The sequence below is a fragment of the Pan paniscus genome, chromosome 21 (assembly GCF_029289425.2).
Source record: "Pan paniscus chromosome 21, NHGRI_mPanPan1-v2.0_pri, whole genome shotgun sequence".
Taxonomy (NCBI): domain Eukaryota; kingdom Metazoa; phylum Chordata; class Mammalia; order Primates; family Hominidae; genus Pan; species Pan paniscus.
The window spans coordinates 63,886,956-64,130,197 of record NC_073270.2 but is presented as its reverse complement, the minus strand read 5'-3'; the positions used below and the strand labels follow the sequence as shown (position 1 = coordinate 64,130,197).

Sequence of the window (243,242 nt, the reverse complement as noted above, 5' to 3'; positions counted from 1 at the left end):
GAACAGGGAAAGAAACCCACAGGGATCTCAATTCTCTAATAAGGGGTTTATCATCTTGGAAATAGGAAATATAAAAATACATTTAAGCATGCAAAACATTCTTGGTGGGATAGTTCATGATTCGAGGGCCTGGATATTAAGGACTGACTCAGGTCGCAAACTGCCCAGCTGGCAGAGAGCTTCCACGTCACCCGGCCCAGTCTGTTGTCATGTTTGTTTGTGTGTGTGTGTTTTAACTGTTGTGCATTCTCATTTATATGCAAACTAGATATGACTTGACCTTATCACTTGAGCGGCTGATGGCAATTTTAATGTTGATGATAGTATACCACTGGAGCATATTCCACGCCCTAACGCTGTACATTAGCCTCTAATTTACATTCACAACCCCACAATTTTCTTCTTAAAAATGCCCTTTTTCTAACGGAGTGGAACCTTGTAGCTTTCCCCTTATATTTTCCATATATTTTATTTAAAAGAGGCCTGAAGTTTCATTCTGGGCTGAATATTAATAAAGAGAAGTCTGACCCCCTTGGTCTGTTCCCACCCCTCTAACAGCAGTATCTGAGGTTCTATTATCTTCAAGCACATTTCTCAAAATGTGGTCTCTGGATTTTTAAATTGTTTCTTGGAAGATGCTGAAAAGTTGTGTTTAAAATTAAAAAAATAAGCAAATAGAGGTCTGATTAAGATCATAATTAACAAAGTGATTCATTTTGACCAGGTGCTAGGTGAAAGCTTTCTTTTTTCCCTTCTTCTCTCTTACAAGCTCCACTGGTGTTATAATGAAAAGCAGTAATACTCCTGGTGGGTAAATTTTAGAAGGCTGATGATGCTTGGCTTCCCAACCAACACTGACATTTTTAGTGGAGAATCATGTTTTTGGCCAGTATTATTATAAGCCAAACAACTGACAGATTTAAAAGGCTCTGTGTTTTATAGTTTACCATCTCAATGGAAATCTGCTTCTTAAATTCTAATGGAAAAAAAATCTGCAGTAAACTTTGAAGTTACTTAGAAATCTAGGTCCATAATTTAGTTCTTATATGCTCCAAGGCAAGCAGCTAGATGCTTGCGGAAAAATAAAGCAAGGCTGTTTTGTGTAAGCATTTAAAACATCCCTGTTTGTTTTGGGTGTGTGCTAATTTGTGTCTTCCTTTTTGGTGTAGTGATTCCCTTTTTCTTTTTTTTTTTTTTTGAGATGAAGTCTCGCTCTTGTCCCCAGGCTGGAGTGCAATGGTGCGATCTCGGCTCACTGCAACCTCCACCTCCTGGGTTCAAGCGATTCGCCTGCCTCAGCCTCCCAAGTAGCTGGGATTACAGGTGCCTGCCACCATGCCAGGCTAATTTTTTTTGTATTTTTAGTAGAGACGGGGTTTCACCATGTTGGCCAGGCTGGTCTCGAACTCCTGACCTCAGGTGATCCACCTGCCTCGGCCTCCCAAAGTGCTGGGATTACAGGCGTGAGCCACCGTGCCCGGCTGTGATTCCCTTTTTCCTGGCAACAACAAATGGGACTGGCTTCTGCCATAGTACTATCTTGACACGGTGTAGACTAATATTCTCCTCTTTTTTCCCAAGTGAGAGGCACCTGCATATTCTCCTTCTTAACGGGTATTATTTATGCTCCCTCTATCCCCTATTGTCCAAGAGGATTTAGGGCAGCTTGAAAAGATATGTATTAAATTTCAGAATGAAATGAAGCGGTGCTATAAAGTTTTGCACACTTGCCCCAAATCTGGCTCTAAGGTTTTTACTGACCAAATTGAATAGGGTGTGTGTGTGTTTAAAAGGAGAAAAATAAGACAAATTCAACTTCAGTGTATCTATTGAGCCAATTTTCACTAAGGATTTGAAGACAGGATTACAGTGCGAGAGTTTCTGATTTTTTTTTTTTTTTCTAATAAGAAAAAATCCAGCCAGGCGCGGTGCCTCATACCTGTAATCCCAGCACTTTGGGAGGTCAAGATGGGTGGATCACGAGGTCAGGAGATCGAGACCATCCTGGCTAACACGGTGAAACTTTATAATACGGTGAAACACTGTCTCTACTAAAAATACAAAAAATTAGCCAGGCATGGTGGCAGGCGCCTGTAGTCCCAGCTACTTGGGAGGCTGAGGCAGGAGAATGGCGTGAACCCGGGAGGCGGAGCTTGCAGTGAGCCACGATTGTGCCACTCCAGCCTGGGCGACAGAGCAAGACTCCGTCTCAAAAAAAAAAAAAAAAAATTCCACACATACTCAGGGTAAAAATTTTAAAAGTACAGAAGTACATATACAGGAGAAAGTGAAAACCAGGTGACAGTTCTGTGGGCCAAGCCTCTCTTCTCAGAGGTAAGTTCTGTTAACAGCTTGGACTGCAGATTTCCAGACTTTAAAAGCAGAAAAGAATAATATCAAGTGTTAGCAAGGATGCTGTGCAACTAGAATTCTTGCACACTGCTGGGGGGAGCTATATTGATATTCCACTTTAGTTTTAGAGATGGACTTTTGCTCTTGTTGCCCAGACTGGAGTGCAACGGTGTGATCTCGGCTCACTGCAACCTCCACCTCCCGGGTTCAAGTGTTTCTCCTGCCTCAGCCTCCCAAGTACCTGGGATTACAGGAACCTGGCACCATGCTTAGCTAATTTTTATATTTTTAGTAGAGTCGGGGTTTTGCCATGTTGACCACGCTGGTCTCAAACTCCTGACCTCAAGTGATCTACCCACCTCGGCCTCCCAAAGTGTTGGGATTACAGGCATGAGCCACCACGCCCAGCTAAATACACCATTTTAGAAAACTATCTACAAAAGCAAAAACAAATACAGACATTGAGAATGTGTGTGTGTGTGTGTGTGTGTGTGTGTGTATTTCTCATGACCCAGTAATTCCACTCCCGGGCACATGCCCAAGAGAAACCTGTACAAGCCTTTACACCAGAGATGTATGTAAGGTTCACTGTGGTACATTCATAATGGCAAAAATCTGGAAATAATCCAATGCCTATCAATATAGACTAGATAAATAAATGGTGGTTTATTCACATAGTGGAATCCTACATAGCAGTGAGAATGAATGAGAATACGACATACCATGTTGGATGAAAGAAGCCAGACCCATATGGAACCACATGGTATGTATATAAAGTTGAAACCAGACAAAACTCATCAGTGATGTTAGAGAAGGAGCACAAGGTGGGGCACCTGAGGTGTGGCAGATGTCCCACTTTGTGATCTGAGGGTTGGTTATGTGGGTAACCTTCGTGAAATTTAATTGAGCTGTACCCGAGATTCATGGCATTTTTTGTAGGTTTTATACTTAAAAACATAGAAAAAACAAAACAGCAAACCAGCAGACTTATAGCAAAGTTATTTTAACTGAATCAGAAAATGATTATCAGGGAGACGGCTTACAAAAATAAACTCTGTGAGATGTTTGTGCTTTGTTAATGCCGTGTTAAACGACAGCTACAGGCATCCCACCCAAACAGCCACATGGGATAAGCTCTTATTATCTTCCCTTTGTGAAGATAAAGGAAACACAGGTCAGAGAGGTTAAGGGCCTTGTCTAGGGCCACATAGCCTGGAAAGATGCTCTGATGACTCAAATCCAAGCCTGTTTGTCTCAAGCCCTCTCTGCTCTCTCTGGTTCCCTCACTTGAACTTGTAGGTACTCTTTGGCACAACTACACTGTACAGGCAAATGTGCTTCTACCTAAGAGGAACAGCAAAGAGAGCATGGGTGTGTGTGAGCCAGTGCTTCTGCTGGCAATGAAGAGTACTGGGGGTGCAGGGTTCAAGTCAACACTGGGATGGAAAGACTAGCATCTTTGATGAAATCCCCATAATAATGGAAGATGAGGGAAGACCTTTTCTTCCACAATCTAGGGCACTGCACCGTTCCTTTCTTCCAGGGGCAGCAAACTTCCCTCTAAGTGCTCACTGGTGGCCTTGCTGACCTGCTTCTAGAACCCCCATCTTAACTACTGAAGAGCAAGGAGAGGGAGGAGTTGTATAAGATAAGGATATGGGAAGCTGGGAAGCTTCAGATACCTTGGTACAAATAACTTGCTGCTCACCAGACACTACAGCTGTCAAAATTCTGGTACTTCAGTATCCAAAGGTCATTTAAAAATGACTTCAGAGTATTTGGTTAAGAAGAACATATGATGAGTAATATCACAAAGAGAAACCATTTGGGAGGCAAATATATATTTGTAAACATAGCATTTTATTAACAAAATGTTTACACCTTTCTTACAACAAAACAGTGATTTAGCATGTTATACTCTATAAAAGTGTATTATAGAATATTCAAGCTAAAACAATATTATTTAAAAGTATGGCAAATCAACTTTCATTTGCAAACTATCTACTATGAGCATAGGCATGAAAACAAAAATCTTACAACAAAAAACAAAAGGTCTAGTTTTCTTTTGTCAGCATCTATAAACAATACAGACATCATATGGTTTACATACACTTAGGTCCAGCCCAAGGTTAAGACTGCTAAAATAAAGTCTTCAAACATCCACAGAAGCTTGGCAAACCACCACTGCAGCATTCCATGACAGGTAACCAGGCCATGTGTCATGCAGTAAGGCCAAGGCCATACATTTGGGCTGTTTATAATAGTGCTACAAAGCGGCCAAAACTGTAAGCAACTGAATTTTACTTTTGTAATAGATGCTATTATAAAAAGGCACAAATATCTTATTCCTTTCATCAGGTCTTGAGAAGGCATGACATTCTTAGGAGAAAGAGAGATTGCTGGTAGGACGGCTTAGCTTTTTTTTTTTGAAAAATGTCTAGGCTCATTGCCATAGCTGTTTTTCTTCAAGACTTTTAATTTGGACTTTTACACGCTTAACAAATGCTTTATTACAAATTCAGCGAAGTTCTGACCACTTATGTTAACTATCTTGTTACCAATGGTAAAACAAAACAAAACAAAAAACCAAAACCCATTTTGTTAACTGGCCGTGTTCCCACGGTAAGCGAGCGCTGCTATTCTCTTTCTGAAGCAGCGGAGTTCTTCACCTAACACTGGCCTCTGTGTTTCTTATTTTATTTGTTTTAATGCTCTGGCTGGTTTTTTTTTCTTTCAAAAATGTTAAATTAAGAGTTGTACATGTCTTTGAGGTACCTATGATATTTTGATACCTGTATCGACTGTGTAATGGACTGAATGAGGGTAACTGGGATTTCCTTCACCTCGCTTATCTTTTCTTTGTTTTGGGAATATTCTTATTCTTCTAGCTGTTTTCAAATATACAATCAATTATTGTTAAATGCAGTCTCCCTACTGTAATATCGAATGCTGGAACTATTCCTTCTATCTAACTGTATTTCTGTGCCCACGAATCAACTTCTGTTCATCCCCCACCCCAGGCCTGCGCATTTCTGACTGTGCTTGTTAGAAAAGCCCCAGCTGGAGGGGGTGAGCAGTCCCTGCTGCTGTGGCCACGGAAGGCCGCAGGGGAAGGCATATTACATGCGAAGGAGGTGTCTGTGGCCACGTGTCTCTAAGGGAGAGCCCACAGAAAAATGAGCCTAAGGGAAATAAAGCGAGAAGTCTGCTTCAATCACAGAGACGGTAAGATGTAAATTCTTAAGGTCAGAGGAATGATTGACAATTATGTGAGTGACTCACAAAGTGAAATGATGGAAAGACTGAACTGCATGAGAGTTAAAAAAAAAATCTTTTCCAGGGCAATAAAGCTCTGTCTACACAGCATAACGAATGGTTTAAAAATAGGGCCACCACTCACGCCTGTAATCCCAGCACTTTGGGAGGCCGAGGCGGGCGGATCGTGAGGTCAGGAGTTCGAGACCAGCCTGACCAACATGGTGAAACCCTGTCTCTACTAAAAATACAAAAAATATTAGCCGGGTGTGGTGGCGGGCGCCTGTAATCCTAGCTATTCAGGTGGCTGAGGCAGGAGAATTGCTTGAACCTGGGAGGCGGAGGTTGCAGTGAGCCGAGATCGCGCCCTTACACTCCAGCCTGGGTGACAGAGCGAGACTCCGTCTCAAAAAAAAAAAAAAAAAAAAAAGCCACCCATCAGTTGCTCTGACTAGCCAGCTGCCGATTAATTCACCCTGTAAAGAACTGACCAGTCCCTCTGACATCACGTGTATGAGCCACGTTAAGACAGTTTCACAAACTCTAATGTCATAAGTTCATATACAAGGTAAGTGAATATAAACAAAGTCAGTGCTGGCTTCAAAATTTTTCAGGAGTAAAACTGATTATTCAAGTATAAACTTAATTAAAAATTAATGGCCAAATGATGCTAGGATTAAGCCCCAAAGCAAAGTCAAGCACCACCATGGGCACGGGCACAGGGACTACTCATGCCAGTGGGCCCCACTCTACTTGGGTGGCCAGTGGCCTCTGAATTGGCCTCGAGGAAGAGGTATGCCCAGCTCTTCTACAAGATGACGTTAGATGCTGAGGGGTTTCCTTGACAGTTTCAATTCTGGCCCTATGTGTGGAATGCTATTTTACTGATGATTTCCTCCACAGTACTGCATTCAAAAGCTTCCCCAAACAATGAAAAGTTCCTGAATCAAGCAAAAAGCGGAATCAGTAAAACTGGCATGTTTTGTTTGTTAGAATATTAATGTCTACAGCTTAAAACTGTCAATTAAGAAAGGCCCTTTAAAAAAATCGTTACTGGTTGGGCGCGGTGGCTCACGTCTGTAATCCCAGAATGTTGGGAAGCCGAGGCAAGCGGATCACCTGAGGTCAGGAGTTCGAGACCAGCCTGGCAAACATGGTGAAACCCCATCTCTACTAAAAATACAAAAATTAGCTGGGTATGGTGGTGCACGCCTGTCATCCCAGCTACTCAGGAGGCTGAGGCAGGAGAACTGCTTGAACCCAGGAGACAGGTTGCAGTGAGCTGAGATCGCGCCACTGCATACCAGCCTGGGCGACAGAGTGAGATTCCATCTAAAAAAAGAAAAAAAAAAAAAAAGAAAAAAAATCATTACTATCTTACGGCTTTTAATTGGCTGATAGGCCTTGATACTTGAATTCTTGCTCATGAAAATAATTTTGTTGTTTCAATTATGATGCATTTTGTGCAGTACTGGGCACCATACAGATCTAAAAATGAACTTGCAGTAAATTAAACATTTTTTGTTAAATCTGTTAGACACCACGGTTTTAATTTCACCATATACTAATGATACATCTTAATCTTACTATCTAAAATGTTCAACGTAATAAAAGGGATAGATGGAAGGTTTGGGATTTTTGTTTTTTTAAGCTTATGAATCCTTTTGTTTTGAAGCCAAAAATATTCTGGCCTATCCATAACTGATTATACTCTAAAAGGAAAGAAAACAGATATTAGTTATTTCTGATGGTATAGACCATCAAATTAAACTTGATCTATGCTATTGGAAGTCCTTCGAGATCTGGAAGGTAAATCATTTTCCTATATGCTAAGAGAATCCTGAAAGACCAACAGAGATAGATGAAGATTCTTGGTTCTATTTATTCACTTCCCACATTATGTCCAATGCAACTTCATCACAATAGGCCTCTCACTTATCATTCTCTTAGACTGAAAAAATGGAGGCTCCTGAAAAATATAATATCTTTCTCATATTTTTTAGACTTTCATTTGCACATAAAACAGGACAAATGCCCCAGAATTCCATTAAAGTTTCTTGCAAATCGGATAATCAAACTGCCTGGATTTCTATTATTAGAAGTCAAGACAAGCAACTCCGCTGTCAAGAGAAATTCGCAGAGGTTGTTTCTTTAAGTTCTAGGCTAAATTCCACCCCCAACCCTTTTTTCTAAAACTATAAAATATGATGTTTATCTCATGGATAAATTTGTTTCTTAGACTATTTTTTTTTTTAAATCACAGCACAGCAGGAGTTAAAACAAATATCCTAAACATTACCTTGAATCATTTAAAAATCCTTTTGATAAACCAAGCTAACTAGAGGCAGGTATACAGTTAACAGCTTGACCCCTGAAGGTACATTCCATTTCTTCCTTTAAAAAATATGAACTGTTAAAGAGGTAGAAAAACTCTTGAAGTCGAATGGTAAAACTGTCCCTTTAAAGCAAATGTAAATAATGACTTTCACAGGTTCACTATCTAGTTTGTCATTGAACTTTCATTACAGAGTTAGAAGGAACATTTATAGCCCAGTGAGGTTAGAGAGGAGAGCCAGCCTGAGTTTGTCATTTCCCAAATGTTCTAGAGCAAGTACCAAGTATAGCTCAGTTAAGGAATTTCCAATAATTTTTCCCTGGAAGAAAAGGGTTTTCGCAATACTTACACAGGTTCCTGCAGAGACACGTGGATGTTTAGGGGGGCTCATCTGTTACTTAAGTAACATACTGTGCACCTATATCTTATACTCTTAAGGGCCCATAAATCACATCCTTGATGTATTCTGAAAGAATAAGTGAAAGTACCAAAAAGAATTCTGTAACTCACTCTTAGAATCTAAAAGATGCCTGTAACCATGAGCAAATGCCTTTCTGAGCTGGCGGCTGACATGCCAATTAGTGCAGTGTCGTCGGAATCTAAACTGCTTATTTTAACACAATGCCCTAAAAATACTGACATTTTGGTTTGACAGTTACAGGAAAGTTAGCTAAAGGATATTTTCATTACTATATTTCCCAGAGTTTAATTTAGAAGGCCTCCTAGACCAATTTTCCTCCTTGAGAACAGAAAAGAAATACATACAAGACGTAAAGAGAAGTTCTGAAATTAAAGGTGGTTTCCTTTCCCTTTAGATATTTAAGAATAAGAGGAATTGACAACTTCAAGAAGGACACCAGCCCACATAGAGGAGGCGCTCAAGCCTCTCACACAAAAGTCCCGATCCTTCCAGACATCCAGAAAGTGCGTACACAATGGGAAACAGGGGCTTCAAACAACATCATAAACGGGTCACAAGAAAATAAGTTACTTTGAAAAGAACTAAATCTTTCACCTGCTTCGTGTAAAACTTATCCTGACCACGGCTGACAAGCAGGTGATGGACACTTAATCATAATCTTACTTTATGTTCTTTTAATCACCAGATGATTGTTAATTAGTTATCATAGAATCAGAAAAACACTTGTGTGAAAGGAGAGTTCTGGAGACCATTGGTTTCTAGGATTGGACGCCTGCAAAGAGCTTATTTCAATTTCTCCGAAAAGAATCAACATACAGTAGCAGCTAATTAATAATTTTTCTCTTCTGTTCAGTCCTGAGAGTTTTAAAAAAATGGCCCTGTATCGTAAGAAAACCAAAACATGTTTATAGATGGGAGTATGTCTCAATTCCTTTGAAATATAGCCTCTTCTCCATAAGAAATTATTATAAAGAAAATATGAAATGTGTATTAGATCATTGCTTAGTCAGCTTAATAATCCAAAATGTGTTCAAAATGAAACACTGCTTCTGACTTTAGTATTCATCTTTGCATTTTAGAAGCAAATAAAATAAGTGAAAATATTTTTTCCCTGCTTTCACTGAGTATGGATTATGGATCTGAGAGAGCAATTTTTTGTTGTTGTTGCTAAGCATTAGAAGGATATTACATGAGAAACAGTGCCGAGTCAAGTTCTTAGACACACTGATGAAAATGAGGGAAGAGGCCCGAGAAATGCATAAGTACAAGCTTCATATCACTCATTCTGTTAATAAAACATGTGGCTATAATAAAACAGAATCACACCCTACATATGGGAGGGAGGGTGAGAAATCATGAAATCAGCAAAGGGCTGATGAGATGGACCCACATTGGGCTCGGTACAGTAAAACATCACAGTAAGATCAGAGACATCCAGATGCCTCACCAGTTAAGATGAGCTCAGAAGACCTTGCCTTTCCCCATGCACCGAGACACCATGCAATCACCAACAGCTACTGGTGGGTTTGGTGGAAAAAATGTGAAGGTCATAGATTTGCACCATCTTTTGGTAAAATAAGACAGAAAGGGTCGCACATGCTTTGCCTCTTTGGTAATGAGTCAAGCAACCTCTGTTTTTATTTTGTTGTCGTGGAGATAGAGGCCCAGCAGTGGGAATTCTAGGGACATACCAGGGCGGTGCCCGGATGCCTGGGATCCATCTGGATGTATACAGAAGAAGGTCAAACTACTTTAGGTGTAAAGCGCCTGGCTCTGGGAATCACATGGTTTCTCTAGGAGCTTGCTAATTTAGCACCGGGGAGGAAGCAAAATCCTAGGGGCATGGAGCATCCACATGTCTTTTAAACAAAATGAAGTTAGAATTTTTACTAACGACATTCTTTTTATATGATTTCAGAAGATAAAAAAAATTCCAAATGCTTAAGATATACAACAGGGAAAAGGGAATTGTTTTTTATTTAATCTGAATTATAATTTTCCCATTAAAATCTATCCATATTAAGTGGGGGGCACAAAATAATACCAATTATTTTTTAAAGTTTCAGCTGTTCAGTTTCAGGATAGCTCTGAAAATACAATTTAGTTTGAAATTCAAGCTGTTTCATTTCCTATTAAATCTTGTAAATTTCCTTCCCCTACAATACTCAGGTTGGAAGGGTGCCAAATTAGACCAGGAACAAATTTTCACCAACTTCACTTCAATGCTTTATTTTTAGATTATATTAAAAACCTCATTAGGCTCCCTGAGGGAAAAGAGTGTTAACCACTAACAGAGGCAGGGGAAAAATAAAGGAAACAGAAAGATAAGCTAAATTGTTAACAAGGAAAGCTCCTCAGTTGGTCTGAGGATGCTGTACAAGCTAAAAGAAACTTATTACCAAGACCAGGTAAATGACTTGAGGTTGGAGCTTAATCTTTTACCCTCAGGCTAGTAAGGACTAGTCAGGTTTGTCAAAGTGGCATATGTCTTTATTATGATTTCCAGATGGGATCTGGTGGGAGGCGGGTGGGTAGAAGGGAAGGCAGAGAAACCTTTAAAGATTGTAAGCTAAGTGCTCTATACCTTTATACAATACCAATGTGCTTGAGTCTCCCATTAAGAGGCTGAAAACTGGGCAGGCATACGCAAGACTGGGTGCGAGATTCAATGGAATGTCAAATGAAACTTAGAATTTATTAATGTATTTACATAATTTATAATCTTTAAGCAATGGCCCCATAAATATAGACTACAACTTTACATATGCTAAGCAATAGATACTTGCTTTTCCCCACCAAAATACTTGGGTTAAAAAAAAATTGACAGCATTTACACCACCTTCTTCACTTCCACTCTTCTTCCTTTTTAAACCATTGCTAGTCAGTTTAGAACATATGAAATTCAGTTTATTCCGGGCAGCTTCTCTACCATCACCATCTTGATCATGAGAGCTTATTTAAAAAGGTGCCAATAACGTGTTTGGTGGCACACACATGACAAGGTCAGAAGCAAACCCAGGATGAGCCAGGCATCTGCTGCTATCATTGTTAATTTACTGTACGTATCCTAGGCTAACATGTTCAATGAAAAGTGCTTTAGAGATGGCAGAGATGAAATCATTTCCATCAGTCCTATAAATAACCCATTTTAGCTTCAGACAATAATTGTCCTCCCTACACTTAAACTATCCTACTATATGTTAAATGATACAACTCCCTCTAACAGTGGTAACAGAAACCAAGGAAATTATAATCTCCACAAGGTCTTTTTCTTTTCCCTTAAGAACCACAAAAGTGCTAATTTTCCCTTTACAAATGTTACATAAAATCTTGATTACAAAACTACTCAACAACTTAATCCTACCATCCATATAATTATATGTTCCTTTTCAGCAAGGTCAAAAGCCAACGATGTAGTCCCTTTGTACACTAGAGATTCTTTACATAATAGAAGTTCACAGACTGAAATATCATTGCTGCAGTCTTTGGAGAACAGAACTGGTCAATTTCTGTGAATCCTTTTTGCACGGAGAAGACTCAAGACTGGCTAGGTGAAAACTGGTGGCAGGGACCCCAGCCCTCCTGTTAACTTTCAGGACCACCTACTTCATCATCAAGTCTGAGAGGCTGAGGTTCGGTCAGCAGCAGCTCCGCTTTGGCTCTGAAGGCTGTCTTCGGAGTTTGAAGCCCTTACCGCCAGATGGCGGGTTGGCGTCAGTGGATGGAATTCTTCGACCTAAACCAAGATGAGAAAAGGGAAGGGAGTGAGCTTTAACTTTCTCAGACACAACAATTTTGCAGATGCAATTTGACAGGTTTCACTGAAGTAAAAAAAAAAAAAAAAGTTTAATAAACTTTTTATACTCGAATAATTTTAGATTTATAGAAAAGTTGCAAAGATGATAGAGCTCCTGTGTACCTCCCACCCAGTTTCCCCCAGTGCTGACATATTACCATGGGACATTTGTCAAAATGAAGAGTTCAACATTGCCACATCACTATTAACTCCAGACTTTTTTCAGATAGCATCAGTTTTTCTACATGTCCTACTTCTGCCCCAGGATCCAAACAAGGATATCACACAGCACTTAGTAAACGTTTTTTAATTAAAAAAAGCCACACATCAAAAACATTTTGTTTTGAGTAGGTAATACATAGGATTTGTTTTTAAAAAGTTCAGTCAGAACATGGTTGTCCCTCTGTCTCATGACAAGGCCACCACTGTGGCCCATTTCTCGTGTAGCCTTCCAGAGACATATATGCACAAACACTCAGGCACACCTATATCCCTACCCATCTCCCCTTTCCAAGGCCAAATGGGGCAAGAAATAAAGCAAACCATATGCACCATTCTCCACCTTGATACTTTCACTCAACACATCCTGGGGATTGTGGCATCATAGTACATGGAGAAAGAGCCGTCACCTTTTTTTTTTTTTTTTGAGACAGGCTATCAGCTCTGTCACCTAGGCTGGAGTGTAGTGGCATGATCTCGGCTCACTGCAACCTAAGCTTCCTAGGTTCAAGCGATTCTCCCACCTCAGCCTCCCGAGTAGCTGGGATTAGAGGCGTGTACCACCATGCCCGGCTAATTTTTATATGTTTAGTAGAGACCAGGTTTCGCCATGTTGGCCAGGCTGGTCTTGAACTCCTGACCTCAAGCAATCTCCCTGCCTTAGCCTCCCAAAGTGCTGGGATTACTGATGTGAGCCACTGTGCCTGGCCTGCTGCCTTCTTTTTAACAGCTCTAAAATACTGCATTTGTAGATGTACCACCATTCATTTAACCATTTCTCTATTGATGGGTATTTAGTTTGTTTCCAATATTTTGATGTTATTAACAAAGATGCAAGAAGCATCTTTCTGAACTTACGAGTATGTGTGTAGGATTAATGCCCGGAGTGGAAGAGCTAGGTCACGGTATTCTACTCCTGGGTATTTGTCTGACACATACATTGTATTCCAGTGTCTATCTAGCACAAATGCAGGAAGAATGTGCAATTTAAATTTTGACAGATGCTGCCAAATTACTCTCTGAAGAGGCTGTGCCACTATATTCTCCTACCAACAATGCATGAGAATGAACAGGTTTCACTTCACTGCTCCGTGAAGCATAATGACAATTTCAAGAGAATCCTTAAATCACCCATCTACCTACCTGGCTGATAACTCAAGGGTTGCTTCTTGTACAAAGGCTTTCCTGACACCCTCCCACTTCCTTACTCTGTAACATCCCAGACACTACCATCAATCAGGACACCAGAAACAGGTTACTACACATATCTCATATCTGTTTACATGACTATCTCCCTCACATTAGACCCTAAGCTCTTCTAGGGAAGAGATCCTATTTGTCCATCTTTATGTTTCCAGTATCTTATCAGCACAATACCTGACACAGAAGTATTTTGTAAACATGGAATAAATGGACATGTACACCTTTTGACATTAACAAGGCTAAGATGGCCTCTCCGCTGACTCTCAGGTTCTCTCAAGCCTTGAGCCTCCACCACTTTGAGTTGTCTGCAGATCTGTGTGGGGAGTACACAGCATGGTTTCCACATTGAGAAAGTATCTCCCAATGTCTTGTAACTACTTTTCAAATGACTAGACACTGCTGTGAATATACTACAAATCTGTTTAAAAGCTTTACCCAAGCTTCTTGTCATTATTCTCAATAAATGGATATTGAAATATAGCTGGTATCTAAGAGACATCTGTGAAATATGACATCAAAAAATTGTTGAACAAATAATATTTTTAAAAGAAATAAGAGGAGAATATTTTCATGAGCTGGGAACAGGTAATGATTTCTAAAACAGCAACCAAAAACCTAAAGCAGCTAAACATAAAGGAAAACAAGGATCAGTCAGATTATATGAAGATTAAAAACTTCAATCCATCGAAGGAGTTGACTAAAAAAATCAAAGGCAAGCCATACAGTAGAAGATACTTCCAATATACATAGTCAATAAGTGACTCATCTCCAAAATAAAGAACTATAAAACATTAAGAAGAAGGCAGGTAACCCAATAGGAAAACAGGCAAAAGACTTAACAGGCCCTTCACAAAGGAGGATATGTAGATATGACAAATGTAAACATATATTCGGAAATGTGCTCGACTTCATTAACTGTCATGAAAATGGAGATCACTGACTACCCACCAGAGACAGAAGGTGATCGGACTTCTCATACACTACCGGTATGGTTGTCAACTAGTACAACTACCACTTTGAAAACTGGTTGGCGGTAAAGCTGTACTGAATGCATGCATACTCAATGACAAGCAATTTTTCTTGTGGGTATAAATATACCTAACAAAAATGTGTACAGATGTTCACCAAAGAATACGATCAGAATGTTTAGAGCAGTACTGTCTGTAATAACTCTAAATTGGAAACAGCTACCCAAATGTCTATCAACAGCAGAATGGATAATTACATTATGGGTATTCTTCACTGCCCCCTTACCCGCACAACTCAGACTCTGACACTGACACGCACAAACCAGCCATGAGAGTGGATCATTCACAGCTAGATGCAATGACATGGATGGTGTAAAAATGGAAAGCAAAATGAAAGAAGCCAGACACACAAGAGGAAACAGAGTGTTTTTAAAAATATAAAGTACAAAATACATGTAAAACAAAACCAGATAAACCCATCTGAAGAATTAGTATCAGGATGGTTACCCTTGGGTGTAGGAACGGCCATGTCCCAACCAGAGTGTCAAGCACCGGAGTATATTCAGTTTGTGAAAATTCACTGAGCCTTATACTTCTGATACGTGCACACTTCTGTATGTCTATTATTCTTCAATACAAAGTCAGTGTGCCAGGCACTGTGCTCACGCAGTTTTACTAAGCCAGTGAACAAGAAAGTCTATGTACCTCTCTCAATTTTTCTAATCTTTGTGAACATATAGGTTTTGTTTTTCACAGTTAAATTGAATATGTACATACTAGTTTTTATATAAGACTTTTCATTGTTGGTATAGTTTACTATCTTCCTTTTTTTTTTTTTGAGATGGAGTCTTGCTCTTGTTGCCCAGGCTGGAGTGCAATGGCGTGATCTCGGCTCACTGCAATCTCCACCTCCCGGGTTCAAGCGAGTCTCCTGCCGCAGCCTCACAAGTAGCTGGGATTACAGGCATGCACCACCACGCCCAGCTAATTTTGTATTTTTAGTAGAGATGGGGGTTTCACCATGTTGGCCAGGCTGGTCTCGAACTCCTGACCTCAGGTGATCCACCCATGTTGGCTTCCCAAAGTGCTGGGATTATAGGTGTGAGCCACCATGTCTGGCCTACTTTCCCGTTTTTAATACCACTAAAGTAAAGAACACAAAAAGATAGCAGTAATTTTAACATACTCATGACACCACACACTTAGATATTTTAGCTTGAGCTGTGAAAAATTCCCAACTGGCTTTATGTTGCCTTTCAAAAATCCATCTGGGTACCTGCTATTTACATTCAGGACAACAATAAACATGATTTTTGTTTTTTTAAGAGACAGGGTTTTGCTCTGTCACCTAAGCTGAAGTGTAGTGGTGCAATCAACGGCTTACTGCAGCCTCAAATTCCTGGGCTCAAGCCATCCTCCCACCTCAGCTTCCCGAGTGGCTGGGACTACAGGTGCATGCCACAATGCCCTAGTATTTTTATTTTTATATTTTTTTAGACATAGGGTTATACTATGTTGCCTAGGGTGGTCTTAAACTCCTGACCTCAAGTGATCCTCCTGCCTCAGCCTCTGGAGTAGCTGGGATTATAGGTGACAACCACCATGCCCAGGCACATCATGACGTTTTAACACTGAAATGAATGGGCTGGCCTAGAGGGTGCAATCAGTAGTTCACTGGCCATATCTGGCAGCAGATGGGCTCCTTAGGCCTGCAAAGTACTCTGAAAATACTTAAATGATTGGCCAAATCTAAACAATGGGACATGTAAAAAAAAAATGTGAAAACAACCTCAGTAACCACATTCCAGTGTGGCCCCAGCTGATGGAGCTGGGCCTGGCCTGAGCTGGGGTTCCCAAGGCTTCACCTGGGCCTGCTCTGCTCATGGGTCATCCTTGCCTGGCCTTGGTGGGCTCTGGAGTTCATGCCCCTCCTCGACACAATGGCAAAGGACCCTCCCTGCTTCAGTCCCCTTGGCTCTCAACCACATGGTGGATCTTAACGCTACATCCACCCTGCTCTGATGGCTTTCTGCTTTTCTCTACCTGGAAGTCTGACATGTTTATGTGACTCCCCACACCTCTACAGGGCCTGCTTCCTTGGACCTCAGCTCTGATAGCACCTCCTTAGGGAGACCTTCCCCAATTGCTTGCAGACATTCCTTCATTTCATCCTAAATTATTTTCTTTGTATCAGTTATTATGATCTGAAATGATCCTATTTATTTGGTGTTCACTGTCTGTTTCCCTCTGTAGAATGTGTGCTCCAGGAGAGCAGGGGCTGCGTCTATCTTCTTCACGGCTATTTCCCCTGAGCCTGGAACAGCTCCCAATAAATATTTTGATGAATTTGAATGAAATGAATAAACATAGATACAATCTGCAGAGGATCCCAAAGGCATGCAGCAGCCCCTCTCCCATCGAGTATCATCATATTAACACTTCTGGAAAGGGAAGGGAAAGAGAAGGGAAAACAGGTCTTACCTTTCACTTGCCTAGTATTATTTTTGAGGGTTTTCTTACCGTGCAAGTATACCTGCATTTCATTTCCCTTTATTCATTTTGTTCATTTTCAATGACCTTGGACGACTAACAGAAACATATTTAAATAGAGAAAGAAATGGGACAGCTTTCATGACCTCAGTACCCGGTGCATTATTTATTCAGTAGCAACATTCTTTCCAGAAGGGTGGCAGCTCTTCAGCAACTATAACATGATATGAAAACTGGCCATTACTCTTACCTTCTCCAACCTCATTTCACTGATCACAGTATCAGAGACTAGACTGCTCTAAGTAAGATAGGAATTCTAACCAGGAAGATCATTCTGTGTTAAGCTGCTTTTACAGAGGAAATGGATAAGGCACAGAGATACTCACTAATTTCTATAAAGAGTTCATTTATGTTTATCGCGTTTTTTGCGCTGGTCTCTACAAAAATTGCATGAATAGAGTCGGCGTAGTCCTTTGCATCTCTCTCCATGACTTCTCTGGAAGGCAACAACTACATATCAGAAATTCTACCCATGAAGATCTTAGTTGTACCCCCACCTACCCAGTAGTTAACCAGATTTATGATGACAAAGGACGGACTAAATGGCTGTTGGATGGGCCCTGAGACATGGTCTTCTCGATTACACCACATCCATGGGTACACAAACAAAGCGAAACAAAAGTCGGTACCACTAGTAATGTAGCTAATGGAATGATTAGGGATGGCAGGGTTTTCTTCCCCAGCCAAAATTTTCAAAAAGCCCTTGCTTTGGGAATGATGGAAGTGGCCCAGGGAAACTGCCAATAAATGTGCTTTCTGCATTCAAGTATTCTAAGTCACGGGAGCCTGGGGGCTGCTCTGATCTCAGATAATGTTGGATGCAATGCAACCAGTATTTCCGTAAATTGCACACCTGTCTGTATACATAATATAATTAGCTCTAAATGCCTGAAATCTTAATTTTAGTTTAAAACTTTAGGACTCCAACCACACAACCAAAAGGAATTTTTCAATGTCAGAGATAAAATAAAAGCAAGATTCTTAAACTGGATACTGCTTATTAAGAAAAGGAACACATAATAGGTATTGTAATCTCTCGTTCTAATAACTTACCTTACATCGATAAGATCACATTTATTTCCTGCAATGGCAACTACAATATTAGGTGGGCCATGCTGTCGAAGCTCTTTCACCCAATTCTTTAATGTTGAAAATGTCTCCTGTAACAGAAAAAAAGGAGAGCAACTGGAGATCTAAGCAACCAAAAGAGTTTTCAAAACAATCTAAAGAAAACTATATAGTCTTACTTCTTTTGTGATATCATAAACGATTATAGCTGCAGCCGACCCTCGATAGTACATTGGTGCTAAGGCACGAAACTGCAGAGGAGGGGGAAAAATAAGCAAAATTGGGAAAACTGGTTAAATATGTTTTATACTAGACTTATAAGCCCATTATCCCTGCACAAAAAGTAATCTTTCTCTTAAGCCAAAGAAAATGACATGCTGCTTTAAAGCAAATGAACCAGTAATTACCAAAGGCAAAAACTTTTAATGTAACACTGAAATGTCTCTCAGAAGATAGTTCAGAATACAGTTTTATAGGAATTAAATATGGCACTATAAACAATTGTTTCAGCTAAAAAGGCTTTTTAATTGAACTCAATGTTATAATTCCCAAATTCGTTTGTTCAATAGTCCTTTAAACTTTGGCTTCCCTAACTATCACGGAGATAAAAATAATGCTATAAATAGTTCTCCAGAGAAGTAGCTGCATTTGGGTGTCATAAAGAAAACCCTGTAATCTGAACACTGATTGTCCTTCAGAAATGAGTACACATTTACATTCACTACTTGGATGAGTTTGCAACTTGCTTTTTTGATATCTCCTTGCATGTGGCAATTCTCAAATGCTGGGTACAGATCTCATTTCATTTACATCAATTTAACCCTGAATACACAGCTTCTTCCCACTCATCACCCTGGCCTCCACAACCGGTGACACACAACAGGGAGGAAAGAGAAGGGAGAGGAATAACCATTTGAACAGCAACGGTGATTCAGTGAGCTATTTCTCTCAATGAGTGTGAGATGGAGACTGTGAAGCTCTTTGCCCAGTCAATCTCAGTTCTTGGGCACACGTCCTATGTGAGCATCTCACCCACTGGATATGATGTCAATGTTTAATGACAAGAATTTTGCCTATACTTAATTTTCGTCTTACACCCTGACTCTGAAGCCTGACCCCTACTTATGATCTGATGACACTGTATTTACATCCTGTTGTTAATGGTGGTTTACCCCTGAACACAGGCAGGGATTATCACAGGGGAGCATTTGGTGCACATACATAAACCACATACAGAACTATGGATTCTGGAACTGCTTATCCAATGAGTTTAACCTTTTGGCTTTTAAAATTTCGTATTAATTTGAGTTTTACGATAAATTTAAAATTTATCAAATTAAATTTTAATTTGATAAACTGACAAATGTATATATCTGTGTGAATATCATCCACTAAGATGTCAAACAGTTCTATCAACACAAAGTTCCTCAATATTCTTCTCACAATGTCCTTCTTCCACCTTGTTTTCATGTCTGTTTTACTGATATTATATAACCACATGGCTCTCTTTTGTTTATTATTTGAATACTACATCCTTTTGCATTCTTTATTTGTTTTTATATTTATAGTAGTCCTCTTATAACCAGCACACAGTTGGGTCCTGATTTTTGACAACCTTTGCCTTTTAAGTGGAAGGTTCAGCAGTTCAGCTCCTTTATATTTAATGTATTTACTAATATATTTGGATTTAGGTCTACCATTGAGACGGAGTTTTGCTCTTGTTGTCTAGGCTGGAGTGCAATGGTGTGATCTCGGCTCACCACAGCCTCCACCTCCCGGGTTCAAGCCATTCTCCTGCCTCAGCCTCCCTAGCAGTTGGGATTACAGGCATGCGCTACCACGCCCGGCTAATTTTGTATTTTTAGTAGAGATGGGGTTTCTCCATGTTGGTCAGTCTGGTCTTGAAATCCCGACTTCAGGTGATCCACCTGCCTCGGCCTCCCAAAGTGCTGGGATTACAGGCGTGAGCCACCACGCCCGGCCTGTATCTGTTCCATTTCTTTTAAAATTCCTGCTCCTCCGTTCTTTTCCTCTTTTGCATTGCTTGAATTTTTCTTAGTGTTCAATTTTAGTATATTAACTTCTCTACTGACTTTTGAACTGTACTTGCTTGTATTATTTTTTAAGTTGTTGCTTTTGTAACTATAATATATACTGCACATTTTTCTTTTTTTTTTTTGAGACAGAGTCTCGCTCTGTCACCCAGGCTGGAGTGCAGTGGTGTGATCTTGGCTCACTGCAACCTCTGCCTGACGGGTTCAAGCAATTCTTGTGCCTCAGTCTCCCAAGTAGCTGGGATTACAGTAAGTGCCACCATGCCCGGCTAACTTTTGTATTTTTAGTAGATATGGGGTTTTGCCACGTTGGACAGGCTGATCTTGAACTCCTGGCCTCAAATCTACCTGTCGTGGCCTTTCAAAGTGCTGAGATTACAGGTGTGAGCCACTGTGTCTGGACTACTGCACGTTTTTCTACAGTCTACTTAGTTTAAAATGCACCACTTCATGTAAAATATCAGAGACTTGCAAAAGTCTATTTCTTGTTATCCTACCATTCTTTGTACTACCACTGTCAAATAATCTAAATCTATATATGCTATAAACTATACAATCCAGTGTTATAATTTTTGAATTAGTTAACTTTTGAATAATTGAAGAAGAAAAAACATATGTTTCTATTTGCCATTTCTAGTGGCTATTATTTCTTCCTATGGATCTGAATTACCATGTGGTGTCTGTCATTTTCCTTTAGTGTGAAAAACCTTCTGGGACAGCTGCTGTTGATTTCTGTTTTTGTTTTTCTAAAAATGTTCTTACTTTGACTTTATATTTGAAAACTAATTTTGGCAAACTGATAGGTTTTTGCTTTCCACACTTTAAAGATCCTGTTCCTCTGGCTTCTGGTCTCCGGTGTTTATGTGTAAAGTTAGCCATCATTCATATTGTTGTTCTCCTGTTTACGTGTCTTTTACTTCTGGGTGCATTCAAGATTTTCTCTTTACCTTTGGTTTTCAGCAGTTTGACTACGACTTACCTAGATATGGTGTTCTTTGAACTTACAGATTTGTTGAACTTCTTGGATTTGTGAGTTATGTTTCACTAAATTCGGGAAATTTTCAGCCATTATTTCTTGAAATCTTTTTTTCTGTTTCCATCTCTCTCTTTGCTCCTCCTGGCTCTCCAATTACACATATGTTAGACTGTTTGAATTTGTCCCTATGATACTGAGACTCTGTCCATATTTTTCTACTGTTTTTCTATTCTTCTGATTAATTTGTTCTATCACCCTCCAGTGAGTTTTTCATCTTAGATATTGCAGCTTTCAGTTTTAGCATTGTCATGTGATTCTTTATTAGTTTCCATTCTATGTGAGATTCCCCATTTGCAGTTAAGTCATTAACACTCCTTTTTTTTTTTTTTCCCTTAAGAGATGGGCTTTTGCCATGTTGTCCATGCTGGTTTGGAACTCCTCGACTCAAGCAATATGCCTGTCTCAGCCTTCCAAAGTGCTGGGATTACAGGCATGAGCCACTGTGCCTGGCCTACTTTTCTTTAAATCTCTGAACATATGTAAAATATGTGCTTTAAATTCTGTGTCTGCAAATTCCAAGAAAAGGGTCACTTTAGGGTTTGCTTCTACTCACTGGGTCACACCTTCCTGTTTCTTCATATGTGTAGTAGCGCTGACTGTCCACTGGACAGTGTGGATGATGCACTGTAGACGCTTGGTTTTTTTCTTCTCTGAAGAGTATTAAGTTACTGGTGACTCATCCTGAGATTGGTTGGTCTACTTGGGTTTTTGGATTTGCCCTTAGTCCTAGGACACAGTTTCTACTCCCAAGGCATGGCCCTTCTGAAGTTTCATCGGAATGCTCAAGGTGTTTAGTGATCCCCTGTAACACAGCAGGATTGGATTCAAACTTTGAAGTCTAGCCCTGCTGTAATGAGGAGCAGCTGAAATCTCTGCTGTCTTGTCACCCTTGCCAGCTACTGGTTTCTGTTGCATTTTATAACGTCTCTCTTGTGAATTCACAATTTGGGGGTCAAAAAAACTTCAGGGAATTTATAAACAGATTTTAGGGGGTCCCTCCTTGTTGAATCCCTTTTCTGCGATTTGCCTCCTCTTTTTCTGGCTGTTCTAGCAGTCCTAAACTCTGCACTCAACACAAGCTTTCTGCTTAAGTACTAGCTACCCTGTGCCACTCGAACTGGGAAATACCCACTGGGGAAAAGCTGTAAAAATGTGGATCTTACACAAGAAAGCTTCCCTTTGCAGTCCCTGACTGCATTTGGTTGCTCTGCAGTGCCTTCAAACAGTTGTTTTTTTAAAGCTTTGTCCGGAGTTTACATATAATTTTTAGCTGTGGGAGGGCAAGCCACTCTGCTATTACTGACATGGAAACTTTCATGTCCTTTTGATGCAAAGAAAGAAGGTGGAGGCATGTAAGAGACTCAAAAGATGTCAGCACATCTCTGCTCCAAACCTGGCTCTAGATCAGGTGATGGCAAACTTTTTCTGGTAAAGACCAGGTAGCGAATATTTTGGCTTTATGGGTCACATAATCTCTGCTGCAACTACTCAACTCTACTATTGTAGAGTGAAGGTAGCCACAGACCAAGCTTGTCTAACCTGCGGCCTGTTATGTGGCCCAGGACAGCTTTGAATGTGGCCCAACACAAATCCATAAACTTTCTTAAAACATTGAGCTGTTTTTGCGATTTTTTTTAAAGCTCATCAGCTATCGTTGGTGTATTTTATATGCGGCCTGAGACAATTCGTCTTCCAATGTGGCCCAGGGAAGCCAAAAGACTGGACGTCCCTGCCATAGATAATAAACAAACGAGCATGGCTATGTTCCATGAAAGCTTTATTTACAAAAACTGGTGGCAGGTTGGATGTGGCCCAAAAATATATGTGTAAATTCTGTCTGCAAATTCTAATAATGGGATCACTTTCGGGTTTGCTTCTACTCATGGAGTCAGGTCTTCTTGTCTCTTCATGTGGATGGTAACTGTGCACTGGCCAGTGTGGATGATGCACTGCAGACTCTGGTTTCTGGGACTGTCTGCCCCAATTCTCGATGATACTAAGCCACTACACTTGTTCTTGATTTTAAACAGGAGAACAATTCCTTACATGACTACTGTGACAATAAATAAGTCTGAGGCTTCCTAGTGTTCTGATCTCTGTAAAAACAGTCATTGGGAGAAACCATATTAAGATGCAGGAATGTAAATTTTTAAAGACTGGATGCAATGTCTATTAGACTCTGGTTAGGAAGCTTTTTTTTTTTGAGATGGAGTCTCACTCCATGGCCCAGGCTGGAGTGCAGTGGTGCGATCTCGGCTCACTGCAACCTCCACCTCCCGGGATCAAGTGATTCTCCTGCCTCAGCCTTCCGAGTAGCTGGGACCACAGGTGTGCGCCACCATGCCTGGCTAATTTTTGTATTTTTAGTAGAGATGGGGTTTCACCATGTTGGCCAGGCTGATCTAGAACTCCTGACCTCAGGTGATCCGCCTGCCTTGGCCTCCCAAAGTGCTGGGATTACAGGCGTGAGCCACTATGCCTGGCCAAGAAGCTTTCTTTTATACAATCACACACAGATGGCAAGTATTTGACATGTTCTTACTACAGGTATGGTGTATTTATGAGGTTTTTTAATGTATGTGTTGTGTCTGTCTCAATGCTACTGCAGGAGTCTTTGTTACTGAAGGAGATAATTGGTGGAAAAAGGGTGATTTTAAATGCATTCATTCAAGATAGCAAATAATAGGGACAAAATGGTCTCACAAAGAATCTATCTTGAGAAGATAAACTTAAAATTGTAAAATCAAGTTTAATTTTATCTGGTATTTGAAAAACCTTAGGTTTATTATTGCAGCCAGGAGCGAATTTTCTGGATGAACACTGAGTCGAACTTGATTGATAACTTGGCTATGAATTTTCTGATAAAACTACATGCTAGCACAATACGATATCCTTCATTTCATGTTTGACTTTCATAGTCTTATCATAAAAATGACAAATTTTTACAAAAATATTTGAGGGCTTCATCAATTTTCCCTAGGCCCCTCTTAACCCTTTGATACACAAACCATTATCTTCTGAAGCACTTATATCATCATCCTGAGCAGTATTTTTCCTCTTCATTTAAGTTAACAAGATCCCTACTGTCAAGGGCTTCACAGGACATTTGAGAAATTCTCCAAAATCACTTTCATTGACTTAATGAAATCACTTTGCAATCAAACGTAGCTGGACCATCAGAAAGACAATCCATCTGTCAAAACTATGTGCAGTACAAGATGTCAAATGCGGAGGTTGGGGAGGATGTCTGAATGGTCAATTCATCAAAAGGGTTTTCATTTCACGACAATTTTGGTTCCATAATAAATCTCATAACTACAAAGAGTAATAAACATACAACACCAGAAATTTATAATTTGAGTCATGCACTACTCACATGGTAAAAGTAGGTAGAGGAGCTGTCCTTATCTGTGCCTAAGTAGGGCTGGCAATCAGTAGACATAAACCTATGGGCATCAATACCATGTGCCAAGGGGCTGAGAGCAGAGATATGAAGGCAGTCCTTGCCCTCAAGGAGCTTACAGTCTAATGAAAGGCAGACAGGTAAGGAAACAGGTGACAATCCCATGGATGAGAGCAATCAAAGACTTCAGGATACAAAGGAATACTCCAAAGAGTTTATTTGCTGATTCATCCAACCAACCAATATCTGAACATCAGCTCTAGGTCAGGCACCATGCTAGGCCCTGGGAGTACAGCAGTGAACAAGACACTGTGGTCCCAGCTCTTGGAGTTACAGTCTGATGGGAGATTCTGTCAATGAAGGTAGGTAGACAGGTATCTAAGGACAATTTTTAATGTATGTTCTGAGGAAAATGAGTAAGGGCAGTAATGAAGAACAAAGTTGGGGCCCTGCTTAGATGCAGGGGGTTTAGAGAAAACTCTGAGTGCATCACATTTAACCTGACACTAAAAGACGGGAAAGGAGCCAGCTGGGCTCCAGTGGAGGGAACAGAGAGTTTTGGTGAGAAGGAACAGTGTATCCAGAGGCATGAGGCCAAGGAGTGCTGGAGGCCCTGAGAAGAGAGGAGCCCCGGGGGAGGCCTGGGCAAGTCATGTGGGGCTTGGGAGGTCTCTGTTCAGAGTGTGGCTGTTATGAGAGATGCAGCGGGAAGTCACTGAAGGATATTAAGCAGGCCAATAACACAGGCTGATTTTTGTTTCCAGAAGATTCCTCTGGGTCCTATGAGGACATGTCATGGACAGAGGGAAAGCAGGGGACCCAAGAAAAGGCTAAAGGAGTACTCAGTGAATGGCCAAAGGTGGCTGAGAGCAGGATGTTGGGAGCGGAGATGGAGAAGTGAACCTATTTGCAATACATGTAGAGAATGAAGCTGTCAGGACACCTGGGTGGAGAAGGTGTCCAGCACTGAGGCCGAGGGAGGAACCCAGGGAGGCCTCCAGATATGGGTCTAGAGCAACACAGCAGTGTGGCGATGTGGTTACTTGTCCGAGAGCAGGGATGGCAGGAAAGCCCCCTTTAGGTGACATCGGAGGTTGGTTCTGAAGGCTGAATAGAGTTGTGGAAGGGCATGAGGGCGTGAAACTATGGCATGCTGGAGAACAGCACGCAGTTTGTACTAGAGGACAGACTGGTGGGAGGAGGTGAAAATAGAGCCTGGCTGTGGATGGCACATTCTGGACCTTCAATGCACTGCCCAGGATAAACGGGCAGTCCCTGACCCAGACAGGCTTACAAGACGTGTCTTGTGTGATCCTCCCAGCATTTCAAACAATTTGTGGGTAGCTGTCAGGTGTGTGGCTTTCCTCAGCACTGCGCTTTGGCAACCCTGGACATGTGCTCACGCCCAGCAACAACTGGCTGGAGTGCGTGCTCATCAGGTGGTGCTCCTCTCCTGTCTTCTCCATGCAGGGCATCCTGGTCAGCACGCCTGGCCTGTGGCTTGGCCCCATGAGCATCTCCTGTGCAGCTCTGGGCTGTGTGATGGTGCATCAGGCAGGCTGAAGGCAGGTTTGCATCTCAGAGCAACTACTCCTGTTGCAGAACCAATGAGAAGTGGACAAGCAAGAGGCAGGAAAACCAGCTAAGTACAAAACTTCACAGACTTCTGCTACCATGGTGGCAGAAAGGGAGAGAGGCAAACACCTTTGTGTTATTTTTTTTTGTGTTCCAGAAAAAAAGAGATGTTATACGCCACTGCATATACCAGGACAGGCTCTGATTCAAAGCATAATGGAATCTATATTACAGCATGATTCTTTATGATGAGGGCTTTGCTGTATCATCAAATATATGTGAGGGGTAACTGAAACTTGGGATTTAGTGGAGGGTACATATATTACTAATAGGAAGGGCCACACGGATTCGTGGCTAACAGGACAGAACCCAGGGCTGTGTCTACAGATATATTCAGGATTATGGTAAGCGACACACTTCTGAAGGACAGAAGAGGGATGGTTAGCAAAGGTCCAGCTGTCCTAAATGCTCCATTCTAGATGTACAACATGAGCAAAGGAGAAGGAATGGGGAGTGGAAGACGGTAAGCAGAATATCTTAGATGAGTAATGGGACAGAGGCACAACATCCAGTGTTAAAAACAGAAGAAACCAAACAGAGCAAACTTAAGACATTAAACCTGTACAAATGCATGGAGTCTATGTCTAGGACAACAGTAATGGCTTGTTTTGTTTTCCTCCATTTGTCTGTGATGATTCTTGTCAGATTTCATACTATACACACTATCTATGGTGTCTTAGATAAGACTGTGATGACAGACTATTTTTCCTGATTACTTCTGGTACACTTTTAAGAGCTTAAGATAGCACCGTGCATCTATCAGATGTGCTGTTTGGATCGTACTGTTTGAAAACAAAATTAAACGGCAGCTGAATGATGGGGTGGCTGCCAGAGACACCTTGGAAGGGAAATTGGACTTAGTACCCAGAGGAAAGGGGAGGCAGCAGATGTGTCTTAGTACCCAGAGCAAAGGGGAGGAGGCAGATGTGTCTCAGTACCCAGAGGAAAGGGGAGGAGGCAGATGTGTCTGTCCCCATCCCTGCCTTCCCGGCCCTTTCTGATTTGGGTGGGCTTCCCCAAATTCCATTAGACCCCATGCTGCCATGTTCAGGCCCCGCTTCTGGTTCAGGCTCTTCCTTAAGTAGATAACCATTGTGGCCAATTTTGTCATCAGGTATTTATTAAGTATCTATTGCAAGGCACTGTGTTAGCTTATCCTTTTCACTTACATCTCACACTTCATATGCTGTAAAGTTCCCTCTTTAGCTTTTAAAAGGCAGCGATAAATGAGTTGTGCTTAACTCACCCTTTCTACCACTAATTGCTTTATATATCTTTACTAGAGGAGAGAGCCCCAAATTATACACAGTGCTCTGAGTGGGATTTTATCAGGCCTGTTGGTCAGCATTTACTTTAAGACACTGCAAGGTATAAAAATGCCCTCAGTGCCCATTACCACTTTCTCCATTGGTGGACTCTGTGGCTCTAATTGAAAAGGCAAAGGCAAAGGCTGGCCTACGCAAATGGAAATAAATGTGTCTCCGGCGCACAGAAGAGAAGTGAGTAACGTGAGACGACAGGGGTACTGACAGTTTAGTTGGAACTTTCATTTGGGCCTCAGAAAAACAGAGTAAATTAAAGAGTGACTTACTCGTTCTTGTCCAGCTGTATCCCAGATTAGGAATTTATGTAGCTCATTTTGGTACTGGACAGTCTTGGTCATAAAAGATGCCCTATAAAGAGAGACCTAAATGATCAGAATACAATTATGTAAAGCACGTTTCCAGCCCCAGTCGGAAACATCACTTAGACTCAACCAACGCTCAGTCTCCCAGCACCACGCTGTAGTATCCTAATTGTGTTCCTCTCTGGAGTATTTATGGGATGCTCAGATGCTGAGTGCATATCCTCCGTCAAAATAAAGCATTAGGCACATCTGCCCGACACCAAGAAGGAAGGGTTCTAAGCTCCTTATCAAAAGAATCAAGAGATAGTTTGGCAATACAGACATTAGCCTCCCTTGTAAAACACAAAACCTGTTATTTAAAGAGATGTTATCATGGGAAAATATTCCTAAAAAACGATGTCCAGGAATGTATACACTAGTTAAAAAAAAACTTTTTAGGATCTGGCTTTGTCCTCCCCCAATTCCCAAACCACATGCCCATGTAAATAGGTGAGTGAGAGCTAGTGTTAACATGCGAATTAATAACATCAAGGTGTTGAACAAGGAGCAGGAAGATGGCTGGAGAAGTAACAGCTGCACCAAGGGGACCCGATTCATCATCAGTGCCCCTGATGACCACCTGCATTTCATCGACAAAACGGGTTTCTCAGCTGAAGTTCAACATCACACCTTGGGGCCTCATCCAGCCCCGGATGGGAGAAGGAATCATGGTTTGCAGGTCACACCGCTCACTTTCAGGGAGCTACTCTGCCCAGGGCACTCTGATGGCAGGGTTCCTATTATTCTGGGGGTTCTACATTTGGAGAATCTTGAGTGAGACCTCAAAATCTGTGTATCCTCTGAAGAGCCATGGTGGCCCAGAAGACACGCCTGGACACTTGGGGGACTCCAGGACACAGGTTCAGGATTCTTGCCCTGGGATTGGGCCCAGCTCCAATACTACCTTCCATTCCCCCCTCACCCAGAGGGCAGCCTCCCAGGAAGTCCTTTGTCTCCCAGTCTTCTCAAAGCATCCCAGTCTGGCCAGTAGAGCCCAAAGATGGGTGTGTCTTCTTTTCTAATGAAAAATAAGACTTCTGGAACCAAGTACGAAGTTATACTTTTTTTTTTTTTTTTTTTTTTTTTTTGCCAAATTGTACTCTTGTTTTTTGGCCAAGTTGTACCCAAATCACTCCAATCAGGACATTGAACTCAATGGCTGGCATTTTCAGATATGCTGAGGCCTTGAAATATTTTTCTTGAGATTCAAGTAATAATCTTCAAGAAAAGTGCAAGTTGAATAGACAGGATGACTTTCTGATGAATCATGAGCTTAGACAAGTATCAGAATCCTTAGTTTTAAAACTTCAACTCTGATACAATGAATTCCTGGCAATATTTATATAAATTTATGGCATGGCAAGTAGCCTCCAAAACAGTGACTGTGACTAGGAAGTGAAGGTAAATTAGGAGGCAAGATCATATTTACTGATAGGTACTACTTATTGGATATTTATTTACTGAAAATTTACCCCTTGGTATCCTTAGTAAAGTGCTTTGTACACAGAAGGTACTCATAAATGGTTATTGTATCAAGAACTTTTGGCGACTCACTATGATTAAATCAGGATGTACAACATGGTTTCTCACTTAGGAAATATCTAAGCATTCAAAAAGCATTGTTTATTGTGAAGATTAAATGAGATGATGTATGTGGAAGTGCTCTGTAAATTGTAAAGCACTGTATCTATACAAGGTATTATTATTATTATTTAAAGGCAGCTCCAGGAAATGTTTTAGTTTAGACTTTGCAATTAGTCCTAAAAGCTTGCAATTCAACTCTCCATCAATTATGGTTGTGGTGTTACATTTATGAGTGACAACAGGCATCCAACAGGAGCCTACCAACAAAGCCAACACATCCAACACTTCCATTTTGGCTGCTCAAAGGAAGAAGAAATATATTTCAAGTAGACAAAAAGCTGAGAAAGGTATACATAATTATTATGACAGGATCGGGACTCAATGAAGTTTAACCTACCTGCCAAGCATTTACCTTTAATTAAAACATTACTTATTACTGGCTTATTATTGAGTCAGATAAAAGACAAAATGGCAGCTATGATGTAATGAAAGTGCCCTGAAGGATTAAATCTAACTCCCTGTCTGACCCTGGACCACCCTTCTACTCTCCCCTTTCATCACTTTCACCATGCCTCCTTCCTGTCTACCCTGAAGTTTTCTTGTACCTCAAGCTCCCTTCTTGGGTCTAAGTCTCTGCTGCTGGCTTCCAGTCCATTGATCACCAGCATCACTTGCCCACACCACCAGTTCTCTAGCCTCCTTGCCTGTCTTGTCTCAACCACCCAGAAAAGCCCCAACAGCCTCTCCACCTGCTTCCTCTACCCAATGGTTGGGTGGTGGCTTCGCTGGAGGAAAAATTACAAAACTATGTGGACGGCCATGAAGATTCTACGCTTTGTCTGCTGGGCATGCGTCTTAGGCCTTCTTCCATTCCACAGCAATTATCCCACATTCTCTCTCCTCCTTTCCAGTTCTCTACCACTTCCAGCTACCTGTCTCTTCAGGACAACAGCTTGTTTCAGCCTTCTCAGAGAAAACAGGTTATAAGCCCCAAGACTTTCAACCAGCTCCCCAGTCAACACTTTCAACTAGAGAACAGACGAATTTCCACTCATACTTGCTGTGACTTCCATTTTTCTGACTTTTGCTGAGTCAGAGATGTCTTTTCTTTGGATCATGTGTCAATGCTGCCCTGGTTCATGACCCCAGCACATCCTGCCTTGGCCACTGCAGTCATCAAACTGGTCTCCTCAAGTCTCAAATCTTTTCAATTGTCCCTGTGTCCACCTTCCCATGGACCACTGACTGCTCCTCTTCCTTGGATGCTTTCCCACTGGCTCTCCCCTGGCCAGATGCTCCCCATCGTTTGGGTCTCAGCTTAAATGTTAACGACCATAGACACCTGTGCCATCTACCCCACCAGGCAGCCTCCCACCCAACTCACCACTGCACTCTGTCTTTAGAGCAGCTTTCACAACATCTGAGTAGTTCATTTATGTTTTTTTCTTTTTAAAGTTTGCCTGTTCAATGTCTGACTTACCCATGAGAATTTTAAGTTCTTTGAGTGTAGGGGCCTCGCTGTAACTCTTCCTCTGTAATAGGGGTATCTTCCTCATCTCTCCATCTCCTTGCTATCCTAGAACTCCAACAAAACATTTATCATGTAGCCTACAAGCTAAGTGGCTGTCTATTATGCCAACAGATCTAGGGTGTCTTGGCCAAGCACTTCCTGAAGCATGAAGTGAGAAGTACTATTGAAATGCAGGTAAAACGTTGAGATTAGAGCAGACCTGGGCTCTGCAACCTAAGCAAGGTGTGTGGCCTTTAGGGTATGTGGGAAGTGGTTCAACTAGCGCAAGGCTGAGTACGCCCAAGCAGTGTCCTTCCTGCCTTCTGCCAAGCCACCAGCTCCAACTCCTTCTAGCCCACAGGCAACCAGCAAAATCCAGGAGTTACAGCAAAGTCATTGTGTCCCTCTCTCACTCAAAGCTCTGGAATTCTGCTAAGAAAGAAGTCATATCGCTTTTTGGAAGGAGGGGGTGTCTCTTTCCTGCTCATTCACGTTTGAATTAGGAGTTTTTTCCCAACCCCACGTCACAGCTCAAGTGGCCAACCTTTCTCCCCTCAACCCCACGATGCATCTCTGTTGATTTCTGAGAGGTTAAAATCTTGGCCTATCACATCTGTAAGAACCACTTCCTCCTCAGCATTAGGATTGGATTCTTTTCCGTAGTGGTAACACCTGGATTCAGGGTGAGACATGGGAGGGGGAGGTTGCCTGTGGCGCCTCTCGAGCTCTGGGCTAGCCCCAGGCAGAAGTCCTGCAGGAGCAGGACTCAACAACGGATTCCTTCCTAGGGTCAGGTCTTCACCTGTTGAGAACAGCACTTTTCCAAATCTGCTTGATTTCAGTTTAACTACACAATTTAGATACTTCATCACCCTTCCTGCCCAACATGGTGAAAATAGGGCGTTATTTCCACTCTACCCCCACAAATCACCCCAAATTCCAAGATCTCAATCACAGAACGTTATGTCTGCCTTCCACAGAACAGAAACGAAGTCTGCAACTATTTTTTGTCCTTTGTTACTTGCATCCAATTTTGAAGTAGAGCTGTCTGGTTCTTCATTTTATATTTAATCTACACTTGAACCTCAATCCCTGAAATAAATTCATAAATTGGACCCTAATCTTCGAGTGGGACTACTACAATTTTTCCCTCCCGTTGTCACTAGAACTCTAGGATCACTAGCATCACTCCTTTAACGATCAAGTTAAATGATGCAGAGGGTATGATAACTTTAATATCTTGCTTTTTGAAAAACTGGCAATGGCTCCCTGCCATTCAAATGATACATTTTTATTTTCCAGCCTGCCATTTACTTGTCTGATAACCTTATTTTTCACTACTAAACCGTCTCTCTTCACTCTGCTTAGGCACATCTTATTATGTCTTTAATCTAAAATCCATACTAGCATTATTTCCTAAAGCTAGAATGCTTTTCATATACTTCTCCATTTTTCATAGCATTCTAAAAATATGACTTTCTTCATGCACACCAAGTAGTCATGATCTTTGGTCAGAGTACGTGCTCTCAATGAAAGTACTTGTTGCAAGGTATTTTAAACATTTCTTTTCTTTAACTGCAGTAGACTTGTTTAGCTCTCCTGGAACATAGGTGTGCTCTGACATTACATTCCAGCACCTCTCTTTACTGCAAACCCTGTTCTTTGCATGGCATATGGGATGCTGTCATCCCCATAATGGCATATAGTGCCTCCCGAGGATGAACAATCCAGCACATTTTACAATTAACAAAGGATTCTCACTTCTCAAAACTAGAAATCTCATGCAAACAACCCTTGGATCTCTGTATTATGTACACTGATGGAAACACCACTGAATACCAAGATTGAGACATAAAAAGACCAAAGGCACATGACATCTAGAAGTTCCTCTAACAGAGGTATCAAGGGACCTTCACAAAGTTATCTCTGTTAGAATGGTGCAAAGAACTTGATGGGTTCTCAGTGAGGGTTAGCTGAATTTAAGGGCACGTTTGGCTTATGTTAGAGTGGCTTCAAGAAGCCGGAAGTCTCAAGTGTATCCATAAATTCAGTGAAGTATTATGTGCATTCCATAGTCACACACACCTTTAACCTTTTCGTGAATCTCCACCATCTCTTAGGCTAATGAGATCTAACGATTAACTCTGCATAGTAATCTCTCCCAAGCAGTCGATACCCACTTAAAGCAGAGTGGTGCACAACGGACTGTTCCACAGGTTCACGGTCATCCTAAGCAAATCCTTTATCACCTTCTACATGTTCATCACACAGCCTAAAAACTTTTTGGAAAATATTTAAAATCAAGGAAAAGATTTCTTTAAACAGGCTGGGCACGGTGGCTCACGCCTGTAATCCCAGCACTTTGAGAGGCTGAGGCGGGCTGATACTTGAGGTCAGGAGTTCAAGACCAGTTTGACCAACATGGTGAAACCTCGTCTCTACTAAAAATACAAAAATTAGCCGGGTGTGATGGCAGGTCCCTGTAATCCTAGCTACTCAGGAGGCTGAGGCAGGAGAATTACTTGAACCCAGGAGATGGAGGATGCAGTGAGCTGAGATTGCGCCATAGCACTCCAGTCTGGGTGACAGAGCGAGATCTGTCTCAAAAAAAAAAATAAAAAAAAATAAACAAACATAACTAAATAGCAAAAAGCTTATCCTTTCCTAAACTTGTCAATAATAATTTACATAATATATATCATTTCACATCAAAAACAAAATCAACAACGACAAAACTGTCTTGACTTTATTGTTAGACACTCTTCTAATGATTTCACATGTGACCCAACTGAATCCCTCTACTGTGGGCTCCAGGCTGGGTTTTATTCTTCATCACCATTTTGCAGATGGGACACAGAATAGACGGGGCTGGTGAGAGGTGCAGTTAGGATCCACAGCCAGGCAGTCGAACCTCAAGTCTGTGCTCTGAACTACAGTGCTATTTGTACTGGGCAATCTGTTCACTCCTTAAAACACCTGGACTTCTACCACATGGCAGGAACACCAGGCAGACAAGGTGAGAAAGAGCCCATCACAGCCCTCCAGTGGCTTACACTGGGGGTACTGGTCAGGTGAATAGATAATTACCAGGTAATTATCCTATGAGGTAAGTGAAGAATGGACAGACTGTGAGCAGGAGAATGGTGATGGCATCCTAGGATCTGCACCCTAACCTCAGAACCTGTGAACAGATTCCCTTAAATGGCAAATGAGACCCGCCCGATGTGATTAAATTAAGGATCTTGTGATGGGGAGAGGACCCTGTATTACTCAGGTGGGACCAAGAGGAGTGAGAGCCAGAAGAGAAGGTGATCTAAACATGGAAATGGAGAAGAGAATGACGGGCCTTGAAGATGAAAGAAGGGGTCACAAGCCAAGGCAGTTGCTAGAAGCTGAAAAAGGTATGGAAATGAATTCTCCCCTCAGAACTTCCAGAAGGACCAGCTCTGTCAATACTTTGACTTTAATCCTGTGAACTGACTTTGGACTTCTCACCTCCAGAACTATAAAAGAGTAAGTGTGTGTTTTTTAAAGCTGCTCAGTTTGCTGTGATGTGTTAAAGCAGCAAGAGGAAACAAATGCATCAGGAAAGCCTTCAGAGAAGAGGTGAAGTATGGGGCTGAGCCAGAAAGTTGAGGGAGAAGATGGGCGAGGACCCCCAGGGAGGTCCTATTCCATGAAGAGCAACGGCAAGAATCAAAGTAGAGAATCATGAATGTCAAGCAGCAGCCTGGCTGCTCTGCAGGGTTAGACTTGGAGGGTGGGGTGGGCAGAGTGCAGTTAGGTGACCACATAGAAGGCTCCAGGCAGGTGAAGGTTGGTAACAAGTGCCTCCTTGGTGTGAGGCCCTGTTCCTTGTAAGCCAGAATCTCCTGGAGGCCAGAGCTCCGCCACCCCATTTATGCTGCTCCATTTGTATTACTAGTGAATATTTCAGAGATATTCTAAAAATATTTAAAAAAAGGTACATTTCTATGTACCATTTGCATTATGTTGCTTCGTTTGAATTACTACTGAATATTTCAAAAAATCACTCTCTTTTTTTAAACTGAGCCTTGCCTAGGCAACAATATTGGTAAAATTTAAAACCTACCAGTTTCATGAACTAGTTTTACTTTTCCCAAGAGACAATAAAATACTTTTTATCCCCCCAGATTCCAGGCAGTATCCTTAAAGTCTCTACTTTTAAGGATCCTCCAGGACAGAAGTAGAGACAGATGATGTAGGCAAAAATTGGGCAACAGTAAGCCCTGTGAGGGCACAGACAAGACGAAGGGAAGTGGGTCAAAAAGAACAGCAAGGCTGACATTTTGGGCTGGATAATTGAAAAAAAACCAGTGGCCGGGCGCCGTGGCTCATGCCTGTAATCCCAGCACTTTGGAAGGCCAAGGCGAGTGGATCACTTGAGGTCAGGAGTTCGAGACCAGCCTGGCCAACATGGTGAAACTCCATCTCTACTAAAAATACAAAAAAATTAGCTGGGTGTCGTGGTGGGTGCCTATAATTCCAGCTACTCAGGAGGCTGAGGCAGGAGAATCGCTTGAACCCAGGAGGTGGAGGTTGCAGTGAGCTGAGATCGTGCCACTGCACTCCACCCTGGGCGACAGAGCGAGAGACTGTCTCAAAAACAAACAAACAAACAAACAAACAAAGAAAACAAACAGCAAGGAGGGGAAGCAAGCTAAGCGGCTCATGGAAATGATCCTGGACAAAGATAGGATGGGCAGGAAGGGACAAAAGGGACAACTTAAGACTAACATACAAAATCCACATGGTATCAACTGCGGTGAGGGAAAGGGAGAGTTCTCAGCAAGTCTGTGTAGCAGGCTTCTGTCAGTTCAGCCAACTCTGTGTGTGATGAACTATTTCAGTTATTTCCAAACTGTAACTGTATTCTTTAATTTTTAAAATAGGTAATACAGTCATATGTTTCAATATTCAAAACGTACAAAACAAGGATAGACCCAAACATCTCCCACCTTCCTTTTCCAGCCATTGAATTCCTCTCCCTGGAAGTTTGATCTTAGCAGTTTCTTAGACCTCCTTTCAGAAATACATTAGGTTTAGATAAAGCACATGCATATACAGCTTCCCCACATGCTCTTTTATTTTTAAACACAGATGGCAATAGATACTACATACCTTTGATTTTTTTTCTCTATCCTATACCTAGGAGATCATCCAACCTAAGTATATCAAGTTTTCTGAAGATGGCTTTTTTCCTGTATTATATTGAGTACCTGCACCATGATGGATATAATCAGACCCCCACTCATCAACAATGCTGCAAGTGCCAACCTTGGAGAATTTTTAATCGGTTTAGAAATGATGTGAGTTTATCTGTACGACAAAGACCTAGAAGCAGAACTGCTGAGGCAAAGGGAATGAGGTGACGGCATAACAGCATACTAAGAGTGTCCCCATCCCACACAAGCCGTTTCTGACTTCCACTTCAGAGATGAGGCTTAACTGTCCTTGGATTTCAAATAAATGGAATCATAAAATAGGTACTCTATTGTGTCTAGCTTCTTTCATTTAACAATGGTTTTGAAATTCATCTACAGTGTTTTTTTATTGCCGGATGGTATTCAATTGCGTGACTATATCGCACTTTGCCCATGCTTATGTTGAGAGATTTAAGTTGTTTCAAGTTTTTGGCTATAATGAACAAGCCTGCTATAAACATTTTTGTACAAGTGTTTTTGTAAACATAAAAAGAGTCCTCCAAAGTAGTTAAACCATTTATACTTTTATTAGAAATTTATGGAGTTCTAGTTATTCCATATTCTTGACAACATTTGGTTACTCTTTTAATTTTAGCTATTCCCTAAGAACAGGGCATGGATGTCTACTCATACACTTTGATTCAACACTGGACTACAGGGTCTAGCCAATACAATAAGGCCAAAAAAAAAAAAAAAAGTACAAAGTCGGTAAACATAGTAAAATTGTCAGACATTATATTCACAGACATTGTGATATATTTTATATCACGGAGTCCATCAAAAATATTCTTGTGTAACTACTGCTCAGAATAAGATGCATGACATCTCCAATGACCAGAAGGTTTCCTCATGCCCATTTCCAGTTAACTATTGTCCCTATCCCAGGCAAAACATGAAGTCTGTAATTTAAAAAAAAGAAAAAAAAAGCTCAAAATAAGAAAACTTACAGTCAATATAATTATTTATATGGCAGGTTTAATGTTTCCTATTTTGGTATTTGTTTCTCTGCTCTTCTTTTTCTATCTTCTTTGGATAGATCAAATATGGAGGGCAGTATTCAGCTTCTTAAAAAAAAGAATTTTTTTTTTTTTTTGAGATGGACTTTTGCTCTTGTCGCCCAGGCTGCAGTACAGTGGTGCCACCTCTGCTTACTGCAATCTCCACCTCCCAGGTTCGAGCGATTCTCATGCCTCAGCCTCCCAAGTAGTTGGGATTACAGGCACCCGCCACCACACCCAGCTAATGTTTTTTTGTGTTTTTAGTAGAGACGCGGTTTCACCATGTTGGCCAGGTTGGTCTCAAACTCCTGACCTCAGGTGATCCATCTGCCTCGGCCTCCCAAAGTGCTGCGATTACAGGTGTGAGCCACTGAGCCTGGCCAAAAAAAAAATTTTTTTTAGAGAAGTGTAATGGCACAATAATGGTTCACAGTAGCCTTGAACTCCTGGGCTCAAGCAATCCTCCCACCTCAGTCTCCCAAGTAGCTAGAACTAGAGGTGTGGCTCATAAAATCCAGCTAATTTTTTCATTTTCTTGTAGAGACAGGGTCTCGCTATGCCACCCAAGCTGGTCTTGAACGTCTGGCCTCAAGCATTCATCCCTTAACTTGGCCTCCCAAAGCACTGGGATTATACGTGTGAGCCATGGCGCTGGGCCCTCGATTTTATTTCTTGTATTGGACTTTCAGCTATACCTCTCTGTGTGTCTCTATTTTTTCAATAGTTTCTCTAGAGATTACAGTATGCATCTTTAAATTTCAATCTACTTCCAAATGATATTATACTATTTCATGAACAATGTAAGACTCTGCCAGCTGAATTCCACATATTCATATATTCCCCTCCCATCCATTGTGCTCCTGTTGCCTGTTACTTAACTTCTTCATATGTTACAAACAAACAATATAATTGTTACATATATATTTAAAGCCAATAGTGTTTTTAGCTGGATGAAATAGGCTCCTGTTAATATTTCTTGATATGGGCCTACTGTAGACAAACTCAGCTTTTGTCTGAAAATGTCTTCATTCACCTTTATTTTTGAAGAAAGTTTTTGCTGGATACAGATTAGTTGGCAGGTTTAATTAATTAATTAATTATTGCTGGATACAGAATTAGCTGGTGGGATTTATTTATTTATTTATTTATGATGGAGTCTCACTCTGTCGCCCAGGCTGGAATGCAATGGCATGATCTTGCTCACTGCAACCTCCGCCTCCTGGGTTCAAGTGATTCTCCTGCCTCAGCCTCCCAAGTAGCTGGCATTACACGCCACCATACCCTGCTAATTTTTGTATTTTTAGTAGAGACAGGGTTTTACCATATTGGCCAGGCTGGGTCTTGAACTCCTGACCTCAGGTGATCCACTTGCCTTGGCCTCCAGAAGTACTGGGATCACAGGTGTGAGCCACCATACCCCGCCTATATATATATATTTTTAAACTATGTTAAAGATGCTGTATCATTATACTCTGACCTCCACTGTTTGTGCTGAAAAGTCAGAGATAATTATTATCACTGTCCTCCTGTATATAACGTTTTTTATCCCTCTTCTGATTGCTTTTAAGATCTGCTCTTTATTTCCGGTTATCAGCAGTTTGACTATGATATACCTAGGCTGTGGAGTTGTGGTTTGTTTTGTATTTATCCTGACGAGAGTTTGCAGAAATTATCAGATTTATACATTGATCACTTCCATCAATTGTGGAAAGCTCCTACCTTTTATCTCTTGAATTATTCTTTTCCTTTGTCCTTCTCCTTTCTTTCAGGGAAGCCAATTGTGAAACTGACAGCACCTTACAGATTTTGGATGTCTTTTAAAAATATCTTTCTCTTCTCTTTGCGTTTCAGTTTGGATACTTTCTACTTATCTGACTTTATATGGACATTTTATAAGATGACTGGACACAGCAGAGGAGAGGGTCAGTGAATCGGATCAAGATTTTTAAGAGATTCCTTTGCTTTGCAGCTCCACCCATGGCTTCTTGCACCTTGGCTGCTGTCACCCTACGCCCAGCAAAAGTAGAAATTCCTGTGAAGAGTTTGCTCTGAGCTCACCTGCCCCACTTCAAGTCTCCACAGTTAAGAGCCCAACTGTTCCCATCTATGGCAAAGTTTCCCTGTCCCTCTGTTTCAATAGAGGATGACAGCAGCTACGGCTCTCTTCTGAATGGTCTATCACTTATTGAAGTTTAGTTTATTTAGGTTTCTTTGTGTGCTCAGCTGCCTAATGGGCTTTTAAAAACTTATCTTGCTTGTTTTGGCTGTTTGGGTGAGAATGATGGTCTCTTGTGACTTTTTATGAGTTGGAAAGCATAGTGGATTGTTTAAAGGACTGAGTTATTACATTTAAAGGATATAATATGCTCATCATTATCATTACTACTTACATTTGATAATTTTTGCTAAGTTGTTGTTTATAGTGGTTGTACGAAGGACTTGTTAAATGCTCCCTTATGGCAAGGCAGAACAAGGTACTTGGGGATGACCGAGGAGAAAGAGGAGTTCAGTGGTAGATATGTGGAGTCCCAGGTGTCTCTGTTTAAATACCAGTCACCTGGAGTCATTAGAGAAAGGTGGCCATCAAAGTGCTGAGTGTGAATGAAATCACCTAGGAAGAGACACAGACTATGCAAGAAATTCTGTTGTGACATTTTAGGGGTGGACATTGAAGCCAAGAAACACAAGGAGGAGGAAGCCCCAAGAGGTAGAAAGGAGAACCAGAACCGTATCCCAGGAAACCAAAGGATTAAAAAAAAAAGTCAAGATAATGCCAAATACTTCTAGAGGGCAAATACAATAAAAAGCGAATTATATTTGTGGTTTATATTTAGTCAAACTCTACAACAATGGTGTTTCAATGGAATAATGGGGGCAAAAGCTGATAAGAGAATGGTCAATAAGAGATTGGTTAAATAGAGACAATAAATGTATACAATTATGAAAATCTTCAATAATAATTTTTTACTGAGCATCTATTGTGGGCTGAGGATACAGCTATCTGTGGTCATTTCAGATACGGTTCCTCTTCTCATACAGCTTATATTCAAGTGGCAGGAACTGACAATAAATAAACAAACAGATGATTATAGATTTTAATATTTACTACGAAGATAAAAAAAAACACTGTGTGGTGATAGTGACTGGAGTGGCAATTTGAGATAGGATGATAGCAAAAACTTGGAGGAACCCTAAAAGGGAAGAAGATCCAACCATTCCAATATTTAGAGGGGGGAGAACATTTCAAAAAGAGGAAACAGTAAATACAGAGACCTTGAGTTGGGAGAGACTATCAAATGTTTGAAAAGAAGGGCCATGTGGCTGAAATGCAGTAAGAGAGGAAGAAAGTGATAAAAAATCAAGGTGAGGACAAACCACCAGCGTTGGCTGGAAGTGACAGAGGATGAGGTTCAGGGCTGCCAGTGTGGCTGGAAATAGAGAGGGGATGTTCTAGAAAAGAAGGAGCTGCAAATCCATACACAGACTCCTCTCAGAGCCACAGCTGACTCCTATAATTGCACATGCAACTGGGGAGATGCCAAGGAGTCTAATGGACAGCAACAGCTGGAAGGCCAAAAAAAGAGCTGAGCAGAGATTTTAGTTGTTTCCAACTGTAGGGGAGAAAAGTTGGGAGTTTAAATCCTGCCAATCCAGAGGCTCACTGGACACCTTGAATGATAATGAGGTAGGCCATATCTCAGAAGCAAAGATAGTGTCCCGAGAATAAGGATTTGTCATAAGGCAACATCCCAACACAACCGTCTGAACAAAGTGTTAAGATGAAGCTTCCACAAGTTCAAGATGATTAGCCCATAATTTAACGTTCTGTTAAAACAAAACAGCACTCTTCAGTGGAAGATACGAAAATCTAAAATCTTTGCAGCGTATCTTCTGCAGTGTCCAGTACAATATAAAAAACTACTAGATAATCAAAGAAAATGTGACCCAAGGTCAAGAGAAAAAAAACAGTAGATGTAACAGATCCTCAGATGGTCCAGATGCTGGAATGAGCAGATACAGATGTTAAAAACAGCTACTATAAATATAATCTAGACTTAAAGAAAGTCATATTGAGTGAGCAGATGGGGGAACTATGCATGTAAAATATATAAAAGAACGAAATGAAAATTCTAGAATTAAGGACAGTATCTAAATACTGGGGGAAAAATATTAGACACACTGAACAGAATAGTCATCCTTCAGTATCCACAGAGGACTGGTTTCAGGACCCCCCACGAATAAAAATTTGCAAATACTCACAACTGTTATATAAAATGATATAGCATTTGCATATAACCTACATGTATCCTCTCATATACTTTTAGTCATCTCTAGATTACTTACAATACCTAATACACTGTAAATGCTATGTAAATAGTTGCTTTATCATTTAGGGAATAATGACAAGAAAAAAAAGTCTGTATATATGTTTAGTACATGTTTAGTACATATACAGACTCCTCCCCCCCAGATACTTTCAATCTGTGGTTGGTGGAACCCCTGGATGTGAAACCCATGACTAAAGAGGGCCAACAGATTTGGAGACACTGTAGAGGAATCAACTAAGATAAAGACAGATCAAGAGAAATTATGTGATTGTTAAGAATAGAGAGAAAAAGATGGGGGTAGGGAAAAGGACACAAACTCAGAGCCTCCATGGCCTGTGGTATAATATCTAGCAGTTTAACATACATACAATTGGAATCCCATAAGAGGACCAAGAGAATGGTGCAGAACAGATACTTAAAACAATTTGGCTGCAAATGTCCCAAATTTTGTAAAACTAATCAAATTTCAGATCTAAGAAACTCAGTGAACCCAGAGTATATTACACATTTAGCATATTAAATTACTGAAAACAAAAGATAAAGAATAGGTCTTAAGAGCAGCCAGAGAATGAAAAGGCATTACACATAGGGTAGCAATGTGAAGGAGGATGACGCCACTCAACAAAAACAACGAAGGCCAGGATAAAACAGAATGACACAGTAAAGTGCTGAAAGAAAAAACATCTGAAATCTACATCTAGCAAAAACATACCTCAAAAGTGAGTATGCAGCCAGGTGCCATGGCTCACGCCTGTAATCCCAGCACTTTGGGATGCTGAGGCAGGCGGATCACGAGGTCAGGAGATCGAGACCATCCTGGCTAACATGGTGAAACCCCATCTCTACTGAAAATACAAAAAATTAGCTGGGCATGGTGGCAGGCGCCTGTAATCCCAGCTACTCAGGAGGCTGAGGCAGGAGAACGGTGTGAACCCAGGAGGGGGAGCTTGCAGTGAGCCGAGAGAGCGCCACTGCACTCCAGCCTGGGCGACAGAGTGAGGCTCTGCCTCAAAAAAAAAAAAAAAAGGGAATATGCAATGCAGACATTACCCTAGATAAACAAATACCGAGACAATCTTGTCACCAGCCCTGAATACATGAAATGCTCAAAGAAATTCTTTAGACCATCGGTAAATGTCATCAGATGAAAACTCAATTCTACAGGAAGGAATGAAGAGCAATGGTAATGCTAATATGTGTGTAAAATAAAACTACTTTTGCTCTTCCTCCTTTCTTCCTGGTCTTTTTTTTGAACAATTATTTAGCCCAAGAGTTGCTAGTAGGTAGGCCAAGCAGGTAGGTATTCTTGAGTATGGAAGGTGGAAGGGAGCCATGGTGCCCAGAGCGGTGTATCAAAGCCTGACTAAAGTAAGGACTACCTAAGTAGGGAGGAAAAGAGAGCTAGGGCTGGTTCGGGAAATCCTAGATCCTGTGAAGAGGGCACCACAACACAATGTTGCCATCTTTTTTTAAACCTCAAATAGCCAGTTGTCTTTAAATGACATTGTGGGGGGCGGCAGGAAATACAGTAAAACAGCCATCATTTTAAAAATTTGAAATAATCTCCAACTTCAGAAAAGTTGCAAGTACAATATAAAGAATGTAGCTGGACACTGGTTCACACCTGTAATTCAATCTGAGAGGCCAAGACAGGAGGATTGCTTGAGTCCAGGAGTTTGAGACCAGCCTGGGCAACATAGCCAGACCCTGTCTCTACAAAAAATAAAAAAAATTTAGCCATGTGTGTTGGTGCGCACCTGTAGTCTTAGCTACTTGGGAGGCTGAGGTGGGAGGATCGCTTGAGCCTGGGAGGTTGTGACTGCAGTGAGCTGTGATCACACCACTGCACTCCAGCCTGGGCAACAAAGTGAGACCTTGTCTCAAAAAATATATATAACATTTTTTTCGCAAATAGTTGAGAAAAGTTGCAGGTATAGGATTTACCCATTTGATAGTGAGTTGCCTACTGCCTTTGAATGTTAGTGTAGATTAATTACAATCAAGATTATTTTCTTATGTAAGCAGAGTAAGATAATCAAAACGGTGAACTTAACATTGACATATTACTACCATCTATTCCTCAGAACCCATTTGAGTTCTGCCAATTGTCCTGATAATATCCCTTTGGCAAAACATCTAGTTCAAAAGCACATGTTGCGTTTAATTGTTATGACTCTTTATAGTTTCCTTCTATCTGGATCAGTTTCTCAGTCTCTCTTTGACTTTTTAGACCTTGAGACTTTTGGAGATTGTAAGCCAGTTGTTTTGTCAAATGTTTATCAATGTGAGTTTGTCTGATGTTTACTCATGATTAGATACAGAAAATGCTATAAAATAAGTTAAACTTTTGAAATTCAATTAATGTAATTCACTCTTTTTTTTGGATACTCTTACTTTCAAGCATGGAGTTTATTCCCTACTCCCTTGAGTTTGGGATTGGTTTAGTAACTCCCTTCTGAACAGAAGCCATGGTAGATGACTCCCAAAAGTAGGTCACAAAAGGCACTGCAAATTCTTCCTTGCTCTTTCTCTTGAATCATTTGCTCTGTGGAAAGTTAGCTACTTTGTTGTGAGGACACTCAAGCAGCCCTATGGAGAGGCTCAAAGGGCAAAGAACTGTGGAACGGAGGCCTCCAGCCAACAGCCATGTGAGTGAGCCTTGCTGGAAGAGGATCCTTCAGATAACTGCAGCCCTGCCTGACATCTTGATTGCAACACCATCAGAGTGGGCCAGAACCATATGAGCTAGGCCACTTGGATTCCTGATACACAGAAAATGTGAGATAACAAATGTTTGTTGTTTCAGGCAGGTAAATACTGGGACGATTTGTTACTTAGCAATATTTAATACTGTAACCCACCATATTAACATAAGAGAAAAACAAAATAATCTAAATAGATGCAAAAAATATCAAGACAAAATTCAAGACCTATTCAATTTTTTTGTTTTTTTGGAGACAGGGTCTCACTATATTGCCCACACTGGTCTCAAGCGTTCCTCCCACATTGGCCTTCCAGAGTGTTAGGATTACAGGTATAAGCGACTGTGTCCGGCCACAAGACCCATTCTTGATAAAAACTCTCAGCAAACCAGAAACACAAGAAAACCTCCTCATCCTAAAAATTGGCAACCTATAACTAACATCAAACTTACTGGTACAATACTGAATGTTTTCCCCCTAACATTGGGAAAAGGTAAGGATGTTGGCTCTCACCACTTATTCAGTATGGTAACAGAGGTCCTAGCCTGTGCAACAAGGCATGGAAAAAACTAGAAGGAAAGGAAGAAGTCAGCCTTTATTTTCATACAACATGATTGTGTATGTAAATAATACTAAGGAGTCTACAAGACGAACTACTAGAACTAACAATGAATTTAATAGGATTAAAGTATACAAGTTTAATAAAGAAAAATCAGTGGTATTTCTACACATGGGTAACACTTATAAATAAAAATGAAAAAATACAATTCCATTTATACTAGCTAAGAAAACATGAAATATTTAGAAAAAATTTAACAAATACACTCTTAAGACTTCTACATTAAAAATTACACAACAATGCAGAGTGAAATTAAAGAAGTTCTAAGTAAATGAAGAGAGATATACTATGCTCATGGATCAAAGTCTCAATATTAAATATATATATATATATTTTCAATTTTTGAGACAGGGTTTTGTTATGTTGCCCAGTTTGCTCTTGAACTCCTGGGCTCAAGCAATCCTCCCATCTTGGCCTCCCAAAGTGCTGAGATTACAGAGCCACCATGCCTGGCCTCAATTTTATAATTTTTGTTTAAAGTGCCAGGCTATTCAATAGGAAAAGTTTTTTTTTTTTTTTTAAACAAATAATGCTAAGATAACTGGATAAACACATGGGAAAATAATGAACCTTACCTCTGCCTCCCACAACACAGAAAAATTAATTTGAGATGGATTAAAGAACTACATATAAAGTTAAAATTACAAAGATTCTAGAAGAAAATGCAGGAGAGTATCTTTGAGGCCTTAGGGCAGACAGAAATTACTTTGGGAGAACAAAAAAGGCATAAATCAAAGACAAAATAACATGGGCTTCATTAACATTAAAACTTCATCAGAAGACATCACTAAGAAAATGAAAAGACAAACCATAAAATGGAAGAAAATATTCACAATAAATATATTTAACAAGAGTATATAAAGAATATATTAAAAATTTATATTCAGTAAGAGATAAGACAAAAAACAATTAAAAATGAGCAAAAGACTTGAATGGTGACTTCATAAAAGACATATGAAGGACAAATAAGCACTTGTAAGTATACTTAAAATTAGTTATCTGAGAAATGCAAATTAAAATCACAATAAGATAACATTTTATACCCAGTAGAATAACTGAAAAGACAGTACCAAATATGGATGGGGACTTGCCAGTGGGAGGGTAAATGGCACAGTCATTTTGAACAACTGTTTGGTAACTTCATTTGAACAAGTTTGGTAACTTCACATTAAGTTATAGAAGCATCTACCCTACCAACTATCAATTCTACTCTAGTTCCCAAAGGAAATGAAAACCTATGTTCACAAAAAAACCTTAAAAGAATGTTCATAGCATGTATATTCATAATAGTCAAAAACTGGAACTTGGATGTCCTCAACTAGGGGGAGGAATAGACAAATTATGGTCTATCCATATAAGAGAATATCACTCCTCAGTTTAATAAAAAACAAAACAAAACAAACAAACAAAAAACTCTGGGACATGCAACAAGGTTAAATCCGCAAAACATTATTTCATGAAAAAGAAATCAAGACACCAAAGATTATATACTGTGTTATTGCATTTATGTAAAATTCAAGAATAGGGAAATTTATCTATATTGATTAAAATCAACTCCCCATAAGCAATGGTGGTTGCTTATGGAGAGTATGATTCACAGAGGGAACTTTCTGAGGTGATGCAAATTTCTGCATTTTGATTAAGGTGGATGGTACTTATATGGAATCTACGTTATCAAAATCAAATCATAAGCTGCTTACAAGAGACCTACCTTAAATATAAACATACAGAAAGTTAAAAAAAAAAAAAAAACAGGAAAAAGATCCACCATGCAAACGCTGACAAGGCAAAACACATTCCTAGAACTAAAGAATATATTTCACAATGTTACAAGGTTTGCTTTATCAGTAAGATATTAAATTCTAAATCTGTATGTATGCAATGTAGGTGCAAAATAAAGCAAAAGTGATAGAATGAAAAGGAGAAATAAATTTACAACCATAGTGACAGATTTTAACTCATTCCTCTTAGTAACTTATAAAGGCAGGTAGGCCAAAATCCCAGCAAAGACAACAGAAAAAATGAACATGATTAGTAAACTCGACCTAATTCCATTCAGAGAACACAGCACTAACAGTTGTAGAGAATACAACCTTTTCAAATAAACATGGAACATTTACCAGGATGGACTATACGCTGATCCACACAGCAAACAGTACCAGACTTCCAAGGATTTATATCATACAAAATATGTTCTCTCACCTCAAAACAATTATGTCAATAATCATTAACAAAAAGTTAACTAGAAGATATCCCTGTTTGGAAACCGAGAGACATACATAGAAAAGGCATTTAGATCAAAGATAAAATCAAAATAGAAACTGGAAAATATTCTGAACTGAATGATGATGAAATGATCTATAAAAAAAACTTGTTGGATCCAGCAAAAGCCACAGTCAAGTTTTTTGTTTTTTTTTTGAGACGGAGTCTCACTCTCTCACCCAGGCTGCAGTGCAGTGGCGCCATCTCGGCTCACTGCAACCTCCGCCTCCCAGATTCAAGTGATTCTCCTGCCTCAGCCTCCCCAGTAGCTGGGATTACAGGCATGTACCACCACACCCAGCTAATTTTTGTATTTTTAGTAGAGACGGGGTTTCACCATGTTGGCCAGGATGGCCTCGATCTCCTGACCTTGTGATCCGCCCACCTGGGCCTTCCCAAGTGCTGGGATTACAGGTGTGAGCCACTGCGCCTAGCGTAAAGTTATTTATTTATTTATTTTTGAGATGGAGTCTCGCTCTGTCACCAGGCTGGAGTGCAGTGGTGTAATCTCGGCTCACTGCAACCTCCGACTCCCAGGTTTAAGCGATTCTCCTGCCTCAGCCTCCTGAGTAGCTGGGACTACAGGCGCACGCACCACCACGCCCAGCTAATTTTTGTATTTTTAGTAGAGACGGGGTTTCACCATGTTGGCCAGGATGGTCTTGATCTCCTGACCTCGTGATCTGCCCGCCTTGGCCTCCCAAAGTGCTGGGATTACAGGTGTGAGCCACCGGGCCTGGCCTACAGTTTTTTTTTTTTTTTTTTTTTTGAGATGGAGTCTCGCTCTGTCACCAGGCTGGAGAGCAGTGGTGCGATCTCGGCTCACTGCAACCTCCGACTCCCCGGTTCAAGCGATTCTCCTGCCTCAGCCTCCTGAGTAGCTGGGACTACAGGCATGTGCCCCCATGCCCAGCTAATTTTTGTATTTTTAGTAGACACGGGGTTTCACAATGTTGGCCAGGATGGTCTTGATCTCTTGACCTCATGATCTGCCCGCCTCGGCCTCCCAAAGTGCTGGGATTACAGGCGTGAGCCACTGTGCCTGGCCTAAAGTTTTAAGATACAAGGAATACAACCGAGGAGGACTGAAAATCAGTGACAACTGTCTATCTCAAGAAGTTAGAAAAGGAACAGCATATTGAAAAAGGACAAAAATAATAAAGATGGGAGTAGAAATTAGTGAAACAGGGAAGAGACATATCATAGAGTTGATCAAAGGCAAAACTAATATCAGAAATGAAAACGGGGTCTCAGTATAGAATCTTAACATCTTTATGTCAATAAATTGGAAAACGTATATGAAAGAGTCAAAATCCTTAAAAAAAAAAAAAACCCAATGTATTAAAACCAATACAAGAGAAATAGAAAATCTGAGTATCAACAACCTTACAACTGTGAAAGAAACTGACTCTCTAATCAGACTATCATACAAGAACTTGAAGCCCAGATGGCAACACTGATGAATTTTACTCAGCACTTAAGGAAGGAATAAGAGCAATTTTATACAGTCTCTTCCACATAAGTTTCTCAACCAGTTTTATCAGGCAAGCATAGCACTGATGCCAAATCTGACATGCACATTATAAAAAAGTATTTATATGATAGTCTCCATTTATAAACATACATAAAAATTCTAAAAAATAATAACTAATTGAAGCCAGTGATACGTATTTAATAAAAATAACATGTCCTGACCTAAGTGTATTTATTCCATGAAAATTTAATGATATAATTTACCACATTAACATAAAAGAGTATCATTATGTGATTAGCCAAATACATGTAGAAAAATATTTTGATAAAGTCAACATTATGTTAAAAAAAAAATCCAAAGATCCCAGCAAACAAAATAAGGGTGCTTCTGCTGGGCATGGTGTCAATCTACAGTCCTCCCAGCTACTCTGGAGGCTGAGGCAGGAGGATCACTTGAGCCCAGGTGTTCAAATCTATCCCGAACAACATAGTGACACCATGTCTCTTAAAAGAAAAAAAAAAGAAAAAAAAAGAAAAAAAAAGGGCACGTTTGTAATGTGATAGGAATATGTACAAAAAACCTATAGCAAACATAATGGTATGATGGTAGAAGCTACCCCCTAAGATTAGGATAATACCTAGTATTACCATTTCTATTGAACATTGAACTAGAGATCCTACCTGATCTCATAGAATAAGTAAAATGTTTAGGAATTAGAATAAAGATTAAAAAAACTAATTCCCAGGTGATATAAAAGTATACGGAGAAAACAAAAAATAATGTATAGAGATAAGCTCTATAAATTAATGAATAAATTCAGCAAGGTTACTGGATATAACTTCAATTTTTAAAAGTCGTATTTCTGTATATAATCAACAAATAAAAAGAAAATGAAAATTTCAAAACAATGCCATTTACCATATTAACAGCATAAAACTGCACTAACATATCAAACCCCTTGGAAAGATGTCCAAGTCCATAACACAGAGAAGTAGAAAAAAAACACTGAGAGAAACTCAAGAATCCTAATATACATGAAAGAGTAATCTATGTTCATATATTAGAAGATTCAGTATTATAAAGATACCATTTCTCTCCAGATCAATTTATAAATCCAACACAAGGCCAATCAAAAACATAGTAGGGATTAGCGTGTTGGTGTGAGTGAAAAAGGACAAGATGATTTTAATGTTTATATTGAAACAGGTCAAGAACAGCCAAGACATTGAAGAACAACACAGAAAATTCACACCACTGGACAGTAAGACTTAGTATGATACAAAAATTAGAAATCGTGATAATGGCACAAGGATAGAAAAAAAGACTAATGGTCTCTTTGAAAGGTCATTTAATGCAAAAAAAAAAAGTGTGTTGTGATTTCATAACATGTAGAAGTAAAATATGACAACAGCAGCACAAAGCCTGGGAGAAGGGAAACGGAAGGACGCTCTTGCGAGGTTCTTATATGTGAAACTGTTATTATTTGAACACAGACTGATATATCAAAGAAGGATATTATAAATTCTAGCAAATCACTAAAGTAATAAAAACAAAGAGGTAAACAAGATAATAGTGGAAATACAATGGAATCATTAACATGGGGCCAAGAGAAAAATAAAGCAAGATGGTAGTTTTAAACCAAATAATATTGACAGTCATAATAAATAAAAATGATCTAAATCAGTGCTATACAACAGAAATTTGTTATGAGGATTGAAATGTAGCTAATATGACTGAAGATTTGAATTTTTAATTTTAACATGTGGCTAGTAGCAACTGTACTAGACAGTGGAGGTCTAAATAATTAAAAGGCAGACTGTCAGATTAGATATAAAAGCAGAGCCTATAATTCTATCTACAAGAAAGCCACTTGAAAAATACAGCTATAAATAGGTTAAATGTAAATGCATGGGAAGAGATATTCAAATAGAATGCCGAAGAGCTTAAATTAATATCAGACCAAGTAGAATTCAGAACGGCACTCTTACCAGGGACAAAAGAGAGACATTTCATGACGTTTGTAAAAGGGTCATCAAGAAAATCTAACAATGACGCCCGGTGAGGTGGCTCATGCCTGTCATCCCAGCCCTTTGTGAAGCCACAGCAGGAGGATGGCTTGAGCCCAGGGGTTTGAGACCAGCCTGGGAAGCAAAGTGACCCCAGCTCTAAAAAAAATGAAAAAAATTAGCCAGATGTGGTGAGTACACCTGTGGTCCTATTATTCAGGAGGCTGAGGTAGGAGGATCACTTGAGTCTGGGAAGTTGAGGCTGCAGTGAGCTGTGACAGCACCACTGCACTCTAGCCTGACAGACGGAGCAAGACCTTGTTTCTGTTTATGTATATATAACACAGATACATTTAAGAGATATATAATTCATATATATGATATATAATACACATATAATATATATAATACATATGACATGTATGTTATATAAAAATATATAAAAACAATGCTACATGCACATATACTCAATAACGAAAGCTTTGAAACATGAAGCAAAACCTGATTAAAACCAGAAATAGACAAATCTTTAATTAGGGCTGCTTCAAATACTCTTTTACTGCAAAATAAGAGAAAAAAGTTAGTAAAAACACTGGAGATAGGAGCAGTGCTATTAAATGAGCTAATTAACATTTACAGAATACTCCACACATCAGTAGCAGAATGCACATTCTTTACTAGTGCACATGGAACATTCACAAAGACAGACCACATCTTAGGCTAGGAAACAAATGTCAGATATAAAAGGTTTGAAATAATACTGAGTATGTTCTCTGACCACAATAGACTTTTTTTTTTTTTTGACACGGAGTTCTCACTCTGTCATTCAGGCAGGAGTGCAGTGGTGCCATCTCGGCTCACTACAACCTCTACCTCCTGGGTTCAAGCAATTCTCCTGCCTCAGCCTCCCCAGTAGCTGGGATTACAGGTGCCTACCACCATGCCCAGCTAATTTTTGTATTTTTTTTTTTTTTTTTTGAGATGGAGTCTTGTTCTGTCACCAGGCTGGAGGGCAGTGGCGCAGTCTCGGGCTCACTGCAACCTCCGCCTCCAGGGTTCAAGCGATTCTCTTGCCTCAGCCTCCTGAATAGCTGGGATTACAGGCGTGTGCCACCACGCCCAGCTAATTTTTGTATTTTTAGTAGACACGGGGTTTCACCATGTTGGCCAGGATGGTCTCGATCTGTTGACCCCATGATCTACCTGCCTTGGCCTCCCAAAGTGCTGGGATTACAGGCGTGAGCCACTGAGCCCGGCCAATTTTTGTATTTTTTAGCAGAGACGGGGTTTCACCATGTTGGCCAGGCTGGTCTTGAACTCCTGACCTCAAGTGATCCACCCGCTTTGGCCTCCCAAAGTGCTAGGATTATAGGTGTGAACCACCGCACCTGTAACCGCAATAGATTTAAACCAGAAATCGATACTTGAAAAATTTCTGGAAAATACCCAAAGAATTGGAAATTAGAAAATATATTTCTAAGACACCAATGCTCAAAGAAGTCACAAGAGAAATGATAGAGGCAACTAAATGAAAATGAAAACACAACATATCAAAATCTGTGAAATTCACCTAAACCATCACTTAAAGGGAAATTTACAGTTCTAAATGCTCAGATAAAAAAAAATAGTTCTTTGAGAAGACGAATAAAATTGATAAACTTATAGCTGGACAGTTCAGGAAAAGAAGTGAGAAGGCTCAAATCAGCACTATCAAAAATGGAAGGGGGGTATTGCTACAGATCCCAAAAATTAAAAGGATAAGAAGTGGATATTATAAACAACTTTATGCCAATAAATTAAAAAAACAGAGATACGATGAACAAATTCCTTGAAGGACACAACTACCAAAACTTACTCAAGAAGAAATAGTTGCCTGAATAAGCCTTTACAGTATTTACTGAAGGAATTGAATCTGCAGTTACATATTTTCAGACAAAGAAAACTCCCTGCTCAGATGGTTTCATCTGTGAATTCTACCAAAACTTTAAGGAAGACATAATACCAATTCTACACAAACTCTTCCAAAAAAGTAGAAGACATTCCTCAACTCATTTGATGAGGTCCTGACACCAGAACTAGAGAAAGACTATTACAGAAAACTACATGGAGAGAAAAGTCCTGAAAAAACTTTAGTAAATCAAATCCAGCAATATATAAAAAATAATAATGCATAATGACCAAGAGAAATTTATCTTAGGAGTGCCAGATTGGTTTAATATTTCAGTATTAAACTCTCAATGGTTGTAATGCACCATTTTAACAGAAAGAAAAAGAATATGAACAGCTCAAAATATGTAAAATACCATCTAATAAAATTCAACATAATTCATGACAAAAAGTCTCATTAATTCAGGAATAGAAGGGAACATCTTCAACCTGATAATGGGCATTTATAAAAGACCTAGAGACAGCCATCAAATTGAATGGTAAAAGACTGAATGAATGGTAAAAGACCTACATTAACGGTGAATATATCATGTTCCTGGATCAAAAATGGAATAGTGTTAAGATGACAATTCTTCCCAAATTGGTCAAGAGATTCAATGTGTTCCCAATCAAGATCTCACCTGGCTCTTTTGAGGAACTGAGCACTGTGATTCTAAAATTTATATAGAAATGCAAAAGACCCAGAGGAGCCAGACATGAAAAACAAGAATAGAATTAGATGACATACACTATCTGATTCCAAGACTTTCTATACATCTACAGCAATGAACACAATATTGTACTGGCTTGAGGACAGATGAATAGACCAATGGGACAGAAAAGGAAATCCAGAAATACACCCATACACATATATAAATTCATAGGTGCCAAGGTGATTTAATTCAACAAATGCTGAATTCAACAAAAATGTTTAATTTTGATCAACTCCAGCTTCTTTTTATGCTTTGTTTTTTTGTGTGTCCTATATGTCCAATGTTGTTCTAGAACTTTTATAGCCTTATTAAATTTTGGTCTGTGATCTGTTTCTACTCGTTTACTTTGTGAGGTAAGGGTCAAGAATCTTTTTTTTTTCCATATGTCAGTCTAATCATCCTAGAAACAAATGACATGTATGTGTGTGTGTATACTAATTCCATTTATATAAAGTTCAAAACCATAGTGGGAGATTAAAAAATAACCTTTTAAAATTTAATTTTGTCATTTGCTAAGAAATAACAAATGCTTTCCATATGACATACACCATTCTAAGCAATTTTTATGTGTTTGAATTCAATTTCACAACAACCCTACAGATTAGATGCCAAGGAGGATTCCCAAATGTGCAAATGCAGGCACAAAAAAGTTAAATAACTTGTCCATTGCCACAGAGCAACTAAGTGCTAGAGCTGGGAGGTGAAGGCAGACAGCCTGGCTCTAAACACTATGGCACATTGACTCCCAATGAGAGAACTATAATGGAAAGATGGAGGGAGGGCAAATGTGCACAAGGAGGTGGGAGGAGGAGGATGGCAAAATTCCCATCTTCCAAAGAAAAAGAATCAGTAGATACTGCCTTAAACAGGAGGCGGGGAGGAGAGAGGGATCAACAACTACCAGTACATGCTGAGTATCCCTTATCTGAAATGCTGACCAGAAGTGTTTCCGATTTTGGAAAAAAAAAAAAGAAGTGTTTCTGATTTAGGAATTTTTCAGAATTTGGAATATTTGCATTATATCAGTTCAGCATTTCAAATCCAAAAATCCAAAATACTCCAATGGGCATTTCCTGTGAGTGTCATATTGTTGCTCAAAAAGTTTTAGATTCTGGAGTATTTTGTATTTGGGATACTCAACCTGTGCATGCATGTTACGAAAAAATTTGGAGAAAAAATTAGAAAGAATAGCTAAATGCGAAGGCAACAGTAAGCCTCCAGGGAATGGCTCAGAGTAGGGCACTGTTATACAACACTTAGCCTCGTATCACTATTTCAGGTTTTAAAAACCATATACACATTGCTTTGATACAAATAATTTAAAAATTTTAAAAAGATTTAAACATTTACAAAAGAATAGGCAAAATGCTGTGGCTCATGCCTAATCCTAGCACTTTGGGAGGCCAAGGCAGGAGAATCGCTTGAGATGATGAGTTCGAGACCAGCCTGGGCAACGCAGTGAGACCTCATCTCTACAAGAAATAAAAAGAATTAGCAAGGCATGGTGATGCGTACTGCTCGTGCTATTGTTGTCCTAGCTACTCAGGAGGCTGAGCCAAGAAGATCGCTTGAGCTTAGGAGTTTGATGCTGCACTGAGTTCAAAGTGTCCCTCAGCCTGGGTGACAGAACAAGACCCTGTCTCTAAAAAATAGAAATAAAAAATTAAAAAAGAATAATAGGCCGGGCGTGGTGGTTCACACCTGTAATCCCAGCACTTTGGGAGGCCAAGGCAGGCGGATCACGAGGTCAGGAGATCGAGACCATGGTGAAACCCCATCTCTACTAAAAATACAAAAAATTAGCTGGGCGTGGTGGCGGGCGCCTGTAGTCCCAAGCTACTCGGGAGGCTGAGGCAGGAGAATGGCGTGAACCCGGGAGGCGGAGCTTGTAGTGAGCCGAGATCGTGCCACTGCACTCCAGCCTGGGCGACAGAGCGAGACTCTGTCTCAAAAAAAAAAAAAAAAAAGAATAACAACTACCATTTATTGAGTTCTAGTATCCATGGTACTTTCCTAAGCATTTTAAATACACCTCTCTTGGAATTCTCCTAACAATATGGAGCTGGTCCTATCATTATCCTTACTTGCTTATGAAGAAACAGATCAGAGATTAAACTGCCCAGGGTTGGCCAGGCACGGTGGCTCATGCCTGCAATCCCAGCACTTTGGGACGCCAAGGTGGGTGGATCACCTAAGGTAAGGAGTTTGAGACCAGCCTGGCTAACATGGTGAAACCCCATCTCAACTAATAATACAAAAGTTAGCTGGACGTGGTGGTGGGTGCCTGTAATCCCAGCTACTCAGGAGGTTGAAACAGGAGAATCACTTGAACCTGGGAGGCGGAGGTTGCAGTGAGCCGAGATTGCGCCACTGCACTCCAGCCTGGGCGACAAGAGCAAAACTCCATCTCAAAAAATAAATACATAAAATAAACTGCCCAGGGTTAACTAGCTAGCAAGTGGCAGAGCTGTGATCTAATCAAAGTCTAGAGTCCATGTCTCACCTCCATGAAGGAAGATGAAGCCCTAGAGGTCATATAACAGCAATAGAGAAGGAGGGATATTTGGGAGGTGGCTTGGACAGGAGCAAGTGACTTACCACTGGCTGAGGGGAGGAGATGGTGAGTTAGGAGGGATTTGAGAAGGATGCTGAGGTTGCTGGCTTTAGTACCTGAGGACAGTTGGTCCTTTCCTCTACCCCAAGGTCCATGGAAAGAGGAGCAGAGATCCAAGCCTCTGAGAGAGAGTTCACGAGCTCAGTGACATACATGGACAGTCCCTAGGTGTGTCTATGGGCCACCTGTGGGCACAGGCTCTATGGTGAGCAGAATCTGCAGGTCTAGAGCTTAAGAGGGAATTTGGTGCTGCTGCAGTAGGACTCACCCACGTGCAGGGAGCCAATCTACTCTAGCACACTTGAGGAACACAATAGGCTCACTACACAATGGCTCACTACGGTGGTGATTTTAATGGGGGCCTCCTCTTCTTACAGCGTATGTGTAGTGTAGAGGAAGGGGGTTCCTGGAATCCTGGAAGAGGGACCAGAGACATGCATGTCTGAAAAAAAGCCTCAGCTTTGAAAATCCCTGCTGTGGTTGCAACTGGAGTTACATGACATCAAGCAAGAGGAGACAAAATGCAAATGGGCAGGAGTCTACCTCAGAACCCTGGGATCTGGACATACAAAGGGATGACAAGGCCGAAGGAGACCAAAGCAAAGTGTCCCTGGAGGTAAGAAGATGAACGAGGGGACCTGGTGCAGGCAGGGCAGGAATTCTGGGCAGTTCATGCCTGAGAGCCTCCCTCCAGTGTTTCTACCTGGTCCATCTCCCATTTACATGCTTTGCCTGGCCTTTGCTGACCCTGGAGTCTGCAACTTTTAGAGCCACTAACATGTACCTGAGTTTGCACAGACAATCAGGAATTTGCCAAGGAGACAAGGAAAAGAAAGGGCCCTGAGAGAGAATAGCATGTGCCAAAAACCCAGGTGTGGAACGGGTGCTGCTTGGTGTGTGCTGGGGAGGAAGTGAGCAACAAAAACATGGAGGAAGCACACGAGAGATGAGGCTGGGCCCGGGCTAGGGAAGGGTTCCTCTGCCGTGGTTTTCACTGAGGGAATCAAACTTGTCTTTAATGAAGCTCACACAGCAACAATGAGGAGAACTGACTCCAAGTGGCAGAGCCAGGCCACAGAACAACTGGTTCTGAAATCAGCTCAATAGCCCTGGCAAGATAGGATGAGGGCTCAGATGTGAGGATGGGAAGGAGGGCCCAAGCTCTCCTTCGGGAAGGGGTCCCAGAGGGCCATTTCTTAAATGGATATGAATGGAGTTTGGGGATTGGGCTGGGGGTGGGGTGAAGAGGGATATGATGACAGTACCACTACACACCACCACCATTTACTGCACACTTCCTATGCCCACTCTGTGTATGGAGTCACGGAATTCTCCTAAAACTCCCTATAAGGTAGGCAGGACTATGACCCCCCCAACCTCCAAAAGAGTGGCCCTGTCACTTGCGCAGATATTCTCCCTGCTAGCACACAGTCAAGGCCCTAAGTCTAGGGAGCATGGTTCTTCAAGGCCCATGCTCTTCCCCATGATACGACACATGCGAGCCCTTAGGGAAGAACACAGATACCGTGTGAGGTATACAGGACTGGAGGAGGAACAAAGACGGAGTTCTGTAGGAGACTAGGTGGAAATCATGGGTTGGAGGCATGGGCTTGGAGGTCACATTATACAGGTGAAGGTGAGGTGTCGGAGGGAGGTGAGAAACATGGGAAGTCAGGACACAGCTTGGGGAAGACCAGCATTTATCAAATCAGTATGAGAGGCCAGGAGACTGCAGTGAGAAAGCACGGTTATGAAGCAGGAAGGGAACTAGAGAAGACAGAAGAGCTTCAACTGAGAAGCAGGGATGTGTTCTGCAGTAAGTGATGTCGGCTCTTCCTCCGGACTCCAGGGCCCTGTGGACTGGTCCCTGCTGGCTCACCAACCTCCCTGCCGTCTCTCCTGGTTCTTGCTGTGGGTCCTCCAGCCACCCCGGCCTCCTGACCCCTCTTCCAACCTCCCTTGCCCTCCCGCCTCACGGTCCCTGCTGTCCCTCATGCCCATTCCGGTTCTTTTCTACCCACCATCCCTCACCACCACCAACTACTTCACTTCCATTCTTCAAAAACTTTTTTTTCTTTTCTTTTTTTTTTGAGATGGAGTCTTGCTCTGTTACCCAGGCTGAAGTGCAGTGGTGTGATCTCGGCTCACTGCAAACTCCGCCTCCCGGGTTTAAGCAATTCTCCTGTCTCAGCCTCCCAAGTAGCTGGGATTACAGGTATGTGCCATCACGTCTGGCTAATTTTTGTATGTTTAGTAGAGACGGGGTTTCACCATGTTGCCCAGGCTGGTCTCGAACTCCTGACTTCAGGTGATCCACCCGTCTTGGCCTCCGAAAGTGCTGGGATTACAGGTGTGAGCCACCGCGCACAGCCAACTTTTATTCTTAAACTTAATCCATTCATCTTTCAATATTTAAATGTCAGTGCTGCTAGGTGCTTCACACCTTTACTGATCACTGTAGGAGTCAGTTAACCCCACAGGCCCAGGTCAGGTCCCTGTCACATGTTTTCATAGTACTGCATATTTCTCCTTCATAGCACAGAAAAGGGTTGAATAAATCATTTCTGGCTGGTCGCAGTGGCTCATGCCTGTAATCCCAGCATTTTGGGAGGCCAAGGCGGGCAGATTACCTGAGGTCAGGTGTTTGAGACCAGCCTGGCCAACATGGTGAAACCCTGTCTCTACTCAAAATACAAAAATTAGCTTGGCATTGTGGCGGGCAGATTCCCAAATGCGCGCCTATAGTCCCAACTATATGGGAGGCTGAGGCAGGAGAATCGCTTGAACATGGAAGGCAGAGGTTGCAGTGAGCCGAGATCGTGTCATTACAATCCAGCCTGGGTAATAGAGAGAGACTCAGTCTCAAAAAAAAAAAAAAAAAAAAAAGAAAAAGAATAAATCATTTCCTGTACACTAGTCATAATGTAGCTTCTTGTAGGTAAGGTCTACGAGGACAGAAGTCCATTTTGTCTAGATCAGGGGTCAGCAAACTTGCTCTGCAAAGTACCAGATAGCAAATATTTTTGGGTTTGTGGCCCATCAAGTCTTAGTTGCAACTATTCAAGTTGGTCATTGTAGCCCCAAAGCAGCAAGACAGTAAGTAAATAATTGGGTGTGACTGTTTCAGTAACTCTTTATTTACAAAAACAGGAGGCGGGCAAAAAGGCCACAGTTTGCCCACCCCTGGTCTAGGCACCAGCACCCAGTCTAGCACCTGGCTTATAGCAGGCACTCTATGAATAAAGAAAACTACCAAGAAAAGGCCATTTGACTTTGGCTATTAGATGGAAACTGGTACCAGGGGAAGGTGGTTTTAGTGGCATGGCAGGGAGGAGCTGAGATGACAGAGGGCTGAGGAGTGAGCAGCAGTTGCGGAAGTGGTAACTTCTCTTTCAGGAGTTCCACCATCTGAGCAGTAGGTTGGGGAATGGGTGCTCTTGTGGTGGAGTGGGGTGGATTCGGAACCTGCGTGCAGGCTATGACAAGATGATAGGGCTGAGGAAGAAACAGGGTAACTCATGAAGAGGTGGGGCTCCAGAGCTCAGGGGCATGTTTGGGGTTGGTCACAAAGGAGGAAGCCACCTTCTAAAACTGAGGAAAAAGAAACAAAAAAAGGCAGAAAAAAGAAAATGAGGAGAAAGCCTTGTATGCTATTTTCCCTGTGAAAATGTGAGCCAAATCTGCTGGTGCAGAGAGTGGACTAGAGGCAGCTCAGGAGCCACAGGCATCTGGCAGATTGGGAGCTACCGGCAAAAAGGGAACAGTGGACACTCAGGATGGGGCGTGCCTCACCAAGATGCATGAGGCTACACCCTTGACTTTTCTCTCTTCTTATATGACAGAGCACTTCTAGCCAAGGTGGTGTCTGGGTGTCTTGTGGATTTTAGGTTTTCAGCTCTGACTCAGTGTAAAGTGTATCACTCACTGAATCACCAGCAGTACTTGCTGTCACTTCCCAACACTTCACTTTCCCATGCAGGTAGGGACAGGCAGGCCCTGAGAAGGATGGGGTCATGTCTTACATGTGTCATACCCAGCTCTTTCTTAAAGGACATGGAAAAGCATTTTAATTGCAGAAACTTATTGGTGAATTTCATCCCCATGCCTTCAAATGTGTAGGAGACCCACATGGTTTAAAAAAGCAGATAGGCGGCCGGGCGTGGTGGCTCACGCCTATAATCTCAGCACTTTGGGAGGCCAAGGCAGGCGGATCACGAGGTCAGGAGAGAGAGACCATCCTGGCTAATACATGAAACCCCGTCTCTACTAAAAATACAAAAAAAAATTAGCCGGGCATGGTGGTGGGTGCCTGTAGTCCCAGCTACTCGGGAGGCTGAGGCAGGAGGATGGCATGAACCCGGGAGGTGGAGCTTGCAGTGAGCCGAGATCCGTCACTGCACTCCAGCCTGGGCGACAGAGCAAGACTCCGTCTCAAACAAACAAACAAACAAAAAAAGTAGATAGGCTGGGTGCGGTGGCTCATACTTATAATTCCAGCACTTTGGGAGACTGAGGTGGGTGGATCACATGAGCCCAGGAGTTCAAGACCAGCCTGGGTAGCTGGGCGTGGTGGTTCAACGCCTGTAATCCCAGCACTTTGGGAAGCTGAGGCGGGCGGATCATGAGGTCAGGAGATCAAGACCATCCTGGCTAACACGGTGAAACCCCTTCTCTACTAAAAATACAAAAAAATTAGCCAGGTGTGATGGCAGGCGCCTGTAGTCCCAGCTACTGGGGGGGCTGAGGCAGGAGAATGGCGTGAACCCAGGAGGCGGAGCTTGCAGTGAGCCGAGATCCCGCCACTGCACTCCAGCCTGGGCAACAGAGCGAGACTCTGTCTCAAAAAAAAAAAAAAAAAAAAGAAAACCAGCCTGAGTAATATGGTGCAACTCTATCTCTACTAAAAAATACAAAAAATTAGCCAGGTGTGGTAGTGCGCATCTGTGATCTCAGCTACCTGAGGTGGAAGGATGACTTGAGCCCAGGAGATTGAGGCTGCAGTGAGCCATGATTGTGCCACTGCACTCCAGCCTGGGTGAAAAAAAAAAAAAAAAAAGCAGACAAAAAATATTGAACACATAGGCGAGGTGTGGCAGCTCATGCCTGTAACCCCAGCACTTTGAGAGGTTGAGGTGGGCAGATCACCTGAGGTCAGGAGTTCGAGACCAGCATGGCAAACATGGTGAGACCTTGTCTCTACTAAAAATACAAAAGTAGCTGGGCGTGGTGGTGGGCGCCCATAATTCCAGCTACTCAGGAGGCTGAGGCAGGAGAATCGCTTGAACCCGGGAGGCAGAGGTTGCAGTGAGCCAAGATTGCGCCATTGCACTGCAGCCTGGGCAAAAAGAGCGAAACTCTGTCTCAAAAAAATCAATAAATAACCTCTGACAGCAGGAGCTCATAATTTCTCAGGGGACAATCTTATGGCAGTTTCTCTCCTGGGCTGTAAAATATTTCTCTATTAGTCAAAGAATGATCTGCATAGAGCACAAAGGCCAATTTTATCCTAATGATGGATAACATAGATTTTTTCTTTAAATGCTGGAAACCATTTGAGGGTTTGATGATAAAACTAGAGCACAGCACCTATTTAGTTTTATAAGGTTAACATAATATTAAAGCCTATAAAACACAACTTCTTATGTAGTCAAAGGATTAGTATTGCGAAATGAAAAGTTTTCTTTAGCGTCAAAAACATATGAACAATCAACTTTACTTATCCATAGAACCAGAGAACTGAAAAAACCTTCCATTTCAATATGAATTTATTAATTTATTATTACTACCAGTACAGGAATGTGTAAGGGTTCAGATCTCAACCTACTACTTTCAGGAAGGACAAAAACCATTTAAATGTCTTTTACTTGATATGCCTGAAAGAATAGCACCAGGATCTATTTTCATCTGCCTTATTTCAAGGTGTAATTGTTGTTGATATTTATAGACCGAAGCTTCTGTGTCTGTTCTAAAAATTAGTAGAACTCCAATTCATATTTGCATTTTGAAGTTCTCACCCCCAACAAGTCCGAAGATAATTTTCCTAAAATACACAGATCCTCACTGGACTCTTTCAAATCCTTCCAGAGATGATGCGAACCAGCGACTCAGAATTCAATGACTACAAAGCGCAGGGCCTACACCTGTAACACACTATGTATTTGGAAGGATTTTCAATGCACCTTTAGATGTGTATCAAATAAAAGTCTCTTACCCTATTGTTGGGTTGATGTTTGGATCAAAACTGTCTTCCACAAACCGCCACACAATACTCGATTTACCTACACCTGTATCCTGAAAGAGAACGAGATGAGGGACTGAGAAAAAGTTTACCTTTTGGCAGACACCAAAAACTACTTTGTGGCATAAGTTCAGGATTTTAGAAAAATCACCCTAGACGTGTAAATTTTATAAACGGAGGAACACAAAAGCGGTTGTCATAAAAATTCAGTAGAGTAATTAGGAAATTCCAACTGTACTAAAAGGGAGAGGTTTTTGCCGTTAAGACAGATTAGGACCTTTTGAGAGACCCAAAGTTTCTGCTTCGTGTAAAAAGTAACAAGTCCACTTGCTTTTTAACATATGTTAGTAAACTTTGAACTCCTGAGTTACCTCTGAGTAATCCCTGATGAATCCTAGCCCCACCCTATTTGGGGGAATAAAGATTAGTTATTGGAGTTCCTGCCGATCTTTAAGGCAGAAACTCTGGAATGACAGCATCAATTTCAGAAAGAAGGCTTTGAAATGGCCAACACCTTGTCTTTCCTGACAAGACAGGAAGCTGAAGCTTCAAACTAGTCTTTGGGGCTTCCTGATTTGAACACCCCTTTTCTCCACAGGAAGAGTTACTTGGCAAAGTAACTCTTTGGAGAAGTGGCAGGGGTATCCCACAAGTTCAAAAACACCCAAGAGACAAAGTAGGCTAATGCTGCTTGTAAAACCTAAAGACCTGTTATTGGTTTTACTTTGGAAGACTTGGCCAACTCCCAATAATACCTTGGTAAGTTGGGAGAAAACTATTTAAGAACCTCTCTTAACCCAGATGCAATAGAGAGGCAAGGGGGGGCTGTTTGCTCTTTGTGGGGCGGGAAGAGTCCACGGGCTCCAGGGAGGGGAAGGGGAAGGGTCCCTTCGGCCTCCAGGACCTTTTCGAGGGTGCAAGAGGTGGGCGGGACGGCTCCCGAGCTGGAGGGAGGGTCCACGGGGCTGGCAGACAGCGTCTTGGACGTGGGAGGGGGGAAGGGATGAGGGGACAGGGGGGATCCGGGGTCCCCGCCAGCCCAGCCTCCCGTGGCCCTCCCGGCCGGACCCGTCGCCACTCACCCCGAGCAGACACACTTTGAGCTCCCTCAGCGCCATGGCCCGGGAGCCAGGGGCGCGGGCCCGCCGCCGCCCTAAGTTGAGAAGGGAGAGGCCAGGCCCAGCAAGAGCATCCCCTGGCGCCGCTGCCGCCGCACGGCCCAGCCCCGGTCCGCGCAGAGGCGGCTGCCGCCCGTCCTCCGGCCGTAGGTCCGGCCTGTCCGCTGCCAGCCGCGTGGGGCCCGCCTTAGCAGCCGGGACGCCGCCGCGGCCTTCCGGGCGCCGCCGCCGCCGCCATCTTGGGACGCCGGCCGCGTCACCTGACCTCCCCGCCCACCTCGGCAGCCACCTTCGCTGAGAGGGCGGGGCCGGCCGGCCGGCGCGGATCGGGGGCGGGGCCCGAAGCCGACGGCCCCGCCCCTGTCTACAGGGCCCCGCCCCTGTCTACAGGGCCCCGCCCCTGTCTACAGGGCCCCGCCCCTGTCTACAGGGCCCCGCCCCTGTCTACAGGGCCCCGCCCCTGTCTACAGGGCCCCGCCCCTGTCTACAGGGCCCCGCCCCTGTCTACAGGGCCCCGCCCCTGCCGGTCCCGCCTCCATGCCCATCCCAAGATGGCGGGTGAGTGGGGCTGGGCTCTGGGAATGCCAGGGGTGCCCCTCTCTCTCTCGCCCCGTGACCACCCCGCGAGGCCGAGGGGCCCCTGCCCGACCCCGTCCCCTCTCGCCGCAGCCCCCTGGTAACTCCTTGTGTGTTTCTTGGTTTTCAGAGATCCCCCTGTACTTTGTGGACTTGCAGGATGACTTAGACGACTGTAAGTAAGAGTTGGGGCACCCCTGTCCCTCCCTGGGACCCTCTCAAAGAATTCAGAGTGCACGAAGCGCGGGGCGGGGGAACCTCAAGCCAGGCCCTCCTTGTCGGGACCAGAACATCGGGACCCCCAACTGCCTAGATCCACTGGTGGTGGTCCCTCCTCCCTGGGCGGGGCGGGCTGAGGGTGGGAGCCCTTCCCTTCCCTCGGGGGAAGGATTTTTGTTGTTGGGGAAACTCTGGACTTCCTGTCACTTCTTTTCTTCCTGCGCCTGCAGCTGCCGTGGGATGGGCGGAAGGGGCAGTCCCAAGTCCTAGTCGACCCCGGGCGGGCGGGGGGTCCGCTACCTGGGAGGTGGGTGACTTCCCTCTCAGGGCCTTGCCCTTTTCCTAGGGACTTTTTAGGACTGCTGGGGGGTTTGGGAGGTCCCCCTCTCGGTGTGGCCGGCCACGGAGTTGCACGGACTTCTCAAGTGTCCTGGCCACAAGCCCGGCTCCATCTCTTATCCCATGGAGCCCATTGGCCCCCGCATTTCTTGGGTGGGACCCTTGTCCCTTCTTGCCCTCTTTTTTGGAATCATGTTAAGGGCTGGTAGCTGGGGGAGGTGTCATCTTAGAAATCCAAGTTCGCATTTCTGGTGAAGGAAGGAAGCGTTTTCTCTCCTGTCAAGAAACTTTTACTGAGCAGCTATTTGCTCTGGGGGCCACGTGTTGGGCTCCGAACCTGCAAGGATGTGTTGAAAACAGCTCTACACGCAGGGAGCTCACAGGGTGTGGGGAGAGCCTACTTGTAAACAGAAAATTACCGAGCACCGGAGTGCTTGCTGGTGAAGAAGCCCTATATAAATCATCCAAATAGCTAACATTAATTGGGGGCGTACTGTACGCCAGTCATATATAGTACTTCCTCTTATCTTTCATTCCACATCTTCAGGTTTCCTAATAGTAAGAGTTGGTGTTTACTGAAAACTTACCATGGACCAGACAGCGTTAAACTCTTTTTTTTTTTTTTTTTTTTTTTGAGACGTAGTCTTGCTCTGTAGCCCAGGCTGGAGTGCAGTGGCACGATCTAGGCTCACTGCAAGCTCCGCCTCCTGGGTTCACGCCATTTTCCTGCCTCAGCCTCCCAAGTAGCTGGGACTATAGGCGCCCGCCACCACTCCCGGCTAATTTTTCTATTTTTAGTAGAGACGGGGTTTCACTATGTTAGCCAGGATGGTCTCGATCTCCTGACCTCGTGATCCGCCCACCTCGGCCTCCCAAAGTGTTGGGATTACTGGCGTGAGCCACCGCCCCCGGCCCAGTGTTAAACTCTTTACACACATTAACTCAGAAGGCGCAGTTTCGGCTGGGTGCGGTGGCTCAGGCCTGTAATCCCCGCACTTTGGGAGGCAGAGACGGGCAGATCACTTGAGTTCAGCCTGGCCAACATGGTGAAACCCTGTCTCTACTAAAAATACAAAAATTAGCCGGGCTTGGTGGCGCGCGTCTCTAATCTCAGCTGCTCGTGAGGCTGAGGCAGGAGAATTGCTTGAACCTGGGAGGCAGAGGTTGCAGTGAACGCCACTGCACTCCAGCCTGGGCGACAGAGTGACTCCGTCTCAAAAAAACAAAACAAAACAAAACAAAACAAACCAACAAGGGGCAGTTTTATTAAAGTAGCATAACACTTTTGAAGGGGTAAAGCAAGCTGATAGTTAAGAGCCCGGTGTCTGTGGAATCAGATGGCCAAGAGTGAAATCCCGTATCACTGTTTACTGTCAGTGTGATCCCAGGCAAGTCGCTGTACCACTCTATGCCTCAGCGACCTCATCAGTAAAATGGGCATTATAGTGGCCCACCTCAAAAGGCTTTTATAAGGGATTAAATGAATAAAGGATTTAGCACAATGCCTAGTATGTAATAAACACTTGGTAAATAATGGCTGCTGTTACCGTTATTCATGTGATCATTATTAGTAGTTATTTAACACTGCTGAGCCTGGTACAGTATAGATACAGGTTTACCCAGCTGAATGTTTCAGCCGATGGGCATGCTCAGATTGAAGGAGTTGTATCATTTCCGTTGATACAACGGATAAACAATGTTTAGCTGCCATGATGGTGCTTGTCATTCATAGATGTGGTATTTGGTCTGACTGGAAAGCTATTTTCTAGCTGCTTCAGTTATCTAACCACCCCAAAACTCAATGGCTTAAACCAACAGCATTTGATTTCCCACAAATCTGTGAGTAGACTGGGTGGTGCTTCTGCTTAATGTGGTTTCAGTTGGGGAAGTCCGAAATGATGTCACTTATGTGGGTGGCATAGGTCCTGGCTGTTGGCCAGGACTTCAGTTCTCCGCGAGGTGCCCTTTCCACTTGGCTAGGTCAGCCTTCTCACAGTATAGTGGCCACAGGGTAGTTGCACCTCTTTTCTGATGGCTCCCCTCCTTCAGTCCTTTTTCGCCTATGTATGTACAAAAAAGGAAGTAAGGAATTATATAGGAAAAAATTATGATCTTACTTTGGACAAATATTTGAACAAATGTTAGGTGTTTGAGACTTGTGATTATAAAGACTTAAGTACTCTTTAGCAGACAGCTGAAGACTTGCCCCAGTGAGGAAGGAAACCACCGTTATGGCTCTGAACATAACCACACCTTGGGTAGGACAACCCTGGCAGCCTCTTGGGGGCTTCCTGTTTGGGCAAGGGTAGGAGCTGTGGAGTGCTGTACCTTAGAAGTTTATAACATAATTGATCTGTACGGGAGGGCACGCTCATTCGTGTCGCCCTGCTTCTACCCCTACACCTCCCCATGGTAGTATTGGGAGGTATTATCCTACCACTATTGGCAGAAAGAACCCTGAAGTTTTATCCTCTACATCCTGGCTGTCTCACACCTGTAGCTGTGTTACGTTGGGTGGACCACTCATCCATTCTGTTCAATTCTTTGGAAAATGGCATGAGAATGGGAGCTGCCTCATAGGACTGGTGTGAGGGTTAGATGGATAGCCAGAAAACATTCTAGTCTAGTGCTTTGTAAAGTATTCAGTGATTTTATCATCATCATCATCTTTGCTGGATTTTTATGTAAGAGCTTATGATTCAGTGTTAACAGCTGCTACTCTGTGAGGTAGGTGGGATTATTCCTCTTAACAGATGAGAAAACTGAGAATCAGGTTGAGTAACTTATCCATTGTGGCACAGCTCATGAATGGTGGAATTCACAGTCAAATGCGGTTCCTTCTGCTCTTTTCTTCTTTTTTTGAGACAGAATCTCACTCTGTTGCCCAGGCTGGAGTGCAGTGGCGTGATCTTGGCTCACTGCAAGCTCCGCCACCTGGGTTCACGCCATACTCCTGCCTCAGCCTCCCGAGTAGCTGGGACTACAGGCGCCCGCCAACACGCCTGGCTAATTTTTTGTATTTTTAGTAGAGACGGGGTTTCACCATGTTGGCCAGGATGGTCTCGATCTCCTGACCTCGTGATTTGCCCGCCTCGGCCTCCCAAAGTGCTGGGATTACAGGTGTGAGCCACCGCGCCTGGTCTGCTCTTTTCTTTTTATTCCACCACATGGATCAACCTCATAAATATTCTTAACCTAGGGGATAGGAGATGGATGTCAGTTTGGGTGGTACTGTGACTGTTGTCCTCCTGGGGCATTTGTGTCTAAATGATGCGATGCCTATTTAGACTGTAGGTCCCTTGGGGTAGGGACACAGGCCATCCTTTCTATAATCCAATGTCTCGCATGATCTAGGTGCTCAATTAATGTTGTTAATGTTAACGATAACGAATTACGAGGCTTTTGTCTGATTTACTTTGTGATTCTTGGTTATGTTTGGCTAATTTCAAAAGGGAGCCATAATGAATGGATGTCTTGTTTTTTAAATCATTCAGAGTCTTCAGGCCATTGCAGCACATAAGAGATTTCATTTCAGAGAATTGGCTTGCTGAAGCAATCTAAATTTCTTCTCTTGAAAGCAGAAAGTGTGTGGGATGGCCTGACATATTGGTTTCCATGTTGAATTACACATGGAAGGTGGAGCTGTATGTCTATGCCTAAGCAGCTGCAGGCCTATGAATGTCTAGTTTTGCTTATAGCCTATGGAGGCTGAAGAGGTGTTATTGTTGATAAGGTTTGCTTGGCCAATTAGAATTTAAATGTGTGTCAGGGATGGGTGAGTAAAAAATGAGGGGCGCCTATTGCAAATGTAAAGAGAGCTGGTGAATAAAAAATGAGGGGAGCCTATTGCAAATATAAACAGACCTAAGAGACCTATCAACATAAGACAATATGTGGTCATATTTGGATCTTTAGTTGAACAAATCAACTATAAAAATACATTATTGAGACAGGGAAAATTGAGTTGGACTGGGTATTAGATAATATTAATAATTATTTTGTTGGGTGTGATAATAGTGTCATGGTTTTGTTCAAAGGAAAAGGGCCTCATCTAACAGAAACAAGCATTCGTGGGTGAAATCATTTGATGTGTGAAGTCCGCTGTCAAATACTGCAACAAACAGTAAATAAAAGCTCAGGAGAGGGATAGATGGAAAGATAAATGGCAGAATGTTGATACTTGTTGAAGTTGGTTGCTGGGGACTAGTCTCTATTTTTGTATATGTTTGAAAATTTCCATAGTAAAAGGTTTAAAGGAGTGAGATGAAAGTGTCACATATGATCAAACATCTATAGGAAGAGTTGGAAGGCTGGATTCCAATTCTGAAGTCACTGCGGAGTTCTTGTAAGATACATTTAGCTTCAAAAGACTGACTCATAAAATACGTTAGTGTTTGGGGGGCAGTGTATTTCTTTTCAAATATTTAGCTTGCAGGAGCTATCTATGAAAGAGCTTGGAAGACGATATACTTCTATTTATGGGAAAAGCCAGGTTCTAACAAATGATATCTGGACCTTTGGTGAAAACGGGATTAGCTAAGCCAATGGAATATAGAGAGAATCTTGGAATCTTAATGCTAGAAGGAGCAATATATGTTCAACCTGGAATAAAAGACATTTTCCAGAGCAAAAAGCATTCCATGTCATCTGCCCACTTTGTTCTATGTTTGTAAAAATCTCCTCAAGGACAACAACCAAGCCCCCAAAGCAGAGGAACGATATTAATCTGAGTCCTAAACCAAACCATTGAACTTTCTCTCTGAACTATGATATACACTTGAATCAATCCTAAACCAAACCATTGAACTTTTTCTCTGAACTATGATATATACTTGAACCAAAGATTTTCAGTTTTTTAAAATAAAAATCTCCCTGTCAACTGAAATAATTTGAACAGCAATATCTAATACTTGGAAAATGGAACAAAACCCAGAGATCAAACTTTTCTCTAAATCAGAGATTGGCAGTTTTTTTCTGGAAAGGATCAGATATTTTAGGGCTTGCTGGCTAGAAGGTCTCTGCTCTGCTATTGTAGCCTGAAAGCAGCCATAAATAGCACATAAATGAGTAGGCATGGGTGTGTCCTAATAAAACTTTATTTACAAATTCAAGTGGTGGGCTGAATTTGGCCTAGGGAAGGTGGTTTGCTGACTCCTTCTCTAGGTCAGAGTTGATTTTATTCCATTAGAGCCCCTAGGTCTGTGGATTAGTTGAGCCAGCCGGATCAGTATCTTTCCCACTAGGTTTAGTTAGAAGAGCTGAACTTTGTTGAAAAACCTCTGTTGAATACCCTTGAGAAGTTGCTCAAGCTTCATGTCTCATTTTTCCCATTTGTGTATGAGAATGGCAAGGAACAAAAGAGTCAGAGTGGTGGAAGCGGATCCACCTTGCTTCCCTTCCCGTTGTTGTAATGCATTCTACTTTAGTTGCTCTGTATTTTCTATTTCCTGTGAGGCAAACAGATGAACATCAGCAATTCCCACAAGTTGTCTCTGTTTAAAAAGAAGAGTTTTAAATGGCTTTCTTCATCACGAAATAAGCTCTTGTAAACAAATTTTGCAACAAAACCTAGCTAACAAAAGGGAAAGTAGTTTTGACCTTGAAAATACCAAATAGTTTAACCCTGATGGGAAAAAAATAAGAGGTGAGGGCAGGTATTAGTTTCCATGCTTGGAAAGTCATTCATGCACATAACGTGTTTCTCCACGTCTTCCAAGGTATCAGCCTTCCCAAAAGCGTTGGGGATAGAGTTGTGGGGAAGCCTGGGGCTCAACTCCTGACACCCACAGCCTGGCAGGGAAGTGCCTGCAGTGTCTCAAGGGCCCAGGCAGAAGAGGGAACACAGATCTGGGCCTGTAAGAAGACAGGGCCGGGCTGGGTGCGGTGGCTCCCGCCTGTAATCTCAGCACCTTGGGAGGCCAAGGTGGGCAGATCACCTGGGGTCAAGAGTTTGAGACTAGCCTGGCCAACATGGTGAAATCCTGTCTCCACTAAAAATACAAAAATTAGCCAAGTGTGGTGGCGCGCACTTGTAATCCCAGCTACTAGGGAGGCTGAGGTGGGAAGATTGCTTGAAACTGGGAGATGGAGGCTGCAGTGAGCCAAGATTGTGCCACTGCACTCCAGCCTGGGCAACAGAGCGAGACTCTGTTTCAAAAAAAAAAAAAAAAAAAAGAAGACAGAGCAGGGGTAGGAGGGGAAGGCTTCTGAGGGGAGGTGGTGTTTTGAGTTGGGGCAGGCGGAGGAAGGCGATGGGCATTTGGGCGGTGTGTACACAGGCAGAGTGTTGCATGATCCTGGTCTGCTTGGGAGCCAGTGAGAAAGAAGAGTGGAGACTTGGGAACAAGGGCTGTGTGTGAGGGAGGGAGTGGGAGAGGCTGGGAGATAGCACTGGGGGCTGTCAGTGAAGAATCTGCTTTACCAGCCCAGGGTTTAGGCTTAACCTGGGAGGCAGTAGGGCGTCCCTAAGCATTGTGGTCGGGTTTCTGTCTTAGGAATGCAACCCAAGCAGTGGTACAAACACTGCCGCTTACTTAGGACTGAGAGCATGTCAAGCTCTGCTGTGACACATTATTGTTGTAACAAAAGTTTTTAATCCCATTTTATTATTGCAAGGCTCACAGCGGGCACAGAAAGGCTAAGTAACTTGCCCAAAGTAACACAGCTACTAAGTGACAGGGGTGGAATTTAAACCAGGAAGTCAGGCTGCAGAATTTATCTTAACCACTATCCTTTGGAGGACTCGTCATTCACTGTTATATTCATTCATTCATTCACCTGATATTTATTAAGGGCCTATTAAGTCTCAGGCACTATGTTAGGCATTGTGGACACAGAAGTGAATAAAACGAACCCAGTTTTTGCTTATATGAAGCTTTCAGTTCAGCAGCAGAAACAAGACACTAAAGAGGTAAGCAGAAGGACGTATAGCAGGTGAGTGTGACTGAAGGTGCCAGCACAGTGTGGTTGCATGCATACAGGTGCTGCTAATGTCAAGTGGCCAGAGAAGGCATCTCCAGAGCCCTGAGAGGTGCTTCTGAGTTGAGATTTGAGTAACAAGCTGGAGATACTCGCATGAAGAGCCAGAGAAAGCCTCCTGCATACAGCTCTTCCTTGTCAAGGACTAGCAGGAAGGTCTGTGTGTCTGGAACAGTGAATAACAGACACAGGAGGTGAGAGGAGGAGGTGGGGGCCAGGCCATACATAGCCCTTAAGTCCATTGTAAGGTAAAGTGTTGGCCTTTTATCCATGGAGTCATGGGAACCACTGGAGAATCTGAACCAGGGAGTGACTAGAGCTGCTCTGTGCTTTAAAGAAAGGAAAGACTGGTGGAGGAAAAGCTGGGGTGGGGTCCCCAGTGTGTTCCCGTGGTTCAGGCGAGGGGAGTGGGGTCTCAATCAAGGAGATGAGCCCGGGAGTGGGGAATAGGGTTGACAGATAGTTCCGGTGGTGAGGGAAGGGTCAACTCAGAGACAGGGTCTCGTGGAGAACTTTTCTGACACCTCCATTCCCTTCCACCCAGACTGGGCTAGGCACTCCTTCTTTGTGTTTCCTGAGCCCTGTATTTTCCTGTGGCAGCATTTGCTAATTTACTAATAGCATTGACCATTAGAATGGGTCTTATCCTTCTTTGGGTCCCTGTGGTCTAACATAGTGAATGGCACTGGACAGCACATGAGAAGCAATGACACAGATCCTGGTGGCATTGTTGAGGACACCAGAAAGCCCCCTTGTAGGGTTCTGGAGCACAGTTAGGACTGGAGAGGAGATGTGAAAGTCATTAGTGGTGAGTGGTAGCTGGAGCAGGATGAGAGGGAGCAGGATGAGAGGGAATGTTGGAGAAGAAGGCGAAGGGGTACTCCCTGGGCAGCAGAGGCTTCTAGAAATTAGCCATGGAGTTAAGAAACCAGGAGACCCTTGGAGCCAGGATTTTGATTGGATAATCATTTATTTATGTCACTTGCCCCGGAAGGGTCAGGTAAGATGAGGATTGAAGACAGGCCATGGAGTTTGGCAGTTAGGGCGTCTTCACTCACCTCAGTGAGTAGTTCAGCACAGCCAAGAAGTGGAAGCCAGATTGGAGTTATTTGGGAAGGTTTTGGAAGTTGAGGCAGTGTGGTCTGGAATCCAGTAGCTCAGTGGTCAAAGTGTCCCATGCCTGGTAGCCAAGGCGAAGAATACAGCAGGCTGTGGCTAGGCACTGGGCACTTTGAGGAATGGTCACTGCGTTTGGGACTCACAGCCCAGCAGGAGAAAGCACAGCCTTTCAAGAAGCAGCTGGAGGGCTTCAAGGGGCTTTTCGTCAGGGATGGAAGATTCCAGCACAGATTTGCATGATTTATATGTACTCTGAAAACCTTAAAAAAAGAATTTGAATAACCCACCAATTCTCCTGGTTATATGCCCAACAAAACATAGACATATATTCTCAAAAAACATGTTCATAGTCGCATGATTCTCTTTTTTTTTTGAGTTGGAGTCTTGCTTTGTCTCCAGGCTGGAGTGCAGTGGCGTGATCTTGGCTCACTGCAACCTCTGCCTCCTGGGTTTAAGCGAGTCTCCTGCCTCAGCCTCCCGAGTAGCTGGGACTACAGGCGCGCCACCAGGTCCAGCTAATTTTTGTACTTTTAGTACAGTCGGGGTTTCACCATGTTGGCCAGGATGGTCTCGATCTCTTGACCTCATGATCTGCCTGCCTCGGCCTCCCAAAGTGCTGGGATTTCAGGCGTGAGCCACCGTGCCGGGCCAGTTGCATGATTCTTAAGAGTTGGAAACTGCAATCTACTCAAATATTTATCATGACTACAAAGGATTATAAATTCTGGTATGTTCACACAATGGAAAACCATGCAGCTGTAAGAATGAATGATCTATAGCTCTAATCAGTAATATGGATAATTTCACAAACATCTGAAAAGCCAGACACAAAAGGGTACACATGGTTCTATTTGTACAAACTATAAAACGATGCAAAGCGAATCTAGGCTGTTAGAAGGCAGGAGAGTTGTTACCCATTGCGGGAGGTGGTAAGTGGAATGGAGCAAGAGGTGGTTTTGGAGGTGCTGGTAAAGTTATCTTGCTTGGTCTGAGAGCATTGCTTGATTGTTTTAACTATTTTGAACAGTACGAAAATAGAGGACCCTATACCCCAATACTCATCCCAAAGATTTTGACTGTCTTCTGTAACCATTTTTTTCTTTTGCATCTACCTCAAGTCTGACTAGAGAACTCGTTGCATTTGTAAGTAATATTGTTCCATTCATTCATTCATTAACGCCGTGTAGACTTTACCACCCTCATCTTCTTCAACTCCCTCCCTCAAGCGGGCGAGTTGGCAGGAGAATGGAGATTGGTAACATGAAAATGGAGCATATGCACTGCTTTGAGCTGCAGAGTTCTTTCCTATCAGGTAACCTGTTTCCCATTGACTGTCAACTTAAAAGTCAGAGTCGGTGGGGCATGGTGGCTCACGCTTGTAATTCCAGCACTTTGGGAGGCCAAGGCAGGTGGATCACCTGAGGTCAGGAGTTTGTGACCAGCCTGGCCAACATGGTTAAACCCTGTCTCTACTAAAATTACAAAAAAAAAAAAAAAAAAAAAAAAAAAAATTAGCCGGGCATGCTAGCGCATGCCTGTAATCCCAGCTACTCAGGAGGCTGAGGCAGGAGAGTCGCTTGAACCTGGGAGGTGGAGGTTGCAGTGAGCCAAGATCACGCCATTGCACTCCAGCCTGGGCAACAAGAGTGAAACTCCATCTCAAAATAAAAGTAAATAAAAGAGTCATAAATAATGATGGGTTTTGGAAGCCATGATTAAAGCCACAAATCAAAGAGGAATTTCCGTGTCTGCATGGCATAGAAAGGATGGCTGCTCATGAATTAGGCTGGTCTTTCCAGCCAGCCCATTGCATAGTGCTAGTAATAACCATCAGTAGCCCTCCAAGATTTGCAATATAAAACATTATGCATTGGATGGATCTGCTTATATGAGAGCTAATAAATCAGTGTGGGTCTTGTTAGAGAATGACGTTTATATAGAGAAAGTTTGCTTGCACAACTTGCCGTTTGAATTTAGTTAAGTTAACAAGGACCTGAGGTGTGCGGGGGTCACTTCCCACCAAAAGCTGGTGAAGAATCAAGAATGTTCTTTATTTGTTAGATGGATCAAGCTTGTCTAGTCTCGCTATTAGAAATAGTCCCAATTCAGGAATCTGCATTAGTACTTATAAGCCTGTTAGTGAGAAGAACAAAACTACTTTAAATAACACATTACGGGAGTGGTGTATTCTAGTTCCCCCCAAATCACCTAAGGCCTTGCAAAGATTTAGTTGTTTATTGAAGAGTGGCTAATGTGACCCTCTAAAAAATTAATTTTTATTGATATAAGTTCTACATGAATACATTCTACATTCTAAGTACAAATTTTGCAAATAAGGCTTAAACTTCTTGGCCACCATCAACCAATCTTCTAATATTTTGAGTCAAACGTGGACATAGTGGACCATGTCTATCATGTTCCTTGTTCAGTGTCCCCTGGTGGTATGTCAGAAACAGAATATTGGATTGTATGGATAATTGGTCTGGCTCAGGGTGGCATATATCATGTAGAGTTATAATGATAGGGTGACATGTTGAATGGAGAATCATAAATACTGGGAATGGCTGGAGAGCAGACTCTGAGTGAAAATGCTTGCCTGGGGTAGACACGCCATAACATTCTACCTCCAGCTCCCGCTCTGCTTATGTTTGGGCCAATAAAGGGATCTCATTAGGTATGTTTTATTGTGTTTATTTTTTTCCCCTTTTTCCACTTAAAGCTGATTATGGTGTGGCTACTCAGGGCTTGGTGGCTTTGTGTGAAATGGCTCAGTGTCCCTGAACCACTTGAAGGTGGCAGACAGTGTACCTTGCTGTGCTTGCCCCTTCATCTGGAATGTTCTTTTTCCCTTTCCCAGATTCTCACTCTCTTCCCACGTGGAGGATTTCTGTTCAACCTTTAAGGCCCAAATCACATACCACCTGTGTTCTAGGGAAGGTGTCTGCCATCTCTTCACTCTCTTCCAAGTGGAGCTGTGTCCCTCCTGTTTGTCTGTGCTTGTGTCCCATGGTGCTTGCCACCATGGCATTGTGGGTGGTGATGTACATGATGATCTTTTTTCCCGTGGGGCTTATGGTGTCCAGGGACCACTACTCTGTTGAATTAGGTTTGCTGTTTTTGCCTGCTGTCCATGAGGGAGGAGGGGATGTTCAAGGTCAGTCTGCTGTCAGCATGCTTTCTGTTTCTGTATTGATCTTCCAATCCTTTTTTTTTTTTTGCTGTAAAATGACCTGTAAAGTTTCTTTTCTGTTTATTAGATTGTATCTGCTATAGTCGAACCTGCAATGCACATTCACCTAATGTTATGCTTAACATATTAATTCATACGTGGCCTGCTTTAGGACAGATTGGTGTCTGGTGAAAAACATTGACACACAGGTGAGGACTCAGGAGTCCATGGTGTGTTTCACTACAGCATCCTCATCTGATTTCCTTTATGCCCCAACCATACGTTAAGTGATAGAGATACTGTCAGGGTTTGATAACCCTTGAGTAACTAGTTAACATAGAGGAGGGTAAATCCTTTTTTCTCAATGTTGTAGTTTCCAGAAATATTTTTCTCTGGTGGGCCTCTTAGTCAGAGAAGAGTTCCTTTTTTTTTTTTTTTAAATGTAGTCACCTAACATCAGGGGCAAGGGATAATAAACCCAGTTATTCTTTGCAAAGTGGTCAGGACCTTCCTGAAGAGGAACTGATCTTGTTTTAGGTTGTGCGAGCTCAGAACCACCCCGGCCAACTTAGCAGTGGCTAGAAATGTAAATTCTAAACAATTATTATTTTTGAGAGAGGGTCTCACGCTGTCTCCCAGGCTGGAAAGCAGTGGCACAATCAGCTCACTGCAGCCTCGACCTCCCAGGCTCAAGCGATCCTCCCACCTCAGCCTCCCTGATAGCTGAGGCTATCTGTAGAGGTGAGCTGTCTGTGTCTTAGCTATTGAAGTGGATGGTAGAGGTAAGCTGTCTATTTCCTAGCGTTTGAAGTGGTTTGGATGGTAGAGGTGAGCTGTCTATGTCTTAGCTATTAAAGTGGATTTTTAAACTGTATATCTCCCTGGAGGGCCAGGAGCAGTCACAGCTGCTGACTGTGGCGTAACAGAGCTGCAGGGGTGTTGGACACACAGTTCAAGGTGGCTCGTGTGTGCAGAGCCAGGGGATGGGGGCTGAGCATACGGGACGGTAGGAGAGGCCACTGACCCCTGTGCATCACCATGGCCCTTCTCCAAGCCCTTTTCCTACTGTGCATTGCTAGCTTATATATTAATCATTTTTGTTAAAGAGTCAGTAGTGTCCTGTGTCAACTTGTCAGTAAACCTAGAAATTTAGAAAGTGGCAGAAACATAGAAAACAGCTGCTGCTTAAAAGCTTATTATAGTGTAGATGACAAATGAAGTCAAAACATGATCAATACTGGTTTATTTCATATTTTACACTGGGCCAAGACAACTTGAAGTTATTATTAGAAACTGTTTTGTTCAGAAAGCTTTGTTTTTCTGCATCATGCGAAGCTTTCATAAATGGAGTTAGTAGCTTTTTTGTTTTTCAAATGTAAACAAAAGTGAAATTTGAACTAGGAATTATTTATGTGCTACTTCATATTTCATTTCTAACTTGAAAGCTTAAGATTCCTGATCTTTATGTGTGGTCTGGACTTGTTGGGTCCCAGAGTAATTGTTTGTAATATTGCCTTGTAGACCGTAGCCCCTTGTTTCTATCAGCATTTGCCAGACAACATGCCAACTTAGCAATGGCTAGAAATGTTAATTCTTTTTTTTTTTTTTTTTGAGAGAATCTTGTTCTGTTGCCCAGGCTGGAGTGCAGTGGCATGATCTTGGTTCAAGCAATTCTCCTGCCTCAGCCTCCTGAGTAGCTGGCATTATAAGCGTGTACCACCATATCTGGCTAATTTGCATTTTTAGTAGAGACGAGGTTTCACCATGTTGGCCAGGCTGGTCTTGAACTCCTGACCTCAAGTAATCCACCTGCCTCGGCCTACCAAAGTGCTGGGATTACAGGTGTGAGCCACCGTACCTGTCCTTAGAAATGTAAATTCTAGAAAATTATTATTTTTTTGAGAGAGGGTCTTACCCTATCTCCAAGGCTGGAGTGCAGTGGCACAGTCATAGCTCACTGCAGCCTTGACCTTCCAGGCTCAGGTGATCCTCCAATCTTAGCCTCCCCGCTAGCTGAGACTACAAGTGCACACCAACATGCCCTGCTAATTTTTTCTACTTTTTATTGAGATGGGATCTTCTTACATCGTCCAGGCTGGTCTCAAGCATCCTTCTACCTTGGCCTTCTAAAGTGCTGAGATTATAGGCATGAGCCACCACACTGGCCTCTAGAACACTCTTTTTGAGAGAAAGGATCATTTTATGTGCTAATCTCATTGTTAAGGGACACAGCAAACTAGCTTGGTGGATCTTTACCATGCATGCATTCTTTCATTCAGCAACTTTTATTGAATGCTTGAGGTGGCCTAGACATATCAATGAGTCAATCAAAGATTCTTACCCTAAGGGTAGGAGTGGAAGGAGTGGACACAGCTGACAAGCAGTAAACCCAGGAAGTAAATATTTTGTGTGTTCAAAGGCAGGGGGTTCTCTGGAAAAACAGGAAAGTAGATCAGGATAAGGAGGCTATAGATGGGGGACTTGGAATTTTAAAATAAGGTGGTCAGGGAAGACCTCATTGAGAGGATGATGAATGAGCAAAGATTTTTAAGAGGAGAAGGAATTCTTTGTAGAGGGATCAGCCAGTGAAAAGGCCCTCTGCCGAGGGACTGAGCATCTGGGAAATAGCCACAAGGCCTGTGGCTGGAGGCAGAGAAGGAGAGAAGTGGGAGATAAGGCGAAGAAGTAAGGGTGGGCCAGATCTTTTCCACTGACCGGACAACCCGCAAGTAACACTGCCGGGCCAGTCTTTCTCTTTTACAGTGTTTCTTAACTGGGGTGATTTTTGCCTTGCTTCCCCCCACCCCCAGGGGACATCAGACGATGGCTGGAGATGGTTTTGATCATCACAACCTGGGGAGGGAGTGCTCTGGCAAGTAGTGGGTAGAGGCCAGGCATGTTGCTAAACTTTCCACAGTACACAGCCCGCAAAACAAAGTATAATCTGGCCCGGAATGTCAATAGTGCTGAGGTTGAGGAATCCTGCTCTGTTATCTTTATATAGTTCATCAGTTGTTGATTGATTTAGTTTGTCTTTTAAGATTTAATAAAGAAAAAAAACATAAAAACGTCATGGGAAAAGGTTATTCATCACGTTACCTGGTTAGAATGCCTTCACAATTGACATTGAAGCGAATGCTGGCATTTTCATTCACTTTGAGGAAAGGAGAGCCAAATCTTGCTTCCATGTATATTTTAGGAAGCCCTGGTGCATTGAAGGATAACTTAAAAAAATATATATCCCATTCACAGGCAAATAGTAATAATCTTACTGATAATCTTATTAATTTGGACTCAAGTAGGATTTCCTAATTTTGAGGAAGTCTAGACTGTTGATCCACACCAGGGAAAATGTTTGCATATGTGGGGAAAGAAATGATTGTCAGTACTTGGAATGAAAAGTACTATTCTTTACATATGAATATGATGGTATTAGTAGGAATATTTTCCTTGGATTTTGCTAATCCAGTATTTTTTAGACATCAGTCATTTGTGTGCCACTTTTTTCTATTTTTATTTTAATAATACCACCTGGATTTTTCTTCATATCAAATAACTTCTTTTATTTAAACACATTTTAGAAAACTTTCATCAGTTGCTCTAAATGAAACTTAACCAAAATATAAAACAGAAATAAAATAACATTAAATTCTATATATATAGACACAGTGCCTGCAAAAGATTCTGAGCTGAGATCTGCTTTGTATTAAAAGGAAGATTACCAGTCTTAGGGAAGTGTTCAAGACATGCCTGGACAAAAGGAATTTCCTTGATTTAATTGGAAAATGAAGAAGAGAATAACTGTCCCACTGTGTGATTTAATGACATTCAGTGTGTTACACTTGAAGATATGCTGTCTCAAGCTGTCTGCACTCTGTGGCCAGGTGACCAGGCTGTGCACTTGCAGCATGGCTGGCTGGGCTCAAAGCTGTGCCTGATAGTATAGAAACAACCAGTGAGAGAATGGAGGCGGGATCTCGTTGGCTGTGATTGGCCACCAATGGCCTATTAATGCAGAACTCTCCCAGGGTGGTAGCAGCTAGACAGCCTGGTTCTTTGTTCTTTATAGGACTAAAATTGTAATTCCATTGCTTAAAACAGAAATCCCTGTTATTTAGACTTATTATTTCTGATGAATTTTAAACATCTTTCTTCTCTCTGCCCTTCCTTATATACTTAACATGAATTACCAAAATTTGTTCTACTAAATTCATTAATAAGATGATTGAATACTTTTGATTAATTCGTGTACATTATATTGACTGTGCAAATTCATTAATTTTACTTGAACAGTTACGTTTTTGACCTTTTTTTTATTTGAGACTGAGATACCTCATTTTGTAAGCAGAAGCAAATTAGTTAATGTCTTTGGCTGCCTTCTACTCACATTGTGGGTACACCTACAGGTGGTTTTAGGCTAGGTGCTGCATCTCAGGTTTGGTTTTGTGAAAGCTGGATTTTCTCAGCTTTCTCAGGGGCTGATAGGCTTTCATGAATTGAATCCTGGTAATCAAAGTCTTGGTAGAGTGATTTCTGTAGACACCAGTGTTTATTAAGTGTCTGTACTATGTGCCAGGCATTATATCACATGGTCCCAGTGTTTAAAGGACCTCCAGGTCTAGCTCTACAGATAGAAACAGTCTACTTAGAAGCCAGGTCTGGGCTGGGCGCGGTGGCTCATGCCTGTAATCCCAGCACTTTGGGAGGCCGAGGTGGGTGGATCACCTGAGGCTGGGGGTTCGAGACCAACCTGACCAACATGGAGAAACCCCGTCTCTACTAAAAATACAAAATTAGCCGGGCATGGTGGTGCATACCTGTAATCTCAGCTACTCGGGAGGCTGAAGCAGGACAATCTCTTGAACCCGCGAGGTGGAGGTTGCGGTGAGCCGAGATCACACCATTGCACTCCAGCCTGAGCAACAAGAGCAAAACTCTGTCTCAAAAAAAAAAAAAAAAAGAGAAACCAGGTCTGGTGGTGTGCGCCTGTAGTCCTAGCTACTTGGGAGGCTGAAGCAGGAGGATCTCAGGAGTTCAAATGTAGCCTGGGCAACATAGCAAGACCCTGTCTCTACAAAAATAAACAAAAAACAGAAAGAAAGAAACAGTCTACTTAGAGTTAATATTGTACCACTTTATGTAAAATGTTGAAGCCTGACAACTGCATAGTTCCATTTAGTGCTCCTGCTTTATGTTATAGTTTAAAATATATAGAACCTCTATATATGTTATAAATTCCACAGCACAAGGTTTTAATTTTTGCTTTAAACTATCGTATGCATTTTTAAGTTAAGAAGAATAATAGTTTTTAAATATTTACTGTTTCTAATGCTCTTGATTCCTTTTGAAGATACAGGTTTCCAAATGGTATCATTCCACTTCAGCCTACAGAACATCTTTTAATATTTCTTGTAGTCCACGTTGGCTGGCTGTGTAAAAAGGGTGTGTTAGAAACACATTTTTAGCATTTTTTTTTTAATTGGACCATGTCAGATTCCTGGAGGATATTTTTACTGGATGGCAAGTTCTAGATTGCTAGTTTTGTCTCTCAGTCCTTTAAAGATGTGGTTTCGTCTCTACTAAAAATGCAAAAAAATTAGCCGGGTGTGGTGGCAGGCGCCTGTAGTCCCAGCTACTCGGGAGGCTGAGGCAGGAGAATGGCGTGAACCCGGGAGGCGGAGCTTGCAGTGAGCCGAGATCGTGCCACTGCACTCCAGCCTGGGCGAAAGAGCGAGACTCTGTCTCAAAAAAAAAAAAAAAAGATGTGGTTTCACTGTCTTCTACCTCTACTGTTTCTGGTCAAGAGTCAGTGGTCACTCAAGCCATGACTCCATGTGTATGATACTTGTTTTCTCTGCTGCTGTCCGGATGATCATGTTTGGTTACTAGCAGTTTGACTCTAATGTACCTGGATGCAATTTTCTATGTATTTATCCTCTTGGCATTCACTAAGATCCTTGATTCCGGAAATTTACGTCTTTCATCAAATTTGTGGAATTTTTGGTCATTATTTTGTCATCTTCATTCTTCTATTAAGTCCACTCACTCAGTGAATTTTTCAATTTCAGATAATTGTTTTAGTTCTCAAATTTTTATCTGGTGCCTTTTTATATTAATGTTTCTTTGCTGAGGCTCCTTCTCATTCATGGCATATTTTCCTTTCCATCCATAAGCATTATTGTAATAGTTGCTTTAAAGTCCTTGTCTGTAATTCCAGCATTTGAGTCCTCTCAGAGTCACTCTGTTTTGATTTTTTTTTTCTTTCAGCTAGTTCAGGTTTTCTCATTTTCTTCATATGTTGAGTAATTTTGGAGTATAACCTGGATATTGTGAATGTTACATGTTGTAGAACCTCTGGATTCTGCTATATGCCTCCAAAGAGTATTGATTCTGTTTCTTTTGTTTTATTTTACTAGGCACTTAAATTGACTGGGGTCAGACTGTTAACTCATCACCCCTAGAGTGGATAATATTCCAAATCTTGGTTCAATTCTTTTAGCCTTAGCTGTACTGATTGAAATTTGTCACACGAATGCTTGGTTTAGGGCTCAAGCCAGGGTTTGGGCAGAGTTTAATACAGAGGCTTCCCCTGTTTGACTCTTTCCTTTCTGGGATTCCTCCTCTTTGCCCTTCCCCACACTCTCTAGTGTCTGTGGTTGCCCTGAACTCTGGAGATACAAACATAAGCAATATTAGTAATAGAATCGGCTAATGATTTAATGATAGTAATAATTCTGACTCTGCCACTCTATGAGTAGCAATTTTCTTAACTTCTCTGAGCTGCTTTTTTGTTTTCTAATTTTTTTTGAGACAGGGTCTCTGTCGTCCAGGCTGGAATGCCGTGCTGTGATCATAGTTCACTGCAGCCTCGACCTCTTGGGCTCAAATGATCCTCCCTTCTCAGCCTCCTGAGTAGTTGGGACCACGGGCACATACCATCACAACCACTGAGTTTTTATATTTTTCTTAGAGGCAAAGTCTCACTTTCTTCCCCAGGCTGATCCCCAGCTTCTGGGCCCAAGCGATCCTCCCACCTCAGCCTCCCAGAGTGCTGGGATTACAGGCGTGAGCCACTTTACCTGGTCTGTTTTTTATTTTTTTAATGGGATTAATATGGTTTTTTATCAAGATTTAACAAACTACTGCTACTACACAGAAAGCTCTTAGCACAGTTTCTGGTTTATAGGGGTAACCAAGAAGAGTAAATTATTATTCATTATTTTATGGCTTATACATAGCTTTTATTTCCTTGTTGATAGTGTAGTTTTATATAGTTAATGTGGTAGGATCATTAATATTCTCCAGTAACATCTATTCTTTGGTGGAGCTAATTGCTAAGTTCATTAGTTGTCTGACTAAACACAGTTTTTTGAAGAATGTCTGGGTATTTTCTGTTATTTTAAAACACCATGTTCTTAACCCATAAAGTACACAGTGGTCCTCAGAAGATCTTTTGAAACCCCTGATCCTGTATGAAAAGTATTGAATGTATATGACTGTAGATATCTTCAGGTTCCAAAACTGTCTGTTACCCCAAAGCTTGGGAACTACTGCTTTAAACTTAATGTTTTCAAGTCCATTCCAGCCTGGGCCTGCAAATGCTATATAACTCTCTGTGGGATCGAGGCTGCCTGTTCTTTCTGGACTCTGAAGTGCATTGAGAATAGCTCGTATGCAGTGACTCTGGTCATTGGGCTTGGCTGTGACTCAGTGTGGACCTGTTCATCCAAGGCAGCTATGGTGCAGAGAAATGGCATATTTGATTATGTCATACATATTTTTCTGTAACTGTGTAATTCTTTATTAAAATTCTCTGAGTAGCTGTTATACAGTGTAAATTTTTAATAAGCTCATATTATTAGCCTAAAATAATTAGTTGAGGAAAAATGTGGTTCACGTTCAAAGAAAAGTAAGTACCTAGGCACAAACTTGTCATCCCTAGATTGAACTCTTTTCCTTTACTGCCTGCATTGACTTTGGGTTTTCTACCTGCCTGGTAGGACTCCTCTACTTTTTCACATCAGTGCCATCACCAACTGTCTAGTTTTCAGGGCGAGGGGTAGGAGGGATGCATTTCCACCTCTAGAGCAGGTGCCGATTAATCTTTCTGGAACTAACTATTGAGGCTGTTATTTTGCCAAAATTAGCCTCAGGGAAGTCCTCAGCAGCCTGTTTCTTTATCTTTATTTTCCTAGGTTAGCAATGGAAAGGCTAGGTGGGGGAGTGGGAGAAGGGAGGGCTCTGCCAGGTGTGTTTCTCTTTACTGGGCACAAACTCTGCCAGGCTGTCTTCGAAATAGCAAGAGTCCTCTTGATAATTAGCTCTCAACTCCAGGTAGTTCCCTGCCTGCCTTATCCTTTCAGTGATGGCCTCTTTTCTAGCAGGAATGGGAGGAGAAGATGACTGCTTAATAGAAAAAGTCGATCATATCAGGGATTCTTAAAAAAAGATGGTTATATTTCTTTTTTTTTTCTTTTTGAGATGAAGTCTTGCTCTGTTGCCCAGGCTGGAGTACAGTGGCGTGATCTTGCCTCACTGCAACCTCCACCTCCCAGGTTCAAGCTATTCTCAGCCTCAGCCTCTGGAGTAGCTGGGATTGCAGGCATGTACCACCACGCCTGGGTAATTTTTGTATTTTAGTAGAGACGGGATTTCACCATGTTGGCCAGGCTGGTCTTGAACTCCTGGCCTTAAGAGATCCACCCACCTCAGCCTCCCAAAGTGCTGGGATTGCAGGTGTGAGCCACCGCACCTGGCCAAGATGGCTACGTTTCTAAAACTTCTAATTTTAATCAAAGAATGGATATTCATAGGCTGACCGTGTGATCTGAGCCAAGGCCTTGCCTTGCTTGGCACATGGACCCTTTCCCTTCATCCATAGATCACACCCGTAAGGCCTCGTCTACATTTCCAGGTTCAGTGTCTTCTGTGGAGTGAGAAGACTTGTATGTCAGGCAATGCAAATGTAAGCCCTTGTCATTTTTTACAGTGTGTTTACAGTATTTTCCACTTGTTTTATCTACTCCTAATTTGACAGCTATATTTTAATAACTCATTTTTATTGAATCTTTCTGAAGAATTCAAACTAACGTTCAGAAATAACAGCACAGGACCTGACTGTTAGTAAGCAGGTAACTCCTGTTGGGAATAGCTGCGCATGAGCCTCCTTCTGGTTAGGGCAAACTGGGTGAGTGACCAAGGGAAAGTTGCCTAACTTCTTTAGGTATTGGTTTGCTCATCGGTAAAACAAGGATAAAAATCTTACTTGGTTGAGTTGGTGTGGGAATTGAACCACATGTGAAAGCTACTTCCCTGTCCCTGGCCTATTATAAGAGCTCAAAAAATGTAGCCATTATTTTTATTATTATCATCATCCCAACAACTCCCCTTATCACTGTTATTCCTAGAGAGTAGCCTCTTTGCTATGAGTGTTCATTGCCCTGGGATTAGTCAGTGTGTTTTATAGAGTGGATGGAAAGATTAAGTTAATTCAGTGGTTGGTGTTTTGTTGGAGAGCATACTTGGTAAAATGCATAGTCTTAGAGTAAATTTACTCATTGTGTGTTTAATAATGTTCCAGGGGCACATAGTAGGTGCTCATTAAACACATAATGAGTACATTCACTTTAAGACTATGCATTTTACCAAGCCTATGTGCTAGGCTTGGAGAATCCAACAGTAACTGGACATAGTTCTGCCCTCAGGAGCGTTTATTGTGTAAGGACTTCCTGCAGATACACGGTGAACTTCCTGTTGCAGGAGGCTGGCTCAGGTTGCCATCACCAGGGGCACTTGAGGTGTGAGGAGAGTGGGAAGGCAAGCCATTCTAAAGAGGCTGCACCCTTGCTGAGACCTTAAGTCTAAATGGGAGAGAGTAGATAGGGAACAGCATCTTCTGAACACTGTGGGGGATGTGAAACGTGGGAGTAAGTAAAGAGAGGTGAACAATGTCAAGGTCAGCCAGATCCTGCAGGTCTTCCCATGCATGGTCCCACTTACTCCAGCATCCTGATGGCACAAGGAAGAGGTCTCATCCCACCCTCAAGATGAGAACACGGAAGTGTGGACAGGTGACGTGACGAACTCTGGCCACACAGCAGTGAGTGGTAGTTGTGGGATTCATCCCATTCCAGGTGTGTTTGGCTCCAGAGCCCATGAATTCAGATACCCACTGCACAGGAGGGAAAAGAGCAGGTTTAAAGAGGAAGAGGGGCTAGGCATGGTGGCTCATGCCTGTAATCCCAGTACTTTGGGAGGCCGAGGCAGGTGGATCACCTGAGGTCTGGAGTTCAAGACCAGCCTGGCCAACGTGATGAAATCCTGTCTCTACTAAAAATACAAAAAATTAGCTGGGTGTGATGGCGCATGCCTGTAATCCCAGCTACTCGAGGAGGCTCAGGCAGGAGAATCACTTGGACCAGGGAGGCGGAGGTTGCAGTGAGCTGAGATTGGGCCACTGCACTCCAGCATGCGCAGCAAAGTGAGACTCCGTCTCAGAAAAAAAAAAAAAAAAAAAGAAAAAAAGAGGAAGAGGAAGGATGATAATTGGCTCATTTTTGGCCAGAATGAGTTGGAGGAACTTGTTGGATACCTGTGTGGAGAGGTGTGGTTGGGTGTTGTGGGACCACAGATATGGATGGATAGGAATGTATGTCATGGCATCTTTGACGCTACATGAGTGTGTTTAGAACAGACCGGATGTGGGGTGGACTTTCTGTCAGAGTCTTGCTAACAAGTAAGGCCAAGCTGATTTGTTTTTCCTTCAACTGCTTTAACCTGTTTGCACAGCCCTGCGTGGTGAGCAGGGCTTCTTAAACAGCAGGGCTTTCTTAGAGGTGAACATCTGCTCACTTGCTGAGTTCTCCAGTAGAGGATTGGTTCCTTTCACTTATGCATTAGACAGACTGCACTAAAAGAAAGGCGTCCGGCTCTTCTTTGTTACTCTGGTACCTATTATTTTCTTTTGGGGTTCTTCAGCTGACCATTTCATTTTGGGTGAATTCTCAACGTTGCGATTCTTAGAGACTTCAGCTGTGAAGGTAGAACACATGCCACAAGGCCATGTCTTTGCCCAAGTGTGACTTGTCACAGTTGATGCACACTTTGAGCGTGGGTTCCCCCCCTCCACTCTTCCTTTTTAGATGGATTTGAAGACTATGGTACAGATTGCGACAACATGAGAGTAACGGCCTTCTTGGACATTCCAGGCCAGGATAACCTGCCTCCACTCACTCGCCTGGAGAAGTATGCTTTCAGCGAGAACACCTTCAACCGGTAAGCCCAACCAGGCCTGTGCATGTTGACAACTCTGTGTTGTGTGCTTTAAGCTGACACCTGGGGCCACTTCTCTGTGACAGCTTTGAGGAGACTTCATGGATGATGAGGTAGGTTGGATACAGATTGTCACCAGGATGCTGGGCTTCTGTCTGAATGGTACCATCTTATTAGGCTTTTTCATTATTTTTGTTATTGTTTTGCTGACCACCTGGTAAGCCAGGAAGGAAATGGTGATGAATTTCATGGTGTTTAAGTGATTAGGATTGCTAACTGGGTTTCTTTCACATATGCAGTACTCAGAAAAATCATGCATTCCTTAATTGAGAAGCACCAAGAAGCATCAGTTGGAAGCATTGTCTGCCCGCTTTGTATTTTGACTGCGCTGTGTATCAGGAACTTCGGTGGCAATGTGTCATGCCATGCTCCATTGTCACCGTGTGCGGTGTTGGCAGGGTTTGACTCCAGGCCCACCTTGGCTCAGTAGATGACCTTGATTCTTAATATCCTGAAGAAAGCAGAAATTAAGGCTTCCCTTTACATTTACGTGCTACCCAAACTTCTGTGAATCTGAAAGCATTCTCCCCTCCTTTCTCAGCAGACAGTCTCTCTCCTCCTGTTCTGCCCTTTGATGGGCCCTCCGTCCCTGATCCCTCGCCCCCCTCAGGTTTACCTTCTGTCGTCTGTGTCTCCTCTCCTGTTACAGGTGCATATTCACCCCACTTGCAACCCTGACTTGTCTTGTTCTAAACTATCCTCTGAGCTTCCCTACTTCCTTCCCCATGTAGTCCCTAATACACCACCTGCCAAGACTTGATGGTACTCACATAGCCTCTTTCCTTACCTTCATTGGCTCTTGCTTTTAAAAATTACATTCTGGCTGGGCGCGGTAGCTCACGCCTGTAATCCCAGCACTTTGGGAGGCCAAGGTGGGCGGATCACGAGGTCAGGAGATCGAGACCATCCTGGCTAACACGGTGAAACCCTGTCTCTACTAAAAATACAAGAAATTAGCCGGGTGTGGTGGTGGGCACCCATAGTCCCAGCTACTCGGGAGGCTGAGGCAGGAGAATGGCGTGAACCCGGGAGGCGGAGCTCGCAGTGAGCCAAGATCACGCCACTGCACTCCAGCCTGGGTGACAGAGTGAGACTCCGTCTCAAAAAAAAAAACCAAAACAAAAATTACATTCTATAAAAAAAAAGAAAAAGATAAAACGAAAATTACATTCTATGCCAAATATAGGCTAAGCCCTTTCATCTATTAAATCATAGAAAGCTCACAAGGATGTTATGGATGGATCCATTTAATGTTGCAGGATAAGTCCATTGTTATTCTCCTTTTATGCTAGGGAATGATGATACCCTGAATGGTGTCTTTTTTCTTTTTTGTCTTTCTAGTTTTGGCATCTAGCTACCGCCAAATAATGTAATTTAATTTTATTGTTTCTGGACTTTATATATGTGAAATCATACAGGATACATTACTTTTATGGATTTCGCATATATTAATAGTTTGAATTTGTTCTTTTTCTAATAGTGTTCTTGAATATACTGACATTTATCCATCTGCTATTGTTAAAGAAGAGTTTTGCTGTGAACAGTCTTGTAGATGTATCTGGGGACACACAATTATGCGTTTCTGTAGGACATGTACCCAGGAAAGAAATACTGTGTGATGGTGTATGCTTATCTTCTGCTTTAGTAGATAATGCCAGTTTTCCAAAGTGGTTGTATCAGTTTATACTCCTACCTTTGCCCTACTTTTTTTTTGAGAAGGAATCTCGTTCCATTGCTCAGGCTGGCGATCTTGGCTCACTGCAACCTCTGCCTCCTGGGTTCAAGCAATTCTCCTGCCTCAGCCTCAAGTAGCTGGGACTACAGGTGTACACTACCACGCCTGGCTAAGGTTTGTATTTTTACTAGAGACAGTTTTCACCATATTGGCCAGGCTGGTCTCAAACTCCTGACTTCAGGTGATCCACCTGCCTCGGCTTCCCAAAGTGCTGGGATTACAGGTGTGAGCCACTATGCCCGGCCTTACCTTTGCCCTACATTTTATCTGCCAATTGGTATTGTCAGATTTTTGTATTTTAGCCAGTCTGGTAGTTTGGTAGTGTATATAACGATATCACTTTGTGATTTGAATTTTCATTTTCTTTACTGTGAGTTTAAACACTTTTTCATATGTTTGTTGAACATCTGTATTTCTTTTTTGTGAAGTGCCTGTTCAAATCTTTGGTTGAATTGGTAGGGAGAAGATGGATTGTTTGTCTTTTTATTATCAATTTGTAGGAGTTCTGTGTATATTCTGGATTTCAAACCTTTATTAATTATGTATGATAAACATCTTTCAACTGGTGGCTTGTGTTTAAACTCTCTTTATGGTGTTCTTTTGGTGACCAGAAGCTGTTGGTTTTTTATTTTTATTTTTATTTTTTGTTTTTTTTTTTGAGACTTTGGGTAACAAGGTAACAAGTTCTGTTACCCAGCTAGAGTGCAGTGGTGCAATCATAGCTGGAGTCTCAAACTCCTGGGCTCAAGAGATCCTCCTGCTTCAGCCTCCTGAGTAGCTGCCACTACAGGAGCATGCCCAGCTACTTTATTTTGCATAGAGACAGGGTCTCACTATATTGCCTAGGCTGGTTTCAAAGTCCTGGCCTCAATGGTGTGAGCACCGTGCCAGGCACACAAGTATTCACTTTAATGTAGTTAAATTTATTGACATTTTCCTTAATAGTGCATTCGGAAGCTTTTTTCTCTATTTCTTTATATTGCTTTAAAGCCTTAATTTTTTTTCTGTGAAATAGATATACTATAGTTCTGTAATCTGCCTGAACTTAATTTTTATCATAAGAAAAATGGCTCCAGCTTCATTTTCCTAATTGTCACAATGTCATTTATCAAAAGTATGTTCTTTTCCCACTGCTCTGGAGTGCCACCTCTGTTACAGTCCAGCCTCTGTTTACAGTCTTTGGACTCTCCCCTCTTTTCCAGTGGTCCCCTCAGCCAATACTACACTCTTTTGGTTGCTATAGATTTATAATGAGTCTTGATATTTGATAGAACAAGTCTTCCCATCTTGTTTTGCTTCTTTGGCATGACTAGTTATTCTTGGTACTTTGTATTCTCATGTAAATTTAAAATCCAGCTCACCAGATTCTAACAAAATGAAACAAAACAGAACATCTGTTAGGATTTTGATTGGGTTTGCATTGAATCTATAGGTCAATTTGGAGAGTATTGCCCTTTTTACAATGTGTAGACTTCCAATCTATAAACATGGTTTATCTTTTCATTTATTTAGGTTTTCTTTAGTTTCTCAATACAGTCTGATCATTTTCTCTGCAGAGGTTTTGTGCTTTTTTTGGTTGTGTATTTTAAAGGAAATTTGAGACATCATATTTTATCCAGTTAAGGACTTAGAACAAATCTAACTGTACTATCATTATCACATTTAACAAAATTAACAACAATGCTTTCTAGTTTATCGCTCTATGTCGAGTTTTCCTGACTAAAAAATACCTTTTTATGGTTGATATGTTTGAGTCATGATCCAAATAAGGTCTATAGATTTCATTAGGTAGATGTGTCTCTTAAGTCTCTTTTTGTTTACAGGTTTTTTTCCTTTTGATCTTAAACTCTTTTTAATCTCGAATGGTTCTCTGTTTCATCTTTCTCCATATCATTTATTTGTTGAAGCGGTCATTAGCTTAGAGAATTTTCCACATTCTGTATTTGGTGGTCATGATTCTCATGGTATCATTTTTCCTGTCTTTTCTGTAAACTGAAAATTACGTTTGGAGAATTTATTATATTCTGCTTCAATTTTTTTTTAAGCAATACTTCATATGTTGTTTTGTGAAGCTCTTATTACAAGACACCAGGAAACAATGTCTAGTTGTCACACCTTTAGAGATTTCATATTGAGCAGTGGGCTCAGGTGTTTTATTCTTTCATTATAAAATTCCTCACCAGTCTTTGTTCTGATGATTTCAGGATTCACAAATAATCATTGCTTAAATCTGTTATTTCATTCTGGGTTGGAAAATGACAATTTTTTTTTTATTGTCTGCGAGATCTGTTGTGGTCCCATTTCCATCCTGTTACTTGTTGTTTGTGCCCTCTCTCTCTTTTTTTATCCCCCTAGATAATTCTTACCAGAAGGTTATGAATTTCATTAGTTATTTCAAAGACTCAAGTTTTGGCTTTGTTTCTGTTGTATGTTTGTTTTCTATAATAGTTCAATAATATCTGCTGTAATCTGTATTATTTTTTCTTTGGGGTTTTTTTTTTTTTTTTTTTACTTTTGGGATTTAATTGCTGTTCTTTTTCTTACTTTAAGGATATTTAGCTCAGTTTTTTTTTTTTGGTTTTTCTTTTGTAACATCTGCATTTTATATTGTACAATTTCCTCTTAAGTACTGTACTATGTTACCTCAAGTTTTGATATATAATGTTTTTGTTATTTCTCAGCACAAGTATTTTTAATGTTAATGATTTCTCCTTTGATCATTTAGTTATTCAGAAGTGTGTTATTTCCAGATACTTGAGGATTTTGCAGATATCTTTCTGTTATTGATTCCTAGTTTAATTCGTTTGTGGTCAGAGAACATACTTTGTATTTTTTCTCTTTTAAATTTGTTGAGATTTATTTTATGGCTCCGAATGTGTTCTATCTTAGTAAACTATTACATGTCTGCTTGAAAAGAATGTGCGTTGCAATGCACTGCAATGTTTTTTGGGTAGAGTATCTTACAAATATCTTATAAATTAGGTCAAGGGTAATACATGCTTATCTATTTTCTGTTTACTTGTTCTGTAAATTACTAAGAGAAATGTTGCTACCTGCATCCACAATTGTGGAGTTATCTAAGTTTCCTTTTAATTTTAGTTTTACATATTTCACGTATTTTGAAGTTTTGATGTCGGGTGCATACACATTTAGTATTGTTCTGGTTTGTTAAATAAATTGATTTCTTTTTTTTTTTGAGACAGTATCTTGTTCTATTCCCCAGGCTGCAACCTCTGCCTCCTGGGTTCAAGCAATTCTCATGCCTCAGCCTTTCGAGTAGCTGGGATTATAGGCATCCACCACCATACCCAGCTAATGTACATATTTTTAGTAGAGACAGGGTTTTACCATGTTGGCCAGGCTGGTCTCGAACTCCTGACCTCAGGTGATCCACCCACCTTGGCCTCCCAAAGCTGGGATTACAGGCGTGAGCCACCGTGCCCGGCCTGATTTATTAACACTGTGTAATGTCCCTTTTTTCCCCAGTGATATTCTCCTTTTCCGAAGCTTACCTTGTCTGATATTAATATATACACTCTAGCTTTCTTTTGATTAATGTTTGTGTGGTATATTTTTGTCCATACTTTTATTTTTTACTTATCTGTCTTTAAAGTGTGTTTATTATAGAAGGCATATAATTAGGTCTTGCTTTTTTATCCAGTTGTACAATCTCTGCCTCTTAATTTGAATGTTTAAATCATTTCCATTTGATGTTACTATTGATGTGGTTTGTGTAAATCTACCATCTTGGTATTTATTTTGTATTTGACTATTCTTGTTTTCTGTTTTTCCTGCCTTAAATATATCAGTTTTTTTCCACTGTTGGCTTACTCATTATACAGTACCTCTTCTTAAACATTTTTATGGATTTTTCTAGGGATTACAGTATACTTCTTTTATTCATCACGACATATGTTCAAAATTGATACCACTTTCCATGCTGTAGAGTTGGAGATGTTGCATAAGAGCCTCACAACGGTGTTCTTCCACCTCTTCCCCTCCATCTTTCACGCTGTTACTTTCCTACACTTTACTTCTACACAATTCATACATTTCAGAATACCTTTTTACTATGTTTGCTTTATATAGCAACTATCTTAAAGCAATTACAAATAAGAAAAAGATTTTTAAATATTTGCCATTTTTTTCTTACCATTTTTGATGTTTTTTGTTTCTTTTTGTAAAATGCTCATTTCTATCAGGTATCCTTTTGCTTCAAGAACTTCCATTAACAATTTTTGTTTTGTACAAGACTGTTGTCAGTGAATTTTCTCAGCTTTTGTTTGTCTGAAAAAACGTTTCATTTCCATTCTTTCTTTAACTAATAGACTTTATTTTTGGCGGGATTTTAGATTTACAGAAAAGTCGAGTGGGAAATACAGAAAGTTCCCGCATTCCATAGCTGCCCAGTGTGCCCCGGGTTTCCTCTAGATCTTTCCATGCTGTTCACGCTTATCTTAAAGTCCTCGTCTCATCTTTCCGACATCCAGGGTTTCTGCCTAACTTCTCATCCTCACACTCCTCATCTCTCTGGCTAGCCCCTCTGTGTTCTTCTGTGTTTCTGTCATATCCTGTGGGCACTCTCTGTGGGTCCTGTCCCTACTGGTCATCATAATTTTCTTGTTTACTTCCAGGCCTAGACTGTAAAGCTCCTAAGAGCAGGGCCTGGACCTTGGCTTATCCTGGTATCCCAAGCTTCTTGCGTTGAGTCTAGAGTTAGTTGGGCTTAACACATAATTATAACTGAGTGATTGAGTGATACTTCCATGGCTGGATTTCCAGGGAACATTGGTTATATTGCCACGTAAAATTAAGCCATCCTCTTTTTTTTTTTTTTTTTTTTGAGATGGAGTCTCGCTCCGTCACCCAGGCTGGAGTGCAGTGTTGCAATCTCAGCTCACTGCAACCTCTGCCTCCCAGGTTCAAGTGATTCTTATGCCTCAGCCTCCCGAGTAGCTGGGATTACAGGGACACATCACCATGCCCAGCTGATTTTTGTATTTTTAGTAGAGATGGGTTTTTGCCATATTGGACAGGCTGGTCTTGAACTCCTGACCTCAAGTGATCTGCCTGCCTTGGCCTCCCCAGCCATCCTCTTTATATTAAAAAAAAATTCACAAACATAATACATGCCCATTAAAATATTTAACAACCTCAGGAATTTAAATAGAGTTTCCCTCTCTCCCCCACTACAACTTTGGGAAGAGCTGTGAAGTTTGGTGAGTACCCTTCTAGATTGTTTCCTAAATAAGTGTATGTATATATGAATGTGTTTATGTGTACATGTATTGCACATGTATACCTGAATGTAACTTGTATTAAGAAATGGGCTTGGCTGGGCGTGATGGCTCACGCCTGTATTCCCAGCACTTTGGGAGGCTGAAGCAGGCAGATCACGAGGTTCAGAGATAAAGACTATCCTGGCCAACATGGTGAAACCCCATCTCTACTAAAAGTACAAAAATTAGCTGAGCATGGTGGCGTGCGCCTGTAGTCCCAGCTACTCAGGAGGCTGAGGCAGGAGACTCACTTGAACCTGGGAGGCAGAGGTTGCAGTGAGCTGAGATTGTGCCACTGCACTCCAGCCTGGGGACAGAGGGAGACTCTGTCTCAAAAAAAAAAAAAAAAAAAAAAAGAAATGGGCTCATACCATATGCAAAATTTTTCACCTTTTTTCATTTAATGTATCATGGATATCTTTCTAACTTAGTACATATCTAGAGGTACTAAGGCCATACAAATAGTTGCATGGTATGCCAGGGTATAGATAGATCATAATTTCTTTAAGCTTCTCTCTATTCATTTGTTGTTGGCAGCTGCATGTCTTGTAATCTAGTGGCTGGCGCCGTAGAGGACTTACAGTGTGCCACTCCCCAGCTTTGTGCTTGCTACACACCATGTCGCTGAGTCTCCCTGCGCTCTTCTGAGTCAGGCAGGGTTTGTCTCTCTAGAGGGCTGCTTTCTTCTTTTATCTTATTAACAAAGCTAACAAACAAGTGAGAAGTATTGAGGCCGAGGCTTCGGGACTCTGCTCATCCACTGTGGGCTCTCCAGGTCGTTGCAAAGCAGCCAGGTTTTCCAAAATGGTGGTTCCAAAGCACCAATTTGTTTGAGTCTTTACCTCTCTCCTGTTCTGTTGTGGAGTTGTCTCTGCCTCAGGGGTCCTCTCTTATCCCTTTCCTCGCTTTCTTTAAGAGGGCAGGTCCCTTGTGACCACTTGAGGCTGGATGTAGATTTGCCTCTCTGTTCTACGGCCCTAGAAGCAGATTGGGGATCTTAGTTGCTTGATTTCCCAAGGGAAGCTGAATGAATGTGGTCTAGTGAAATGTAATTAGTGACTTTCTCTGCAGTGTCTATTCTGACTTTCCAAAACCTCTTGGCTGCCAGATCTTGATCTTTCATCCCAAGGGTGGTATAAATCTCCCTGGATACAGGCTTGAGTTGATGGATTTCTTCCTGTAATATACTGGGCCAAAGGACTGCCCCTTTGAATTCCATATTTCTAGTCTTTTTTGCCTGCAAGTCAGGGTGGGTTTTCAACTTCAGTGAATTCTTCTGATGCACGCATGGCCAGAAATGACATGCATTGTTCCTGGATGGTGGGTTGCTCAGAGGAGTGGACAGAAGCAGTCAGGGGCCCCTTTTTACTTGATCAGAGAAAGCCTTCAGGAGCTCCAGTTCCTCTGCTTGCATGGGAGGCCTCCAGATCACCCCAGGCCACTGCTGATGGCCCTCACTTTATCCCTCATCAGTGTCTTTGTTTAAAGAGCGTTTATTGAGGCATAGTTTATATGCAATAAACTTCACCCACTTTAATCGTTCACTTGGATGAATTTGGTAAATGTATACAGTAATCCAACCATTGTCACAATGGAGTTCAAAAGTTTCAGTCACCTGACAAGTACCCTTATTTGCCCCTTGGCTGTCTGGCACTCCCTCCCTCCCTGACCACCATAGGGCCAGGCAACCACTGACCCTGTTTCTGATGTTTTCAAAAGATTTTGCCTTTTCTAGAATTTCATATAAATTCAGTCATGTGGGATGTACTCTTACATGTCTGGCTTCTCTTCCTTAGCAAAATGCATTAGAATTCATCCCTGTTGTTATCAATAGCTCATTCCTTTTTATTGCTGAGTATGTACAGATACTCTGTTTTGTATCGCATTCACCAGTTCAGGGAACACTGGGAGTTTTCCATTTCGTGGCTGTCATGAATAATGCTTATATGAACATTTGCATTCAACTTTGTGTGGACATATGTTTTCATTTTGGATGGGTAAATGCCTAAGAGTGAAATTGCTGGGTTGACTGGTAAGTGTATGTTTAGCTTTTAGAGGAATTGCCACACTGTTTTCCAAATTACCTGTACAATTTTGCATTTCTACCAATGTCTGTGGATTCCTATTTCATATCTTTGCCAGCACTTGGTATTGTCATTATAATTTTAGTTCTTCTAGTAGTGTAGTGTTACCTCATTGTAGCTTTTGCATTTTTGGCCTTGTGTTTTGTCTTTAAGATTTTTATTTTGAAATAATTTTAGGTTTACAGGAGTGTTGCAGAGATAGTACTGAGAGTTCCCTTATACCTTTTGCCCAACTTCTAATGCAGTGGCTTTCAATTATGGGTAATTTTGCCCCCAAAGGATCTTATACAATGTCTAGATATATTTTTGGTTGTCACATCTTGGGGCACAGAGGGTGCTACTGGTAGGTAGAAGCCAGGGATGCTACTAAGCATCCTGCAGTGCACCAGACAGCCCTCCCCCAACCAACAAAGACTTACCTGCTCCAAAATATCAGTAATGCTGAGGTCAGGAAACTGCTCTAATGTTTACGGCTTAAATAAGCATGTTACATTGATCAAAACTAAGAAAATAACATTGGCATTGGTATACTGTTAACTAAATTACAGATTTGACTTGGATTCTGCATTTTCCCATTAATGTTCTTTTTCTGCTCCAGGATCCCATCAGGGTACTACATTACTTTTACACTTGCCATGTCTCCTGAGGCTCCTCCGTCTGTGATGGTTTCTTGTTCTATCCTTGTCTTTCATGATCTTGACAGGTTTTTTTTTTGTGTGTGATAGGGTCTCGCTCTGTCACCCAGGCTGGAGTGCAGTGGTGCGATCTCAGCTCCCTGCAACCTCTGTCTTCTGGGTTCAAGTGATCCTCCCACCTCACGCTCCTGAGTAGCTGGGACTACAGGTGTGTGCCACTATGCCTGGCCAAGTTTTGTATTTTTTGTAGAGACGGGGTTTCACCATGTTGCCTAGGCTGGTCTCGAACTCATGGGTTCAAGCAATCTGCCTGCCTTGGCCTCCCAAAGTGCTGGGATCACAGGTGTTAGCCACTGTGCCTGGCTGATTTGTAGTTTTCTGAAGACTTGTGATGTTGAGAATTTTTTTCTTGTATTTCTTGGCTGTTTGTTCATTTTCTTTTGTGAAGTTGTTAAAATCTTTTGCTTTTTAAAAGAATAAAACAACTTTATTGAGATTTAGTTTACATGTCATACGTTTCACCACTTTAAAGTGTACAAGTTGATGGTTTGTAGTATATTCACAGAGTTGTGCAACATTGCCACAATGAATTTTAAAACATTTTTATCACCTCAATAAGAAACCTGGTTCCCATTAGCAACCACTACCCATTCCTCTCCAATCTCCCAGCCCTAGGCAACCACTCTTTTACTTTGTGTCTTTATTGATTTGCCTATTCCAGGCATTTTATAGAAATGTAATCATACAGTATGTCGTCTTTTGTGACTGACTTCATTCACTTAGCATGCTGTTTTCAGTATTCATCCATGTTTCACTTGAGCCTAGGAGTTCAAGGCTGCATCGAGCTATGATCGTGCCACTGCATTCTAGCCTGGGTGACAGAGTGAGACCCTGTGTTTTTTTTTTTTAAAAAAAAAAAAAAAGCTACATCATGTTGTAGTAGTATGCGTCAGTACCTCATTCCTTTAATAATGCTCCATTGAATGGATACGTAGTATTTTGATTATTCACTCCTCAGTTGACAAATATTTAGGTTGTTTCCATCTTTCGGTTATTAGTATTAATAATGTGCTGGGCTCATTTATGAACACTTATTCTTTTAATTGGGCTGTTTGTCTGCTTATTATTGAGTTATAAGAGTACAAGGATTATTTATATATTCTGGATACCAGTTTTGGTCAGATATTTTCTCCAGTCTGTGGCTCATGATTTTTATTTTCTCAGTGGTGTGGTTTAGGGAGCAAAGTTTTAAATTTTGATGAAGTCAAATTTATCAATTTTTTTCTTTTATGGTTTGTATACTTTGGCTCCTCAGAAATCTTTGTCTAACCTAAGGTCACAAAGATTTTTTTTTCTCTTCAAGAAGTTTTATGTTTTAGTTCTTACATTAGATCTATGGGTCCATTTTGAATTAATTTTGGTTTATGGTATGAAATAAGAGTCAATTTTTTTTCCCACCATATGGCTATTTATTCTAGCACCACTTTTTGAAGACTTTCCCTGTTCACCTTTGTAAAAAAAAAAAAAAAAAAAAATCACTTGATATATGTGTGGGTTTGTTTCTGGACTTCGACATTTACTTTTGTCTATTTCTCCTTGCAGTTGTATTGGTTTTTGCTGCATGTATTTTGAAACTCTGTTATTAGGCATATAAACATTTGAGATAATTATGTCTTCTTCATGAGTTTACCCCTTTATCATTATGAAATGACCTCTTTTCCCTTGGTGATGTTCTTTGCTCCAAAATCTGTTTTGTCTGATATTAATATAGCTACTCCAGCTTTCTTTGGACTATTGTTAGCATAATATATTCATCTTTTATTATTTATTTGCATCTGTATATTTAACATGTGTTTCTTATAAGTAATATGTAGTTGGGTCTTGTTTTTTTTTTATCCATTCTGTTAATCTTTTTCTAATTGCAATGTTTAGACCATTTACATTTAATGTAATTATTGATGCAGTTAGGTTTAAGTATATCATCTTGCTGTTTGTTTTCTATTTGTCACATCTGTTTTGTTCCCTTTTTGTTCTTTATCTGCTTTCTCTTGAGTTAATTGAACTTCTTTGTGATTTTAGTTTGCTTTTTAAATAGTTTATTAGTTATAATTCATTGTTTTTTTATTTTAGTGGTTGCCTTAGCATTTACAGTATGTATATTTAACTTACCATGGCCTACCTTCCAGTGGTATTTTACCACTTCATGTATAGTGTAAGGACCTTATCATAGTATGCCTTCGTTTCCCCTCTCCTGGTCTTTATGTGATTTCGTCATGCATTTTATTATATATGTGTTATAAATCCACAATAATAATAAAGTGTTATTTTTAACTTAGTCAATTATTTCTGAAAGAGATTTAAATAATGACATAAAAGTTTGTGTATCTATGCATGTAGTTATCACTTCTGGTGTTCTTTATTCCTTTCTGCAGATTCACATTTCCATCGGATTTTCTTTATCATTTCTTATAGTTCAGATCTGCTGGTGACAGATTTTTTGAATGTCTAAAAGAGTCTTTATTCTTTTTTAATTTCTTATCTTTGGATGGTCCACAGTTCACAGTGGCCTCCTGGGCTTGTGGGTCCACTCTTTGGGAAGGCCCCACACCTTAGGGTACCCCTGCCCCCCGCCTGCTCCATTGATCAGTATACTGATGGAATTAGCTGTTGCAGAGATCTTTGACGTGTGTCCTCAGTAGGCCTTTTGTAGCTCTAGCTCAGATCATGCTTATGATGGGACAACATCACTTGGTCCTGCAATGACAATCACATTGTCTCCCCCCATGGCCATAGCTTCCTCTGTGTAGAATGCCATAGTGCACATCATTCCTCTGTTGCTTGCCATCTTGTGGTGAGACTTTTCTGAGTTGAGTCTTGGCCTGTTCCTCAGTCTCGGGCTGACTTAACTGTTCTCCTGTACATTGCTCAGGCCAGTGGACTGCAATGATTTCTCTTTCCTTTTGGTAGTTGCCACTTCTGCCTCTATCTTGGTTCTCTTGACCAGTTCTGCCTATAGTGGGATGCAGTATCCCCAGCTCCTCCTTCCCTTGCTGCCCTCAAAATAAACATCTGTAGCTCCTTCTCATTTTACAGGTTTTATGGTTAATCAGCACAGGGAGATAGGAAAGTAAAAATAATAAATGTGGAGAAATAACGGAATTTAAAAAGTTCTCTCAAGGCTTTCCAAGAGAATTTCTGCAGAATTTCTAGTTGGCACTTACTCATTCAGTCATTAAGAGGCCATCAGATGCCTCTTTGGGCCTTTCTCTTCTGCATTTATTGGTCCCTTAGTTCCCTTCAACTGTCTTGAGCTTTTCTTCTAAGCCTATGTAGGCCTGAGGAACCAGCCAAAAAATGAGAAAAAGGTTTTGCCTTATTCTCAAGTGGACATTTTCAAACTCTGATGACTACCAGACTAGAAGATGCAGGCCTCCTTTCCTGTAGGACTGTGGCCCACGCTGGAATAGCCGTCGCTGGGCATTCCTGGGTAGCCTCCGTCCTCCTTCTGGACACAGGTTGCTCATTTTGTCTTGTGCCCAGGTGCACTTACCTGCTCTTAGCGCAATGCCTGGAACCTTGTGGTCCTTCAGTCAATGTGGCCCCAATAACCATATGCATTGTTTTTGTCTCCATAGGCAGATTATTGCCAGAGGGCTGCTTGATATCTTCCGGGACTTCAGTAACAATGAAGAAGACTTCCTCACGGTAATGGAGATTGTAGTCAGATTGTCAGAAGATGCAGGTTTGTATAAGGATTGTATAATTTTATTTTTTACTTATGAATTTCTAAGAAATTATGTATAACCAATAATAGCTATTTTTTAAAAAACCTGTTTATTAATCAATAACCTTTAAGCAATTTCTAACCATGAATGGATTTTGTCTTGAAGAATGTATGTCTTATTTGAATTTTGACTGAAATTTTCTTATATTTAGAAAATTAAAATGATTAATGGCTACGAATGCTGTTTGCCTTGGCAGTTAGGCCTTTGGTATTTCTTGAGTTTTGCCAGACTGCTGGTTGCTAAGAAATGCCAAATCAAAAGAAGCCTCTTGGGTTCGAAAATCTCAGTCATTAGTTTCCCTCTAGGCGAATCTTGATTTTTCTTTCTCATTCTACCTCTCCATGATTGGTATCGTGGAAGAAAAGCACGTTGCTGTACGGCAGATATGATGATGTTGTCTTCCCCCCCGCCCCAGTAAAGATGAGTTAGATGAATGAGTGGCGGGGCTGGCCGGTACTGACAGCTGTGCCACAGCCCCCTCCTTCCTGCATTCAGAATGAATCATGAGAAGCTTCAGAAAGTTTCAGGACTCTCAGCCTTTAGAGTTTAATCATTTTAACTGAAAATAGAAAAATAAGCCTCCCATATAGCTCCCACATTAGTTTAAAATATTTATATGAATATAACGCGATGCTTTTAAAAAGGCCCAAGTGGATGTTTTGAGTCTTTAAATGGATTCTCTTTGTAAATGAGTCACCATTTACAGTGCTGTAGCAATTATACATTTGTGTTAAATTTAATGTGGTATATTGGAGCTAGAGCCGCTCTTTTGTTTAATGCTTTGCCTTAGAAATAATTGGGATGCGTGGATTGTGGCGGAGTGCATTTATGAAAGAATTATTTATAATGTATACATTCTGGCTAGAATTTAAATAAGCACAACCCATAGGTCTGGCAGATAAGCCATTAGTTGTAATGGCTTTTGGATGCTGGCCCAGCATGCAGACTTCTTGCTCCCTCCTCAAATTTATATATGGCTTGTTATAATAGAGTTGTCATTCTCTCTTCTTTTTATGTTTTTATATTGCTGTATAGCTCATTAGCTTTTTAAGCCTGTCTGTAGCATAAATACTCTAAACGGGAAATGATTTTTAAACTGCATTTGTCTAATTTCCTTGATGAAGTATTTTAGTAAGAAAAGCTAGAAACTATCAGTATATACTATCTAAGATGCTTGGCTTATTCTTAATATAATTTTTTAAAATTTTTTATTGCTGCAGAGCCCACAGTGCGGACTGAGCTGATGGAACAGATTCCTCCTATTGCCATTTTTTTACAAGAAAACAGATCAAATTTTCCATTGGTGCTCTCTGAATATCTCATACCTATTACAGTGAGGTACCTCACAGATCCAAACAATCAGGTTTGAAAAATTATAACCTTAAGATCTCTTTAGCAAATTCTCTTTAGTCTTGTTTTAGCTGATATTCATACTACAAAAAACAACTTCTTAGAGTTAAGTGATTCTAGAACAAAAGGTCTATTTGTGTCCAGTTCCTCTAGTCATGTAGGAAGATAGACAGCACTCATTCTTATCATGAAATATTTCTTTTTTTCTTTAGCATTTTACTATGGAAATTTTCAAACGCACGTAACAGTAGAGAGAATATGAAAATGAATGCCCACGTGCCCTACACCTGGCATCAACCATTGTTAACGTTTGACCTGGCCGGGCGTGGTGGCTCACGCCTGTAATCCCAGCACTTTGGGAGTCTGAAGCAGGTGAATCACCTGAGGTCAGGAGTTTAAGACCAGCCTGGCCAACTTAGTGCAACCTCATTTCTACTGAAAATACAAAAATTAGCTGGGCATAGTAGTGCGTGCTTGTAGTCCCAGCTACTCGTGAGGCTGAGGCAGCAGAATTACTTGAGCCCGGCAGGTGGAGATTGCAGTGAGCCGAGATCGTGTCACTGCACTCCAGCCTGGGTGACACAGTGAGACTCTGCCTCAAAAAAAAAATAAAAACAAAAAAAAATTCGATTAATTTTTTCATTTATCTTACCGAGATAAAATCCAATCCAGACAAAAGAATTTGCAGAAACCATCTCATTTCAGCTGTAAATACTTTTAGTATTGTTCTCTAAGAAATAGACTCTTTTAAAAAAAAAAAAGATAGTATCATTAATGCAAATATAAAAATTATCAGTAGTTATCTAACGTCATCTAATATCTAGTCATTGGTCAAATTTCCCTGTTTTCTCATAAGTGTGTGATTTTGCGCAGAGGCCGTTCAAACCAGAATACAAACAATGTCCACACATTGAATCTAAGTGATACATGTCTCTTAGATCTTTTAAAATTTATAATGTTGCTCCTCCCCACTTTTTTCCCTTGCTATTTATTTGTTGAGGAAGCCAGGTCATTAGTTTTATAGAATTTCCCACATTTGGGATATGGTTTATTGCATCTCTGTAGTGTTAAGATGTTGCTCTACTCCAGGCATTTCTTATAAACTAGTAGCTAAGTTGGAAGCTCAGCCAGACTCAGATTTTTTATTTAGTGAGAATACTTTGTAGATGGTTTGTGTTTTCCTGCTATATCAAATCGGGGGCAGAAAAGCTCTGGATGGTTATCTTTTCCTAATGCTGAATTTGGCCACCTTTTCTATAAAGGTGGCCAAACTTCTATAAAGTTCTCCATCATCGTATGAGCGACCATTGGTGATGGTTGCCCTGATCCAGTATCTCATTAGAGGTTGTAAATTCTGACACACTAATTCCAACATCTCTTTTTAGTTTAATAGCTAGAGTTCTTCTGTAAAGACTTCCTCTATCAACTATTTGATAGCCCTGAAAACCTGTTTGAATAGGGAAGATAGAATAAATGCTTTATTTTATCCCTTTATTTACCAGTTTCCAGAATCATCGTTGGCGTTTTAATAATCTACAAAGGTTACCAGTTAGGTTTGAAAAATTTTTTTGAGTATTGTTAGGAACTCCCACATTTTAACATAGTAGATATGTTTCAAACTGTTATAGTACTTATCCTTTTTTTTTTTTTTTAATTATACTTTAAGTTCCAGGGTACATCTGCACAACGTGTGGGTTTGTTACATAGGTATACATGTGCCATGTTGGTTTGCTGCACCCATCAACTCGTCATTTGCATTAGGTATTTCTCCTAATGCTATCTGGTACTTATTCTTTTGGATGATCAAGTTGTCCCAGCTTTGACCAGTTGCAGCCCTTCAAATTGGCTCCAGGATCTTTCTTAACATGACCCAGTAGACTGTGATAGTGCACCTCGACCTGGGATCAACCATTTCTCCAAGAGCCCAGGTTCCTTTATGAGGCAAATAATAAGAAAATGGAATGTGGGTACTCGGGGGGCACTTGTTGCTTCTAGTGACACAACGATTTTTTTAAAGATAAAAATTCTTGGAGTTTATCTTGGTATTTCCAACTCAAATTTAGCATTATAGGGCTTTTACTTCTTTGATTTTATTTGTGTCTTTTTTCACTTGCATGATATAAATCCTACTTCTTGATGACATTAGCATACATGTGTATGTTTGTGTATCCAAAATAAAAATCCCAGTATTACTAACAATATGATGGGGTTATTGAACATAGCTTAAGATTTCTTTGTAATTCCTTGTGTTTTTAGGCCACGTCCTGCTAGAGGTACCCAGTCATATTCATGTTATTGTGTTTTAAAGTCACTTGCATTAATCCTTCTCTTTGTGGTTAAGCCACCAACTTGATATATAGTTATTCTCATTTGTTTTTTATTTTTAGGAATTGTTTTAGCTTGTACATTTTGATTTATAATTATTTAAAATGTTTACTTGATTCCAAAGTCAAAACTGTAAAACAAAGGACGTTCAGAGAAGTCTGACTTCTATCCCTGGCCCCCACCTCTTCTCTCCCTCTCCTGTAGGTAACTATTTCTTTTACTTTTTGGTTGATTTTGATTCTGGAAACACACACACACACGCACATGCGCACGCACATACATGTAAACAGCTGAGATGATGTCCTTGCATTCTGCACACCCGTGCCCCTTTCTCGGGTGTGGGGAGCTCCCTCTTCCTGCTGCCCCGTGCTGTGTGCTCTGTGAGCACCCCGAGTGCAGGCCCCAGTGTCTGTGGCGTCCTCACTCCTTCCTTTGCGGTGTAGTACCCCAGTGGGGGAACAGAGCAGAGCTTATTGATGGACATTTGGGCTATTTCCAGTCTTTTGCCACTTTAAAATTGCTGCAGTGAATATAGACTTGCATCATTTCTATTTGTGCTAGTGTATTTGGGGATGGTTTTCCACAAAGAGTAAATTTATTTGATTTTTAATGATACACCATGTTTTCATTATCATTATTTTCAAGAGATTCTAAAGTTTTGGCTTGTATTTCTCCCTTGATCCAAGCATTTTAAAAAGAGCCAATCCTCATTTTGAACTGGTAAGCAGTGTGACAGCTTCAAGTGGAGTTTTCAAATAAGGAAAAAAGTCCTCCTGTTTCTACTGTCCTAACATTTGGTGTTTTGATTATTTTTACATTTTCCTCTCTAGGTGCTAACATTCTTTTCCACATAGGTCTAATCATAATGTGATATAATTTCCCCACTCATTCATTTATTCGGACAGTTTCTTAGTGCCCATTATGAGCCAAGCACAGTGCTTCGTGCCTGGGGATGATGGGGAGCTGAGAAGGACAGATTTTCTGCCCTCAGAAAGCCCCGTCACAGACGCGGTAAAACACTTTCCTCATAACTGTCATATTTTTAATTTTGTTGAATACTTGGATTTCGTTCAGGTTTTGTGTGTGTGTGTGTATGTGTGTGTGTGTGTGTGTGTGTGTGCGCTGTAGATGCAGTGAACATCGGAAAGGATGTGGTTTTGTTCTTTCATTGACTTTTCTTTTTCCTTTGGATTCATTCTTGAAAATGAGATTACACTGAGTCAGGGGATTTGACATTTCTTGACCTTTGTCCAGTAGCATTGCTGTATCTTCTCTTCCAGAAGAGCCGAGGCAGGAAGCGTGGTTTTGACTCCAGAATCTAGCATGGTGCCTGACACTCAGTCTGTGTTTGCTGAAGAGTCGTATTCATGGTCGAGAGCAGGCACTCCCATGGTCAGCCCGAGCTGTGTCTGCACCCAGCTTCCCAGTGTGTCCAGATCTGCCGCACCTCTGCACTCCCACTTCCACTACAAACACAGCTTGCCCTCCTTTTTTTGCTCCCCTGCCGTGGGCCTTCCTGCCCCCACAGGCCTCTGGCTCTGCAGCCTCTATTTCCTGCCTGCATTTACTTCCTGTTGTTCCTCAGCGGCTCCCTCTCTTGTCCCACCCTTTCAGGCCTGTCCCTGCCATCACCCTCTATTTACTTGTCCTTTTGATGGTGCTTCTGCCACGCTGGCTTTGCCTGTCCTCCCCAGCCCTTCAGTGTCCTCCACTGCTGGTGGCCGAGCTTGGTGGAGGGAGTCCTGTCATGCACTGATTGGTGCCGTTGCAAATTGATGGGTTCCAGTCGTGGCTGGGCTTGCAGCGTTGCTTGGCAGTCCTTTCCCTTGTCCCTCATCCGCTGCATTTCCCATTATCCTTGGCAGTTCTCTTAGACCTTCGCCATTTCATCAGGCCTCCTCCCCTCTCCCTGCCTCGCGCCAAGCAGGTGACCTTGCCTTTTACATCACAGAGCAAATAGAGGCCTTCAATCTTCATCCCCTATCTCCATGCAGGGAACCACCACCTACTTCACACACTCCCCAGAGCCGCCACCCAGGAACTGACGAAATCCTCTCCCCTCACCTCCTCCATCCAGCTAGAGCCAAGCCCTGTCTCCTTTGTTTCCATCAAAAGTACCTAACCCCTTGAGGGTACCCGCTCCTCTTCATTCCCACCCTTAGTAAACACAGAAAAGTGCTGAAGTTCTTTCTCGCTGACCTCTTGTTCCCTGAGGCACAGCCCAGACTCCTTCCTGGGCACCTGTCCCTTTCTGCCCTTGACGCTGCTGGCATCTGCCTGTCCCCTCTGTCCTTATGATTCTGACCTTCTTGCCCTTCCCAAATGCCCCCTCCTCTCTTCTGTCAGTCTCTGTCTTCCTTTAACAGATGCTGACTCTTTCCGACATCCACAGTGGGGGCCCCTGAAAACACCCAAAGGTCCCCGATTAGGATTCTTAATTTGGCAAAGACGAAGATTCTCGTGCATGTGGGGATGGGACGGGTGTGCTAGGTTCCAGCTAGCGTCTGCATCTCAGGCCAGCTGGCCCTTCTCTGTTCATCAGCAGGTACTCTTCATGGTCACTGAACGTGTGAGGCATGAAATTCACAACGTTGTGGGTAATATCAGTGCTATTGCAAGGACTACTGCTGCCACTCACAGCACCCCTTTTTTGAGTTGTCACTGTGCTCCAGGGCTGTGCTCCAGCTAGCTTGGCTTATCTCCTTTCCTCTTGTTCACCCCCACTGTGAAGTATGAGTGAATTGCTAGTTAAGCAGAGAGGTGTGGTTGTGGGTGCTGAGTAGCAGCTGGAGAAGGCAGGAGGCTGGATGTCGGGTTTCGTGAGGCTGCCTGTTGTATGCTACGGGGCTGTGGAGGCGCTTCTAGATGTTGTAAGCCAAAGTGTCTCTCCCCTTCTTGAGTGAGAGCCGAGGATTGTATTTTGTCGGCTTCCGTGACCTAGCACAGGATCTGGCACCTGGTAGTTTCAGTAAAGATTTGTAGAACTGAATCAGCTGCACATGCCGTTTGATAATGTAGGCAGATTTCTTCAGTGGTCCTGAGCTCCTCCCCTCTGTCTTACAGGAAGGGATGTCCCACCCCCCTTTTAAGTCTCATGTCTTAGTTTCTCTCTGTGGTCCCATCCTGTTGTCTCAGAGCTTGCTTATTTTTCCAGCTCTCTCATTGGTTTCTTGTTCGATTATAATCAGTCCTCAGTCTCCCTGCTCTCTCCGTTCCCTGGCCTTGACTCAGAGCTTGTGGCCCACTCCTTCTCCTACTGTCAAGCTTTTTCAGAGAGGAACCTCCACTGCCTCTACCTCTGGGCTCTTCTTCTGGCACTAGCTCCTCGTGCGGCAGCTGATGCTTTCTGGAAGCTGGTAGATAGGTATCTTGCCACGGACTCAGTGAATCTGCTCATTGTAAAATCCAGTGCTTTTTTTTTTTTTTTAATAGTTCAATGTTTAAAATGTTATGAGATTTTTAATCACACAAGACAGAATTGTGTAATAAACACCCATATACCTACCATTCATATTCAACAAATGTTAACATTTTGCAATTTTCTGCATATCCTTTAATTTTTTATTTAGAGGTTACAGATACGGTGGCAGCTTCTCTGTACCCCTCCTCCATCCCATTCTTCTCCCTCCCTCCCCTTCCTGAGCCTGGCATGAGACCTTCTCACCAGGTTTTCACAGTCACACCACTTGTGTAGGTGGCCCCTGAATAAGAGAGTGTCTTGTTTGGGAGCTTGAAAGCTTGCATAGACGGCATCATTGGACGTGTATTCCATTCTGCTGATGGCGTGACTCCTTTGTGTCTTAGACCCCTCCACATTGATCGGGATAGCTGCTGGTCATTCTTTTTAGCTGCTTTATAGTATTTGTATTTCATTTTAGCTGCTACATAGTATTTATATTTCTCCCACAATTTCTTTATCTACTCACTGACTTCTTTTTTTCTTTGTTTGACCCATTTGCACCATTTGTCACTGTTGACCAGTTTTGAGTGTTTGCACAGACCTTTACTGGATCCCACTAGGCATTTAGTGTTGCTTCACCCCAGACAGTGGGATGCAAAGGTAACTGGACACACCCCTTGCTGGGATCCTCTAAATATTTGTCTCCTTTGGCTTCCAATAATCATGGTTGTACTAACAGTACCAGCCAGTATTCATTTAGTGCATGCCATGTCCCAGACACCATCGGAAGCCTGTCACTCCTTTCATCCCCACAGCAAACTTATGAGATAGATACTATGATTATCCAGTTTTATGGATGGGAAACTGAGGCTGAGAGAGGCCAAGTCACTTGGCCAAGATGACTCAGCTAGTCACTTGGAGGATCCAGATGGGGGCTCAGCATTCAGACCCCACAGCCGGAGCCTGTACCCACTGCCGTGTTAGCTCTTGAGCTCCAGGCCTCCTCCCTGCCTCTGCCCGCACTTCTTGTCTGTGTCTTCCCCAATCTCCATCATTAGCCCAATCCTCTCCTGCCCCTAAGAGTTGCTGTTTCATCTCTAGGGTATTATCTTTGGTCTTCCTTTTCTTATGATATCAGGGTTCCCTTCATGGTCTTGTCTGCTGCTGTGGCCCTAGGGAGACTCTACACACAACTGAACACTAGACTGCTGTCTCTCACCCAGGTCTCTGGAGTCTGTGAATCACCGCCCTCCATCGCCACAGCCTACTGGATGGCTCTGTCTAGATGTCCAGCGAATCCCATAGAGTTTAGAGACGCTAGCGTCCCGCCCTAGTCTCTCTATCCTCCATCTAGCTCTGACTTCTGTGATTATCCTGGGTAGTCATTCTCAGCTCTCTGTAGCAGTGTCTGTCACACCTGCCCTCTTCTTTCTGTCCCCTGCCCTGACATCATGCCTCATGAAAGCCTGTAGTGGCCCAGGAGCCCCTCACCTGCTCTCTCTTGTCAGAACCACTTTAGGTTTCCAGACTGTCACCCTCACTGCAGCCAGGTGTGATTGTGTTGGTCCTCTGCTGTTAAACCCTTGGGGGCTCCCATTGCACCTGGAGTGGTCACCAGAGGTCCTAGTGGGATCTGGCATGCTTTTCCTGGCCTGACCTCACTTGCCCTTCATGCTCCCATTCTGCCATCTGGAACTTGTCGTACTTCTTCAGAGTATTTGGCCCCAGAGTTCATCACCTTGCACCTTAGAATGTGCTGTTTGTTCTCTGGTCCTGGAAGGCCTTCTCCCCTGCTACCCTTGCTCAGTGGATTCATTACCTGGAGCTGCTGTAACAACTTACCACAGACTGCGCAGCATAAAACAATAGATGTTTCTTCCCTCTCAGTTCCACGGGTGGGAAGTGCAGCATCAGGGGGTCGTCAGGGTGGGTTCCCTCTGGGTGCCCTAGGGGAGAATCTTTCCTTCTGCTTCCAGTCTCTGGCGGTTGCCAGCTTCTTGGGCTTGTGGCCACATCACTTGAATCTCTGCTGCTAACTTCACATGGCCTCTCTCCTCTTCTGTCAGTGTTTTCTTCTCGTCTTTCTCTTGTAAGGACACTTGTGATTGTATTTAGGGCCCGTCCAGGTAACTCTGGGTGATCTCAAGCTCCGTAATCACATCAGCAGAGAGCCAAAGAAGGTCACATTCACAGCTTCAGAGATGCGATGCGGCCAGATCTTTTTGGGGGCCATCATTCAGCCCACTACCCTTTGCAGACTCCTAGGTGTCTTTTGGCATCTGATACTGAGTGGCTGCTCAGGGCCTTCCCCCTCCTTGCCTGGCGCGCCCTCCCGTCCTTGTTGTCCTCCGTGCATCTCAGTATGTCAGCTAGGGTAGCATCATGCAGCAAAGCGGCACGTGGGCTTGCCTGTTCTTGTCTGTAGTCCCCTCATGCTCTCAACTTCTGACACGTGCTGGACACGCAATCCGAGTGTGACACTTTAGAGGTAGCATGGGCCTTTGCTTCTCCTAGTGACACCCCGGGTCCTGTCGCTCTGCCCGGGTGGTGCTTCTGGGGCATCAGCTTTCCTCACTCCTGGCAGCCAGCCCCAGTCTCTTCCCTTTGCCTGGATGTTTGCAGTAGCTACCTTGCTGACCTCGTTGCTCTTGGTCTTTTCATTGTCTCCAGTTGACTTGGAACGCTACTGCCAGGATGATCTTTCTGAAATACTGTTTTCATCTGTCGCCTGGTCAGAAGTGTTAATGTCATATTGCCTCTGTGGCTTGAGTCTCACAGGCTCACCCTCTTTTATAACCTTTTATAACCTGCTGTCGACTGATCATCTGTGACTCATCTACACACCTCTGGCTCCTGTTATTATTTGCCTGCCTTTTCATCACTGCGGTGAATTGCATATTTCATTATTTTGTCTATAAGTTGGAGTTTTATGTGCTTTCATTTCCCCAAAAATGTCTCTTCAGCTTCTTTGGACCCCTCTGAGTTCTAGTGCTTGCTCATTCCATGCAGACTGCAAAGAACAAGTGCTCCTCCACCTTCTTCTTCTGTGGACTGGGGGAGCCTTTGTTTTCTGTGGGAGCATCCCCCTTTGTCAGTGTCTCTTTATTGGGCCCCTTCCCTGTGCGTTCTGTTGTACCAGACATAATTCCCATCTCAGGTGTGGCATGCCAGGGTTTACAAAGTCACAGGAGGTTGCTGTAGTGTTTTCCAGTCTCTGCCTACAAAGGAGAAAAGGCACGAAGTCATCCATTGATTCAGCAGATCGTTACAGAACGCAAAATTTTGTGCCACAGGCTGCCAGGTCCTGAGGGTGCACTGGAAGACAAAGGATAAATCAGATGTGGTACCTGCCTTCTGAATTCACTCTCTGCAGCAGGAGAGACAGGTGGCAATTATGAAATCATACAGAAAATAACCCTCTATATGTTTGTATGTATATAAATGCAGAAATGTGGAACAAGAGCTGTGGAAGAAAAAGTCCAGGGCACTAGTCGAGTATTGTTTGGGGACCTGTTCGAACAGGGTCCAGGAGCAGAGGGGCTTTGGGCTGGAGCGGAGGAGTGGTAGCCAGTCAGGTAGAGGGAGTAGCCTATTCAAAGGCCTCAGGCAGGAAGACCCAGTGGTCTTCAGGGTGTTTAGGGTATGGGGGTGGGGGTAGGTAGGGGCCGGCTCAGCCACCCCTGCTCAGTGGGGTTGGTCTTGATCCTGAGGGCACTTCTGCTCACTTGTGCTTCACCTTCTGCGTTTTTTTCCCTTCTAGGTGAGAAAATCAAGTCAGGAAGTGCTCTTGATTCTTCTGGAACAAGACCTAATTTTCCAGCATGATATTGAAAACAAAGTGTGTCCCATTCTCCTGCAGCTCTCTGCCCCAGACAGTGATGACGAATATAAAGCAGAAGCTGTGAGCGTAAGTCTGTCCAGGGAATGACTGCCCAGCACCTGTGGGCACTGTCCCATAAGTTGACTTATACCTGACATGAAGTATTACACGTGTTTGATTTTGGTCAGCACTGTTCTCATGAACAAGGTAACCAGTTACTCGACCTAGGTTGGAGAAAGCTCACAGTTCAGCCATGAGCATGTTTTGGAAGTAAGCATCCCTATAGCACCAATTGTTTTTTTGTTTTTTTTTATACTTTAAGTTCTAGGGTACATGTGCACAACATGTAGGTTTGTTACATATGTATACATGTGCCATGTTGGTGTGCTGCACCCATTAACTCGTCATTTACATTAGGTATATCTCCTAATGCTATCCCTCCCCTCTCCCCTGACCCCACGACAGGCCCCGGTGTGTAATGTTCCCCTTCCCATGGAATACTGTGCTGCCATAAAAAGGGATGAGTTCATGTCCTTTGTAGGGACATGGATGAAGCTGGAAACCATCATTCTCAGCAAACTATCACGAGGACAGAAAACCAAACACCAATTGTTTTAAGAAGAAAAGGCTTGAGAAATCAGAGTGATTTGGGCTTAGCAGCAGTAGCTGGTTTAGATTTCTGTTGGACAAGATGCTGAGATTTATAGGTAAATCCTTGAACCTACTTGGACCATGGGCCTTCCTTCTCAAAGAAACAACCCTAGTATGATGTGAGATAATTTTAGGTGGTACTTAGACAATTAAGAAGAAAATTTAGCAGACTTGTGTGTCTATAGATTAGGAGAAGACTAAGATAGGTATGTAAGCAAATAAGAAGAGTCACTGTGAAGAATGCAGATGTGGCCAAACATTTACAGGCATTTGGGAGATGCTGTGTTAAAGTATTTGTGCTTCTATCAGTCAAAGATGTGCAGTGAAAGGAATAGTATAAATGTTCAGTGTCTTCTAGTTAATAGTCTGGTATCCTTGGGTTTGCAAGATTCTGTGCCCATTGTTAAATGATTATACAGGCAGGATTTTCTACTCGCTTCTGGAGCCCTTGTTCACAAACCAGCAGCTGATGATCCAGTGCAGACTTTTCCTGCCTTCAGATCAGGATGCCTCCATTTGTCCTTGCACCTTTTTCTTTGTGGCTCAAGGGGAGGTCACAATGGGCCATCTTGTTTTCTTTAGCTGCTGCTCCTCCACTGATCCATGCAAATGATGCTGTATGGCATGACCCTTTCTGTTTGCCTTATAGAAGCAAATAGCTCCAGGATTATTCCAGCATTTTAGGAAAAATTTGTCCGTAAAGGATGTAAAAATTCATAAGCATTAATTATGAGTATAATAAAATATACAGAAGATAGTTGTTTTCCTGTTTGGGAAACAGTGACGTTAGAGAAAGGAATTATTTTCTTTTTTAAAGTGCAGAAACATTATACGCCATAGAGCTAAAAAAATTGTATTACAGCATCAGAACATTTGGCAATTACTCTTCATTTATGTAAAAGTTTTATTCAACTATGCGTTAAAGGTCTGGCTTTTTAAACTAATTTAATTTTTGCATATTCCATGTGTTTATAAGATGAATCAGGCTGAAGAATAATTGATTATTAAAATTCAAATTCTCCAGGGTTCTTTTATAAATTTCAAGTTTCTCTATAAGAAATTAAATTTGTTTTGCAAAATGAACCTGGATAATATCATTTAGTTGGGGTATTTGGCAGTTGAGCAGTGAACTTTGCCAACTAGATCTTCTTTTCCATTTGGAAGTTGGTTAGGCGAGTTTCCAAGGTTACGACTGACAACCAAATATCTTACCCCTAAAGACTGATAATACCATGAAAAATAATGCTAAAGGCATTTTTACAGGATTTTTATTTTGTTTTCTTTCCAAATACTCCATTCTTGTCAGCAATATTCCTCTTCTTCTTCATTTTTTTTTGGTAGAAATATTTGGAAAATATTACAAGCCTTCAAAAAGCTATCTGCACAAATCACTTGCAGAACAAATTAGTTCACATAAATTGTATTTTTCATTCCAAGTGAGATGCTGGTCTCATTACTTGAATGGATAGGATTTGAACTGTGGCTGCGAGAACAGAAGTGATCTTGAACTTCCCACCCACCATGGCCCAGACTGTGCTTGTCTGTTTCTCCCAGGTGTTCCTGCAGGACCTCTGCTTTTCCTCCCGTGGAGATCTGATGGGAGTGGAATGTGGGGTGTCTGGTCTGGCCCATGTGTGCTTTGCTCCAGCTATTTCCCCAGACCCTGGAGGCCAAGGGGCCTTGGGGGGACTTGCCCCTTGAGTACCAGAGAGCTGTGGAACACAGAAAGAATCTCTTCTTTTTAGCTAGGAAATGACAATGTGGGTGGAGTAAATGACAGTGTGAGTATCATTAGCCAAGGAAGAGAAGGCCACATGTGTGCTTTGTAGAGCTCCCCTAGGAAGGCAGGGTTCTGATTTAGCTAGTCTGTAGGTGATACCCCAAACATTGCAGGTGCCAGTGTGTATCTATTAGGAGGTGATTCAGGGAGCTGTTAGCTAAAAGGGTGATGAGGAAAGAAGCAAACCGGGCTGGTCAGATGCCCGATGTGTTTGGGGGCTCTCTCTTGATCCGGATGGTGTGAATATTGCTACATCTGTACTGTACGTAAACACGCCTACTCAAAGCAGTGCCATTTTGGAGGAAGTGCCTCAACTCCCAAGGAGACTGCACGTCTTCATGGATAAAATACATCTGTTCATTCGACTTGTCACTCTCATTAGAACTTACAATTAGTTGATTCTGATACCAACAACTCTAGTGCATATATGATTGGGAAAATCAGAGATAACCAACTGCATGTGTCCTGGGTGTTTTAGATTGAGTTATGCAGGACAGCTTCCATGTTGGGACATGGGTACATGGAATCCTGGGAAGGGAAATGTATGTGCATTTTCCTTTGTGAAGTCCTTCTAGAAACCCTATGCAATGTTAGTGACTCTGTCCTTGATGCAGTCAGAAGGGTTGGCTCTGTCTGTCTTCTGTCACTTAGCAGTTGAGTTGTGAAATTCTGTTTTGTTTATTTCTCCCTCAAGATGGTGAGCTTCTTGGCTCACTGGGCTGCGGTATCTTTGCACCATCAGCACCCAGCACAGTGCCAGGCCCAGAGTCAGTACTAAATAAATGTTAGTTGTTGGATGAATGAATCAGTAAAAACTGCAAGAGCTGTATCTTTTAATTATATCTAGACAGGATAAACAGGCCACCAGAGACCAATTATAATTCCTCTTGCTTGCAGGGACGCCATTAGCATTCCGAGATTATAACTCATTGTCAGAAGCCTATTTTTCTCTCTCAAAACTTTTTCACGTTAAGGCTTCCTCATTTTTTGTCATCATTTCTATTTTTAAGCTAATTTTTATTTGTGCACTTATTTAAGAAGAATCTCTTGGTTATGTGCTATAAAGAACAGTTGGCTCCAAGCAACTAAGTGAAGATCGTCATTCCATACAAGTGGTTCCCAGGGCCACGGGAATATAATTTCTTGTCACTAGTGTGCTGACTTTTAATGACTCTGGATTTGTTTTATACTGTATAGTAATAAGGTCATGCAGGTGTGGCAGATGGAGAGGGGTGGATGGAGATACTGGGAGTGCTTTAGTTGCCCATTACCCTGCATACGGAAGCCTCACATCCTCATTTATTGTGGCTGTCACTTTGTACCACTCTGCTAAGCATCACATCAGAAATATGTGTCCTCTCTGTTCTGAGGACACAAACCTTTTCCTTATTTGTGTTATGGGCTAGTTTCCCCTTTCGCTCCACCCCCATTGGTTTTCTTTCCCCTCTTCCTGTATGCAAATTCCAAATAGAATGATGGGTAGATTACTAACCCAGAACCTTTTTCTACTGTAAATAGGCAGTGCTGTGTATATAGTGAGAATAACAGACTTTAGAGACAGGAAGCCTTTCCTCCCCCCAATCCCTGCCTTTCTCCATCCCTTCCTTTCTTCTCTCCCTACTTCGGTCCTTCACTCCCCTGCCTTAACCTTCTTCCTTCCTTCTTTTGTTTTTTCCTCCTTTTCTTTTTACTGTGTTGGGGGAATGGAAGAATTCTTTCACAATTTTGTTTTTGGCAACTTTTCATCTTGTTTCAATTTCAAACTTGCAAGAAAGTTGCAAGAATAGTAGTATGAATTCCCCTATACCTCTTTCTGGCTTCTTTAGTAATTTGTATTTAGCTTCATTTATTTTATCATTTTTTTTTCTCTTCTCCTCCATTTCTCCTTCTCTCTCCACACATACAGACAGATGCATATTTACTGTATTTATTATTTTCTGAGACATTTGAGACTCAGTTGGAGGCATTGTCCCTCTTTATATCTAAATACTTCATTTTTTAATTTAATTTTTTATTTATTAAGGACAAACAGCAGCATTCATCTAAATACTTCAATGTATATATCCTAAAAGGAAGGAAATTCTCTTATATAACCATAGTACAATGATCAAAATAGGAAATTTAACACCGATACAGTACTAACGTCATAGCCACAGTTCATATGCAAACATCGTCATTTGCCTAAGACCCAGTCCAGGGTTACTTGCTGCAATGAGCTGTCCTATCTCTTTGGTTTCCATTAATCTGGAACAGTTCCTGAGTCTGTCTTTGAATTTTGTAACACTTAAATATTGGAAGAGTACTGGCCACATTTTTTTGCAGTGTCTCCCTGTTTGGCTTTGCCTGATGTTTCCTTGTGATTGGATTCAGATTCTGTCTTTCTGGCAGGAGTATCACAGGAGTGATGTATTCCCAGTGTGTCATGGCAGGAGGCACAAGACTTCAGCTTGTCCTAATATTGGTGATGTTAACTTTGATGACCTAGTAGATAGATGTGGTATCTGCCAGGTTTCTCCAGTGTGCTCTTTTTTCCCTCTGGAAGTAATGAGAATTACCTTGTATTTAAGTATGCTCTTCTCTGTCAGACCTTCACCCACTAGCGTTGCTGTCTATTGACAATTCTGGTTGACATTCTACTGTGCTGCCTTCTCCATAATTTGCCACCATTTTGTTGAGGATTTTCATATCTATATTCAGGAGAACAATTTTCTTTTCCTATTATGTCTCTGTCAGATTTTAGAATCAGAATTATTCTGGCTTAAAAAAATGAGTTGGGAAGTATTCCCTCCTTTTCTATTTTCTGAAAGGTTTTGTTTAAGATTGGAGTTATTTTTTTTCCTAAAACATTTGTTAGAATTCTCCAGTAAAACCTCTGGTCCTAGAGTTTTCTTTGTGAGATGGTTTTTCATAACAGATTTAATTCAGATACAGTGCTGTTCAGATTTCTTCGTCTGTGTCACTTGGTAAGTTGTACATTTCAGGGAATTTATTAATTTCATGTAAGTTGTCAGATTTATTGGGTTAGACTTGTTCATGATATTCTTCTATTATCTTTTTAATGTCTGTAAGATCTGTGGTGTTATCCCCTTTCAATTATGATCTTGGTAATTTGTGTTTTTTTTCTCTCTTGATCAGTCTTGCTAGGGGCTTATCAAATTTATTTATGTTTTCAAGCCAATTTTTGGCTTTGTTGGTTTTTTTCACTTATTTCTTTTTCATTGATTTCTACTGTTTATTATTTCCACCCTTCTCCTTTCTTGAGTTGTTTGCTTGTCCTTTTTTTAGCTTTTTAAAGAGGAAACAGTATTTTTAAGCCTGCATTCTTTTCCATTTTAAGCATTTAAAGCTACACATTTAAGTTAATGTCTATGTGATATATTAACCCTTTCATCATTAAGAAATGTCTTTGACAGTAATCCATATTTTATAATCAATTATGATAGTAATATAACCACTCTAGGATTTTTATACTTATTATAGTATATTTGTTTATTTTTTTACTCTCAACTTACATGTCTTTACATTTAAAGTGTTTGTGCTTTTGTTAGCATCTAGTTGGATCCTGCTTTTATATTCAGTCTGATAGTTTCTGCTCCTTAATTAGTGTGTTTAGTTCATTTATATTTAATGTAATTATTGATATGTTTGGTTTTATTACTGCCATTTCTCTGTCTGTTTTCATTTGTTTCATCTGTTTTTTTGTTAATTCTTTTCTGTTTTCTTTTGGGCTAATGAATGTTTTTTAGCATTTCATTTTAATTCCTCTATTGAGGATTTTCAAAAAATATATCACCTTTTGCAACAGCATGGTTCCATTCACTTGCTTTCATCCTTTGTGCTGTTGCTTTCATGTATATTACATTATGAGCCTGCGAATACACTGTGTTAGGCCATTCTTGCATTGCTATGCAGGAATAACTGAGACTGGGTAATTTATAAGAAAAGAGGTTTAATTGAATCATGGTTCTGCAGACTACACAGGAAACATAGTGCCAGCATCTGCTTCTGAGGAGGTCTCAGGAAGCTTTTACTCATGGCGGAAGGCAAAGTGGGAGCAGGCACGTCACATGATGAAAACAGGAGCAAGAGAGGAAGTAGTGGGGAGGGAGGTGCCACACTTTACAACAACCAGATATGCAAGAACTCATTATTGTGAGGACAACACCAAGCAATAAGGGATCCACCCGCATGACCCAAATACCTCCCACCAGGCCCCACCTCTAATATTGGGGATTACAATTCAACTTGAGATTTGGTGGGGGCATATATTTAAACCATATGGTACAGTATTTTAATTTTTGATTTAAAGAGTTACATCTTTTGAAGAGATTAGTAAAAAAGAAAAAAATACAGCCTTTCATATGCCCGTTTTTGCCATTTTTGGTGGTTGTCATTCTTTCCTTTCCTAGATAGGAGTTATCATCTGGTATCCTTTCCCTTAATGCAGAAGAACTTCCTTTAGTACCTTTTGTAGTTCAGGTTGGCTGATGATGAAGTTTATTAATTTTTGTTTATCTGAAAATGTCTATTTTGCATTTATTTTTGAATGATAGTTTTGTGGATGTAGAATTGTGAGTTGAAAAGTTTTTTTGTTTCTTTTCTTTTAGCATTTTAAAGATGCCATTCTGTTGTCTTCTGGCCTCCTTTGTTTCTCATGAGAAGTCATCTATCATTTATATTGTACTCATATATATAAAATATCCCTTTTTCTCTGGCTGCTCATGAGATTTTTCTCTTTACCTTTGGATTTAGCATAGTTAGTATACTGTTTTGTCTCCATCGAACTTCTTGGATTTGTGTGTTAAGCCTTTCAAATAATCTGGGAAGTTTGGGCTATTGTTGTTTTAAATACCTTTTTCTGTATTCTTTTTCTCCTTTCAGTTTGTGACTTAGATAACACAAAGTTGGGACCCTTGATGTTGTCCCACAGGTCTTTGAGGCATTGTTCACTTTTCTTTAATCATTTTTTCTCTCTGATGTTTAGATTTGATAATTTTTATTAATTTAAAAAGTCATTGATTCTTTTTTTTTTACTTCTCTCCAATCTGCTGTTAGGCCTAGCCAGCAAATTTTTAATTTCAGTTATTGTACTATTTTGCTCTAGAATTTCCATTTTGATCTTTTATAGACCTTTACAGTTTCTATATCTCTATCATATAGAAAGTCCCTGTCTATTCTTTATGCATTTTTTCCTTGTAATTCTTGAGTATATTTATAACAGCTCCTTTAAAGTCCTTGTCTGGCCCATGCAACATTTGGATCTTCTTGATGTTGGTTTTCATTGACTACTTATATTATGGATCACTTTTTTCTTATTAATGCGTGAGTAGTGATTTTTGATTGGACACTGGACATTATAAATGATACATTGCAGAGTCCCTGGATTCTGTTATATTTTTCTAAAATGATTTTTGTCCTAGGAGGCAGTTACCTTGATTAATCTCCAGCTCCAAATTATCTGCCTTGTGAGCAGAAGCTGAAATCTCTGCTGAGTTTGTTTAATTTCTGACGCTGCGTTTTTTCTGGGTCCTCCGGGACCCCCCCCACATATATGTAGTTTAGCAGTTAGCCAAAGACTTAAGCACATTTTATGCACAGATTTTGGGCCTGACTTGCAAATCTCTCCTGTTGCAGTGTGTCTTTTAAGAGTAGCCCCTCCTCCAGTTTCTGCCTTTTGGTTGCTTTCCGCTGCTTTCAAATGGTGTTTTTTTTATGTTTTGTCAAGATGCTATAATTTTTAGCTTCAGGAGGGTTAGTCTAACTTAGACTTTGCTATTACCAGAAGTCTTGGTTCTTTTTTATAGTTTCCATTTCTTTGATAAGATTCCTAATCTGTTCATTCATTGTGGCCCTGTTTTCCTCTTTGTACTTGAGCATATTTGTAATAGCTGCTTTAAATTCCTTTTAAAGTCTTCTAATTCTAATATCTGGATTTTCTGTGAGTGTTTTTTCTGCTGACTGATATTTTTCTTGACTGTGGGTCACATTTTCTTATTTCTTCTCATGTCTATAGATTTTTCATTTTCTATTGTATTTTGTTGAAACATTGTAGAAACTCTGGATTTTGTTGTTTACCTCTAGAGAGTATTGACTTTGTTCTAGAAAGCAGTTCAGATTCTGTTTTTCCTATAGTAGGCAGCAGCTGAAACAGCTCACTTCTTTCATCCGTAAGTTACTATTTCTCTATGAACCTCATCATCTCCCCTGTGCATGCCCAGTTCAGAGATCAGCTAAGGATTAGGGTAGGATTTAACCACAGATTTTGGAGTTTTCCTTTCTTTGGCTCCCTCCTTCCTTCACGGTAAAAGTGTAGCTTTAAAAAATTTATGTATGCATATATGTATTTATTTCACTAGCTTTAGGGATACAAGTGGTTTTTGGCAACATGGATGAATTGTATAGTGGTGAAGTCTAGGATATTAGGATACGCATCACTTGAGTAGTGTACACTGAACACCAATAGGTGGTTTCTCATTCATCACCCCATTCTGACCCTCTCCCCTTCTGAGTCTTCAGTTTCCATTATATGACTGTATTTGCCTTTGCATACCCATAGCTTAGCTTCCACTTATAAGTGAGAACATGGGGCATTTGGTTTTCCATTCCTGAGTTACTTCACTTAGAATAATGTCCTGCAGTTCCATCTAAGTTACTGCAAAAGACATTATTTTGTTCTTTTTTATGGCTGAGTAGTATTCCATGGTATATATATATATACCACATTAAAAATATATATATATATATATATATTTTTTTTTCCTTTTTTTGAGATAGCATCTTGCTCTGTTGCCCAGGCTGGAGTGCAGTGGTGCAACCTTGGGTTACTGCAGCCTCAACCTCCTCGGCTCAAGTGATCCTCCCACCTCAGTCTCCCAGGTAGCTAGGACTACAGGCGTGTGCCACTACACCCAGCTAATTTTGTTTAGTTTTTGTAGAGACAGATCTCACTACCCAGACTACCACATTTTCTTTGTCTTCTCATCGGTTGATGGGCACTTAGATTGATTCCATATCTTTGCAATTGTGAATTGTGTTACAATAAACATATGCATACAGGTGTCTTTTTGATACAATGATTTCCTTCCCTTTGGGTAGATACCCAGTAGTGGGATTGCTGGATCGAATGGTAGACCTACTTTTAGTTCTTTGAGAATTCTCTGTAATGTTTTCCATAGAAGTTGTACTAATTTACATCCCCACCAGCAGTATATAAGCATTCCCTTTTCACCACATTCATGCCAACATCTATGTTTTTTGACTTTTTAATAATGGCCATTCTGGCTAGGGTAACATGGTATGTCATTGTGGTTTTAGCTTGCATTTGTCTGATAATTAGTGATGTTGAATTTTTTTTATATGCTTCTTGGCCATTTGTATATCTTCTTTTGAGAAATGTCCTATTCATATCATTGGCCCACTTTTTAGTGGGATTATTTGTTTTTTTCTTCGATTTGTTTGAGTTCCTTGTAGATTCTGGATATCAGTTCTTTGTTGGATGCATGGTTCGCAAATATTTTCTCCCATTCTGTGAGTTGTCTCTTTGATGATTATTTCTTTTGCTGTGCAGAAGCTTTTTAGTTTAATTAGATCCCATTTATTTATATTTGTTTTTGTTAAATTTGCTTTTGGGGTCTTAGTCATAAATTCTTTGCCTACACCAGTGTCCAGAAAGAGTTTTTCCTAGATTTTCTTCTATAATGTTTATGGTTTCAGGTCTTAGATTTAAAATCTTGAGTAGATTTTTGTATAAAGGGAGAGATAAGGATCCAGTTTCATTCTTCTCCATGTAGCTAGGCAGTTTTCCCAGCACCATTTATTGAATAGAATATCCTTTCTCCAGTGTATGTTTTGTATGCATTGTCAAAGATCAGTTGGTTGTAAGTATTTGGCTTTATTTCTGGGTTCTCTATTCTGTTGCAGTGGTTTGCTTTTATACTATTACCGTGGTGTTTTGGTTACTATAGCCTTGTACTATAATTTGAAGTTGGGTAATGTGATGCCTCCAGATTTGTTCTTTTAGCTTAGTGTTGCTGTCGCTATTCTGACTTTTTTAATTCTATATGAATTTTAGGATTTTTTTTTCCTAATTCTGTGAATAATGAATTGATATTTTGATAAGAATTGCATTAAATCTGTAGATTACTTTGGGCAATGTGGTCATTTTTATGATATTGATTCTTCTAATCCATGAACATGGGATGTATTTACATTTGTTTGTGTCATCTGTGATTTCTTTGGGCAGGGTTTTGTAGTTCTGTTTGTAGAGATCTTTTACCTCCTTGGTTAAGTATTTTATTTTTATTTTTTGTAGCTATTGAGTTCTTGATTTGATTCTTATCTTGCTCATTGTTCGTATAAAGCAGTGCTACTAATTTGTATACATTGGTTTTATAACCCAAGACTTTACTGAATTCATTTATCAAATCTAGGAGTCTTTTGGAGGAGTCTTTAGGGTTTTCTAGGTATGAGATCATATCATCAGCAAACACAGATAGTTCCTTTTTTCTGGTTGGGATGCCTTGTTTTCTTTCTCTTGTCTGATTGCTCTGGCTAGGACTTCTACCTGTTGCTTTTGCTTGAGGTCTAGCTACCCTGTATAGCCATGTAGAACGGGAAGTACCCTCAGGCAAAAAGCAGCATAAATGCAAAATTTAATCTTTTTTTTTTTTTTTTTTTTTCTTGTAAGGGTCTACTCTTTAGTTTCTCCAGAATGTGATCATCTTCCAGTGCTTACCATGTCTTGCTGTCACTGGATGACTCACCTCCCCACTGTTTGTGTTTAGTCATTCTATTTAACCTCTTGCAGCATTTCCCCATCCGGAAACATGAGGATAAATAATGCCCATGTCATAGGATTCTTGGGAAGGTAAAATGAGCCAGTGCACATACATTTTTGTTTGTTTGTGTATTGGGCACAAGGTGGGGACCTGGCAGATTGTAATTTTTGAGCTTCTGACAAACAGTTATCTGAGTCAAACTGGAGAAATGTTGGGCCTTCTGTTGATCTTATAACTTGACAAAACTCAAAAGAAGGTGTTTTTTATTTTTCCTTCTTAGGTATGTTGGGAATATTTTGAATATTGGCTTTTGGAATATATCTTTAGTGCTACATGTGACTTACATGCTTTGGCATTTTAAATGATTCGATTTTTTAAAAAAATTTATAGATAATCTGCAAAATGGCTTCAATGCTGAGTAAGAGTACTGTTGAACGCCTGCTACTCCCCCGATTCTGTGAACTGTGTGGTGACGGGAAGCTCTTTCAAGTTCGGAAGGTAGGAATGTAAGAATTCTAAAACTCTTAAAGTTAAAAAAAGTTCAAAATTGATTTCTCTAAAGTTTTTGGACTTCTTCAGTAGACATAGTCTGGGGGAAAAATGTGTCCAGTGTGAACTATGTAAGGAAAATATCTGAACAGCGTTGCCAGTTTTTACTGCAGTTAAGAAATGCGTAGAGACCTGGAGATAAGAGTCTGTGTGACTAGACCTGTTGCCCTCAGGCACAGGGTGAGAGTCAGGGGACCTTGCTGGTTTATGGTTAGATGCCCAGGCTTGCAAGGTCTTTGATTATCTGTGGTGATTTGATCCAGAACCTTCTTATCTTTGCTATACCTTCCAACCCCAAATTCCCTTTTAGTCACTTGTCACTTGGTTGTCAAATTCTTCCTTTTGAAGTTCGTTACCATCCTTCCCTAAACAGCCTCATCCTGCACCTTGCTGTGTAACTGGCCATCACCCCTCTGGTCTCTGTTCATGATACACAGGCAGGACAGCAGGTCTCCTTTACCATGCAGGGAATGTTAAGGGGCCTCTTTTGCCTTATCGCTAACATGCATTCTGTATCAAGATCAATTAGGAGCCAGAAAATCTTAGAATTTGGCACCTTATTGTAAATCTTCTGTTTTTGATGCAATGGCGGCATCTGGCGTTGTGCTATATGGGCGATGGGCTTAGGAAAGGCTCGTGAGCTGCCTGACTAGAGGGGTAATTGCTCTCAAAGTTCCTGCTTGTTAGTTTTTACAATTTGTTAAGACAAAAAGAAAGATAAGAATAATGGATATGCCTTTTGCCTTTTTAAGGTTTGTGCTGCAAATTTTGGTGATATTTGTCATGCTGTTGGACAAGAAGCCACTGAGAAATTTTTGGTATGTGACATTTTGGCCAATTGTAATTGTTGATTTGCTTCTTAATGCACTTTCAAAATCACTTAAGTTTTGTATTTATGAATGGCAGCTCAATTTTGCATTTGTTAATTTCAAATTTCATAACTTCTGAAGCTAACATTTTCCTAAGCATTAGGTAGCTGGTCTGTGGAATGGGCTGGAAGCAACCCCCATCTTTTTTCCGGTGAGCTTGGCTGTCTCCTCCTTACAAGTCACTTTTCCCTGCCTTCTTCTCACTGTCCAAGTTGCTCTCTCTCTTCTCTCTCTGCTGCTCTTTCTAGAACACCACTCTACCACCTCACTCCTGGGCCTCAAAACCATTGGGATTTTTTTCTTGGTTTACAGGTTAAAATCTAGAGCCTTCTGGGCCTTCCAGGTCCCTTCGTAGATGCCTTTTCTGCCTCACTTCCAGTCCCCTTTCTCAGTTCTGAACACTACCCTGGCCTCGGTGGGTCTCACCTCTGGCCATATATCTGAAGCCTGGGGGGGGCCCAGGCATCTGCATTTTTGATAAAGTCCCACATGATTCTGATGCATAGCAGAGTAGAGATCCACTTCCCTAAGCAGCCAGGTGACTTCAGCATCCTTGAGACTTCTTGCTCTTTCGTACCTCTGGGCCTGTGCTCACTAAGAGCATCTTCCCTGCCTGGTGGGACCCTCCTCACACTTCCAACCCAGCTTGAATTGCCTCTGTGAAGTTCTTTCCTTGTCTAGGCTGACCTACCTGCAGTGCCAGAGAGAATCAGCTTCTCCCTTCTCAGCTTCCTGGTAGCATTTGTTCAGAGGAGCTGAGGAGCTTCTTGAGGGCAGGGACCGTGTTGTGTTCATCCTTGTTTCCCCAGTGTCTACCCCGTCAGTCCCCGGCCCCTAGAGAACCTTGCTCCATAAGCATTTGTCAGTTTTATTTGACAGAATATACTCCTTGTATGGGTGAGATTTTGACCTCAAAAAGTTTAATCTTTAAATTGATTTTTAAATTTAAGTTCAGAAGCTCATTTTATTTTGTTTAAAGTATAAGCCACGTCAGCACAGTTCTAACCCAAGAATAATTTTTAATGGGCTGTTGCTTTGAATATATAGTGCATTTTTTTTTTTTTTTTTTTTTTTTTTTGTGAGACAGAGTCTTGCTCTGTCACCCAGGCTAGAGTGCAGTGGTGTGATCTCGGCTCACTGCAACCTCTGCCTCCTGGATTCAAGCTAAGGCTGGATCCTGCCTTAGTCTCCTGAGTAGCTGGGATTACAGGCACGCACCACCGTGCCTGGCTAATTTTTGTATTTTTAGTAGAGACCGGGTTTCACCATGTTGGCCAGGCTGGTCTCAAACTCCTGACCTCGTGATCCACCCGCCTCGGCCTCCCAGAGTGCTGGGATTACAGGCGTGAGTCACCACGCCCATCTACAGTGAATGTTATCTTCTACTTAATATATCTGAATGAAGAATGGCAGTGAGTAACATGCTAATCATTTGTAGGTAGATATTGGCATGATTATATCATATTCCCATTTGCGAAGCATTTTAGGCTATTTTACATTAGGATATTAAAAACAAAGCCCTTTTAAAGGATACACTTTAAAAGGGGATGTAATCATGACCTTTATAGAGATATGAAATGAACATATTTCAAAGATTTTATTTAACTCATTTATTAGTGAGGAAAACCAGTAAGATATTACAGCCAGTTTAATGGAGAACTCAAAGTACTCATTTATAGTCAGAGCAAGGGATATCGAAGTGAACTTACAAATGAATTCAAAACTGGTCAATATCCAGGGTGATAATTGATTGCATTTCACTGGACACAATTTGCATTTCTGTTGGCAGGAATTATTTGCATTACTATCAGGTTTTAGCAACCTACCTTCTGTCACTTCAGAGTTGTAAAATAGCTAGGCAAAGACAGTGATACCTGGGTGGGTGAGTTAGTTGGGACATCTACTGTTTCAGAGGCTTTCACAATCTTCTCTACAATTTACCTAACAAATATCGGTCATTCTGCCCTTTTTGGGATTTTCTCTATTATCTGTTAAAGGTAACCAAGTCATTTACTAAAATTAGGAGGTAAAAGAAATGTTTATTTCTTCCACTTCTCATAATATCTGTTTGTTTCAAATGATTCCTTTTAGACCAGTATGTATTTTCCTTTTCCTTGTCATTAATTTCTGCATATGCCTTCACTGCTTCATTAAAATAGGTTCCAGCACTTTGGGAGGCCGAGGTGGGCTGGTCACTTGAGGCCAGGAGTTTGAGACCAGCCTGGCCAATGTGGAGAAACTCCATCTCTACTAAACGTACAAAAAAATTAGCCGGATGTGGTGGCACATGCCTGTAATCCCAGCTACTCGGGAGGCTAAGGCACAGGAATCGCTTGAACCTGGGAGGCGGAGGTTGCAGTGAGCCGAGATCGCGCCACTGCACTCCAGCCTGGGCAACAGAGTGAGACTCTGTCTCACAAAAATAAATAAATAAATAAATAAATAAATAAATAAATAAATAAATAAATAAAACAGGTTCTGCTCCTCCTCAGAGTCTCCAATTGGAGTAGCACTCTTTTGTTTGTTTTGGCAGATCCCAAAGTTCTTTGAGCTCTGCTCTGATGCTGTTTGGGGCATGCGGAAAGCCTGTGCAGAATGCTTCACGGCTGTGTCGCACAGCTCCTCCCCTGGGGTCCGCAGAACCCAGCTCTCCCCGCTCTTCATCAGACTTGTCAGCGACCCCTGCCGATGGGTGAGTGCCAGCAGCCCTGTCCAGACACCGGCCTCTCTCGACCAAGTGAACAGCTACGTCTGGCTTCCGGGCTGGGATTCACTTCTGGGCTTGTAACTTTGTATTTTGTCCCTTCAGTTACTGATTGCCATAATCACATTTAGACCTTGTGAGGTCTCAGGGAAACTAAAATCTCAAAAGCTTGGGGTGAATTAAGAAGGTGAGGTACACCGTACCATTTATAGTTAATATCATGAAAATCATAATTGAGAAAGAAAAAACTATGTAACTGAACTGTTACCTTTTCTGTTGCTATCATAAACATGTCTGTAATGATTAATAAGGCCTGTTCAAATACTTGATATAAAATGTATTATTCATATAAAATTAATATTCTGGAAGAATGAAAACAGTATAATGGGGCTAAATTTTTCCTTACTTTCTGTTGAATAATAGTATTTGGAATTTAGGGAATGATTTAGAAAGCAATAAATCTCCATAGATGTAATGTGGTGGAGAGTAGCTTGTGTGGTGTCCACCTATCTGTTTCAGCCTGGGCTCAGTCCTGGCCACCGCTGCTGGCCGATGCTGCGTTCATTCACTGCACTGTTCTTTCTGGTTCCAGGTGCGCCAGGCTGCCTTCCAGTCCCTCGGCCCCTTCATTTCCACCTTTGCAAACCCCTCCAGGGCTGGCCTTTGTCTTCGAGAGGATGGCGCCCTGAGCATCTGGCCACTCACCCAGGATTTGGACTCTGGTTTTGCCTCTGGCTCACCTGCTCCCAGCAGTGGTGGTAACACTTCCCCTGCCAGGTATGCTCTGGCTAGGGTCACCACCAGGACCCTCGATGTACCTTAAGCACCCACCTAAAATTTCAGCAATTATCTTGTCTCGAGTTTTAGTAGTGACCTTCTGGGCAAGATGGAATATTAGAGCTTTAATTATGTAAAGAAGCAAAAAGTAATTGCAATAATGATTTTGAAACATGACTACTGGGTTATAAATAATGAAGCTACTATGTCTCCTAAATTTAGATAAAATATTCATTGAGATTAGTGATTAAATAACCTATAAAGAAAATTTTCTCTTACTTTTTGATGAATGAAGTTCTCTGGGTAATTTACTTAGGGAAAAATGTGAAGTCTCCCAAATGTACTTTTTTGGAGGTTGGGTTACATGTACATAAAGGCGACACTCCTGACCAACAGCGGTAGACCCTCCAGTGTTTGCTAGTATGGCGCTGGATCTTGGCTTTGTCATGTCTTTCCTCTGAGGCTGATGTGTATACACCAACCATCCTATTTGAGGTCGTTTGTAAATGTCTCTCCATTGTCGCTAGCGTGCAGGCATGTGAGAGTGGGTAACTGATGCCTCACAGAATACAAATCCTTCCGAGGTTGGCCCATCCTCCCTCCATCCCACTTCCATCAGAGTTCATTGAGCTCCTGCTGTATGGCAGGCCCGTGGGCAGTGTCTTCCTCAAGACCTCAAGGTGGTTAACAAATAGCCACCTCTTACCAGTTTCAGCGCCTTTTGTTTTCTAATGCCTGCCCCCTGGTGGAGGTACTCATGAGCAGGAAATGGATGAAATGTACCGAAGGTGCTCCAGCAGAAGTCCAGGCCGGCTCAGCCCTGGAGTATAGTGGAGGGAACGGCTGAACTTTCAAGTGGTGTTTTCATTGCCCATCATACTCCCGGCGGGGCAGTGGGGGTTGACAAACCTCTTATCCTCTCGTGAGATTTTAGTCAGCTGACACCAGGAGACACAAAGAGGGGCCAGTGGTCAGCTAGGAAGTAGAGGACTGGGTGAGGATGTGGTTCTCATGTTTTTCCCTGTGGCTTTCAGTCTGTTACACAGTATTAAAAGTTTGCTTCCCTCAGTTTAACTCGTTCAGCAAAGCCTGTGCGGAGGGAGCCAGAGGTACCTGTGGAAGGGACCTCAGCGAAAACCAGAGTTTGCCCACACAGCAGTAGCTCCTCTGACGGCCCAGCGGAAAGCCCTGTGGAAAGCAGTGTGTCGGCTGGAGCTGAGTGGACCAGGCTTTCCCCAGAGACCAGCGCCTTCTCAAAGCTTTCTGACATCAACGACCTCCCCATCAGCAGCTACCCTGGATCCGATTCCTGGGCCTGCCCAGGGAACACTGAGGATGTGTTCAGTTATTTTCTTTATTGGCGAACTCCTCTCCCTGACATAAGCAAGGACTTAGAGCTGCTTCTGAGTGAGGCTGGGCCTCAGGAGGACGACTGCAGCAGACCTGGGGTTGTGCACAACAGCTGTGTGGCCCGGAGTGAGATTCAGAAAGTCCTTGATAGCTTGCAGGAGCATCTGATGAATGATCCAGATGTTCAAGGTAAATGTTGTTCATTGTCATTAAAGAGAAGATGGGATGTTTCTGTGTCGTGTGTTGCATTTCGCCACTTCCTTCTTCCCCAGGCATGTGTACTGACGCATGTGCCTGTGGACCTGTATTCATTTACACTGTATACACATTGAGAGGAGAGACTTGTTCAGTCTCAGTACAGCTCGAAAAGTCAGAAATACCTCTGTGCAGGTACCTATGCAATGATTTTGCTTTCTAATTTTGCAGATGGACGTGCACAGAGTCTGAAGTCAGTTCTGATAGGAAAGTGGATAGTTTGTGGGCATGTCTGTGTCAGGGGAAACTTTATTAGCTCCTTAGACACACGCTTACATCATCTCCCACACAGAATGCCCTTTCTAGTTACGAACAGCCAAGGATGGCCTCCTTTTGGAGCCTATTAACGCAGCCCTTAGCTAAACTTTAAGGTTCTTGTCTTTGTACAGGAAGGAAAAGCACAACTACTGCTTTGGGGTATTTTTCATTTTATGACTCGTGCTCCCACTGAGCATCTGATCAGGGATCTGGACCTTGCAATCCATATCCCATTATCGTGCTCTTCCTTCTCTGCACAGTGCTATATTTGTATTCTTCCTTGCATTGGAGAAATTGGAAAAAAACATCACTTGCTGCTGTTGCTGGGCAGAGATTTGTGAAGCTTTCGGGAAGGGAACTATGAAAATTCAGTTAGCCCTGTGATTATTCTTTATCCCTAAATTTATGAAGGAAATTAAATCAATGTTTGCTGAAGGAATGGGCACACGTAACATATCACTCCTAATAGCTAGAGACAAAGGTCTGTTTTTGGAAAACACATTACTGAGCTGCCTTAATCCCCAGTGTAAGACCTGGACTGGGGGCTGGGCAGTGATGACTGTGGCCCCTGAGGCCCTTGTGATATGGTTAAGGGGATTGTACAGGCAGCCACCCTGTGGGGCATGGCGAGGGCTCAGAACGGAGGGGATGCGATGTGTAGAGGAAATGTCTGGGAGAGACCTTACATAGCAGGTGACATTTGGCCTGGGCTTTAGAGATTGGCTGAGAACCCACCATTCAGAGAAGTCAGGGGATGAGTTTCAGAAGGTTCTTTCAGTTCCCTGAAATCATTATTTGTAAAATCTTGCATGTTTGTGCATACTTAATTTCTTTGTAAGACAAGGCCCATAGCTTTCTTCAGAGCTCAAAGGGATCTATGATCCCCGAAGATCTAGAAATAAGTGATGCATTTTATTTATGAACTGGCCATGGCAGGCAGGAGATGTCACTCAGGCCATTGGGAAGGGCCTGGTGTGTAGCACTGGAGCGGTGGGACCTGTCCTGGGCACAGCGCAGAGCCAGCTACAAGCTCTCAGTGTTTTGATGAATGTTGGAGTCCATGAAATTTAATTAATAGAAGCAGGATGCAGGAAGTAATATGTGTGTGTGTGTGTGTGTGTGTGTGTCTTTTGGGAGGTTGGGGACACTAAAACATTCGTTTATTTTTACAGAAAGATATGTGAAATATGTTATCTTTACTGTTTAGATAATCTCAAACTGTCATACTCTGGACAGAAAGAATGGGCAGCCTTTGGGGCTTGGTGAGTGAGAGCATTACTCATCTGTGTGTAAATGGATGTATTCATGCATGGGTGTGTGTGTGCACATGTATGTATGTGTATGTGAGCAAGTAGCCATCCTGCTTTATAAATGGGGGAGCAGGATACCCTTCACTGAGTTGTTGGACCTCCCCGTCATCCTTGTTCAGTGATACCATGCTGTCTTTCTGTGAAACATGGTGGAGTCTCTTGGGTTTTTCCGAATTGAGACTTTTCAAGTTCAGGTTTGATGTTCTGTGCGTGGCTGGCATTTAGTTGAAGTAGTTAATTGTTAGTGGCCGGAAATATCACCACCTTGCCAAGAGCTTGTCTTGAGACTCCAGAGCATTGTCACTTCAGAACAGATACGTGTCAGTGTAGTACACCCACACCATGTAGCTTAGTGCAGACTATGTTGTTTTGAAGACTTCTCTGAAGTAAACCCCCACAAACCAAATAAAGTTGTTAAATTTCTTGAAACTTCTCTTCCTCCAGCTCAAGTTCAGGTATTATCCGCTGCACTGAGAGCTGCACAGCTCGACTGCGTGAATGAGGCTGAGAGCAAGCCAACAGCAGGCCTAAAGGAAGTGTCCATTTCACATCCCAGCTCTGCCTCTGACAATCAGATCGCTCTGGCAGCCTCATCATCTCAGAATGAGCTCTTTGTGGCCAGGATATTACAAAGCCCAGTAAGTATTTGCCGTATCCCTCAGCCACCGAGGATGTGACAGAAATCACAAAGCAGCATTTTCTCTTATAAATATATCCCAGCAGGGATGATAAATGGCAAATTTCATTTTATTCTTAAGGTCATGTTTTGGATAACTAGACAACCAATCAGTCAGGTGATTGATAGTGCCGACACGCTCCCACGAACACGGGTGGGCACCAGAAAGTACCTTCCCTCTTCTCCAGAGATGACAAGAACTTCTTCTTTGGGGAGATTAACCATGTAAATGCTCTGTGTCACTGCTAACAGACATCGACATCTTTTAATAATAGTGGAGGGTGAATTCAGGCAGTTCCTGGAATTTCAAGTGGACGAGGCCTCCCAGAGCAGCCGTCACACCAGCCGCCCATTTGGTAGGCGCTCTGGCATACGTGGATGCTCCAGTGCTGGTCCTGGCATGCTGTTTCTCTTTCTTTTGAAAAAGCACCAGTGACCTCCTTCCTCCTGTGGGTGGAACCAGCCCCTTGTGAGACCACGGCCCCAAAGCTGGAGTGAAGAGGGGCCCATGATTTATTTCTTCAGGTTTCTCCAGAAGCTTGGGTCAACCCCTTGTAGCTGGAGGTTCTTGAGCTGTCCTAGTTTCTACTAAGCTTCCACTTGGACCACTTTAAGTTGGGGTCTTCCACAGGTAGGGGGGCAGAATGGAGGATTAAAATGAGGGAGGAGTCTGTGGTCATACAGTCATTGGGATAGCACCGTGTCATTATCATGTGCCATGATGGATAATCTCTTCAATCTCATGGTCTCCAGGGCCTAAATGCCAATTGTTTCTCTATTCATGCAGTTTAGAACTTGATTTCAGTGATTAACTTAACACCTCCCTTACCCCTTAGGCCTGCTCTAATAAAGCAAAATAAAACATTTTAAAACTCAAACATAAAATGTGTAGGAGTTGGTTATCTGTGATTAATAAGAAATGGGGTGATATCCTCTTCTGCTGGTTTGTTGCTAAAAAAATTAGCAAGAAAGCTCATTATTGTCAACCTTGTTACCTAGAGTGCAAAAGTTGCAAGTGTTAAGTAGAAGGGTGTGACCACATTTACCTTGGTGGGGATGTGATAGTATTTGGACTTCTTTATCATAGAGGTGAAAAAAAAAAAAAGGACAGATTCCTCCAGGCTGGAGCTTTTGAGTTGCAGCTTTAAAAGGGTTTGTGTAATGGGGCCTTTGTTTTATGGTGTGGGAGGGCAGAGCCCTTGAATTTGCGGCTTGACTCCAAGATCCTAGTGGGATTAATTAGGATGCTTCCTGTCGCAAAAGAAGGGAAAGGAAATAAAAAACTCCAAGAACCATGAGGAAAATGTTCTCTTGCACAAGACAAGAGGAAGAAGTGCTGTGGTTGGGCAGCTTCTGGGCTGCTAGACTCCATACCTTTGGTGCTGATCTGTCCACCCTTCCCCTCTGCTGTGGTGGCTTTTGTCAGCATGAAATGCCCAGTGGAAGGCGGGGCCTGTGTCTTCCCACTTGTCTCTTTTGAAGAACAAGGACACCCCAGGCGGGAAACCACCTCCCTGCCCTCTCCTTCTGCCTCCCTCTTCCTGGCCACAGTCACGGTGTGCATTCATGGGTTGAGCATGGTGAACTGGGCAGAAACATGGGAGCCCCCTGAGTCGGGATCCTGCTAGAAAGAAGGCTGCTGGATGCTGAGTGGTGGGTGCACAGGTAGCCAGCCAGCATGGTGTCCCACTGGGGTTTGGGGAACTCACAATACCTTCTGGAGGTGCCATGACTTGTGGTGATTTGCTTAAGCCTTGATTTGGCTCCTGGATTAAGTGCTGCACATATGCTTGCACTGAAGACTTTGGAATAAAATTAATTTCTAAAGGGATAATAGTGATTCTAATGACACATCTTGTTACTATATGTGAATTTATTAACTTGGAGAAATTGAGGTCTTAGGTTTTTATACCAAAATATTTCTGTTTTATCATGTCCTCTGTTAAAATAAATAGTACATATCAGTGAAAACCTTGGGAATTGAAAGTTCTGGTGGCGTGCCTCAGAGCAAACGAAGCATCTATCGGTGTGTTAATCGACTTTCCTGGATCATATATTGAGCTGATTTGTCAGAATCCATTAAGCTGGTAGACAGTATGACATTTCAAGTGCAAGTTGGAAATCCATGTTATGGTTGAAGGAGAAGGTCAGGTCCATCTCAGTTAATGTTAATCAATGATCAGAGACCAAAATGTCACCATTGAATGTTCTTGTTCATTTTAATTGTTTACCTAATGTAAAGGTTTATCAGCGAACATCAGGAGTGTTTGTACCTGTGAAAATCTAGGACAATTTTCTGATTAAATACTCCTGTATCAGCCACATCTTTTCTCTCAGATTCATTGGGTTCTCCAGCCCCCATCCTCTATCAGGGACCCACCATTGCTGCAATCCCTGATTACCAAGAAATGCTGGAGGTGCTGGCTCTACCACTTCTTGCAAACCTCACCTTTCTGGAGTAGTCTGTGCCTTAAACATGTGAATATTACTTAAAGGTGTTGGTTAGCCATACCAGGGAGTCCCTAGGGCATAAGGAATAGTGGATGCAAACTCACAGGGTTGCTCCTCAGTGCTTTCACTTTAGCCTTTGTATTTCTGTAAGGACCTCCAGCAGTCTTGAAATTAAAATGTATGAAATCAATTTTCCTTAGCACTTAAAAGAACTGGTTTATACAGTATCATATGTAACTGTGCAAATGTAATTTTTAACATCTGGAAAGATACCATTGACTTCAAGGAAAGCTTTTGCCTTGGCTTACAGAAGTAATTTCTGGCATTGAAAAAGGACTCTTTGAAGGGGAAGTGACAGGACAGCTGCTTCCTTTGGAGCAAATTGGTAACATGTCCAATCAACTCTAGGATCCAGGTGGACCCAGAAATGGAACCAGTGACCATCTGGAGACTGACCAGAGGCAGGATCCCACCCCACTTGAAGAGAATAAATCTAAATTACAGGTTCGTTTCTTTCGGGGGCAGGGGGGCGGGGAGGCAACTCAAAACTGTATATTTTCTTAAAGTTAACTTTACGAATTGGAACCAAATATTTTTTCTTCTATCAATATTGATTACTATTGTAATTCATATTTCGTGTTGCTAATTGTAAAAAATTAATTGTAAGGTAGTGTTTAAGCTTCTGAACAATCTATAATAGTGTTTTCAATAAAGCAAACTAATATGAGAAAAAAATAAGACATCTAACACTGATTTGATTGAGTTCTATCTCAGTCAAGCACGGTCAAACATAGACATGATTATCAGAGTATAAGGTCTCAGGTGCTAGGTTCTTGGGGCAGTTGTAAGAAAAGAGAAGCCAGTCTCCATTCTCAAGAGCTGGATGTACCAGCCTAAGCAGACATTGCTGTCTAGACTGTCCTCTATGATATCAAATATTGTGCCAATCTTAAAAAGGTGAGTTCTGCGTGTTGCTTTCACCTCAAGCAAAATTGAAAACCCACTCTCTGGAGAAAACAGAGTTGGCAATCCGAAGCCCTTTGGCTTTAGGAAGGCCTCATGTTCCTCTCACATTTCTGCTTTATTGTTTTCACCTCTAAACTCCAAACTCCTTGTTTTTCATGAGTATTTTCCTGCATTCACGATGGCCTCCTTTCTCTCTCATTTCCCAGGATGTAATACCTCAGCTGCTGCTAGATCAGTATGTGTCCATGACTGACCCAGCTCGAGCCCAGACTGTCGATACTGACATAGCCAAACACTGTGCCTACAGCCTCCCAGGGGTGGCACTGACCCTGGGCAGGCAAAATTGGCACTGCCTGAAAGATACATATGAAACACTGGCTTCTGATGTACAGGTAAAAGCCTTTCCAGAGGCACGTGCAGAAAGAGGGTGGGTCATTCATTAGGGAGAAAAGGGAAGCTGCAGCAAGGCTTATTGGCCTGAATTTTATGTGGATGCAAATTGGCATGTTTACTGGTCTCTGATGAAATAAAGCTTTAAGTGGCCAACACCTGGCAGTATTCATTTTGCTCCAAAAATGCCATGTAAGATACGGAAGAGGTTGAATTGCACTTGCTTGTCGTGATTCGTGTGTCTGCTATGCACCCCTAGTGGAAGGTACGGCGAACCCTAGCCTTCTCCATTCACGAGCTGGCTGTGATTCTTGGGGATCAGTTAACAGCAGCTGACCTGGTGCCTATCTTCAATGGATTTTTAAAGGATCTGGATGAAGTGCGAATAGGAGTTCTTAAACACCTGTATGATTTTCTAAAGGTAGGAAGAAGGGTTAAAAGCAAAAAACAAGCCTCCTCTCTCCGAATCAAATTTGTGAAGCCCTGGATGTCTATGGTGTCAGTGAAAAAAACAATGCAGTTGTTTAGCTTTCTTTAGCTGAAATGTACCATCCATAATCTCAAAGTGGATGTTCTTTCAGTGATGGGTAAATATTTTAAACTTTTTTCTCCTAATTTTCCTGCCCATTAGAGTTTTAATTCTGTGGAAGATGGTAGACACAAAGCCTAGCATACTCTTTGCAAAAGAAGAAACCAAGGCCCCCAGGTAGTGACCTGACTTGCCCAGAAGTCACCCAGGGGAAGAGCCTGGGCTGAAGTCCAACCTCTGTTCTGCATGAAGCACTTTTTCTGCAAGTCGCTGCTGCTTCCCTTCTGGCTTCCCCCCCACCCCCCCAAATGAATGATGAATATAAAAATAAGAGTTTAAAAATGACCTAGAGAAATTAATTACTCTCATCCACATGACCAAGAGCTGCCCTTCACGGACTCTGGTGTGTGTTGCTCCAGCTGAGTCTCTCCTCTCCTGGTGCCGAGCAGCCTCGCTCCCTGGGAAGCGGCACTGGCACGCTGTCTTCCAAACACACACAGACTGGGTTTTTGTTTGTTTGTTTTTTTGTTTTTAGATAGGAAATTACTAAAGCAGGAAGACCTCAGGGGCATTCAGAAATACATAATAAGCACATGTCCTAGCCAGGGGAAAAGGTTGGAGGTGTTCAGGGATGCATTTGATGTCAGTGTACAGCAGTGTTCATTCGCAGCCACGCTGCGTGATAGATGACGAGGTGTAGGGGAAATGCAAAAGTTCTTGCCAGTGACAAATGTATAATTGGAAGTGGAATAAAAGGGGGCATTTGGGGTCATTTTGAAGGATTATACATGTTTGTTTATATATACATTTTTAAAAAATAGTTGCTTCATGAAGACAAGAGGAGAGACTATCTTTATCAGCTTCAAGAATTTGTAGTGACTGATAACAGCAGGAATTGGAGGTTTCGATATGAACTAGCAGAGTAAGTAAAAACATATTTGGGGATATGAGAAAGCAAACTAGATGGAATAAATCTTAATTTTCTTACCATATAATTGATTTCTAAAGCAGCAGCAATAGTGTTCTTTTAGATAAAGAGATTATGTTTTTATTAAGGTATAAACAGAATTCCAAAAACCCTGAGTTACAAATACCACAGTCTCCGGGGAGACATTCATTTTCAGATGAAGACAGGGCTTGAGTCACTTTCGAATTAGAGTGTTCTGCTGTTCTAGAAGGCAATTTATTTGAACCAAATAAAAGATGAATCACCCACTCTTCAGTGTTTTTCTATTAATCGGAGCAGTTTTTACCAGAGCTTTCCTGAACATTCTGAGTGTGGTCCTCTCCGTAGGGTACAGCATGCTTAATGCCCTTTAGCTACTGTGGGAGACAGGAAGGGGTCTAACCCAGATGAGATGATTATGAAACAAAAAGGTTCCCCAAGGTGGCTCCTATCTGCACATCATTTTGTGCCTGAAGGAGTTATTTAATTCTGTCTTGAGCTGGCAAAAGGAATGTTCCAGGCTTTAGTGATGATGAAAGGGTGGAAGCATCAGTTTAAATAACTCCCCTTCCTAAGGTATATAATGTGCCTTTCACGGTGTGGAGGGAATTTGTTTGTGGCAGTTGTTGTTTGGGTTTTAGTTTTTACCTTGTTTTCATTTCGGTGTCTTTAGTTTTCATTTTTCTCATCCACAACTAGAAATCTCTCAAATAGTTGTCTTCCCTGAATAAATTCATCAGGCTTTTGCAGCTATTCAGGATATGATTTGGCTGATGCCAGGGGCAAACCGAAAGCCTTTCTCTTTGCTGTGGTCTTTAATCATTCTGCTTAATTTGAGAGATTGAGGTTTCAGTCACTTTACCATGTTCCCAGCATCCTGTTCTGAGTCGAGAAAAACAGGCCCACGTTTTCCATGAAAGCAGTGCGACCTCTAGCGGCGGCGCACGGGAAGTAGGAGCGCTCGGTGCCCGGCGGGGCTTCCCCGGGTGGTTGCGCGGCCCCAGTGCCCGACCACGTTATCTAGCCCCCTACGCGCCCTATCTCCCATCTCCCGGCTTATTGAAGCCACAGCGACTGATATGAATTCTGTGCTCCGGTGCCCATGATATTGGTATCATGTTTTTGAAAACGGTGCTTTTTGATATGAAAGTATTCACCAGCACTCCGGGCTTCTGGTTCTAACTTCCTCCCCATCTCTTTTTCATTTCCTTTCGTTGCCTGGGTGAAAGCAATGTCATTTATTTTCATGCCCTTCTCCCCATCCCCATTTAGAAAGTAGGGAAAGCTTTGGTAGTGGGTTTTCGCAGCCAGCCGTCTCCTGCATGCTTTTGTCTTTCGGAGTAAGGAGCACGCGCTCCCAGTTCTCTCCAAGCGGACCTCGCTGCAGTGAAACCACCTCGTGCTGCCAAGAGCCGCGAGCAGGAGCATCCGGTTCGGTTTGCAGTCGGAGAAACGCCGGGGCGGTCGTGCAATCTCAGAGTGTTCGCTTGATCTGTTGACCTTTGTGAACTTCAACATTCTGGCTATTTTTATGTTATCTGATTTTTAAAGTTTTATGTGCTTTTCAACTGATAACCTAAAATTGAAATATTAAATCTGTATTCATAAATTTCTCAGCCTCTATTTTACAGAGTTTATTTCCTTTTTGTTTGATTTGTATGTGTGTGAGATGAAGAATTAAAATTTTGTTCACATTTTTTTTGCATGGTCATTTTGCTCAGCTTTCTGCTGTTGGCATTTTACTGAAGACCGAAATCTTGCTGGGTCTTTTGCTGTTCATTTCCCAGCCTGGCTATTTTTATCTGTAAGATGAAATAACAGTAAAAAGAAATCAATAATTTTTTTTTTTTGCCCAAAAATAATGTTTTTTTTTTGTTGTTTTCCTTTTAATTTCAGACAGCTGATACTGATTCTGGAACTCTATAGTCCCAATGATGTTTATGATTACCTAATGCACATTGCCTTAAAGTTGTGTGCAGATCAAGTTTCTGAAGTTCGGTGGATCTCCTTCAAACTAGTAAGGAATCAGGGCATTTGCTCTGTGATTTTTACAAATAGGAATGTTGATGTATCTTCCATTTTAACTCTTTTAATTTTTCTGGGCTTACTTTGTCAGCTAACCTATGAAACTAGCTTTTAAAATTTGAAATTAGGAACTATATTATAGTTTTATCAATTTGTAGGATAGCTTTTTTTGTTATATGTTTCAGTGACGGCAATTGTGGAGTAATCCTTTTATATATGAAACCCTTTAAGCCATAGGTTAGTGTTTTTAAAATACAGGTTGATTTACAGCTTGGTTTTGTAGAAAAATATTTAGTGAGCAAAGACTCTGCTGTAGAAAAGCTGATCCTATTTTTTTATGTGGGCTTTACACCAGCTGAATAATGATGAAAAAAAATCACATTTGACAATATTGATTTTAAGATACTCTGATGGTATTAAAATTTTATAAAAATGACATGTTCTGAAAGGTAATGATTTAGTTATTAAGCAAGGGGACATGCTCTAAAATTTGAAACCTTAAGATTAAGAATGTATTTTTCTAATGTCAGTCTCCTTTGAAGTTTCATTTTTATGAAGGGTTTTATGTGTGTGTGTGTATTGCCTATATTTAAACATCTTTTTTCTCTGTGTTCTAATGATGACCATGACAAAAATTACTTTCTCCTGCGCCTATAAATTCATTTTAAAGGTGGAAGGATGCATAAAAATGTCTAGTTTCCGTGTAGAGTAGTATTCATAATTCAAATAGATGGCAGCATTTTAAATGTGCTCTTCTGATGTTTTTCACAGGTCGTGGCAATTCTGCAGAAGTTCTATTCCAACAGTGAAAGTGCATTGGGGTTAAATTTCATCAATGAGCTCATCATAAGGTTCCGGCACTGTTCTAAGTGGGTTGGAAGGCAAGCTTTCGCTTTCATTTGTCAGGTTAGCAAGACCCCGGGAGGGATCTACCCTGGGTAACATCTGCCATGTGATGAAATCAAGTTCACCAGACAGAGAATCTCAGCCTGGAGCACTAGCCAGGAACTGAGGAATTAGTTCACCTAGCCCTGTTATCTCACAGGACATTGGGACCAACCCAGTGTGGTGAAGGGACTTGCCCAGGGTTACCCCACTGGCATACTCATTTGCCACATAGCTATTGATTGAGTACCTACGATGGTCCAGACAGATTCTAGATGCTAAAGACAGAGTGAACAAGTCTCTGCTCTCCCACATTTCCATCCAGTAAGGTAAGGGCCAGGCCCACAGTCCACTCCTTTCCTATCCAGGTCTGTGTCCACCACTACACCTCACCTTAGCCAGTGGCTTTGGAAGGAAGGCAGGATGAAGAATTGGGCAGTGGGTTAGGGCAGAGACTTTAACCTCTTTAGAGTAAATGTGTAGAGTTCGTATCATCCTGTCCAGCTCCTCAGATCGCCCTCTCTACTCAGCCTCTTGGAAATGAGGGTGTGATTTATGTTTGCCTAGGAGCAACGGCAGTGATAATGGCTGCCATTTCTTGAATACCTCTTGTGTGCCAGGTATCACATCACACATTTAATTCTCTAATAAAAAGTAATGTGTCGTGGCGGGCACCTTTAATCCCAGCTACTTGGGAGGCTGAGGCAGGAGAATCGCTTGAACTCGGGAGGCGGAGGTTGCAGTGAGCTGAGATTGCATCACTGCACTTCAGCCTGGGCAACAGAGTGAGACTCCATCTCAGGGAAGAAAAAAAAAAACAAGAGGTAATGTGTATTGAGCATGGCATACCCATTTACCTTTAGACCAGCTCTTTTAGGTGAAACATTTGAAGCCCAGAGAGGTTAGGTCACTTGTTCAAGATCACACAGGAAGTGTAAGCCGATGATTTTTTTTTTTCTGCTAAAGTATTGTTTTAAACATTTTAACTTTCATTACACACGTTTTCAAGCATATACAAAGGTAGAGGGATTGCTGTAATGAACCTCTGTGAACCCACCACCCAGCTTTGTTGATAGTACAGTGAAGCCGTGGTTGGGACCGTACCTGACCCCAGACCGCAAAGCCCCCTTTCTCTCCCTGATGACCACGGGCACCAGAGGACTCACCAGCGCCCCCTCTTGGACCAGTGGGACATTACAGGAGTGCTTTGGCAGCCCACTCTGAGAAGGGCAGTGGATGGCAGAGTGAACAACAAACTCACAGACTCACAAACTCACAGACGGCACAGACTTTTGTGAAGGAAGAGTCAATGTTCCAAATCAATTTGCGGAGAAAGCTTAAAGGAAATAGTTTTTGCTTTTATTTTTAAATTCTTTATCTGAGATTTAGAAAGTCTGAAATAAACAAAAGGACTCTTGGGACTGCGGGGGAAGGGTGGGAGGGGGTGAGGGGTAAAAGGCTACACATTGGGTGCCGTGTACACTGCTTAAAGGAGCCTAGGAATATGTGCCTGCCTTCTAGTGTTGTCATGGGCTTCCGTGGGCTGATAAAGCTGAGCTACCCAGCATGGCGCCTGGCACCTAGGGAACACCAGCAGCCACCGCCACAGCACCCATCCACCACGAGACAAATTACCCGGGCATAGAAGAGCCACAGGAGTTAGAACCCACACTTCGGCTCACAGTCCCCACCCTGCTGCCACAGGAGTTAGAACCTACACTTGGGCTCGCAGTCCCCCCCGCTGCCACTGGTGGTTATGAGACCTTTGGGTGTCACCACCACATTGGAAATGAGTTTTTTTTTAACCTGTAGAACTAGGCTGATTTTGAATTCCAGGGCTAGTCCTGAGAATTAAGTGAGAGAATACATGTAAAGTCTTGTAAGTGGAGAAGTTATATGCACATGCTGGGTATGACTACAGGACTGGCATTTACGGATTGTTTATAGAGGTCTGGGCATTGGGTTATGGTTTGGGATTTGACTGTCACTTGACAGCCACGGCCGCTGTGAATGACAGAGGTGAGGTTCTTGACCCTTCCTTACCGGTCAGCTGTATGCAGTGTGGTGGTATTGTCCTAGATGTTTTGCATAACAGACCTGTCATCATACAGATGAGGAAACTGAGGCTCAGAAAGGCTAAGCCGCTTAACCAGAAGTCACATAGCTACTAAGACCAAGTTAGGTTTTGAATCTAGACTTCTGACTCCTAAGCTCACCAGATCTTAACCTACTTGGAACCCACTGCTTGGTAGTGAATTATAATAAAATATTAACTGTGTTTCTAACCAAATGCAGTGCTTGAGATTTAAAAATTCATACACACGCCTCAAACCTACAGATTCTGAAATGACTTCTTTGGGATTAAAGAAGTGTATGTTTCTAGAAGACTGCTGGAAAACATCATTTCTTTGGCTGTGACTTTCTTGGAGCAGGCAGTGGTGAGCAAGGAGTGTGTCCCCGTGGACCAGTTCGTGGAGCACCTGCTTCCCAGCCTCCTGAGCCTCGCATCAGATCCTGTGCCCAACGTGAGGGTTCTGCTAGCCAAGGCCCTAAGGCAGATGCTGTTGGAAAAGGGTAGGTGGAGCACTTTTCAGAACTTACACATTTCGGGTAGACTCCACCAGTTGTTAAAGGCCACAACTAGATTTCCTCTAGGAAACTGAGGCAGGTTGTGTGACAGCACGCGTAAGGTTTATTATGTAAATGAATATGTTAACTTTTATGCATCATTTTATGTTATTTATAAAATGACTAAGGAAGTGAATGTAATTTGGTCTTCATACTTAATAAACATATGCTAAAATGCAAATTATTACATAGCTTTCCAGAAATGAGGGAAATTGATAAATTTTGAGTTATGACATGAAAGATTATGAAAGGTAGCAAACGTAAGCCTTAACTGCTATTATGTTTTAATGGTATTATTTTGTGGTCAGTTAGAAAACATTTGTAACCCAACTAGTGGATTATTTACACCTGGACAGGACTTAATAAAAGCTTTGTGTTTCTTGGATAGTTTATTTCTACACCACACATATAGGAAAATATCTTGAACTCTGCCCTACATGTACATTTCTTGCCACCTCACCTCCTGCCCCACCCTACCTACAACCTGCTCCTGCTCTGCACATTGCCATTTCTTTTGTATTGCAGGGAAAAAAGATAGTTACTATAATTTTTAAAATATGCATAACTGTTGGGAGTCCATCTTTAACATTTTAGAAATACTCTTTGATTTATTGTCCTGACATGTGGCTAACAAAAAACAAAACCGAGTGTGTTTTGAACACTGTTCATGGCTTACCTGATTCAGACTCATGGTTTCTCTCTTTAGCGTATTTTAGAAATGCCGGTAACCCTCATCTTGAAGTCATTGAAGAGACCATCTTAGCATTGCAGTCAGACCGGGACCAAGATGTTTCCTTTTTTGCAGCCCTAGAACCAAAGCGGCGGAATATCATAGACACTGCTGTACTAGAAAAACAGAATTAACTACTCCGTGATGAGTTGCAATCTGATTATTTCATGCTTGGCACATAAGGCTTACCATAACTTGAAGGGGAACTGATTGTATTATACCAGCTGGGGGAGATTTTGGAACCTTTCATACTGTGCACTCAGTGACTGACGCCTTTTCCATCTGTACCCCGAAGGGACTGAACCTGATGGGGGCTTTTTCTGGATGGCTGGGCCATCCTGATCAAGCCTGATCAGTAAGTCTGTGGAAAGATTGCAGACTAGGTGGCTAACTGGGCACTGGAGCCTCTGAACCATCAGGCTGTCTGCCAGCAAGTTCTTTTCTCCATGGCAGACTGTATGATCTGAAGTCCCCTCAACCCTCTCCAAGTAAAGTAGTTTATTAGAAGCTCTTAAGTCTTTAATAGACCTGCATATTTCCTTCCCTTATGATTTCCTATAAAATATAGTTTATGGTGTTATATTTTTAACTGAAATACTGTACATATGTAAATAACTCTTGACAGGAAGAAAATATATTAATGTAGTATTTGCCCCCTATCAGTGAGCTGAACAAATACATCATTTAAATCTATGCTGCACTTTGAGTTGCTACAAATATGGTTCAATTTGTTTATTTTTGAAAAATGTGATAAATCTAAAGAATGATTGATGGCAGTCTTTCTAATATTGTGCCTTTGTTATAAACTACTTGGAACTTTTCCTCAGGCACTCACTCCTCCCCGCCTGACAGGAACTGTTTCCATGAAGATATGTGTTGGCCTTTGATAGAGGCATAAAGCTGAAAGATTTTTCATTTTTATATGGATATGCTGTCATATGTTTAAGAACTTGAGAGGGAAATGGATAACTGAGGTTTTTCCATTTTTATATGGATATGCTATATGTTTAAAAACTTGGGAGGGAAATTGATAACTGAGATGCATGGATATTGACTTTATATCTAATGCTTTAGAATCTTAACCAAAAAAAGGAAAACCTAGTTCTGATCAGAACCTGCCCACAAGTTCTACGCACCTGTGACTTCGGGGGTCACATTATATACTCTTCAAATTGACTTAAGCACACATCACTTAGATTTCATGCGTTTCAAATTTAGACTAAGAGAAAGATGCTCTAGAATTTAACCAGGTTTTTTAAATCAGTAATTTAAGATTTTCTAACCATTTGAACAAATTTTACATACATGTATGCACATGTCATTTTTCGTGTTTCTATTTTTATGTTCTCAAAGGTAGGATAAGGGAAGGAAGGAGGAAACAGCCCATTTGGGGTTCAAGAGCTAGCTCTGCTAAGGGCTTGTAAGCTATTTCTATTCTGCCCTTTGGTCTTTTTCTTGTTTGTCTTGTCTTTATTTTTAAATGAAATTCTTGAAGCTATGTATTGAATTTTCTAGTATAGAGGATGTGACTCCCACCTCCAAATTCCATTTAACTGATTCTTTTAAAAGAAAGATAGGCGTATATACACCATGCCAAAATAATAATAAGGTACATATGTGAGAATTGCAAATTATACCCCAGGGTAGCATTTAGGCAGCGTCGGCAAAAAGTGAGTTAATAAATCAGAAGCTACATATTAAAAAAAAAATCAGTCAATCCATCCTGTGTTTAATTCTTGCCTAAAGTAAATGGAGATATTGTTTTGCTTTGGTATTTTTTTTTATTGCCCGCAAATTGAGATTGTTTTGTTAAAATCTGTTGATCTAGCAGCGAGTAGAATTATTCAACTGGAATCTTGTATTCTATTCAGAGCTTAATTTTCCGTTAAGGAAAAAAATGAGCTTCAGTTTGTGTTGTGATGTGTATAATTTGCATGCTGAATCACAACATGCTTGGAGAGATTGTAGAGACTCTTTGGTAAATAATCTAACCTTTACAATTTCCGTTTATATGTTAACATTTTTCTATAATATGAGTGCCTTTCCAATGCAAAGATATTTTTTATGGCTGTAATTTCTCTGTAAAAATAATTTTTAAGCGTACATTTTATTCTTTTTTTTGCAACAACCGAGATTTTTCCAAGATTGTTCTGTTTCCCCTTGCCCTCCTAGCCCCCGCCCCCATCACTTCGGCGCTTGTATTTTCTAATTATTCATGGGTGCCATGTTGAGTGTTTGTAATTTGACCACCACAGGTAAGCTTCCTGTTTACTTGAACACTCAGCCTCATCTCCGGTGAATGAATGGAAAAGCACAGATGGGTTTCTCCCAGGCATAGCTCACTCCAAAGGTGTCTTCATAGAGCCAGCCCAGCCTTTCTCAAGGGAGCATTTCCCCACTTAATGTGTTTATCAGTATCTTTCTTCCGCCAAGAATTCAAGAGCATTTTCAAAATTGATAGATTTTGGTGCAGTTTTGCAAGTTTCCATGGAAGGCTGTCTCCCACTTCTGGGATCCACCCCCAAGTCGGGACCAGATCGGCTGCAGGGAGTCATGTTTATGAAATGGTGGTGGTTTTTTTTTTTTTTTTTTTCATTCATACTAGAAGTGTTTTTATAACGAAAATCTGCACTTTACAACTCTGCAGGCCATGCATGCAATGGTGATTTACAGCCTTGTTTACGTGTAATTCCTCCAGGTAATTTATCCCAATTTATGCAAAGATCCTATTTTAAACAGACACGGAGAAGTGGTAACCGTTTCCTAACAGCAGCAAGAATGCCCCTTCCGTTTGCCTGGTGAAAAGAACTGACATTAACAGCAGCTTGGAGGCTTCGAGGAGGTGGGGACGTGGCCTGAGCTCGGGACGGGGGGCCCAGTGCCGGTTGTCGGAGCGTGGCCGCCCGGCGATGTCTCTGTATTTATCAATAAATCTCCCGGTTGCTCTGGGAAGCACTTATGTCCTGTTCCATTATTTAAGAACCGTCTCCCGCGGCCACGTGAAACTGCGGCTTTGTTCATCGCGGAGCGGGAAAGGACTGCGGGACCTTGGGGGGCCGCCCGCCCATCGGTCTCCCTGGGGGCTCGGGCGGCAGGCAGGGAGGGGCCTCGCCTTGCGTCTGGAGGGGGCGGTCCTGGCGGGGCCTGGGCGTCACAGTGGGGCGGGGGGGGGGCATGGGCCCGCCTTGGGGCGTCAGGGCGGGGGCGGCGATGACGCGTGGCCACCGCACTCGAGCCGCGGATGACGCGCGGCCGCGCCTGGGCTATGCGGCGGGCGGCGGCGGGGGCGGGCGGAACGCGGGCGGCGGGGCCAACTGGGGGCGCCTCTCGCCTGCACCCCAATGCGGGACGCAGGAGCGGTGCGCGGGCCGGGGCTCAGGGGTGCGGCGGGCCCAGGGTGGGCTCGGCGGGCTCGGCGGGCTCGCGGGCCCTCCCCGCGCAGCCCCTGGCCTGTGCCCGCGGCCGGAGCCAGCGGCTCGTCTGTGACCCGAAGGCCGCGAGTGCCTTGCCCGACTTGGCCCCTGACGTCTTCGTCCTGCGGGTGCGGCTGGAGGAGACGGGGGAGATGTTCCGAGTGGCAAACTGCCGCGGCGACATGACCGTGCGGGAGCTCAAAGAGGAGCTGGACCTGATGGTCGGCATCCCCTTCAACCTCCAGCGGCTCCAGTACCTCGACGAAGGTGGCTCCTGCCCTGACTCCTTCCCTGGCCACATGCAAGGGCACCCTGTCCACTTCTGAAGTGGATTCCCAAAGGGAAGCCTGCTTACGTGAGAAACCCCAGATGTCAAAGCAAACCCCTGAAACCCAACCACCCTGAAACCCAGATGGAAGGGCCACTTAGGGTCCTGGCCACAGAGGGACTTCCCAATCTCAAACACACGGCGTTCAAATTGGACTCCCAATCAAGGCAAACCTGGTCCACAGCAGGACCCTAATCCACAAGCAGGTCCTGCCTGGATCGGGCTGCATCTGCCAACCCTGAGCAAATCCTGTCCAAGCCAGGACCCCCCAGAAGCCAGACCCTCAGGCTCCCCATGTCTTCATAAGGAACCCAGGTCCCAAAGCCAACTCTGTTCATGTAAGACTTGTCTGAAACAAAGCCTGTCCTCAGCAGAACCCCCAAACCCAAGGCAAGCCTGCCCATGTCAGTACCCCAAACTCAAAGCAAACCCCAAGTCCTTCTCCATGCTGGTCTTGAGAACATTAGAACCCCAAATCCTCTAGCCAACCATGTCCACGCAAGCATGCCAAACCTGAAACAAACCCTGCTGACCTCAGGACCCACAAATCCAGAACAAAATTGCCCAACACCAAACCCCAAATCTCTAGGCTAACCATGACTACTTCAGAACCCCAAATCCTCCAGCTACCACATCCCCCCCAGGATGCCAGGGCTTGAACAAACCTTGACCACCTCAGGACCCCAAAATCCAGAGCAAACATGCCCAACTGAACCCCAAATCTCCAGGCTACCCATGACTACCTCAGAACCCCAGATTTTCCAGCCACTTTTGTCTTGCAAGGATGCCAAATCAAAACAAACCCTGTCCATCTCAGGACCCCAAAATCAACAAACCAGCCCAAGACTCAACCCCTAATCTCCAGGCTAACCATGACTACCTCAGAACCCCAGATCCTTCAACAACTGTGTCCACGCAAGGAGGTCAAAGCTGAAACAAACTCTGTCCAGTTTAGGACCCCAAAACCAAGAACAAACCTGGCTAAATCTGAAATCCCAAATTGCCAGACTAATTATATGACTATTAGAACCCCGAATCCTCCACAACCATGTCCACACAAGGATGCCAAAATCCGAAACAAACGCTGCCCACCTCAAGACCCCATATACCTCTGTGCAAATTCTGCCCATGTTTGAGCCTCAAACCCTGAAGCTATGCCTGGCCATAACAGAACCCTAAATCCCAGAGCAGACTCTACCCACGTCATGACCCTCAATTGCCCAATTCTGGACCCCCGGCCTCCAACTAACCATTTGTGCATCTGAACCCCAATCCATTAGCCACTTCTGTCTACATAAAGATGACAGAGCCCAAAATGAACCCTGCCCACATATGGACCCCAAAATTCAAAGCTAACTCTGCTCACATCTAAAAGGCAGTCACCGAGCTCACCATGACCATACCAGAACCCAAATCCCCTCAAAGTATCTTCATAAGGGCTCCAAAGAATGAAGCAAACTCTGTCCACAGCAGGACCCCAAAGCTCAAGTCAAACCCACACATATCTGAACCCCCAGATATGAAACCGTGTCTACATCAGCACTCCAAGGTTGAAGCTGGCCGTGTCCATGTCAGGAAGTCAAGGTTCAAACAAAACCTTGCCTCCATGAGTACCCCAAAACTCAAAGCAAACTTTTCTTGTATATGTAACCCAAATCCTTCAGCCAACCTTATTTATACCAGAACCCCAAATTCCAGACCAAACCCTGCATATAGCAGGAGCCCAAATTTTGAGCAGATTTTATCACCATGAAGACCCCCAAATCTCAGGGCAGATGTGCTCGATTCCTACCCTCCAAATGCCACACTACTCGGGGCTACATCAGATCCCCACATCCCAAAACAAGTCCTGCCCATACGAGGACTCCAAATCCCAGAACAGACCTTTTCACATCGGGACCCCAAACAGACAGCAAACCTTACTTTAATCAGAACCCCAAATCCAGAGTAAACTGCCCTCACAGGAACCCGAGTCTCAAAGCAAATGCTGCTATCTACGTTTGAACCCCAAATACTGGCAACTAACCCAGTACATATCAGAACCCCAAATTCCAAGCTGTGTCCTTGTTCACATCGGGAGCTCAAAGCTAGCCCAGCCGGAATCAGAACCCAGAACCGAAAGTTCCCTGTGACTGAATTAGGACCCCAAGGGCCCCACTCCAGACAAGTCCCATGTGGCAGATACCCAGTGGAGGCCAGGCACCCTAGAGCCCATCTCTCCTTCCATCAGTCTCCTTCCCTGACCCGAAGGCGTGGCTTTCCCTATCCCGATTCCCTACAATATTTAGGATATGAGAACAGGATCAAAGTCCCTGGGCTCCATCATCTCCCCACCTGGTTGAAATCAACGCAACACACTTCAAGAAAATGAAGATATAGAAAAAAATCTCTGAGCTGCTGCTGCACAGAGAATGTGAACAGCTGATATTGCAGAGAGACTGCAGCGGTACTGCAGGGGCTGGGGAGCGATGGAGACAGATCTGAAAGCAGCCTGCCTCCACGGGCTTGGTGCTGCCAGACACTGCCCTTCTGGGCTCAGTTTCCTAATCCGTAACACAGAGAAACCAGCTCTGGAATTCTCAGAGCCGTTTCCCCCTCTGGACAGAAATGACGCAGGAAACTCAAAATGCACAGTGAAGGCCAAAATACCTTCCTTTGCTCTCTTTAAAATAGGTTAAGCACTTTTCCTGACGTATTTATTTTCCTATAGGAGTGTTTGGAAGATGCTCTCGAGCATTTTTGAGGCTTTATTTGGAAAGAAATGTGTTTTGAGCCTAGTCTGTATTTAACATATTAAAAGTGAGGAGAGTTGTTGAAGGACTTAGTAAGAGTTCCCAAACAAGTAATTTGAAAATTATGTATCCTCAACTACAAATGCCTGGCACCCCTTCTGTTCATTTGTTTTCACTGATGAGCTATACGGGGCTATTAATCCAAGAGAGCTAAGAGGGAGCGCGAGAGAGGGGGTGACTTAACACTGATGTCACAGGGCTATCACTCAAAAGGCACTTAGCAACTGTTAGAAGCTCGACCTCTCTCTGCTGTTGTAGTCCTCGCTGTGGGTGGCAAACAAGAAAGACAGACAGTGCTACTCATTATTAGAAGAAATTTGGGCTACTGCCTATAAATAATCCTCTGAGGCCTCTCCTACCCACCTCAAAATTTGGGGCGGGGGGAGATCAAATGAGATCATGTGTGAAAACCTTGAGATTCACAAATCTAAAAGGGGTGAGCAAATCCATGGGCCAGGGTTGCCCTTACACGTCTGTTGTCAACTGTGATAATTTATTTAGCTGGTGATAATTAGTATTTGTCTAAGTCCAAGGCAGTGGCTACCTGTCTATAAAAAGAGGGTCTACTGCGATCTCTATAGGGGCTGTTCAGCATGTGGGAGTTGTACTCTTGCCCGTCTCAGCAAAACACAGCTTTACTCAATATTTTCAAAGTTGTAGGGAGTCAAGTTGTCTTACTTAGACTAATTACCGGTTATCCTCTGTGTCTGAACCACAAATAGGACACTAATTAACAGATTTGCTGATCACTATTCCCTCTTGACATCTACCATCCTGAGTTTCTGGTAGCAAATTGGTGCTCATAGAGCCAAGAGAGAGAAGCCAGTGGCCCTGGAGGGAAGCAGGTCTGGTGCCAGCACTGGGGTGGCTGTTCACAGGCTATGTGAGCCTCAGTCTGCTCATCAGCAGATGGAGATAACAAACCTACCTTGGAGGGCTGTCCTAAGGATGAAAGAATATAGGTACTCGGTCTGGGAACCAAGTAATCACTAAGTACCTAGTACATAAGCACAAAGCCATGAATCATGAAACCAGAAAACTCATGAATCCCACTCAGTTGGACTCTAGACTGTGTCACCTGGGCGGAGCTGAGACTCGATGTTGGTGGCATTGCTCATAAAGAAAGCATGAGGCCTAAGGAGCTCTGGTACTCCAAGTCCAAATTGGGGTGGATGTCAGCATTAGCTCCTCACATCACGTTGGCTCTTAGCTAGGGAGATTTTGTCCCCCAGAGCCCAATTGGTAATGTCTGGAGCCTTTTTTTTTTTTTTTTTTTTTTTGGAGACAGGGTTTCACTCTATTGCCCAGGCTGGAATGCAGTGGTGCAATCTTGGCTCACTGCAACCTCTGTCTCCTAGGCTCAGGTGATCCTCCCACCTCAGCCTCCTGAGTAGCTGGGACCACAGGTGTGAGCCATCGGGCCCAGATAATTTTTGTATTTTTGTAGAGATGGGTTTTTGCCATGTGGCCCAGGCTGGTCTTGAACTCCTGGGCTCAAATAGTCTGCCCACCTCAGCCTCCCAAAGTGCTGAGATGACAGGTGTGAGCCACTGTGCTGGGCCTGGAGGCATGTTTGATTGTCTTGATTTGGTGAACATGCTGCTAGCATCTAGTGGGTAGAGGCCGGGAAGCTGTGAACACCAGACAACGAGGAGGGGCCCCTGCCACAAGGAGTTACCCAGTCTAAACTGTCAGCAGTGCCAAGGTGGAAAAATCCCTCCCACGCTTCAATTTGAAAGATCCAACATTTTTTTTGTCATTGTCACCTCTTTAGCCAGGTAATGACATTATCCAAGAGTATTTTGGTTTACCCTATATGATTTGTATAACCCCATTGTGCTGTGCGTCTAATGACTGGTTACTTCAGGTTTAAGTCATTCTGTTTGTAGAGTTTGCCTCATAAAATGACTTTACTGACTCATGTGCCTTTTCACAATAGGACAAGTTATAATTACAGAATTTTATAAATCGTTGGCATTGTGATTTTTTTCGGCTTCCATCTGAGCTGAACCAAATTTATTTTCTGAAAAGCATTACCAACAACAGACAGACCCACGCGACACCATCAAATGAGATTTGTATTCGATATTTCTAAAATTATCTTTGTGGCACTCAAGGTCAGATAATCTCTTAACTTAACCAATGTAGTAGTTTATCTTTAATACCCAATTTTTTAAAAGAAAAAAAATTTTTCCCTGCAGGAGTTTTGATGGATGACACTACCCTGAAGTTCCATGATGTTATTCCTGGAGGGATTATTTCATTATGTATCTGGCATCATGACGGATGGACAGAACTTGTTTTGGCGGCTGTGGAAGGGGATCCCAGCAAGGTGTTTTCAAGCTTCTTTAAATGGATATTATATGTTACGAAGCAACCGTAAATTGTGGGGGGAAAATTCATCTTTAATACGGATATGTGAGTAACAGTTTCAGAGCAGGGAAGAGAGAACGATGAGCCGTGTCATAATTATGAAATACCGCACTGAGGGTTTGCCTTCACTCCTTGGGTTTACCATTTTGCTGGGTTTATCGATTTGTGATTTATAACCCACTTACCGCCCCACCCCTCCCTGCAAAGGAGTCGAGGCAGCACGTTTCTATTCATGTTTATAAGTGATAAGGTTGGAAATCTAATTTAATACTGAGAGGAGAACTCCAGATAACTGAGAAGCGTACAGCTCAGAGCTCGGGGCTGTGGTACAGGCCTCCGCCAGGTGCTGCCTGGTTCCGGGGGGAGAGGCCCCTCGTTCCCGGGGTGAGCGGCGGGCGCTCTGTCCTCCAGGGCTCCTGCTGGCCTCTCAGCTGGGCTCTAGGGGTGGGCAGTGGGGGGCAGGAGGATAGAAACCAGATGTGTACCCAACAGGGAAGATGAATCACTGTGACACGAGGGGCAATGCTATATTCTTCCTAGAAAAGAAATTCGGATGGAAAGCTATGTGCTCCTGGAGAAGAAGAGACGGAGTTTCTTTGCTCAGAAAGGGGTCAGGGAAGGCTGGGTGTAGCAGGGGCTGGGATTGGCGCTCTTGGAAGAGTGGGTGGGCTCGGGGCAGGTGCGGCAGGAGGCAGCCTTGGCAGGGAGGGTAGGCAGGATGGGGCCCTGTCCCAGCCCTGACACATCTCCTAGTCCCTCCCGCTCCTCCTCCTCCGCACTCTCCTCTGCCCCTTCTGTCTCCCTGCCCTTTGTCACCAGCAGTGTGGTCCATGCTTGGTTTTCTGGCTCTTACTCTGGCTGCAGGGCTCACCTCCCTGCTGTTTGAGGTTGTCAGAATTATCATCATCCTCGTCTCGATTCTGATCCTCCCACTGCCCCAGTCCTGACTCCCACATCAGGGCAGAGTATCCTCCGTGGGGGAACCCGTAGCCTTCCTCCCAGGCTCAAAGACTTAATTCACCACGAGGTGGTTACGTGACCGGGCTGTTCACCTGTGCGTGTTCAGCTTGCTCTGAAACCTAATGGAGACAGTGGGCACACAAATAGATGGGAAAGCCAGAGCCGGTCTCCAAGAGATGACTGTCACCCTCTGGGAGGCCATTTATATTGGCTGGTGTCTTCCTCAGTGGCTTCAACCACCTTCCTGTGGACACCTGGCAAAGCTATTTTCTCTCTTCAAAACATTGACAGGAAGACCTTCCTGCGTTCCGAGCCTGACTGACAGCGAATTCGTATTTCCTGAACATATATAAAGCATTAAATCATGGCCTCCCCATCCTGTCCTGGGTGTTTCTCAGCTTTTCATGAGGGTTTGCACCTCTCTTTTCCCATCATGAGCCTTAATTTGACATTCAAGCAAGCCTTCCCCTGAGCATGCCCCATCAGCCGTCCAGCAAAATGTAGCCACGCTTTTGAGAATAACTCAAACTCCTCTTATCTTGCCCAGCTATCTTGTCTCGGGCTTACTGAAGATTCCTTCTACCGAACCGCAAATTCAGAACATTTTGAGGGTGAGAAGTGGAAGCAGTGGACGTCTCAGAGGGCGTTTGTGGCGTTGTATGTGGCCTCACACAGAGGCCACTTTGATGCTGTGCAGTACCTTCTAGAACACGGTAATTCTGGTAGAAAGCTTGCTATATTCATGAGTTGGCATTTTTTGCAGGTAGAAAGGACAGAGTGTCTTGTGTTCCCAGTCCTTCCAGCAGTGGTTTCCTGGACCTGTGTCTTGTCAGCCACCAATCAGGGTCCCCATGGTGCCACTCACTCCCTGTCTAGGCAAGTGTCTTAGGGCACGCCAGTCAGAGGCTGCCCTCCTTCTCTTCACCAGGTCTCGAGAAGATTCTTTCTGCTTCAGTGAGGCAGAAATTTCAGGACCCAAGACACAGGGGCAGCTATAAAGGATCCCTGGTTCATTTCTCACCAGACACATTGCTGGGAATATTCGCATGCTGTCTGCGTGATTTCCAGCCTCGCATGAAATTAGGATGCTGCAACGGTCCAAAATGGTCTAGCCTCTGGCCAGGCACGGTGGCTCACACCTGTAATCTCAGCACTTTGGAAGGCTGAGGCGGGCAGATCACATGAGGTCAGGAGTTCACAACCAGCCTGGCCAACCAGCCTGGTGAAACCCCGTCTCTACTAAAAATACAAAAATTAGCTGGGTGTGGTGGCACGTACCTGTAGTCCCAGCTACTCAGGAGGCTGAGATAGGAGACTACAACACACACACACACACATACACACACACACACACACACACACACACACACACACTAGAAAAAACCCCAAAATAGTCCACCTTCCAGCCAGCACAGCTCTGTGGTGGATGGCAGGCTCACCATTCTCCCTTCTCCAAGCCTCGTTATTATTTTCTCACAAGACATTCATGCTGAACTCTCTTTTCAACCCACCTCCACTTAAGGGCCTCCTTCCTCTCTCTCTCTCTCTCTCTCTCTGGCTCTCTTGATAGATAGAAACAGAAGCCTTAGCCAACATTGTCTCCAAATTAAAGAGCTTTACATAGTATTCCATAGGTGTACACTCTATCCTCCCTGGATGTGGGATATTTTTGGGAAAAGATGCCCATTGATGGAGATGCAGACCACTCAATGTGGAGTGGAGAACAATGGAGAACAGCTGTTAACAGCCTAGACCCTCAAGAACAATGGAGAACAGCTGTTAACAGCCTAGACCCTCAAGAACAATGGAGAACAGCTGTAACAGCCCAGACCACCAGCTTCCTTGGAAAAAGGGAGAACATGTTATGCGGTGTTTGGTCAATGGTTTGGGCTCAGGAGGGGCCTTTCCCATGGGTCTCCTGTATCAACTTGCCTCCAAATTAGACCCCTTTCTTTCCTACTCACAGCCTTGGCTCCAGCCTCTGTCAGCTCAGTCATTGCTATTTTTCCCACTTACACCAAGCAAAGTGGAAAACATCTTGGACTTCCTGGGCCGGATGATTGGGCCGTGCATCGGGTGTACAAACCTCTGTGATGGGTAAAGGTTACCTCAACAATATTCTCCTTCCTTCCTTCACTGCCTGTCTGCTCTTTGCTTGTTGTAAAATGAAATATGGGCTTTGCGCAGCCCAGCAGTCCTTTAAGCTCATAAAAAGTCATTTTCGCTCTGATGGACCTGTGATGTATTTGAAGGCACCAGTTAAAAAATTACAGCCAGCTTTGCAAAGTTTTCTGTCCTCTGCAGACAGCTGCTGGGGGGAGGTGTCATGGTCGACACTGGTGTTCTAAGAGCCTATTTAAAACTTTACCTCACCAACCAGCCGGAGCTCATAAAAACTGGCTACTGAAATGTCAGCTGAATTTAATTGAATTGCCTTGTTTTCTGTGTCATATTTGTTATCCAGAATTTGATTCAATTCAACAACTCCATATTGGACACCTGTCATTAGCCCATCCATCTGCAGGAGGCGGTGGGGAATTTAATCGAAGTGAAATCTGTCCATGAGTCAGGCTGCCCATTGCGTCATTTCCCGAGTGCCTGTCTTCTGCAGGCACTGAGCTACGTGCTCGGGATGAGAACAGCAACAAGCCAGATGTGTGTATTTTCTGCCCTCCTGGAGTTTATGAGGGGAAGTCAGTAGATTGTTACAAATAATTCCATAGTCAATGATGTACACAGTGTTGTGAAGATGTAGAGTGTCTATTGAGCTTATACAGGAGGTTTCATGGGGTGGGAGAACTAAGGAAGATTTTCCCAAGGAAAGAAATGAAACCTAAAGAAAGGTCAGATTTAGCCCAGAATAAAATGGGTGAGAATGTTGTGAATGGGCCTGGGGCAGGATGCAGAGCAGGGTGTGTTTTAGGGATGAAGGTGGAAGGTAGGTATAATTGGTGCCTTGGTGGTGGGGTGGGGGAGGAGAGTATGGCAGGAGGGAATGCTGGAAGAGTAATGGGAAGGTAGGGTGAGAGTGAGCGGGAAAGACCTAGAACATCACCCCACAGCCGGTGGGATGGCAGTGATGGATCTGAGCAGGAGTTTGATATGGGCATTCTGGAAAGATCACTGGCTGCTGCCAGGGGAATGGACTGGGGGCAGGGCAGTACTGGAGCTGGGCCAGGCAGCAGGACCTCCCTGAGGAGCACTCCCTTCACAGCCCTGGACCCCTCCTGTGTTCCCCCTCCACATGTCTTCCTTCTGGCCAATGTTCTTATTTTACAGGAGCCAGCTGCCTCAGCAGATCCCCCCTGGGCAGGACACCCCTGCATGTGGCTGCAGCTATGGGCCGGTCAGACTGTATAATCCTCCTGCTCCAGCACGGAGCCTCCATCCACGACAGAGATGCCAAGGGGGAGACCCCCATCTCCATTGCACACCGCCTGAACCACACACTGAGCGAGAGGCAGATGGTCCTCCTCCACCGGATAGCAAAGTCGGGGATAAGGGATCTGAATGACTTGGTCATGAAGAATGCTTTGCAGAGGGTCAAGTCTGGGTTTAGGTCTGAGAAGATGACGATGACCCCTCATTAGCTCCTGGTGGGAACGTTTGCCCGCTGAGGCTGGTTTGGGCAACTTTGCAGAGTTCAATCCCATGGGGGCCCTTGGTGAGCAGGGAGGCAGGAAAACAGGGCAATTAACCTGAATCAGATACGAAATTATCTGTCCTGTTTGCAAATGATTTCTGGAGGGTGTTGATGGCAGTAGGTAAGCCTGTGCTCATTTAGTAATCCATTACAGACTGAACAGGCTCTAATGCCAGCCTTTAATTTTAAGCTATTTGCACATTGTACCCAATAGCGCTGCTCAGGGTGATGGGAGCCAATTACCTTCTCTCCCTTCTGGGGACCGTCTAATGCACTGGCATAATAGGAGTAATAACAATAATGATAATAGCACTATTGTTATTGTACAAAACAAGTGCCAGCAAATGTCAGGAGGTCGTGTGTAGTGTGGGCTGTGAATTTCAGTCTGTAAAGCCATGGAACTAAATGCTCCCACAGCTAATGTTCCAGGTTTCCTGAGCCATCTTTGAGGGGTCTGCTTCTTGAGTCGGGGGCAGAAGGGAAGCTGGGTGAGCTTGGCTGTCCACACACACTCTCCAGAAGGGATGCCTTATTACTCTTGTTGAAAGGTAACACGTTGGTGCTAGATGGGGAGGAAACAGTGTAAAAGAAGATGAGAATCAGGCTCGCCACATCTTCTCTTTTGTCCCATCTCCAGTGGTCCATGCAGTCTCCTCTTGCCAGCGTTCTCCTTTTCCTGCCAGCACTGGGATAGCCCTTCCTTCTTTCCTTTGAGCAAACCACCTTGGAGTGTCTATGCTCAACTCTCAGGTCTTTGCATTGCAAAACCTTATACCGCATTGCAGGATGTGCCTGGTGTTCCTACAGGGTCCCAGCCTGCCGAGTGCATGAGTGAGCTGGGCGTGGGAAATAAGAAGGAAAGACAAGGATGGCGCCAGCTGTCTGAAGAGAGCACCGAGACTTGACTCCTGCAGAAATGAAAGGCAGAGGCCACTAGATCTTTCTAGAGCTCTCCAGACCTGGAAATCTGGCTTTTTGAAAGGATCTCCCTTGATTTTTTTTTTTCTTTTTTTGAGACAGAGTCTTGCTCTATTGCCCAGGCTGGAGTGCAGTGGTGCCATCTCGGCTCACTGCAACCTCTGCCTCCTGGGTTCAAGCGATTCTCCTGCCTCAGCCTCTTGAGTAGCTAAGATTACAGGCACCTGCCACCATGCCTGGCTAATTTTTGTATTTTTAGTAGAGATGGGGTTTCACCACGTTGGCCAGGTTGGTCTCGAACTCCTGACCTCATGATCTGCCCCCCTCGGCCTCCCAAAGTGTTGGATTTACAGGCGTGAGCCACCACACCCGGCCGTATCTCTCTTGATTTTAAAAATTTGGCTTGAATTTTTGAAGAACGTGGTCTGCTACAGAAGGAGTGAGAAGATGTGGGGCACACCCATGTGACTGCCTCTCACTGTCAAACTCTAATTCATTTCATGGAGAAACGTGATAGAAACAACCAAAGTCTCTCTGGAACAATCCAAGACTCTGATGCCACAGTGAGGGAGTAGCCACGGGTCTTACTGGGTGGCGTGTGGGGTCCACTCTCCCACCTCCCACAGACCATTTATGTTCTCTAAAGCTCTACCTTCTAAGCAACTTTTGGAATCAAAATGTGTGGCAGTAGTCTTGTGACCATTGCAGTTTTCCTGGGAATGGGAAATGGCGCTGTATCCTGGCCACCCTTTCCCACTTCCATCCCAAGAACTGGAGTCAGCTTTTAAATTAACTGGCTGCATTTCCTGCTGTCATAGCAAGTAAGATCTGTGTTGATGATGTGGTTTTACACTCAGTGTACGTGGCTGTACCCAGCTCAGCACTCTGTTAGACAAATAATAGTCGAGGAAAAAAATAGCTCAGCATCAACTATGTCAAAACTGAGATCTTGTTCTTGGCAGACGTTCTGCAAAGTCAATAGGCAGATATTAAGCAACCCCAACCCAATGGGGCAATCCATTTAGCTAATGAAGTGTTAGGGGGGTGATGCAGGCACTCTTTTAACTTAACAAGTGGCATTACTCAAAGTTGTGCATTTGCCAGGAGCTCTGCCCAGCTGCCTTCATTGTTTGGAGAGCCAACTGCTTGACTCCTATATGTAAAATTCTGGGGGCAAGCATTCTATCTTCATCTACCCCCAATTCAATTAAGCACTTGGCCAGACATTGGGCAGGTCCCAAACTCTTCATGGTGACATTTTGCTCAGACTGTGGTAGGGTCATCTGAACACTCGTAGGTCCTGGGGAGCGCTTCATTTTAGACAATCCTGACATTCTATTTATATTCAACAAGTCTGTATCACTTACGAAATAAAATATATCCAGAGCCATAGAAGGATTGAGTTGCCATTGGGTGATATGTTACATTTTGTAAATATTTCATTAAACATTATTTTGAAGGTTTTTTTCCCCACATTTTGGGAGCCAACAAAGTTTTTTTTGAGTGTGTGTTGGGGGGTCAATCTCAAGCATTTTTGTTGGACCCTGGAGGTGGTCCGGCATGGTGGTCAGGCACATCTCTGCCCTGTGTAGGGCAGACACGAGCTTCCTCTGGTCTTCCAGGCCCTGACATCCAGTTCCTTTGCCTCGTCTGGCATCCCCAGGTAGGGCTGGGCTTGCAGTCACCAGAGGGGAAGAGCTGCCTGTGCGGAGGTGGGGATACAGGCTTTGGGGTCAGCACAGATCTTGGCTTGCATCTTACCGGCTCTGCCATGTGGCCTTGGGTGAATTCCCCACTGCTCTGAGCCAAGAGTCCTCTGTAGAGGAGGAAGGAGGGTAATCCTGGTCGCTGAGCTTGCTGGGAAGGCCTGGGAGGTGGGAAGCACTCAGTAGATGCCAACTATTATTGTCTCAGAGTTCGACTGGAAAATCTTGCTGAAGTCATGGGTGAAATTATTGACACTGGTGAGAGGGGAGATAGGAGACCCCCATTTGGTGCCTTTCCTGGGTTCCCAAGTTTTGATCACCAAAAAAATTGATGATCTGACCCTTTGAGCTTAGTGGCCCCATGGAAATGCCATTGTGTATCCTTGGATTTCTTGGAGGCCACATAAAGGCGGAGTCTTCTTCCTCCCCTGGTTACTGTCAGGGACATTGCTCACCCATGAGCCTTACGCCAGCCTGTCAGGCCGGAGCCCACTGGAGAGATGCACATACTTGTCATGAGCAGATGATGATGGCAGCTGAGTCAGCCATCATGTTTCCACTTGCCTTGGCTGCCGGGAGGCTCAGAGCCAAGGTTAATGCCCACCTGGGGCAAATATCCAATGTCCCCACCCCTGTCTTGCCTTTTATCTTTCCTTGAATGAGTTATCTCCCTTTCTAAAAATGTAACTGCCGGCCAGGCGCGGTGGCTCACACCTGTAATCCCAGCACTTTGGGAGGCCGAGGCGGGCGGATCACAAGGTCAGGAGATCGAGACCAACCTGGCTAACACGGCGAAAGCCCGTCTCTACTAAAAATACAAAACATTAGCTGGGCGTAGTGGCAGATGCCTGTAGTCCCAGCGACTCGGGAGGCTGAGGCAGGAGAATGGCATGAACCCAGGAGGCAGAGCTTGCAGTGAGCCGAGATAGTGCCACTGCACTCCAGCCTGGATGACAGAGCAAGACTCCATCTCAAAAAAAAAAAAAAAAAAAAAGTAACTGCCTCATACAGGTGTTGAATTGTAAGTTGCTTCCTTTCTGGAAGTCAGTGCAGTAGAAATTGTAAACGAGATGCCACCACCTGTGGTGTTGGAAGGTGACTTGAACTTCTCGCCCAGGACTGGCTTAGCAGAGCCGGCTACCTGGCCATCCAGCCTTCCAGGTGGTGAAACAAAGATGCTGAGCTTTTCTTCTGCACTCCAGTCTATTGGTGGAGGCTCCAGCAGCCTCTGCAGCCGGGAGGTGGGTGTTGGGGCTGCCCCTCTGGGCTTCTGTACATCCTGGGTCTCTGGGTCTCTGCCCTAGTCCTCAGCACTTTGCTTTCTCCCTCCGAAGATGACTCTGCGGGGCCTTCAGCTGCATGCTGGGCTCTCGCCACCATCTCCTCACTCCATCTCAGACCTGGGGCACTCCCTTGCCTGAAGCGTATTCACTAACCCAGGGGTTCCCAGAGAGCAGGGAGGGCATCTCACTGGTGGCGCCTCAGGGGACTTCAGGTGGTCCGTGACACTATTAAGTGACACTGAAACAGTGGGTGGGAAAGGCAATCCCTTTTGACATTGCTCTCGATCCTTTCAATATCCACAAGGAGAAAGTTTCCTTTTTGTGCTAGTATAGATTCAACACCTCCCTGACCCTCGCTAATCTCCCTCCTAAAAACACATCAATGGAGCGCAGTGTTTTGTTGGTAGCAGTATTTTGCTGGGATGTAACGGCACTGTCTTGTTTTCAGTGCACTGCAGGCCAGCGTTCTATCCCTTTCTCTCCTCCTTACCAGTTGTGTGACTTTGGACCAAATGGTCACTTCCCAAGAGCCTCAGAGTCTTTATCCATCATGTGGGCCTCGTCACCAGCATCCCAACCTGGTTTGCATTGGTGAAAGGAGACTGCCAGTGTGGATTGTGCCCTCAAGACCCAAGGCCCTTGTCAGCGTGACCCCGAGGTGCAGTGGGAGGGTCCTGGGCTTGCAGTCTGGCAGATCCGGTTTAGAAGTTTCCTCCACCACAAGCTGTGTGGCATTGGGCCAAACAATGGCACCTCTCAGAGCATCAGTTTAAAACCTGGCCCCTGTCATTGGAGGGATTAAATGCCTGGCACGGAGCAGACACTTGAAAAATGGTAGCCATTATTATTATTATTATTGCTACAACCACTTAATTTGCTTAAAATGTTTACTCACTGGGATTCAATACACCCCCCTCCACCCGTCTCCAGATAGCCTCATACATTTTCAGCAAACCTTATACAGTAAGAGTCTCTGTCCAGAACTAATAATCCCCAAAGTGGGAGATAAATAATTTCCCTTAAATTTGCTGATTTGGGTGTGAGGCAGAGGGCTTTCTCAGCAACTTGCAAAAAGTGCGTACTGAACTTGAAACTCCAGGGCCAGTTCTGCAGGAGAGGAAAACAGCTCTAAGGCAAGAGGAAAATTCCAGTCACCGGGCTCTGCCTCCGCAGTGGCGCACTGACTGCAGATGCTTCCAGCAGAGGGCACAGAAGCCCATTAACATTTAGACAAACACTCGTGTTTGTGTTCATCGGAAATGTCAGAAACGCCGCAGTCTGCGCCACTTTGAAAAAGGGGCCTCACAGATGGGCTTTTCTGCCTGAATCCCTGGAATTGTCTGCAAAATGTGCATGTCTGTACACATTTTCTGGGGAGAACCTCATTATATCCTGAAAGGGTCTGTGGACCACCCCCTTCCCCAAGGTACCAAAAGCTGCTCACAAAACAAGGAACTCAACCGTAGCAATTGTCAAAGTAATCAAACCGAAGCTCATTTGACTGGCTTTCATTACCAATTTACAATTGGAAAAATGATAAATACTCATAACATCTGGGGCTGTGGGGGGTGTGTGTGTGTGTGCGCACGTGTGTGCGCCTGGGAAACATGTCAGCGCCGCACGGGGGAGCTTGCCGATTCCCATCTTCCTGCAGGATTGATCGCTGTCTGACAATACGTATTCAGAATGCCCACGACAGCACAGTGCCTCACCTCTGTAAATCCATCCTACAGAGAGGAAACCCCTGTACAAAATGAGACCCGGTCACAAATGTTCGTGACTGCTGTTTATGGTAGCAGGTGCCTGGAAACACTCTACATGCTCACACGCGGGAGGGATGGTGGCACATTTTGCAGCTACGAAAACCTGACTTGATCTGTATGTACAGGCCAGGGGACAGTCATGAGGAGTATCTGGGATGTATCACTAAGTGAAAAACAGCAAGTTGCCCAAGAAATGTGGATGAACATGGTTCTAAAAAGAGGCAACTCTAGTGTCTATATATGTTTATTTGAGCACAAAGAATGATGTCAAAGGTATACCTCCAAACTGTTAGCATTGCTTGCTCCAGGGCAAGAGAACTGTTTTACACAGCCCTAAATTGTTACAACCGGCAAGTCTCCTTTTGTGAGACAGGGTCTCACTCCATCATCTAGGCTGGAGCTCAGTGGTGCAATCATGGCTCATTGCAGCCTCGACCTCCTGGGCTCAAGTGATCCTCCCATCTCAGCCTCTTGAGTAGCTGGGACTACAGGAGCGCCCCACCGTGTCTGGCTAATTTTTTGTATATATGTATTTTTTAATAGAGACAGGGTTTCACCATGTTGCCGAATTCCTGGGCTCAAGCGATCTGCCTGCTTCAGCCTCCTGAAGTGCTGGGATTATAGGAATGAGCCATCATGCCTGGCCCTTCTTTTATTTTTTATCGTGGCAAAAGACATACAACATTATCCTTAGTGACATTTAGTACATTCGCGATGTTGTGCAACCATCACGCTATTTCCAGAACATTTTCATCATTTCAAAAATAAACCCCATACCCATTTGCATTCACCCCGGACACCTCCCTCCAGCCCTAGATGACCACCAATCAACTTTCTGTCTATACATTTGAATATTCTGAATATTTCATATAAATCAGATCATAACAATATGTAGCTCCCCTGCTTTTTTTTTTTTTTTGAAACGGAGTCTCACTCTGTCATCCAGGCTGGAGTGCAGAGGCATGATCTCAGCTCACTGCAACCTCGGCCTCTTGAGTTCAGGCGATTTTCCAGCCTCAGCCTCCTGAGTAGCTGGGACTACAGGCACATGCCACCATGCCCAGCTAATTTTTGTATTTTTAGTAGAGACCGGGTTTCATCATCTTGGCCAGGCTGGTCTTGAACTCCTGACTTCAGGTGATCCACCCACTTTGGCCTTCCAAAGTCCTGGGACTACAGACGTGAGCCACTGTGCCCAGGCACATGTAGCCTTTTGGACCTGGTTTTTAGCATAACGTTTCTGAGGTTCACCCATGTTGTGGTATGTCTTAGTACTTCATTCTTTTTTATGGCTGAATGACATTCCATTGTATGAATATACCATGTTTTGTTTATCCATTTATTAGCTGATAGATATTTGGGTTGCTTCCACCTTTTGGCTATCGTGAATAGTTCTGCTATGAGCTTTGGTGTATAAGGATTTGTTTGAATTCCTGCATTCAAGTTTTGGGTGTACATTAGGAGGGGAATTGCTGGGTCACATGGTAATTCTGTGTTTAACAGCATGTCTTACTTTTGTAATTAAAAAAAATCAGGCTGTGGAGGCTCTTGCCTGTAATCCCAACACTTTGGGAAACTGAGGTGGGAAGATTGCTTGAGCCCAGGAGTTCGAGACCAGCCTGTGCAACATAGTGAGACCCCCATCTCTACAAAAAAATATAAAAAATTAGCTGGTGGCATGCACCTGTTTCCAACTACTCAGGAAGCCTAGGCAAGAGGATGGCTTGAGCTGGGGAGGTCGAGGCTGTAGTGAGCTGTGATCACAGCACTGCCCTCCAGCCTGGGTGATGGAGTGACACCCTGTATTAAAAAATAATAACCGATAAAAAAAGGAAGGAAAAGAGAAAATGCTCCCCCCGACCCCCACGCCAGGCTGTCTAGAGTTGGAGAATTACGACAATCATGTGTTGAGTATTTTCCAGGCATCCCGCACACGTGATCTTATTTGGTCTTTTCAGTGACCCTGGAAGGCAGACATTCTCAATTAGTATCACAGTCGCAAGCGGGCTTAGTTAAAACACAGATTGCTGGGCCCCACCTCCCAAGGATGCGAGACTCTGTTTGGGACAGGGCCTGAGACTCTGCATTTCTGACAAAATCCCTGGGAAGGTGGTGCTGAGCAGCACTGAGCACGTTCTCTTTCATGCCCATTTGTCACGGAGGAAATGGAGGCTCAGAGAAGGTTAGCAACTTGCCCAGCAACACACAGCACCTAGGTGGCAGAGTGAGGATGCCTGCCCCTCTGCCGTAGTTTCGAGTGCCTGTCGGGATGAAGCTGAATGTGACTGTTCTGAGCGGCAAAAGTAGAGGTTCCACCACCTTTGGGAGGCAGGTGGGGGAGTATTTTGGTTCTGCAGTCAGCTTGCCCGGGAGGCCTTCCTGGAGTTCTGCAGTCAGCTTGCCCGGGAGGCCTTCCTGGAGGCTACGACCTCGGTTACTCCTCCAACTCTCCTCTTTCCCTACTTGTAAAAGGCAGAAAATACCAGCACTCATTCTCAAAGCATCGACGGCCCTGCCCGGCCAGGATCCAGCTGGGACAGGCACATTGGGCTGAGCACGGCCAGGCAGTGCAGAGGGCAGGTACGCACACCCTACGGACACTTCCTCGTGGGCTGCACCCCAGCCCCAGCGGCCCACAGGACACACCCCAGAGGTCCTGAGCACTTTCAACCCCTCTGTCTTGGATTCACGAGGAAAATCCTCTCCGGGCCTGCCGGCGTCGGCTCCCGCCAGGTGGCGCTGTCGAACGCAGTTGCCGCAGGTGCGCGGCCACGGCGGCCTGTAGGTGTCACTGCGAGACCGCAGATCAACTCCCCGAGTGGCGCCTCGCGCGGATCCAAGCGGGCCGTCCATCCGCGGATCCAAGCGGGCCGTCCATCCGCGTCCATCCGCCCCCACCCGAATTGCAGATCCTGTTGCATTCCCCAATTTTCTCCTTTCCCGTTAGGCCGTTATACACCAGAGATTTTCCACTCTTGGTACTTTTGTGCTCTGTTGATCTTTGGATAGTAGACACTGTTTTGAAAAATATGTAACCACGTGGATATTATTTTCACATGCCATTCATAGTGTAAGAATTTAGAGAGAAACACGGTCCTCCAGTCCAAAGAGTCTTCCCCGGTGGGGGCGGGGGCGGGGGGCTTACAGACTATGTTTTTAGGGTCAGGGATAAGAGCTAGCCAGCTTTACAGATAAATTCCATTTTTTAAAACTTGTCCTCCTAAAGGGAAGAAAAGTCTAGGACCTTCCTTTCAATCCTAGTGAATATATTAATTAATATTCACCCAGGAGGCGCTGCAACAAGAAAAGCAAGAAGGAATTAGGCTAACCTAGGTATTTCCAAGCCCAAGATCCTCAACATCATTCTCCCCAAGCAAGGTACCAGTCATGTGTCACTTAAAAGGGGTGCATTCCGAGAAATGTGTCCTTGGGTGATTTTGCCGTTGTGCAAACATCATAGGGAGTACTTACACAAACTAGATGGCAGAGCCCACACACACCTAGGATATGGGGTATAGCCAATTGCTCCTACACCAGGTTACTTAACCTGTGCAGCATGCTGCTGCATTGAATGCTGTAGGCCGGGGTCTCCAACCCCTGGCCACAGAGGGGTATTGTTCTGTGGCCTGTTAGGAACCAGGCCACACAGCAGCAGGTGAGCTGCAGGCTAGCAAGGGAAGCTTCATCTGTGTTTACAGGCGCTCCCCATTGTGAGCTCCGCCTCCTGTCAGATCAGCGGCAGCATTAGATTCTCATAGGACCACGAACCCTGTTGTGAACTGCTCATGTGAGGGTCTAGGTTGTGTGCTCCTGATGAGAATGTAATGTCCGACGATCTGTCACTGTCTCCCAGCACCCCCAGCTGGGACTGTGTAGTTGCAGGGAAACAAGTTCAGGGCTCCCACTGATTCTACATGATGGTGAGCTGTGTAATTATTTCATTACATATAACAACGTAATAATAATAGAAATAAAGTGCACAATAAATATAATGCACTTGAATCATCCCTAAACCATCACTCCCCTCTGGTCCGTGGAAAAATTGACTTCCACGAAATGGGTCCCTGGTGCCAAAAATGTTGGGGACCGCTGCTGTAGGTAGTTGTAACACAATGGTAAGTCTTTGTATATCTAAACATAGAAAAGGTACAGTAAAACTACAATATGAAAGATACAGAATGGTGCAGGGCACATACATGAATGGAGTTTGCAGGACTGCACGTTGTTCTGGGTGAGTAAGTGAGAGGGTGGTGAGTGAATGTGAAGACTGAAGATATCACCGTACACTACTGTAGACTTTATCAGCACTGCACACTTAGGTTACACTACATTTGTTTAAAAAAGTAATTGCACTACAACTGTATGATGGCTATGGCAACAGGAATCTTTAGCTCCATTATAATCTTATAGGACCACTGTCATATATGTGGTCTCTTGTGGACTGAAAGGTATAAGGGTGTAATCCGTGGCATGCAGGGAAGGGCTGACATTTAAAATGAGTGAGCACATGTCAGAATTAATATTTTTTACCAAATTATATCATCAAAGAAGTTCATGATTTACTTCTAACTTTCACCAAACTGTAGTACATTTTTATTTCTATTTTTTTGAGCTAGAGTCTTGCTCTGTCGCCCAGGCTGGAGCGCAGTGGCGCAATCTCGGCTCACTGCCACCTCCATCTCCCGGGTTCAAGCAATTCTCCTGCCTCAGTCTCCCTAGCAGCTGGGATTACAGGCGCCTGCCACCACGCCCGGCTAATTTTTGTACTTTTAGTAGAGACAAGGTTTCACCATGTTGGCCAGGCTGGTCTCAAACTCCTGACCTCAGGTGATCCACCTGCCTCGACCTCTCAGTGTGCTGGGATTATAGGTGTGAGCCACCATCCCCGGCCTGCAGTGTATTTTATACCTGGCTCATCTCACAAATGGTTTAAGAATTATTTTTAAATAAAGAAAAAATTCATCAGTCCGGTTTTGCCAGCGCTATAAAGTACCACATTTCAATCTTGTAGTGACCCAGTGAGGTATTATTTTTCCCACCCAACAGGTAGAGACAGAGGCTTGCAGAACCAAAACTTCTGGCTTTGAGGAGAAATGGATCCCTGCCCTGCGGTGTGGAGCTGGACTTCACAGGAAGAGACAAATAAGTGCCCTAGAACACGGAGTAGAGTCTATCTCACTCCCACGTAATCATTCAGCAAATGAACTGTTTGAGCACTTGTGGGCTAGTCGGCTCCTCTGGGCGCTGGGAAGCTCCCCTGGGGCCATCAGAAAATGGTCTCATTGTTCCCACCACTGCCCTGCACACCTGTGCTGACTTTCCCCCCCACCCGCCTTTGGGAGCACAAGGTAGGGCTGTTTACAGCTGCCCATCAACAGTCATCTTTTGCAGATCTTAAAACATCCAGCCTGCTTCAAATAAAAGCTGTATTTGCTCTTCCAAAGTGGCCCTTTTCCCTTAGCTCAGGGCCAGGCTGCGGATGCAGAGGGACTGGGACATCTCTGCTGGCTTTCCCCTTCCCGCTCCACTTGCCCAGCTCCTCAGGGTGGGCCTGGGATGCAGGAAGAAGGTGGGCGGCTGAAGGGCGTTAGCTGAGCGGGTACTGAATGTGGCTGTCCCCTGACCATCCAATGCCTTATGTCAGGGGGATCTCAGGCACTTGGCGGGTATTTGGAGACCCCCATTCGGGATGCCCACACTGGTGACTGCCACCTAGCCTGGCTTCCCTGTGTCCATTTGGTCCATGACAAAACGGTCCTTGTTCTTGTCCTACGGAATTCCTGAAGCATGGCCTGCTCCCTAGAACCTGCTCTAGAACCCACTCGGCAAACCCCCTGGGCGAGGGTGAGATGGTGGGCTTCCCTGGGATAACCCCAGTCCATGTGGGGGGGTCTCTGATGGCCTTTGCTTGGCTTTTGGTGGTGGTGGTGGGGAAGGTAAGGAAATGTGCAGAGATTCTTGCAGGATGCCAGCCCTCTCCCAAGAAACCCTCACGCCTTGCACTGAGTTTCTAACCTTCTAGAAAGTAGTGGCTGGCTGGGGGAGGGGAGGGGTGTGGATCTCAGAATGGCCTGATGGGGGAGGGGAGGGGTGTGGGTCTCAGAGTGGCCTCTGGTCTCTCTTGGCAAGTGGGGTTGTCCCAGTAAAGTGCTTCTCTTTGGATTCACGGATAGTTCTCAGCTGTGGGCTTCAGCTGAAATGCCAGAAAACAGGTGATGTTCCGCTTGATATCTGCAGAGACGGCTCCTGCCCTCACAAAGCTGCTTGAGTGACAGGACAGCTTGAGAGAAGACAGCGCGGCTGGGCTGTGCCCAGAAGGAATCCACAGAGTGACGTGGCCGAGGGTGACTGAGGGGGATTTAGGTGGGCGCAGTGCTGGAGTGGCTGCCCAGAGGAGGTAAGACGACACCGAGACTTGAGGAACAGGGAAAATCTGGCAGGTTTAGAACCTTCCAGAAGCTGTTGCCATGAGAGGATGGTTACCAAAGAGGGCCATAGGGGTAAAAGACAGGGTTAGAACAGTGGGCAGAGGCCGGTCAGGCAGTTCCTCAGGGGCTGTGTGGCCAGCTAGTGCCACAGTCCTGCTGCGTAAACAAAGCTGAGCGTTTCTACTAACAGGCCAGCAGGTCTGCAGGGGCCTGAGGGGTCCAGGCTGGGTGCAGCTGGGCAGCTCTGCTGCAGGCGTCTCTCACTGTCCTGGCACCAGCAGGTCGGCCGGGGCACAGGCTCCACAAGCAGGGACGTGGGAAGTGGAGACCTAGGAGGCGTCGACGTGGGAGGCGTCTTCAGGTGCGGGCACAGACGTGGGGATGTGGGGTGCCAGGATGTGGGGTGCGGGAGGCGTCTTCAGGTGTGGGTGCAGACGTGGGGAGCGGGGACGTGGAAGGCGTCTTCAGGTGCGGGTGGGGACGTGGGGTGCGGGGACGTGGGAGGCGTCTTCAGGTGCGGGCGCAGACTTGGGGACGTGGGGTGCGGGGACGTGGGAGGCGTCTTCAGGTGTGGGCGCAGACGTGGGGACGTGGGGTGCGGGGACGTGGGAGGCGTCTTCAGGTGTGGGCGCAGACGTGGGGACGTGGGGTGCGGGGACGTGGGAGGCGTCTTCAGGTGTGGGTGCAGACGTGGGGAGCGGGCACGTGGGAGGCGTCTTCAGGTGCGGGCACAGACGTGGGGACGTGGGGAGCGGGGACGTGGGAGGCGTCTTCAGGTGTGGGCGCAGATGTGGGGAGTGGGGACGTGGGAGGCGTCTTCAGGGGCGGGCGCAGACCTGTTATGCCGTCACTCCTGGCTGTAGGTGGGAAGCCAAGTAAGTCGAGTGGGGTGAAAGTCGAGGGTCAGGGAGCGATGCCTCCCTCCGATGAGGCCACGGCAAGGGGCAGAGGCAGAGAGGCTGAAGAATTGGAACCGACGTCTTAATCCCACAGAGGCCGTAGAAACGAGCTTGGATTTTGTTGCAGGAGCAGTGGAGAGTGACTGGCGGGCTTAGGAGGGGAACGGTGTGATTTTCTCCATATTTTTAAGGGAATGGTTGGCAGGAGGCAAGAGTGGGGTCATTAGGCCAGTCAGGGCTAATGCTGCTGTCCAGGTGAGAGCGGCTGGCAGCCAGGCCAGAGGGACTGTCAGGGGAGATGGAGCCGAGGGGGCACACCCCAGAAAAATGGGTATGGGATTGGAGCAAAGTGGGGATCCCAGCAGGCACCCTGCTCTGTGGATGGAGTGACCGAGAGAATGGTGGTTCGTTTACCCAGGAGGAGACCCTGGGGATGGGGAAGACCTATGGTGGAGTTCAAGGGCTCTGCGTAAGTCACCCTATGAGCTTCTTGTGGCTGCTGTCACAAATTACTGCAAACTCAATAACTTAAAAACAGTTGTGGAGGTTAGAAGTCTGATATCCAGGTGTCGGCAGAGGTTGAATGGACTCAAAGTTCCACATGGCTGGGGAGGCCTCACAGTCATGGCTGAAGGCTAATTAGGAGCAAAGTCACATTTTACATGATGGCAGGCAAGGGAAGCATGTACGTGGGAACTCCCCTTTATAAAACCATCAGATCTTGTGAGACTTATTCACTACCACGAGAGCAGCATGGGAAAGATCCACCCCCATGATTCAATTACCTCCCACCGGGTCCCTCCCACAACACGTGGGAATTATGGGAGCTACAATTCAAGGTGAGATTTGGGTGGGGACACAGCAAAACCATATCAGCTGCGTCTTCTCAGATCAGGGCCTTCTCCCACTAAACACACTCTATCGAGTTAATAGGAACTCCCATAGAGCACCTGTATTGGTGTCTTATGGCTGCTGTCCCAAATCACCAGAGATTTAGTGTCTTAAAACAGCATGAATGTGTCATCTGACAGTTCTGAGGGTCAGAAGCTCAAAATGGATCTCCCTGGACTAAACCCTGCAGAGCTGGTTCCTCGGAGGCTCTAGGGGGTACCTATTTCCTGGCCTTTGCTGGTGGTGTCTAGAAGCAGCCCCATTTCTGGGCTCTGGTCCAGCCCCTTCTTCCACTGTCAAAGTCAGCAGCCTCATACCAATCTGACTTTGTTTCTGGTACCACCTCTTCTCACCTCCATGAATTTCCCTTGATTAGATTGGGCAAGGATCATCTCCCCAGCTCCAGGTCCTTCATCACTCCTGCAAAGTCCCCTATGCAGCACAAGGTGGCGTGTTCGCAGGTTCCAGGGGTAGGATGCAGGCTTCTTTGAGGGGCCATTTTCAGCCTTCCACAGCATCCGCTAACTGGTCTGGAGTCAACTCTCCCCAGGTCTCTTCAAATGCCTGGGAAGCCAGCTGTTTCAAACCAGCTTCCTCTCATTTAGCTGTTGCATTTGGTTGTATTGGCTCTTGAGCCTCTTTCAACCCAGAACAGTGATTCACCTCATGACATGGCCTGTTGAGAAGGCCAACTGGGTGTCCGGTGGCAGACCCTGTGTCCTGAGTGCATCTGATTTGTGTGGGGCGCTTCCACTTGTCCCCCTCTCCCCCGATTTCCTAGGAAGTGGAATCTCCAGGTGGAATCTGATTCAGGTGGACCATCCTTCACCAGACCACTCTGTGGGTGATGACATGCACGTTACAGGGTTTCCCCACAGGGCACAGACAACAGGGGTTCCACTGCCAGCCTGCCAATCCTGAGGCTCTGAGAGCTGCCCCTTCATGGGGAAGACCTTTCTTTGGGTGTAGCAAGTAATTCTGGATGATTCTTTCTCACCCTGTGAGTATCCTGTTTCTCACCTACCTTTTTTGCTATGATGGTAAACATATAACATAACATTTACTATTTTAACTATTTTAACAGTACAGTTCCATGGAATTAAGTACATTCACCTGGCTGGGCATGGTGGCTCATGCCTGTCATCCCAGCACTTTGGGAGGCTGAGGCAGGCGGGTCACCTGAGGTAAGGAGTTCAAGACCAGCCTGGCCAACTTGGTGAAACCCCGTCTCTACTAAAAATAAAAAAAATTAGCCGGGTGTGGTGGCACGTGCCCGTAATCCCAGCTACTCGGGAGGCTGAGGCAGGAGAATCGCTTGAACCCAGGAGGCAGAGGTTGCAGTGAGCTGAGATCATGCCACTACACTCCAGCCTGGGCGACAGAGCAAGACTCTGTCTCAAAAAAAAAAAAAAAAAAGTATATTCACACTGTTGTGCAACCATCATTGTCATCCATCCACAAAACTTCATCTTGTCAAACTGAAACTCTACAACCATTAAACACCAGCTCCCCAGCCCCTCCTCCTGGTCCCTGCAGCCACCATTTTGTCTGTTTCTATAAATCTGACTACTCTAGGGACCTCCTATCAGTGCAGTCATCCAATGTTCATCCTCCTGGCTGCCTTTAAAAAAACAGCTTTATTGAGGACAGGTGTGCTGGCTCACGCCTGTAATCCCAGCACTTTGGGAGGCTGAGGCAGGTGGATCACCTGAGGTAGTTCGAGACCAGCCTGGCCAACATGGTGAAACCCCGTCTCTACCAAAAATACAAAAAAAATCAGCTGGGCATGGTGGTGTGTGCCTATAATCCCAGCTACTTGGGAGGCTGAAGCAGGAGAATTGCTTGAACCTGGTAGGCAGAGGTTGCAGTGAGCTGAGATCATACCAGTGCACTCTATCCTGGGTGAAAAGAGCATAACTCCATCTCAAACAAAACAAAACAAAAACTATTGAAATGTAATTCACATACTAGACAATTTACCCATTAAAAGCATGCAATTCAATTCAATAGTTTCCAGGATGTTGTACAACCATCACTTCTCTCTGTATTTCCAACAGGCTTGCATCATTCCCAAAGGACTCCCTGCCTCTGCCTCCCTCTACCTCCTGGCAGCCACTGATTCACTTCCTGTCACCATAGAATGACCTATTCTGGACATTTCATATAAATGGGATTATAGAGGGAATCACTCACTCTTTGTCTCTGGCTTCTTTCACTCAGCATCATGGTTTCCAAGTTGTCCAGGCCGTAGCAGAGATCAGCACTTCATGTCTTTTTATGGCTTATTAATAACCCCTCGTATGACTGGACCACTCCATCTGTTCATCAGTTGATGGTCATTTGTCTCCCTGTCCCCACTTTTTGGCTACATAAACAATACTGCTGTGAACATGTATGTACAGGTTTTTGTGGGAACATGTGTTTTCCCACAAAACGTGTTTCTTGGGTAACATGTCGGAGTGGAACTACTGGGTCACGTGAAAGCTCTGTGCAGGCCTTTGAGGAACTGCTGGACTGTTTTCCAAAACAGCTGCACCCTTTTGCATTCCCACCCGCAGTGCACGAGGTTCGGATTCCTCCACATGCTCATCAGTCCGTGTCATTGTCTGTCTTCAGTTAGAGCACCCCAGTAAGTGAGGGAGTTGGTGTCTCATTGTGGTCTCTCTCCATGTACCCTTGATTAAATTGATGCTCCTGACCGAGCCAATTAGTTCATGGATGTTGCAAAGTGGCGATTTTATAATTCTGTCCCTTCTGCATTTCGTTAGCTGGCATTCTTTGTCAAAAAGAGCTTTACTTCACCCTCTGGAGCTATTTGGTTTCCCTGAAAGGCAGTTCCAACTGAAGGGGCAGGAAAATACTTAGTTCTTTTTTTTTTTTTGAGATGGAGTCTTGCTTTGTTGCCCAGGCTGGAGTGCAGTGGCATGATCTCAGCTGACTGCAAGCTCCGCCTCCCGGGCTCATGCCATTCTCCTGCCTCAGCCTCCCGGGTAGCTGGGACCACAGGCGCCCGCCACCACGCCCGGCTAATTTTTTGTATTTTTAGTAGAGACGGGGTTTCACCGTGTTAGCCAGGATGGTCTCGATCTCCTGACCTCGTGATCCGCCCGCCTCGGCCTCCCAAAGTGCTGGGATTACAGGCGTGAGCCACCGCGCCCGGCCATTTAGTTCTTGATCATTACAGGTGCTTGGGTACTTATGCATTCAGTGTGTTTCCACCATTACAGTCATTGTTATTATTTTTGATACTTAGGTAATTCCAAATTTGGCCAATGGGATGTGACATATTTTAAATGTACATAAACTTACAGACTAGTGCAATCATCACCGCAATCCCACTTGAGAATACAGGACTCACATTTTAAAATGGTAATTTTGTTTTTTTAGTTAACTTTAATCTCAAGGTAGAGAATGAACCAGAAGTCCCCGCTGGGCTGATGTTTACTCTCTGGCCTGCACTCATCCCAGCTGGGAGATCTGCTGGGATTCTGCTGATGCATTCCGGATCCTCCTTCAGGGTCCTTCTTTCGCAGCTTCTAGCACCTCAGTTCTCAAAGTGAGTCTGAGCAGAAGCCCAGCTTTACCCAGGAGCCTGTTAGAATGCACCTCCCAGAACTTTGGGAGGCTGAGTCGGGTGGATCAATTGAGGTCAGGAGTTTGAGACCTGCCTGGCCAACATGGTGAAACTCCATCTCTACTAAAACAAAAATTAGTGAGGCATGGTGGCAGGCGCCTGTAATACCAGCTACTTAGGAGGCTGAGGCAGGAGAATGGCTTGGACCCAGGAGGCGGAGGCTGCAGTGAGCCGAGATTGTGCCATTGCACTCCAGCCTGGGCGACGGAGTGAGACTCTGTTTCCAAAAAAAAAAAAAAAAAAAAAAAGAATGCAATTCCTAGTGGGAGGGCAAGTTTTCTAGGAAGCTCCACTGCCCCCATCAGTTCTTTCCCAACTCTGCTTCCTGAGTTCTCACCTCTTCTCTAAGAAGGAGACTTTTGAAGCCCAAAAGCCAAGAACCAACTTTGGTTTTCCTCTGCTTCCTGGAGCCCTCCTCCTTCCCAGAGCAGTGGTACCATGGCTTGACTCCCACACGAGGAGAGGGGTCAGAAGGGAAAAAGAAGATGGGGAAGTATGACTTTGATGCAAATGCAAATATTGACTAGAGCCTCGTGCCTCTGGGCTGGCGGTAAACTGAGCTTTGGTGAGTCTTGGGAAGGGTGTGATTGTCATTGTGGATCAGCTATCAGTGGTCCCAGCACACTTGGTATGTGGCCTGATGGCACTGGATCTAGGTACCCGTTCTGGGGTCACAAGTCTTTGGCAAGGCCAAGAACCCTGGTATCTGGAGTTCCCCTTCCCTGCAACGATTGCCGGGGGTGGAGGAGCAGCTGCCCCCTTCCTGAGTTTTCCCCAGGCCCCTCTCCTCCCTTCTGGCCTCTTCTGCTCAGCCTTGTACCCTTTTTCAGAACTTGCCTGGCCCCTGAGGCATTGGCCAATACATCAGGGTTTAGGCTTTTCCTCCTGACTACAAAGAGGAGGGGAAGTCAAGAACATGGAGGCACCAAATAATTTCATATTTTAATAACTCCTGTTGCCATGAGCCGCTGGTGATTTATTTTGAGAACGGCTGTAGATGGAGCGGGCCCTCTGCTGTGTCCCCTAGGGAGGTTTAGAATTAGAACCAGAGGATGCCGTTCTATTGAACTTTTGCCAGAACAAGTTCAAGAGGGAAGACTTTGACCTCTTATATTCGATTTCAGACCCCATGATCCTCCTTTGGGAAGGAAAAAAAAAATCTTGTCTGGAATCTTTTGTGCTATGTACATATATATATATGGTTTTTCTTAGTAGAAGTTTGCTAAATCCTTGGGGATAAGAAACCCCAACATCCTGTTTTTATGTGTCCGGAATGAAAGATAAGGATCTGATTTAAACCCTGCCCTTAGTGCAATAAGACATAGTTCATACAGGGCACGCATGCCTTCCCTCTCCCCAGAGCCTAAAGCCCAGATTAACCCTGAGCATTCATGGTTTCTGGAACTTTCCTTTCCCAGGGAGCCCTGAGGTCAGGACCGGCCCAGGGCACTCCAGAGCAAGGGCTGCAGGCCCCTTGGGGCAGGGAGGGGGAGCCTGAGGCCTCCAGGGGGGCCTGTGGCTGGGTCGTTTGGATGCTGATGCAAGTTCTCCCTGGAGCAAGGCAGACACATCAATTTTGGGGGCCTGGGGGCTCCGTGGTGGAGGAGAGGACTCTCAAATCACCCCAGGAGTGTCTCCTGCATAAATCAGATGCCTCTGCGGGTGGAATCCCAGCCAGTATTGATTGAATCGAGCCCTGGTAATAAATCAGGTAGATAAATCAGTTGGGAATTAAGGCAGGCACAGGGCGCACTGGTTATAGAAAACGTTTAAGTTTAATGCATTGACCGGGAGTGGAGCATAATTTCACAACGGCGCCAGTTTGCTGATGACATAAAATAGCAAAAAGGTGGCAGACGCTCATGGGAGCAGCCAGATGCATTCTGAGTGATCCAGGCAATGTGGATGGGGCTGATGAGGGGCCTGTGTAAGCTCATTGCGGAGCTGCCTTAAGTAATGAGGTTGGGGCCTGAAAGTCACCAGCTGCTCTGGCCCCAAATTGTGCAGAATACTAATCAGAGGGTGTCCACCCCCCGGCCTGCTCCTGGGCTGCTGTGGCTCTGTCCCACCCCATCTCAGAATGGTGCCACCCACTCCTTCCTCTCTTTCTCTCATCCCTACAGCCCAAGATGGACACACAGCTCCCAGCCACCTTCCCTTCTCCACCCCACCACCAGGGTGATCTTTCCAAAAACATTTATGATCATGTCACCCCTCTGTTTCAGACTTTCCATGGCTCCCATTGCTGTTCAGATAACGTGGAGACCCCTGATGGTTTTGACAGGTCAAGGCTCCCCCTGTCCCGCTGGCTTCTTTGCGGATCTTGTTCCAGGCCACGCTCCTTTCCTCTGAGTCTCTGGCATGTGGCTTCCTTTCATTTCCTTCCCATATTAGACCTTTTGCTCAGGCTGTTCCCCAACCCAGTGCTCTTCCTGACTCTCCCTGCTGTCCCCAACAACCCCCTCCCCGCCCATCCTGCAGCCCTGTTGCTTTCCCAGCCCGCTCCTGTCATTCACCCTGACCCATTCCTCAGAGCCCCCAGACGTCTCCGGTGGGCTCTGCAACCACTCGTGTGGTGTCTGAGTTGGTCCCTGGCTGGGTGAGAGCAGGGCCAGCTCTTGCCCTGTTTTCCCTTTCACGGGTGGGATCTAACAGGCAGACCCCATCAAGCACAGCATCAGAGCTAGAAGAAGCCATCACGAAGGAATGCATCTTGCACGACTCCATTTACACAAAGCGTCCAGCAAAGGCAAATCCATCCGTGCAGACGGAAAATCTCTGTTTGTTGTTGCTTAGGGCTAGGGGGAATGGGGAGTGTCTTCTTGGGGTGATGAAAATAGTCTAAAATGAGATAATGGTGATGGTTGCATAATTCTGTAAAAATACTAAAACTCCTTTTCTTTTCTTTTCTTTTTTTTTTTTGAGACGGGATCTGGCTTCATCGCCCAGGCTGGAATGTAGTGGTGCCATCTCGGCTCACTGCCTTCTGGGCTCAAGTGATTCTCTCACCTCAGCCTCCTGAGTAGCTGGGACTACAGGCACGTGCCACAATGCCTGGGCTGATTTTTGTATTTTTGGTAGAGATGGAGTTTCGCCCTGTTGTCCAGGCTGGTCTTAAACTCCTGAGCTCGAGTGATCCACCAGCCTTGGCCTCCCAAAGTGCTGGGATTATAGACGTGAGCCACCACGCCCGGGCAAACCCAATGAATTTTTACATTGAATTTTACACCCATTGAATTTTTCACTTTAAATGGGTGATCTTCATGGTATGTGAGCGTTTTTTTTTTTTGTTTGTTTGTTTGTTTTTTTTTTAAAAAGCACCTACAGATATTGAACAGATGAAAGGTTGTAGAGTTCAAGAGAAAGGGGGATTCTCCTTTGCTGAAAAGCAGCCTCATGAATCGTGAATGCTTACGACGGTGTGCTGGTGGGACAGCATCAGCGCCACAGAAGTGCGAGCCTGGCTCCGTCCTCGAAGATCTGCTGACCTAGCAAGGAGAAAAGAAGCGAGGGAGAGGCGGAGGGCCAGGAGAGGTGGCCCCGGTGACGGGGCAGAGTGGGAGAGGAGGACCAGAAGAGGTGGCCCGGGGATGGGGTGGAGTGGGAGAGGCGGAGGGCCAGGAGAGGTGGCCCCGGTGATGGGGCGGAGTGGGAGAGGCAGAGGGCCAGGAGAGGTGGCCCCGGTGATGGGGTGGAGTGGGAGAGGAGGGCCAGGAGAGGTGGCCCCGGTGACGGAGCGGAGTGGGAGAGGCGGAGGGCCAGGAGAGGTGGCCCCGGTGACGGGGTGGAGTGGGAGAGGCGGAGGGCCAGGAGAGGTGGCCCCGGTGATGGGGTGGAGTGGGAGAGGAGGGCCAGAAGAGGTGGCCCCAGTGATGGGGAGGAGTGGGAGAGGCGGAGGGCCAGGAGAGGTGGCCCCGGTGACGGGGCAGAGTGGGAGAGGAGGAGGGCCAGGAGAGGTGGCCCCGGTGATGGGGTGGTGGTAAGATGGATGGGCCAGCGGGGCTAGAGGTGAAGGTGACCAGCTCAGTGTGGTTGTGCTAAGCTTCAGGCCAGTGGGACACTCCGGAGGCAGCACAAAGGGTTAGGGATAGAAACCTAGGTTTAGGAAAAAATGTGTCTGTGTGTGTCTGTGTGTGTGCACGCGCGCATCAGGCGAGGGTGTGGATGAGGAGCCACAGGGAAAGCTGGTGGCACGAGAAGAGGAGGGTCGAGGAGAGAACCCAAGGGGGGATGCGCTGGAGAGCCAGGTGGGGGAGAGATGCTGGGTGTCTGGGTCCTCGGAGAAGTAGACACCCATGCAAGAGATAGGGAAATGGGGAGGAGGCAGGGACGCTGGGAGAACCTTTTAAGGAGAAAGCGAAGGAAGGGGACGGACGTGTGTTCGAATGCACTGCAAGGCAGTATCTTGCAGAAGGGATCCATCTTAGCGTCCTGGACATGCCCGTGATGGGCAGAGCGTGCCTTAGGCGTGAAAGCCAGGATGTTTTCAAAGGGAGGCAGCTGGGGCTACCCAAGGCCAGTTCCACCCCCTGCAGGCAGTAAGAGGTCTTTGGGGACATTTCCATGGCTGCCGCCATGATGCCCAAGACTGAGAAGTGGCAGTCTAAGCAGAGGGGGTGCAGGATTTCTGCTGTCCACTTGTTCATTCGCCCACTCATCAAACATCCTTGAGCACCTACTACGTGCCAGGTGCTGTTCTGGGTAGACACAGCAGCAGTGAACAAAATAGAGAACGTCCCTTCCTTTGCGTAGCTTACACAATAGCATGGCATGCCAAATCCCAGAGGGAAAGAATAGCAAGGATTTCAAGACGGAGGTGATAACCAAGATGGGTGACGTAGGATGAGGAGGATTGGAAGGTGGGTTGGGTTAGGCTACAGGGCGGCCACAGCAGGTCTCTCCAGGGGGATTCAGAGGAGTTGAGAGGAGGTGGAGGCAGAGGGGATGGAGAAAGGTGGGTGGGTGGGCACAGAGAAGCTGAGGCAGGAAGTGGAGACTCATTTTTTTTTAAATTAATTAATTTATTTAGAGACGGAGTCTCACTCTGTCACCCAGGCTGGAGTGGAGTGGCTTGATCTCAGCTCACTGCAAGCTCCACCCCAGGTTCAAGCGATTCTCCTGTCTCAGCCTACTGAGTAGCTGGGATTACAGGCATCTGCCACCACATCTGGCTGACTTTTGTACTTTTAATAGAGGCGGGGTTTCACCATGTTGGCCAGGCTAGTCTCAAGCTCCTGACCTTAAGTGATCCTCCTACCTCGGCCTCCCAAAGTGCTTGGATTACAGGCGTGAGCCACCGTGCCCGGCCCAAGACTCATTATTATTATTTTTTTTATCTCAGGAGCTTGGCTGGGAAGAGGACTGTAAAAGTAATAATATTAATTCTTAATGAACTTCAAGTGGTCCAGACATGGACAACATAAAAAGTGGAGATTTCGCTTCATTTGTCCCACTGAAGATAATCAACACAAACAGTCTGGGTTTGGGGCAGACTTGGCAGATCGGCTGGCCTCCAACCAGCTCCCAGCTTCCTCCTGCATCGCCTGATTTCACTGTACAGGTAGAAATAACCCTATTCCCCAGGCGGTCTTGCAGCTGGCGGTGGCCATGTGACAAGTTCTGGCCAATGAGAAGTGTGCGAGGGTTGCTGAGAAAGCTTTTGCTTACTTAATAAAAGGACAGCATGGCTAGAGATGCCTTTTGTTTCTTCCTCCTGGCCTTGAATTCAGATGTGATGACTAGAGATGAGGCAGCCATTTTGCCATCATTAAGACCAAGAAAATTGCAGAGACTGCAGCTGTTATCCATGGAGCTGCTGAGCCAGGGTTAGCAGCTGCCACTCACCTTTTTCTGATGTGAGAAGACAAACTCTTAATTTTTAAAGTCACATTAGTGGATTCTTTGTTATTTCTAGCCAAGAGCTTCCTAACTGATACAGTCCATACCTTTCCAGGCTGTTTTCTGTCTGTCTGTCTGTCTGTCTATCTATCTATCTAAATGAAATTATACTATACATTCTATGCTACAATTTTTATGGTGCACATCTTTTTACATGAATATTCTTTAAAAAAATTGTTCTCAACAATTTTATTGTGCACACAAACTATAATTAATTTAACCAGCTGCTGACTAATTATTTGGCCATTTCCAAATGTTTTGGTATTGGGATGAGCAGAGTGTTGCACTGCTGTGTTCTGTAGGGAATCAGCCAGATGAACGTGAGGCTCTGGAGACAGGCCTGGGCTAGAGGCACAGCTGGGGAGTCACCATCACGGGTCTGGAGGAGATGGCTGGCTCCAGCAATCCGTCTTCTCCCTGTGTCCACACCCTTTGGTAACTCTGCCGTTTTCTCCCATGGACAGAGTGGTGTATATTTTCCAGCTTCTTGACTTTAGGTTTTGCCATGTGACTTACTTTGGCCCCTACACCAAGGCAGAAAAGATAATATGCCTGTTCCAAACCTAGGCCTTAAGGAGTCATGTGACTTGGGTTTTGGCATGTGACATGCTTTGGCCTCTAGAACAAGGCAGGAAAGATAATCTCCTGTTCCAAGCCTAGGCCTTAAGGAGCTGCCCACATTTCCACTCCTCCTGTTGTGGTTTTGCCATTGCCATGAGAAGAACCCGCCCCAGCTCTTCCGCTAGTCCAAGGAGGAGGTTGAGAGGCACACGGAGCTGACTGCCCTAGCCAGCCTCACTGTGAGCAGCTGACCCTCAGTGACGCATAAGTGCACAAACTACAGATGTGCTTGCAGTTGTCTGCCACCGAGACCCTGCAGTTTGTTATGCAGCATGAGATGGCAGTAGCTGACTGATACAATGACCCAAAGAAGGGAGCACAACAAGGAGAGAAAAGGGCCTGCAATGGAGTCCAGAGAACTCCAGGATTTTAAGCAAAAGCAATTGAGAATTGGCCATTTCCAAGCCTAACTTAGGAAGCAGTTCAGCAGTACACAAAGAAGGAGTCCAGGAGGGTTCTTTGGAGGAAGGGGCCGTTACTGGATGGGAAGAATCTGGCCAGGTAGAGATGGGAAGGGAGGGGCTCCAGATATGTTTGTAGCATGCCTGGAGCGTGGAGAGGGGCTGGCTCTGCACACTGCACTGGGACTAAGTTCTTTCCCCTCCGGACTTGTCCCCGAGGCGGGGACGCATCTCTGCTTCTGCTCTGCTCAGAGGACAGGGTGCTCACAGACTCAGGTAGGGTGCTCGAGGCCCCCAGGCCAGCAAAGGAATCTAATTCCTGGCTTTGTGTCTGACTGTAACCCAGCAGAGGCTAGTGGCCTGGTGGTGGGAGGCCCAGTCTCTGAAATTCAGAGCCTGGCTGGGAACCCTGTCCCACGTCTCACAGGAGCAGGGTGTGTCCGCAGACAGTGACTGGGCTAGGACATGCCTTGCTTTTCCTTGCCATACCCCCTTCCTCTGGGGACATCTTGGGCGGACTCCGAGGTCTCCAGTCACACTCAGTTGTGAAGACATCTATGTGACTGGAACTCAAAACGTAAAGCTCACGTCCAGCTCACAGCTTCTGGGAGAGGGTCCCCAGACCAGGCCAACTGGACGCCAGGGTCCTGCCATTGGGATGATGGCCTGTCTTCCACCCTCCTTGCTCTGCTACCTTCTCCGCCTGTGCTCCTGGTCTGGCAGGGTCAGGGCTGGACAGGGGTGAGAAGGAGCGGGGCCAAGGTCTTTTCATGTGGCTGGCGGCATGTGTGGCTCTCCTTCGGCTGTTGAGCGCCTTCTGCCCCCTCGGGCATGGAATGCTGTTCCTGCATGGGGAACACTCATCGGGTTTCTTTGAACCCCCACTCCCAACCTCATTCCTTTCTAGGTCCAGTTTTATTCCCCCTCTGCAAGGAAGAATTATGAATGTCACTGATGGGACCTGCACTTTGCACTTTTTGCACCAACCTGTGGGTACAAATAGGGCCACATTGATAGCCCAGATGTCACCCAGTCTTGTCCTGGTCATTTACTTTCCCGGGGTCCCAGAAAAGCCCCCATGTCCTCTCCACCCCAGGCATTTCTAGCGGGGGTCACACAAGTGCTCATAAATGGGTCTGTTGGCCACCACTGCCCTCTGCTGGTGTCCCTGGGCACTGCTGCAGCGGCCCCATCCCTGGGTTGCAGGTGAGGGGTGAGCAAGACCCCAACTTCCCCGTGATGCTGTCAGGGTCTCCAGCAGGGCCGACTGCTGACTCTTACAGATTGCTTAGGAAGGGTGCCATTTCCCATGTGACCTGCTCTCTTGGATACAGACATGACTTTTTCCTCATTATTAATGATGAGGGTGACTTCTAGCGCCATGACCAGCTTGGAGCTAAAACCTTCACTCACATCCATCTTCACTGAGTGCTCACACATCTGTGAGGGGGACCGCCATCTCCACACTTTACAGGAAGAGACCCTGAGGCTCATGGGAGCTCAGGGGAGCTAGAATTTGAATCCGATTTGTCCAATGCATCCAGATATGGCTGAATCGTGGTTGGGTGCCAGGGTGTGTTTCTGCATGTGTCTCTGTGCATATCTCCGTGTGTTAATGCATACACGCATGTGAGTCTGGGTGCATGCATGTCTGTGTGTGCCGGGATGTGCTTCTGGGCATGTGTGCGTGTTTATGTGTGCATGTGTCTGCGTGCGCGTGTGCATATCCTCTTTCACCCACAGAGTGGTATCAGTGAAGACTTTTGAACTCAAAAAAGAAAATCCTACAAAGCAAAACTGAGGAATGAAGGAGCTGTTGTAGGATCTCATGGTCACTTTCTGGGCGAAGGTCCCCTGAGTTCTGCAGTTGGGGTTGGGATCCTCTTTGCACACTCCCCTGAAGACCCCAGTTTCTCCTTTGTGGCACCTGTCACTCCTGTCTCTGACTGACACTCTGTGCAATTATTTGTCTAGTGGCTGTGACCTCTGCTCGGTTCTGCTGGCTGTGGATCAGGGACTGTGTCTTTCTTGTCTGAGTGAGTGAATGACTGACAGAAATTCTCTGTATCACTCAGGACATTTCTGGGTGTAACTGACAGAAAATCAGCTCAAACTGGCTTAAGTGCAAAGAGGGCATTGCTGGCTCAAGACACTGAAAAGTTCATGGTCCCCTGGGTTTAGGGGCTCCAGGGAGTCAGATGATAGAATCAGGTTGTTCTCTCTCTTTCTCTCTTATCTCCACTGTCTCTGCATTTATCTGTGTCTTCCTCTTTTCCTGCAGACAGGTCCTTCCATGTGTCAGGGAACAATGGAGGCAGGAGCTCTAGCTTATGTGGTCTTCATAGCTTAAGACCCCAGAGAGAAGGAGAAACTCTCTCCTGGCATCAAATCTCAGCCAAGTCCCTGATTAGCCAGTTTGGGTCACGTGCACATCTTAGAACCAATCCCTGTGGCTCTGTAGGATGGAGGATTTTTTTTTTTTTTTTTTTTTTTTTTGAGACGGAGTCTCGCTCTGTCTCCCAGGCTGGAGTGCAGTGGCGCGATCTCGGCTCACTGCAAGCTCCGCCTCCCGGGTTCACGCCATTCTCCTGCCTCAGCCTCCCGTGTAGCTGGGACTACAGGCGCCCGCCACCTCGCCCGGCGAATTTTTTGTATTTTTAGTAGAGACGGGGTTTCACCGTGTTAGCCAGGATGGTCTCGATCTCCTGACCTCGTGATCCGCCCGCCTCGGCCTCCCATAGTGCTGGGATTACAGGCGTGAGCCACCGCGCCCGGCCAGGATGGAGGATTCTAACTGACCAGACTGGTTCTTGGCACGTGCATGTGTTGGGGGTGGAGTACTATGACTGACACATGATTGCAGGAGTGGGGCTGACTGGAGTTGGAAAGGTGGTTTTCTGAAGGAAAGTATTGAGCAGAAAGCATGTGTATTTCTTCTCATTACATTATTTTATAATTAAAAAGGCAACAACATCTTTTCCTAGATTGACCTAGTTTGGAAACCAAATTTAATGTGTAGCTTTTATCTAACTTTGAGAACATTTGGTAGTATATGGAACTTGAAACAAAGCAAAATAAACAAAAAGGTAGAATTTGACAGTAATTTTGTAGTCACTGCATTTTAGCTTTTAGCTGTCCATGCACTAAATGAGTATATGTCATTAAATCAAAGTGTGGCCCCCACATGGGCTTTCTCTGCCATTAAGACCTGAGAGGTTCCTGGAACACATTACCCCACATATCGTTTTCGGGAGAGTAAATGGACAAGATCCTTTTCCCAGTGGGCTGGGGAATGAGAAAGGTATGACTGGTCATTAAAAGCCTTAGTCCAAGGATTTTTTTTTTTCCATTAACACAAATGAAATTGTCCTGAAAGCCAAGTTATTATCTCTGGAAGGTGAGGAATTTCAAGTAGGTGTTGGTGAAGAGGTGTGAGTTTTAGCACCTAAGGTGGGAAGTTTGCTAGGAGTCTAGGGGGACGGGGACTTGTTGCCCGTGGACACCTGTGATTCCAGTGGAGGGGTCTTGGCTAACTCCCAGGGCTCCACAACGCCCCAGGGCTACCTCGACTTCCCTGTCATCTGCTGGTTCTCTGGGCCTGGAAACTTTCTTCTCTCCATGTTCACCTAACGTAGTCTTGAAAGGATGTCTCTGAGTTGGAGGCGATTGCTCTGTGTCCTGGCTCCCCTACTTGCAAGCTCAGTGATCTACCTCCTATCTGGGAAACAGATGCCCCTGAATCCATTTACAGCAAATAGCATTTGAATGTATGGGGAGAACTGAAACAGCTTCTCCCTGATTTTCTAAAAAGATCTAAAAACAAAGAGAGATGTAGATGCCAAATGCCTTTACAATGTTTATTTAACTAGTTATATACATATGTTTTGTGAAAGGAAAATAAATCTTGGGGCTGCCAAATCACTAAGCTAAAGGGGAAAGTCAAGCTGGGAGCTGCTTAGGGCAAACCTGTCTCCCATTCTATCCAAAGTCACCTCTGCTCACTGAGATAAACGCATATCTCATCGCCTCCTTTGGAGGGCTCATCAGAAACTCAAAACAACGCAGCTGTGTGTCTCTTATCTACCTATGACCTGGAAGCTTCCTCCCCAATTCCAGTTGTCCCACCTTCGTCTGGTGGTGTCCCACTTTCCTGGACTGAACCAATGTACATCTCACACATTTATTGAAGTCTCCTGTCTCCCTAAAATGTATAGAACCAAGCTGTGCCCCAACCACCTTGGGAACATGTCGTCAGGACCTCCTGAGGCTGTGTCACGGGTACGCATCCTCAACCTTGGCAAAATAAACTTCTAAATTAACTGAGACCTGTCTCAGATCTTCGGGGTTGACAATTTAAAAATCACATGCTAGGCTGGGCACGGTGGCTCACGCCTGTAATCCAGCACTTTGGGAGGCCTAGGTGGGCAGATTATGAGGTCAAGAGATCGAGACCGTCTTGGCCAACATGGTGAAACCCCATCTCTACTAAACATACAAAAATTAGCTGGGTGTGGTGGCGCAGGCCTGTAGTCCCAGCTACTCAGGAGGCTGAGGCAGGAGAATGGCTTGAACCTGGAAGAAGTAGGTTGCAGTGAGCCGAGATTGTGCCACTGCATTCCAGCCTGGCAATAGACAGAGATTCCGTCTCAAAAAAAAAAAAAAAAATCACATACTATACAACACGAGATGTGAATCAAAAACATGGCCAGTTCCCTCTGGCGCATCTCATGAGTAAGTTTCATGTCAACTCTTCGGCTGGGCCTCCTCCAGCCTCTTGGTCATCACCAGCCCCTCGATGTCTGAGTGATGCTTTCCACAGCTCAGTGTCTTCACTCCCACCCAAGTTGTGGGACACACAGCACTTTCCAAATTCCCCCCATAGGGCTGTCAATCCCCATTTCATCGTAAGGCACGTTTGCAGCATATTGGGATGGCTCTCCCCATTTGTCCTGTAGGTGTAAGCCAGTGATCTCGCAGTGTAGTCACTTGCTTTATTGCATTTTAAAGAGATTTTAATAGACTCATTACATTAGTTTTCTATTGCAGTGTAACAAATTAGCACAAAATTAGTGGCTTAACACAATAGTTTATTCTCTCCCAGTTCTTAGGTAAGAAGTCTGGGCACAGCTTATCTGGGTTTTCCTCTAGGGTCTCACAAAGTGTCAGTAGAGCTGCGTTCTCATCTGGAGGGAAGACTTTACTCCCAAGCGCCCTCAAGCTGTTGACAGAATCCATTTCCCCGTGGCTGTAGAATTCACTCCAGGGCAGCTTGCTGCTTCTAGGAGGCCAGCAGGAAAGAGACAGAGAGAGGGGCAAGAGAGAGGCTCTCACTTCTCACCTTCTTTTAGAGAACTCACCAGAGTGGGTCAGGCCCACAAGGGATAATCTCCCTTTCAAGTAACTTTAAGTCAACCGATTAGGGACCTTAATGATATCTGCAAAATTCCTTCACCTTTGCCATATAATTTAACATAATCACGGGCACGATAGCCCTCACCTCGGTCCATCAGTTAGAAGCAAGTCACAGATTCCATTCCCATTCCAGGGAAAGGGCCATACAAAGGTACTGACATCAGAGGCAGGAATCATGGGCTCACCTTAGCCTTCTGCCTAACACACCTGTTTACAATGAGAAGCAATAATTGCTATGCGAAGATACCTCCAGATAATAACAAAATCAATGGGCTGCTTTCTCCTTTCTTGTTGATGACATCAAGGCAAGCCTCCCAAAGTAGCATTTATTGAAACACCCTTCTCCTTTTTAAGATAATATGCCTTCCTCAAGCACAACTTTGTTGTTAACATATTTTATTTTATTTTTTGGGACAGAATCTCGCTTTATCACTCAGGCTGGAGTGCAGTGGCGCAATCTCAGCTCACTACAACTTCTGCCTCCTGGGTTCAAGCAATTCTCCTGCCTCAGCCTCCTGAGTAGCTGGGACTACAGGTGTGAGCCACCACGCCCGGCTAATTATTGTGTTTTCAGTAGAGATGGGGTTTCACCCTGTTGGCCAGGCTGGTCTCGAGCTCCTGACCTCGGGTGATCTGCCCGCCTCGGTCTCCCAAAGGGTTGGTTGGGATTACAGGCATGAACCACTGCGCCCAGCCATGTTGTTAAAATATTTTGGAGGACATCTGATTTTATGACAAACTTTGTAATGTAAAGGGCTTCAATACCATTTTGTTCCCCTGGGGGATTCAATTTCAGTAGCTTCTCCTCCTCCTACAGAAAAAAGACCAACTCAGGAAAAGCCCAGGAAGGTTGGGGATGTCTGAAAAAAATGGGAGGCTGACTTCTCTTTCCCCAGTTGGACGTTTATTCGGCTCTCTTCCCTTGTGGAGGCGAGAGTGCTGGGGAGAAATGTCCTGGTATGACCACTATCACCACCCCTCGATGCTCATGGTCCTGAGAAAGGGGAATGGAGCTCACTCATCTTGCATGCCCCCAGAGTTGGGTCATGAAAGGTCAGTGGGATCGGGGATTTCACCCTACCAGGAATCCTTGCAGTGCGGCACAGAAGCATGTACGTCGGAGGTGTGGCAAGATGCCACTAGCTGGAATGACTGAAAAACTGTGGGGCTGACCACCATCACCAACATGAGAGTGGGCTGCTCCGGCCTTCCCCTCACCAATGTCACCTGGCTCCAGCGTGGGAAGGATGAGAGAGCGTGGACTAGAGGGGCTGGCCCAAGCGTGGCCGTGCCCCCTTCCACTCTCCCAGAGCCCAGGTTGGCCTTTGCGTGGGAGGAGGGATTTGGACAGAATATTCATTAATTTATTCTGTGCTTACCATGTGCTGGCACAGTTTAAATGAAATACCATTTAGAACCAAATGGGACTCTTATTTTCAAATTTATGTTTTAATCAAAGTCATTACTATGCTTAGAGCCAAATATTTCCATAAAGGTTGTTAGGGAAAAAAAAGGTGGTATCCATTGCACCTGCCTGACCAGGGAGATCCCACACTTTGACTTGATTATCTCAGCCATTTTTTTCTTTGCACCTAAACCACATGCTTGGCCTGCTCCGTCTGGATGGAGCAGCTGCAGGCATTGCCCGTGGACTTCCTTCCTCAGAAACAAGGGCTTCCCTCTCTTTCCTTACACACGTGCTCGCCACACAAGTCCACCCTCCTTTCTGAGCCATATGACATAAGATAAAGTTGCCTAGATCAATATTCCATGTTTCCAATATTATTACTTTGTAAATGTCTTGGACCATGTCATAAACTACGAAATTCTTGCTTTTCTACCCAGCTTTGTTTTCCCTGGGGTTAATAACTGCAACATTACTTGCTTGCTTAGTTTTTTTATTTTTTTTTTAAGTGTCCTTCTGATTCATTCAACTTCAACTTTTCACTGGTTACCCAGAGACCTCCACGCTATCCAACACATCAGTGACTCAATAGATCTTTGGCTTCATGAAGAAGTTCCATAACTTTCTGAACTGGTTGCCATCTGCTGTCCAGCCACCCTCTTTTATTTTTATTTTTGTAGAGATGGAGTCTTGCTTTGTAGCCCAGGCTGGTCTTGAACTCCTGGCCTCAAATGATCCTTTCATCTTGGCCTCCCAAAGTGCTGGGATTACAGGCATGAGCCACCGTGTCCGGCCCTCAGACATCCTCTTAGTTCTCCCTTCACCACCTCTTGGATCCCACCCTGCCTGGATGAGGAGCCCTCGTTTTTAGGGCTTTCTTGGGAGATGGGTGGTGAGGGGAGCTGTTGTCCCTGAGGCTGCCCCTTGACACTGACCTTCTCCCTCCTCCATGGCCCCTCTAGACACCCTGTCTCTGGCCCGTACTTCTGCTGGTCTGGGCAGCTTGCCTGGTGGGGTGGCCCGGACCCTCCTCTTGGGGCTCTGAGCAGGTGAGAAGCTTGTGGATTCTGGAGAGATTTGAGACAGAACTGATGAGGATTTGCTTGCCAGAAGGGTGTGGGGTGTGAGATAACTTCTAGTTTCCCAGCCTTAGCATACTTCTATGTGCTGAGCTTGGGAAGAGTGTGGGAAGAGCTGGCTTTAGAGACAGAGGTCAGAGGAGCTGCTGTTGATGCACCACACCTGAGATGCCCACTGCACAGCCGTGCACCAGCTGCTCACCACACCTCACCTAGTTTAATACTCCCCAGCCCAAATACACACACACACATACACACAGGTGCAAACACACACACAGGCATACATGCACACACGCACACATAGGTATGCACACATATGTGGATGCACATGCAGACACATGGGAAGTACAAGGGGGGTGGTCACCTTTGGGATGGCAAACTGAGGCTTGAGAAATCCAGCCTCTCACTCATACTCACACAACAAGCACATCTCAGAGGCAGGATTCCATCCGAGGCCTGTGCTACTCCAAAGCTTCTGCTTTTTGTTGGCTGGAGAAACATGGGTTCCTTAGAATGAGGCGGAATCCGATGGGAAGTGAGAGGTCTTCTCCCTCTTCAGGGAGAGGCAAGACTTGGAGGTGAGGAGGCCTGGGGCTTTGCTTGCCCCAGGGGTGAATGGAGAGGCCTGGGTCCAGGAAGGTGGGGAGGAGGAGGTGGGGAGGAAGAGGTGAAGGGGGCCTGGCCCAAGAGACGGGTAGGTGGGTGTGTCCCTTCTGAGGGGGGGGTTTGTGTGGCAGAGAGCTCCAGGCAGCTGGCCTTCTGTGTCTGAGCCTGATGGGGAGGAGAGAGAGCCCTGGGGGGTGTGAAGCTGGCTCTCCCCAACCCACATAAGTATTGAGCACCCTGTGCCAGGCATTGAGGGCATTGTGGTCAAGGAGGTCGAAAGTCCCCATGGTGATTGTCTGCAGAGACGGCAGCTGCATTCACCTCCTGCAGCTGCTGTAACAAATGGCCACAGTTCAGTGTCTTAAAGCAGCACATATTTTATTTTCTTCCCGTTCTAGAGGCCAGAAGGCCTAAATGGTTTCATGAATGAAATGAAGGTGGCTGCAGGGCTGCATCCCTTCTGGAGGCTCTGGGGGAGAATCGATTCTTTGCCTTTTCTAGCTTCCAAAGGCCACCTGCACTCCTTGGCTCGTGGCCCCTTCTTCCATCTTCCAGGCCAGCAGAGCAGCATCCTCCAGCCTCTCTCTGCTTCCATTGTCACATTGCCTTCTTCCTTCTGTAGTGAGATCTCTCTCTGCCTCCCTCTTGTTAAGACCCTTGAACATTCAGGGCCCAGCTGGATAACCCAGATCATCTCTCCATCTCAAGGTTCTTAAGCACATCTGTGAAGTCTGTTTTGCTACATAAGGTGACATATTCACAGGGAACAGGGATTTGGACCTAGACATTTTGGGGGGCATTATGTAGCCTCCCATAGCTACCAACAATTCCTCCTGTCCCCATGTGTACATGCCACTCTTCCCATTGGAAGAGGAGTCTATTTCCTCTCCCCTTAATTCTGGGCTGGCCTGGGATTTGTCTGACACTACTCCAGTCTTGGGCTAGGCAGTGAGAGGCCTGGTAGCTTCTGCCTTTACTCTTTTGGGTTCTTAGAGGTGGCATGTAAAGAGATCTGACAACTCTGATGGAAAGAGGAATAGTTGGGAGGTCATTGTGGGGCAGGGAGAGAGAGAGGGGTGCCCAGCCAGCCCCCAGTTTTCCAGCCCCGCCAGCCATGACACCAGGCATGAGAGTGAAGCCATCTCGGATCCTTTAGCCCTAGCTGAGTCACCCCAGCTGACACCGTGTGGAGCAGAGATAAGCCATCCCAGCTGAGCCCTGCCCAGGTTTCTGACACACAAAGCATGAGGCTATTGTTTCAAGCCACTAACAGTATAATCACCAGCTTAGGGAGGGTGCTTTGGAGCAGCCACTGGGGAATGGGAGCTGCTACAGGCAGCCTGGGTGTCCCTGGGTGGTCTCAAGGTGGTAATGCACCCTTTCTGAGCCTTGTTTCCCCCGGAGAGGGTGGACTAAAGGCTCTTGAGGGCATTTCAGTATGTTGCCGGCCTCTGGAGTCTCTCTGTGGCTGCCCTGGACTCCCAGGGTGTATGGGTCCCGAGGACTCCAACAATTCCGTTTAAGGTGTTTTGTGCCAGCTCTTAGAGCATTAGCATCTTGGCCAGGTTTCATGAGGAGTAATTCTCTGTGGTCCTTGTATCAGTCAGGATTCAACCAGAGAATAAACAAGTAGGAGGAAGATATTGAGGGATTTATTGGGAGGAGTTGGTTTAGGTGACTGTGGGGCCTGGCCAGGCAAGTCCGGAATCCATGGAGAGATGGTGAGGACAGGTTGGGTCTCTCAAGCACCTCTCAGGCCGCTGTCACAGGAGGAATTTCTTCTTCTGCAGGGAGCCTCAGCCCAGTTCTAAATCCTTTCCACTGATGGATTGGATCAGGTCCACCTGGGACATCCTGGATAGTCTCCTTTACTTGACATCATGGGCTTTAATCACACCTACCAAACACCATCACAGCAATACCTAGATGAGCGTTCAGGTGAATAAGAGGACTGTGGCTTCACCAGGTTAACAATTCAGATTGCCTTCAAATTGTCCTTCTCAGTCTCCCTTTGAAAATATGACCCCCAAATCCTGGGAGACTGAAGGTGGTGGGAAAAAAATAAATATGATACATATCTGACATGTATGGATATGTATGAGGTACGTCTATGTAAATATACATTTATATGTAAAACATATATATATATATATATATATATATATATAAATAAAACATCGCCCTCCAGCCCAGATAGGCCTGTTAACTCTCCTTTCTTTGGAAATCAACTCTGCATGAATGATTTAGAGATAATTTATGTGTTCCCCTAAGTCACAAGGGTTTGCCCATATAATTAGCAATAATAAATAAAAATAAAATATGGGATTATATGTGGCCATTTATCCATAATAAAGCTGTAATTCCATCTGTGGGGATCATAAACCACTGAGCATGAGTGGGGTGTCCTGGGAGGTTAGCTCCTGTCACCAGAAATGACATGAAATGACAGCTGACCATGTAAAAATGTGACACACCTCGTGTTTGAACGATGCAGCGGCACCTGAGGTTGCAGGGAGCTGGGGCAGCCAAGCCCTCCGAGAAGGACAGGAGGCCCGGGTACCAGCACTCCCGCCACGTCCCCTGGCTTCCTCCTGCAGGCAGTGGGCACAGGCAGGTGGAGACAGCCACTGCAAAGAGCCAAGCTTTCTACGTGTACCATCTCATCTAATCCTTCCAATGAACATGTCAGATGGGCACGGCCATTCCCCCATTTCACAGACTAGGCAACTGAGGCTCAGAGATGTAAGGCCATTTGTTCAAGGCCACAGAGCTCACTATGGGCAGCACAAAGAGTGGGCAGGGCAGTCTGACCAACACCAGTCAGGATTCCCCAGCTAGAGATCATGTCATCAGCACTAGCATTGACACAGTGTCTTCCTGGTGCCAAAGACTGTTCATAAGACATGACCAGCTCCCCACTGTAGAAGGGAGGAAATTGAGGCTCAAAGAGTCGATGTCACTTGTCTCAAGGGTCCCAGTAAGTGAGGGTAGAGCTGGCGGGGGCACTCAGGTCTGTCTGGCAGCTGAGCTCTTAACCATGTGGATAAACGGCTGTCCCTCGCCTGTCCCAGAGAGCAGCTGGCATGTCACAGGGCCCCTGGGAAGCTGAGAAATGGGCCCCAAAGATATCAGGTCCCAATCCCTGGAACCTGTAAATGTGACCTTATTTGGGAAAAAAAGGTATTTTCATGAATGATTAAAACAAGGCTCTTGGGATGGGGAATTTATCCAGCATCATCTGGGTGAGGGCGGATAATCTCCCCTTTTTATTTTCTATATTTTGACCCTAGCAAGCCGTCTAGATGGGCAGTGGAACGCTGCATTCCTCATTCCAGCTAAAGAGGAAAAGATCTCACAAGGAGAAGGGAGTGCCAAGAGAGAGCAAGACCCTACACCCTTCCAAAGATCCCCTATGGTCCAAAGTCCTTTGGCCAGCTCGGTCAGTTCTTTTTGTTTTCCATTGGCAGAGGAAGGACAGGTGAGAGGAGCTGGGGATAGTCGTGAAGCTCCCCAGCCTATTTGAGAGAGCACTGCCTCTGAGCTCCAGCAGTCTCAGCTGGTAAGACCCAGGGGTCCTGTTCTTTTCTGTAGTCCCTTGAAGATGAGGTCCAGCTAAGGTAGAATAAGCAGTCATGCCATCTCAAGTGTCAGAACAGGGAGGCAGAGGGAGATTGGAGTCAGAGGAGGAGAGTTTGATGTGACTACAGAGGCAGGTTTGGGAGTGATGTAGCCACAAGCCACTGCAGGAAAGCCTGGAGCCACCAGAAACTGGAAGAGGCAGAAAGGATCCTACCTTGGAGGCTTTGGAAGGAGCGTGGCCTGGCTGACACCTTGACTTTTGACTTCTGCCTCCAGACTATGAGAGTCAATCTGTGCTGTTTTAAGCCCCCTAGTCTCTGATCATTTGTTATGGCAGCCCAAGGAGACTGATCCAGGGTCAGTGGTGTGTGAGTGAGGCCAACCTGCTCCCCTGCCCCGCTGTCTCTCTCCTGTGTCATCTCCAGGGGTCCCAGGACTCCTTAAAGCATGCTGGTGCCGGACACAGTGGCTCATGCCTATAATCCCAGCACGTTGGGAGGCTGAGGCTGGTGGATCACCTGAGCTCAGGAGTTCGAGACCAGCCTGGCCAACATGGTGAAACCCGTCTCTACTAAAAATACAAAAATTAGCCGGGCGTGGTAGTGGGTGCCCGTAATCCCAGCTACTTGGGAGGCTGAGGCGGGAGAATCACTTGAACCCTGTAGGCGGAGGTTGTAGTGAGCTGAGATCACGCCACTGCACTCCAGCCTAGGCAACAGAGCGAGACTCCATTTCAGGAAAAAAAAAAAAAAAAAAAAAAGCATGCTGGAGGGCACTGTGGCTGCTGTCACAAATTTCAGAGTGTAAGGCAACACAATTGTGCTACCCCACAGCTCTGGAGGTCAGCATCCGTCACAGTCTCCTGGGCTAAAATCCAGGTGCCGGCCAGCTGTGTTCTCCTCGGGAGGCTCTAGCGTAGAATCCGTTTCCTTGCCCGTTCCACCTTCTAGAGGCTGCTGGAAGGAGGGGTGGTGAACCTTGCCTGGTGGGGAGGCCTGAGGAGTTAAGAGATCCAGAGCCCCTGGGGAGAGACCACAGAAAGAAGCAGGAGGGAGGGGCCACGGCTAGGGTGAGGCAGGTGATGCCATCGCCTTGGGTGCAAAATTTAAGGAAATGCTAAAAAAGCACAACTCCCAAAACCCTGTAATCAAGATAGAGGATATTTTAGTGTGACTTTGAAAAAATCAAAATCAATGCAAAAAATTCATGATACACAAAATATTAAAGCTTTTTTTTCTTTTTTCTTTTTTTTTTTTTTTGAGACACTGTGTTACTCAGACTGGAGGGCAGTGGCGGCGTGATCACAGCTCACTGCAGCCTTACCTCTCTGGACTCAGGTGATCCTCCTGCTCAGCCTTCTGAGTAGCTGGGACCACAACCGTGGGCCACCACACCTGGCTAATTTTCGTATTTTTTGTAGAGATGGGGTCTCACCATGTTGCCCAGGCTGGTCTCCCACTTCTGGCCTCAAGTGATCCTCCCCGCTCAGCCTCCCAAAGTGCTAGGACTACCAGTGTGGGCCACCTCGACTGGCTTAATATCAAAGCTTTAAATAATGACAGATAAATAACAGCGCTGGGCCTAGCCGTATTGCAGCCCTAGGCAAAAGGACAAATCAGTACTACTGATCCTGACTTCATTTACAATTTTGATATTTTGTTCTTGGATATGCTTGCATTGATTTTGAATTTTCAAAATACGATTTATCTTGAAGAACGATTTTTTGGGCTCCCCCTTGAATTTCCCACCCCATGTCATCCCCTCTCCTGGCTGTGGCGGTGGGGGTGGGGCATCTGGCAATGACCGGCTGACCCGGGAGCCAGGGGTGTGGGCAGTTCCGGGGGCCACCCGCGCGCCGGGGTGTAGACGCTTAGCCGTCCTGCTTCCCCGAGCCCTGTCCTCTGGGGACAATCCTTTGCAGGAGGTCGTTCATCAGTGTTCCTCAGCCTGCGCCAGGCCGACCTCCCGCCTTTAAGGCGTGCATTGCTTTTCAGCCTGGCCCCTGTGAGACCCCAGTGCGTGGCCGGGGAGGGCGCTTCACCCACGCGGCGCGGGAGCAGCGCGGAGCCCGCAGCTGAGGTCCCGCCCGGCGCCCGGTTCCTGCAACTCCAGGCGTGGCCAGCAGGGGGCGGCGTGGGCACGCTCGAGGCCCCGCCTGGGACCCGGGGCATTTCCTTCCCTCTTCCGCGGCTTTGCCTTCCTGCAAACGACCCTGACCCGGGGCTGTCCCGGGTACTGCTCTTTAACCCCCTGCTGCTCAGGTCCGGCTCCTGGGGAGGGAGGGGCTCTGTGTTCTGGTCTTGCGGGGCAGCAGCGTGCTTTTCTTGGATCTGAATTGGGAAACCATGAGCAGACCCAGGCACTCAGTGTGTGTTGAATGTTCCCTGTATCTCCAGACTCTTCACGCAGCCTAAAAAGACGGCCACGCCTGTAAGTGTCACTTTGCAGATGTAGAAGCAGAGGCTCAGCAGGGCAGATCTCCTCCCGAAGTCCCGGGACCATCAGGTAAAAGGTCGAGTCATACTCAAGTCTCCCTGCTCCACATCTGAACGCATGGCCTCTGTCACCTTGTCTTGTGAACAAGGCTGGTGTGGACCCAGGATGCAGGGTCTCCACTGAACTCCGGGGGGTTGCCGAGGTGGGAGCGTGACCAGGAGCCAGGGTGGAGTGCATGACCCTGCCCCTGGGGCCCCTGTCCTGTTTGTGGCAATGAAGAGTGAGGGAGAAATACGGAGAGAAGAGGAAGCATTTTGTGAATGGCTGCAGCAATATGAGTCTCCACTCCTAGGTCCACCTTCCAGTCTCCAGGGGGAGTCCCTGGAGAGCCTAGAACCTGAATTGTCTGTGTCCCCACCTCCAAGCACAGATCCAACACTGAACAGCACCTGCACTGGTTCTGCCCAGTTCCTTGTACTCACCATTCCAGTCTGGACCCACATGCCAGGAAGCTAAGTTCCCCCAACAGCAGCCCCCAGCCAGTGATGGTGGGAACGGAGGATAAATACCCCAGCTCCCTTGCCCCACAGGTGAGATAACCCTGAGGGTGTCCAGCACCTCTCCTCTGGGGCCCATGTGGCAGCTGGCCTTGATGACACCTTGATTAGCCTCCTCAGTCTCACCTGCCTACTCCTTGGACTTCCTGGGACCACCTCCCCTATAAACTACCTGCCCTCAAATCCTCACTTCAGGCCATGCCTCTGTTAAGCAGAGACCCTTGATACCACTGTGATGGTGGTGATGTTAACATTCATTGGTGCTGTTTCTTGAGCACTTACTGTAGGCAGACGTTGTGGAAAGGGCTTTGTGGGGTGAACTTCATCAAATCCTTGCAACAGCCCCATATTGTGATGAGGAAGCCGGGGAGGTGGTCACGGGGCTGCTAGGATTCGAACCCAAGTCTGGAATGAGGGAGTGAATAAGTGATGGGGGCCTGGATTCCTCCCAGGACAGTGGCTTAAGATGGAAACTAGACATTATGGAATGTGGGCATGTTTGGGGAAGCCAGGAGCACATCCCAAGGCTTTCAAGAGTCACTCCCACAGAGGGCAGGTCACTTTCTCAGTCCCGGCCAAGTCTGGCGGGGGAACCCTACTTTCCTCTTTGTGTGTTTTATGTCTCACTCATTTTCTACAGTAGGTAAATATGCATTACTTTTCATAATTTGAAAAGAAAACCATAAAAAAGTAAGGCTTTCAGATAAGAGCACACTTGGACACGTTAGTTGGGAAAATGTAGCTAAAGGGAGCTGCTGGCAGGATGCTTGGTCAAGGGTGGTTTCTGGGATGAAGATGCAGCCGATGACTGAGAGGCTGATTCGAGTTGATCTGTGGAGAAGCCACACCTCTCAGCCTGCACCCTGTGCGTGGCGCCACATGGTAGTGGTGGCTGAGGCTCGGCGGACTGCCTTGGTGAAGGAGATGAGACCTGTGAGAGCTGCTTAGCGATTTTTGTTGCAAACTGAGGAAGTATCTGGGGTGGATTAGGGCCCAGACTAGGGAGGGAGCTGGGATTGCTGTACTTTCACAGAGGGTTTTCTTTCCCAGGGTATGGGGCCAACACTTGGTCATGGGGCTTTGGTTTCTCCAGGTGTAGGGAAGGACCCTTGGCCCCTCTGCTTCAAGGCAAGCCCGTTGTGTCTGACCCCAGGCAGCAGGGGAGGGTTTGGGCCCACTACCCTGGTGGTCCTCCCCGGGGTGTGGACAGAGGCTTGAGAGTCCCCCACTTGGTGAGGGGGAAGGAGGGAATTCTGGGAGTCAGGAGGGTGACAGGCCCTGGCAGGTGGGGGTCTTGGCTAGTACCTTCCTGCCAGAACAGGATTCCACAATCCAGACAGATGGGGGAGAAGGTGGGGGTGGGGGAAGACTGACGGCATGTGACAGTGATGGCTGGGTTTTTTGTTGGCGTCTGGCTGGTGACCTTTTGGGGGAATGGATTCAGAAGTGACTGCTATTTGTCAAGGCCCAGTTCAGAGATGCCAGTGGGGGTCACCTCCTCAGGATTAAATGTCAGGGCTCTACTGTTGCTGGAAGTGGGATATACATCCCTGCAGGACACAGGCTGGTTGGGGCTTGGCAGGCTCCTGAGCCCAGGCGTGTCTGCAGAAATGCAGGTGTGCCTACCTCATGTGCTGTAATGTTAATTTGTGACTTGCTCTTGTGTGCGTGTGTGTTTTTCCTTTCTCCTCTTCCCAGAAGGCGGTGGAACTCCTTTATCAGGGTTTTGTGGTATGGAGTGGGGGACTGAAATTGCCCACTCCTGGTTTTTATTTTCAAAAGGAAGATGCCTTGTGGGGGGCATGGCTGAGATAGTGAGAAAAACAGCCACCAAGCTGGGAGGGGGTCCTAGGTCTGGGGGGGCCACAGCCCAGTCTCACAGCTTCCTGGGCAGATGGCAGAGTCTGCATTGGTAGGGCTGCCAGGAATTCCTGCCAGGCTAGACTCTGGATGTCCAGGCCCCTGCTTCTCCAAAGCCCCTCTGCCTCCACCTCTTGGCCTCTGCCCTCAAGAGACCCTTAGGGTCTATGTATATCAAGGGCCTAGGGACCAGAGCCACACCTCAGGGTTTGAAGTAGGCTCAATCACTTTGCTGGTGGCCTTAGGCGAGCCTCATCTGCGATAGGAATGGTGCCCCTCTGTAATCTGCAGTCAGGATTATTTAAACACATAAAGCACTTAGAGCAATGCCTGGCATAAAGGAAGTGCTCAATAAATAGTTGCCCTTGCTGTTCTTGTAAGTGATGACTGACCATTGTGAACTGAGAGTTCGGGGCTTCCCCAAGAGTTTGGCTCCATGCTAGGCCTCTGGGGCTTTGAGAAGGTGCGGGCGTAACAGCAGCCTCCATTTGGCTGGAACTGAATTTCTCATCAGCCCAGTGGCATGGGGGCTGGAGGCGCTTCTAGGGGGTTGGAAGAAAGTGGGGAATGAGTATCTCGAGAGCCCCAGTAAGCCCCAGACTCATGACCCCCTCTCGTAAGAGGCTCCTCAGATTGGGCCTGTGGTCTCCAAGGGTAATGGTGGGGACAGCTGGCATCCACTGCGAGAACCCACCCTGTGAGTCATCTGAGTGGGTCTCCCCAGGGTCTTTTGAAGTCAGCTATGAGACCCCCATTTTATAGGTCAGGGCCCCATCAGGGGCTGCCCAACACTCATGGCTGGAGAGTGGGGGACCAGGGATAGAAGTACGATCACCTCCTTCAGGGCCTCTGCACATTGGACTCAACTGCCCTTATGGGGACACTGACTTCCCAGGGGGGACTTGGGCACAGGGTCTCCGCTGTCAGGACCAGCTCTACTCAGGGCGCAAGCCAAGCCAAGACCTGGTGCCCCAGCCCGGCCTAAGTTAGTGATGGAAGTGAGACCTGAACCCAAGCCAGCTCCCAGCTGGTGACTAACATGGGGACTATCACCACCATCCCCCTTGTCCATCCCGTCACCCAGGGACAGAACAAGTGACCACACCAGGACGCTTCTCTCTGGGACAGATGCTAACCTGCAGTATGGGCATGATCTGGCCCTCTCCTGGGTAGATGGAGCTGTGGCCCCTTCTCAAGTGATGGCTGCTGTTGGAGGAATCCCTATTCCAAGCTCCAAGGCACAGCCCCTATGGTGCGTGCCTGCCGGGGCATAAACTCAGAGTCCATCCATGTCCTCTCCACACTACAGGGAAGACACAGATGAGGCCCTGATCACTCAAGAGGAAACCGTTCACCTGGGATAATGGGATGCAGTGGCTGCGGGTGGCCAGTGGGGACTTGAACCCATGCAGTCCGGTTCTGCCCAGTTGCTCAGCGCACACTAGGGCTGCTGGGGGAGGTGCTCCTGTCCTGGGAATGCAGATTCTCCCTGTGCTGAAGTTCAGAGAAAGAAAAGGAAGGAAAAAGGAAAATCTTCTTCCCTCCCATCCCCTCCTGTTCCCCGTTTCTCGCTCACTCTGTCTTCCTGTCCTTTCAATGTCTTCCTGCCTTTCTTTTCTTTTTCTGCCTGCCTGTCTTTCTGTCTCTCTCTCTCCCTTGTTTTTGCCTCTACTTGTCTGTTTTTCTTTCCCTTCTCCTCTCTTTCTGTCTCTGTCCCTCCCTCCCTCCCTCTTTTCCTTCTCTCCTTTCTCCTCCCACACCCTGGGGCGGGGGATGGAGGTGGGGGCTGTACTTGTGCTCTGAGCCTGCCCGCTGTGGGGACCTGACCTTTTCTGCACTGAGGGGAAAGAATGGGGTAATTAGCTTATATAATCCCCGGCCTGCCTGCTGTTTGCTGTGGATGTGGACAAACTCCATGAAAATGTGGCCTTCTGGGCTGCTGCTGTGGGATCCCTTCAGAGGGCTCGGTATGCTGGCCTGGCTGGGTCCTGGGAGGGGAGCAGGGGCTCTGGAAGGCAACTCTGGGTGCGGTCCTTTCACAGCCTTTCCTGGGCTCCCTCCGAGGTGTCTATGAACTTGTGGAGGGAGTGAGGGTATGGGGAGGAGCAGCAGCTTCCCCAGGGACTCAATAACACACCAGTGCGTTCAGATTCTTTCCAAAAAATTAGAGGAGCGTGTGCCCTCTGCAATTACGTTTCTTCCCTGATTCTAAGCCTGAGAACAGCTTTGGTCTGGGCTGATGACGTTCCCATCCTCCATTTTCTTTCTCCTGAAAGAAAGGAAGGAGCTTTGTGGTTTCGAACTCTCCTCTCCTCGTGCTGTGAAGGTACAGTGACAAGCTGCACTCACACCCGCTTTAGGAGCTTGGTCTCCAGATGTGCTGGGGTAATTTCTGTTTGCATAAAAAAAGTTATAATAAGCCTTTGAGACCCACGTCTGTACAACATCCCACAAACTCAACTCTCGGGTGTCTTGCAACCTGAAGCCACGGCCTGGGCCTCTATTTCAAAGGCTTGGCAGGAAATTCAATGTATCTGATGGATTTATGCATTTATTATTTCTTTAAAAACTTCTCTAAAGCCGAAGTAATACAGGACAGTGCATGCGCGATTGTGCAGCCCTAGGAGCGTTCACAAACTGAACACATCTGTGCCGCCGGCATCCAGATTCAGAAACAGGAAGTGACCAGCACAACCCCCTTCATGCCCCTCCCAACCACCACCGCACAACGACCCCACCATCCTGGCTTCTGTAGCATTGATCAGATTTGTCTGTTTCTGCACTTTATATAAATGGAATCATACAGCCTGTTCTCTTTCGTGTCTGGCCCAACATTCTGCAGATTTATTTTTATCTCTGATCCCACCAGAGCAGTTTTCCCGAGGCTGGGAGAGATAAGCAGGTCTCCCGGGTGGGGACTGCCGGCGGAGTGATGACCAGGTGACCCGATGGGCACTGTGGATGATGGAGATCTACCGCGGCAAACCGGTGCCTCAAGGGCCTGTCCTGGCCCTGCACTGTGTTGAATTTCACCCGTGCAGTGGGTAAAATATATTCCAATATGTGTATCAGAAATTGGGAAAAATATGTAAAAGAATAATTTCACGCACATCACCCAGAGTTGACAACAGTCATGTTTTTTTGAGGTGAAATTAACATGACATAAAATGAACCGTTTTAAAGTGCACGATTCAGGGTCCTTTAGCACTTTCACCATGTTATACAGCCATCGCCTCTATCTCTGCGTCTAGCTCCTGTTCGCTGCCCAGCCCCTGACAACGGTGAATCTGCTTTCTGTTCCTAAGGGTTGATTCCTTCTGGATTTGTATCAACTGGACCATGCAATAGGTGACCTTTTGTGTTTTCTGGCCTCTTTTCCGAGCTTATCCACGTTGTAGCGTGTATCACGACTTCATTCCTTTTAGTGGCTTCCAGTCATTTTTGCTTCATGTCATTTTTTTAAGAAAAATAAAGAAATGAAACATTACTGGTAAACTCGATGAGTCTGCTCTTCTAGAGGGTCACTTCTGTTCCCCAGCTTCATCTCTGGGGGAAACAACAGTCATGAAATTTGTCCTTCAGAGTGTTTTTTTGTTTCTTAAATTGGGAATTATATGCCAAGATGAGAATGTGTTTCCATCTTCTTTGGGCCAATCAGAAGGTCAGGCTGTACTGGAGCCCCGCCCCACGGCAGCCATTGGCTGCAGCTTCCTGGCCCCGCCTCTCAGGTGGGCTTGAGTTCTGCCCACGGTCCTGGCCCCACGGCCCCACGGCCCCACGGCCCCACGCGGCGCAATTCACTTGTCTGCCGCTTCCTTCCCAGCCTCTGAGTTTTAATCCCTAAAGGATTTCACAGTCCAGGGCTCCCCAAACACTTGTCTGTGCCCCACAGCAGCCTCTGCTGAAGTTTCCTCTTTTTGCAGATATATGAAGAAAATAAAGACATCACGTCTTTTCCATCAAGATCTGATTTAAGGGTGAGCCTCTATTCTAAGATACCATTTCTCTACCTTCTCAGTTAAAAATGTTCTTTTTTTTCTTTTCTTTTCTTTTCTTTTTTTTTTTTTGAGACAGAGTCTTGCTCTGTTGCCCAGGCTGGAGTGCAGTGGCGTGATCCAGGCACACTGAAGCTTCTGCCCCCTGGGTTCAAGCAATTCTCCAGCCTCAGCTTCCCGAGTAGCTGAAATTACAGGTGCACACCACCACGCCCAGCTAATTTTTGTATTTTTAGTAGAGACGGGATTTCGTCATGTTGTTCAGGAGAGCTCAAACGATCCGCCCCCCTTGGCCCCCCAAAGTGTTGGGATTACAGGCGTGAGCCCACCTTGCGCGGCCCAAATGTTCTTTTATGAGATAATTGTGACAGTGAATGAATGAGCCTAGGGGTGCTCAAGCTTTTTCTGTAAAGGCCCAAAGTAAATATTTTCAGTTTTACGGGACCCGAAGTATCTGTTGCAGCTACTCAGCACTGTTGTAGCGCCAATAGTAGCCACAGACAATATATACAACAAGCGACAGGCTGTGTGCTGGTAAACCCTAATTTACAAGAGGTTTTGGGCCGACTGTGGCCGTTGGGCCATCGTTTGTCCGCTGTTGATCTAATAGATGGTAGTGGTGGATATATATTTTTAAGTGTTCTTTACTGGCAAAACCCAAAATTTAGCAATGGTGGAAGTTACTAGTCCCTGTGGTAGATATTACGAGTGCTGATGAAGATTTCCTGTCCCCTTGAAGTTAGGCAAGGTCAGGTGACTTGCTCTGGGCTATGAGATATGAGTAGAAACAACACGTCACCTCCAGGCTGAAGCATTTCCAGGCTGGTGTGCACTGCAAACAACAACAACATCCACCATGGCCCACACTGTCTGCCATCACGGCTGTCTCTACCAGAGGTGTGCATCACAGTGTCACAATGCCTGTTCTTTCACAGAGATGATGGTGCTGGAGGTGGGTGAAGCAGAGAGTTATGCTGAAGGATGGTTGGGGAGGTGGGTGGGGCAGAGGGAGCCGAGACTTGTGCATGGGCTGGGTGGTGAATGAATGCTCTGGTCACTGACTTGCCTGTGAATGTGACGAGGAGCAGAAGTGTGTTGGAGTCGGTGTGGGGCTGGATGGGGCGGGGAGATGCCTGCTGGAATCGAGAGTTTCATTTTTGACATGTCAGGTCTGAGATGCCTTTTAGAGATCCAAGTGGAGAAGTCACAAAAGCAGTTGAAAATATGAGTTTATTTCAGAAATTATCAATTGGAGGCTGCTGGCTTATTGAGTTTAACTTGCATAGTATTTGTTTATTTATTAAATACTATTTATTTATTGAGACAAGGCCTTGCTCTGTTGCCCAGGCACGTGCAATCACACGATCATAGTTCACTGTAGCCTCGACCTCCCTGGGCTCAGGCGATCCTCCCACTTCAGCCTCCCAAGCAGCTGGGATTACAGGTATGCACCACCACACCCTGCTATTTTTTTGATATTTTTTGTGGAGATGGGGTTTCACTGTGTTGCCCAGGCTGGTCTCAAACTCCTGGGTTCAACTGATCCTCCCGCCTCAGCCTCCCAAAGTGTTAGGATTACAGGCATGAGCCACGGCGCCCGGCTTACTAATAATTAAAAACATTAAACATTTCAAAGACATTTTAAAATCGGGAGATTTTACATTTATAAAGTCCAAATTGTTCGGCTTCCTTTGGAAGCTGGAAAGATCTGGCTGTGCTGGCCCCTGCTTCCCCAGGCAGTGACCCGTGGCGCTGAGGGGCAGCTGCCCTCTCAACAGGACATGGGTTCTACAGATGCCATTGTCTCTGCCATGCCCTTCAGGATCCTTGATCGTGAATTTACGTGTCTGTTACCATTTATTGTTTTGTTCAGGATTCAGCTTTCCTTGTAGTAGAGAGAAATCTTGACTCTTTCTCCACACCCATGTCTCCGCTGAATGCTGGAATAAAACAGTGCAAGAGAGGCATATTTTAAAGAAAGGAGAACGGCATATACTTTTTCTTGCACTTGCTGTGTGTTAGAGGATAACCCCTGCCGTAGCAGCCAGCAGATGAATTTGAACTGCTGCCTGGGAGTGCAGCTGCCACCTGGTCTCTGCACCCCCGAGATCGGGATGGGCCCGGCACCATCTTAGTAGTTCTCTGGCTTTCGTTGGTGCAAGTATTGGAATGTGCTTTGTATTTTTGAATAATTATTTTATAAAAATGAGTAGGGAAAACAGGAAATTGCTAAAACCAGAGATGATAAGTAAAGGTGTCTCACACCACTGTTGTCGTAACCACGATGAATGTCATTGTACAACAAGGCGCATCCGTGGCCCATGTGGATGCTCAAGGGAGGCAAATCCAATGGCTTCCTGTTTAGTCTTCAGATTCAGCACCTCTAAAGAACAGGTGTTGAGCTGAAACATGGCACTCACTATTACATCTAAGGCAAGGGGAATGAGGAACTTCGTAAAAATGTTTTCTCTTTATGAGAAGAGAAGCTCCCTAGTGATATATATGGGGATTGCTAAGATTTTAAACACTTAACCTTTGTACATGTTTTTAGGACAGCATTATATTTGAACATTGGAGGTGATTGTAATTTTATCTATCTATCTATCTATATCTATCTATCTATCTATCTATCTATCTATCTATCTATCTATCTACCTACCTATCTACCTACCTACCTACCTACCTACCTATCTATCCATCTTTCTACTTACCTACCTACCCTACTTATCTAATCTATTTATTTATTCTCTAGACAGGGTCTTGCCCTGTTTCCTAAGCTGGTCTCAAATTCCTGAGCTCAAACCATCCTCCTGCCTCAGCCTCTCAAAGTGTTGGGGTTACAGGCATGAGCCATTGCGCCTGGCCTGTAATTTTATTGGAATATGATATTGTGGAGATTCTATGGGACTGTGACTGTCTCAAGGGCTCAATGACCTGACTCCATCACCAGCAGTTTCTTCCTTCTTTTAATAAATGTTGAGCAGCTATTATGGGCTGGGCATTTTCTTAGACACTGTGTATGTAATGGTGAGAAAAGTCAGGCATGATACCTGGAATACCAAGTTGCTAGGGGAGTCAGATATTTGTAAAAATATCACACAAAAATGCAGAAGTTTTAGGTGACAAACTGTTACGAAGGAGTAGTATTTGTTGCTCCAATGGCGTGGAAGGTATCACAGGGCTGAAAAAGCCGCTCTCAGGAAGGGCTACCAGCTGCCAGCTGGAGATGAGTGGGAGGGTGTTGGTCAAAAGGAGAAGCAACTGTTGTGGGGTCTGGGATTTCATTTTACTTTACATATAAGCTCGTAAGTTAGAGTGCTACTGATTCATGGATGCTGGCAGAAGACACAAGACTCCTGGATCAGAGACAAAGGACTTCATGACTCACAGCACAATAAGTAGCCTGCGCTTCAGCATGTGTGTGCCCTTGCCCTCAAGTCCCATGGACATGGTGGGTTTGTGTTACAGCTGAGGAATGCGGAGCTTGGGAACCAACCATTTCATAGCAAGCAGGAAGAAGGCCTGCTCTTTGTCTGGAGGGAGACATTGCCTTGTCCCTAAAGGATGCTGGCTGCAAACACAGCCCTGAAAAAGGGCCCCAGGTGAAGAGCAGTCAGGGACTCGCATCCTTGGCACCTGTGGTGGATTTGCTTTTAGTTTTTTATTGCTGCTGTAATAAATTACCGCAAATTCAGGGGCTTGAGACAGCACCCATTGATCATCTCACAGCTCCGTGGGTCAGAAATCCAGATGGACCTTGCTGTTCTCTGCTTAGGGTCTTACTAGGCCACAATCAAGGTGTGAGCTGGCTTGACTTCTTAGCTGGAGTCTCTAGGGGAGAGCCCACTTCTCTCCCATTCAGGTGTTTGGCAGAACACAGCTCTGGTGGCTGCAGGATTGAGGCCCTGTTTCCTTGCTGGTTGTTGGCCAGGGGTGTTTTCAGCTTCCTGAGGCTGTGCTGCCTCCTCATGAGCTCTGCTCCAGCCTCAAAGTATCAATGACAGGTCACGCCCCTCTCATGCTTCAATGTCTCTGACTTCCCTTTCTGCCACCAGCCGGAGAAAACGCTCCACTCTTAAGAGCTCATAGGATGACACCGGGTGATTGCACTTGGATAATCCAGGCTCATCTCCCTGTCTTAAGGTCAAAGATGCCATAGACCCTAACATAACCATGGCAATTACATCTCCCCATAGTCACATTTTCTGGGGACAATGATGTGGAATCCTGGGTGTGCAGTGGGGACACTTTTAGAACTCTACCTCCCACGCCTGGCAAGAGGTGTAGGTGTGTGAGAGATCCCTGGAGGACAAAGGTGAGCTCTGGGCAGAGGGAGCAGCCTATGCCACGTCTGTGGGTGGTTCCCTGTGAACTTGTGCGATGCGCACATGGTCCTCTGGTGGCTCTGGAGTCATGCAGGGTAGGACTTGAGGTCTGGCTCCCCTGCTGTGTGACACTGGGCAAGTCACTTCACCTCATATAGCTTCTGTTTCTCCCCCTCAGATGGGGGCTTATACAGGATGGAGGATGCAGGGTTGCTGTGAAGGTGGAATGAGTTTAGCACAGTATCTGGCTGCTGGGAGCAGCCTGCTGGTCTGCAGATACAGGATGGACCACCCTCCCCACAAAACCTTGTCCAATGCAGACAGGTACGGGACACACACCGAGAGGTAGGAAAAGTTGATAACTTGCATCATGAGGCTTCCAGGGGACAGCAGAGCAGATTTCCCAGCAGGTTTGAAAACGGCTGGAGAGTGCAAGGAAAGGAGGCCGGTTGGGGTTTTTATGGGGCCTGGGGTGGGCCTGGAGGATGGCTGGAACGGCCCCCTCATGCCAAAGGGAAGAGCACCTGGGCTTTCTTACCAGCTTCCCCAAATGGGGGGCAGATGGACAGATTTAAAAGGAGTCAGCAGGCAGACATCAAAAAGTAGGGTCAGACTCTTTAATACACTGACATTTGGTAGGACCCAATAAATGTGAGCCATTGTTTTTGTACCCTCTTCCTCAGTGGCCGTCCAGCACCAGCCCAGGTTCAGCCCTGGCCATGCACCCCTCCTGCTGGGCACCCTACGTCCAGGCCTCTGGTGGGGCCGGCCCTTCCCCATAGCACCATGCTTCCCACGGCACGAGTGGCTCCTCCTTCACTCCTGGGTCAACACTGCCTTTGTATTCTCAAAGGACAGTTATAGTCACACATCGAGAAGCAAGATTTACTTGCTAATTAAAAGGGAGCTTTCTGAACAGTAAATCAATCAATCATAGCCATGCACAAACACTCAGACAACAGTTGCTTACACTTGTGTTTAATTTCTCAGGGGGAGCAAGCAGCTCTCTCTGGGTGCCGGGGATTCCAGGTCTGTGGCTTACCCAAGAGCCCTCGTTTGAATTTCATCTAATCAGAATCATTACCCACCCATGAAGAACACAGCTTATTAGCCACACGATCATCTCCTAAAACTAAGGCCCTGTCAGGTCACCTCATAGTCATGCAATTAGGCTCAGCAAGCATAAAATCCAGAATTGTTTTGGGACCCATTTTTAAAGTTTAAATGAATGGCCCCAGAAAGGTATTAAATATTATTTTTTTCAGTGGGTATGAGAGAAGTTTAATTTATTTTGTGTTATTTTGAAGGAGCACCCAGCTTTCTCTTGAGCCCTGGCAACGGCCAGATTTAAACATGGATAGGTGCTGAAATAAATGTAGTTCACTTAATTGAAAAGCCTGCTGACGGCCTAACTCTATGGGCGGTAGAATCATGTTCATTAACAACAACAAGAGCAGCAGCAGTAAAAGTAGCACCAGCCAGTCTTTGTTGAACCTCTTGGCCACGCCAGATGTTTCAGCAGGTACTTTATCACCAGCGTCTCATTTGATCTTCACCCTGTTTCTGAAGAATCTCTTGCTTTGCTGCAAGAGATGAAACTAACATTGTGTCTGCACATCTGCTCTCTGCCAAGCCCTTTCCCCACGCATCCTTCTGTCACCCCCATGGGTCCCCATGTCACAGCTGGGGAAGGCAGAAGTCTGAGAAGTCCAACCACCTGCCCAAGGCCACACCCCTGGAGTGGGGAGTGTCGGGATTTGAACGCAGACCAGCCCGGCTCCTGAGTCTCCTCCTCCCACCTGTTCTCCTGCCTCTCCTTTTCCGCTGATTCAAGAGAAGGCCTTTCCAGCCCTTGGTGGGCCTCTACAAATAGTTTTTAGGTGATAACTTGGGACTAGGGATTGTGGATTATTTTTCTGGCTCTGTCCCCAAACTAAAAATGACAAATGTCACCTGGAAGGCTGATCCAGCTTCTGTAATTTTTTGAAACTTAAATAATTTTTACTGATACCTATGAGTGAAAATCGGGTCCTCATACATTGGTGGATCATGGTCTTCTCAGTCCCTTGTCCTGGGAACATCTCCATTGAGCATCTCATGCTATTGCAGGTGGCTTCATCAGAGAGAGTGAGATTGTGAGAGAGAGAGAGAAAGTGGTGGAGAGAGAGAGAAGGAAAAGGAGAGAGAGAAAGAGAAAGAGACAGAGAGAAAGAGAGAGAGGAGCAAGCTGGCAAGATGAAAGTCAGTCTTTTGTAACCTAATCTGGGAAGTGACAACCTATCACATTTGACATATTCTATTCATCGAAAGGAATCACTACATCCCACCCACCCTCAAGGGGCAAGGACTACCCAAGGGTGTGAATATCAGGAGGTGAGGATGCTAGGGCCATCTCAGAGGCTGCCTGCCACATTGGCCAAAGTGAATTGAAGCGATCTGATAATTACAACCACACATGAGGTCGTGAAAACTTCATTTTCAGGTTCTATAGTGGGCTTGTTTTGTTAACTGTCTTTACCATGCAGCTTCCATTCCCCCTACTTTTGGGAACCACCTTCAGATTTCCATCTGGGAGATGTCTTCCTCTGGTTCGACTTACGTGCCCTGTGCGCTGTGGCCGACTCCATCTCAGGGGTGGAGCCAAGGACTAAGCCAATCAGTGCACTTCATTTCTTGGGCCACACTGATGGGTTCAGGAAGGGATATGTCACCCAATTAGAGTCAATGAGACTTTTGTTGGGAATCCTGGGAAACAGCCTCTGGACGTTCTTCCTGTTCTACTTGATGCTAAAAGCAAGAGAAGTGGGGAGCTGCTGCACCTTTGTGACCACGAGGCATGTGAAGTTCTGGTGGATGTTGCACTGCCTCCTACTACAGAGTCACGACGCAGCGTGGGAAGGGGTTGGCTTGTTTGGCCCAAGGGAGATAAAGCCATGATTTACTCAGGAATGAGGATACGATACATTTCTGGCCAATGACACCCTCCAGAGGAGTTGCAGGGATGAGTGGGAAACCTTTCCCTCTTTCTATTGCCAGAGGTGAACAAGAAAGCATGTGGCCTGGGCCGCTGATGGTGCCCATCCGACAGCCAGGAAGAAAGCCAGTCTTTGACGAGGCTGGCATTGGGAGTGGCATGGCTGAGAGAGGTGGTTAAAAGCGTGCAAATCCTTGCTGAATTTAAGTTACTAGACTAGCCCTAGTGCTCTGCCTACCTGGGGACCTCCTGTCTGTGATCTAAGAAATAGCCTTGTCATTTCAACAATGCTGAGCCATGTTACTTGCAGCTGAAAGCAGTCAGATAGACCAAACTGAAGGAAATTGGAGCAGAAAAACCCTGGGTCTTGGTGATATTGCTTGAATCCCTGATCAAGCTGTGCCTGAAACCAGACCTACTTTTGAGTTTTCCAGTTACATGAGTCAAAACATTCCTTTTGTACTTAGACTAGGGATTGAGTTTCTTCCTCTTACAATCAAGAGAGTCCTGATCCAAGTTCATAACGAAAGGCAGATCCAAAAGAACCAACCTTACAATATTTTCTGTTGATGGCAACATTTTATGTCCAAAATCTCTTATCAGTTTCGAATTCTAAAAAGCTCTAAAACCTAGAAATATTCTTATTAGTTTGACACCAAGATTCATTTGTTGGCAGAACCTGAACCAAACTCATATGTGGCTCCTTTGAGTCTTTATTTCATTGAGTGTGAATATTCCTCACTTTTGTTATAAAATATTAATAGATTTCATTTCAAGGGGCTGCCTCAGACCTTGCTAGAGGGGTTACATATAATATATAGCATATGCAGTTTCTCAAATACACAAAATTATAAATTCCCCAACAATCTGGTCCCAGGCTTTGGGTACTGAAAACCCAGAGTCCATCATGACAGTGATACTCAGGTGAGGGTCGATGTGTAAGGGAAGAGTTGTGTTTTCCAGTAATTTTATTTTTTAGTTGATCATGTCATTTTCTTCTAACCCAAATTTAAGAGTTTCTAATTTGTCTTGGGCTGAAATGTGCTTGTGACAGAATCCATTCCGAGTCTCCAACCTAATTATGTTTTGCATCATTTCAGAGATGGTTCATTTTGACTGAGGCCCGTCTGGTGGTTCGTTGCTGTGATGTATTTCGGCATCGTCGACGCAGGTTCACCAGCCTCATCTCGACCTTGGAAATGTTGCGGTATTTTACAGTATGTGGTGACATTTATGGGCCCATTTGGACACCCACAAAGAGGTTGATTTCCATAGATTAAATGTCAAGTTTGAAGCCATCCAGGGTAATTGAATCCTTGAATGTTGTCCACTTCGATTCTCAGCTGGGGCTGTTGACTGGACATTTGTGCTCTGTTACAAACTCATGAGTGCAGCCCAAATTGCTTAATGCCAAAAGGTCATTCTGTGAGTCCAGGGGGAGGATGTCGGTAGGGAGGACCATGGCATTGGAGTTTGATACCTGCAGAAATGTTGCCTTGTTTTTATTTCTTTAAATGCAAGCACATATGTGGTTAGTTGGTGAATACATTACTGGGGACAGAAGAAAAAAAACCCCACCAACTAAGACTTCCTAGATGTCAGTTAGTTTAAAATATCTAACCATCTATGTATTGTCAAGAGCAAAAGGCTAAAAAAAACTTCACTGTAATGTTTTAAGTAGGATTAGTTTTAAAGGGCATTAAACACATATACATAAACTTGGCATGAGCGTCATTTAAATTGAAGGGTAGCAAAAAAGCATCAAATAATTTCTGAGATATTGAAAGGTATTCACCTGCTGATTGTCCAGAGAACATGTGTGTCTTCAGACTTTGAATCTGAGTGTCTTGAATTTTTGTCCTCACAAGGAACTGGAGTTAAATGGATCCAATATGGGTACGCCCACACCCATTTCCTCCACTGGTATGCTGTGGCCAGGAGGCGCGGGCCAGCCTCAGAGGCCTTCCTCACTGGGATTTCTGGCTTTCTGCAGGTTCAGCTGTCCACACGGTGGCATGGCTTTCTCAGCTCCACTCTGATCGTTTCCACCAGAAAGATCTGCTGACTAGTCTCCCTAAAAGTCAGGGCTGTTGGTCAACATACACAGGTTAGTGAAAACCAGGGCGAAAGTTAATTCACCCCTGAGTTTCAGAAGAGTAAAAATGGACATGTTGATTTCCTGTCCAGGCTAGGGGTCAGGACAGGTCAAGGGAACCCACCTTTTGGGCTAGATTTTTGCTGCCACCTGTTGTGGGCACGCAGATGACATGGATGATGAATCCTAGATTTGTTTTGTGATCAAGAATTAGAACTAAAAACAACCTGACATGGGAGGTTCATCCCCCACCAAGGCGGGTGCTGTCTCTGCTCTAGCAATGGGATGGAAATGCGGTTGAGACAGAGGTCAGCACAAAGCAATCCCGCTTTCTGGCCACTGCTTGACTGTGGTGGAGGTGTCTGATCACAAGAAGGGACAAATGTTCCTCCAAGGGCAGATGCTTTGCCTGCAGCAATGACTTGGATTCCAAAACATTAGGATTTAATAGGGACAGGCTTGGCCAAGCATTCAGTTGTTTAGTCTACATCAGGCTAAACCTCTGGGTGATTAGAAACATCTTTGGAGTTTGAGGGGCCATGTGATCTGTCTGTCATAGACTCAGCCCGGGTCAAGACCAGTGAAAGACACATGGTTAGAGGAGGATGTGTTCTGAGTAGGGGAGGAGAGGGGGAGGTAACATGTGTTCAAGGCCATATTCATTTCCTGGAGCTGCTGTACCCAGTACCCCAAATGAGGTGGCATAAAGCAACAGAAATGTGTTCTGTCACCGTTCCAGAGTCCAGAAGTCTGAAGTCGAGGCATCGGCAGGGCCATGCTCCCTCTGAAATCTATGGGGTAGAATCCTTCCTCGCCTCTTCCTAGTTTCTCGTGGTTTGCCTGCAAATGTTGGCATTCTGTGGCTGGTAGATGCATCCCTCCCATTTCTGCCTCTGGTGTGGCATGGTGCCTTCTCCTGCATGTCTGTGTCTCCACATGACCGTGTCCCCGCTGCGTGTCACTCTCTCCTCTTCTCATGAGGACACCGATCACACTGGATAAAGAGTCAACCCTTCTTCTATAGGACCTCATCTTCATCTAACTAATCACAGCTGCAATGACCTTATTTCCAGGTAAGTTCGCCTCCATGGGTACTGGAAGCTAGGACTTCATATCTTTCTGGGGGACACAATTCAACCAAATACCTTGCTCCCCCTTTTCTCAGAACCTAAATAGCCATGATGTTTCTTGATGGCCCTGGCCCCTATGCCCAGCGATGTGTGTGGGCACCATACTCGGAGGTAACGGCAAGGCTCCTTGAAGGGCTGTTCTCTTGGGTATCAGCTCTTCTGGGCTGGGCAGCCCATGCCAATCTAGGAATTTCCCACTCTGGGGTTGGACGAGGGGTGTGGGGAGACAGAGAACCATCTAGGTGGCTGGGAGAAGGCTTCTGCTATGTGGCTCTGTTCTCAGCACTGAGTAGTTGGTGTCTACAGCCAGACCCTTGGAAAGAGGAAGGCTGGTAGTTTTTACAGAGAACAGAGTCCCTGAATAAGAGAAGCTCTTCTGCTGGGGCTTCTGAGATTTGGGGGCTCTGAGCCCGGAGCTTGCAGGGGAGGACCCAGATTTGATAGGAATTCTGTCCCCTGGTATCTAGTGACCCTCAAATCATGGAGTCCCTTTAGGAACATGCCAGAGGGGTGACAGCCAGTGTTCAGGGCTTAGAGGACTTAGGTTCTCAGAGGCCTTAGTGGAGGGATTCCTGGGTTGGCTCTAGCACACCCACCCACCCATGACTGGACAGGAAGGTGAACAGGACATGTTTGGGTGGATGGGCCTTGTCAATGGGTGCCACCCAGTGGAAGTCCCCTCAGGCCCCAGTCAGCCAAATAAATGGAGGAATCCATCCCAGGAACAGTGAGGCCTGACCAACAAAGGGGAGGAAGGCCTGTGTTTCCACGGAGGATGGGTAACTGAACACAGCCCCTCCTGCCCTGTCTACGCCGGGTCTGAAGAGCGCGCCAACCCCCCACTCCTTGGAAACGAAACACAAACCAGCTCCCACAGGCTGCTGCAAACTCTGCTCTCCTACTTTTTGGGGTCCAGTTCATGAGGCCTGAGGACATGCCGGCTTTTCCTTCTGGCCAGCTGGACACTCCATGCCCCCAGTCCCCATTTGTAGGAGTAGGAGAAGAGAGACAGCTAGACAGTGTTCAGAAAGAAAATGGTAACTGTGGGGTTGATGTACTCGGGGAAGGAAAATGACCCATTTGGGCAGCCTGGAGCTTTCTGTGCTGGACTGGGGGTGGCTGGGACAGCTCAGCAGCAGTGGTTTTCTTAGAGGGATTGGGAAACCCATTTTTCTCCTGTGAATCTACGCCCAGTGGCAAATCTTGGGCTCATTTCTGCCTTTAAAGCTGTTAACTTATTGCAAATATCTTGAGCAAGGAGAGCCAAGGGATTCTCTAAGTGTATTATTCTTCCTGAAAAACAGGCCCAGGGATATCTGGATAGAGAAACACCTGATCAACAAGTTCGTTATAAATAAGGATGGTGATAGGTGCAATGAAAAGCTACATTGAAGGACCTAGACAAATATTTTTAAAATTGAATCACTTATTTTTTTTTAAAGCCCTGCATAGAAATTCCCAAGGTATCAAAAACAAATGAGAGAAGCCTTATTCATTACATTAGCCAAGAATGGGTGTGGACGTGAACATTCTGGAAGGGTGACGCTGATGAGTTGAGAATGTCTAAGGCACACTTTGTGTTCTTTGCAACATCCCATGAGCAAGTACGCAGGGGACTGTGTCCTCGGGATTCAGGGGAGCTCTTCCTTTCCCTGGCATGGCCCCGGGTGCCTGGTGACCGATATGCAGCACCCCTGGGCAGAACTCCGTCTGGATTCAGTGCACGCCCTGCTTGGGCCAGCACAGCTCTCGTGCAAAAGCACCTTTGCAGCTTCTGATCTCATCGTCGAGCTCTAGGCACTTGTTCAGGCCTGGCACTGCAGATCTCCAGCCGATGAAGCCCTGGGTGGTCTGTGGGACTGGGGGGGATGGAAAGACCTGGAATGGAAATGCAGGGGATTTAGTGACCTTCGGCCACAGAGACACGAGGCACCCAGCATCGGCATGTGAGGCAGGGGTGGAAAAGACAGAAAGAAAAGCCAGCCTCCCTGATGTGTACTGAAAACAAGCACATTCCAATCAGCTGGACTCAGAGGCTCTCATCTTTCCGGGAAGTGAGGAACATCAAACATGTTTCTTTATTGTGTAATGCCTAACATATTTAATTCATGACTTCCAGCAAAATAATTTTTATTTGGTAAGAAAGCAAAAAGAAAAAAAGATGCAGAAATATCAAGTGCTACAGTTTTCACTGCCTTTTATAAAATATATGGCACTGTTGTCAGATGGCATTGCGGCAGGTGCACGTCACCCTGTTTCGATGAGAAGCCTCTACGAAATGCATCTGTATATACACACACACTCCAAACCGTGGAGATCACAGGAATGAAAAGCAACTGAATTTAATTTTAAAAACCAAAAGGAAAATAGGCTTCTATCTGGAATGAAAAAACACAACTTCATTTGTCAACTCCTTGGACAGATTTGACATTTTTGGAAAATGAGGGTAAATGTTTAGGCAGGTTTTCCCCTTCTTTTGAAATAATCTGTTCTGCATAAGGGGATTTGAACAAAGGCAACAGTGCGGGACATTTGTTCTAGCAGAAGAACTGAGATAAAGAGGTTTAATATGCTTGGGGTTATGAGTTCACTTTTACTAATGGAACCTGCCGGTGAGGCGGTGGCAGGAGGGGATGGTCCCGAGTGGGCTGGCTGCTGCTGGTGGACGAAACCCCTTAGCATATGTTCTTGATGAACTCCTAAAATTAGTCTCCTGCAAGGCTACATGTAGGGCAGGTCATCAACAAATGACAGAGGGGCCAAAGCTTCCTTGAACCAGCTACAAGTAAAATTGTTCAGAAGGGAAGCAGCTCTCAAAGCTGTTTGTCCAGCCAGGCCTTTGGGAGCACACAGACTAACTTCCAAGTCTTTATCTAACTTGTAAAAGAAATGCAGTTGAAATCCACTGTGAGACATCATGTTTCACCCAGCAGAGGGGCAAAAGGATGAAAACACCACCACTAACAAGGGCATTATAGGAGCAAGGGCGATATGGCAATTATCTTTTTTTTTCCCTTTTTTTAGACGGAGTCTTGCTCTGTCATCCAGGCTAGGGTGCAGTGGCACAATCTCAGTTCACTGAAACGTCTGCCTCCTGGGTTCAAGTGATTCTCTTGCCTCAGCTCCTGAGTGGCTGGGATTACAGGTAAGTGCCATCATGCCCAGCTAATTTTTGTATTTTTAGTAGAGACAGGGTTTCACCATGTTGGCCAGGCTGGTCTCGAACTCCTGACCTCAGTTGATCCACCTGCCTTGGCTTCCCAAAGTGTTGGGATTATAGGCATGAGCCATCATGCCCAGCCTGGCAATTATCTTTTGAAAGTGCAGATGCAAAAAAAAAAAAAAAAAAAAAAAAGAAAGTGCAGATGCAAACATTCTTTGACCTAACAATCTACTCTGAGGCATTCATTCTAAAATATCCTGATAGCTACACATGTACACACCCACGATGGTGCAAGGGATGCCTTGCGGAGCTGTTTGTAATAGCAAACAATTGGACATAAGCTGCATATCCACCCACGGAGGCTCATTCACTATGGCCCATCCACACTGTGGTGTGCCATGCAATGGTTTAGAAGGATGAGATAAACTTCTAAGAGAAAAGAGGTGCACAAAACTATTCAAAGTATGGTACAAGCTGTGTAATAAGAAAATGAGGCCAGAGGCCCATGGATGTCCTTGTCTATGCAAGAGTGCGTGACAAATGGGTGACAGTGGCTCCAGGGGTCCAGAGGGAGGGAGGCATCTCATCAGATGCCCTTTTAGGTATCAAGGTTACCTATTAAAAATAAATATATTTTTAAAGGCTTTGGTCACCAGTGAGAGGATAGGAAGGTGGAAGAAAGGTGGAAGAAGGAAACCAGTTACCATTTTTTTTTTTTTGAGACGGAGTCTTACTCTGTCGCCCAGGCTGGAGTGCAGTGGCACGATCTCGGCTCACTGCAAGCTCCACCTCCCGGGTTCACGTCGTTCTCCTGCCTCAGCCTCCTGAGTAGCTGGGACTACAGGCGCCCACCACCATGCCTGGCTAATTTTTTGTAGTTTTAGTAGAGATGGGGTTTCACCGTGTTAGCCAGGATGGTCTCAATCTCCTGACCTCATGATCCGCCTGTCTCGGCCTCCCAAAGTGCTGGGATCACAGGCGTGAGCCACTGCACCCGGCCACCATTACCATTTCTTGGGCAAGAAAGGAAGTTTGGAGGGAAGCAGAGGCTGGGGACCTTTCTCGCTTGAATCAAGGTTCTTGTCCTTACCCCTGCCACCCCACAGGCTCTGTCTGGTGAGTGTGGCTTTAAGAGCTGGCCCTTGCTCCTAGACAGGAGTCTCTCACAGGAGAAAACCATGTTTTGGTTTGTTCTGGTGCCTGGATGGTTCCTCCCTGTTTCCCATCCTCCAGGAGGGGCACCTCTCTGGTATCTAGGTGGGGGCGCTTTCTTTGGAAAGAGAATAACTGTGGTTGTGCAGAGCAGGCCCAGGGGCCCTGGTGGCAGAGGGAAAGTCCAGTCTCATGGGCCGGCAAGGGATCTGTGGGGACAGCATGTGGCTGAGGGACATTATAGACACTAAGCAGATCCCATGCCACCGTATTCTTAGGATGGAGGCAGGTGGAGGCAGGGAGTTGGCAGAATTAAAGCCCAGCTCTGGAAAAATGTCCGACCTACATCCCAGTCTCTCTTCCTCTATTCTCCGGCCAGCCCAGTGTTCTAGGCCACAGGAGAGCGAGCTCCCTAAATGTGTGCATTTCATCTGAACAATCACCTTTGTAGGCACTAATATCAAGAAAATTACGGACTCAGAGCAAATTGCTGTGTCTACAAGGGTGTTCCTTGCAGGGTTATTCTCCCAAATCTCATGCCGGATACAACCTCAATGGCCAGGAATAGGGGGACGGTTAAATAAATTATGACAGATCCACACAGTGGAGAAAAACACAGCCATTAATATAATAGCGATTTAGAGTGCTTTTTTAAACTGCATGGAAAGATGTCCAGGGTATGTTGTTAGGTGGAAAAAGGAGATTACAAAGCAGCCTGTGTAGTTTGATTTGTAAACATATACCTAAAAAGTATGTGTGTGTGTGCACAAGTGTGTATATACATATACATGAACATACATTTGAGGAATATTTGAGGGTAACATTTAAAAGCAGGGCTCTGGAATCAGACACACTTGCTGTGTGGCCAGAGAAAGGAATTCAGCTTTTTTAAGCTTCAGCTTTCCCATCTGCAAAATGGGTTTGAGGATGATAATATCCGGGGCTGCAGTGGAAGTAAGATGAGACACCCCATGTAAAGCAGTCATCACGGAGAGTGGCTAAGAGATAATAATAGCTTGAGCTGGTGGGGTGGTTACTCTTACAGGTCAAGGGATGTGTAGGAAAACCTCTGGAAGGAGCACCCCCAAAATGTTAATCATGGGTAAGAGCCTATATGTGGGTTTTAATTATCTTATATTTTGGTGTATTTCTAAATATTTTTTAGCAGTGACTCTATATTGCTTTATATTTGGGGTAAAAACTGTCAACATAACTCAATGGAGCTCATTCACTCATTCATTCGTTGGGGCTCACAGATGCATACCCCCCAAATGCTCACTATGTGCCAGCTACCCCATCAGACCACGAGCATGCCAGGCAAAAGGCTGCAGCTGAACTCCCCCTGCCCTGCGGCCTTCATCTTGGGTTTTCATCTGCTCTCCCCGTCAGCACGCAGAACCACCTTCTCTGTAGCTGGGCAGAGGGCAGAACTCCCGGCCAAAATGACAGACCCATGAGACATATGGAGCTCAACTGTTTCTAGAGGGATCTGAGCCATGTCCGCTGTGGTGTAGGCTTCAGGCGAGAGCATCGTCTAAGGCCTCTCTTCTCTGGGTTTGGCCCGGTCACTCCTGTCCCCTCTCCCCACAATCTTTTCTCCACTAGCAATGAGAGCCATCTTTCCAATAGGCAGGTCTTGCCTTTCCATGGCCCTGCTTACAACCCTCCAGCGGCTTCTGCTCTAAATTGGACTCCAATTGCAACTCCTTCTTCTAGCCTGCCCACTTTTCCACTCACATCCCTTCTCCACCCACACCTTCTCCTCCTGCCCCCACCCTCCACCCAAGCTCCTGTCGCATCGCCTTGCCTTGCTGTTCCTGAAACATAGCAGCCTGTGTTCTATCTCAGGGCTTTCCTACATGCTGTTCCCTGTGCCTAGAATACTTTTCCTAGGGCTGGTGCCTGGTCATCCTTCAGTCCTCAGCTCAAAGGGCCCCTTCCCTGACCACCCCGCCCTCTCTTATCCTGTGACACACCACCGGCCTGTTTCCTCCATGGTGCTAGCATAGCGTATCCAAATGGTGTTGATTTTCTTGGTTAATGTTGGTTCTCTAGACCCAGACATGTGGGCTGGGGTCTTGTCTTCTTGTTCATTACTGTTTTCCCAACCAAGCTGTTGCACCTTAGTAATAGCTGACTGTCATTGGCACTCTCTAAACATGCTGGGCAGCCTGCTGAACCCTGAGGGTACTCCCTGAAGTAGGTGCTTCATTAACCCCCATTGTATAAGACAGGCAGGGGAGACACAGAGAGGTCAAGCCACTTGCCCAAGACCACACAGAAGGTGAGCAGCCTATCAGCACAGGGATCTGGTGGTCTGATTCCAGAGTCCCTGCCTGGGTCTGCCCTGCCTTCCTGCCCACACCCTGGAAATGTTTGCTGAAAGAACGCATGAAGACCCCATTTTCCTGCCTTCTCTCTGCTTCTGCAGAGCAGGAGGTCATGGTGCTTGCACTTGTAGACTTTAGCCTGGCATGTTTCCCATGGCTGGGTTTGGGAAGGACGTGGACCTGGACTCTGCACCTGGCACTGCTGTGCTCTTACCTTCAGTGCTGGCTTTGCACATCTGGAGCCATCAGTTTCCACTGGGGCTTATTTCTTACTTAGGAAAATGAGTATTTAAAAAAACTGAGTATTTAAAAACGTTTCAAACCTTGATGTACTTCTCCACTGGGGTCACCGGCCGGATGCGGAAACGCTCAGGAAGCTCGATTTTGGGTTTTGGGGTGGGGAGATCTTCTTCACACTTGATTAACTGAAACAGAATCCCCAGAGATGGGAAGTCTTACGTGAAGCTGGGGGAAATGTACTGAAACAGAATCCCCAGAGACGGGAAGCCTCAGGTGAAGCTGGGGGAGTGTCCTCCCCATTGCTTCCCCTAGAAGGCACATTTTATAGACACAGAAGTGGGGCATGGAAATGGGAGGCAGAGGCTTGTCTTAGTTACACCGTTAGGAAAGTAGGGTGGGGACCTCAATGCAGGCCTGCTGCACCCAAAGCCGAGACCCATCTCCATCCCCTCCTGCTGCTCACCACAGCCTCCTGATTTACATCCCCTGTGGGGGAATTTGAGAAAACGTTACTAGTTATGGACTCGAGTTTTAAAATGCCAAAAAGGGTTGAGTGTGGTGGCTCATGCCTGTAATCCCAACACTTTGGGAGGCCGAGGTGGGAGGATTGCTTGAGCTCAGGAGTTCAAGACCAGCCTGGGCAACTTAGCAAGACCCCATCTCTTCAAAAAATACAAAAATTAGCTGGGCATGATGGCATGTGCCTGTGGTCCCAGCTACTTGGGAGCCAAGGTGACAGGATGGCTTGAGCCTGGAGGTGGATGCTGCAGTGAGCTGAGATCATGCCACTGCACTCCAGCCTGGGTGACAGATCCAGACCCTGTCTCAAACAACAACAAACAAACTAACAAAAAATGCCAAAAAGTTTTCAGGACCGAACTTTAAAATATTAGAGGGGAGCCTCCACTCCCCTTTTTAATTTTTCAAGCAATATCAAGCTTCTTGAAAACCCAATTTAATTACATATAAAGAATATTAATATAGACTCCTTATGCATATTATATTAATAAGAACTCATTCTATGCATAAAATTTCAAACTGTGGAACCCTCTAAGAATTAAAAACACCCTCATTAAGAACAGCATAATTTCAAAGCTCGTAGGGCGGGATGAATTACAAATGGGCTTTACACTGCTGTGAATCATAGATACTTTGACTGATGTGGTGTTTTAATTAATTCTGCATCTCTTGTGTTCTGTCCTGAAGTTTGAGAGGTTGCAGATTGGTGGCCACCACCCCACCAGAACCCACATAAGCATTTCATTTCTAGACTCAGAAAATTTCATGTAAACATCTGGCTTTCTGGACTCTCTTGAGTGATGGGAATATGCAGTTGGCTTTCCCATATGGTTTCACTTGGCTGGGCTCATGCTGGCTGCCTCTTTGGACAGGACCAGTGGCGTCTTTGCCTGAGTCTCCACCCCTTCTGATTAATTATGCTTGGCCCTGTCTCCTGTTTCTGTCACCTAGCTGGTCCCTGTAGACTTCTGGACTTGTCATCTTTAGGGAATACCGACAGCATTTTCCCAAGAATCCCTCATATGTCACTTGGCCTCCAGGCCAGGTGAGGTGTCCATAGCCTTCTTGTATCTGCACCTCACAGTCGCTCAGTTAGGCAGGTGAGGACTCTCATCCCACTTTACAGATGGGAAGTCTGAGGTCAGGTGGCTGTGGCATCAGACCCACCTGCTTCTCACCTGAGTAGGGTCCTTATCAGTTGTGTGACTTTGCAGGTCTTGGAGCTCAATTTCCTAATTTGTAAATGGGCATAAAACAACACCTGTCTCTGCACCGGGGTTCTTGTCCAGATTTGATCATCTGGTTCTGCCGAAGCACCTAGAACATGCCTGGCATGTGGTCGGTGCCCAGGAATCTGTGAAAGGCGGGAACCTTCTGGTTTAGGAGTTAGTGATCTTTGCCTACAACATGCTCTTTAGTTTTATTCTTGCAAATTATAGACTTTGTAATCATTCATTCTTTGAAATGATTGATTCTATAACCTTGGGGCTCATACAATTTATATTTACCTCCTCAAAAGGGGTTGTTAAAAACCCCCAGTTCTGGGGCCAGTTCTGCCGTGCTTCCGATTCAGCCTTCAGACGGTATTTCCTGAAAAAGAAAGTTCCTGAGTGCTGGGCAACACGGAAAAAGGTTCAAGGGGTCTGTGGGGGACATTTCCATTCTCCACGAACATTGACTGGGCAGTGGTTCTGCACCAGGGACGGAGTGAGGAGCCAGACAGCGTGAGAACCTCTGATGCTGTGCACCTCCCACCAGCAAGGGAGACACGTGGCTAACGAAAGAGAGATGCTGGTTGGCTGTTACGGCTAAGAGGGAATGCCGGGTAAGGGCCAGTCTGGGGGCCGATTCTGCCTGAGGAGCCTTCTAGGTACCAGATCTCTTATTTTGGAGGCCCTTATGACTCAAAATTTGAGGAGGTGCAAAAGTGGAGGAGGCACTCACTCCCTGCTTCCTGCAAGTGCAGAGACAGCGTCTGCATGACCTTGACATGGAGCATTTCCTAAATATTGCAGCGCAAGTGCCTCACTTGCCCCACCCTAATCTGACCTTGCTTTTGCTCCATGCTAATATTGTTTATATCTAACTACCCATGAGCTGAGTGGCATTGCAGTAGACGAGCCCACGTGCCACATTTTGCAAACATCAAATTAAACATTCAATCGTTTTGAGTTTTCTAGTTTCTTCTATCTTGGAATCAATATCAGCATATCCCTTCCCCACAGTTTCGGAGACCCTGGTCAACTCTTTGCCCTGGGCAGTGAGCATCTAAGGCAGAGTCTATTTCAATCAAGATGTAACATAAGCTACAAACATGAGCTGCATACACAATTTGAAATGTTCTAGTAACTACATTAAAAAGAACATAAGAATAAACAGGTGACAGTCTTTTTTTTTTTTTTTTTTTTGATGGAGTTTCGCCTTTTTTTGCCTAGGATGGAGTGCAATGGCACAATCTAGGTTCACTGCAACCTCCGCCTCCTGGGTTCAAGCAATTCTCCTGCCTCAGCCTCCTGAGTAGCTGGGATTACAGGTGTGTGCCACCATGCCTGGATAATTTTGTATTTTTAGTAGAGATGGGGTTTCACCATGTTGGCCAGGCTGGTCTTCAACTCCTGGCCTCGGCCTCCCAAAGTGCTGGGATTACAGGTGTGAGCCACTGCATCCGGCTGACAGTCACTTAAATAATCTTTTTTTTTTTTTAATAAATCTTCGTAATATGTCACGCAGTTTACACTTAACGGCTGAACCCAATTTGGACCAGTTACAATTTAAGTGTTCAGTAGCCAAGGGCCCTATTCAAAGAGGAGGGGTCACTTAGATTTGGGTCTTGAAGGATGAGCAGAAGTTTGTCTGGTGAAGAAGAGAGGAAGGGGCATTTCAGACAGAGGGAACAGATCCTGCTGTGGTAGCATCTCCTGTTGGGACACTTGGATAAAGATTTTGTAAAAAATAGTTGTGTATTTTATGCCAAATGATAAAGGTTTTCTATTTATGAGAGTGATATGAAGTTTTCCATAAAATAAATTCATCAAGTGAAAACAATTTAAAGACACATATGAAGTGACTAATATAGGTTTTTACAAGGAAATGGTAAAAATTATAGAGAGGGTAAATAGGATAACTGAAGTTTAGAAGGTAAACAAGTATGTTTTATTGTTACTACAACTTACTTATATCTAAATCTGTAAATTCCCATATGAGTTAAACCTTCAAAGAGATGCAATAATACGTAGCAGATAGCATGCCAATTAAAATATCCATGACAAATGTCTGCTAGACATACATCTTTTAGAAAATGGATCTATCTTTAAAGTTAAAATATATTACTTAAAAACCCAGGAGAATCAAGGGATTTTCATGTATTTCATTCAAATTTAACAAATATTAGGATTTTTGCTTTCTTTTTTTAAAAAAAAATTTGGCCAGGCGCGGTGACTCACGCATGCAATCCTAACACTTTGGGAGGCCGAGGCGGGTGGATCACGACGTCAGGAATTCAAGACCTGCCTGGCCAAGATGGTGAAAGCCCGTCTCTACTAAAAATACAAAAACATTAGCCGGGTGTGGTGGTGGGCGCCTGTAATCCCAGCTACTCGGGAAGCTGAGGCAGAGACTTGCTTGAACCCAGGAGGCAGAGGTTGCAGTGAGCCGATATCGCGCCACTGTACTCCAGCCTGGAGGACAGAGCAGGACTCCATCTCAAAAAACAAACAAACAAACAAAAAATCATCAGTCTTAAAAACATGAACACGTTCTGGTTGGATGCTGAGATTTGAAGAAAAAAAAGAAAACATGAACATGTTAGTTGGATTTCAACAAGCCAATCTCTGCTGATTGCTGAAAGCCAATCTCCCACGTCTTCCTGGTGGGCCCAACAGGAGAGGGAGAAGGAGACGGAGAAAGGCCCTCCTGTCGCTTTCATGTCCCTAACATTGACCCCTTTCCTCAAGGCCCCTGACCATCCTCAGCGCACGCCCCTCTGCCCCTCGAGTTTAGTGGTCGATCACTTCCTGGACTTGGTGGGGAAACTGAGACCCCAGATGTGGACACTTCAGGTGAGAACAGGAGCCCATCGCGTTACCCGATCCCAGGCGTTACCAGATCTCATCCTGACCCACAAGGTTCATGCGTTCAGCCGCCGCGGTGCTGAGAGGTTTCTGCGCCATGAGGCCTGGGGGCTCCGTGCGCCCCGCAAGCTCTGGCCCTGGGCTCAGCGTCTCGCGTCTCCTGGGAGACCAGTTGCCAGGCAACGCAGGACTCGGAGGCGGAAATGGCTCTGCACCTGGCGAGGGTGGGGTCGCTGTGCTTTCGCCGCGTCGCTTGGGTCCGGGCTTGCTGCCACCCTTTGCTCACGTCTGGGCCCTTTGTCCACCTCTAGGCCCATTTGCTCATCTGTGGAAAACCTTGGGGAAACCTCCAGACCTAACACCCTAGACTTCTTTGAAAGTTTAAATCCGCAGTGGAAGTATGTACACCTACGAGTGGACAGACGCTCAAGTGTACAGAGCTTAATTGAGTATGTCAAAGAGAAGACTCGCCTGTAACCGTCACCTGGAGATTAGAAAACAAAGCATGGCCAGCCTCCCCCAGTGGCCCCCAGGGTCACCGTCCTCCCTGGCTCTCATTGACTTCCCTCTGCAAAGATTAGCTTTGCTGTGATTTGAACTTTGTGTGAGTGGAACCATCCAGATGTTCTCCTTTGTGCCTGGCTGCCTTTACCCAGTGTCATGATTGAGAGAGCATCCCCGTTGCTGTGAGTGGCCCTAGCGTCCATTTCTGCTCCTGAACAGTATTTGCTGATGGGCGTTGCAATGAGTTTTTGGCCACCACAAAAGTGCTGCTAAAATATTACTGCACATGTCTTTGGAGAAAATATGCGTTTTGGTTGGCGTCCACTCTTTGTAACAATCCCTAAGTGAAATTCACGGATAATGTTACCTCCAGACCCCACCACCCCACACTCTTTTTCCCTGCCTATAGGCAGTAATCACTCTATCGCTGGGGTGCTCAGCCAGTGTTTGTTGACTGATTCATTGACCCCCTAGGTTTCCACCATACCCCCATTGTTGTGGACCCAGAGCTGGAAAATGTCTCTGAGACAACAGCAAGGGGATCATCTACACGATGTAGGAGGACATTTTTCTGGCTGAGCAGCCATGAGATGAGCAGGTGTCCAGAGCCTGCCTCGGGGGACTGAGAGAGGAGGAAGCATGACTCAGTTGAGCTACAGGTCACCTCCTAGATAATTACCAGGGCACTGGTCTGGGAGGATGCCAGTGTGTGTATCCACCAGTTAGGTATCTGAGACTCTCCCTAGTCCATCTCCATGGCCTCTTCCCTTATCAACAGATTTGTACTTATGTGTGGTGTTTAGAGGGGAGCTCAGCTAGTGTGTTTTCCCTTCATAGCACATGGTGCTTTTCTTGGCTGTTGGAAATGCCTGGCCCACGCCCAGTATTAGGGTGGTCCCAACTGTCCCTCAGCTGGATTAGTGAGTGGGCAAGCAGAGGCTGGCATCGGAGCTGAATTGATTAATTAATGAATATATAACATCCCAGGTCCACGGCTGAGCCAACTGCAAGCTAGTGGGCTAGCAAGAGGGTGGACAGATCTCTAGGCAGGAAGCTGGGGTTTTCTTCCTGGACTGTTCTCCAAGGTCTCCATTCTTACAACAGAGGGGAAGATATTCTGGGAGGAAATAAGTGGATGGCTAGGAAGAAAGATCCATTACGTAGTAAGAACAAATTCCGCTTTCCTCCTTGGGAGGTTTTGAGACATTTCTGTTAAGATGATTAATTAAGACTAAATTCATTAACAGTGCCAGACATCGAGGGTTCCTTCATCCTATGGATGTGTGTTGAGAGCTTTTGATGTGTCTGGTGCCAGGAGGGAGTCAGACCTGCAAGGTCTCTGCTTCCCTGGAGCTGGCACATCGAGTGGGAAGACAGATAATGAAGCCAGGAAACAAATGCATGTGTGACCTGGTGCCAGGGAGAGAGGCATGATGTGCTAGGAAGAGAGTCACACCAGGGCATGAGGCCAGTGGGGGCAGGGACAGGCCAGGGGCTGCGGGGCTGTGTTAAACAGGTGGTCAGGGCAGGTCTCTCTGAGGAGGAGACATGTGGGTGCAGATCTGGTGTGGAAGATCAGAAGAATTTCCCACAGAGCGGGTGGTGTGGAGTATAGTTCCCGAGGCAGGAGCAGCATGGGGTGTTTGAAGAATGCAAAGGGGGCCGGTGCAGCTGGAGGGTTCCATGGAAATGAAATGGGTGCAGAAATGGAGGAGCAGGCACTCTGCGTCCCCCAGGAGTTCAGTCTAGCAGGTAAGCAGATGTGAATGCAACTAAATGATAACGCAGCCTTATATACGAAATGACATAGGGTATATGTGATTCAGAGCCAGCCCCAGATGAGACAGAAGAGGACAGAGGAGGTGATGAGTGAGTTGGGTTTTCAAGGATGAATAAGAGTTTGCTAGTCTTCTCCATTCTCCTTGGCAATATCTGCACGGGGTAGCCTGGGTCCAAGACTAGAAATGGGTAGAGTACCGGATAAATGTCCGGGTTTTGGGATCTGACGTAGCTCAGGTCTCGGGTTTGCTGTGTGCCATCTCAGTGACCTTGTGCATATTGCTTAACAACTCTGAGCCGCCATTTCCTCATCTGGAAAAGGGGATCATGACTACACCTCCCAATTTTAGGGATCTGCAGAGGCTGAGAGGAGCAAAGGCAGAGAGCTCTGCGGGAGCCTGACAGCGGGGCTCCCAAACAATGGAGGGCTTCACTCCTGGTTTATCACATTTGTTGTCAGCGTGCAGGCTGTTCCCTCAATCTAAGACACTACGATTTGGGGGAAGGCGTGGGGAGATGGAAATGTGGCTTTGGGTGGAAGTGGGGTTTGCTTCTTGAGGATGACAGTGTTGAAGGAGAGGCTGTGGATGGCCGGTGGCTGGAGGCTGTCCCCAGGGAAGGCTGGGTTCCCCTTTCTCAAGAGGTGAGAGAGGACCCAGAGCTGCACTCACCAGGGACTGCTCCTCTGGGCTCTGCCCTGAGCCTGAGGCTGTCCTGGTCACCCTCAGGGCACCAGCATTCCCCAGCCCCCGTGGGGCACTTCCCTGCATGCTCTGATTTGATGGTGAGATGGTCTGGATCTGTATTCCCTGCAAATCTTATGTTGAATTCTAATCCCCAGTGTTGGAGGTGGGGCCTGATAGGAGGTAATTGGATCATGGGGGTGAATTTCTCATGAATGGTTTAGCACCATCCCCTGGGTATTGTCATTGCGATCACGAGTGAGTTCCTGCGAGATCTGGTTGTTTAAAAGTGTGTGGCCCCTCCCCCGGCCCTTGCTCCTGATCTGGTCTGTGATGTACTTACTTCCCCTTTGCCTTCTGCTGTGATTGCAGCTTCCTGAGGCCTCCCCAGAAGCCAAGCAGATGCCAGCATTATACTTCTTGTACAGCCTGCAAAACTGAGCCAATGAAACCTCTTTTCTTTATAAATTACCCAGTCTCAGGGATTTCTCTGTAGCAATGTGAGAATGATCTCATACAGATGGTCACAGCAACCCCTTGCAGAGGGCTTTGTGACCATTTTGCAGAAGGGAGAACTGGCTCAGTGAGGAACCCTGGCCTTGGAGGGCAGCCCTTCTTCCTTCCTTCCTAGGGGCAGAACTCCTGAGGAAGATGGGGAGCCGACATTTCTGAGTCTTCCTCTCTCTCGTAACCAGGGAAGATGGCTTTATCTTCCGAGATGACTTTCAAGGCTGAAGCATGGCTGTGAATCTCAGCAGTACGTGAGGGTTGAGGAAGCAGTGCAGGTCCAGCTTTTTCTGAGGTGGTGTCTGTAAAAGGCAAAGTTTCCCCTTTTGGCAGCACTGGTGGGGTCATACAGAACCTGCCATATGTCACTACAGCTGACACGCAGACTTAGACACCCTGAGACGCCCACCTCCTGGGTCTCCCCTGAGACTCCTTCCTTGTTTCAACCAACTATGAACGGACCCACAAGCTCGCTCTGTCCAATCAGGATGTGCGTTATCAATCCTTCGTTAGCAGAACCACCGGAAGCACCTCTTCCAACCACTGAAATACCTCTCCCACTCGGCGGTATGGCCCGATTCAGCAAATAAAAATACAGGATGCCCAGTTAAACTCAAGTTTGCATGGGGGTGTACTGTACTTCTACTGAGAAATCACTCGATTCAAATTGATCTGGGCATCTTGAACCTTCGGTGCCACCCCACCCTCAGTGAGTTTCTTCACTGGTCCGTGCCCCATGCTCGGCAAGTTAAGACATTCAAATACATCAAACTCTATTTTTAGTTTTAAGCTCTGGTGGTCTTTTTCTTTGTTTTGTATATCCTTCTCCATTTTCCTCGCTCTGGGGGTTGAAACCCCCTCCCTCTGATATATGAAACCAATTCATGAGCCCCTGGCAGACACAATTTCTTCAACCTAATATATTTTTTTTTTCTGGCAAAATTGTTATTCCACATAGATTTCCAACAGGAAGAGTGGAGAGAGAAAAAGAACTGCCGTACTTGCTGACTACACGTGGGAAACTAGGAAAATATTTACAGCTTGCAGAAGGTTCGCCATGTTCCCGTGTATTAATATTTTTGGCCCTCTCTCAGTTCTCTGGGACAGTTTATTTTTTATTTTTTTCATTTTGCTGTTGCTTTATAAAACATGTCGACAACTGGAGCCAACCGCTTCTTTTTTAGTTTTTAAGCTTAAACAGCTTTCTTTTTTATTTTATGATTTTTTTTTTAAACCAAAGAATGCTTTGTGCCATGAGTGGTTTCTGCCAGCCTGCATGCCTTTCTCACAGCACGGGTGATCATTACCTCAACTGCACAACAAAAGCATGGAGGCTGGAGCTGAAAGTGCCAATTTGTAGGGAATGTATTTGATGGCTTAACTGAGCTTCAGCTTAAGGGACCCAGAGGTTCTTCTCTTTTCACACTCATTATGCCCTCTTTAGTCACAGCCCACGAACTCCCCTCCTGCTTCACAAATAGTCTCCACTCCACGCACCTAAAGTAACAATTAGCATCACTCTCTGGGTCTTATTGAAGAAGAACAAAGCCGCACCCCTCCTGCTGCACCCAGGAAGCTCCCTCGTAAGTCTGCCCTCTATTTGGCCTAATTATCCAATGCCGCTCCAATGAGAGGCTGCGCACCAAGCTGAGGGTGGATTTCATCCCGCTCTCTCCTCCCGACATCTCTCAAGCCAGCTCTTGGGAGTTGAGAAAAGCCCAACCCCTGTGTGAAGAGATAGTCAGCTGATGCCAGGGGAAAAGAACCAACTTAGATTTCCAAGTGTGAATCCCACTCAGTGGTCCTGGCCATTTAAGGTGGGAAATGCCCGGGAGCCCTCTTCAGGCACCATTAGTGGTGAAGGCGGAGAGGGTATTCTGAGCTTTGGCAATGGGCAGCCCGTTTCCATCTGCCCTGAAGTTTCCATGCCTGGAAGGAGCCTGGCTGGAAATGTGGACAGTTGGGGAATGGAGCTTTTGCTTCTGAAGGGTTAGATGTAGGTTTCAGTCACAAATACTGAACTTGACTGGGAATTTAAGTGCAGTAATTCTCTAGGATTCCGGACCATTTTACTTAACTGGGATGGCAATGGGGAGGACTCTGTGGCCCATGGAGGGTCAGACAGAGGGTTTGGAAGGAAAACTGGATCATTGGGTAGAAGCAGGTGGAAGGAGGTTTTTTCCATAAAATTACAACACCCGTTCATTCGTTTACTCAACTGGGTGGCACTAGGGAAACTTGTACTACTGTGTACATGGTTGAGCTGTCAATCTGATGATGACAGTAGCAGAAGTAATAGCTGAAATTTATTAAGCACTTCCAATAAGTATTTCCCAAGCATCATTGCATTTCATCCCCATAATAGCCCAATGATGTAGACTATGATCATTCTTATTTTGCAGAGGCAGATACAGAATCAGAGAAGTTGAGCCACTTGCTCATGGTCACACAGCTATAAAGATGGAAACCAAGGTCCAGATGCCCTTAGTCATCAACAAGACTAATTTCAAGTATGCCTGGACTATATCTGTCTTGGCCCCTTAGATGGATAGTGGACAGGAATGTATCATTTCCCAAAAAACAGTCTCAACAATTTGAATGATTATAAAGACAGTGAATGGCATTGCTATTTTCTGTGTTTTCCTACTCTCTCTCTCTCAGATTTGAGTGAAAGGTATTTCAGATGAAAATGTGTGGGTATTTGTTAAGGGCCTACTGTGTGCCTAGCTCCCTGTGTGGTGTAGGTCGGCACACAGAGTGAACAACGGGCAAGGCTGTCCCCGAGTGGATGGTCTGGGGTCAAAGTCTCACTCTACCTTCCAGACCCTGCCACCTGGAGAGTGCTCAGCACATAGTGGGCCCTGCTTTGTCCAGTGAAGGCTATTCTATCCATTCTGAGGATGGACACTTCACCCAGGACATGAAATGGCATAAGTGGTTAAGAACTGTGGTCTCCATCTTCATGGCAAGGAGAGCTCTTTTCCTATCATGGACGTGGAGACAAGACCCACTGGGACCCTGTGTGTTTTATCTAAAAGGCAAATGGATTTGTGGATTGATCTCTTTCAGCAGCCTTCACACCGGTGTCTGGGGAGACATCTCTTTGAGACTCCTATTGTTCATTTTCAGATAACTTCATATAAAATGGATTTTAAATGAAAGCTTGGGGGCTCTATGAAATCCAGAAGGCTAAGTTGGAAATATCTATTATTTCAGAGATTTGCTGGCACTGTGATTACAGAGGAGCTCCGTATGTGCCAGGTCTTTTAAACTCAGTTAATGAGAATCGCAGCTGCGACGGCCCCCAGTTCCTGACCGTCTAATCATTGCAGAGGATTAGCGGGGGTGCTGGGATGGGAATCTGGGGGGACTTCAGCAGGTACAGAGTTGAGGGGCTGTGATCTGCAGTTGGCCTCGCTGACCTGCATTTTTTTTTTTTTTCCTCTGTGATTGGGAGAGAGAAAAAAGGAGAGAGTGAGCAAGTTGAGATTCTTGGGTTTATAAAATTTTTGTGATGCCTTGACACTGTCCATGATAGAAGAGAGGTCCTGAGCTCCAAGCTCTTGGGGTCACCTAGACATACCCAAGGAAGTTGCAAGTCCTCCTGGATCAGAGGAAGTTTGGAATCTCTAAGAAGAAAGGAAGCCTGCTGCTGGAGTCTCCCAAAGACCCCCTGATGAATATAAGAACCCTACATTTGTCCTGCTTATCAGCTGGGCCTTTGTCCTAACTGGGTGCCTTTGAATGGCTTTGGTCTGGGAGGGGCACACTATGACCTGTTCCTATGTATGTGCCTCTGGCCTGGAGAATGGGCTGGGAAGCAACACTGGAGGTTGGGGCCTAGGAGGGGGTTTGCTGATATCTAGATGTGTGGTGATGAGGCCCAGGCCACAGAAGTAGCATTCGGGTTGGAGAGAAAGATACAGGGGGTATGGGAGAAATGAGGAGAATGTGTCAGCCAGGACTATCTTACCTGAAAGGGTTAGAGAGTCAGCTCAAATCAGCTTTGCATGAAGACAGGGGATTATTTAGCTCTCATGTTTGAAGAGTCTAGAGGCTTCAGATAAGGCTGCATCCAGGGGTTCAAGGATTGCCATCAGAACCAGATCTTCTTGACTCTGTGCTCCCCTGCACTGGCCCATCTCAGGCAGGTCACTCTGTGTGCCGACCTACACCACACAGGGAGCTAGGCATACAGTAGGCCCTTAACAAATACCCACACATTTTCATTTGAAATACGTTTCACTCAAGTCTCAGAGAGAGAGAGTGGGAAAACACAGAAAATAGCAATGCCATTCACTGTCTTTATAATCATTCAAATTGTTGAGACTGTTTTTTGGGAAATGACACATTCCTGTCCACTATCCATCTAAGGGGCCTAGACAGATATATTCCAGGCATACTTGACATTAGTCTTGTTGATGACTGAGGGCATCTGGATCTCCAGGTTGGATGGAGGTTGTTGTCCTCCCCATTGCTCCTCCGCATGTCTCAGGGTTTGCGCCGACTGCACTGTTGTGGGTCATGTGCCACCATGGTCACCATGGTCAGAGGACAGAAGCTGACGGGCAGGCTGGGGCCCCATGGCCACTCCAGCCACATGGATCCAGAGTGAGGCGTGTTGGTTCCTGAAGAGACGACCAAGGTGCGGCAGGCAAACCTGTGCTGCTGGGGTGTGGAGGCCTGGGGATGTTGGCGGGGGGTGGAATCCATGTCACAGGTGGCTCTGAGGTGGGACCAGGGGCTGGGCCTGGATGCCACGAGTGGAGCCTCCCAAGGGTCGGGGCAGACACCACAACATTTGGACTGGATTAAAGCAGAATGACTCCGTGGCTCTGCCTGAGGTGGGTTTCCCTGATTTATAGATGCGCAATGATCTGGCTCTCGTTTGCCTGTAACTCAGCTGTCACTTCCACTTTATCTCGTATTTAAGACCCTGTCACGGTGCGATGCGTTCACTGCGCCTTGTTCAGGGAAAAAGGGTGACCCTGTGCAATTTTGCTTTTATCTCCTGGGACAATCAGCTTTATCACGCTGGCCGTAATCAGAACAGGTTTTACAGGAATATATTTTTTTTCTTTTGGGTTGAATGCAGAAGATGTTTTGCTGGTGAGTTCATTGTGCTGGGGGCCTGTGGAAACCTGGGCTCAGGGCTGTCCTTGGGGGCACTGAGACAACCTGGCCATTCAACTCAATTGTCCAGCCCACTCCCCATCCAGTGTGGGAGGCTCAGCCTGCCTCAGGCCCTTTGCTGGTTCTTCCCAAAACCCATTTTACGTCCACATGGTCCTTACTCTTCAAGACTGACCTTGAGTTCCTGGGGATCACAGGGTCCCCTGTTGTCCTTGAGGCCTCTGCTTGACGGGATGAGGAGCAGCCCCACCTGAGCCCCACTCCTGTCCCTATGTGACTGTGTGCTCCGGGAAGGCAGCTCCATCTCCTTGGTTCTGGTTTGGCCCCGGTGAAGGACCTGGGCTCAAAGGACCCTTGGGTCCCACTGCTCCTGGCTCTGGTCTCTCATCAGGATGCCCAAATAAACAGGATGCCCCCGCGGGAGCCCAGCTGCCGAGCCAGGCAGGGATTGCCAGTTGTCACTCATTGTCCGGGTGGCTCTCTGCCCTGGCCATGCTGGTGCTCCTGCTTTAGAACAGATATTTTGTATCATCCCCTTCGCTGTCCTGTGATGACATTCAGAGATAATATAATGCCCTAGCTAGGAAATCAAGGAGAAATAAGAGGAAAGTAATATAAACTAAGGAAATAGAATGATGGGGATGGAATCCTCCAGGCTTTGCTGCATTACGAGACAAGGGGGGTGGGCAGGTGGCCAGGCCTGTGGGTGGGATCCTCCTGACTGTGCCACCTCGTGACTGTGCCACCCTGACACTGTGCCACCCCAGATGCTGTTGACTCAGAGTAGAGCATATTGGCCACTCAGCTACCACAGTGACATTGCTGTTGGTGATGTGATTTCGTGAAACGACTCTTGGTTTTCACTGAATGCATCCAGCAGTTTTATTTCAGAGAAACTAAAGCCAAATAAAGTGGCACGGGAAACATTGTGGATTTTTATGTGTGAGAAGACCTTGTACTTCTGTGTGAAAGGGAAGGTGGTTCCAGGCTTAGATAACGTGAAGCAGGATGTTCACTGACAGGCACATCCAGTGGGTTATTCCCAAGTCCTTGGGGTGGGGACTTTGCTTTGGGGTCCTGACTGCCTTGTATGTTGTGGGAAAGCCTTTTCCCTTGCACACCAAGTGGTGCTAGCATTGTGATAATCCCCAAACAGCTCCCTACCCCAGCATTTCTAAAATTCTCCCCCAAACCTCTTGAGAACCCCTGCACGTTATATTCAACACTCACAGCAGTCCCGGGGTGGGGGTGGATATTTCTTCTGCCAGCTTACAGAGAGACCTAGGAGGGGAGCAAAGATTCCCTCTTGGTGTTAAAGGCACTCACAGGCTGGGCAGGTTTCAGAGTCTTGTGACATTTGCTAGTAAGAGTCAGCACTTCTAAGCCCAATGCACGCATGTATCCAATTATTTATCAGACACTTAGTGACAGCCAACATAGATTAATCAGCACCAGCTCTGCTCTCAAAAGGCAATTATCTTATAAGGGGGTGGACTGGGTTGAATGGTGCCCCCTCCCCCAACTCCTGTCCACCTGGAACTTGTGAGTGTGATCTTATTTGGAAATAGGATCTTTGCAGATGTAATTAGTTAAATTAAAATGAGGTAATACTGGATTATCAGGTTCCTAACCCAATAACATGTCTTTATGAGGAGACCACATGCAGACACAGAGACACAAACACACAGGGAAGAAGGCCATGTACAGATGGAAGCGGAGATTGGAGTGAGTCTGCCATAAGCCAAGGATTGCCGGCAACCCCCAGAAGCTGGAAGAGGGTGGGAAGGATCTTCCCCTGGAGGCTCTGGAGGGAGCACGGCCCTGCTGAAGGCTGGATTTTGTACTTCCAGCCCCAGGAATGTGAGGGAAGAAATCTCTGTTGTTTTGAGCCATTCAGTTTGTGTTAATGTGTTAGGGCAGCCCTAGCAAACCAATTCAGGGGCACAAACGGATACTAACACCCACAGTACAGACTGCTGAGTGCCTGGACAGAATCTCATGGGCACAGTGAGAAGGGGCCCCTGGTCCAGGTTTCTAAATCCAGCAAATCTTCCTTGAGGGAGGAGACCTCAAACAAAACATACAAACCAAACGCCCAGCATAACAGGCTCTGGGAGGGATGTGAGCAGCCTGTGAATGGTTAGACAAACTCCGTGACTGGGACTGTCCTGGCTCAATACACTCCGACCTCCCCCAGGAGCTGAGGGTGCAGCGTGGAGGAGGGGCTGAGTATGGTTTGATGGCTCCAGGGTGGGGTCCTTCAGCCTCACGAACCTGGCTCCATATCCCAGCCCTGCCAGCCCCCGGCTGCGAGCACTCAGGCCAGCCCCCTAGTCTCTTTCAACCTCGGTTGTCCCCATAACGTGGGCATGATAATGGTACCCACCTCAGGGCTCAGGGAGGAGCCAGCGACTCGGCACATGAAACGTCTTAGGACAGAGACCAACCCGTGCCACGGGAGGGTGGTAGCATCTTCCCGAACAGAGAGGGCCACGTCCTCACCAAGCCTCATGCATGTGAAGTGCATGGGTTATGTTTCACGAATGGGCCTTCCCTGAAGGTACAAATATTAGAAATAGGAAGGAGAGAAAGACTGAAAGATGGAGATGTTAGGGGAGAAATGCATGACTGTTGCCAAGGGAAAATTACGCAGGACTCTGAGATTTCACCTGCCTTGGGGATCTTCCCGGAAATATCTGCCTGGAATGTTGCAACTCTTCCTAGGAACCTGCCCAGCCTGGTGCAGAAAGCATCTCAATTTGCACTGGGCTCTCTTATGTCATTCATTTTACTTGTAAAATGGCAGACATTATTTCTCTGTAGAGCTTCCCCAGGATACAGGGATTTCAGAAAAAAATTCCGGGAAAGACTAGAAAAAAGCATTGGCCTTTTCTATACAGGATTGCAAATTTTAATCGCTGCAGCCCAAGTTAAAGAAGAGCCAAGGGTTCTTCATCCAGGATCGTCAATATTGGTTGGGCACTTACTATGTGCCAGCATCATGCACCTGCAATACTCTGGAGTTTTAAAATGAATCCAAGGTGGACATTATCCCATAAAGCAGATGAGGAAACTGAGGCCCAAGATGGCTGTGCTACTGGCCCAGGACAGCTGATCACTGCCTATAATAAAATCTAAAATGTCTTCGGTTATTAAACACTATTGCCTTATGTACCATAAAAATACCATGGCGTGGAAAAGGGGCTTCCATATCAGTGCACTTGAAGTTGACTTTGCTGCAGGAAGACTTGGTGGAGAAGTAGCCAGGCACACATGATGCCTGAGCTCCTGCTGCTGCATGGGAGGTGTGCAGGGCTGGGCACAGCTGGATGTGGAGCACCTCAGAAAGGGCTCAGGCAGAGGATCCTGCCCTGTAATGCTCTACCCAAGCATAGGGATGGAGGCCAAGGGATGCCTAATCCACAATTAGTGACCTTGTAGAGCAGGCGGCCTCGTGCCCAGCAGCTGATATCAGTCTGTTTTCCCTGGAGACAACTCAGTCGTGTGGAGCTAGCTCCTTGCTAACCTCGCAAAAGAGGGAGAAAGTGAACCTCCCAGGCCATCCAGGTGTCTGTCATCGCTCGGGCCTTTAAACCCAATATCCATCAATCAATCATGAGTTGCATCTCAATCTCAGAGAAGTTAAATTGTGAAATAACGTGTATTTTAAAATCAGTGAAATAAAGGGTTCACCCCAGGTCCGGTGAGCACAGAGAACCTGCCTCTAAAGTGTAAAGGCACCCACCCTAGCCAGTTGCCTCACTGGCCCAGGAGGGCATCTCCCATCTCTTCCACTCCTTGCTCTTCTGCCAAATCACGTTGCTGCAACCTCACGGTGGATTTCTGGGCACCCTCCTGGGCTGTGACTGAATCTGTCTCTCAATGGGCTGCTAGTGGTGACAGTGAGTTTCAGGGTCTTAGTGGCAGGGGAGTGGGGACGATAGAGGACAAGACCCTGTGGGAGGTGCTGGAGATTGGAGGTTGGTGATAGCAGGTGCATGAAGAATTGGGCCACAGAGAGGGAATGCGTGGTGCTTGTGGTGCTGCAGGTGTGGTCAGGTGATCACAGGTGGCTCTGGCAACTTGGCAGTCTCCTAGAACCTCAGCTTCCTAACCAGAGAAGTGTCAGACATCCTCGCTGTCATCTGTTCTGGAAGCTTTAAAGGTGCACAACTCTGTGCTTTGTCCAGTTTAGTTCACAGTGAAATTCATTCATTCATCCTTTCATTGATTCACGCATTCATTCACAAATATTTGTGAGTGTCACATGTGCATGTACAGCAGCAAGCAAGTTAACATGGTCCCATTGTTACGAATCTTTCTTTCTGTCAGCCCCAGTGGGTGGTGGGCCCCATGGGGTACAGGGGGTGATGAGGGAATGGTGGTATATATGCCCCAGCCTGAGACTCCAGGGGCTCCCGGCCTGCGGGGTGGAAGGTGGTGTCCAGTTCCACATGGGCATTGAAGGAGGGGCACAGAGCTTCCTTGAAGATCTGCCCTGTCCTGGCACAGCTGAGTGGTCAAGGGGACGTGCTGCTGTATCTGAGACACAAAGGATGGGGACTAGGAGGATGGAGGCCCTGGCAGAGGGAACCATGGACACAGGCACTGGCGTGGGAAGTAGCGAGTTCATACCCCCTCCCTAACATGGTCAGCTTCCACCTAGCCCTGCATGGATGCACAACCCCTTCCACTGCCCTCCACCCGGCAGAGAGGGCTGGACAGTCATGAGCTGCCTGTGCTTGCTGAGGGCAACGTGTTTGCTCTTAGCGTAAGGGCGAGGCTTCTCATGGTGGACACAGGCCCTACCTGGGCTGACCCATTTACCTTGACTCTCCCTTCCACTTTCTCAGCCCCTCCTCACAATCTGTGCTCCTGCCACACTGGCCGCCTTCCCATCTAGGAAACACTTCAGGCAAATTCCAACCTCAGCGCCTTTGCACTTGCCACCCCCATGCCTGGCGTACACTCTCCGTTTCTTCCTCTTCCCTTAGAATACAACTCTGCTGTCACTTCCTCCAGGAAGCCTTCCCAGACCAGGCCAGATGCCCACCCCATTTCTTTGTGCCACCCTGTCCTCTTCCGACAGCGTGACTTCCTAGCAGGTTTTCACAGTTGAGTTTTCGCAACACTGAACTCTCAGAGTCCAGGACAGTGATGGCTCTTGGTTGGCACTCAACACATATTTGATAGACAGATGAATGAGACAACGAGTGAGAGAACGGGGGTTGTTGGGGAAGTGTCAGGCTGCTGTTCCCAGCACACACTCATGCCAACGGGCTCCAAAGAACCCACGAATTAACTGGCATCCTGAGTGTTCAAAATGTTTGCAGAAATCAGGACAAGGCGGGAGCAAAACAAGGCCCTATCTTTGTGTCTTTGTCTTCCCTTCCTCCCTCCTTTAGGGTTTCTTGCTCACAGCTGTGAATGCTGCAGACCCAGGGAAGGTGCCCACCATACCTGGGCCCTCACAGCCCTCATTGAGCTGCTCCCCAGCTCAGCTATGCACAGTGGAAGCAGGAGAAATATAAAGACCCAACTTCGTGTTCCTTGGCTCCTGTGGATTTAAGTGAAACTCTTAGTGTTACTTCAGAGTAGATTTTTTTTTTTGGGAGATGGTGAGGTGGGGTGGGTATATTTTATGCAAAGCCTGTTTCAAATCAGAGAGAGCATTTCCCCCCTTCTTCCTCTCCCATGAAAGGCAGGGGGTCTAAGACATTTTAATAGCTTTCATATTCCTTGCTCCAAATATATTATTTCAGCACAATAGTTTCTTTGCAGGAGAATTGCTTAAATGATTCAAAATGGATTTAAAAATATATTTCAAGTTTTAATTTTATGCACAGCACATTAATGAGCGGAGTGCCTTAGAGACTGCCTGTCCAACATATTCACAATATTCTCAGCACAGATGTTATTCCATCTAAATCCTTTTAGGGGGAAGAAACCAGTACTTTTTTTCTTGGGGGATGTCAGAAAATATATTATTTTTGAAATTATATTTTGATCCCAGAATTCTGCACAAAATATCATTGTTAGGGTCTGGGTTTGTCAAGTGACTTGGACACCAAACTTTTAAAAAGTGGGGGAAGGAAAAGCAGCCCAGGATGTTGGATTTGTTTCTCGCCGTTGCCTTCTCTGGACGAGGACTTCGCGCTGCAACACACAGGATGAGACATGATGAAAACTTTCCTGAGCTGTGCACTTGGAAGCTTCAACATCTTTTAAACAATGGCAAAAAATTGGAAGGAACTGGGTTGGATACAAAAACATTTAGAAAGAGTGGCTCTCATTTTTTGTTTTGTCTGCTGGAAGACGCAAACTCTCATAGTTAATGCAGCATTATCCCCTTTGGTTCTCAAATGATGAATCAGGCTCAGTCATTTTTGTGTATGTATTTGCAACACTCATGGCCGGGAGCGCTGACTTCTTTTGTTTGTAAATATCTACATGGGAGAGGTGCAGATTCAGAGCCGAGTATTTTCCTCCAGGGTGGGGCCGGCAGTGTATTGCCTTACTCTTGCACTGAGCAGTGAGAAGGGGTTGGAGCCGACAGGTGAGCTCCAAGTGCCCCCGTAAGCTGGGTGGTCATGGGTGAAAGAATTAATCTCTCTGAATAGTTGTCTGTAGAATGGGGGGATGACAGGAGTGCAGGCACAGCACAATGCCTGGGACATGGTCAAAGTCCCGTGAACTTGACCCCTTTTATCTGCGCTGTCAACGTTTTCCTCCCTCTGTCCTTCCTGACAGCAATTTCCCACCTGCAGTCCTGTGCATAGTAGAACGCTCAAAGAGAGAGCTCCACCTCACTTTGTCTGCAAGAATCAGCCAGAGCTGACTCTTATTCAAACTGGCACCACATCCGCGGGGTTCTAGCAAGAATTGCTGGGCTCCTAGCCAGGTAACTGGCTGAGAAGTGCTCACTCTATAGAGCCCCCACCGCCTCCCTGCTGGCTTACCTGAGGGCGCTTGGCAGAGGAGCTGAGCTCAGGGAGGTGGGGCTTCTGGAGTTTGAGACTTGGTCCTCTCCTCCCACTGCCTTCCCTGGCCACCAGTTCAGGGAGGCTGTGAGCAGAAGAGGTCCAAGTGACAGAGGTACCCTCAGCCACTTTCTGTTTCAGATGCTGGCATAGCTTAGCTTTTGATATACAAGAAAGAGACAATTTAAAAGATCCCTCCCTCCCTTTAAAAAAAGACCTTATTTTTTTAAGAGCAGTTTCAAGTTCACAGCAAAACTGAGTAGAAGGTGCAGAGATTTTCCATAAACCCCCTGCCTCCACACAGGCACAGCCTCCCTCACTATCAACATCCCCCACCAGAGCGGGACACTCGCCTCCCTAGTTGTGTTTGTTTTTGTCTTTTGAGCATCTTTTCTTTGTTTTGTGCCTCCTTAGTGTGGCCATAGAGTTGGAACCATACAGTGTGTGCTTTTCAGACTGACTTCTTTCACTTAGTAACATGCTGTCGGTTTCCTCCACATCTTTTCCTATCTCGATAGCTGGTTCCTTTCTTAGTACTGAATAAAATTCCAGTGCCTGGATGTACTATGGTTCATCCATTCACCAACCCAAGGACATCGCGGTGGATTCTAAGTTTTGGCAATTATGATGAAAGCTGCTCTAAACAAATCCTCTGGGTAAAATATCAGGGAGCACAATTGCTGTGTGGTATGGAAAGAATATGTGTAACTTTGCAAGAAGCTGTGAAACTGTCTTCCAAAGTGGCTGCACCATTTTGCATTCCCACCAACCAGGGGTGAGAGCTCTCGGTGCTCCAATCCTCACCAGCATCTGGTGGTGCCGCCTCCCCCCACTTTTTTTTTTTTTTTTTTTTTGACAAGGAGTTTTTTTTTTTTTTTTAAGACAGAGTCTCGCTCTGTCGCCCAGGCTGGAGTGTAGTGGCACAATCTCGGCTCACTGCAACCTCCGCCTCCCAGGTTCAAGCAATTCTCTTGCCTCAGCCTCCTGAGTAGCTGGAATTACAGGCGCTCACCACCACACCCAGCTAATTTTTGTATTTTTAGTAGACACAGGGTTTCGCCATGTTGGCCAGGTTGGTCTCGAACTCCTGACCTCAAGTGATCCATCCGACTTGGCCTCCCAAAGTGCTGGAGTTACAGGCATAAGCCACCACACCTAGCCACCTTTTTAATAATAAAATATTTTATTTTTTAAATTATTGAAATAATGCATACTCAAATAAAAATATAATCTTAGAGTTCATATGGAAGAAGAGATGCCCTCAGAATAGCTAGGAAATGTGGAAAATGAGAAGAGTGATGGAGGATTTACCTATCCAGGTATTAGTATAGGCTCTAAAGGTCCTGTAACCAAGTCAGTTTTGGTGTCGTGACAGGGACTAGATTAGTGAAGCAGGAAGTGAAGTGGAACTGTCCTTATAACTCAGAAGGTATATACGGAGAGAGCTGATGTTCAAGACAGGAGGATGGATGAACCCTTTGACAAATGGGAGAACATGAAAATGGAACCAATGGTCCATGGATACAGAAATCAACTCTAGAGGAATTAAATACTTACAAGTAACACAATAATCATAATAGTATTGCAAGAAATGTGTGATACTGCAGTTACAATCTAGGGGCCAGGGAGACCTTCCTCACAGAGACTGGAAACCCAGAAGCTATAAAGAAAAGATGGATTTTTTATTTTATTTTATGAAGTTGAGAAGTTTTGCCTGCCCAAGAGATCACAAAGGCAATAAACAAAAGGCATTCCAAGAAAAACATTTATAACCAAGATGTCAGACAAAGGGTTAACTTCTATGCAATACAAAAATTCAAATAATCCAGATGTGTTTAAAGCGAAATGTGAATGTGTTCCCCCTGCCTGCAAGCCCCTTTCCTGGGGGAGATCACTTTTAATGGTTTGATGAATTTCCTTCTGGATGCTTTTTTTCCCCATCATGCTGCAAAAGGAATTAATTTTAGTTTTCCTCTGAGCTGCAGCGCTGGGAGAGCGGGAGAGCCAAGCTGCCTTTATTTTTATCGATTGCCCTTTTCCCCAAACCTGCCATTTGCATCTCACCTGCCATATCTGTGCCATTATTTACTTAATCCTTTCTTTTACATTCACACACTTTTGAAAACATACAGTTATTTTAAAAAGGAAGCTTCAAGTCATGACCATAAGTGAAAAATCAGTGCCATTTGACCTATGTGGAAGGCCATGGTCATGAAAATAATGAAAGCTGATGTTACGAAATTCCAGTTTGGTGCCGTAGCTGCTCACTCTCTCTATTAAAAAGGGTGGTGGCAGCACTGGGGAGGTGCTGGAAATTGACTAGTCCCCACTGGGGACTCTCCTGGGCCAAGCAAAGGACTAAAAAGGAATGGCTCTGTCAGCGTGTGTATCTGTGGTTTTGATGCTACGTGTACCTCCCAAATCACCTTGTGACCCCCCAGTTTGGGATGTGCCCTCCTTTTCAAGAACAGTTAATTCGATGGGACTGGATAGAAGGAGAAAGAAGCAGGTCTTCTTTTTTTTTGGAGATGGGGTCTCACTCTGTTACCCAGTCTGGAGTGCAGGGGCATGATCATAGCTCACTGCAGCCTCCACCTCCCTGGTTCAAGCCATTCTCCTGTCTCAGCTTTCCAAGTAGCTGCGACTACAGGCATGACCCACCATACTCAGCTAATTTCAACATTTTTCTTGCTGTGTTACCTAGGCTTGTCTTGAACTCCTGGGCTCAAGCAATCCTCCCTCCTCAGCCTCCCAAGGTGCTGGGATTACAGGCATGAGCCACTGTGCCTGGCCGAAAGTAGGTCTTCTTGAAGTCAGCACAGTTTAGAAGTCAGTCTTCAATCTTCCAAATACCACAATTTTTCTTTAAATAAACATGCATTCAGAGGAGAACTCAAATGGAAGAAAAACATGCATAATCCTACCAGTAAATTTTCCAAAACTCCTAATGCAGTTTTTTATGACTTGAACTTATCAATATAGTATTTTGAGATGCACTGAAATATTTAGAGAAATTTGGTTGTAACCAATGACAACTAAATACACTTGCCTGTTTTTTCAAAAAAATAAAGGAGTAATAATTTGGTGAAGTTTTCAGAGTGGTTGCCAGTCACTGCTAGGAAAGATGTCGTTAGCTTCTGGCAAGTCAGAAAAGTAGGATGAAGAATCTGATCTTGAAATATCTTCTTTTTTTTTTCTTTTTCATCTTGCTGCTTTTCTTCCCGACACTAAAAGATTTGTCTTCCTGACAAATTGATGTAGAAAGCAGCACACCTGTGACCCAAAGAGAAACTTGAAAATGTGTGTCCTTACCGTGCGTTCAGATATTGTAGCTTTAGTGTAAGTTTTAGAAACGATTTCAGTAAAACATGCCTCTTCTAGGTCATCCTGGGATCAGTTCAGGGTGAGGCCCTGGGGAACACAGGATGTGGTCTGTGAACAAAAGCAATATTTGTGCCCGCAATTGACTGCAGTGGGGAAGGGCTCTGATTTCAAACAGAATATTTCAAAAGGCATTGCTTACTCTTGGTCTTAGAGCTATGCTCTGACTGGCTGTATTCCAAAGAAGTCCAGAAAGAGAAGGCGATATTTCAAAGTATTATTTCTTTGTTGCATTCTTCACTCTCTGTAATCACATGTTTCTGTGTATTATCGTGTGTTTAATGTCTGTCTGGCCAGCTGCTCTCCACAAGGGCAGGGCTCTTCTCTTGCCCACAGTGCCTCACTCTGCCTGGCACATACAGCAGAATGAAAGAAAAATGGAAATGAAGGTTTATATCCCAAGATATAAATACATAAAACAAACGAGTGTGTTCTGAGTGATTAGCTTGATAATTGCAGACAGTGCGTC

The 243,242-nt window shown here is 44.8% G+C and overlaps 4 protein-coding genes and 1 long non-coding RNA gene across 10 annotated transcripts; 3 read left to right on the top strand and 2 right to left on the bottom strand.

Moving 5' to 3' along the window:
* Nucleotides 1–4,191: 4,191 nt before the first annotated feature.
* Nucleotides 4,192–63,375, bottom strand: RAB22A (RAB22A, member RAS oncogene family). 2 transcript variants are annotated; one of them, XM_003806174.6, is made up of 7 exons: nucleotides 63,243–63,375; nucleotides 62,134–62,213; nucleotides 27,887–27,968; nucleotides 18,347–18,418; nucleotides 18,153–18,259; nucleotides 17,426–17,535; nucleotides 4,192–12,099 (listed from the first exon to the last, which is right to left on the bottom strand). In XM_003806174.6, the coding sequence occupies exons 1-7, from the start codon at nucleotides 63,276–63,278 to the stop codon at nucleotides 12,002–12,004; spliced, it is 585 nt and encodes a 194-aa protein (XP_003806222.1). In that variant the 5' UTR covers nucleotides 63,279–63,375; the 3' UTR covers nucleotides 4,192–12,001. The 2 variants fall into 2 exon arrangements, with proteins under 2 accessions (XP_003806222.1, XP_008949084.1); XM_008950836.4 differs by lacking the exon at nucleotides 18,347–18,418.
* Nucleotides 63,376–63,577: 202 nt separating this feature from the next.
* LOC100992336 (serine/threonine-protein phosphatase 4 regulatory subunit 1-like) lies at nucleotides 63,578–145,880 on the top strand. Of its 5 annotated transcripts, XM_034947290.3 has the most exons (20): nucleotides 63,578–63,836; nucleotides 63,985–64,029; nucleotides 86,820–86,952; nucleotides 100,378–100,484; nucleotides 101,748–101,890; nucleotides 111,363–111,509; nucleotides 123,021–123,128; nucleotides 123,932–123,997; nucleotides 126,582–126,740; nucleotides 127,345–127,529; nucleotides 128,599–129,068; nucleotides 131,147–131,340; nucleotides 134,238–134,333; nucleotides 135,002–135,187; nucleotides 135,445–135,606; nucleotides 136,536–136,636; nucleotides 138,557–138,677; nucleotides 139,457–139,591; nucleotides 142,003–142,144; nucleotides 142,905–145,880. In XM_034947290.3, the coding sequence occupies exons 1-20, from the start codon at nucleotides 63,830–63,832 to the stop codon at nucleotides 143,060–143,062; spliced, it is 2,865 nt and encodes a 954-aa protein (XP_034803181.1). In that variant the 5' UTR covers nucleotides 63,578–63,829; the 3' UTR covers nucleotides 143,063–145,880. The 5 variants fall into 5 exon arrangements, 4 of the variants coding, with proteins under 4 accessions (XP_034803181.1, XP_034803184.1, XP_063457170.1 ...); XM_034947293.3 differs by lacking the exon at nucleotides 142,905–145,880 and having other exon boundaries at nucleotides 141,909–142,138; XM_063601100.1 differs by lacking the exons at nucleotides 63,578–63,836; nucleotides 86,820–86,952 and having other exon boundaries at nucleotides 63,981–64,029.
* A 289-nt stretch (nucleotides 145,881–146,169) lies between these two features.
* On the top strand, nucleotides 146,170–158,753 carry ANKRD60 (ankyrin repeat domain 60). The gene is made up of 4 exons (XM_003846007.4): nucleotides 146,170–146,608; nucleotides 151,663–151,793; nucleotides 153,342–153,507; nucleotides 156,074–158,753. Exons 1-4 carry the CDS (start codon nucleotides 146,170–146,172, stop codon nucleotides 156,382–156,384), a joined length of 1,047 nt encoding a protein of 348 aa, XP_003846055.3. The 3' UTR covers nucleotides 156,385–158,753.
* Nucleotides 158,754–194,781: 36,028 nt separating this feature from the next.
* On the top strand, nucleotides 194,782–210,323 carry LOC129394929 (uncharacterized). Its single transcript, XR_008622339.2, has 3 exons — nucleotides 194,782–195,221; nucleotides 195,357–195,465; nucleotides 210,208–210,323. It is a non-coding gene; the product is annotated as an uncharacterized LOC129394929 (long non-coding RNA).
* Nucleotides 210,324–210,533: 210 nt separating this feature from the next.
* CIMIP1 (ciliary microtubule inner protein 1) lies at nucleotides 210,534–229,586 on the bottom strand. The gene is made up of 4 exons (XM_008950803.4): nucleotides 223,838–229,586; nucleotides 221,245–221,326; nucleotides 219,301–219,402; nucleotides 210,534–214,210 (listed from the first exon to the last, which is right to left on the bottom strand). The coding sequence occupies exons 1-4, from the start codon at nucleotides 223,903–223,905 to the stop codon at nucleotides 214,049–214,051; spliced, it is 414 nt and encodes a 137-aa protein (XP_008949051.1). The 5' UTR covers nucleotides 223,906–229,586; the 3' UTR covers nucleotides 210,534–214,048.
* Between the last annotated feature and the right edge of the window lie 13,656 nt (nucleotides 229,587–243,242).

Bases quoted from the DNA above. Each gene is read 5' to 3' on its own strand.
- RAB22A (XM_003806174.6), bottom strand. From the start codon at position 63,278: ATGGCGCTGAGGGAGCTCAAAGTGTGTCTGCTCGGG. The intron at 62,214-63,242 runs GTGAGTGGCGAC...GTTCTCTTTCAG, and splicing joins TCAAAGTGTGTCTGCTCGGG to GATACAGGTGTAGGTAAATC. The intron at 27,969-62,133 runs GTAAGAGACTTT...CTCTCTTTATAG, and splicing joins AACATCAACCCAACAATAGG to GGCATCTTTTATGACCAAGA.
- LOC100992336 (XM_034947290.3), top strand. The intron at 135,607-136,535 runs GTAGGAAGAAGG...TTTAAAAAATAG, and splicing joins ACCTGTATGATTTTCTAAAG to TTGCTTCATGAAGACAAGAG. The intron at 139,592-142,002 runs GTTAGCAAGACC...TTCTTGGAGCAG, and splicing joins CTTTCGCTTTCATTTGTCAG to GCAGTGGTGAGCAAGGAGTG.
- ANKRD60 (XM_003846007.4), top strand. From the start codon at position 146,170: ATGACGCGCGGCCGCGCCTGGGCTATGCGGCGGGCGGCGGCGGGGGCG. The intron at 146,609-151,662 runs GTGGCTCCTGCC...TTTTCCCTGCAG, and splicing joins GCTCCAGTACCTCGACGAAG to GAGTTTTGATGGATGACACT. The intron at 153,508-156,073 runs GTAATTCTGGTA...CTTATTTTACAG, and splicing joins GCAGTACCTTCTAGAACACG to GAGCCAGCTGCCTCAGCAGA.
- CIMIP1 (XM_008950803.4), bottom strand. From the start codon at position 223,905: ATGGCGCAGAAACCTCTCAGCACCGCGGCGGCTGAACGCATGAACCTT. The intron at 221,327-223,837 runs GTAACGCCTGGG...TTTCTTTTTCAG, and splicing joins GTGGGTCAGGATGAGATCTG to GAAATACCGTCTGAAGGCTG. The intron at 214,211-219,300 runs GTTTGAAACGTT...TTTCCATTCCAG, and splicing joins CAGTGGAGAAGTACATCAAG to GTCTTTCCATCCCCCCCAGT.